At 41.2% G+C, this 284,265-nt stretch overlaps 22 protein-coding genes across 32 annotated transcripts in view; 7 read left to right on the top strand and 15 right to left on the bottom strand.

Annotated features, from left to right (window-relative positions):
• The window catches only part of nck2a (NCK adaptor protein 2a), a 32,537-nt gene extending 23,804 nt beyond the window's left edge, over window positions 1-8,733 (bottom strand). Inside the window, exon 1 of the mRNA XM_068704987.1 lies at window positions 8,519-8,733. The gene's annotated coding sequence lies outside the window, so the exon portion shown is untranslated. The remainder of the gene's footprint in view (window positions 1-8,518) is intronic.
• Window positions 8,734-18,501: 9,768 nt separating this feature from the next.
• fhl2a (four and a half LIM domains 2a) lies at window positions 18,502-23,369 on the top strand. The gene is made up of 6 exons (XM_068704988.1): window positions 18,502-18,601; window positions 21,169-21,344; window positions 21,472-21,646; window positions 22,102-22,271; window positions 22,392-22,578; window positions 22,764-23,369. Exons 2-6 carry the CDS (start codon window positions 21,189-21,191, stop codon window positions 22,913-22,915), a joined length of 840 nt encoding a protein of 279 aa, XP_068561089.1. The 5' UTR covers window positions 18,502-18,601; window positions 21,169-21,188; the 3' UTR covers window positions 22,916-23,369.
• A 1,470-nt stretch (window positions 23,370-24,839) lies between these two features.
• On the bottom strand, window positions 24,840-28,607 carry cunh2orf49 (chromosome unknown C2orf49 homolog). 2 transcript variants are annotated; one of them, XM_068735709.1, is made up of 4 exons: window positions 28,497-28,607; window positions 28,234-28,388; window positions 26,408-26,654; window positions 24,840-25,944 (listed from the first exon to the last, which is right to left on the bottom strand). In XM_068735709.1, exons 1-4 carry the CDS (start codon window positions 28,605-28,607, stop codon window positions 25,888-25,890), a joined length of 570 nt encoding a protein of 189 aa, XP_068591810.1. In that variant the 3' UTR covers window positions 24,840-25,887. The 2 variants fall into 2 exon arrangements, with proteins under 2 accessions (XP_068591810.1, XP_068591802.1); XM_068735701.1 differs by having other exon boundaries at window positions 28,225-28,388.
• A 2,496-nt stretch (window positions 28,608-31,103) lies between these two features.
• gpr45 (G protein-coupled receptor 45) lies at window positions 31,104-35,720 on the bottom strand. 3 transcript variants are annotated; one of them, XM_068735721.1, is made up of 4 exons: window positions 35,579-35,720; window positions 35,390-35,467; window positions 33,813-34,037; window positions 31,104-33,329 (listed from the first exon to the last, which is right to left on the bottom strand). In XM_068735721.1, exon 4 carries the CDS (start codon window positions 33,219-33,221, stop codon window positions 32,058-32,060), a length of 1,164 nt encoding a protein of 387 aa, XP_068591822.1. In that variant the 5' UTR covers window positions 33,222-33,329; window positions 33,813-34,037; window positions 35,390-35,467; window positions 35,579-35,720; the 3' UTR covers window positions 31,104-32,057. The 3 variants fall into 3 exon arrangements, with proteins under 3 accessions (XP_068591822.1, XP_068591839.1, XP_068591831.1); XM_068735738.1 differs by having other exon boundaries at window positions 33,799-34,037; XM_068735730.1 differs by lacking the exon at window positions 35,390-35,467.
• A 5,875-nt stretch (window positions 35,721-41,595) lies between these two features.
• On the bottom strand, window positions 41,596-42,886 carry pou3f3a (POU class 3 homeobox 3a). The gene has a single exon (XM_068735751.1). The coding sequence runs from the start codon at window positions 42,884-42,886 to the stop codon at window positions 41,600-41,602; it is 1,287 nt and encodes a 428-aa protein (XP_068591852.1). The 3' UTR covers window positions 41,596-41,599.
• Window positions 42,887-77,058: 34,172 nt separating this feature from the next.
• tmem182a (transmembrane protein 182a) lies at window positions 77,059-82,075 on the bottom strand. Its single transcript, XM_068704989.1, has 5 exons — window positions 81,678-82,075; window positions 80,596-80,719; window positions 79,608-79,706; window positions 79,376-79,513; window positions 77,059-78,599 (listed from the first exon to the last, which is right to left on the bottom strand). Exons 1-5 carry the CDS (start codon window positions 81,834-81,836, stop codon window positions 78,373-78,375), a joined length of 747 nt encoding a protein of 248 aa, XP_068561090.1. The 5' UTR covers window positions 81,837-82,075; the 3' UTR covers window positions 77,059-78,372.
• A 2,201-nt stretch (window positions 82,076-84,276) lies between these two features.
• On the top strand, window positions 84,277-91,617 carry mfsd9 (major facilitator superfamily domain containing 9). The gene is made up of 6 exons (XM_068704992.1): window positions 84,277-84,618; window positions 85,788-85,875; window positions 86,514-86,557; window positions 88,467-88,596; window positions 89,150-89,359; window positions 89,435-91,617. Exons 1-6 carry the CDS (start codon window positions 84,532-84,534, stop codon window positions 90,301-90,303), a joined length of 1,428 nt encoding a protein of 475 aa, XP_068561093.1. The 5' UTR covers window positions 84,277-84,531; the 3' UTR covers window positions 90,304-91,617.
• A 728-nt stretch (window positions 91,618-92,345) lies between these two features.
• On the bottom strand, window positions 92,346-102,672 carry slc9a2 (solute carrier family 9 member 2). The gene is made up of 13 exons (XM_068704991.1): window positions 102,223-102,672; window positions 101,891-102,105; window positions 101,555-101,803; window positions 99,370-99,620; window positions 99,060-99,277; window positions 98,116-98,315; window positions 97,577-97,666; window positions 97,420-97,490; window positions 96,059-96,226; window positions 95,839-95,944; window positions 93,663-93,779; window positions 93,339-93,426; window positions 92,346-92,767 (listed from the first exon to the last, which is right to left on the bottom strand). The coding sequence occupies exons 1-13, from the start codon at window positions 102,473-102,475 to the stop codon at window positions 92,346-92,348; spliced, it is 2,448 nt and encodes an 815-aa protein (XP_068561092.1). The 5' UTR covers window positions 102,476-102,672.
• A 1,071-nt stretch (window positions 102,673-103,743) lies between these two features.
• On the top strand, window positions 103,744-120,175 carry inpp4aa (inositol polyphosphate-4-phosphatase type I Aa). Its single transcript, XM_068704993.1, has 24 exons — window positions 103,744-103,866; window positions 108,238-108,510; window positions 108,616-108,660; window positions 109,966-110,084; window positions 110,190-110,306; window positions 110,444-110,523; window positions 110,627-110,744; window positions 111,260-111,350; window positions 111,475-111,622; window positions 112,395-112,525; window positions 113,423-113,527; window positions 113,627-113,735; window positions 113,840-113,857; window positions 113,978-114,164; window positions 114,407-114,685; window positions 114,772-114,919; window positions 115,156-115,188; window positions 115,513-115,685; window positions 115,782-115,905; window positions 116,094-116,361; window positions 117,290-117,387; window positions 117,495-117,607; window positions 117,695-117,849; window positions 117,954-120,175. Exons 2-24 carry the CDS (start codon window positions 108,411-108,413, stop codon window positions 118,084-118,086), a joined length of 2,892 nt encoding a protein of 963 aa, XP_068561094.1. The 5' UTR covers window positions 103,744-103,866; window positions 108,238-108,410; the 3' UTR covers window positions 118,087-120,175.
• Window positions 120,176-142,879: 22,704 nt separating this feature from the next.
• LOC137868304 (inosine-uridine preferring nucleoside hydrolase-like) lies at window positions 142,880-147,145 on the top strand. Of its 2 annotated transcripts, XM_068704997.1 has the most exons (8): window positions 142,880-143,123; window positions 143,248-143,328; window positions 143,819-143,907; window positions 144,080-144,267; window positions 145,400-145,579; window positions 145,734-145,845; window positions 146,328-146,464; window positions 146,601-147,145. In XM_068704997.1, the coding sequence occupies exons 2-8, from the start codon at window positions 143,264-143,266 to the stop codon at window positions 146,946-146,948; spliced, it is 1,119 nt and encodes a 372-aa protein (XP_068561098.1). In that variant the 5' UTR covers window positions 142,880-143,123; window positions 143,248-143,263; the 3' UTR covers window positions 146,949-147,145. The 2 variants fall into 2 exon arrangements, with proteins under 2 accessions (XP_068561098.1, XP_068561099.1); XM_068704998.1 differs by lacking the exons at window positions 142,880-143,123; window positions 143,248-143,328 and having other exon boundaries at window positions 143,817-143,907; window positions 144,066-144,267.
• Window positions 147,092-148,802, bottom strand: LOC137868307 (cytochrome c oxidase assembly factor 5). The gene is made up of 3 exons (XM_068705000.1): window positions 148,403-148,802; window positions 147,720-147,803; window positions 147,092-147,447 (listed from the first exon to the last, which is right to left on the bottom strand). The coding sequence occupies exons 1-3, from the start codon at window positions 148,502-148,504 to the stop codon at window positions 147,406-147,408; spliced, it is 228 nt and encodes a 75-aa protein (XP_068561101.1). The 5' UTR covers window positions 148,505-148,802; the 3' UTR covers window positions 147,092-147,405.
• A 1,763-nt stretch (window positions 148,803-150,565) lies between these two features.
• On the top strand, window positions 150,566-154,735 carry LOC137868303 (inosine-uridine preferring nucleoside hydrolase-like). 2 transcript variants are annotated; one of them, XM_068704995.1, is made up of 8 exons: window positions 150,566-150,794; window positions 150,919-150,999; window positions 151,490-151,578; window positions 151,751-151,938; window positions 153,071-153,250; window positions 153,395-153,506; window positions 153,989-154,125; window positions 154,262-154,735. In XM_068704995.1, the coding sequence occupies exons 2-8, from the start codon at window positions 150,935-150,937 to the stop codon at window positions 154,607-154,609; spliced, it is 1,119 nt and encodes a 372-aa protein (XP_068561096.1). In that variant the 5' UTR covers window positions 150,566-150,794; window positions 150,919-150,934; the 3' UTR covers window positions 154,610-154,735. The 2 variants fall into 2 exon arrangements, with proteins under 2 accessions (XP_068561096.1, XP_068561097.1); XM_068704996.1 differs by lacking the exons at window positions 150,566-150,794; window positions 150,919-150,999 and having other exon boundaries at window positions 151,488-151,578; window positions 151,737-151,938.
• Window positions 154,736-154,752: 17 nt separating this feature from the next.
• On the bottom strand, window positions 154,753-156,286 carry LOC137868306 (cytochrome c oxidase assembly factor 5). The gene is made up of 3 exons (XM_068704999.1): window positions 156,064-156,286; window positions 155,381-155,464; window positions 154,753-155,108 (listed from the first exon to the last, which is right to left on the bottom strand). Exons 1-3 carry the CDS (start codon window positions 156,163-156,165, stop codon window positions 155,067-155,069), a joined length of 228 nt encoding a protein of 75 aa, XP_068561100.1. The 5' UTR covers window positions 156,166-156,286; the 3' UTR covers window positions 154,753-155,066.
• A 231-nt stretch (window positions 156,287-156,517) lies between these two features.
• Window positions 156,518-185,659, bottom strand: mgat4a (alpha-1,3-mannosyl-glycoprotein 4-beta-N-acetylglucosaminyltransferase A). Its single transcript, XM_068704994.1, has 16 exons — window positions 184,880-185,659; window positions 171,458-171,625; window positions 171,192-171,332; window positions 165,223-165,356; window positions 165,062-165,108; window positions 164,680-164,793; window positions 163,711-163,786; window positions 162,923-163,037; window positions 162,314-162,444; window positions 162,116-162,223; window positions 161,946-162,020; window positions 161,424-161,542; window positions 160,037-160,115; window positions 159,638-159,698; window positions 159,186-159,298; window positions 156,518-159,071 (listed from the first exon to the last, which is right to left on the bottom strand). Exons 1-16 carry the CDS (start codon window positions 184,971-184,973, stop codon window positions 159,045-159,047), a joined length of 1,602 nt encoding a protein of 533 aa, XP_068561095.1. The 5' UTR covers window positions 184,974-185,659; the 3' UTR covers window positions 156,518-159,044.
• A 788-nt stretch (window positions 185,660-186,447) lies between these two features.
• Window positions 186,448-189,522, bottom strand: creg2 (cellular repressor of E1A-stimulated genes 2). The gene is made up of 4 exons (XM_068705002.1): window positions 189,041-189,522; window positions 188,012-188,181; window positions 187,311-187,424; window positions 186,448-187,210 (listed from the first exon to the last, which is right to left on the bottom strand). Exons 1-4 carry the CDS (start codon window positions 189,455-189,457, stop codon window positions 187,069-187,071), a joined length of 843 nt encoding a protein of 280 aa, XP_068561103.1. The 5' UTR covers window positions 189,458-189,522; the 3' UTR covers window positions 186,448-187,068.
• A 1,136-nt stretch (window positions 189,523-190,658) lies between these two features.
• On the bottom strand, window positions 190,659-198,693 carry cracdla (cracd like a). Of its 5 annotated transcripts, none has more exons than XM_068705004.1 (10): window positions 198,620-198,693; window positions 197,223-197,282; window positions 196,863-197,007; window positions 196,611-196,746; window positions 196,389-196,529; window positions 194,536-194,790; window positions 193,344-194,424; window positions 192,141-193,042; window positions 191,282-191,402; window positions 190,659-191,180 (listed from the first exon to the last, which is right to left on the bottom strand). In XM_068705004.1, exons 2-10 carry the CDS (start codon window positions 197,269-197,271, stop codon window positions 190,984-190,986), a joined length of 3,027 nt encoding a protein of 1,008 aa, XP_068561105.1. In that variant the 5' UTR covers window positions 197,272-197,282; window positions 198,620-198,693; the 3' UTR covers window positions 190,659-190,983. The 5 variants fall into 5 exon arrangements, 4 of the variants coding, with proteins under 4 accessions (XP_068561105.1, XP_068561104.1, XP_068561106.1 ...); XM_068705003.1 differs by having other exon boundaries at window positions 198,600-198,690; XM_068705005.1 differs by lacking the exon at window positions 198,620-198,693 and adding an exon at window positions 197,376-197,466.
• A 2,743-nt stretch (window positions 198,694-201,436) lies between these two features.
• On the bottom strand, window positions 201,437-203,939 carry mitd1 (MIT, microtubule interacting and transport, domain containing 1). Its single transcript, XM_068735772.1, has 7 exons — window positions 203,687-203,939; window positions 203,505-203,606; window positions 203,204-203,340; window positions 202,319-202,405; window positions 202,091-202,203; window positions 201,932-201,992; window positions 201,437-201,848 (listed from the first exon to the last, which is right to left on the bottom strand). Exons 1-7 carry the CDS (start codon window positions 203,829-203,831, stop codon window positions 201,753-201,755), a joined length of 741 nt encoding a protein of 246 aa, XP_068591873.1. The 5' UTR covers window positions 203,832-203,939; the 3' UTR covers window positions 201,437-201,752.
• A 276-nt stretch (window positions 203,940-204,215) lies between these two features.
• Window positions 204,216-206,588, top strand: mrpl30 (mitochondrial ribosomal protein L30). The gene is made up of 5 exons (XM_068705008.1): window positions 204,216-204,523; window positions 205,250-205,336; window positions 205,570-205,716; window positions 206,096-206,169; window positions 206,357-206,588. The coding sequence occupies exons 1-5, from the start codon at window positions 204,482-204,484 to the stop codon at window positions 206,487-206,489; spliced, it is 483 nt and encodes a 160-aa protein (XP_068561109.1). The 5' UTR covers window positions 204,216-204,481; the 3' UTR covers window positions 206,490-206,588.
• A 604-nt stretch (window positions 206,589-207,192) lies between these two features.
• txndc9 (thioredoxin domain containing 9) lies at window positions 207,193-211,010 on the bottom strand. Its single transcript, XM_068705007.1, has 5 exons — window positions 210,949-211,010; window positions 209,843-210,051; window positions 209,383-209,501; window positions 208,687-208,941; window positions 207,193-208,569 (listed from the first exon to the last, which is right to left on the bottom strand). Exons 2-5 carry the CDS (start codon window positions 210,014-210,016, stop codon window positions 208,455-208,457), a joined length of 663 nt encoding a protein of 220 aa, XP_068561108.1. The 5' UTR covers window positions 210,017-210,051; window positions 210,949-211,010; the 3' UTR covers window positions 207,193-208,454.
• A 559-nt stretch (window positions 211,011-211,569) lies between these two features.
• On the bottom strand, window positions 211,570-222,166 carry rev1 (REV1 DNA directed polymerase). Its single transcript, XM_068705009.1, is given in 24 exon segments — window positions 211,570-213,428; window positions 213,521-213,623; window positions 213,715-213,865; window positions 213,969-214,174; window positions 214,282-214,381; window positions 214,617-214,901; window positions 214,987-215,132; window positions 215,223-215,452; window positions 215,575-215,672; window positions 215,674-215,748; window positions 215,948-216,168; window positions 216,266-216,385; window positions 216,473-216,627; window positions 216,727-216,855; window positions 216,945-217,071; window positions 217,221-217,337; window positions 217,501-217,599; window positions 217,937-218,203; window positions 218,206-218,774; window positions 218,903-219,427; window positions 219,529-219,697; window positions 220,197-220,329; window positions 221,287-221,362; window positions 221,869-222,166. Coding segments are annotated over 23 exon segments (4,203 nt in total). The 5' UTR covers window positions 221,353-221,362; window positions 221,869-222,166; the 3' UTR covers window positions 211,570-213,316.
• A 2,160-nt stretch (window positions 222,167-224,326) lies between these two features.
• On the bottom strand, window positions 224,327-241,324 carry aff3 (AF4/FMR2 family, member 3). The gene is made up of 19 exons (XM_068705010.1): window positions 241,162-241,324; window positions 239,237-239,281; window positions 235,945-236,004; window positions 235,343-235,376; window positions 235,174-235,231; window positions 233,544-233,595; window positions 232,876-232,910; window positions 232,497-232,671; window positions 228,644-230,611; window positions 228,398-228,525; window positions 228,121-228,283; window positions 227,920-228,023; window positions 227,746-227,809; window positions 226,225-226,361; window positions 226,026-226,097; window positions 225,812-225,905; window positions 225,636-225,685; window positions 225,314-225,519; window positions 224,327-225,190 (listed from the first exon to the last, which is right to left on the bottom strand). Exons 1-19 carry the CDS (start codon window positions 241,231-241,233, stop codon window positions 225,069-225,071), a joined length of 3,639 nt encoding a protein of 1,212 aa, XP_068561111.1. The 5' UTR covers window positions 241,234-241,324; the 3' UTR covers window positions 224,327-225,068.
• Window positions 241,325-247,439: 6,115 nt separating this feature from the next.
• Window positions 247,440-274,459, top strand: arhgef7a (Rho guanine nucleotide exchange factor (GEF) 7a). Of its 2 annotated transcripts, none has more exons than XM_068705012.1 (22): window positions 247,440-248,025; window positions 251,147-251,230; window positions 256,126-256,210; window positions 256,354-256,487; window positions 257,538-257,739; window positions 258,981-259,069; window positions 259,639-259,733; window positions 259,918-260,013; window positions 260,278-260,400; window positions 261,415-261,553; window positions 261,638-261,697; window positions 261,815-261,961; window positions 263,420-263,506; window positions 263,665-263,743; window positions 263,822-263,961; window positions 266,864-267,085; window positions 267,172-267,265; window positions 267,775-267,864; window positions 268,289-268,468; window positions 272,294-272,393; window positions 273,142-273,196; window positions 273,429-274,459. In XM_068705012.1, exons 1-22 carry the CDS (start codon window positions 247,861-247,863, stop codon window positions 273,549-273,551), a joined length of 2,589 nt encoding a protein of 862 aa, XP_068561113.1. In that variant the 5' UTR covers window positions 247,440-247,860; the 3' UTR covers window positions 273,552-274,459. The 2 variants fall into 2 exon arrangements, with proteins under 2 accessions (XP_068561113.1, XP_068561112.1); XM_068705011.1 differs by lacking the exon at window positions 268,289-268,468 and having other exon boundaries at window positions 247,443-247,647; window positions 247,753-248,025.
• Window positions 274,460-284,265: the final 9,806 nt, after the last annotated feature.

Here is a 284,265-nt window from a genome sequence, read left to right on the forward strand (position 1 = left end):
TATCTGTATCTTTAGCTCCTTTATGTTCAATAGTTAGTCCCGTTTCAGGCTAAAACGGCCCCAATAGAGCGGTGAGAGTGAACCGAAACAGTGAAGTCGTGGTGCCGGACAGCCGAAATGAGCCGACACTCAATGAGGAGTTCTGTAAAGCTGAGGGCAGCTGTGGATTCAGGTGATAATTCTCTGTAGGTTCATCACTAGAAGAGACGCCTTTCAAATGATCACATTGTTTTCACATTGTCATTTGATAAACTTGTTATTATTAACATGCTTTAAGACCTTTCTTTTTCTTTGATTTCACCTTTCAAATGTTGAATATCTGAATGCCAAAAAGAGTAAAAAACACAAAGAACGTAACACCGGGCTAAATGCTCCTACTATGAACACGTTTTCTTCACATCTCTAAATCACACTAACATCTTAGGTTTCTTTTTTGCCTTTTAGCCGAGGGCCAACAGAGGTTGCACATGATGTTATCTCCATGCCACCGTGTTCATCTCTGGTCAGCGCTTTTGCTGATCGTTTAAACAGTTGAATTACTTCTTCTCACCCTGGGAGCTCTGCCGTATCCTATTATGGTTTCCGCGCAGTAGGGTTTCTTAGCTTGACATTATACTGTACACTCAAATGCCACTTCGGCCATTTGGTTTGGCCCGAGCATAGGAAGACATTTCTGCTGGTGACATGCAGATGAAATCACTCCTTCCACTGAACGCTGCCACACAAAACACTAAAGCACCACATTCAGCAAGCATCTGCTGGCAGCTCTCCACGCACTGCCGAGGACGGCCGAGGTCACACTCAAACAACTGTAGTTCTGCCAAGCTAAAAACAGCAGATAAGGTAAATAGATGTCCTGCAGCAAGTGCATGTGAGTGGGTGTGTGTGTGTGTGTGTGTGTGTGTGTGTGTGTGTGTGTGTGTGTGTGTGTGTGTGTGTGTGTGTGTGTGTGTGTGTGAGCCAGAAAGAAGAGACTCCACAGGCCAAATACTGTTTGTGTGCAGTCTTGAATTCTCAGGAGAACGCTGTGGCACTCTGAGCTATACATCTTATAAATAAAGCAGGATTTCCTTCGGGTGCAGCCGTGTGTGTGTGTGTGTGTGTGTGTGTGTGTGTGTGTGTGTGTGTGTGTGTGTGTGTATAAGAGAGAGTGTGAGAGAGAAAGGGCACAAATGGATTAGAGAAGGCCTATCATATTGCTCCATTCAGCAACCGAATCAACTCCCAAGCACGCAGCAGCAGCAGAATTAAGAACAAACAAATAAAAGACATAATATTTTTATAGCCTACATGTTAAAAAATACATGAACTGGTGATAATCTGCCTTCAATTATTAAAAAGATAGATCAAATATAAAAATGGAGCATTATTCTGTCCTCATACAGATTTAATGAGCACTGAATTATAGGCCATGATTAGCCAGACTGTTGTCCCAATGTTTGGCTTTCTGTTGAACATTCTCTATATGCACAGTTACTGCAGTGATATGTACCAAGATATGACTTTGAAGAACACAATCAGCATGGTGTGAAAATATGTTACAAGCCCAATGAGAATCAAAACATATTGGGGACAATTGAAGAACATTTTGAAGAAGGAAAAAAACGCTGCTTCATTCTGTGGATCCAGAATGTGGGACACGTCAGGTGAGAGACGCTCATCAAAATTTTAAATCATCTGGGGACTTCTTTGTAAATGCACTACAGCTGCAGATTAAAAAGGCAAAAAATGCTACTCCTCCTTTAGTGAGAGTTCAGACAGAAAACAGCACTGAGTTTAAAACATGCAGCGTTGGTGGTGGTAGTTATTAATACATGTAGGAGTGTTAAGGCTTATCAGGCGGCAAAACACTGTACATGGATTTATAATGCTGTGAGACGGGATTTTACGCAGCTATCACTGACAATTATTGTATCTTTTGTTGTAATAATCTTAAGGGCAACAGCCTCAGTTACGTAGTGTAGCTGTTCTGTGTTGCGTCTTGTTCATTGTGTAGTTCGAACAACATTGTTAAGCTCCTGCATTGTAGAAGAAGCAGAGCTGGTGGCAGGTTTTCACTAGAGTTGAATTACATCCATATAATCCCTTCCATAGTGCATGTCCCAGCAAAAACACACACACACACACACACACACACACACACACACACACACACACACACACACACACACACACACTTTTCATGCGACTTCAGAAGCTCTCACTTTCTAATGCTTTGTGCATAGTGTGGGCACTTCCCTTAATCACAGAGATTTCTCAATTATCTTGTGAAAACTTAGTAATGAAAACATTCCTATTTCTCTCTGCAGGCTGAAGTCACATGAGTCATCAATGATTGTCATTGTGAGGAAAATACTATTTAATTTAAGATAAGCAACCGGCCATCCGGTGCATATTTATAGATCCAGAGATTTTGCACACCCTGTGTGCATTATTTTAAATCCAACAAGCTTATTTCACTGATCCATGTCTGGTTGAAGGTGTGCTAATCGTGAAGTCGGCAGCTAAAAAAAAAAAAAAAAAACTGCAGAGTCGTCGCCACCAACAGTGGTACAGTCACACAGAAACACGCTCATAACTGTTCAAACTAATCTGAAGTCAATGGACCTCTTTAGAATCGTTCCCCTGTTCACTCTTCAAAGCTGAAATGCTACAAAATTGCTAAATTGTTTTACACTGCAGCACATTCTGCTGTGTTGACAATATAGCGCAATATTATCTGCAACTACATGTATGCAGTGCTCTATAAAGAATAAAAGGAACCACCTTTTTAAGGGAGCGCATTTAGGGTTGACGTTTGATAGTATTTTTTGTTTTGGCCCGTGGAAATCACACAATCTGGAAATCAAATGAGCAGCTGAAGATTAAATATGTCGGACACATTGAAAGTAACAAGTGCAGCTCTGAAAGTGATGCGATACAAATACCAACATTGTTTTTGATTTGAGACGACTCATCGTGCGACTAACTTCTGCTCATCAACCAGACAACATTCAAAGAATCGTCAACAACATGAAGTTCAGCTGATGTCTCTCGCTGCCAGAAATCATTCTCAACATGCGAGGGACACAATATGTTAGAAACAGCCGCTTCTCCAGCAAATCCTACAGTGGGGATTGTTTGAAGCGCATATATGCTACTCCAACTAATTTGAATAAACATTTGAATGATCATAACTGACGTGACAACCTCGATGAAATCAAGAGCACCAGCACAGACTCTACGCGTCTGACCCATCACAAACTGCGAGTAGCGACTCTTGATCGCTTGCTGTTTACTAGAGCGTTGGTGGTGCCTTTCAGAGCATCCACAGGAATGGAGAGGGTTTGTTAATAAGGCTGAACCTCAGAGGGATGCGTGTAACGTGGGCAGTGACGCTCTGAGGGGAACTTGGAACATGGATCGTTCTGTGAAATGCAGATAAGCAAAGCTTGTGCTCTGGGTGAGATAACTCAATGTTTGTCTGCACACTGCCGGTTTGTGCATCGGCACAGCCAAAGGGGAGGAAAGTCCACTTAATTAAATCAATTAGAGCATGAAGGGCCTGCCGAAGCCTCCGCTGAAAATAACATGATGGATCAAATGCAAACAATAGATGGACTCTTTTCATGAGTCACAGAAACAAGAAGTTGGAAATGTAAAAAAAAAATGTTTCAATCAAAAATCTAAAAGTTGGATTTGGAGAATCGTGACACCCCTACTTTTCATAATGGTATACGTTTCTCCCACATTCTTATGTTTCCTTCACCACCATGTCCTCTCAGGCGTTGACATCTTCATGCACCATCCGCCGATGACAAACTCAAGAGAGTGTAAGGCTGAGATACTGTACCACTACGACAAACAGCTTTACTCCCTTCCACCCTCGCTCCCTTCCCTTCATGGTCCCCCTCAGCGGCGCAGAGTAGGATTAGGCCCGGTGCCCAGTGGTGACACAAGGACACTGGAGCCAACAGTTCAGTTGTTGAGTTAGGAACTCAAGCCGGGTGGCAGAGGACATGAGAGAGGTGATGATAGAGATGGAGGCCGGGGAGGATGGAGTACTTAAGGAACAAAAGAAAACACTCAGGACAGAGAACGGAAACACTAAACGACTGATAAGAAGCAGAAAGTAATGTCATGGCAAACAAAGGTGTGAATTACAGACTAAAGAGGCAGATACTCTTGGATGTTTGGATACGACTGCGTTTTAAAAACACTTTATAACAATACTAAGAGTCTACAGCCTCACTGGCTGCTTTGTACTTGGACACAATGTTGCTTTAAACTAAATGCTTACATCAGCAAGCCGACATGCTCACAATGTAAAGTGTTAACGCGCCGATTTTAAACAGAAAAGACAAAAGGGTTACCAAAGCATACGTCACATGGGAACCACGAATGTCTGAACCAAAATGTTGTGCCGATCCGTCCCGTTGATGCCGAGATATTTTACTGTAGAAGTGCAATCTTTGATCTGCTGTTAGAAAACTTTAGGATCCGTCTTCCACCATGAGTGTCCGATATCTGATCACCAAAGTCATTGAGATTCATCCACTTGGGACCACAAATGTTTAAAAAAATATATATCACGGTAATCAACCCCAAAAGGCAGTTTGGACCAAAATGGTGGACCACCCAACTTTGCCATCCCTAGAGCCACGCTGCTCCCGTGGTTAAAAATCATACCAACTAAGAAATATATTTTGATGATCAATAATAGCAGGAAGATATGTATAACAAAAACACACAAAGAAAGGACACGCCTTCTAATTAATAGTAGCACAAATCCTCTTGCTCTTCCCAGGTCATGGGGTCAGAGAAAGGGGGTCCATTGTCATAAATGCATGTACTGTCAGTCTAATGGCTACCCATTCCCCAGATTGCAGATGATTACAATGACAATAGGGTGAGCTTTATCTCGCTACCAACATGATGCCCTTTATGAGTAACGCTCTGTCTCCTGACCGCCCATCTGTGCATTTACGTATTAATTCCTTCTCAGAGAGATTAGGATTTCCTCGGGGCGGTCATCATTACTTTCTACTAAGCCAAAAATACCAATTTTGATCTCTATTCCCTGCTGCACAATAGCTTCATGAAGGACTGGAGGCACTCAAAGGGTAGCTCACAAAAACAAAACAATGAAACTGAAAACTATTTGTCATCAACGCAGACAGAGCGAGACACATTTATTAAATATAAAAAGTTGTGTGATTTTGTTTGGGATGTCCAGACAGAAATGAAAAATGGAGCTGAGGGCCCAAAACATGATGAAGTCATACGTCTCCGCAGACTAAATATCAATGTATAGAATGTATAAACTGTACTAACCGTACCGTAATTAAGTGTTTTAAATTGAATCTATTTAGAGTTTAATTACCTTTTAGTATGAGTAAAAAAACCATGCAATGAACTTTAAAACCTTTTTCTCACAGCGAGCACATTAGGGGGAAAAAGACAGATATTTCACCTCATCTTGAAATTACTGTTAAATTATTTAACTACAGATGACATTATTAAAGCATTAATCTTTAATTGTTTAATTATCATAGACTAATGCATGTATAATTATTATACTCCTTCATGAGCAATAAGCCCGTTCACATTTTAGCCTAGTAAAAAAAATGAAAAAAGACACCTCACATTACACAAAGGTAAACCACAAAAACAACAAAAAGCTAATTATTTCTTTTTCTCTTTCCACCAAAACAAAAGCTGAAGAAGAAGCTGCGTAGGCACCGCATGACATCTAATCATTTACAGTGTGTGAGGACGTTTTAGGCCCATTAAGCAGAGGAATCAGTCTCAGCTCATAACTGTGCAATCACATATAGAGAAGAAAGAGGATCGGCGTATTATCTCATTTGTTAAGCTGTGATTTAAATGACATATTTGTGTGTTAAGTGTTTGACTTAAGAAGCCAACAAATTGGAGGGAAGAAATTCAATTGCAAAGAATCGACCAAAAGCAAAAATGGAAAGAGATAAATTCAGGGTTGTGTATGAAATTATAAATTAATATTTTGCTTCGACAAACAAAGTGAACCAAGCCTGCAACCACCTTGTTAAACGATGCATGTCCCAATTCAGAGGCAGCCTCCTTCCAATCTGTCATTTTCAGAACAAACATCATAACGAATAGACACGGCTGCCATTCAACAAGACTACGAGCAGCAGAGAAACCCTGCGTCCTCATGATCAACTATGACCACACCACCTCCTCCGTTTTCCAAAATGCATCACATGCAGGTCCCTTCAATGATGCAGTCAGGTGGACCGTGTCAACTTGGGAGAATTGGGAAATATAATGAGAGTACATTTCTTTTATCTACCTGGAATTTGTTTCACTATTCACGAGATGCACCAATGAAAATGGTGTAAATAGGAAAGTCAAGCAAGAGCACCTGACCTGTTTGTTCTTTGTATCAGCCTGGATGTGATGTTAATCATTAACATGTAGGTGGTTACAACCAAGTGCAGCAGCTACAGATTTTTTTTTTTTTTTTTTTTTTTTTTTTTTTTTTTTTTTTTTTTTTTTTTTTTTTTTTTTAAAAAGGTTGATCACAAACTTGTTAAGCCTGAGGCAATATTATTTGTCCAAACAACAGTCCGAAAGTGCAGACGATTCAATTTACATAAGCTGTTAAAAGAGAGAAAAGCAGCAAATGCTCACAATAAAATGGGGGAACCAGAGAATGTTTGTTTTCTTTAAATGAAACAACAATTCATGATTATGAAAAGAGTTGCCTATAATCTTTTAGAATGAATCGTCTCAGCTGCTCTTAACTGCTAGAACTGTCTTACTTTGTACACGTAGATCAAGCAACAAGTAACGATTCCTCACACTGAAGGAATTTCCAATAAGCTGAACCTTCCGGGGTCGATGCAGCCTGACAGACGTGTGGAAGACAAGTGCTTTTGTACTATTTAAAGAATGAAAGAAATGTGTCTCGGTGAATGCTGATCTGTTTTAAAATCTCTTTTCCTGTTTCATATTATTTCAAGACGCAGGAAATGATTCACGCCTTCACCGATATTTGACTTCCAGGATTCTCAATATTGACATGCAGTATCTGGTAAATGTTTGACAGCTCAACCCACGTGACACATGAAGGGCCATGTGTTGAAAAAACACGTTAAATAAGGCAAAACTTTATTGTGAGGCCAAATAAATACAGCAGAACGGGTTAGGGCTGCAAGTGAAAATGATTCTCATTATTGATTATTATGGTCTGTTCTTTATCTTAGTAGTCCAACTTTGCTGTCCTTGTTCCAGACTATTATGGCTATATACGTGCACACTGAAAAAAAACTAAACTAAAGCTTTCAGATAAAAAGTGCAATATGAAAATGTAGTGGAGTAAAAGTACATAACACAATAGTAACACTCCAAATAAGTACTAGTAAGGTGAGCTCTATCCGGTGAGTCACACTGGTAACACTTATAGATTTAGTGTGGTTTTGAAAAATGTTGAAAATGTTAAATTTGCAAAGCATTTACAAAACCACATTTTTTTGGGCCGTTAGACTTGCGAACTTATGATTCAAGATAGGAAGTTATTGTAATGCAGGCACAGCAGTCTATGACTTCCCTTCCACATACCTGTCATTGCTGAACCTTGTGCATATCTCTGCGTAACCATGGCGCTCTGACAGAGGGTGTGTCTGCAGAAGAGGTGTGCCATGAAGGTGTACCTGCACCCAGAAACGCTGCCTGCAACGTCCGGAATTCAGGACATCCAACCACAGTACGTGTAGGGAAATAAAACAACAATTCTCCTCGTCTTTTCGAGAACAATGAACATCATTTTATGGATAATTAATGAGCAACTACTCCACATAAGCAAGGAAGACAATGCAACCCATCGCCTGTTGGGATTTACGCGAGAGATACTCGCTGCAGTTACCATTACGAGCCACTGGAAACATTGACAAGCTCGGCATGTGGCACAGTCGCCAAATCTATGGTGTTATGGCAAATGTGGTTCATTGTGTAAGCTGCTGCGTTTTAAAACAATAAGCTCCGACATTCGCCAGGCACTTTACCGATGAACCAAACAAGTGTGCTTTTAAAACAAGTCAATAAAAGAACAAACATGTAGAAAATAAGTCAAACAAACAGATGTCTAGGAGAACAGATGTCTGCGGTAGTAGCCTGCGCTTACAGGCCTTTTAAGAAGTGGCCTGTTGAGATATTGAATAAAGGTAAGTGGGTGAATTTAAACTAACTGTGTTAGTTGTAAGAATAACAACAAAAAAAGCCATTCAGACTGTGCTGTATAACACACGCGAGGCAAACCGCGGCTCCAGCACAATGTGTAGTTGAAGCTTCATCTGGGTGGACAAAGACCCAGCGTCAAATCTACAAAGTGAGTACAGTGGGATGCCATGTTTGTCCCAACTTTTACGAATGTTAGTGATTTTAAGTTTTCCGTGAGAAAAATCAAACAATAAGAGACGTTTAACTGGCGCTTGAGTGGACAAAGTAGCCCGTCCGACTGCACCAAGTTCCACAGTTGAGCTGCGGTTAGGCTTACCTTAGTGCTCACTCCAGAGAGAATGGGCAAACGGGGACACGCGCCGCCAGAAGGAGAAACAAACACGAAGTAGCTGAACCCGCGTTAGAAACGACACAGTGAAGGTTTAAATCCACATATCCCGGGGTTCCACTATTTGTTTCTCTTTTAAAACATGGAGTGACTGTGTACTGCTCGACCTATCCTCGTTTGTTTTTCTGTCGCAGGCTGACCGCCTCCACCTCAATCACTTGTATCAAGCTCGCCCGGACGTACAATCCACTTCCGCTCGCTAATTTCTAAATAAAGCTGCATCTGGGGGTCGCACATCCTTTACTTAAGTAGAAATACTACGGTCAAAAAATACTCCAGTCCTGGATTCAAAACGTTACTTGAGTTAAAGTACAGAAGTATTATCAGAAAAATTTAATTTAAGTATCAAAAGGGAAAGTACTCATGAAGCAGAATGCCTCATTTCCTGTTATATTGCTAAAGAATGAAATACTTTAATATATTAATGTCATATTGTATTTCCCAATAAAGTATAAACAAATGTGGTGTCAATTTTAGATTATTTGTATGTTACTGGGTAGATTAGCTTTATATTACTGTTTCATATTGGATAAACGTATGGTATATTTTCTTTGATATAAAAAGTAACAAGTTACTGAATGTGTCAAATAAATGTGGATCAGTAAAAATAGCAATATTTACCTCTGAAATATAGTAGAAGTATAAAGTAGTAGTGTTCCCATACTTAAGGAACAGCTCTAAATTCCATTGATGAAAAAAATGGTGTCACATAATAAAAATACCTGATGTGTTACATGTGAAGGACTTATGTAAAGGTATAAGATTACAGGTGTCAATACAAATCCAGACCACAATTAAATAAAGTTGATTGAGTATGTTGCTTTAGGTCTTTTTCATACTCTGTTTTCATTTTGTTTTTGTATTATTAGTCTGTTAACATACATTTCGTTCCATTCAAAACAGTTATTATACAGGAAAAGAAACTTTCTTTTTGAAAATCGTTTTTTTCCGGTGTGATCGTGCTGTTTTTGGTTATCTTGATCGCCGGTTCTGTTGGTGACGTCACCAACGCCGGGACTGGTACAGGACAACGCCGGAGGAATAGGGACACACTCTGGAGGGCTATGGCGCCTCTTGCTGATGACAATGAGAAATTAGCTTTACATTATTTTTTGTATCAATTGTATTACATGTATTAATTCAGCAACTAAATGGACCTCAGTATGACTGGGTAAAGAATTACCTTTACATTTCTGATACATTGTACAACAAACTTTTGGTTCATCTGACATAAACTGTATGGCCAATTGGTCTACACAAAACCATCTAGACTAGACCCTCAAGACCACATAAAATGACGAGACCACATTCAAATAATATACGTAATTAATGAAGGGTCACAGCAGCAAACAAGAAGTGAAGTAAAGATAAGGGAAGTAAAATTACAATACAATGAGCCCATGTTCACTAAAATACAACATGAGCATGATAATAAACAGGTTTTATACACCATCGGGAATATTTATGAAAGAGTAGCCTATGGTTAAGTAAATCAAGTTAAAGAAATGGGACTTTTCTGGTAGGTAAAGGGATGAAAAGGATTAAATATTGTGGACTATTTAGTATTTTTTCACTTGAAGGAGGAAAATGAGATGTACAAATAAAACACAGTAGGTTTAGATAGTAGCTTACTGTTAAGCAGATGTGATATTTAACAATGCTGAGGGTTTATCGTCAGAGAAAAAAATGCATTCCTGTTCTGATATTGGTCAGTGACATGGAAGCTGGAATACATAGAATATTGTGGCGTGATTGATGTGTCATGGAAAGATGAATGTTGGATGAGTAAACCTTGAGCTTGTATATATAGTGACAGTGACAACTTGGCAAAAATGAGTCAGTCCTATTTTAGTAATAAAAGGAGGTTGACATTTACTGATAGGATCAAACATCATCATACAGAAAAAATGAACTCAATCATAAGGTTGACTGACTTTTGACTCAGGAAGGTATTCCAAGGTATTATTCACGTTTCATTTATTCCAACTCATTTACTCATGCAGTTGTTTTTCCTTTTTTGGCATCATGCAAAATGTTTATTATTGATCAAACCCTTTATAAATGTGAATGCTAAAAACCCAACAGTGAGAAATGAGAGAATGTGAGAAACAACTACATTAGACAATGCAGCCAGTGTGAGCATCTGACTGTCTTTTGTGTGTGTGTGTGTGTGTGTGTGTGTGTGTGTGTGTGTGTGTGTGTGTGTGTGTGTGTGTGTGTGTTTGTGTGTGTGTGTGTGTGTGTGTGTGTGTGTGTGTGTGTGTGTGTGTGTGTGTGTGTGTGTGTGTTTGTGAGTAACATAATTCTTTTTTTTTTGTCTTTGTCTCGTTTTTATTTCCTTTCAACTTTCTAAGTAAGCTTTTATTATGATGTCTTATCAATCAAATCAAATACATTAATAAACAAGTCATTAAAGATTAAATACAAGTTTAATACAGTGAAAAGGAGCTTCCCAAAAAAACGTCTTTGGGTTATTATTGACTCATTGTCCACTGTTTATGACTGCAAAGTTTACATGAAATACTGACATCCAAACAGTAAACTGAAGGCGTACATCATATCCTTGCTACCTGACAAGTTGTACAGTATATTACAGTGTATATCAGCCTCCTCCCTACACACCTGTAAATTCAATCTAAATTGGCATTTCTCTTAGCCGCAAACCTCATTTTACTTACACATTTTGCAATAGTGATCTCTTAAACAGTTCAGTTAGGTCAGGTACAGTGATGCAACTTCATTCATTTGTTCTTTGTTCCACAGCGCCTCCACGTGTTTAATCTCTATTCCTACACTGAGGGGAGTTACGGTTTCTATACTCATCTGAGGTTCCAGGATGCAAACTGAACATGGCAGACCTGAGGGCAAGACAGTCGTTTTATCTGTGAGTAAGATGTGAGCAAAAATCTAAACCTAAAATGTCTTGCACAGAGATTTGTCTCTTCCATCACAAGGGGGCAGAGCATCCCTGATGTTTCACCCAACTCCCCACTTCAACATCGATAATGACTTTAATGAATTTATCTGATTAGAAAGGAATTACAAGCACATGCTTGTTATATTTAAGTTAAGATGTTGTTTTTTTAACACAGCTGACTCAAGGATTATTGGAAAGAGCTGAGGTGCATATTTAACCTAGAAGTAAAGTCATTACATGTCATCGTTGAATTTCAACAACCACATCAAATAAACAAAGGAACAGAGGATTCAAAGCTGACGTAAAAGTGCAAAATGATTGGAATGGTTTGTCTTAATACCCTTCCTCTCTTAAGCCCAAGGAGAGCTTGACTTATTAATCAAGGTTGAGTAACACTTGTCAACACTTTATCTGCCACTGCAATAACCAGGATGTCTTCCATTTTAGACCCACGCCCCTCATATTCTCACCAGCCACACCAAGTCATCCTACTGAGAGGCCCCTGAGAGCTGAGCACAGCTATAGTTACAACGCTGATGAAACTGGATGTTTATTTTGGCGTCCGTCTTTAAGGCCACCTGATTGGAAGTGATGATGTACGTGATGAGCCAGTGGCTCCCGTGCTATGCATGCCATTCTGTGGCCTCCGGGCCCAGTGAAATGGGAATCACATAGAATGTGTTTGATGAAATGTGGGGTTATATGCGTTTTTGTTGTGGCTGTATGCATGCCATCTCCAAACCACCTTACAGTGTGAAAAATGTATTTCAGAGGACACAAGACCAACATTTGCAAATACAAAGCCATCAGGACATGTCACTCAGATTTATGATTGAATTAACTGATTCAATCTTATAATATGTTTTAACATACTCTCTGATCAGTTTTTGATACACCGAGCTAAAGCCAATGCAGTCCAACAAAAAGAAAACATGCAATAACATTAGAAATGTCTCAGTTTCAACAAGGCATAAAAACTGGTAACAGAGTCTATATGTTACTATCTCAAAGATGTCCCTTTTGTTCTCTTTGGACTTATGTCAATAACTGCAGGTGTGTTTTTGGATCTCACTTTCCAAATGCAACGGCTTTCATCAGTGGGCCAAAAGCCCAATCACCAATGTGTTGCTTCATTCAGCAATAGAAAGTGACTTAACAGACTTTATTTAAATGAATATCTTTGAGTTTATTACTTTAATGAAAAGTTGGGATATGCTTATTTATCTTCTTGTCAAGAGTTAGATGAAGCTTAGCTCAACATATAGACAGGAAGCAGGAGAAACAGCTCGCCTGGCTTTGTCTGAACATAACAAAATACGCTTACAACCTCCTCTAAAGCTCACTAATTAAGACCTTTACATTCTATTTGTTTAAACTATTAAAAAACCAAAGAGCAAAGTTCTCTGAGAGACTCTTTGTATGTAGAGAAACAAAAATGTCGGACACGGGCCGAAGTAATACTGCTCCTAATTGGAGAGGGGCTCTACGTAGAGCTGTTCAGTAAATCTTCAAACAAATCTGCATCACCAAATCCTTAAACTGAACTTGGTATAACTGTCATTGACCGAATCAGTAGTTTTTGTTAGTCCAGCTGTGATTAAATATCTGTTACTTCCTGGTTAGAAGTGTGTACTGAACTGACAGTTTGAAGAGACACTTTGAAACAGCAACAGGCTATTGAACTTAAAACAGCACTGTATATCACAGACATACAATTACCTCTATATTTTCAGGTCTCCCAGCAAGCCATGACAGAGTCCTGAAATTAGTGAAGCTAAATGGAGGGCAGCCAAATTAATTTGATAAATTACTCCTCTGGTTTTCTTTGTACGTCATGTCACAATGTCTGCCATATATAAAGGTCTACCAGGACTGAGGCAGCTAAATGAAATATAGACATCATTCATTTTATCATTAACATCTCTGCTTTTCCTGTGACATGTGGAATTATGTTGAAAGGCGTCATGATTGGAGATGTCATCGTTTATTGATGCACGTACTGATGTTTCTTAAGAGTAAAGGTAATGTAATAAGTGGCCACTACGAAGTACATCTCTTTGAACTGAACTGAATGAAATAATGCTATTTCAATTTACTTTTTGGGACACACTTGGAAACAAAACCTAATCTTGAACCAAACCAATAGGCATTTGCTGTCGAGTAGCCAACAATAAAAGCCAGCCGAATTTCAAGGTGGGGACCATTAGGCACAGTTGGCCCCCAGCTGCCAAACCCCCCCCCCCCAATCTTTTGGATCTGTATTCTGGAAAATTGGGCTTGGTTCTAGCCGCCAGAGTGCCACCATGACAGCTGCCCTTGCTTTGCAACAGACAGAATTAGTTAGATAAATGCAGCCAGAGACGGAGGGGCCCAGTTGTTGTCTAGATAAGTGAGGTCAGATGAGACTGCAGCTCTCTCTTAGTGAATGGGAACACGAGAAAAACAACAAGGAGTGAGTTATTAACTTATTAAGAGTGGGACTTCTTACTGAAACTACTTGAAATGAGCTGGATATTATACTGAAACATCATCAGAAGAGGAGAGGACGGTAATCAACCTTTAGAAAAGGAACAAATCGCTAAAAATGTCCTCAACATAGATGTGTTTTAGCATATAGAATGACACTGATCATGAAATCCCCTTACCTCACTGGTGAGTGCAAAAGAGAGGGTTTTTTGAGGCTCTCCATATTAATCTGTGTGCTTTCCAATGTCACATGTAACAGAGATGATTCCAGAGGAAAGCAGATTGTAGTAATTCTGTATTTGTTGGTGTAAAATCGACTGTTTGTGTGATTTTGTACATAAAAGGTAAAACGAACAAAGGTAAAAGACAAACATCTGAATAGCATCTAAATAAAGTGTCTGGTGACTGCTGGGGTTGAAACATCCCCCTAATCTCTGCAGGGATTTAGCGGTCTGCGAACACAACACCAGGCTTAATGACTGAAGATTTGCTGTGTCATATATAGACCCACGTCACTACTTTGGCACAGGGCGAAGACAGAGTGAAAACGAGCACAGGAGGCTTTTAATCATTGTCATTAATTGGAACGTCAGAGAACAAAGCAACCACACTGCAGAGAAATGTGCAGGAACAGGTGTTTTAGTGTGGGAAAAAAGTAGTACTGTAGTTTCACTAATTTGAACTTTAAAAGCATTTTTAGCATTTGTAAGACTTAAATTTCTTTTACGTTATATTTGAAAGAGTTTTTGTTTTTACCGGTTTTGTGTTTGGGATGTCCTATCTGTCCTAATGCATGCTGGGAATTATTAAGGAATTAAGGAATAAACAGGTACGCATGTAAGGATGTGTTTCAAATCATCCTGCTGCTGATATCATGAAAAGTAATCCCACACATATCTGCTCAATAAATAGTGGGGCCTCAGGCCATAGCGTCCATCTGGGATAACTACTGTAAATAGCTTTGAATCCTTTACAGTCTAAAGATACTCTTTGACTAACACCCTAAGATGGATTTCTAGCCTAATTTTACTCCTGCTCTTACTTTTTTTTTTATAATTCTGCATACTTTTCTCATATCTACCACATGACCATACCACATAATGTAATTTGCCTTGCTCGAGAAAAAATTCTTTCAACAAATTCCAAAAATGTAAAACAGTTGAGGCCAGTGAGGCTACATTTTTATTGAAAAAACACAAATTGGGGCCTTACTGTACTTACACAGTTTAATTAAACATACACAAAATCATGTGTTCGGGATGGAAGGGTTGTACGTCACAACTAACTGGCAAGTAGATAAGAGGAGTCATCTCTATTCCCTCACTCAAATCATAGAAATTACACAATGAACACAGACCAGTATTTTTTCAAAACATATTTAAGTAATACAGCTTGTTCGTGACAAGAATGTCCTGTTGACAGAATTGGTACTCTAGCAAGAACAAAAGATAGCAAATAAATACATTGTGGTAAAGGAAGCCAGAACTAGTTCTTGGCTGGGACCAACAACAGACCCCCACAAAACAGAAAAATTAGATTTTTACAATTTGTTCTTCATGTTTTAAAAGATAAAGAGTTAATAAGTGAGCGTTACAGATGCTGATATAGATGCATTTTGATATCGTTGGACAGAGCCCAATTAGCTGTTTCCCCCAGTTCCAGTCATGGTGCTAAGCTAACCAGTTGCTAGCTGTATAGCAAAGAGAGAGAATAGCTACCACCCTTACAGTATATACTGTATATACTGTAAGGGTGGTAACTATTCTCATCCAATTCTCAGCAAGAAAGCCAATAACAGTATTACCCAATATGTCAAATATTCCTTTTATGCAGGTAATCTATTAGTGAGTCTTCAACATCAAATCCAGTCTAAGGTAGACACACTTGCTAAGTTTACCCTCATCACACAGTGGGAGCCCAAAATGATTATGTCCCTCTTCATCAGCACTAATTGCCCGTTAGAGACTTTCACTACGACGCAGCACGTTCTTTAAAGTCAGTTGGTGGGATCCATTTCAACCAGTTTGACAGGCAGTGCAGTGGAGTTTTTCCAGAGGATCATATTGGATCTTGGGTGACCCAGAGAAATTCCAGTTCAATTGGTTGCTGTGGCATTAATGATTAACGGTTCACTAGTGATGATGGGGTTGGCCTTGCTTGACCTTTCCACATGGCTGTATTTGCAGCAGAAGTAAGCACCAGGCTTTAGCATCACGATAGCCTTGCAGTACCCAAACAGCTGCACCTTTATCCCCTGGCCTCAGCAGCTGAGTTGAAGGCTTCAATCCAGAGCACAGCGTGGGGGAGGGACAACTTTGTGCCAGCTAAAGACAAGCAAGAAGCAAAGGCTGAGGGCTGGGGGGCAATGATTGAGGGCATGCTAAATAACAATTTTTCAGTTGGGCACAAAATATATTGGCCCTCGTGGTATGAATTAGACCTCATGCCTAAAATTAAGTGAACTGAAATGCATTCTTTTCGATGCCGGGGTTAAATACTTAACTGTTATTGTAATGTGTCTAATGTATACATTGGTACTGTCAGATGAATTTATGGAGTGTATGAACATATGTGATTTATATTGGTAAGGAATATCTGTATAGTTTTTTTTTTACTATAAGCACATTGGATGAATGAGTGAAAAAGTGCCATGTTTGTTGGGCAGAGTAATCAAATCTATTCCTAATCGTTTCCTCTTAACTAGCACAACACCCTCTTTTGTCTCTTGTCATCGGACTTCAATTCCGCCTGCTAGTCCAAATGTCAAAGGTCCCTATTTGAAAGCTGCCTGTTTCAAACCAATTTAGACATCAGTCATTGCAAATTTCCCCACGGGAATAACTAAAGTATTTATTTATGACAGCATAAATAATAGATTGTCTACATTTAAACATTGAAAAGTTTATTTTTACATATTTTAATTTCAGGTGGCATTTGGAGCACTTGCATAGGAGTAATAAAAAACAACATTGTTTGATACAAAAAAAAACAACAACCCATTGTTAGAAACTGTACTCTTTGCCAGTTAGACTTTACACGTATGATAACGCCTCTGTGAGGCTGCTTTGAGCCAAATACTGATCTTTATCAGGTATAATACTATGTTCATCATCTTAGCTGAACTTATTAGCACTAAACACAAAGTACAGCTGAGGCTGAATACCATTAGTTTTGTAAGTATTTGGTCTTAAATCACAGTATGTGATAAATGAAAGTTATGACCTGATTATGGCTCTATGAAAAGTAAAGGGATAAAGTCTTACTATTCATCCCGAGGGAAACAATCCAATTTCATGACAATCCATTCATCCACAAATGTGAACCAGTCAGGGGATCACCAAATTCAATAGGGTTCATCCTCTGGGGATTTCATTGATTTCATTTCAATACATCTAATACTTGTTGACATATTTCAGTCTGGGTCAAAGTAAAGGACCAGCAGCCATGTCGCTAGGGTGGCTAAAATACATATAAACACATATAAACATATGTATCAAATACATGCATGCAAGTAGACGCAACACACACCCACACACACACACACACACACTTTGTGGAGCCCCCAAAATAGAACACTTGAAACTAGTGACGCATTTACTCACTGGAGAGTGTCCAGGGACCACTGGGTCAGGAAGACCTGCTTAAGACAGGGGGAGAGAGAGAGAAAGAGAGAGAAAAGAGAGAGAGAGAAAAGAGAGATAGAGAAAGAGATACAGTACAAAGAGAGGGAGACAAAAAGAGTAAGCAAATGAGAGAGTTGGGAAGAGGAAAGACAGAACTGGGAAGAGCGTGGGGTTGATGGAGGGTGGTGTAGCAGTGTGAACAAGAGAGTGTGGGGTTGCAGAAAATAGTTCTACAATTTTCATAGAAACTATGCGGGTGTCTGTCGTTACCCGGCCTGGATACTGTACCCGACACGTTGGAGGTTTGGGATTGAATGCGTATTACCTTGTGAGGAGAAATATAGGGAGGTAAAGACAGATGAGACATATGAGTAAGGACAAATCTCACAGGACAACAATCTTTGACGTTTGACCCTTGGCATCCTTTTCATCATGTATCAACCGGCCATAGGAAGATTAAAGCATTATGTAACAGTGTGTGTGTGTGTGTGTGTGTGTGTGTGTGTGTGTGTGTGCAATATTATGACATTGATCCCCACAGAGATATCTCTAACAAAAACAGCAGTTGATAACTTGCTTTTCTTCAGGAAGTTGGATAGGGAGGGATGGTATGATAAGGCCGTTGTGAGGAGAAACACAAATATTAGACAGATGAAGTGAAATGTATGTGAGTGAGTGAGCAAGTGAACCACTGAGTGAGTATGTGAGAGAGTGAACAACTGAGTGACCTTAAAAGGCCACACGTCCTCGCCAGTGACTGAATGAGCGAGTGAAAGGGGCCCCTGGGGCTATCTCTGTGAAGCACCGCTGTATTTATAGATCATCTCAAAAAAGATTTCCTGCCCCTTTGCTACCCCCCCCCCCCCCCCCCCTTTGCCCCTCCCTTGTTTTCAATTAGCCCTTGATGGGTGGAGTAATGCAATCAGGAGTAACTACGGCTCACCCGGAGCCTCCTCTCTCAGTCTGCCCAGACTCCGCACAGGCAAACACTCCTCAAACAGGAAGGTAAGACCCAACTCTGTTCAACTGCTCCACTATCCATCCATCCACCCATCCATCTTTGTACCCATTCATCCTTTCATTGGTCTCCATTCACTGTGTCTTCCATTTTCCAGGTTGCTCTGGCATCCTCCTGTCTGCCTACCCATCCACCTGCTCATGTTCTCCCTCTTTCCACTTGCGCAGTACCTTCACTATTTAACCCCCTCTTCTCTCCCCATCTCTCTGCCCTCATGTCTGTCTCAGAGACAGCCTGACTTTATCTTTTATTAAATCATCTATCTCAAAAAAAAACCCTGTTGATCCCTGTTCATTTCCAACCGGCTTTCCTCTCTTCTCATCAATCTCACACTTCCCTTCAGCAAAACTGTGTCAGTGACGGTGTCAGCTGCTGACTTGTTATTACACAGTAACTTCCATTTTGGCAAACCAGTCGGTTCTTTTGCTTTTGTTGTGGCTTTACAGCATTTGTCGCACTTCATAGCATTTTGGTGTGATGCAATTCAGTATAAAATCTTGTAGTCACACTTTTTAAGTGCACAAAAAGTACCTGTTAATACAATACAACAACTAAGGGATTCGAAATGTTCCTGGAAAGATCTCCACATAGAAGAGGAATATAGTATCTTTACAGTAGCATGGAATTTTAGAGTTGGTGGAAGGGTTCAGGTTGAACTGCAAATTTGTATTTGTATTGCATTTACTTCAAGATTTAATAGGAACATTTTCAATTTAGAGCTTAATTCGATTATACATTTTATTCTTACAAGCCATACTATTGCTGGCTGTTGTTATTACTTAAAAATGTACGAGGAATTCCACCAGAATTGTTGCTTTGACAGAGTAGAAAATGTATGTAAGCAGGCTGTTTAGAGGTCTCACTGTCACTGGTGTATGGATTTTACACTATACATGGTTGGATAACATTTTAAAGACAAAAATGTGCATCTTTAAAACATGTGTTATTATGAAGAGCTGTAGGTATTAGGGTTTCTTCAGTCATAAAAAGCACAGTAAATTCTTATTTTTTGGCTTTTTCAGCTTGACTAAAGAATAAATTCCTTGCAATAACTTGAAAATGAATAAACAAGAGACATAATGCACTGAAAGTTGATTGAGGGAATAGGCCAGGCTGCACCGTGGTCAAACACTTTTGGTCAGAGAGACTCCCAGATGGGCAGCATCAAAGAGACCCCAGGAGCGAGGAAACAGCTGCATGACATGTCTGAAAAGCTGGAGGTTTTATTTGTAGCAGTTGAGATTATCCTTTTTTTATTTTTAGGAGTCCGATAAATCCTTATATAAGCTAGGTGAGTCATGGTTGGAGCGATAGACAATGAGGGAATGTGGGAGGGGCGAGAATAACTCAGAGCATAAAGGACGGGCATACTATACGCCTCAACTTAAGCCAGATAAAAGACACTATCCACAACAAATCACGCACAGATCTAATGTTGGAGCACAGAGGTGGGAACACACAATGATTGCAAATAGATCAAGGGAAAGAAGCTCCGATTGTACGAGCACAATAAAAGAGCAAGATAAGGGGAATAACAACAGAGGAGCAAAGCTGAATTAAAAACAAGAATTCAAGCAATTCAGAAAACCAGAAAAGAATGAAAGAGTGGTCAGGAGGGACATGAATTTTGAGTTTTCCATGTTTTTTTCTAGCCTCCTTATATGGTCAAAGCTTTGCCGAGCACATATAGTCACATCAATAGTAGAGTGTGTGTGAGTGTCAAACTAAAAGCCTGGGGGGGCAATAAACACTATGTTCAAGCTCATTTCATATCTTCTCATATAACCTTTTCTCATACCTTGTAAAGATGTCCATACAGCACGCACACATTTAGATGTATTGCCTATACTATCTTTGGTCCAGAGAAAGAAAGAGGCACAGGTGGGATAACCAGAGGGCTTAACGGGCAGACCACAAACAGCTGCAGATTGTGAGTAGCCATTATTACGAGTGCCATTGAAACCCACTTATACAAAGACACACTCACACACCAGCACGATGACAAGGGATACAGTGATCTGGTGCTGACAGCTGGCCGTGAGGTGATGGATGGGTCAAAGTGCCGTGGCATTGGTATGCAATCGGGGAAAGTTGAGTGTCTCTAAGCAGGACTGATAGGAGTTATTTATATCCTTCTCATCTATCACCTTCTAGTTCTGACACCGAGAACAAAATGAACTGCTGAGAGATTGGAGAGAGAGATGAAAGGGAACGAAAAAAAAATCTGTCATGTGAAGGATCTTGATACCAAATGTGTCCTAGAAAACATTTATTGCTTTAACAATCTCTGAGAAATTGCTGTCTGCATCAGTGTCACTACAAATATGTATTTGAACTGAGTAGCAAAAAGACAAAACTGTCTACAAAGCTTTATGTTATTTAGGTGATGGGGGTTGACAAATTGTCCAGATGAAGCTGTTTCATTTGTGGAATCAACTAGATGTGGGAGTTTACCTCGGTTTCCAACTGCTGTGAGCATTAAGTCACATACTTTTGACAGAATACTTTCTCTCTTCTCACTTCCTGTGTCTCTTTTTGTTTTCTACTCTCTCAGGTAAGAGACTCTTTGTGAAAATGACTGAGCGCTACGACTGCCACTACTGCAAAGAGTCCCTTTTTGGGAAGAAGTATGTTCTGAGAGAGGAGAATCCCTATTGTGTGAAATGTTATGAGAGCCTGTACTCCAACACCTGTGAGGAGTGCAAGAAGCCCATTGGCTGTAACACCAGGGTAAGCGATGTCACAAAATACATTGAGCACATGATCCCTAACATGCTCTTTCTTTGGATTTCTGTCTTGAACACTATTTATCATCAAAGTCGGCCCAACTCTAACCATCCATCTGATGTTCTTGTAGGATCTGTCTTACAAGGACCGTCACTGGCATGAGGAGTGTTTCATGTGTTTCCAGTGCAAGCGTTCGCTTGTGGACAAGCCCTTCTCCACCAAGGATGAAAAGCTCCTCTGCACTGAGTGCTACTCCAATGAGTATTCCTCCAAGTGCCATGAGTGCAAGAAAACCATCATGCCAGGTAGGAAGAAAACCACAAAGAGAGCAACATATTTAAGTTGAGTCTATACCAAAGCAACAGAGCAAATTCCAATTTTTGATATGCAGGAACTGGGGCAATTCTAACACTTTAACTAAGAAATATAAAACACTCCTAATTATTTAAACATAAAAAATGTGTATGGTGCCACATGTATGGTTTATCATACTATTATTATCATATTATGGTGACCTCTTAACTGTCATCTTGATTGATACTAATATAAAAAGGATCAATATGGACTCAACATTTTGGAAAGTTTATATATCAGGTTGATAGTTAAACCCATAAATTGAAATGGTTGTTCTCACAAACAACACCAAAATAAATATTTAAATGTATGTTGTTTCTCGACTCCAGAACGCACATTTTGTTATTGCTGTCTTTGCATTCCTTCACTATCTCCATCCATCTCCTTATGTTGTGTGTCTCTGAAGGCTCCAGGAAGATGGAGCATAAGGGGAACAGCTGGCACGAGACCTGTTTCACCTGCCAGAGATGCCAGCAGCCCATTGGCACCAAGAGCTTTATCCCTAAGGACAACCATAACTTCTGTGTGCCCTGCTATGAGAAGCAGTTTGCCATGCAGTGTGTGCACTGCAAGAAGGTAGGACACCCACCTGGAACTGATTTTCAAAGTAGTACTCAATCATTCTCCATCTATACTAAAAGAACAATGATTACACCTGAAGTGTGACCACATGACATTCCTGTTTCCTCTTATTAGCCCATCACCACTGGCGGGGTGACCTACCGTGACCAGCCCTGGCACAAGGACTGCTTCCTGTGCACTAGCTGCAAGCAGCAGCTGTCCGGCCAGAGGTTTACCTCTAGAGATGACTTTGCCTATTGTCTCAACTGTTTCTGCAACCTTTATGCCAAGAAGTGTGCCTCCTGCACCACCCCCATTAGCGGTAATCACAATTAATCAATGATTTTGTCATGAAACTTAATGAAAGTGTGAAAGGTGTGGCATGGGCAAAGGAAGAACCCACACAAATTATTTTTATTTTGTTAACATTGTGTGATATGCCATTTAGGTCCGCGCGTTATAACATTTTCCCAGTTGTTTTAACTTGGACTTGTTCTTCACTTTCAGGCCTTGGAGGCAGCAAGTACATTTCCTTTGAGGAGCGCCAGTGGCACAATGACTGCTTCAACTGTAAGAAGTGCTCCGTGTCCCTGGTTGGCCGTGGCTTCCTCACTGAACGTGATGACATCCTGTGCCCAGAGTGCGGCAAGGACATCTAATTCAGTCTGAAGGACAGCGACTACATCTGATTGGATGATCATGTTACAATAGAGCAATGACAAAGATACAATAAATACTATCAGAGCACAGAGCATAGCATCCATAGCATCTTTACAACCTAGCATTACTATGAATGTATATTGTTGTATGCCATGAAATAAAAACTACTAACAGTATTATTTGAATTTAGAAAGATTATTTAAATAAATTGTTCTTTGAGAAAACGTTGTCACTAATATAATAACATGAATGTAAAGACCTTTGCTTATGCAACAGCATCATGGTTGCAGATAGATACTGTATGAAGCATTTTGAAATAAATCTACAATATTAATGTAGACTATCCACTTTGAAGAATTATAATTGCTTTGTGCATGGACTAGCTTGATGCCATAATTAGTAGAGGTTTTAAGAATGAGTTCTGGTATTACCAATTAAAAAATATTAAAATTGTGTCTTTACTCTTATAATTGCCAATCCCATGCATTTCAGAATTGTTCATATAAAAATCAAAACAGTCAAAAATGTTCGACGATGAATTTTTCCATTGAATTTTTGGAGTAGTGCAGAAAATAAGCTTACGGTAAGTCTATGGTACCAACCAGTTTTGTTGAGCAAGATAATCTCCACAAATGAACACCACTTTCATTCATTTTGAAGCGTGAATGCAATCAGCAGAAGTAAAAAGCTAACGTTGTGCTATGAACAAACTACACTAAGGTTGCATGAGTCAGCTGTGTCGTTCCATTATCTGTCAGCTGATAACCAAAGACCGCGTCCAAAAACAATAAAAGTGGGGAAGTAGTTTTTGTTCCATAGACATACAGTCTATGGTTTTCCCAATGGTTGTAAAGAGAACGGCCTTCCCCCAATGTGTGTTTGGCCGCAGAGTAACGGCTGGGGTTCAGTGATGCACTCAGCGTTATCACTTGCGGCCTTTACCGGTAAAGAGTAGTGTGTGAGGAACAAACAGGCAGTCAATGGCAGTATAGAACATAAAAGGTCTTTTGAAAAAGTGTGAGTCAACGCAACCACAATAGCTCCTTGAGCATGCAGCAATAAATGAGCACCCAGCATATAATGTAGTTGGCTGCAGTAGACTGCAATATTAGCTGTGGACAGACATAGCGGTGCACACTCGCTCACTCACTCAACCACTGACTAACGCAAGCAATTGCATGATTCTCCCGGGGAAATGACAAATTACCGATTTGTCATTATGACTGATGATTTGAGGCTCTATTTAGATACAATATAAGCATTTCAATGATGGAGAGCAAATGTTGCTTATAGCTAAGCCTTCTGCTTACCATAGGTTCCATGAGCTTCTTGCAGCCATGAGTCTTTGGCTAGTTAGCTGAAGGCTAAACTTTTACAGAGATGAAGAGAGAGTGTTGCTAATAGTTTGTCCTTCTACCAATCAAAGCTGTGAGTTAGTTGCAGCCATGAGTCTTTGGCTACAGCTTGCAGAAGGATAAACCACTTACAACATTTCTCTCCGATATTGTCAGGCTTTCTTTTTCTTAAGTCTGTCTTCCTCTTTTTGGTTGCTTTGCAGCGTAGGCAGTTGTTGCCAATGCTGGAATAGCAACTTTCCCTGCAGTATATTTTGCCATTGAATCAGGCTTTCACTATGTGAAGGGATGTGTGTGTGCATCATTTGTCAATATGAGGCCAAAGTCTGCCTGTTTGCTAAAGGCTGTAAACAAGTCAGAAACAGGTGCAGAAGTCTAGTTTTCTCTCAGAGCACTTAAATAACAATATTGTGGCTTTTTGTCCCCCAAATGATGCACAAAAAAAAGTCCTTTTTTTTAATTATTTTTTACTACAATGTTAGTTTATGGTACTTTTCAATCCCGGCATATCAGACATGGACCACAAAGTTGTTTACTTTTCTGCAATTAAATCAACAAAAGCGATTAATTGTATTGAGACAATTTATTTTAAAAAGCATAGATACAAACTTTCACAATGGATTTAAAACGCTTTGTACATCTTTTTGATGAACTGTCTACATCTGTTTCAAAGAAAGTAACTGCAAAGTCAATCTATACACAATTCAGAATACATACTTCAAAAATAACAATATTCCTGGTTTAGTCTATTTTCCTCTCTTTTGTATGAATTAATTGTTAAAGGTGATATTCAAGTACATGAATAAAGGTTAATTTGTTTCCTCTGTGTGAAAATGGCTATTGAACCATGGACTATGATCCAGCAAAAATACACAATACCAAGATACACTCATATTTAAAAACCCTGAACAACTGGGGCCAAACATCAGTGGAATGGAGTTCACTGAGAGAAAAAAAAGACACCTACTACCGGTTCAAACACACTATTTTTTTGCACTGCCTTGTAAAGTGTTGACAATGAATCTTAGATATGTTCATTAGTCACAATCACAAACTATGGGAGTCTATATCATTTGTTTCAAAGTTAATCTGTCCATTCAAGTCATGGTACTACCACTAACAACATGTTAAACAAAACCTAGACAGGAAAAGCAACCTTTCACCTTTGCAAATCAGTACTGGAGGCCCTCTGAACAAAACCAACTTGTGTACAGAAACAGAATATCAACAACCATCATTTCCATAAATGGCCTTTCAGAAAACAAACATCGTGTTACTTGTTTTGTCCTCGAGAAGCTCTCTGTGTAGGACATGAGGAGAGTTGCTGATCATCTATGGTAAGGGCACTTGAGGTTGTGGAAAGCTACAAGGAAGCTTGTGACTTTAAAAGCAGGATCCTCGGAGAACCATCCTGTCAGCTCATGGCTGAAAGAGTGTGTGAGGTGGCGTAGACACACAGGTTTAAGGGGTTTCATCCCTTCTGTGGTATATTTAGTTGGATAACTTGGATGGGGAGAGCACAGATACTGGGAAACAACATTCGGTGGGAGGGGGGCGGTCTGTCCTTCAGAGCCTGAGCTGCCATCAGGTCTGTGTGTGTGTGTAGAGGTTAGCGGTCAGGGCCACGTCACATGCTGGATCTTTTTCTTCAAATCTGGAGACTTCATTGCACCCTGAAGAGATGGAAGATGAAACATTAACAAATATTACAAAAAGTGGTCTAATGTAATATGTTACTGATCAATTAGCATGCCAACATCAATGGTTTATTACATTTATGGATTCATTATAATTTCTTATCGTGAGTTTTGTGTTTTGCGCAGGAAGCATTTAATTTGCAAAAAAAAAATGTTTTATTAGATCTGTTGTCAATTATTTGTAACTGAAAGAACATTATAATCAGTCACAACAGTGTGTGACCATTTCCTGCTTCTTTTTTTTTTGCCATTTTAGAGGTACGTTTTCATCTTCATTTACAGTATTTGTAGTTACATTTTCAATATTTTGTAAGAATCAACTGTATTGTGAAAGTATTACTATTAGTAACAATTTTGATAACTATGCACATTTTCCTTGAATCACACAGTAAATTTGAGCATAATACATGACTGAGATGACGGAACAAAAAGTTCCTACCGAGCCGTTTGCTTCCCGTTTGAGGTCTGCTGTGTCGCTGCTGCAGTGAATGGATGAGGAAGAGGAAGACGTGTTTCCAGACAGCTTGCTGACGGGACTGGACCGGTTTGCAGCAGGAGGAGGTTTTAACCTGTCAGTGATTCCCGTTGACAAGGTGGTTCCTTCTGGTTTCTTTACTTTTAGTGGGCCAGAGTGAGAGGAACTGCCGTCAAACACAATCAGAGGCCTTTTCCTATTGTGGTCGTTACTGGAACAGAAAATTACCAAACAACAATTTACAACAATAATCAATCGTTTGAGCTCAAATGGATTAAACTCATGTTGATGGTAAGGGCTCTAGTTTTGAGCAGGTGAACAGGGAGAAGCACTGCTCTGAATAGTTTGACTATAGCATTAATGCCTCTGAGGCAGAATAAAGAGCAATGAGTTAGAAATGGACAACATATCGATGTTATATCAATGCCGTGATACGAGACTAGATATAGTTAGATTTTGGATGTATTGTAATATATCAGAATATAGCATAAGTCTGGTCGTTTCCTGGTTTTAAAGGCTGCATTGCAAAAAAGTGTTGCTGCTCTATTATTTGCCTTTAATCACTTTGTCATTGTATTCACATTACTGATTATTTAATCAAAATTTTGTAAATATTTTGTGAAAGCAGCAATAGTAAACATTACAAGATTTTCTCAATATCGATACTGAGGGATTTAAAAAAAATAAATGTGATATCTGAGAAACGAGTGATACATAAGAGCAGCTATGATCCACAACAGCTGGTAGCTTATTCTGAAGGCCTTTACTAGTGCCTTTACTAGGGCCTACACTAGTGCCTACACTAGTGCCTCATTTTTATAGCCAGCTGATCATTCACATGAGATCGGCTAGTTACTAGTAATTTGGGGATGTACGTATAAGGCCAATATGGACCTCAGTAAGCAGGTCAGGCATCGGCCAGATGTGACCGATTAAAGTTTCTTACACTGATCTAGTTTTCAATGCCACAGCAGTCTTGGTACCTCATATCAGCGTGCAAACTATTTAAAAAACTGCATTATATGCTGATTTTAAATTTGTGAAGAAGAAGAGAGCACTAGTTTAAGATTGGTACTCGGTATTTGCGGTCAGCCTGAGTTGAGGTATTTGAATCTGTATTGGGGAGAAATGCAGTCCTATTACAGCTTCAATAAAAGTGTATCTTTAGTCTGGCCAGGTAGACGTGTGACTGTGATGACCAACATTATGGGATGGAGAATTCAATATTTTATCAGACTGGTCTCACCTGCTGTATGTTAAACTAAGGGTGCAGTTTGTACATTTTATAGTTCCAGGCAGACAGTAGATCTGTGACAACGTTGTCTTTGAAGATGACCAGCAGCTCGATAGCAGTCTTAAAAATTTTTTTTTTTTTTTTTTTTAACTTTCCCCATCGGTTATGGGGTGCTGTGTGTAACTATGTGTATGTGTAACGCACATGCTTTAATGTTTAACTTTAATGTTGCAGCTGGTTAAGGTGGAGCTCATTCATTCCAATACATTTTTTTCCCATTTCATCTGAATCTGCAGTAGCTAATTAAAGTTATCAAAAACATGTTGTGGATTACAAGCTACAATGTCTCCCTTTAAGATGTAGTGGGTCAGAAGTATTATGTGGCAGAGAATGGTAGTACTTTAGGAAAGAAGTATCCCAAGATCGTACTTAAGTAACGGCATGATACTTATGTAAATGTAACGTTTCTTAGTTTCCATTCCTAATAAGCTGCCCATGAAAACACAGTAAGGTGCATCTTGAAAGCCTCCAGTGTAGCAAGCGTTACCTGTCTGACCTGTGACCGGCCGCTGTGTGCCTCCCTCGGATCGCCTCCATCCTCTTTCCCCAGCGACTGTCGGGTAAAGTCCTCTGCGGCAGCGGGATGACATGCCGAAGGTAAAGCTCTGTGAGCCGGTCCCGGTTTTCACATTCTCTGGTACTGACATGTTTCTGATTCAGACAGAAAGAAATGTTAGCTCGCCCTTTTCCCCGATATTACAAACATGAAGCTACGACTGCTAATGTACACAGACCGTTTCTCTCGAAGCATTAACTCACCTCACGCAAGATTAGCTGCATGAACTCGTGAGACAACAGCTCAGGGTGCAGTAATAGATCCACACTCGAGCTACAGACAGCTTTTCCATCTTTTCCCGTGGAGGTCGCCATATTGGATGCTATTCACTTCCCGGCATGCACCGCGTCATAACAACACGGCATGTCTTTTTACTCTCTTTTTTTCACCAACTTTATTGAGACAATTATAGCTAAGTTATACAACTTGAGTCTACAATCACAAAAAAGACAAGTGGAAAAAAGGTTGTATTGAAAAAGATAAAAATAAAGTTGAATATATATTTTGGTTATACGTTTTACCATCTAGGCTACATTCAGAGGAAATGTAGGCGTCAAGAACAGTCTGTTCTAAAACATTTGGTGTTTTTTTTTTTATTAAGAATTTGGATTTGTGTATATGATTTTTTGTCAATTAAGTCAATGATAAGAAAATTATGCAAATAGAACTGCGACCAGAGATAGCTGTCATATTCCAAACAATAAATTTTTCCAAAGTAATAGAAAGTGAGGATGAATATCATCAGGATTAATTTGTGATACAGTAATTTACTCCAAAGTTGGTTTGTACGGACACATGTCAGTCACTAATGATTCCTGCACGTTTGTATGACTATTGAAAAACATAAATGTATACATTTTTATCAAAGTACTAATACCACATTGTGAAAATACTCCACTACAAGTAAAAAACCTGCATAAGTATTATCAGCAAAATTAATTTAAAGTATCAAAAGTAGCTCAAAGGTAGTCATTGTGTAGTACAATCCTACGTGTTGTTCTTGGATTCATATTACTGCTGCATTCATGTTCATGTTGCATTTTACTGCTGTAGATTTTTAAGGTTCAGTTAATGTTTATATTAACTTATTCATACTGTTGATAGTTAAATCTACAGCAATGTATCATAGTCTATATGCTCATCATATGTTTGCATCGTTGCTGTCCTGTGAGAACCACGTATACCTCATAAATCCATCCCTGTTTTCAGCTTTGTGACGATGCATTTTCCAGCTGAGGCTTTTTAAATAGTTTATATAGCTTAAGAAGCAGGAGAATTTCCTCAACACATAAAGGAACACTTTGTCCTTCAGTTTATCTCAAACAATTCAAAATCAACACATTGAAGATCCATGGTTTTCAGGGGTTGAAAGACTGTGATCTACTAAGTACAAAGCTGTCAGACAAATGTAGTAGAGGTTAAAGTACAATATTTACCTCTGAGATGTAGTGGAGTAGAAGTATAAAGTAGCAGAAGTTGAAAATATGTGAACATGTGTCATCAATTAGCCTATTAGCCCAACAGTTTGCAAATAACAACAGAAATAACTTATGATTAAATGTGTTCTGTCTGAATGGTTTTAAAACGTCTTGCTGCTAATCAGGTTCACCTGTAACAATATAATATGCTGCACAAACTTATTTCACACGCTTCAAAATAAACAACCATCCATCGAGGGAATGCCTAAAAGAATACTTTAAAATATATGTAAACATAGCAAAATTGATAATAAAGTATTTCTTTCAGTTCGTGAATGTTATTCATTCCAAAAAATGTGTAGTGTTTTGTTTGCATAGTGTAAATGTGATGTAGTTGGAAAGTTCATTATAGGTATATGCTTCATACATTACAACCTGTGGTCTATTTTCAATGAACACAAAAAAATATGTAAGAAATTATCTTTTATCATCCTGTCAGGTTGATGCTTTAAGTTTCTTTTACAACTTTAAATGAATGTAACTCAGCTGTGGGAATGTAGACCAACATACAGAGTTTCCAAATTCATATGAAGGCTTTTTTTCAAACCATGTCCCTGAGCTTATACTGGTTGCGTCTGTTATAGGAAACTAGTGCCGCCTCGGACGAGTCTCAGCCTCAGATCAGAGCATAAAAATTCCCTTTTCCTGACGTCTCTGAATGATTTGTTGTAACTTAACTGATTAAATTAAGACAGTAATGTGATGTAGAAGCGACCATGTGATCTTAACTAAGAAGGAGAGGCCGTATGTTGGTTGTCATGTGTTGGCACATGGTTAAATGTATTTGTGTGAGTAAGTATGTAATGTTAATGTGTGTTTACAGTGATGAAAATACCTTCCTTGAGTCATGCGACTTTCAGGTCTAAACCATTAAACAGCTCCAGGTGCCACGGTTTGAAATGTGAAGATGACTTTTAGAGCTAACGTGATTAATTGAATGGATTAAACTTCCAAACATTATAATTTCCATGTGTCTTTCATACTTATGAGAATTTGCTCTTTAGGACATTTTGATTCACCATTTTTAAATATAGCTTTTCACTTCTTCCTGTGAAAAGGTTGTTGCCGTTTAGTGACCTGCTGCCAGACCTACAGGATCACTGCAAGCGTCTCAAATTTCTTCAGCAATTCATTTAAATGAATGAAGTGAAACAAAATGGCATTTCAGTCTGTTAATGAGGCTGAGAACTCAGCAGGAAATGGAGCAATCCATATTTGCAATGAATGAACAGCACCATCTTCCTGTTTAATGCGGTACTTCAATACAACCGACAACCTGTATTTAAATCAAAATGCCAAACATATTTAATGTCACAGTGCATTCACTTCATTTGTTCATTCATCATAGGTGTTCATTAGCAAAAACAATAGTTAGCATTTCTGTGCTAGCCTCATTCTTCCAATGGTATTAAAGCTGATAGAATTGAATACACAAATGTCTGTATGTAGAGTTACTGTACATCCAGTGAATAGATGTCTTTGGTATCCCAGCAACCATATTCATTGTAAAAGCGGATGTCTAGACTGTGTTTTTCATCCAAGCACTCAACACTCTGTCACTGCGACCTCTTTTACAAACTGAATTTATTAACCTGGTTCCTTTATTCATGAAAAGATAATACATTCAATTAAACATTCACAGCTCAATAACTGACACACTTCTTTGTTGACACACGCACGGTTTTAAATAACAGTTTCAACTCACACAAGGCCATGTTTCTGCACAAATTTCATTCCAATGATTATTTTTTAAAGACGTCAGTTGAAAGCTTATGGACTTTCCTCTGACAACATCACTGAACACTAATACTGTGCATGTTTTTTTTTGTCTACAGTCTGAAGAAACAGAATGCCATTAATGGAACACATCAGGGACTCATTTTGAAATGGAGAAGTAAATTGACAATGGATGATATGAAATAGTTTGGCAGTAAATTTCAGAAACCATAATGGCTATAAAGTTAAAAACAACTGCTTTATCTTGAGACTGAAAGCAGCAGACACAATAATCTCACCACAAGGTCTATTCAGTAACTGTGATGGAGCTTTCGATCATATCACATGACCTTCCTCAATGGATGGAGTTGCCCAGTTGTCGTAGAATCCTTCTCTTCTAATCCTTGCTGGCTTCAAAATTGAGATTGAAAGTTCATCCTTGTGGTGACAATATTTTCTCAATATGTGTTTAAGTTTGTTCTGATTGCTTATCATGAGGAAAAGTAAGAGTTAAAAACAGTTGACGTCAACACCTGCTGGATCGGCATCGACAAACTGGCCCTCCTTGTTTCACACAGCTGACTGAGTCTCGCTGCACACGTAGATGTTGCTGGGCCTCACTCTCCTGCGGCTCCTGCCCGGCACTCTGGGACACAGTCTGCAGCTCTTGGGAATGAACTCCTGACAGGCCTCCCTGAACTTCCTGATCCTCCAGCAGTAGATGACGGGGTTGAAGACCGTCTTCAGGTAGCTGAGCCACAGGGCTCCTATGCTGATCGGGTAGAAAACCGAGCTGTAGTAGAACTGCCGGCTGAACACGGCCAGCAGGCTGACCACTGTGTGCGGCAACCAGCACACAGAGAAGCCGACAAAGAGGATGAGAATGGTGGTGAAGGCTCGGGTCTTGAAGCTCATGTCCACCTTGATCTGAGGGGGCCGCTGCAGGCCGGTAAGTCTCATTTTGCTGACTTGGTTGAGGGCCGGCAGGCAGGAATGCTCACTGGTGTGGTTGTGGATGCGCAGGGTGTTGCGGCGCACCGTGTTGAGGATGCACATGTAAGAGTACAGCATGACAGTGAACGGTACAAAGAATACCGCAACTGCCAACAGCACCGTGTACCCACGGTCTGCCACAGAATCACTGTAACCCAGCACACACTGCGGCGCCCAGGCACCCCCAATACCTGCTGCACCCGTCCTCCACCCAACTACAGATGGCAGAGACACACACAGGCTCAGCACCCATGAACCCGCAATCAACAGCTTAGCTCTGTGCGGGGTCAACTTGTCCTGCCGCTGCACAATGATGAGGAAACGGTCCACACTGATTATGAGGAGTATGGACACCCCCTCCAGGACGAACAGCCAGTACAGCATGATGGACGCTCGGCAGAAGCCGCTTCCAAAGCTCCAGTCGGCAGTGGCCACGGTGACTGCAGTGAAGGGCATGCAGAGCAGGGAGAGCATAATGTCCGAAAAGGCCAATGTGGCGAGGAGGAGATTGATAGCAGAACGCATGGCAGGTTTCTGGTAAACAATCAGACACACGATGGCATTGCCGAGGAAACCAATAGTAATCATGAAGATCATGATGGCGGCCAGGGTCACGCGCAGAGTGACTGATATGAGGGGAGTAGCCGCTTCTGACGGGAGACTTTCCGCTGCTTCTTCTACCATGTCCGGCCCCATGAAGCTGCACTCATCCTCCAGCAGGCTTTCGTTACAAAAAGCCATGGCAGCTATTTTTCAGGGGATGTCAGCCCAAAAGACGGTACATGTTTGTTTATTGTTGTGGTACGCACGTTAAGTTGTCCTCCAGCAGTTGGTCTTCCATGGCAATATCTGAGAGAGAAAGAATATTGACATATGGCACTTGCAAAAAAGATACTTTGTGAAACAGAAAACAAACAACCTGTAGAGAAACAGTCAAATTACATAAGAGCATATCTCTGACAAGGTCTATGTTCCTAATTACATGAATGTGCTGTCTGTCTCTTTAAATAAGCTGCTGTAAACATGGTGAGTGTCTCATTAGATAATTAGAGGAGTTGCTGTGTGATCCATTACTCAGGGACAATTGTAAATTTGAAACAGTGAGAGGAGGAATGACGTCCTTATTATATAAGCCAGACACAACTCATTGAGCGATATAGTCGCATACAGGACAGACGTGTGCCGCTCGCTGACTTGAATGAGGTTGATGATTAACAGCTGTACAGACTCACATGGGCGCGTATACAAACATTCACACCACCGAGCCTCCGAAGCAAACAGTACATGTAATTCTTCACACGTGAATAGAAATACACACATTCTAGTACAAACCATGGCACAGCGTGTCTTCCTTCGACTGAGCAGAAGCTCATTCTTGGATGATGCTTCAGACTCTGATGCAATCTTGATGAAACAGAAAGGCATTCAAAGGACACGTCTGTTGCTGTGGTTTCCACCTCCTGCTCCTGACGGTGGGACAGTGTTAACAATGTGTTGAGGTCATTCTGGCCTTCAGGTCTCAGACGTGGTCCTCACAGGTGGACTGGCTCCTAAGTGCTGGGAGACAAGAAGATGAGTTCAGGGGCATTACCTCCCATGTTTAGTTCCTTGTGACGGCGTGTTAGAGTCTAGATGTGATAGGCCTTAGTGCAGCAGACATCTTCAGCAGTCATAATAGTAGGTGGGACTAATTATCAATGGCTTTGTTCTAAATGTCCCAGTGAGACGTAACAGTGTGACAGTGAGCCAGCATGCACACTATCAGATCATTAATATGATCATCAACAAGCTTTTCATACTGTGACTTATCAAAATATCTTCTGTGAAAAGGCCTGATTCAGTGATTGTCGTGATATACACAGAATATCTTTGTCACTGTAATACAGTTTATGTTAATAGTCAAAAATCTAAGTTTGAGTTACCCTACGATAAGAGGACTAGTGTTATCTCAATATTTGATGGTTAACCCCACACAGGTGAGAGGAAACGGTCCCTCCAGTGACTGGAGCTACATTCTTGCACAAAAACATTATCAGACACTGCATAGTGTTGCTGGTTGTTGCCAAGGCAACAAGGTCACCACTTCCATGGCAACAAGCAGCCTGTACTCTCATCCCCTCTGACAAAATATCCTCTGTATCACAGTGTTTGCAATTTAGGACTTTGTCAGGACTTCAAACTCTATATTTGTTCTTGAAACATACAGCAAAGACGCCTCACTGTCAGACACTATGTCTCTGTAAGGTCTTACTTCAGGTCATTATATTTTAGTATAATCAATAAAGCATCTATTGAATTAGATGTAGGAGATAAATCACATTGTTAGAGAACAAAACAAAAATGAGAACAAATGTTGTAGCAAAGAAGAAACCCTGGGATCATGTAGCCTACGTTACAATAAAACTAGGCAATAGAATGCCTTACAATTTTCTAATTTGAACACCTTTCAAAATGACTAAATGCAAATTATATCAAGAAGACAATGAGCTGTCTTGCCCTGCAGGGGGATCCGAGCTTCTTATTTCAACAAAAAAACAAGTGGATTTACTCCACTCCACTCAGCTTTGAATCAATAGGTGGGGATGATGTGACAATACAAACATGGAGAAATGTAATGGCCCAAGACATTATGAATAAAATACAATAATTGAGTAAAGACTCTTCATTTTCATATCCTCATTTGATGAGTAGCAACAACCAGATGTAATCAATCTCAGAGGATTATGGTGGCATCAGCTCCTCGATGCAGATTCACAGTGTCGTATATGTGATGCCATAATCTAGTCGTCCCTGCATTGATAAACCACTGCTTACATCCTGTGACATTTATCGTTTTGACATAGCGCCCCCAATTAGCCTGCACAGTGTGTCCTCTCTTATTTACATATGAGCCTGTGTCTCTCCATCACCTGTGTTTCTGTGTCAGTCACACGCTGCTCAACCTGTCTGCATCACCACGAGCCAGTGCTGATCTCCAGATACATGATCTACAGGCATCAAAGACAACATACATGTGTGTTCCTTCTAAGCAACGAGGAGGGGATTAAAGCAAATACAACGATCCATTTCAAGCATTAAGCAGACATAAATAGGCCTACCTTGACGTTACATTCGGTACCAGGTTTCATGAATGTCTCTCGTCGAGCCAGTCCGCTCGGTGATCGCATTTCTCTCCCTGTGCATGCCGAGCCTTTCCCAAAATATCCCACTTTGAGCATTTCACTGCCGTATCGATCGCCATCGTGGCGACTGCGGATGATGCTGACGCCAGACACGCAGGTGGGCACTGATTTAAAGGAGCAGTGCGGAGATTACATTGATTTGGAAACTGGAATGTTTAAACAGGTGTGGCGTTTCCAGTGTTATTTTCCTATGCGACACGTGGGACATGTAGCATATCGTTGTTGCTTATTAATGAATGCATTACAATATCAAGTTACTCTTGATCTGGCAAAATATCCGCACAGTAAAAACTTCACCTTATACCATCAATTTAGTTTTTACCCAACCCAACAACAAAAACAGTACAACACATCACACGATTGATATTATTAGAATACGTTTAAAGATTGAACATTATGTTTTTATTGAAGATGCACATTGAGAAGACTTGATAAATATCACCAAAAGCAATAAAATGGTAATATTACAGCATTTCTACTAAAACAATCGGGCAAACGAAAACCTCTCATCTCATACGCCTACTATGGAACCGTATACACAATAATAATACTATTTACACTTAGCATTTTTCTCTATTCCTTAAACAATGCAAGTGATACAGTAGTATATACAAAATTAACATATTTAAAGGAATATATGGATTTACAATAACCAACTTCCATTTAGCTTTCAATTCCAAGCTTTTTAATATCTTATCACCTATTGATAATTAATCCTAATGAGGGGTTGTCTGTCAATAATGCCAATGGCAGACTCACTCTCACATCCCCTGCTTCAAACATCAAAGGTTAGATTATGGGTTTCTCTTCTTGTTTTACAGATTACTATACTAAATTAATCCAATGATCCTAAAATAAAATAAAAAAAATCTTGAAGATTATTTAATTGGTTTTGTGTTTTTTTTTTCATTTGCCATTTGATCAGAGTCCTCTTACATTCAGAGACGGTAATCGATATTTTTGTCCAGGAGATGGCAGCATTGTGCCTTACATGTATTTGGCCTTTACTTTTGGAAGCGTATTGCAGACATTTATGTGTTGGTATGTTAAGGTTTGTATTAAGTATGTATAGGTTGTTGTTTTTTTAATTCAAACTTATTTAGAGTTACAGCACCTCCTTGTAGAGCAACACATGGCCATATCAAGTGAGAGCTTTAAATACTGGTATAGTTCTTGTATTTTAAAGGGAGGTATATCACCCGTCATTGATAGAATACTGTCTGAGTCCAGATGTGCAGAATATCATCTATAGACACATATTTCTTAATGTAGTTCACTTTAAAGAAGACAACTCACACACATACAGATACACACGGTTACATTCGCACACTTAGCATGCAGGCGTTGATTATTTTCATGGGCATGCTTGTCTAAATTGGCATCGTGCCCATGTGTTGAACATGCCCATCAAACGAGTTCCACTCCACCGATCTGGCACATGCATGCTCGTCACGTTCAGTGGCACCCACACAACAAGCTTGCTAGTGAGAGAATTCATTTCCCTGTCCATTATTCCGCAGATGTTTGCTTTAATTTCTTCCTGATGGAGAGACGTTGGTACTCCATCATTCACCAAAAAAGCAAACACGGAAAAAGTGAAAAATGTTCACCACTAAATCAGAATATTCGGAGAGGAGAAAACCCCACACAAGTAAGAATATTGACTTTGAGATGATTGAGTATTGTACACACAATTTTTGTGCTACACTTAGGACATTTTAATACATTCACACACAAAATTACAACCAACTAAAACACAATTTTTGGGTCCTTTATCAATGCTCCTCTGACTCCAGGTAGGAGTCATATGCCATGAGCTTTGATTCACACTGAGGAAGCCATAGTGTGTTAATCAGTGTTAGACTTACGTGGTTAACCAATCTCCACAATGTGAGAATAATTAACACCAAACAGTGGTGACTCATAATGTGCAACCCACTGTGAAATAGTTGTACATTACAATATTCTTTGAATATAGGTCCAGGTTCAAACAACAAGCATGAAAGAAGGGATCATCATGCAATAATTGCTCTGGTGTAAAGCCCTGAACAAGGCTTTAAGAGCAATTATGAGCAATAATATTAGCATTTTTTATTGGAGGAGGTGATAACATCCTTTACTGCAAACATCCCCTGTTTCAGTGATGCAAGAAACAATACGCCAATGATGATGGTACTAAATTTAAGTAGCACATTTAAAGTGCTGCAGGGATGACACATTTTTGAAGGCCAACCCGGAAGTTAGCATCGCACTGGATGAGCGTATCAAAGCGGATGAGCTACAAGCAGTAGCATGTTTTCCTTAAATTAAATGTATATTTGATGGTGTGGTACTTGCTAGTGAAAGACATGTAAAACCTTAAAAAAAACCCTAGTGAGATATTTAGTGACATATTCTGTATCGTAGAACAAATCTCTTAAGCTCCTCGTGTTGACCACAGGCCTTATTTCAGGCTTTGAGACGAGAGAACCGGAAGGGCAAAATGCTGACTCATTTCTGGGTTTTCAGGACTCATTCCTGCAGCACTCTATATGCATGAGCACTGACTATACTTCTTGCTGTCATCACAAGCACAGATGCATGTGAGCCGAGCCATTTCTGTGGATTGAGGGGTTTCGGCTTCAGTACCAGGTTACTATAACATCATCAGCTTGTAGATCCCAGTATTAATATTCAGAGAAGACATAGCGTCTTGTGATGACAAAACCCTTTAAAGGGCTTCTTATCCCTCAATTCCATCCTTATCTCCCATCTTTACATCGCTAAGCTTTGAGGGGATCACACTGCAATCCTGCGAGCTTAGATTTTGCCTCCATTTTTATCAGGGAACTCTGGCTTTTGCAGCTCTCGGCAGGAATAGATCATGTTAAGAGGCATCAGTAGATGGTTACAGTCAGCTGTGGAGCCACCTTTCGTCCTCTGTGTGATATTGCTGTGGAAGCTGAGAACATGCATACGTTTTTCTTTGCGTTGACATCGAGTCACGAACATGTAGACTGTGATTGTTTTTTTCAGAATGCCGTGTGTGTCTTTGAGCTGTTGTTCAAGTCACTCGATGCTGACAAGCATAACAAGTCAGTAAAAAGTGTTTTTCTGTCTTTCTTTTTAACAAAATCATTGTCTGATGTGAACATTATTTTTGAAAGTCAACTTGTCTGAAGCTGAGAAAAACAGCTACATTTTTGGTATGCATTTTTTATTTCCCCAAATGAATTTGACGGGTCTTTATCAAAGCAGAATAACACTTTTTTATAATAAAACTTTTTGAAAAGTTGGTTCACTTGTGTCTAATGTATCTGCGTTATTTCTTTCAGCAGCATGAACTGGTGAAGTATTCTCTACACGTACTTGTATCCCTTCAGCCATTATGGGATTGAAATTTGACCTGGGGTGACGACGGCTGCGTGGGCTAACATGTAAAGACCCATTCAAACCACCCATTCATGCAGGCAGGCTGCTATTTATAACCCACAAGGCCAGAGTTTCCCCTAAATCCTGCCAATGTTCGATGAAGACACACACACACACACACACACACACACACACACACACACACACACACACCTTTTTGATATAGTTGTGCGCTTGTCTGCCTCTGTTTTTTAACAGTGTTATATAAGATTTATTTAGCATTGGCATTGTTGGGAGACATGTTGACTCAAAAGGGACAGAAATTCATAAAATATACAATTTAATGACTTGAAGTGAGATAGATTTACCAAAAATGTGTCAGTCGTACCATGTTTTCAGCTCAAGCTTCTGGAAGATACCTAGTAAAAAATATTCAAAGAACAATTAAAAGTGTGACATTTACAGTAAACCATTAACTTCCAGGTTTGTGTTTATTTCTCAGTGTTCTGTCTGGTTTGTTGGCAGGTACTGTACCGGCAGACCTTTGACCTCCCTCCAAGTTTCACCACAACCACTTCTTCTCCTTGGCTTTTTTTCCCCACGACTCCACCCATTGTTTTCAAAATCATCGTTGAGATTTTTGATTTGAGACATCAGCTCATATGTTTCTTCTTGTATGTATTGTCATGTTTGTGTGGATCAGAAACAGAGCGACGAAACACAGATTGTTTCTCACAGCCAGCGTCCTGAGCTCCTTGCTGCCTATCTGCCAAACCCATCATCTGTGGCAAAAGATCCACTGCCTCGTGTCCCTCCATCTCGCTGTCACCTTGGCAACCGCTGCCGAGGTGAATTGCCAGCTGGGATAGCTGACCTATGTTGGCTGCGTTCCACAAAGCTGCAGTCCATAGCACTAGGACGTATGTGGCTGGGCTGACATGTCGTATATCACGCAGAAATGTGCAGGCAAACTCCAAGAAGAGACTTCTGTGATGAGCTAAATCAGTTTCAACAGTGTCAACACAACTAGGAGGCAGAAAAACTGGGAAATGGTGTTGGCTAGTGACAGATTATTTTGATTTACGTCACCGTTAATGAAGCTGCTGGGACTGCAACTAACAACTGTTTTCATTATTGATGAACCTTAATCTTAATTTCTCGATTAAGCATTTTGTCTGTAAACTGTATGACAACAAAGAGTGAGAAATTTTATGTCCCACAGCATGAAAAGATGTGTTCCAATAGTTAGTTGTATTCTACTAACAGTCAAAGACTTTAAAACATTCAATTTATTATTATAAATATAGAAAGAAAATCATCATTTCATCACATATAAGTATCTGGAACCAGGGAAGTTGCCATGTTTAAAAAAAACAATTATCAATTATCAAACTTTTCTGTCAATTGATTATTTCTCATCTTAATTAATCGACTATCATTGCAGCTTGACAAGCTGCTTTTAACAAAAAAGCCCAGGCAGAATAGCATTAAACTTTTTTGAAAAATGCATTTGTTTTCATGCCTTTATAACTTCTTCTATATAACGTATGGAATAATGTCTCTAAATGGGCTTTGTTTGTCATAAAAGATCATTTAAATTGCCCTTTTGACACTTATAGCTATATTGGTATATTTGAAAATATCCATTAAAAAGCAGCAGAGAACATCAATATACTAATGTTAATATTTCACTGCAAAGGTGTGAGGTAAAAGGACACATGATGGTGTGTGTGTGTGTGTGTGTGTGTGTGTGTGTGTGTGTGTGTGTGTGCGCGAGTGTGTATGTCAATAGGAACCTTAATAATGATGGTCCTCTCAGATAGCGTAACACAATTCTTTCCTTATGTCAAATTTATTAAATAATTAGTCTATTCCATGAAAATATACACAGTGGGAAAAAAATAAATAGTCCAAAGCATCATACAAGAATACACAGCAGACTAACTTGTACATCAACTTAAGGGAATGTTTGCTAATTTAATAAAATGACTTTTCTATGAAGGAAAACACAACACTGGTAAAATGTTCAACTGTGTCACAACATAAATCCACTGACACACAACACAAAAGTCAGAAACACGTTTCAAGGAATATAAATTATTGCTCTTTAAAAACAATGCTGAATAAAGCGCATTAGATGTCTTTCATATAAAAGAAACGATGCAGTCCAGTCTAGCCTTTGGGACACCAAACTCTGCAGCAATACAAGGGAACTTTTATTTCTAACAGAGAGACAGAAATATCTTTTATGTCTGGAAACAGATTGATAAAATTCCAATTCTGTAGACTTTTTGGTGAACAAACTTTGCCTTTAATAGACTTTGAATAGTTTTCTACTCACACTTTTGTTAAACTTTTCATTTTCTGTGCCAAAAGCTGATTCATAGTCCAGAAAAATACCGAGGATGCATAAAAGTAGACTTTTGTCCTGCTCTGAAGTGAACACACACTGGACAACATTATTATTGGGGATCAGTAAGAAAAGTTCATCAAGTGTCAGAGCATTTAAGGAAACATCAAATATTTTCTCGAAAAAGGTATTCAAACACTTCACGTTGTTCAGATTTAAAGTCCGGCCACTTATTTTCACGTGTCGCTGTACATCCTCTTGCAGTCTATGGATGGTGACGGTGTGTCAGGACCCATGCTGCCCACCTGTGAATACGCGTCCTCCGGGGTGCGAGGCAATCCTGGCGGCGTCATGCGCTTCTCTTTCTGCCTGCGGTTGCAGAACCAGACCCTGACCACCTCCTTCTCCAGCTGCAGAGTGTCCGCCAGAGAGGTGATCTCCTGCGCGGATGGTTTGGGACACTTGAGGAAGTGGCTCTCCAACGCGCCTTTTACGCTCACCTCGATGGACGTGCGCTTTTTCCTCTTCCTGCCCTGGGTGGCTATCTTGTCGATGCTGGTCGGGCTCCCAGTGGTGGAGTCGGCCTCCTCCAGCCATTTGTTCAACAGAGGCTTCAGCTTGCACATGTTCTTAAAGCTCAGCTGAAGCGCTTCAAACCTGCAGATGGTGGTCTGTGAGAACACGTTGCCGTACAAGGTGCCTAAAGCTAAGCCCACGTCTGCCTGAGTGAAACCCAGCTTGATCCGCCGCTGTTTGAACTGTTTTGCAAAATGCTCCAAGTCATCAGACGTCGGGGTGTCCTCGTCTGAGTGCGCTTCGTGGTTCACCCCGTGATGCTGGTGATGGTGAGTGTGGTGATTATGGTGGTGATGGTGATGATGGTGGTTTCCGTGATCCAGCTCCGGGGACTCCCCGCGCACCAGCCCCTGGTGCATGAGGCTCTGTCCCACGTGCGAACTCAGCATCCCGTTGACTGTAAACCCGCCGGGCTGAGAGTAAATGAGAGACTGTTGTTGTTGTTGCTGCTGCTGCTGCTGCTGCTGCTGCTGCCCCTCGGTGATGCTGATGTGCGCCGCGGAGGTGCCTCCCCAAGTTCCCGGGTGCGCCTGATGGGGTCCCAGATGCGGGGACCTGTGGTGCAGAGCGGTGCCTGTGTGGAGGTCCTCCCTCCCTCTCTTCACGTCCTGCGGCTGGGAGCTGGGGGACCACGGAGAGCCGACCTCGGCTGCTGCAACTGCGGCCGCGGCTGCTGCGGCTGCCGCGTGAGGCAACGATGTTACCCACTGGTGGGCATGGCTTAGCATGTGGCCCCCATTGCTTGCCACCATGGCACCCTGCATGAAGTCACTTTGCACCATCTTTACTGCAGGATCGCCTCTGTATCCACTAGACACCGTGGTCACAGCGGTGCTGCCCGGCTGCATTCCACCAACCCTCCGATCAGAGTGAAGGACCGGGCCGGATAAAATCCTGCTGCTGGCTAGGTATGGACTTGATGTTGCTGTTGCCATCCCCCAAAGCATATATCTTCAGATATTTTTCTCTCTTCTGGTGTTCTGTTAAAGTCCCAGTTCTAATCCATAAATAAATTCAGTCTATATATAAAAACGAAAAAATAGTGGGAAACAACTCCATAGAAGCTCAAATGATAATTGTACTTCTATAGCAGGTTGTGCGCGCTGAGACTTGTGTAATACAAATACACTCGCATTCCAGTGCAGCAAAAAAATAGTCTTCAAAACTTTTCTCTGTCCCGGGAGCTCCGCCGTGCGTAATCCACAGACCTGGTGATATGGAACAAGACCTTCCCTGATCCGTGCCAAGCTGAGAAGCTGCTCATTTATAACTCGTTTATCTGTTATTTATGTTTTAAAGCCTTTTAGTGATGATGACAAAATCAACTTTAAGTAAAGCCTCTCCGGTCCTCTCGGTAGTTTCTGTCAGTCCATCTGCTCTATCCGGTGCGTCCTCTGCGGTGCGAAGAAGACGAGCATGTGTTTACGTTGTGCCAAGGCTGCGTTTTCCTCACCCATCTCCATCCAATTACAGCAGAAAGGCTCTGCAGAGCTCCCGCTGATTGGACGCACAGTCAGAGGAGCTGGTGTGTCTCAGTTGAGCCTCGGGTGCACTCAGTTCTTGCTGCAGGAATAAAGCAACTCAATATGATAAAATAATATTACAGAAATGAAAAAAGACAGAGACAGATAAATCTGGAGGTGCCCTTAAGGACGAGCAATAAATCATCTAAAGAAACAAATAAAATAAAAACTTCTCACAAAATGACAATACGTTTAATAACGATTATTTGTATTATTATTATTATTATTATTATTATTATTATTAGTAGTAGTAGTAGTAGTAGTAGTAGTAGTAGTAGTAGTAGTAGTAGAAGTAGTAGTAGTAGTAGTAGTAGTATACGTCTTTAACAGATATTGAGCTTATGCAGCCGATGAGGTTAGTGATACCAGACAAATAATACCGTAGTACTATGATTATCAGTTTTATAATAACGCAGAGCGATCGAGGCCTGTGTCAAGGATAAGTCGGCTTTGGGTACATAGGGGGTTTGTACGCGTTTTGCATCTTAATGCGCTCCTTTTCATATGGTAAAGGGGCTACAGTGGCGTGACGCGCCACACTGGTGAGCGCTGAAGGTGCACAAAATCTGCCAACAGTTTGCTTTTTCCATCTTCCAAAAAACAAACCGGTTCTGTTGGATGTTTCCTTGCCTGGTCCGTTTATGGATGGCCTGTTAACTAAACATGTCGCGGGGAGTTTTCTACCACGACTTTGCCGTAGAGTTTTAAGGGTCTTGAGAGAGTAAAGCGTCGACTGGACTGGATGACTGGAGTAGAGAGCCAGGTGCAGCCAATAAATGTGCTAATTTATGTTTTTCAGTTTTCAGCATTTGTCTTGGATCTCATCCAAAAGGTAAAAGATAAATGGTCACAAAAAAATGTATTTTCCCAACCTGCAACATAAATCGAGACTTTTATCATAACATTTGAATCCACTTACCCACCATTATGTTCAGTTATCGTGCTCCAAATTACATTTAGATTTATCCTATTTCAGGAAGTTCGAAAAAAGTAAATCAAAGTAAAGTATAGTTGCAATAGAAATATGTGTGTGTCATGTCCCGTAATATTGTTAATAATTATATTTGGTCAGTACAGAATAACTGAGTAATGCAGATACAGTTGACACATTTTTAAATTAATCATTTGGATTGTTTTGTTAAACTATTTAATTTGGGTGTAGGCAGGATGGCATTTAGGGGTTAATGGGACACACTCATTTACAGGACTCAGCACAACCACATGCTGCATGATACAATAAATTACACAGCAAAATATATGTTGCATTTACAGCGAATAATCTATAAGCTATATTTATATGCTGGACTGTAGCTGCTTTACCCTTTAAATCAATGAATCCTTACATGTTAATAACTTGAAGAATATACAGCCAAAGTACTTTGGCTTTATATTTAATATGTTTTCTTATAGATTTATAAAGACATGTATAGCATTAAAAAAAAAATATATATATATCTATATATACACACACACACACTCACACACACACACACACACACACACACACACACACACACACACACACACACACACACACACATTTTATTGTGTTTTTTTAAGACTTCATCATAAATAATTAAATGAATGGGTATATAGAGATATACATAACAAATTAAAAAAGTTCATCAGCATTACGTTTTTCCACCAATCTGTATCATATCAGAGCACAGATAATATATCAACAGATACGGTCATGTTTATTATGAAAGTTTGATTTTGCTGTGTTGAGTGAGCCCATTGATCGTACTTTAAAGTCACAGATAACTTGTGTCATTGTCAATATTTCAAAACATGCAGTTTTAACAATGGCTTCTAACTGCCATGTAAGGCATCAGTAAATCATTTATTCCAAAATATTAGACCATTAGTTAAAATGTGCAACATGCACGACTGATTATTGTAACAATCCTTCATGATTTAACACCATTTATAAACAAGTGTAAAAATCTGATCTATAAAGCATTGGTACATGATTTATTGACCATTAATAAAGCTGTTCACAACTTATAAACAGAAAAATATCAGTAATTATTTTTTCCACGGTCTCTAAAAACTGTTTATTGTTACTTTGTATTCAGCAAAACGCAGCAAACACAGAGAAGCTGCACAAAAGCACCACGGTGTTTCACATCTTTCCAGCATACCAGCACAATGTAGAGAAAACCAGACTACTCAGGGAATGCACTAATGTTTTTCATGTGTTGTGCTGGCTGGTCACAGCACTGGGTCCTCTATTTGTTATTCATGAAGGAAGCTGGGTGAAGAGGCCTTCTTCTGATGCACATTTTTCTCTCTGCTCTCTGCTCTCTCTCTCTCTCTCTCTCTCTCTCTCTCTCTCTCTCTCTCTCTCTCTCGCTCTCCCTCTATCCATGGAACTGCTTCAAAACTAAGGAAATAATCTGTTTTGGATGTAGTGAATACTGCAAATAATCCAGCATAATGAGTATGACACCATCAGCTAATTCATATTATTGTTTATTTTAAATATTCTTCAAATCAATTACACAGAGGCTTTCTCTCACTCTCCCTCTCTCCCTCTCTTTCTCTCTCCCTCTCTTCTCCCGCTCTTCTCCCTCTGTTGAGTCTTCAATATGCAGATCGGCCATTTCTGCCCCTGGGCTATTTTCTTTGGTAGACTTTTGAAATATGCAAATACTTCCAACAAAAATTGCGAAGGAGAAAAAGGAAAATCCTTCATCTGGGCTCCAGGAGTTTTCCATTCAAAGAAACAGATGCTTTTCTCTTGTTCGCGCTCATGTTCCTCCTCTGTTGGCTTTGTTGGTCAAGGGTCTGTCTAATTAAGAAGAGAGAGAGGAACACAAATCAGGCAGACTACTCAGAAAATAAGTTGTGAGGAAGAGTGTTGTGATTTGCACAATTATTACGTTTATGACTAGTCTTTGCAGAGACAAGATTTCACTCCATATCTCTCTTGGTATCTTGCTTTCTATTCATAGAATCATTGTATAAGTGTGTATGTTGTAGAAGTTATAAGACCAGGTGAATCGTCTCTCTCAGCTCCTCCACTGTGAGCCGTGCAACGCGATGTTTACAGAATACTGAACTGCACTGAAAACACTGCTGAGAGAACAGAACTTATCTCTGTGGCTTTCATCCCTGCTCTCTTTATTTTCCACCTCTTCAGTGTCATCCTGTGGTTCTGATCATGAGTGTGTTTGACCTTCAGCTCTCCCTGAGTCAGAGAGATCCTTCACAGTGGGAGTCTCTACCCACAACCCCCTGTTGCGCGTTTAAATCAGAAGCAGAGGCAGCCACGGAGAGGAGACAAGGGGAGACAAAGCGCAGTAGTCGGGGTACAGGGAGACTGGGAAACAGAGGATATGAGGGGAGACGATCAAAGTCATTTCCAAAGTCCTCATACACAGAGAGAGAAATATGAGACAAACATGACAGAAAATATTCAAATGTGCGTCTGAATGCACTGGGATGTGCTGTCTTCAGTCAATAACTGACCTTTTTTTTTTAACTGTGCTTGATGTGGTGGAACTGCTCTGGGTGGAATTACTCATAGCAGAGGGAGAGTAAAAGGAAAGGAAAAGAAGGAGCTGCGTTTACCACACTGGAGCAATAGGCAATTACCAACCCCTGCTGCGACTTAAATGACGACACCCAATGGACAGATGCACTGGTTAAACACCGTTGTGGTTTGGCCCATTATGTATGAATAGGGGGAATTCATTTGTGAAAATTACATTAATTAATCCCAATGGATCATTTGAAAGGGACCAAAGTGACAGCAACAGCACAGAGTGAATACAGCCGGGAAATGGCACAAAGACTCACTCATCTCTCTTTTTCTGTGTTTGTGTGTGTGTGTGTGTGTGTGTGTGTATACGCAGGTGCTTGCAGGTGTGTGCAGGGCTTGAAATGTACCCGTTTCTAAGTGTCTGTAGGTATTAACATAATGGTGAAAGATGTGTTCTGAGTGATGGCTCGTTACAAGCGGACGTCTTTGCTGAATATTTATGCTAAGCTAGAGCAAAATGCACAGAGAGAAGAGAAACATCTGGGCCGTCATAGAAGAAAAACAAAGGAAATTGAGAAAAGATGAGACTCATGGGGTTTAGCGCATTTAGATAAAGTCACGGCCTAAAAGAAAAATATAGCGCTCATATGGTTGCAAAAAAAGAAGACATGGAAGTTGGGTTAAAGGAAAGGAAGCTATGAGTTTTTAATTTCCTCTTTGCGTTTACCAAAGCTCATGAACTGAAATAGAAATCCAAATGTGCCTATACCTTTGTGGTTGTGTTTGTATCTTCCCACTGTGGCATCTAATGAGTTTGTGACCATGTTCTCTCTCTAAAGTTCCCTCGCCGTCTTTCGAATACGACTGCAAACAGTATGACAGAGAAATTTAGTCAGGAAATACCTTCAGCTCTGCAGCCTGTGGCTACGGACAACTGTAGCCCTGTACCCAGGCCCAGTCTTGAGCCAAGTCAAACAGCGGGTGTCCCTGAAGGGCCGGTCTGGCTGAGTCTGGCTGGCCCTGCGCCTTTCATGAATGGACAGATTTCTCTCTGAAGCTCCCACCGAGCTCCACGTGGTTATAAAGGCTTTCTGTAGTTAAGATGATTTCTCGGGTGGGATTGGGGGGAAAGAAGGAAATATCAGATGGTGAAATATTAAGTGACTTCTGATACAAGTGGCAGAATGGTTTGTGGCATTTTGATTCATGACTGTGCTCCTGTTACACTGCGATCCTGTGGACTATGGCTCATAACTGTATAGCAGGAGTAATAGTAAAAATGTGTTTGTAATCAATTAGTCAAACAGTATAAAATCATGTATGATCACAGGATCAATTACCTTTTGTGTCTTGTAGTCCCCTATACCCTTAGGGACAGTGCACAAAGTGCCGCACAGTCTCATATGCATTTTCCAGCAGATTTCAAATAAAAAAAACAACCTGTGATTACTCAGCAGGAAGAGAACAAGTGGCTGATTTTATAATTACTATTCTGTTCAATTGTGTTTGAATTATAAAAGCATAACAAAAGAACACTCTTGAACATGAACACGTTATTATGAATGTATCAGCACTAAGTAGTACTGCGTGTGTGGATCAGTTGAGACATCAATCAAGACACCTTACAGTAGAATCCAATTAAATAAATACAATGCATACCTTTAAACACAGCAGGTTAACAATGTCATGTAGCTTTGGTATCAACACTTATTCACTGCACAGTGAGGGGAGTTTCGCACTAACACAGCACACTACCTTCACATATACTTATTGGGAGAAGAAATGCTATTTCTAGTGTCTCAACAATTTTAACTTTTTGTCAAAGTGACACATTTAATGTTTTACTGAATTAAACATGCAGACTGACTGATTAACTTCAGCTGATGAAGGTTGGGACTGTGAAAAATATTGGCACTTTTTTAAAGTGCCAATACTCTCACACACTCTCCACTATGAATATAGTGAGGTAAGACTGCTGCCACTTTCTAATGAGGCCCATTTTACAAAGGGTTTCTATTTGTCTTTATTAAAGGGTATTACTTCATCTATTATTGCAAGTAATAATTATACACTTCAACCTGTGGCACAAGCTTATTGTCAACTGATTCATCTTCAAATGCCCTCCGCTGATAAAGACTATGTTATGTGGTTGAAAGTTGTGGAAAAAAAGTTGGGATTGTTTGGTCAAACTACTATTTCCAAGGTCAAGAATGAACTTTCGTGCTTCACTTTTCAGCCAACGGGGACGAGAAGTTCTCAAAGTGCTGTGAATGAATTAGTTGCCTCGCCCACATGTCAACAGATCCAGCTCCATAACAAATTACTAGTATTTACAACTGCTACAACTCAGATTAGAGTTCCTCCTAATAAAAGATTTAGCTAAAAAGACAAAGCTCTGTCTTCCTCTTCTGTCTTTTTTCACTTCTGATGCTACACTTTACTGAGAACTTAAATGGAAACTCTAATGTAAACAGCCGAGGCCTGCTGTATTTTTGCAGCGCAGATACAAGTGTCACACTAAACAGAGATTCGGTTCAGAAATGGTGGTTTTGGAGAAACCTTTTATTTCCTGCCTGCACACATTTCCAGATTCCAAGACACACAAGCACTCTCACATGTGCTCTAGCAGAAAGGGGAAATCAATGTCAATCGAGGGCCACAACTTTAACCTATGAAAAGCCTTTGTTGGTTGCAGTGCTTGACTTCCCATCCTTGAGAACATGTCCTGAAGACCCAGCAGCTCACCTTGTGCGAGCCGACCGGCCCCGAGCGCTAACACCACACGGGCAGGATCAGAGACGACCTTGGCATGCGAGCCATGAAAACACAGCCTACTTCAGCGTCTCCCTTTGATGTACATTATCAAAGACCTTTCTCCTCCTCTCCTCCCTGGACCAAAGGCTACTATTGTTTTTGTTGTTGTTATTGATATTGTTTTCCACCCTTATAACACAAAGCAGTCTGACCATGACTCTGATGCTAATGCGGAGGTGGAGAGGGTGTTTTAATGAGCTGCAGAGTAGATCAGAGGGGCTCGGGGGGGCTTACAGGGAGGGAATAGGTACACTGAACATCAAAACACAGCTAGTACTCAGCTTCTGCTTTTCACCAGCCGTGACCTTTCAGCACAGCACCGGCTAGGATGTAACATGGAAATTATGAATTTTTGCTGCTAAGTAAACAAAACAGAACACAAAACCAACTGAAGCCAGGTTACAAAAAAACAAGTGAGTAAACGTAAAAGAGGAGATCATTTTGTTTGGCCACCAGGTATGAATGTTTATTCCTGATTGGTGACTGAGAAAAGTGTAGAGTACCAGTCAGACCAGTACTTCTTCAGTAAAATCAATTCATTTTATAAATAAGATGAGTAAATCTGTGAAATATTTTCTCACCAAGTTCAACTTTTTTGATTTGCACCATTAACCAATAGCAAACCTTCTTCTCGGCACTTATTAGCTGTGCTGCATCGACCACTTTTCTTTAACCTCCTCCGTCTATTAAGTGATCTACTTAAGAGGACTGGTTTTACAGACAGTTATGACACATGAGTTGATGGTATAAATATGTATTTTGAATAAACTATGTGGATTCATGTCCTTGCAACCAGGTTGTGTTCGTTCGTAAGTTGTAGTGAAATTGGTGCCAGAGTGACTGAAGTTTCTGAGGAATCAGAAATAGCGATATGTACTGTACATCATGTTCTCAGCAGCACAGGGTTGAGCTGTCCTGCCACTGAATCAAACATGGATTACCAACACATTTAAGTGGGAAATTGCAAGGGGTCCCTAGAATCCAAGGCCCCCCAAAAAGTCCAGAATCTGTGTACATAATCATTGTTGTACTAATTTAATTGAAAAAGTGTTTAGAAATATGCACGCCTAAATAATAATATCAACTGACATTATAAGGTGGCTAATCTTCACACCCTGATTTGAAGTAGGTCCCCGTTTTGGTTAATCTATCTGTTGCATATTCCTAAATTAATTAGTTTATTTAAATTGCCACATAGCAAATCTGGGACCAGGTAGTATTCCTACACTGGAAAAGAAATGCACATGTTGCACAGAGAGGAACACAAGGCTAAAAGGGGCCTTCATTTTTGCCCAGGGCCCCGCCAAGCATCCCCGCCTAGCATCCGGCAATGCACAGACCACAGTCTTACCTGACCTGGTCTGTGGTGCATATAAATATATTCCAACTATTCCCTCTCATAATAACTATTGCCAAAAGTTAATAAATGCTTTCAGAAGAACAAAAGTATACAGTAGCACATCATCGAAAAAAAAATACTTTTAAAGTCTTTATTCATAAGAAACAACAACGGCAGACTTGACTCACACTGTCTGCACAGATTGTTTTAATTCTGAAGAGCACATCTTTCAGAAATCATTTCAACATAGACTGTGACATGAAAGCTTTGCAGGAAATGTCAGTAGGTATCAGAAATCAAGAGAGAATACTGTCTGAACATTCAGAGCTCCTCGTCACATCACAATGTTTTGATTATGCGTTGTTTTGTTAAAGAAGATCGAAAGTTACTTTCGTAGTTATAAGAACTGTTTGTCTGAAGGGTAAGCTGTATTTCCTTTTGGATGCAAAACATCTGTCTTTTTCTCTATTCTATCTCATATTCTTCTGTCTGCATGCTCCAGCACTGCTCCAAACTTTTTGCAGTTTTCCTGAGATGCTCCATAAATATACACATGGGTTGCTGGAGGTGAGTCTGTCCTCACCACTGTCAGACTTGACCCTCAGCCTCCTGTCTGAGCTCCAGCTGAGATGAAAGTTTATGAGCATCTCTTGCTTCTCAACTTGTATAATGAGATACGAAAACAAAACATCTACCAGTGCAGCACTCTTACAGGAAGCAGGAGTTGGCACAGCTTTCTACAGCCACAGATACAAACGTAATATACTGGGAGCTATGGTGGAGGCTGTCCATAAAGTGGTTGATGCTGAGAAGTAGTTGCTTTGCATATTCAAGAGACCACTGGGTGTGCTGGGGCACAGCGAGGACACCGGACATGTTAACAGTTCCCAGACTAGAGTGAAGCACAGTTCCCCAGACCACCTGCCCTCTGCAAAAATGTCACGATAAAAATGTTATGTTATGTTGTCATAACAGCCAGAAAAACCTCAGTGACGATACACCCTCTTCCAGTTTTTGTCACAAATCAGATTCTCTGGCTATTCCCTTCATCCGGCAACCAACAGACTCACTCAGAGGACAGCTTCAGCTCCATCAAGTTCTACAGGATCAGGTCTACTGTGACTCAGTGGTAGAGCAGGGTTGTCCTTGATCGATCAGCAGTTCGATGCCCGGCTCTGCTAGTCCATGTCGGTGTGTCCTTGGGCAAGACACTTAACCCCAAATTGCTCCTGCAGGCTGTTCCTGCGGTGTATGAATGGGTATGAGTGAGTAGATAGTCCCGATGGGCAAGTGGCACCTTGCATGGTAGCCACTGCCATCAGTGTATGAATGTGAATGACATGTAGTGTTAAAGCGCTTTGAGTGGTCGGAAGACTATACAAATTGATTAAAAGAATGTCGTAATATGTGAGGAATAACAGTGAGGAATGATATGTTGTTGGTTGTTTAGTTTGTTTTGTTATTTGCTTCTGATTTATTATGTTGTGGTTCTTTATTATATTTGTGTTTGTTTTGTTTCTCTGCTATTTTGGGCAGAGTTATGGTAATGCTTTGTTAAGAATTAAGAGCCGACCCAATAAAAGTGAGTGAGTAGGATTCATCCTCTAAAATGTATAAAAGTGCCATACACATACTTGGGAACAACTTCTAAAAAACAATGCAACTGATGAAAATACACAGTATTCACAAGCATAGTGCACCTTAAACATTGACAAACACAAACATTAGCTGTCCAGTTATCGTAGTGGAAAAGCAATAGAAAGGGGGTGATTTGTCAAGAGTCTCCAAACCAGGTTAGAGTTCAATACAGAGAGCAAAGTGTACTTGAACAAGGCAGATGGGAGGAAGGAAAAGAAAGGACTTGTTTACCTTTCCTCTCCCTCTGGGTGGAGGGCGATTCATTAGCTGCTGTGTAAATCAATCTGCTTCTCCTTAAAGGCCTGTCAATTTAGCCCTGATGTCTGGCAGTCTGACATCGCTCACTGGATATTTAACTTGAAAGCCAATTAATCATCATGATTAATTCACTCACAAACCACATGGAAGTGTTCGACTTCACCTTATGGAATAAGAGCCGAATTGTCTGGACTTGAAAAGAGAGGGAAATGAGAGGTATTGAAAGTCTCACAGCTCCATTCACTCTTGATCAGCCTCTCAATACACAGTTTCAGCTGTAACTTCACACTCTCCTCTCAGTACCAGTGTTGCTACCACAAACCTAAAACTCACACTCACAACCGTGGTCCATGATTATAGAGCGATGCTTGTAATTGGCTTTGCTCTTCAAATCTTTAATGTTAACACAGGCTTGAGCTGTGAATTTAAATTTGCTTGCACATATAATGAAGTAACTCCGCCGTGTAGAAAAACATCAATTTTCAACACTGCTTTCCGCGTGCTGGCTGGCTAATATTTTCTTAGTTTAACTTAATATTTCTTCCTCTTTCTCAATGAAAAAGAGGGATCACACATTAGGAAAGTGGAGTGTGAATATGTATTCCATTCAGCACTTTATCATTATCTTCCAGAGTCTCAGCTGAGGTAATGGAAATGACCTTAACTGTGTGCAAAGTTACTGAGAAAGAAGGTTCTTCAACAAAAAAAAGGGGGAAAAAATGATTGAATGATTCTGCTCTTCAATCATCTACCATTATTTCCTCTGCTAATTCACTGAGGCAAGGCAGAATTCAATCTATACATTTAGTGTGATGGCTTTAGTGAACATTGGGTGTTCTTATAGCAATACAATTAGAGATCAAACCTTAAAAATATAAAAATAAAAAAATATAAAAATGTCATTACAAATTCTGCACAAAGCGTCCCGTTTGTCCTCTCCTGAATCGTTCAATGCGATTGGCCGAAGCTGACTCAACAAAGTAATGAAGTCAAAGGTTGAATGATTCATGACACAGATTGGCTGACTGATGACTTCCTGTTCCAGCCGCTGTTACACAGCCTCGCACTCTAAGAGGACATGAGCAGCAGATCAATCAGTCAATCATATCCCCTCTGACAATAGCGATCCATTGTGAGAGCATTCTTTAGTTGCAGTCTAATCTCTTTTGAAGCAGCAAACGATCAGTGTCATTATAGAGTCCAAGTGCACAGGCTGACACCTCTGCTGCCAGACTCAGCACATTCACTCTGTCTATGCACGTTTGCCAAAGGCAAAGGTTTCTTTGTGCGCCAGAGCATCTGTTTAACACATGTCACATCTTTAAATTATGCCTGAGGTACATATGCAGGCTGGACTGAACACTTTTCTGCCCATTCCTGAGAAAGAAAAAGACACTATTACCTTCATAATGTAAGTGTACTGTGGAGACTGTAGATGTAGACTGGATGTTACTGCTGGAATTTAATGCTTTAACCCGGTAATAATCAATATTTTTCTATTAACAATGGATCATATAATTACTTATATATGAAAAGGATTGCTCGGTTTGTAAAAAAAACAGAGAAATATCACCCGTCGACTCTATAGAGCTTTACAGCATCTTTCAGCTCTTTGTTTTGGTTGTCCACCCTCAACTTTACTGTTTTGGTCCACTGCTCTCCTCTCATCAGTGTTATTGAGCAGCAGGCAGCAACACAAATCTCTGCCTAAAACACGATGTGCTTCCTGCTCAACACCAAACAACAAAAAGATGAAATTAGCAGCTAGCTGGTAAACTCTAAATTAATGATAATGTTAACTCTGAGTTTACAGCATCATTCAACTGTCTGTAAATATTCACTTGCCCACCAAATGTGTTGTTAAAAACTGCAAAGTGTGTTGTATATTTACGCTTAGATACACCACTTTCTCCCATTTGAGTAATGTTTGCAAAAAAACCACAATGGTTTTGGCCGGCTGTTTTAGGAAATTACTGAGCCACTTTATAAATTTGAAAACCGTATGTTTGGGATTTTAAAAGTTGTATGTAACCAGTAGGAACATAGCAGATGTCATTGGTTACTGAAGTCCAGAGCTGTCTTCAGTCCCTTTAAAAGTTCTTCTGAGACATACTGATTGCACCATACTCAACCATATAAATAAAATACATTTAAAACAGGTGCTACAATCCAAAGTTGAGGTGCGACGTAGAACAACTTGTCTTCACAGTTCTAAAAGAAGTTTATCACATTAGAGCTCTTTCAATGAACTGAACACCTCTGTTGAAAGACAACAACAACAAACACACACACACACAAACACACACACACACACACACACACACACACACACTACCACCCGTTGAGCCAAATTCTGCACAGAACTGTCCGCCAAGCAAGCTCCAGCCTCTATTTGAAGAGCAGGACATGAAAGCAACTGCAGACCTTCCACGTGGGCTTGTATCGGATCTTAATTAAAACGCCTTGCATATTATTTGCTGTAACAAAGGGAAATTTGGGGGTTCATTTAAATCCAATTAGGTCTGTTCTGATGCCTCAGGAGATGAGAGAGTAATTGCTGTTTGAACACGAAGGTCTTTGTTCTGGGCTCCAGTAGATTGATAAAGGCAATAAGCACACAATGTGGAGCCACTGGAGATGGGACGCGGCTGTGAACTTACAGTATAAAGGCTTTAACACACCAGGACAATATAACAGGACAAGTACTTGTGTGGAAATTGTTCCTTGTGTTCCGGAAGAAAAAAAAATGTGATCAAGCCCCCTTTGCTGCCCATCTGAGCCTCAGCATAATCAAAGTGCAGACTGTTAGTGTGTGATTTCAATCATTCCAATGCATGTCTTGTTTTAATGTGATTATCATCTATTTGTTACTCACTGATTCATACACTGTTAACAATGTTGATTTATGAGAGACTCAGGTGTTTCCTCCAATTGGCCAATGTGGTTGGTGGTTGTGATCAATAACGGCCCCACAAACCCCTCCACACACACACATGCACACACGCACACACACACACACACACACACACACACATCCTCTTCTTTAAGAGAAATACATTTTTGGAAAACACATGCTGAATGGAGATGCAGAAACTTGCCTTGTCTTTGATGACCAGATTAAACAGTGTATGCTGTGAACCATAATACCATCACATAATATATATGCACACACACACACACACACACACACACACACACACACACACACAGACATACTATGGCCATGATCTCTCACCTTTCACCTTTAACCTGATGATCTATTGATTGTGTCTGACTGAGTCTGGTCTCAGCACACCATAACCACTGTGATTTCTATGTCTGTACTTTCAATTTGCAATTCCATTTATATGTCCAAATTCTGAGTGTGAAATCCATCCACAATTAAGAGATCCCTGTGTTTCACTTGATTTGGACAGAGTGGTTTGACTATCTTAACTAACAGAGGAAGTCCAACAAGAAAGTAGCATGTCTCATCCCTTAAACATGGCAACAATATTCCACAAAATAAAAGACACATTTAGTGGTTCAGTGCTGTTATTTATGCTGTTAAAAATAAATTCTAATCATCAACTGTATTTATGAACTTGTCTTGAGGTTAATGATAGCTGAGAATACAGTATAAATCTAGATAACTTTCTTGCAGGGGTTCAATCAATAGAAAACAACCAATGAGACTTCTGAAATGCATTATCTCAAAGCGTTGATTTCAAGCCGGCACATTATTGGAATATGTTATATTTTGACTTGTCTGAGTACCATCTGATTGTACCTAGACTTAAAAATTGGACACACATACTTATGCATACTTATGCATGTATATCTGCTTCGTACCTGTCTGTCTATTCCCAAATAGCAGGAAGGTTTTTACCCAAAGACATCCATCTCAGCTGCAGGAATCGGTGCCCTGCAGCTCAGTCTGAGCATTGAATTGAGGGCAATACAAAGTGTTTTTGAAGAATCCTCCTATGTGGTATATCAACACAAAGAAAGCTACCTGATACTGTAATCCATCACTGTGTCTGTGATTGTGTATGTGTGTCCAATGTATGCTCATATAATGGAATTACCGGATCAATACCACTGAGCAGCTGGTAACCTCACAACTGCTTCTTGAGAGCGTTGAAAACATTCTTACTTCCTCTCGCTCCCCTTCTTTGTGCTCTCTCTCTCTCTCTCTCAGCTCTCAGACTGTGGTCACACCTCTCAGGTGAAGTGGCATTCATGTGAAACCTTTTGACGTATTTTATCTTCCCCCTTCCTCTTGAGCTCTCTGGAGATGCTTCTTTGGCTCAGGCAATTTGTCGAGGGTAAAGGGTGCACAGCCAAGACAGTAAAACACACTACACGGGTCACATCTGGGGCCCCCTGGAGGCCAGAGGTCACGTGGTGGAGGGTAAAGGGCAGTTTTCTGGCTTTAGGCCAAGGTCAAGGAAGCAGATGTCAGTGTCCGAGTTGTCAGCCTCATCCTGCCCTTGGCCTTGAGCTGATCAATAGGAGCAGGGTCTCTGCTTGCCTCGGCCAAACGATCAATGAGACATTTACATTCAGCCCAGTCACTCAAACACATATCCCCACGTTTCCCCAGCCATCTATCCGTTGGCAATGATCTTCAGGAAGAGGCTCTCTCATAACTCTAATGCAATCTTTTTAATTTCAAGTGCTAGAGATCAACATTTCGGTGCACTGCCTTCCTCAGGACAAAGATTGAGCTATGAGTGTGTGGTTTTTCGTTCTTTTCTTTGATGTCTGCCTGCAAGTCAGCAATATCTAACTGGTGCACCTCTTCCCTCAGTTCTTCAGGTAGAAGCTTACATTACATGTTTTTCTTTGTTGTCTGTCAATATGATTGATGTAGAGTAGATGTCTGGACTCCGTTCAGGTATTGTTTGTGTACTTGGCTGCTGGATGTTTTACTGTTCTCTGCTTTAGAGCATCCTGTGGTTGCTAATTTCTGCTCTTTTGCTGCTGTCATCTACCTACAGTATTGCAGTATTGCAGTATTATTGGTATTAATTCAATAAACGTTGATACATTTTAAAGCCAAAAGACAGTTGAATTGCTGTGCTTATTATCGCATTTCACATGGATCATTGTTTTTGAGTTGGCTGCTAATCAACAATGGATCACATACTTGTACGTGAAAGGTGTTGCTCATAGAGATGAAACCCCCACAGACATATCACCCCACTCTTCAGTTCACCTCTCCTGAGCTCTTCAGTTTTACAACAACTTTACTGTTTTGGTTCACTCTCACCGCTTTGTTTCCAGACATACTACGAAACCATATTTTCAGTGAAAAAGCTCTGATAAATCAACTGGTTACCTTCTCAGCACCACAGAGAAGGTGATTGTAAAATTACAGGAACATCTATGTGGGTCATTTTTCTACCCCACCTCAATGATAATTGCAGCCGCAACCTGCTAGTCCCGCTGTAATTCAAATCCTGTCCAGAACTACGCCCTCGTAGTTTAAAGCCAAACTATATAGTTTTTCCCGAGCGAAGAGCTTCTTGTTCTGCCTCACTTGTTTTTTTAAATTATTGCTACTCTCATAGAACGAAAATGTTAACACCAACACAGGCCTATTTAGGAATGAGAATGACGACAGAAAGAAATGAAAGTGACCATGTGAGCACCAACCCGCAAAAGCAATCAATTGGGCTTTTGTAACGCCAGATCTTTTTTCCTGCTGGATGACTATTACAGACCACATCCTGTAAGTTATATTACCGTGTAGCACAGTGAATATTTCATTTCCAACCTGTAATCTCATCCAAATTGGGCTGAAGTCTAACAATGTGCTTCTGAGATTGAAAAATCTGATTTTTCGTCTTGTTTTAACAGCCTGCGTTGATTAGCCGTCCTCTGTCGCTTATTTATCTCGTTTCTGGTTCTTCCCTGTTAGCTCCCTTTACTCCTACTGATTGTTGCTGCTATCATAAACCTCCTTCCATCCTCTGCAGCTTCTCTGTGACATATGGGACATTTAGACAAACTGGGGCTATGTTGTTTGGACAGTGTTTCCTATTAAATGGCCCTTCCTTTATATTCACACATGGTGCATTTCCAGTCCCAGAGCAATTATACACATGACTACACTTGGAGCTAAAGGAACAGGCTGAATCTTTATCACCAGCCAAAGAGCAGCAGCACTGTGACTTCTACTGAGCAGTCCGCCCTCTGTGCTGGTGTCTGCACTCCCAGTCAAAGAAGAGGGAATATCATTTTGCTCTAATCAAATGAGCAGTGCTCGGACAAGAAAAGTTAACATAGAGCTTTATTAGCATTATGCATACTTTGCAAAATCACTCCACTGAAAATGCTGCTGAGATGATTATTCACTGCAACTCAAAGTTAGTTTTAACTACTCAGTAACATCCTCTGATAGCTCTGAATAAAGTAACACTATGACACTTGTGTATACGTATAAATCCTTTCTATTCTTTACCTTTATTTGTCAAGCTTTGTTGTCCTTGACCCTAGCGGTTATTTCTATTTCTGTGCAAATACATCATAGAGAGATGCAACGGAGACAAATTCCTTGTATGTGCACATGCTTGGCCAATTGATTCTGATTCTCAGAACAATAGAGAGTCACGTCCTGGTGCCTCCTTCAGGTCAGCAGCTTACCCAGCATCTATTTGAACTTAATGCAAGTTAAACATGTTCCTGGTGTTTACTATCTATATTTGAAGATAAATGTGCATCTATACAGCACTTGCGATTAGAAGTTCACATGTTTGGGATGTTAACGAAGCAGGACATTTATTTGGTATCATTAAAAAGAAACTACGCCTAGCATGGAAATTCAAAGCAACTCAGTTTACTCAGTATCCATAATATCCACCAATCTCGCCTCTTCTGTCGAGCTAGTGACGTTTAAAGTATGTTCTAGAGTTTATTAGAAGTTTAATCATGTAATTTAGCTAAAACAGTTAAATAAACACAACTTTTCCACCACGTTGATCCGAGTGAAATATCCTAAGAACTATTGGATGGATAGCCATAAAATCATGACAGTCATTGTTCCCAGAAGATGAATCCTCTCATGACTTTGGTGATCACCTGACTTTTCATCTAATGCCACCAGTAGTGCAACTTATTCTGTCAGAAAAGGGCAACAAATTCAGTGTTCAAGATTCTCTGCGATGTATCCTAACTAAAAAAAAATGTTCCACCAGCATGTTAGCATTGCCATTGTGAGCATGGTGCACTTGCTAGTTAGCATTTAGCTCAAAGCAACACTACTTCAATCTTAGTCCTCCTGACTACCATGGCATACTGTTAAAAAAATGAATCTTCAGCTTTTCCAGTTTCACTTTGGCCCTCTTTAAGGAACTATCACTTGTTAGACATCACTCCTGGTGGCCTACAATAACCCAAAATGAATGTGCTCAGCGTTATTGTAAAGTTGAGTTAACAATATACTAACTTTGTTGGCCTATTCCATCAAAGTAACTATGAACTCCAAAGTATAAACATGTACCTTAAATATATCCAAATGTGCGTCAACAGGTTGTCCATCTTCCTCTCCTCCTCTCCAGTCTGGATATCAGGATTTCACTGAATGGGCTCCAAATCAAAGAGTGACTTTCCGGGCAAGGACAAGCATGCACTGAAATGAGTGGCTTCCCCCCTTTAACAGTCATTCCTTTCTGATATTTCCAGGTCTAACCGTGTCAAAAAATCTGGCAGCAGCTAAGATGAAGGCAGGACGTTTGAAGATGAGGAAAGATGTTTGAACCTGCACCGTCTTTTTCGGGTCCCAGTGGGGAGTGTATATGGGAAGGCAAGTCATGTATTATTTAGAGTCAGATCTCCCTTTGTGCTTGATCAGGGCTTGATTGAGAGATGCTGTGACTGGTGGTTTCTTTCCTTGTGCATAAACAAATCTGAATGTCTGTTTAGGAAAGAAGGTGAACTTGTGACCTCAACACAGATCTCGGTCAGTGCATGCACTGAATGCAAAGTGCAGGAAATGCCTCACACCCCTCCGTGCTCATGCGCACGGATAGGTCATGTGATCAGAAAACACTACTCTAGCGCATTTCATTATTGGACAGCTATGTGATTACCTGCAGTCCTTGTGGAGTTGTTTCAAGCACTAATAGACAAGAGCACATGAGTATTGGTATTGTGTCAAGACCACGGAAGCTGTGTTTTAGCCAATCCTTAATTAAAGAGACTCCAAGCAGCGTGCTCCTCTGCTGTTTAGCAAACGAGCCATAGCTGATATGCTCTTTAAGTCATTAGCAGCTCTCGTTCGTAGCGACAGCAGAACCTTGTTAGCAGAAGAGTGGCTCATAATCCCAAGACAATATGCTCTGGTGCTTGTGGAGCAGTTCAAAGTGGAATATCAGTTTGGTTTGTGTGTAATTGCTGTGTCAGACTGAATTAATTATTGTTTACAACGCTGTTTATGGTGTCATGTATGCTGATAAAACAAAAGAGAATAAGTAGGGTGACACTACCAGGCATTTTTGCATTAACAGATGAGATTTTAGTGAGACTGGATAGTAATTCAGAAATTCAGCCTCTGGTTGCCTCTTATCAGTGAACCCTAAATTTGTTTGCTAAGTTTGAAACACAAATTCATCTTGCAACAAGCCTCCTGGGGCATTAAGAAAAAGAAACTCTTCTTCAAGAGATTTGTTGGCAAAGTACTACACAGTGTAGACATCCATTAGGAATATTGAAATTGTGAATGTGGATAATTTAGAACCAACAGCACACACTGAATTAACAGAATATTTGTGGCACATTGAGCTGTAAGCTCTCAAAGATTTAAAACTCCTACGTACCCTTTCTGCATGTTTATCTACCTTGGTTTAAAAATCAATAAGAGAAAATGGCTTTTACCCTGATTCAGACCAACAGCGTACTTCACAAAGGTAGTGCACTTGGACTGAAATTCTACTGATGTTGCATCCCCACTTTGTTTGTCTTGTGTCAATACTGTTTTGGAAATTAAGCTTTTTTTTAAGTGTTTATCTTTTAGGTTTGGGGACAGGATCGCCTCAGGCCAAGGCCTCAGCTAAGTCTGTATGTTATGTGTGTGTTTCCTGCAGGTGATGCAGGTGAAGTTAATCTGCAACTCTAAATTACCCGCAGTTGTGAATTAAAGTGTGAAAGTTAATGTGTCTGTGAATAAATCTTAGTTTTCCATTTATAAAAAGTATTTTCCTCCATTACAAACACAATGATTTTTTTGGTACCAGACCTCCTCATCTTTGTCAGCTTAAGAACACATTAGCCACTACTAGCACAACATTCCATACTCACCAACCTAACTGTCAGTGACCGAGTTGCATTATGGGTAATGTAGGCGGCAGGTTTTGAACCTCCAATCGAAACCAGCCGTTGTCAGCTGATTGGCCATGACCGGTGCTGACCGATCAGTCTCGTATACAATTTTTTGCCTGTTAAATGTTACACTTGTTACAGTACTATAATTATGTTGCTTGAAGCCTTGGCTTTCTCAGTTGGTCTGGATTCATATACAACTTTTAAAAAGAAAAAAATGAGGAAATTGGACAATTTTTTTTTGTTTTCTACAGATCATTTTCAAATAATGATGTTCATATTTGGACACAAGAAGAGGCTTCAGTATAGGCCCTTTTTCCCAGCTACCATTTTGACATGTCATAGTAGGTGAACCAAGTGTAATTGATCAAATGAATTGTGGTCCCATTGAATTTAATGTGTCACAGTCAGCCAGCATGCACAATACCAGGGCCCTGGTTAACCTAAATGAAACAGGGCCACCATAATTAATGTTAATAATTACACCAATGCATGTCAAAATATATGCTGCTAATATGGCTTTATGAAAGATAGAGAGGCTTTAGATGTAAGATGGAGTTCAAAGGTTTGGGGTCATCTTCTGTTGTCTGCCCCAGAGAATCAGCTGAACGTTGGTCTTCAAGACTAATAACTTGATTTGTAATAACCAAACAAATCTATGCAGTTTATGGAAACCCCATTTTATTTAAGGTCATATGTTGTTTTAATCCCTTTTTACAGTAACTCACAGACTATCAGTGAACCATGCTGCGAATGGACAAAGGCTGCCATACCAGGCAGGCTGCATTTGAATAACAAATCTGAACAAAGAAGCAGGTTAACCTTCAAGCTACAGTGTACATTGATTCAGTGTTAAATATGCATTCACAAGATTTATTGTCCTGCGTTGATAGGTCTGCGAAGTTGGACATACGCCACCAAAAGACGGTTTATCCTGCTTCTCCCCCCCTCTCCCTTGTCAACGCTCAGATCTACAATCAAGATAATCCATCATTGTGGCACATAATGCAAAAAAAGATATTAAACTCACTTTAAGAAAATGTATTCCCAGGGTCTGAAATGAAAATAAAATGCTGCTTAAGCATTTAGTGAAGGTTGAAACAGGAGAACACGGCAGGTGACGCACCTTTAAACCTGACAATAAGAATAAATATTCATTCATATTTTGATGAATGGATTTCAACTCGATTAAAATTCATTTTTATATACTGAATCTGGTGATAAAAATATATAATATGTCTTCAAAGATGACATGTTGCAATGGAGAATGACATGCAAACTGTATTGAAATAATGCTGAAGATGGTTAATCTTAGTACAATAGTGTCAGCCAGTTTATCCACTGTGCACTGGTTTACAAATGTAACACAGATCAATAAAACATGGACCCACTGTTAGTAAATGTTACTAAGGCCCAGTCTTTATCGTGACATGAGGATTAACCCGAGCAAAATCCACAGTGACGTATCATATTTGATCAAATGTTGTACTTCTTTCATAAAATAAAGTGAAATACATATAAAAAGCTGCTTAAAGATGCTCAAGCGATATGAACATAATGAGGGAACAGATGGCGAGGCAGGAAAGGAAGTGTGGAACAAGAAGGAATGACAGATGAGAATGGTCAAATGCAGATCGAGCAAATACACAACAAACTGGCCAATAACAATACAGATGTTCTCAGACAGATGTTACCATCTTATGTCTGAATTCAACACATTTTATAGTAGTGTGATCTTTTCTAAAAAAAATGTCTTCAGTCTGTTTATGACAAGATTTTCCTCAGCAGTGTGGAAGAAGCAGAATTACAGATCCATTTCAGTTCACTAAAACAATTTACAAAAAATGAATTTGTGTTACTGCAATTACAGTAAACTATTTCATGTGAGTTAGCAGAGAAACACCATCACGTTACTGCAAAAGCAGAAGAATAATCTTGAATACTTTAGAGTTTATATACAAAGATGGAATTAACGAGGTACATAGGTAGGTAGGTAGGTAGGTAGGTAGGTAGGTAGGTAGGTAGGTAGGAAGGTAGGTAGTTAGGGAGGGATGTCAGTAGGTAGGTGGATAATGGTGTGTTACAACAACAGACTTGTACCAGGTCAAATCATTTCAAAATCTCACTGTGAAAACCCTCCTCATTTATCCAATGTGTTTGTGCAGATGACAAGCCCTGCTCAGAAGCCTTTCTGCTGAACAGGTGCCCCTTTGCTCAACTCAGAGGCTCAGATGTCACTGTGCCAACAAGCAGGTGTCCTGTGTGCCCATGGGCAAGAGACTGGCATGACATCTTCTGCTGAGGCCGGTACTGGGGTTACACAGAGGCCAATACAAACAGAGCAGCAAAGTAACCAAATCCATTTCCCATCCCGCAGAGTCTGACATCAATTTAGTTGCTTTACTTTACATTTTTAATAAAGTTGCACAGTAGCGTTTTAATTTTCAGTGGCATAAGCTTCCCTTTTACATAATAATAATACAAGCTTTGCTTATATAGCCCCTTTCATACAGGGGGAGGAGTTCAATTCAATTCAATTTCAATTCAATTTATTTGGTATAACCCAAAATAACAAATTTTCACAAACGACACATCCTCTGGCCCGGGACCCTCACATCAATACTGGAAAAACTCCCCCCCAAAAAAACCTTTAATGGAGAGAAGATGTCATGTGTACAGAATGATCAACATAAAAGAGTTAAAACACATGCAATGCATTTGACATAAATGATTCATATAATGAGAGTAGTAAGCAGAATAATGATAAATAATATTAATAATAATAATAACAGCAGCAGTCGGTATAGTAGAATAATAATGATAATAAAAGCAGTAATGGTATCGGCAATAGTAACAGTAATGTGACTAATAATAATAGTAGCATGAGTGTCAGCAGAGCCATGGCAGGAGGCAAGACCAGGGTCCAGATATAACCACGATCCATGGAAACCTGGGAGGCGAGAAAGCACATAGACTCCGGGGAAGAAGCAAAGTCAGTAACATGCATTAATGGGATATGAATTCATACAGAAGGAGATAGAGAAGAGGAGAGAGCAGTCTAGGCCTATAGCAGAGTATCTCGGGGCTGGACTAAGGCAAACCCGAGCCAGCCCTAACCATAAGCGTTATTAAAGAGGAAAGTCTTATAAAGTCAAGAGGGTTAGTTGGTAAATCTGATTTAGGATGCACAAATAATGCCATGGCTCTGAACAATTAGTTTTCCTTTGTCTTTTCTCCAAATACATACATTTTCAATGTCTAGGCTTATGAGGTCTTGGCAATGGAATTATTATAATTTTTTAAATAAAATACACCTATTCTTGACAGAAATGCAATGATATCTGCTGATTAGGCACCAAAAATACACTGATATTCTATTGATGAGTTGCAAAAATCCATCATTTGGTTAACACTATTATCTTTAGCTCTGTCTGAACAATAGCTTTGTACAGATTATTCTTGTGAGAGCATGTAACATTTAAACTATATTGTTTTTACATGCACACAAATTCAAATCGTTAGTATGTAAATCTTAAATCGTTAAACATCAGCGCACAAGTCATCATTAATGTGTGTGTGTGTGTGTGTGTGTGTGTGTGTGTGTGTGTGTGTGTGTGTGTGTGTGTGTGTGTGTGTGTGTGCTTGTGGCTTCAAGAAAATATCTGTGATTATTCATATCATTCAGAAGAGTGATTAAATATTCCTTATACCCTCGGAGCAGCGAAGCAAATGAACCACGGCTACGTTCTAACTGGAGATGACAGATCTTTTAAATAATGTTTATTTATCACCGGTAACATTTACCAGCCTTCGTATGGTCCCTCTGGCATGTGACTTCAACCGCCTGAAGCTCAACAGCATCTCCTCAGCTGACATTTCCTCTTTAATTTGTAATACTTTGTTTAACTTTTCAGAACTTTGTGGTGTGTTTTTCGGGGCTTTTCTTCTCTTCATAAATTAACGTGGAGGAGAAGGAGAGAGGGTGAAGTGAAGGAAGGTGATACAGTAAAGACACTGTAAAGAAAAGGACAAAGTGAGGAAAAAACAGATCTTCAACAGAGAAGTGGAGTGTAACTTGTCTCTAGTTTAATGACACAGATGCTGAAATCCTCCTTGTCTTCCTAAATTTGGAACTATCACACCAAACATATGTATTATGACATTAAAAGAGAGATGTTTTACAGCTAAGTAACTAAATATAAGGGCCATCTAAATTGCAATTCAAACGTATAAATTAATAAATGAATATATGAACATATTCATCTGTTATCTACATGGAGATACATTATTCACTGCTTTCTCTTTTCCCCAACATCCAAGCTAGGGATATCATTATACTTCAATTAATACAAAGTACTCTTACCATTGCAAAACCAAACACCACACACTCTCCGCACAACATTTTACTTTCAAGGAATGTCAGCCCTACTTGGGGTCAAAGGGATAATTTTGCAAGTTAAACCAGTATAAAAGCACAGCAGCAGCCGATGAGGACACACATGAAGCCTGTTGGTGAAGACAAGGGACGTTGTAACGTTACTCTTGTTAACTTTAGGCTTTAATTTGAAACTTCAAGCGAGAAAAGGATTGTTTGTCGTCAAGGCTGCTGGAAAACTTCAAAAGGAAATCAGACGGTAAAGCCTGTTTCTGTAGTTTATCGCCTGCCTTATATTGCCTTATATTATACTGCTTTTCTGTATCTTTTGATTTGATTTACTGTCTGTTTTTGTATGAATGCCTTAGAACTGTGTACATCAAATGCACAATTGTATTTAACAGTGTTTTCAATTATTGCCCTTAAACTACTATAGTTAGAAAACTGTGAAATGAACCTCTTGTTTTGTTTCCTTTTTCAACTTTAATCTTCCTCTAATCAGAGCCATATTACTGCAGTGTAGGTTATATATTTCCTTAAACAATGAGAATGATTTTCTGTTCATGTCAGTGTTGTTAAATCTCAGCACAAGAAGTGTAGTTGAGCTGCAACTTTAGCGAGACATCACCTACGTTAATATCCAGCCGACATGACTCTAATGTCTGTACAGATGTAGTTCAAGTGTTAATAATAGGCCCGCGTTTGCTTCGCTGTAATTTCAATACATAATACGTAATTTTCATAAATGTTACTCTAATGAAGTGAGGTTGCATATGAAGCAACTCTTATGAATACACATGAAGAGTGAAACAAAGGGAGTAGAAATCATTTGAATGGTTACATTAGAATTTTATATTTCTTTTCTATTAAATATGGTAAACAGTGTTTGCGCTTGTTTATTTTGTTGAATTAATTTACGCATGCTGACATGTTTAAGACTAACAGATATGACAGTGCCCTCTTGTAAAATGGCATTAATAAACATGTGTAACATTAAAACTTACAGAGGGATTGTGATTCAGTAGAACGGAACAACATTTTGATTGTACCGCTGAGACGCACTGGATGGAGAATCAAAGGTGTAAAGCTGCGTGAAGTGAGCCTGTGAGTGAGGATATAAAAAAATATACAGTTGAAACATTTTGTTCCCTAAAATGTTATATATATATATATATACATGTATATTTATATATGTATAGTCTGTACACTTTTTCACAAAGTTTTGTTTTGTTGACATTGTAAGAAAAGTTTTGACATGGTAAGTAATGTGTAAATTAATTTACATGTTTACAATTGAGCTCACAGTTAAAGGTGATGGACTACATTAAATTGAGAGGTCTTTCTAATTGTAGAGTAAAGTACAACACCATCACTAATCATGACATCAATGCTAAAACATATAATTTAATGTAAAAAAAAAAACGGAATCATAAAAGTAGACTTTACTACACCGTACAAGTGTATCTAATAAAGTGGACAATGAGAGTTAAATTAAACAATAGAAAAGTAGTGTAAATATTTGGAAAAAAATAATTATCAAATAGCAAATTAAGAGACAGATAATATAATGTGAAAAATATTACATTTATAGATACAATGTGACATTTCAGCATGATATCTTGTCTCACTTTGTCAAATACATGTGGGGACTGACTTACTGTTCAGATGGGGACAGAGATCCACGGCGCAGAAACACCAACTGGCTTTGAAGCCCTGATGTCTGCCTCTCAAACGCCCTGTGCTACAACACTGCATAAGAAATGATATGCGAGAGGTAGATTTGAATATTCATGATCGAATCCATCGGCTGTTTGTACCGTAGCATTAATTAATTGCTGGAGGGGAAGTTATACCCAAATACGGAGCTGAAACAAAGCAATTCCAAAGAAATAATTTAAAAGTGAGACATTTGCATAGTGGGTGCTAACACAGTATGGATCTTTCAAACAGCATGGGATGTTCATACAGGAAGATTTTATTAATATACTTAACACCCACAATAATAATTTAAGTGAAAAAGACAAAACTCTCTGAAGTGCTATAGTCTCTAACCCAGTCCTGAATGAAATCTCTTTGTTTAGGATTTGAGGATATATATGTGTCATTTAAAATGTATGAATATTTAAGAGGAACGATGGTTGGAGAGTCCCAATCATCTCCTACACAGTTGCTCTGGCAGTTAAAAGAGGGCCGCTGAGAGGAGTTTCACTGTGAAAGACATTAGCATGCCTTTGAAACAAGAGACCTTGAGTATGAACAAGGGCTATCCATACACACTTTGGAATGTAATTTATATGCACAAACTGAGGTGTGAGGCCAGAGGATGTTGGAGGGGCAGAAAGGATCCACTCAGTACAGGTGTAGCTTTCACTGGCCAACTATGTAGTACCTGTTTTTAAACCCCCGGTGCCTCTTTGCACATCAGTGAGTTCCTCTGAACTTACAGTCTCTATTGGAACTGAAAAGATAATATATGAGGTATACAGATAATTGGATGCTCTGCTTGTACTTTGTTATATTTCTTCTATGATCTTGAAGAATTAAGTTTTCTTATCAAAGAGATTTCGTTTTGTCTCTCAGGCAGAGGACCAATACGAAGTGTTGATTTTCGACTGTTTGTGTGATGACCTGAGTTACTTTTTGTGCCACTGCCACCGGTGACCTATGCGCTCAACTCTTTGAATTATGCATGGTGATTATACAACGTAGTCCTCTGAATTGTAAATTCTCACAATTATACAGCCCATTGTCTATTCATTATTTCAAAACGAATGGGAAATTATGTAAAACTATCTCTAAAGAGGAAAGCAGCGTGTAATATGACTTGCCATATTGTTCATGCAATTCAAATACTTTGCGTTTTCCGAAAGATGAAAGTAATCAGATTTGGATGAAATCTGACTTGCATGTCATGTGGGATTATGATACATTGGGAAGATAAGCTATGATAACTACACTACGTGCCGTGAGGTAAGAGCACTCAGGCAAAGAGTGTTTTCCAATTAACTTGAACTTCCTTCAAGGTTAAATATACAAGTGTTGACTGAGAGTCAAACTTATGTTCTTATCTCAACCAGACGAGAGAAGGACTTCAACATGTCCCACAGCGTCTCTGTGGACCTTCTTTTATTTACACAGATGCCAAAACTATGATTGTCATATATTATTAATGTTTGTAAAGTTTGAGACGTATGGCCGTTTGTTCCAGCACACATTTGTGAGCTTTTGTGCCTATAGAGCACGTACCCACACGCAACTTCAGCTCCTGCAACAAAACTCTGGCAGCAGTCCCATAAGTGGATCACATCACTCCAGTTCTGAGGTCTTTGCACTGGCTTCCTGTCCAACAAAGAATTGACTTTAAAATCCTGCTGTTGGTTTATAAAGCACTGAATGGTTTAGGGCCAAAATACATCTATGATCTGCTGCTACCTTATGAACCATCCCGACCCCTCAGGTCGTCTGGGACCGGTCTACTTTCTGTTCCCAGAGTCAGAACTAAACATGGAGAAGCAGCGTTCAGTTTTTATGCTCCACATATCTGGAACAAAGTCCCAGAAAGCTGCAGGTCTGCTGAGACCCTCAGCTCCTAAAAATCGCTCTAGGGTCCAAGAGGTTAAATCAAGACTGAAGACTTTTCTGTATGCTGCTGCCTTTGATTGAACCACATTCAAGGATATTAATCAATTTCTGCATTTCTACAGTATTTTATTTCTTAAACTGCACTGCAACTTTTATTCTATTTTTAGCTTTTTAGTGTTTTAATGACTGTTTTTAATGTTTCAATGAATGTTCTTAATTGTTTTTAAATCTCCTTTTCTTTTGCATTATGTTTTGATGCTTTTAATGGTTTTATGTGAAGCACTTTGAATTGCCTTGTTGTTGAAATGTGCTATACAAATGAACTTACCTTGCCTTGCCTTGCCCTCGTCTAGACTCCAAACTAAAGGCGCATTCGCTCTCAGGGGCCCCAACTCTGCAACTGTTCAAAGTCTGTTTCATCGTGCCTTCCTCTAAATCTCTAATAAAATCTACTTCCTACAGATTTGTTTTTCTGCATTAGGTGGACTTTTTTTTTTCACAGAGTCACTTCTAAAGACCCCCCTCTCAAAAATGTGTTTTGCTTATTGATGGATGTTTGACTTTTCATTGCACAGAATGATGTATGTGCAGTTTGACATAGGAATCGGTTTTCACATTCATCTGTTTAGCACGTGTGTGTGTGTGTGTGTGTGTGTGCGTGCGAGCAAGCATGGTTCTGTGACATCACACCTAGTTTGGAAACCGATCTCGGTTAAATATGCAACTTGTACAAGAGGGATGTGGAAACTTGAACCTCCAGCAGGAATCTTTAACTTTTTCTTTATTTTGTCAAAATACATTATTTTATGTTATTTCATTGTTTAGCATGTTTTTACATAAAGCACTATTTATATTAACTTTGATTTGAAAGGTGCATCACAAATAACGATTATTACTGTATTAAGTTTTTTAATAAGACGCGTTTTTTACAACCGCTAACATACTTTTGCCCAATAAGAAGTCACATTTTCAAAACTCTCAATTAAAACAATTAGGACAACATCTGTCTGTTGTGGATCATACCATTAATGCAATACATGTTGTTATTGATGTAATATGTTCTCAGTTAACAAGTTTCTAAAATGCTTTAATTGTCATTACATTCAACCTTATCCAATACCAAAACCTAATGTTCAAAACCTTACAGCTTCTTACAATTTCTAATGCACAATTTTGAAAAAATGGCTCTTTTTGTGAAAACACTAGATATAATTTCATAAAATCACACACATAATTAATGGAACATCTTAAATCTTTTGCAAAATTAAATACTTTATTCAAAATTAAACCCAATTTTGTCACCATATGGCACACGCACAGTTCATACCATCTGATTCTGTTTGAACCAGTTACAAACTACAATCAATACATCAATGTATTTCCAAAGGTTGCATTTTGCACTGAAAGATTATAGTACATAAACACAGGAAAATCATTCGTGGAGAAAAAAGAATGTGTGAATTACAATTAAATTAAAATTGCTAATACACATTTTTTCAAACCGGCCTCTTCCTGTAATGTTGGCTTCCATTGGTGTTGTAAACAAGGACTCACCTGGGGTCTTTTTTATAGTGCTTACATTCTGATTGATGAGTCGACATTCAAGCAATTAGGTGTTTGGCCAGGTGGCACATGTGGCCAGTTGGTCCATGGCTTTAAATGGCAAACAAGTGACTTGATGACAGATTCCTGTTTCTTATGTAGAGAACTGTGTGCAGTGTGTTGAAAAAAGTGCCAAGCAGAATAGCAAATTGGGTGCAAAGCAGAAAATGTGTTTAGAGTTTTGGAGACTTGAGCTGACGTTTACTCCCATTCTGGGCCTTTTTTGTCATATTTTTTAATTTTATATTTTACACATTTGGAACCAAAGGATAAGTGTGTTGGATTATTTTTTGATCATTGGCAGTAATTTCATGTTGCTCATACAGCTGTTACCACATCAATTCTGTCACTTCACTATTTTTCTACTGTACAATATATACAGTAAAGATGACTCATTCACTTTTAGATATATGTTTCCAGAAATACACAAATTTGACAGTCAACCAAAAATGTTAAGTGATTTACAGTAAAAGAAAACTGAATTATAAAAAACGATGACTTTCATATTATTTTTTTTAATACAGGTAACTGAAACATGAAATGAATGATTTGGCGAATTGTATCATGTAGGTGTGTTGCTGTGTTAAGAGTTTGGAATAAATATCTTAAGTGAAGATAAACGCTTGTTGTTATGTTGTCCTATGCTGTTATTTTCTGTTGTGTTGTGTTATGCTATGTTATGTTATGCTATGTTATGCTATGCTATGCTATGCTATGCTATGCTAAGCTGTGTCATGTCATGTTATGTTATGCTATGATATGCTACTGTATGCTATGCTATGCTATGCTGTCTATCTAAAAGAGATTTTCGCGATTATTTTCCTGAAGTTCAGTGTCTTGCATGGCCATCATGAACAGACTTTAAGAACCTGCAGTGAGACTGCTGCTTCCTGTCCCTACTCCTCTGGAAGTGTTACCCTCTCATCCTCTATCTCCCCTCATCCGCTATTCTCCTGCTCACCTCCGGCTGCACTCCATCCCTCTGCTGAGCACAGGTATTTGTTTAGGAATCTCTCAGTGGAAATTATACTCCATCTCGGGCGCTCCCTATCAACACACAATTATCATGGGCAATCATGCAGAACAGTGCTGAATTCAGCTGGGAGTCTGTCTGATGACATTACTGACTGCAAGGCCCAGCTTCTTCTGAAGGTAGCCTGTACCACACCTGCATTAAACCTCTCTCTCTCTCTCTCTCTCTCTCTCTCTCTCTCTCTCTCTCTCTCTCTCTCTCTTTCTCCCTGTCTCCCTCTCTCACACACTCTCACTTGGATATGGATTGAGATTGTTTAAACATTTTGTTATCTTATTAGGATTTCATTTAAACCAGGATGTCCACCAGCCAAAATCTTTTTTCTCAGGGAGACTTGGATGAAAGGACCACTCCAACCTGACACAAGACAAATCCTGTGATCTTATCTCATAATTTACTGATATCTGCCAACCTCTTTGGTCCGGTCTTATGACCTGCAGTGGTTTACCTCGGTGTAGCTTCTCATGTGGCTGAGCTGAAATTTGAAGGTGCTTCTCTTACACAGAGTGCGGACAGCAATTGGAAATTTCAGGAATTTGGAAGTGTGAATCTCCTTCCTAAGTGTCTTCTGTGAAGGCAAAGTCAATCTCACAAAGTAATCAATGCCTTACATTGTGTCGCTCCCCCCTGCAAACCACAGATGCATTTCCTTATGTATGATAAGCATATTATAAAGCTAGAAAGGCACAGAGTTGATACAGACACATGAGAATCGACACAGAAGTCCATTCAGATTCTGATCAAATGCTCCATTCATGAGTGAAATTACCATCCGTCTGTCAGCCAAGGTGTGAATTCTTTCATCTACAGAACCTAACTCTGAAATTGTGATTAAATGCATAACGCCACATACACTCCATAGACTCGAGATAAGCAAAATAGGATTTCCGCCTATCAGGGTGTAGGTTGGTGTGTAAATCTAGTGAGACAGTACTGCCCTCTTGTGGTATTTTAGTTGAATGTTTTGTATTTTTCCAGACCTTTGTTACAATGATCCAGTTTCATTGTAGAATTGCCTGCACTAATCAAATGTATTCCATGTGTAAAAGCTGGTCCTCTGATTGGTCATTGCTGTTAGTCTGACTTATTTATGTCACTAGAATTACATGGTCTAAATAACGATGGTCCTTTGACTGAAATGTTCCCTTTTTGTCGCATTAGCTCACGTTTATTTTTTCCTCTTAAGAGCCTCTTCCACTTATTTGCACAGGCAATTTTTCTCTGAAATGGGACTTTTTTTCACACTTTATTTTTTGCCTTTTCACTAACACATACATACGTACGTACAAGAAAGAAAAAAAAATAACTAAAAAAAAAAAAAAAAAAAAATTAGAAAAAAATAAAAAGGGATCTGGATTGCTCTGTCCTCTCAAAGGCATGATCAATCCTGAGAAATATTCAGGTGTTCTTATGTAAACGTCGTGCATTTGTCCCACTTCTCACGACATCGTTCCTCTTGAGCTCTTATTCTGTGAGTTAGCAGTTCCATATCATACATTTCAGTCACAATTTTCAACCATCCATCTTGTGATGGTGGTTCTATCATGTGCCATCTCTTCGTAATAGCTTTTTTACTAGCTGCTAGCAGAATTTTTACTAGATACCTGTCTTCTCTTAACACAATATCTTCTGTCATATTACCAAAGTAAAGAAACATACATGACTTAGATATATCATAGCCCAGAATTTTGGTGATAACCGTATCAACATTTCCCCAAAACTGTACAATTTCCGGACATAGCCAAAATACATGGGAGTGGTTTACATTTACTGCCCCACATTTCCTCCAGCATGGTTGAACAATAAACAGACATTTGTTTGTAATTTGGGGAGTAATAAAGAATCTGATTATATTCTTCCAACAATGTTCTCTCCAAGTTTGCGAGGATGTTGAAGACTGTTGTGTCCTCCAGATATGCAGCCATTCATCCTCTGTAATATTCACACTAAGTTCTTGTTCCCATTTCAGTTTTACATAAAATGTTATATTTCCTAATTTTTCCATCAGATATTGATATAAAGTCGATATGATTCTATATTTCTTTGAGTTGTAAACTCCTATTATGGTTCGAATTATTTCATTTTCATCCAAATTCATTTTGTGCTTTATTTCTCTGTTGAAAAAGTCCCTTAATTGCAAATATCTGAAGTGGTCCTGGTTATTTAGTGAGTATTTGTCTTTCAACTCCTGGAAATTCACAACACTTCCATCTTTAATAACTGTGCATATTGCTGTTATTCCATATGAAATCCATTGTTTAAATCCGAGAGTACCCGGAATAAAATGTCTATCATAGGCTATCCATCGTAGAAGCCTGAGCTCTTCTTCTAATCCATATTTTCGTACCACTTTAAACCACATCTCTAACGTAAATCGGGTGACAACATTCATCTGTTCAAGTAAATCTTTTGCTATATTTCTATCTCCAATAAGGCTTTGAATTTCCCTTCCTTCTACATATTGTTCTAGGTTTTTCCATTTTGCTTCATAGTCATTGGTACACCAATAAATTACTGGTCTAATTTGAGCTGCATGGAAATATGCCCTACGGTTTGGTAATGACATGCCCCCTTTATATTTTTCAATCTGTAATGTTTCGTACTTGACTCTTGGCCTTTGGCCATTCCATATAAACCTTGGAATAACTTTATCCCAGGCTCTAAATTGTTTCACAGGGATCTCGATTGGTAGTGATTGAAAGAAATAGAGGAGTCTTGGAAGTATGCTCATTTTTATAGTTTCTATCCGTGAACTGAGATCTAGTGGAAGAACAGCCCACCTCTCCATATCATTCCTAATGTCCTGATCCACTTTAATATAGTTGGCTTTATATAGATCATCAATACTTTTTGTTATAGTTACCCCAAGATATGTCATTCTTTTCAAACTCCATTTTAAGTTAAGTGTTTGTTGTATAGTTTCGGATGGTTTGTAATTCAGTGTTAAAATCTCTGTTTTTGACAAGTTCAATTTATATCCAGAGTAAGAGCCGAACGTCTCAAGTTGGTTAATTAATATAGGGAGGCATATTTCAGGGTCCTCTAAATAACAGATCACATCATCTGCAAAAAGCCCAATGATGTGTTCTTCTTTTCCGACCTTTATCCCTTTAAGGTCTTTATTCTGCCTAATTGCTTGTGCCAGAGGCTCTATAAAAATTACAAATAAAGTTGGTGAAAGACAGCATCCCTGCCTGTCAGACTGCCATTTATTTTTATCCTTGCTGTTGGATTTTGGTAAAGTGTTTTAAAACATTGAATAGCTTTTTCATTTAGTCCAACTTTCTCAAGTACCTGATACAGAAAAGTCCAGTTGACATTATCAAATGCCTTTTCTGCATCAAGACTTATTAAGGCTGCATTGATATTTTTATGGTTAATATGTTCAATCATATGTAGGGTTCTCCTTATGTTATCTTGAGTTTGGCGCCCCTTGATGAAGCCTGTCTGGTCTTCATTTATAATATCACTTATAAAGTGCTCATACCTTTTTGCAATAATCAAGGTATATAATTTATAGTCCATATTAAGTATTGATATAGGTCTGTAACCAGAGCAGGTGTCACTGTTATTTCCCTTAGAAATCACTGTTATTACAGCCTCCTTCCAGGATGGTGGGAGTTCCCCATGGGCCAGCGTATAGTTAAATGATGGTTCAAGTATTGGTAGGAGTAGTTCACTAAACGTTTTGTACCACTCCGCTGGTAAACCGTCAGTGCCAGGGAATTTATTTGTTTTCAGTCTACCCATAGCTTTCTCTATTTCTATTTTTATAATAGGTGAAGTCAAAAGGTCATTCTGGTCTTTCCCAATTACTGGTAGGTCCAGTGTCTCTAGGAAAGCTCTAATTTGGTCCTTGTCAGCAGATGGAGGTTGGCTAAACAAATTTAGATAATAGTTCTGAAAATGTTTTCAATCTCCTTGGGTTCATAGGATATTCGATTTGTAGCCGTATCTCTTATCTTATGGATTGTCCAGTCTGCCTGTTGTTTTTGCAGTCTTTTTGCCAGTAGTTTATTTGCTTTGGGTCCCACCTCATAATGAGATTGTTTAAGAAATCTTGTAATGGGATTCTTGATTTTGGCTAGAGGTACCTGAAGCCTGGACACCAGAGCACACATCCTTTCACAATTCTTGGCTCTGGTACAGTGACAAAAAGCTTGCCTTCCCGTCATCATTTTTATTAGCAGACAGAAAAAAGAAAAAAGAAAACATTTTTGTGGGCAGATATGGTGTCAGAACCTCACAACACACTTAGAAGAAACAGAAGACAAAAGCCCAACAACATGAACATAACAGTTACATACTCTCAACATGAAACTAAATAATGATTCAAACCTCAATTTCTAAACAGATTCAGCTGTGCTGAACAAAGAAACTGGTTAAACAGTAAAAAACAAATAACAGCGCAGTTTCGCAGTTTTTTGACCTTGCTTCAGAAAAGGAAAAACGTCCTCAAAAAAGCCTTTGACGTGTTCCTTTATTACGATGAAGGTACAGTATAGCTTTCAGTTCATACTGAGTTAGTCTGACTCACCGGATGAAGAGTGTTTATGAGCCTGCCATTGCCCATCTATTTTGCGAGGACACCGTTGCTGTTGACTTTGATTGATTTAAAAAAAATACTAACAAGCCAGAGTGTTTTTTTCTATTACAACAGAATGATAATGTGGGGTGCCAGGCCTTTCTTTAGCGCTGACACAGCGTGGTGCAGATAATACTGAGTTGATACAAATATGCCTTCCTGCTGGTGTAAATACTCACCAGAATATGAAATGAGTATGAGGCTGCATCTAAAAATAGTCCCCCAACAAATGTGCTAGAGAACTATAGTGCTCTTTGAGAAACATATTTAGCTGAGTGTTTTTTGATTTGTTTTTAAATTAAATGTCTTGAATATAAATTAGTGGGCTTGGAGAAACAAAGAGTTTGGATTTCGTCCCTTCACAGGATTCATGGACAACAACAAAAATGTAGAATATCAACTTTAACCTTTAAATTGACTGCACAAAAAGCTGCTGCCAGGTGTTTTTTCCAAAACGCCCATTACTGTATATGCAGAATATAAAAAAATGATCATACCACTTTATAAGCCTCTTGCTCTGCACTTTGTTGAGATTATTTTTGAAACACTATACAAAGCATAAGATATATTAGAATAACTTGTTCTCAAGCAAACAAAATAAATGCTCATCGTTTGCACATACACTCATAACCCTCACTACCATAAACACACAAGATTCAAACCACAGTGTTACGCACCACAGGTATTTATACTGTTGGTGCAGGCTTATTGAGAATAGCACAGAACTGTGTGTACTATGACGTAGCTCAATTGAAAGTAGCTCAGGCTGGAGTGATTACGATGCCATTTCTGAACTCAGCAGTGGTTGCAATGATTTTATCCTGGAACAAACTAAAAACACTCCAACCATCATTTCAAGCCCCCACCCTTCCTCTAACCTGTCGCTGCTTAAAGTCAGTGGTAATGAATCTGGATGGTTCGGCCAATGAGGAGGAAAAGAAGGCCGGCCAGGAGACAGAAGAAGATGCCGATGGGGGCAAACATGAAGGACAGACCATAGTTGAGGGACAGCTGGAAGTCTCGACACACTGTAGAGCGCTGGTGGTCTACGTAGACATCCACCACATCCAACACCTGCACCCACAGGACGTACATCACCACCACACAGAGCAGGAAAAGACCTGGTGAAGAGAAGGGCAGCAGACGCAGAGATGATGATTTTTATACAAACCAATGGATCCAAACGCGTAGAAAAATGTATATTTAACCAGTGGTGGGAGAAGTATTCAGATCCTAAGTAAGAGTACCAACACCTCAATGTTAAAGTACACCATTACAAGTAAAAGTCCTAAAAGCTGAGTATCATCAGCTAGATACAATGTTCTGTTGAAAATGGCCCCTGTGAGTTATATTTCATTATATATGACATTATTGGGTTGTTATTAGTTTTGCATCAGTGGCTGAGCAGAAGGTGTGGCTGCTTTTAGCAAAGGGTTACATGATAATTCTGAGGGGTCTAAAGAGGAAGTTCTTCTGCCACATAAATGTGAATGTTTGATTATTTTCAAATGTTTGCCTTTCTATGAAATTCAAATGTTTCTTCTTTGTCCCTCAAACTGTAATTTGAAGTAAATCATCTGAGGAGTCTACAGGGGAAATGTCTCTTTTGTGGAACTTCTAACAACTCATACTGTAGATATCTGAAATGTGAAAAAGGGTCCCAACCAGACACTGCTGTTTTGAAAAGTGTTAGAAGTCAAAAAGGATTAGGAACCACTGGTTTAATACAATGCAATAGGCTATATTTCATAAACCTATAATACATCTAGCATCCTTATTTGGAAATGTACTAGTTCTTAGCTAAAAGTATAAAATGAGAGATAAGTCAAGTACAAGTACCTCAAAGATTTACTTGGTTACTTTCCACCACTGATATCAAACAATTTTAAAACCTCACCAGATGCCAGGAAGAGGCCGCCCCCTGCTTTATACAACCGATGGCTGGCGAACGGAGCAGCACAGATGATGAAGAACCCACCGAGCACTACAGCTGCCACACCAATCAGCATAAAGATGCTCCAGAAGCCTCTGTAGACTGGACAACAGAAATGTTAGTCAGTCGTATCACTGAGGAATATAAAATTAATCTGTACAGAGAGGCAAATCTAAATAGATAAACAGACACTTACTTATGGCCGTATCATACTCTGTGGCATTGTGGGTCTGATGAGACACAGGGAATGGGAAGAGGTAGGCGTGCATGCACACTTTTGAGTGAGGCTGATTTGCTGGAAAGAGATGGAATAAATCAAAACAGAAAATAAATTAAATTGAATGTTAATAGTAAACAAACACAGTTGGCAATTTGCTTTGTTACATCAAGTCTCTCATAGATTGGGATATGACTAAATTGTGTCAACAGTGTCAAAAAGTTATGATAGTACTACTTTCTGTCTTATGTTATTTATATTTTTTCTCTTTTCTCTTCCACCATGTGAAATTCCACAGCCCCTCACGAGGTCCCTTCAGTGCCGGAGGCTTTTTCTGACAATGACCCACCATTCAAAGTCCCCATCAGAAAATAGATGACCCATTATCACCTGACAAAAGACCAGAATAACATCACATGAACAGTCACATGGGAGGATTTCTACCATTATTTTAAGTTTTATACACAGAATAGTAGCAAATCAAAAACTGATATTATTATTCTGCATAGTGATGCCATGTGATCCTGAGGAAGCATATCGCTGGAGGACAATGGTTTCCCCTCATCGGCTTCAGAAGACAGAGAAAAGGACCAATCAAGAGGATCTGGAGTTTGTTGACAAGATTTCTAACACAGACTTATACCTCTAATCTGTTCTGTCCAGGTCTATTTAACTCCGGAAACATTTGTAACATCACAATGTAGCATAACAAACTGTACATTTCTTTGTCTTTCTTTTTGCCAAAAAAAGTAACACATATTTGTTCATGCATCATCCCATATAACTCATAGAACATCAAATGGAAACATTTATAAAGTTAAGCCAACAGCAAGAAAATGTACATGGGTTAACTATCGGAACAACATGTGTCACCTATGTGTTTTGTTTGCACTATCCACTCTGCTGCTGTAATCCTGTAAATTCCCCCACTGTGGGACTAATAAAGGATTATCTTATCTTATCTTACTGAACCAGAGCGTCCACATCAGGTTGTCATCACCCGCGTTGCCTCCAAAGGAACACCTCCAGAAAAAACCTTCATGGTACAGAGTGATTCCACCAGTGCCCTCCTGCATTACCACGTCTCCACGCTGAAAGAAGCAGGACAAGATAGAATAATGATTTATTGCCTATCCTATTCTGACTTTAAAAAGGTCTGCAGAGTAGGATTTGTATATGCAGATGTATGGATGGATTTCCATGGTATCTGTTGATGTGATTAAAGCCTGAGAGCTGTCACCAGATCATGCGAGGCAGGTGTACAGTGCGTCGCCACAGCAGCAAAGAGCAGCTGCTTAGTCAGGTCAAGGGTCGAGCTGAGCCAGCACCTCTAACCTCATGTAGGTTTGGTACGGTGCCAAGGTAGAATGCAAGCCAAGGATGTTCCCATTCAGGAAAAACTCATCACCGGTGGTCACACTGTTACTGTACCAGAGCTGCATGATGCTAACAATCATACTGCTTTTTCATGTTATTGCACTAAAAAATAATACTTTAGTCAATTACGATTGATTAAACCTAAATAATACATTGAATTAAACTACGTGCTACCACTCTGGTTTTAATGTAGTGATATCATGTCTCGATTCCAGTTTCAGTTCCCACTATGAGAAGCTAGGTATGTTTTAGTCAGTGATATTCAATACAGTATCATACCACTGGGACTACTGGAATTTGTATCTCTATCACATGGGCACATTTCTCAATCACTGCATAGCTGCACACACATTACATTAAACAGTGTCTGATTACATGAAGAGGTCCTATACAGGGATGCCTCTCCACCCTGCAGTTTATCTACTGACAGAATGATTGGAGCAACTGATCACAGTTCCTATAATAGAAAGAAGTGACTTTGATACTAGTTTAAATGTGCAACTTCACAATGCACCATTTAAAGCTTAAATACTATACAAAATAATAAAATTACTGTCTATGGCCCAACAGTTGACCTAATATCAGTTAGTGGGGTTACACATATGACCATGATAACTAATGTTCAAGGCATAACAAAGAAGCAACACATTATAACTGAAGTCCAGCACCCACCTCTATGGTCACACCACCCGGGCCAACAGATCCATCCGGGTTCGGGTGACAACTCTCAGAGGCCAGCAGCCAGTAATCAGTTCCAAACGAGAGGAGGATGAACACAGCTGCTAACGCCCCAAAGAGCCCCGCAAAAAACAACGCAACGCTAAGCTTCATGGTCCGGGAGTGACCAGCCACTCGGCCGCTGGATGCTCTCGCTCAGTCTGATTTTCCTGTCCAACTACAGTGAGCGCATGTGACAAGCAGAGGTGGAAACTCCTTGTACAGTTCATCCACTGATCTGATCCAGCTGGTTTATGTTGATACCGGATCTGGACTCCTCTCCTGTCCCTCTGTCTGTGTTATGGGAGGACAAGGTTGAGCACATGACTGCTCTGGACCCTGCTAGGGTCTGCAGTCAACACCCCCCATCCACACCCTGGGCTATTTTTGGGGTCTGACTGAAGGCGGCTGCTCCACTCCCAACAAGCCCACTGTGGGGCTGAGTGTGTGAAGCAGTTGGAGAGCGCGAAGGGAGGGGATCAACGCAGAAATAACCGGTGGCAACTGGACACCCGTCGTCTGCACGGGAATGTCAGGGCAGGGTGAGACTGAAAGGACAGAAGACGACACACATGTAAACACACACATCAGTATCCTTTCCTGTAAAAGGGAGTGATGAAAATGACTGTAAATGTAGGCCTACCCTTAATTAGTGGGTATTTTCAGTTGTATCACACTCTAGGAAAACAGAGATAATTATCAAATGGAACTTTCTAGACAGCTCAATTAATAATTAAAGATACTAATGTTTCAAAAAAACAAAAAATACACACATTAGAAGTATTTCTCAGAAATAACTTACATGAATAACACAAAAACAGCAATTTTCCAGATATTATACACACAAGAAAACGTTTAAATTGTAAATTAGCATGACAGTCTACTCTCATTGTCTGAATAATTTCTGTCATATGCATTTAATAACTCTGTTATGTTATGCACACATGACATCTATTGCACTTCTATCCACCCCGGGAGAGGGAACCCTCCTCTGTTGCTCTCCCTAAGGTTTCTTCCTTTTTTGTTTCCCTGTTAAAGGGGTTTTTCGTGCTGTGAGGGTCCCGGGACACGGATGTCACATGTGTACAGATTGTAAAGCCCTCTGAGGCAAATTTGTGATTCGTGATGTTGGGCTATACAAAATATATTAAATTGAATTGAATTGAATTTAATTGAATTCATATTTTAATGGCCTTGATAACAAAAGCCATTTGGACATTTAGCCAATGCTGTGAGGCAATTTAGCTACTGTCAATACATGTTTTAGGTATAAAAACAAACCGTTGTTGAGGGGAATCCCTGGTTTACTAGCATCTAAGGGGCACATTTAGCAGGGAAGCTACAAATGTACACACTGATGTGACCCAGGCATTCCACCCACATCTACTCCTCTGTAGTGTGTGTGTGTGTGTGTGTGTGTGTGTGTGTGTGTGTGTGTGTGTGTGTGTGTGAGTGTGTGTGTGTGTGTGTGTGTGTGTGTGTGTGTGTGTGTGTGTGTGTGTGTGTGTGTGTGTGTGTGTGTGTGTCTGTTACCCAGGCTGATTGGATTTTTAACCATAAAGGTACAGATATATTATATAATGTAGAACAACAGATTTAATCTTGTTGAGTTTTGCACTGAGCATGCAACACAAAAGGACCAAAACGTTTGCAGTTAAAGGTGGTAAATAGTGTGAGTGATATAATTATGAAATTATAGTAATGTATTGTTTCCCTTTTAACTACACTGCATTCAAATACTGTGCATAGTTGTAAACAATAATAGTTGTGGTAGTGATTGTACTAGTTTAAATGCTTCATAAACTACAATAAATTACTGCAAGTACTTAAATAGTAATGTTGTTTTACTTTATGCTAAAATGTGTACTTTTGCTGTAAAACAGGAATATTGTCAATGGCAGCACTGTAGCCAGTACATTACTGTATAATCATTTGCAGTGTACGGAGATTTGTTAGATTCCCCACGTTGTCCAGTAGGTGGTAGAAAAGTATCTAATCTCGGCCAGTCTAAATGTTACAGCTTAAAACAAAATAAGAGTGAGAAAATTCTGTAGTTGAACTACATGAGTTATGAAGGGCTCTTTGTCATCCCATTTATAGATGTATTTTGTATATATGTCAACAATAGTAAAAAAAAAACAACAGAATAATGTAAAAAATCTAAATTTAAGTCACATTGGTATGTCAATATTGCACATATTGTACATATTTTAGGTGTCTTTAGGCACTCACACACACACACACACACACACACACACACACACACACACACACACACACACACATATTGTTTGTATGTGCTGAACCTTGAACTTTGAAAAAAGTTAGTTAAAAAAATCAAATAATAAACAATATTACAGAAGAGGAATCTCACTATTTGGCAAATATATAATACATTAATACAACATTTAAAAGTCAAAATAAGAAAGTCAAAATCAAAAATCCCCTCATTTATTTATGAATAAGTATTAACCGATTCAGTTACGTGACCTTCGCGGGCGATACCAACTGTCAGAATAGCCGCGGGGGGGGGTCATAAAACACAATACTGCAGTTCAAAACCTGAGAATTCAACTACGACTCGAAAAGTCGGTGTCATCGCAGAACATTTATTGTCTCTTTAAAATTCGCCACATTTCACACCGGCCACATTTGGGCAGACGTTTAAAACCGAGCCGTATCCCTTCACTTCCTGCCCGTGATACCTCCGCCGGGTTAAGGAGACGAGCTCTGTGCTGTGTTTGGATAATTCAGAGTCGAGCGGACGAGCTTCCGCTTTGGGCTGCAACCGTGCTGTCACACCGGGAGGATGAACAACCAGAAATGTAGCCCTCTACTTCAGAAACCAAGAGGACGGACGAGGATTATACAATGTGTCTATGTGGTGGGCTTCATGGTGAGTAGCTAACCGAGACTTGATTGAGTGAATTGAGCTTATGTTTTCATAACTCAAAGGTATAATATAAAAATATATATACAGTATATATATATTAGTAATGTGCTTCATTTTCAAACTATACAAACATCACCACGGTTTCCTCAAGGTGTTTGCAGAGGATTAAGAGTGTAATGATGTCCTACGCAGCAAGATCAGTGTACTACATTTATCTAAATCTTACCCTTACACTTTAGACCCTAAACACTCACCTGTCATATTTACCTGCAGTACAATGTCAAACCTTCAAGCATGGTTTGTGAAAACGTATGATTGGCCTTGCAGTTTTGTTTTAAGTTAACTCTGATATCTGCAACAATATTGTAAGATTTAAAAAAAAAAAGTGCATGGCCAGTAGCTATAAACCCGGCATAGATGATCATAGACCAACATTGTGCTGTTGTGCCATTTTGGAAATTGTTTTGTTCTTAAAGATGCATCAAACATATTTTCTGGTCACTCTAACTTTAAATAAATGTTATTTATGTAATCAAAACCATTTGATTTGTGTGTGTATTTTGAAAGATATTGCCCTAAACTCAGCAGGTGTGCAGCTACTAAATAAGGGAGCTGTTATTCAACATGGCAGGCTCTTGTGACACCTTTGTGTGTATTGAGGGTTTGCCTCTTCAATTCCTCACTGTCAGTAAAATATGTTGCAAAGAGGACCGGCACTTCCTTGAGTTACAAAACATACAACATCTAAGAGCCGATCTGCAGTCATTCTTCAGAGGACTAACTTTATAGTTCAGCCTGTTTTTCCGGATAAATGATCATCTAATTAAAGGTGACTAAAAGAATCCAGGCACTCAGATTGTTTGGCAGACATTTACAGCTGAGGACAGTAATGCCACGGAAAGTTAAGCAATTAGTGTAATCAGTAGTGCCAGAACACTGTATGAACCGCTGTGTGGCTTCAATAAAGCCACACAGCGGTTCTCAGCAATGTGATGAGATTCTGAGGCTGCTGCAACCATCCTTTAAAATCCCCGTGTTCAATACTGGACACTGGTTTTTAAGTGTTTCATTCTGTTCAGAGGTTTCTGGTGTGATAAAGTCCTGATAGTGATGACAGCATGCTCTGGACTCATTCCTGCTTTCTTTCTCCTTCACTTCCTCGTTTTCTTTAGGACTTGTTTGGCGTGAGCATGATCATACCGCTGCTGAGTCATCACGTGAAGGCCCTTGGAGCAAGCCCCACTGTGGCTGGTATTGTAGGTAAATTGTAATTTATTAAGTTACCTCCAAGCAGATGTACACCAGGGTCGCTCATAATTAGGCAGAAAGCTGACAAGCTCTGAGAAGTGTTATGACCAGATAAGGATCTGCTTGACAGAGTTAACATGGACAGAGAGGCAGACAATCTAAAGTTTTGTGAGATCGTTTGCCTTTTGCCGGGAATGACTGTCATGAAGACACTTAAAACATTTGCGTGTGCGCACCAACAATATGTTATTTGCTCGTGTTTTGTTCTATTTGCAAATCTTTTCTTTAGTTGCAGTGAGTTGAGCCTTCAGGGCTTCTGTCTGTTGTTTAGACCAAACAAGTAATTTAAATATGTAAACTTGGGCTCTGGGAAATTGTGATTTATATTTTGTACCGTTCTATTCTCAATTTTACAAATTAAATGATTATTAAATTAGTAGGATTATGAGAGGTAATAAATTGATGATAATAAATAATAATTTGTTGCAGCCCAGCTAAATATAGTGTTGAAAAGCTTTAGTTAGGCTTGACTTACTGTGTGTGCGTGCGCGTGCGTGCGTGTTTTCCTGTGCTGTAACTGTAGGTATTTTTTATTGTTGCATGGAGTGTGCTCCAAGTGTGAATTAAAACAAAATATGGAACTGTTGCAGGATCTACATATGGGATCTTACAGCTCTTCTCAAGCACAATAGTTGTAAGTATTGGCTTTGTTTCTTTCTGAAAAGTCTCTGTCTCTAACCCCCATTCAGCCTCTCCTGCTGGACAAGGCATGCTCACTGTTAGTGGCCAAAGTGGTTGCATTCCATGTTATCTGTGGCATTTTGTGAAAACAATAAACACTGGCTGTTAATACACCCACAGTCTCTGCACATTCACACACACAAGCTACACCTGGTTAGCTGCAGACACACAAATATCACTATTTTTGCACAGGAATTTTTATCCTTCCACACCCCTTAACTGGACACTATGGAGATGTTTTATCAGTATATTAACCGATGGATGAAAAATCAAAGCCTTGATGATTATTAAAACCTTGTCCAAACTGTTAAGACGTTACCGGTACTCAAGAAATGCAGTGACGGTACTTTACAATAAGCATGGCATCTGACACAAGATTCTCAGCTTTTCACGTCTTTCCCCTGCAGCCTGAAATGTGTTTAATTCTCAGGGGTCATGCGACAAATTAAACAGATAAGGAGTCAACTGTTGGTTCCCGCGTGCAGACTGGCTGAATCCTGATAAATGTAGGGATACATGAACAGCCGGGTCTCTATGATAATCCCACCAGGCTACACTCAGAACACAGCAAACTCAATTGGTCCTAATTTCATTATTTCATCGTGTGTGTGTGTGTGTGTGTGTGTGTGTGTGTGTGTGTGTGTGTGTGTGTGTGTGTGTGTGTGTGTGTGTGTGTGTGTGTGTGTGAGAGTGTGTGAGTGAGTGAGTGAGTGAGTGAGAGAGAGAGAGCTGCAGGGCGAGACTAATAAAAGCTGCTTGGTTGAGAGGAAACTCAGGGTTTTGGGATTTCTGCTTTATTTTAGTATCCCCACACACTACCAGTGTTGGGATTTGTCATTAATCCCATTGAATGAGGATTAAAGTTTAGGCCTTGACTCCACCCGTCCAGATGCTTCATAAGACTGTACAAAAGTTCACAATCTTTCCACTAAACTTCATTTTTTCATTGAATGGAACATTTTGTTGGATTTTTGTTTGCGCGTCATTTCCTGTGGCGATTTTTCTTATTTTTTTTTGTATGAAAATTTTGGTGGGGCCACACAATATTCATACAAGAAAATTTGATGATGCAATTTAAACATTCCATAGATTTATCACATCAAACCAAACTCTCACTACCAATAAACTGCGCGCAATTGAGAGAGGGGAGACAGCAGTGATGACAAAATTCCAGCTGAATAATGCCATCTAAAATCACACAATGAAGATCAGACGACACATCTTAACACACAGGACCACCAAAGGACAATGTTAACGATCTTTCATCATCAAAACTACTCATGACGGAAACACCAACATGAGGACAATAGAAACGCAAAGCAAAACGCATGCAGTGAACGGCACACTGCCAATACATTTCAGTCAATACTTGAAGAATAATTTAACAATAATCTTGACACATTTTTTTAGATAATCCACATGAGTCATCACTACTGTTGTAACGTTAACGTAAGTACAATATCAGTCCCTCTTTAGCTAGCTAGCTAGCAAGACGCGTTCACCCTTGCACCATTAAAATCAACCAATGGGGTGCTTATAAGGGCCCTGGCCATCAGGCCCCACTCACGATCTCAAAGTTCATGTTGATCTTGCACACACATGCGCATATGGTTTGTCGGTCCTGAGCTACAAGTGCAGTATGGCCAGTTCTGCCGGGCCCCACCAAGCGGAAACAGGGAAGAGATTTCTTTCAGAGTTGTTATGAATGTTGTGAAGTAGACAGAAGTTAAGTTAGCCATTATTGTGTCTGAAATAGAGAAAAGCCTATAACTTCTTCTGTACAACAGCGCCCTGTAGTTGGGACGTGCCCCACGGGCCCCTAATGCAAAAACTCAGATGGTCATTTGCTGTTTGATTGGCAGGGGAGCTGGAGTGATGTGGTGGGCCGGCAGTACTCTCTGCTGACTTGTCTGCTGCTGAGCGCTCTAGGCTACGGCCTGCTGGGGATGTCCACCAGCATCACTTTGTTTGTCCTCGCACGGATTCCTGTGGGTAAGTCCCAAACTAGTGAAGACATTTAGTCATGTCACAAAAATCACAAGTGTAAATAATAAAAAATCAATGAAGGCTGAATTCCATTTAGCTTTTCATCATTAATGTTATTAGTAATACCTCTGCTTTTCCTACTTGATAAGTACTATGACGAGTCAAAATGTCTAAATTTTAAGTTATAAATAGACATTTAAATTCAATAATTTGGGAAAAGTTGAAATGGGACAATTAGGATAAATTCATTGTTGGTTTGATGGTCTTAAAAGTTTAAATCTTGACTACAAGAGATTTAAATACATTCATGTACTGTGGTGGTACATAGCTACCTACTTAATTTTCATTTTGGGGCCAACTTCTCATTCAAGTTGTATGGAGGGAAAACACAGACGCTATAGACTGTTTCTTTGTCTGTTTCTTTGCTCTTGGGTACAATAAAAACATAACTAGTGGTATAAGAACTTATGTGAAATAACAACATTCTTATAATTTGCACAAAGCCATCATCTTCATCTTAAAAGCAAGATCACTGTGCATTGACTGTTTTCTGTCTCAGGGCTGTTCAAGCACTCCCTGTCCATCTGCAGAGCTCTGCTGTCTGACCTGGTGTCTGAGTCGGAGCGCCCTCTGGTGATGGGACACTTCAATGCAGCCTCCAGCGTCGGCTTCATCCTGGGTCCTGTGGTGGGCGGCTACCTCACGGAGCACGAAGGTGGCTTTTATACTTCGTCCTTTACCTGTGCCGTCATCTTCCTCACTAACGCAGGTGGGTGGATAAAGGAGAGAAATAACTGATTTATTGTATTTGGAGTCTTTATCTGACATGTGTTAATCACTCCAGGGCTTGTATGGATGCTACCATGGAGCGAGACGCTAATTCTCCATGACAATGACTCCAGCAGCGACACAAGTAAAGTTTGTCACGACAACAACTGCAGTAAGTCGGTGAGCAATGGCTCTCGTGCAAATAGTCACCACCCAGTGTTGGCAGCAGAGACTGACCCAGGCTCCAGAGCTCCGGGGACGCACCGAGGCGGTCTCAGGTGGAGGGAGGTGTCCCTGCTCCAGCCTGCCTGGAGACAGCTGTCCTCAGTGGGCTCCAAGATCTACATGGTGGCCTCCTCTGACATGTGGGACCTCTTCCTCATGCGTCTTCTGATGGCTATAGCTATCATGCTTTACCACAGTAACTTCTCTCTGGCGATGGAGGAGCGTTTCTCCCTCAAACCGAAGGTGACTGGTTACCTGATCAGCTACAGCAGCACCTTAGGGGCCCTGGCTGGTTTGCTGGTGGGGCCCGTCACCCAGCTGTATGGGAAAAACATGCCTGCTCTGCTGCTCCACTCCACAGTTCTCACCTGTTCACTCATTTTCCTGTATGCTGCCGCGCAGAGTGTGTGGCAGGTGCTGCTCACCGCCACCTTCTTTACCATTTCCACCACTATCGGACGGACATGCATCACAGACCTGGAGCTGCATAGAGGAGGGGCCCAGGCCAGTGGGACTCTGATCGGAGCCGGGCAGTCAGTGACGGCAGTCGGCCGAATCCTGGCCCCTCTCCTCTCTGGTCTGGCCCAGGAGTTCAGCCCATGTGGCCCCCCCAGTCTGGGAGTGGTGTTAGCTCTTGCAGCTGTTGGTTTAATGCTCATTAGGATCCCCAAATGGGACAGGAAAGGGATGACAAAAGAAAGCCAAACTCTGAGTGACTGAATGAGTTTAAAATCGTTGCAAATCTACCGAGAAGTGCTCTTATTTTGAAGGCAGCCAGTGTGAAGTTTTGTGAAGATAGACAGCAGACTCACAGCCCTGCTGGAATGCACCTGGCAGTCGCATCTGTGGATGCGACAACATCCCAGGGTCTAAATGGCTCGTCACCACCAGCACTGCAGCAGATCTCTCAGAAAAAAGCAGTTTCAAAACTCAAGCAGGCCATTGAGGTGACATCATAGCTTAGAAGATTAATCTGCTTCCCCCTGTGCTGAAGTTTGACCCAACAGAAACGTAAGGGCCTTGTGTCGGCACATGCTACTTGGGACAGCTTGGAAACAATGCACACTTTATTTTGAATGTAATTCTCTAACCACTACATTGTACACAGTCCTTGGAGTTACTGTCAACCTGCTGATGATACACTAATGGTGAAATTAACTTATTCTAATTCATCAAAATACAAGACGACGATTACCTTTCAGGCAGTAATGCTGAAAACATTCAGAAATGAACTGAGCCTCAAGGTAGATCACAGTGTTGTTTAGGAGTAGGCAAGTTAGCCAGAATTAGTTTGAAACATTTTACCTCAATGCCAGTTGTTTCTATGAATGCACTGCATCCAAAATGGTTCCTACAGTGGTATATGACCAAATGTTTGTTCTTAATCTTACAGTTACAGAGATCTGTTCATTTTTCTTAGGATACGTTTAATGGATATTTTAAGAAATGATATGGGGACATATGGTAATTTTTCAGGCTCATAATTGTATTTTTGGTTTCTACTAGAACATTTTTACATGCTTTCATGTTCAAAATATTATTTTTCTCACATTGTCTTAATATACCTGTAGTCTGAAAAGCTCCTTTTTAGAGCCCGTCTCTTTAAGCCCACCTCCCGAAAAAGCCCAGGTACATCTTTGCAAAGGTAGTTCTCAAGCTGTGGGTGGAGAAACTCAGACGGGTGGCGGCATATTCTTACGAGCCTACATGTGACATAGGATGGGGATCCAGATCTGAATGGCTTTTTGCATCATGTTTTTGGATCTAGGCAGCCCACAAAGAAACTGACTGGGTTGTCTTATTTCACAGCTTGTGGGTTTGGGAGGTTTAAATGATCAACTGTATACTGATCTGTTGTTTAAAAGCCCAAATACCCCCTGGTTAAGAGGGAGAATTGTATACATTTCTGTAAAGCTGTCAGTGAATCCATGAAGTACATGCCAGATTCATGCCAAAAAAAAAAAAAAGTATTACAATTTTTGTATGCAAGTTTTGAGTTGTAAATGAAATAATGACATAAATGCGTCATTCTTATAGACTGTACTTACTTCCCATCTCCTCTTCCTCCACGCACAGTGCCTTCAGTGTCACATTTATAAACTTGCATTGTGTCCATGGTTTGATTGAGAATGCTTGATATCAGCTTCCAACAACATAGAAAATTTATTACAGAAAAAATAATAAAGTGGGCCCAAATTTGTGAGGTCCATCACTGTAATAGACATACAAAAGGCCTCCAGTTAGTCCCAAGAGTACTTTGTACTGCACAGCAATAGTTCCTCATGTTAAACTAATATGGCATAAATATAAAAACTTGTATTCTCAATTACACACCTGTCACACACAATAGTACAAAAAAGTATAATATATCCAAGGAGAGAGAAATAATGACTAAAAATATCTTATATATGACTTTAAAAATCCTACAGGAAGATAAAGTATTGAAAATCACATTGATGTGAATGGGTGAAGAAACTGCACGGATAAAATTGGCAGAACGAGTCACTGGTGACGGCTCATATTCAGTTGCTTCACTATAGTGCACTGTGCTTCTGGTGTGGCTGACACCTGACTTCAAGGCATTACCTTTTAGGCTCATTTCGGAGGATGGTTCACCTCTAATAAGGAATGAATGGACCTCCAGTGGTCATTTATTTGGTCGTTGAGTGGTATGAACACACAGTCATATGTAGAGACCCTGGAGCTGCTTGGGAACCTGAGCCTGTGGCAGTCCAGCTGCTCTTGGAAGCCCAGGGACACTTTTACATCTTCGGGTTCCACTGAGGCCGCCTGAGCAGAGGGTTTTGCGCTGCGTTATCTCGGGGTTCAGCAGCCCAGCCTGGAGGTGGGGATGAAGGCTGCTGCTGCTCCTCTTCTTCAGCTTCATGATGCCCGTTCCTGAAGTTATCAGCTGAGACGCTTTCGGTTTCAACGGAGGAGTGGAGGCGACGGTGAGGAGCGGGAATGTGGGAATCACTGGAGGAGGAGTTTGTTCTGGACTTGCCACGCCTCGACCTGCCTCTGTCCTCCCATGTGCTCTCATCCACTATGTCAACAGAGTGCGCCTCTGTTAGGGTGTCCAGCCTGCGTAGAGGCATCATGGCTCTGGAGGAAGAGCGTGGAGGCTGGCCAAACTGAGAGCGTCTGGAGGGGTAGGCCACCTCTGACATTGTTTCCTGATCATCTGGGACAGTGGAAGAACATGACAAAATGATAAAGAAATTATGAAGAGAATTGAATTAGGTCTTCACAGTTGCATGCAAGTAACTGGAAATGAATGTTGGCGCAGAGATTTACCTCAATATTAAACCTCACTGAGCTGCTGGTGGGTCAGTCATCACAAACTTATGTTGTGCAACCAAACATTGTAAGAATGCTAACGTCAGCATGCTAACAGTACAGCTGAGACTGATGGGAATGTCATTAGTTTTGCTGATATTTAGTCATAAACTAAATTAATCTTGTGGAGGGACATCAATGTTTGTAAATTGCATTGCCATCCCAATAGCCACACATCTAGCTTGGCTAAAAAAGTCTTGGGTTTGAATATTTCACTCTGTAACCATCATATGCTGTGGCTTAAATGAAGAGCTAGACCAAGCTGATCAACAAAACACCTGATCAAGTTCCATTTTCTGAGAACGGCTGTGAGAAAAAAAACTGACAAGTGAATCTTGCGTTTAAAATGATTTTCCCAACTTTAAATCTACTTAAGAAGTCTTAAATGGGGGAAACTAGTAGTTTCAGAAGCTCACCTGTATAGCGCTGTCTCCCAGGGGGGAATTTTGAGTCCAGACTTTTCCCAGCAGGAAGAGAGAAGTATTTGTGGGATTTTGGTACCACCTGATAACAACATGGGAATAAAACAGCAGAATGGAAAGAGAGAGAAAAAGGAGAATAATGACTGAGGGATGTGAATGTGGAAAACAAAGAAAGAGATAATTATTCTGCTTCTCACAAGGTTCAATACTGCTCTCACTTCCTTACTTTTAACTAAGGGGCTGAGAACATACTGTACGCGGCTCATAATGCAATACCTCAAGTCAATACCAGCCACAGTGAAAGAGCTGCCTGCTTACCGATGACTGAAAGCTGCCAGGTCGGATGCTACGGCGGATGCTGGCGTGGCGTCTTATCAATATCTCTCTGCTGTGGCTGTCGTTGGGCAGGGCATGCTTACTTGTGTATGCCACCGTCTGGTTGAAGACAAAAAAAAAAAAAAAAAAAAAGGTACAAGATATAACATTATTACACAGGAGATTTAGACTTGGATGCTTCTCGCTCACAGATTTTAACCATGTTGGACGTGTCCATCTGTAATAAATGTACAAGCGCGCTAACAGGCAGCCACAATGATTTCACGTAAAGGTAAGTTCAATGAAAAGACAAATGGACTGTTAAAATGCTTTCAGAGGAGTAGGCATTCTTTAGAGCTCGGATTACTCAACCAAAACTGGCCACACCTGTCTGAACTGAAAGGGTCGGTGTCTCCGTTTGGTATTTGCGACCTGCCACACTATGCAACGTACACATCTCTGTCAACATAGATCTTTTTGACCTGCAGCAATTAGTTACGCCTAAAACAAACATTTCAAAGACTCTAAAAGGTTGCCACTAGAGAACCGTCTCATGTCAACAAAATGCTCCCGTCTATTTCAAGAGGTCAACACGATCAGACAGAATAGGAGCCAATCTGTTCTCTTAACATTACAATTTGAATTTTCATCTAATTTAGTGTCAAATAAATCGAAATGTTAAATTACAACGTGATGCGAGTTTAAAAAGGGGCACTTGAGACGTTTGTGTGAGAGACAGAACTGCTGAAACATGAGACACTTGAAAAGAGGGGCTGTTAGGACAATCAGAAAAGATCAGAAGCACATGCGCCACATCAAAGCGTCTCTGCGTGATGTCATGTCACTAATGGAAAAGTACTGCCGGCCACAGAGTTTGGCTATGCAAAACAGCTCTGAATTCCAGTGCTAGGGATAAACACATCATTGTGTGCGAGTAAAACATCACAGAAAGTCTATTTTTTCCAGTTTGTCAAAGTGAGACTGAAATAAAATCTGATTACAGACAAATATGTCAAACAAACAGAGATAACAGAATTTTAGGTAAAAGAATTTGATGTGGTACTCTCGACGATTGTAAAACAAAAAGTGTAAAAAAAACAAAGAGGTTATCACTACTACTGGATATGGAACATTTTCTGCTTTGCTGAGGAGCACAAGTGAGACTGGTCTGCTGTCGTTGATCCTTGTCTAGGCAACCCTCTACTGCATGTACTGTGTAAGCAGCTGAAAGTACACAACAACAACAACAACAACAGCAGCAGCACAATGGAAAAGCACGAAGACTGGTGGTAGCTTCCTGCCTTTACTCGATCAAACAGAGCCTATCGGAGCAAAGTGGTTCTAATTTGTGTGTATTGTCCACGTTAGCTGTCGTGGTAACTGCTGCATCAGTGAGGGTAGAAGTAGTCAGATTCTTTACTTCAGTAAACGTGCCAACACAACGTTTTAAAAATACTCCATTACAAGTCCTCCATTACTGCTACTTGCTTGAGTATTATGGGCAAAAAGTAAAAAGCAGAAATGACATGCGACTTATCATCATGACATTTTCTATATAGATGCATCAAAGTGTAATCAGCATGATGGAACTACTTTGGACTACTTAATATACTGTTCAGTAGTTTAGTCTAGTGGTTCCCAAACTAGGGGTCAGGTGTCATGAGATGATTAATGGCAGAGGAATGAAGAATTTGTTTTCACTTTTGTGGGACTTTTCTCTTATTATTTGCTGTTTTTGTGAAATATTGCATTATTTGACCTCTTCAAGACCTAAACTGTGAATTAAACTATCTTAAGTAAATAGAGGAGAAATGTCTCTTTGGTGGATCTCGTAACAGCTGGTAAGTGTTAAGAAGCCCCAAGGTAGTCAAAGCAACCAATGGTTTCATCTTTAACAATGCACTCTATTTAATAAATCATTGGCGTGATAATAAAACTAGTTACCTGTCAGATGTATGGAGTAGTAAAAACAATATGCAATATTTTCCTCTGAAAAGTAGTGAAGTAGAAGTATAAAATAGATATCGTCAAGAAAAGTACAAATATCTCAAAACTGTACTGAAAAATGAAAAGTTACTTTCCACCACAGTGAGGCATAATAAGACAAGAATGAAAAAGGGAGAGAAGCAGAATGGTGTGCACATGGCGGGTTATCCTGCAAGATTATTTAATATCTCACCCGTTGCCTGATCTTGTACATGTTCTTGGACAGGATGTCATGCATGTTCTTCAGGTCAGGAGCCAGGAACTTCTTCTTCGGTTTAGCCGAGCCTTTCTTTTCCTCACTAAAAGACAGATACAATGAAAAAAGTGATTTTCTCTCCCCCTTTGACTGTATAGACAATAAGGAGGTGGTGTGATCGCCAGAGAAACAGAGAGACACGATGAAGGCTTCATACTAGAGAGAGACAATGGACGGAGCAGCGCTGAGGTCTCCAGACACAGTGTCCAGGATCTCCATGGCATTCTGCAGCTCCAGCTTCTTATACAGCGCCACAATACTGGACTCGGCCCGGTTGTCTCGGATCAGGATCTTCCGCAGGATTCGATTGTTGAACTTCATAAACCTGATATAGAGAGAAAAGGGATTGATTAGGAGGGGCAGCTATCTGTGAAGGCCCTGTTGCAGTGAACAGTGGTGGTTAAAGAATAAGGTTAGTGTTTTTTGTTAATTCTTTGTTGTTGGTGTAAAGTTTTCAAATATAATACATGTCCAAGTGCAATTTTTGTACAAAATTCTTATTGCAACTTTGTTACCTTCATTTATTTGGGACTATTTTTGTCCTAGTTTAATTTTATAGTTATTAATTATGCTGGTCTATATACCATTTAACCTTCTAATTATTTTTTCCGTGCTTCATTTTTTGTATGGTAAAAGTTTTTATAGTAGTCTAGTCTTTATGTATCGGTACACACACTATATACTCTGTGTGTGTGTGTGTGTGTGTGTGTGTGTGTGTGTGTGTGTGTGTGTGTGTGTGTGTGTGTGTGTGTGTGTGTGTGTGTGTGTGTGTGTGTGTGTGAGATATAGATAGATAGATAGATAGATAGATAGATAGATAGATAGATAGATAGATGTATTGACATGAGTAACTCACTGAGGTAAAAGCTGACTTACTACATATTATATCTAGGTTTATGACATGATGCAGGTTTATAGGGACTGTAATTCATTTGAAATGCATTCGTGTTTATGATGCCCACATCCTCTAACCAAATAGATTAGCCACAGTAAGCGAAAGTAATTCTCAATAGTCAGTTATGGTCAAAATAAATACATTCTCACTCAGACATCAATCTTCTTGAGAATACAGAGTGAATATAAACCTATTTAAATTCTAAATTGGGTTTTTCACTAAAAGATGAAGAAATAGGTAGTTATTAGTTAATGCAGGTAACTATTATGCTCCAAAACACAAAACACTCAGTATATTAAGTAAAGTAAAACATTTCAGAGCTTTAGGAAGAAAAGCGTCTGTCACTGCTTATGGCGGAAGATGAACACGACACCAAAGTGTGATTAGCTGTCAACACTCCCACACAGTCCGGGAGTGAACAATAGCATTGTCTAACAAAACACCAAAGAAGGAAACTGAGAGCAGGTAAACTAAAACTGCCATCTCTCTTCCAGTTTCACTGCAGATTCTTTCTCTTTAAGCGTAATGATATGAAGCAACGAGTACTTTAATACTTGAATGTAAATAATCAATATGTGGTAATAAAAGCTTCTTGTTAAGCAGAATGAGCAGAACGGTCTTACTTGTCCTTCCAGTAAAAGTGGCTCCACTGTCCACAGAGGTCCTCTAGGCCAGCTATGGTGTGCTCTATGAGCTGAGAGCAAAATGAGACCGGTAAACACTGTGCGCAAAGTAATATACGGCACACCACATTTACAACAATCACAATCTGTAGCGTACCCTGCAGTGAATCTCTGCGTTGATGGTGTCAAGATTGCGGTTGGTTCTGCGGACATTGATGAACTCAATCAAAGGTCGGATACTGATGCCCTGTGGAGGAGAAAGGGAAAGGTCAGATTCAGCAGAACACAGAAAATATATTAGAGGACTTTTAAAATCCCAACTGACTAACCAACGATTGGGCATTAAATAGATAGAAAGATACAAAATCCAGAGTCCTTACTGCAGCAGCAAAAAGCTGTTCTGGTAATTTTGGTGGACAAAGACCTGTTAGACGTTATTTTGATCAGAAATTGGTCTGAAATTGAGTTGCAGAGCAAGATTACTCGATAGTGAAATAAATTCTGATCTGGAATTTTAATCATGTGGTGTGTTCTAAACTTGAGTCTGTTTCTCTCTGAATGAGACTATTTGATTCAATTAGGTCTAATACTAAGACAAAACACGAATATATATCGTGCTAAGTTCAAAAGACAAATGATTCGCAACGAACAACTGTGTGAAATGTTTTGAGTAGAAGCACACAGTCAGCCTCTTACCTGGAGAAAGACAGTGAAGAGGATGACAGCAATGGTGGCAGTGACGAAGAGCTGCTTGCGGCCGATGTTCTCAGGAAGGGTGAAGACCAAGGCGAATGAAATTGCACCTCGTAGACCACCGTAGGCCAGACCAAATTGATCTTTCAAGTTAAATGGGATGGTGCGGAAAGGGTTAATGATCTGAGTCAGCACCAAGACACCTGTGATGGGAGGAAGAGCAACGTTATGGTGTTATTTTAGGTTGAAATCTGCACCAACTAATTTAACTGATAACTTATCAATGCTGTGTTAGCAGCTTGTTTCACCAAAAATGTAAAATACAAAACACATGAGCAACTTAAGGCAAGGCTGAAAAGGGTTAGGGTTAGGGTTACTGTTTTGCTGCCCTCTACAGCTTCAAGCCTGTTTCAGTGAGCTTTGTTGCATCACTTGAGCAAGGCGAGGTTCAGCCAAAACAACGTTTTTAAATGTGGGTTAAAGTTTAATTCAGTGTTTTGATATTTTAGCAGACCTTCGGCTCATAGCCACTAAAACAGTTAAAAAGGTGCCCCGTGGAGTTTTCTTGTACACAAACAAAAGTCATGTTTACATTTAGTGTTAGTCACTAAAATGAAAAATGTATTTTCCCCCTCATAATACATTTGCAAAGCAATTTTTTAAATCCTATACCGTTTAAATACATGTTGCTTGTTGGCAGTCTTCTGCTTCCTTGCCTTTATTACAACTTGTGATTAGCACAGTAGGACAGCATGAAACCAACCAAAGTGTGTGCATGTGCATCCTTGAGTGTGTGCACGACAAAAACTAGACAGGGACCCACTCGTAAAAACATTGCTTTGTAGCACTACTGGCGGTCAAAAACTCCACAGGGCCCCTTTAATCGTGCAACAAGGCGATGATGAGATGCCCAGACAAGCAAAAATACCCCCCTGCCCTCTCCTTACCCAGACCCCTCCACACAAAAGCAAACAGCAACGTGAACAGGATGTAGCCCCAGTTCCACTCGTGTTCTGTTGTTATGGTGACGACCCCCAGGAAGAAGAAGATGAGGGTCTCGGCGATGGAGCCAAGCATCTTGACCACATGGCGAATGGTTGTGCAGGAACGCTGGGAAACATTTTCTTCAACGTAGTACTTCATGGTGAGAGCACAGGTCACAATGCTGCAAGAAAAAACGCAAAGCTGCTGTGTTTACGCAGAATTCTTGCACCATTGAAATATTTCAACCAGAAAAAAATGTTTGAATCTACTCACGCCATGATGGATGAGATGGCGAAGAGCTCGGCCACCAGATAGGCCAGGTAGCTGTACATGAATATGAAGAGCGGCTCGATTTCTCGGACCTTGGAGGTGAATCTTGTGGTGAAGGCGGCCGTGAAGCCAAACAGGATGCCGAAGCCCATCCCGCCGAGCCCGACCACGAAGAACCGCGCCACCCCGAGGAAAACGTCCACCGGCTCCACCACCGGCATCTCCGCCACAAAGTTGAACATGTTGTACAGCACCTGTAAAAAAACGTGCACACAAGCATGATGAAGCGCTCATGCAGGCACACGGTCTTTCATGTGCAGCTTTGCACACATGCACGCGCACAAACGGCCCACACATCCCTGTGAGAGGTCGTGGGTGGTGTCAGGGGCTGCGGCCTCTAATGACACAGTTGCAGATAACAGTGATTTAGTGGAATATTTACTCTGCGCTGTTTGCAATTTGATAATCTCATTTCACCTAGCACACCAAATGACTCACGGAAATGGGGCATTTGCCAGAGCAACCAGCTTTGTTCTTTTTCCTCCTGTTCTGACAAAGAACAAGGAGCAACTCACTGCCGTTTCACGGTGGCGTGGTTGTTTGAAATATGCTGTCGGACTGCACGCCACCATTAACGGTGCGTTTTCAGAGCAAGCAAGACATTTGTAGACATTGTAAATGATACAAAAGACTAAAGAATTGTAAAAGATACAATACTAAATTAAGTACAGATCCCAGAGAGGAACATGCCAGCCAGTGCAACAATGTGGCTCACTGATGTGTTTTTACTAGTTTTTGGATAACAATGGCGTGTATAGCACAGAGGAATAAGCTATATGGCGACACGGACAATGAGTGTCAGTGGATCAATTCATTGTTGGTTGGGTCTTTTCATGGGATTTGCCGTTATTGAGAGAAATACAGAATACCAGACACACTCTGGGATGAGCCTGTCAAACACAAGGGTTAACAAGCCAAGCGTTTATCAAAAGTAGATCGGCATGTAGATATAAGGCAGCAACAGTTCCCTGTTTTCACAGATGATAAGGCACTCTCAGTCAAAGGTGGAGCTGTTACAACCTTTCCCCTAACCAGTGGATGCAGTCCATCGGAAGTAGTTATTCTTTTGGCAAACATTACATATTGTTTACATATTACATATGGGTGCAATTCTGCAAAACAAAGCTTTCTGTGCAGACCATAACTGGGCTTTCCCAGTCTCCTGGGTAAATGTGTGTCTTCCCTCTCTACATCAGCTCTGCTACTGTGTGCTAAACAAAAGGATAGCCACACCAAAGCTAAGAGCAGGTAAGTGTGTGTGTGTGTGTGTGTGTGTGTGTGTGTGTGTGTGTGTGTGTGTGTGTGTGTGTGTGTGTGTGTGTGTACACAATAACAAGAGGGTGAGGGGAGAAATTTGAGCATGAGCTCATTTCAGTGAAGTTTCAGACGATGTTGTCTGTAAGCGTTAACTCCTCCCTTACAGCCAACCGCAACTTTAGAAACTGGTTTGGCAGCATCTGAGCAAACAAGCATCTACCGCTATACCGCTCCGATCTTTGTGGAGGCATCTAAAAACATCACTTCACTTCCATTTTTTTGTAATTTATCTGTTCAGCAATCTTGCCAGTGCATAAACACACATTATGTTCTCATACAGGCATACTAACCCAGGAAAGAGTCAACTAATCGTACGGTATCTTGTGAAACCTGAGCTGAGCCGTTAAGAGAAAGAATAGAAAAGCTTCAGACAAAAAGATAGAGGATCTGCCATTTTATATAATAGCAGCATTGGAATTAAGGATTCAAACTGGGTTTTAAATGGTAGGTGGAGCGCAATATGGTGAACAATAAGTGTTTGATTCTGCTTTGTTCCCACACTAGCTGAAGCACTTTCCCAATGAACCTTTATTTTATTTCTCCACAGGTAAAGGCCCACTGGCATGGTGGGCCCCTGAGTGTGCCCTCAAGGTGTTTTTGGTCACTGAAATGCCATTAACACAATAAGAACAGTTTGTAACGACAACTTGCTCATTGCTCTGCATGTTTTCACAAAAAGCAGTAGCCGAGGAAGTCAAAGTAGGCCAACGTGTTGCAGAAAGTCTCAGCTTAGAGTAAAGGGCACAACAAATGTTTTTAAAAAACACACAAACCAACCCCACTTTGTTGGACTCGGCCTCAGTCCACTCACCACAGTGACGGCATCATTGAAGAGGCATTCTCCAAACACCACGATGTAGAGCTGCTCGTTCACAGACACGTCCTCAAACACGCTCAGCACGGCCACAGGGTCCACGGCCGAAATGATGGAGGCAAACAGCAGGTTCTCCTGGAGGTTGATGTCCTGCACGCCGAACGCCTCGATCTGGCATATGGCGAACAGGGACATGCCAATGCCGATGCTGTTCCACAGAGTCCCCACCACTGCAAACCACAGCACCTGCAAACACAGACGGAAGACATCAAAATGGCTCTACAGGAGAAGAAGACATTGAATGTGGCTCAGGGAAGCCGATGTGTGACGGACCGTGCCGATGTTCTCGAAGAAAGGCCTGGTGGGCATGAAGTATCCAGAGTCGAGGACAATCGGGGGCAGCATGTAGAGGAAGAAGACATTGCTGCTGAGCACAGCAGGGGGCTCCTCATGCACAGAGTGCATGATGCCACCCACGATCAGACCAATGGTGATCAGAAGGCAGGACTCTGGCACCCAGATGGTGATCTTTTTGTACACATGAAAACCTGAGAAAAGACATTTGGTTCAAAAACAGGAACAAGGCCACCTGCCTGAAAAGGTCACAACATAATCAGAGACTTGGAAATAATAATCCATCACCAGCACATGCTACTGTTATTCACCAATTTTTGCGAATGAAGCCAGCAGCACCCAAAGAGTGATCTCAAATGGTATCTGTATTCTTGAGTAATCCATTGTAAACACTGGCATATTCGCCTTTTCCGCGTCTGGAAACGCCTGGGGGCCATTATCGGGGTTAATCGGCGGCAGAATCGTGACACCGCCGGTTGGTTTGGGTGGGACTTCCCCTCTGGAGTCATGCAGAAGGCTTGAAAACGTGAAAATGACGAGTAAAACTCCCGTTCGTAAATCCATTGTGCACAGCAATCCAACTTGATGTGAATATCAATCACTCCATTCAAATGTACATTCAAGAGAGAAGAAAAAACAGCTGGTGAGAACAAACTCAGCTTCTCCTCTGAAAGTTGATGATTTCAATTGTTCCTGCATTCACTCCATCTTCAACAGCGAAGCCTTAATGAACTTTCCTTCGGAGCTCAGGGTGGCATGGTCCGGATTGGTTTCCTTCAAACTGCGGGACAACACACCTGTTTTACCTGCAGCGCGTCCTCGAGTTCCGATACAGGCTGGGCGCGGCCCCGAGCCCGGCTCTGATTGGGTGTCACCTTGAAGCAGATAAAAAAGGGTGGGGCGCGGTGTTTCTGCGAGCCATTCAGGGACCACTATTGAGTTTCGGTGACACCAGTTTCCCGAACAACACGAGTTTCCACTCTTACTTGTAACTTAAAAAATGTCCGCTGATTTATCTAAGGTGGTTCAGACCGCAAATATGAAGAATTACAACATATTTCTTGACTAATGTGGAGCGTTTTCTTCCTTTAATTTTGTATTATTTAACCAGTTTACCTCTTGAATTCAATGCTTATCACGACATAGAAACAAATCAGTAGACACAAATGTTTGTAGTAACCAAACATCTCGTAATCTAAGACATTATGTCAATATCAGAATGAAGTATCTCTAAACCGTTTATTTTCATCATTACAACTTTTCAATGAAATTTGATTCAGTAAAAAGAATATTCAAATCTCATAGTTTTTAAATAATTTTGAAATTGTGAATTTTAGAAAATAATTTTGACTTTCAATACGTTTATTGTGATTTTCATAATTTCTTACCTTTCCTTAAAGAAATCATTTGGGATTTAGATTATCTTAAAATGATTGAGTGTTGAACCACCTTTTTAATTTAATTAAAAACCAAGTCCCACTTTCTTTGGACCCTCCCCTTGAAAAAAAGCAATACTCTACAATATCCGAAACGGATCTATTATGACAAACAACAACTTTACAAAAAATAAAGTTATTTTGGATTAAACAGCTGCTTTAGCCAGATCAACTGTGACTCACAGTGGGTATTTATTATTCGTATTAATCATAACGTGCGCCTCCATAGTATTCAATTGACAGAGATGTTGTTATTTGGCTCAATGTGAAAACACCCACGCTTTCTCCATGAAGGTACTAACCCACCTGCAGCAGCGTGAGGGGTTATTTGTGGTGGGACGGAGGCTCCCTGCAGACCAGGCCGACCGCGCCCCCCTGTGGAGGGGAGGAGGATCTCCGAGCAGCTATTACGTCTCGATGTGTCAGAGGGAGTCAGGGCGAGTCTTGACTGCAGACATCGTCGAGTAGCAACCAGGATGCGCATCAATATGAAAAGACACCTTCGCATTTCTCTAAACGGTATGACATTTATTTTTTCGCGTGTGTTTCTCATGTGACATCTCATCATTTAACGGTTTGTCGAAGGGCGTTTGTTCAAACCGGTGGATGCTGTCGTAAAGCGAGACCAGCACCTCGCAGCAGGAGCGGAATAAGACATGTTTACAGCCATCGGCAACATCTCAAATGTCCATTTATCTGTTTCCATTCGTATACATGGCGTGTGGTTTATTGTGCTGTACGTCATGCAGCACCATGCGGCAGCCTCGCCGAATGAGCATCATATCATGACGCAATAGTTGTTATTGTCCGAGTGTCAGAGGATATATATGTATCCAGAAGTCAATGTATTATTGGCCAATGCTGCCATAAATAGATTCCCATTTGGACAGCTCTGGCGCACAACTAGGCTGAACAGACTGGGTGACACCCTGTTTCACGCAGGTACAAAAGGCCAGGAGACTGTTCATGTAGGATTATGGAGAATAATGTTACATATATGTATTTTTTTTTGTCATACACATTACATCTAAAACCGGATGTATTGCTCATGAAGCAACGGTGTCACGCTATTGCAGGCCTCCCAGATGCTCCCAACAGAGCGGAAAGGATTAGATTTGATCTGTTGAATCATTGTTTTCACTCTTTTCATAACAGAGAGGGAACTAAAGGACACTTTGTGTGGCTCGCCTCTAACTGTCTCCTCTTTTTCTGTCTGTCTCCTGCATCTGTGTGTGTGTGTGTGTGTGTGTGTGTGTGTGTGTGTGTGTGTTTGTCCTGATACCTGGAGTAAAGACTAACTCTGTGTGTGATCCTGTAGCATCATCCTGTAGTTCATTCATCACCATCATCATCGTCATCATCAAAGGTTTCTGCTGTCTTGGTAACAAGAGCTTCTCTATACGTGACGTTACTTCCTCCTCACGCTTGTGGTTGCATGTTTCTGTGTGCGGATAAATGTTTTCCTCTTGGGAGTGAACACGTTTGCATATCAGATCAGCACAGCTCAGCTCTGGACCGAAGCAGGATCAATAGATTGAAATTGAGAGGGACACCATGGCTACAGGAAAAGGGAGATGGCTGGAGCACAAAACGAAAAAAGGGGAGGGATGATGACAAAGCAGAAGAAGGGGGACATTCGGGAGAGATTTAAAGGGATGAGGAGGAAGTGAGTTAAGGATGAGGACATCTGAGAGGGAGGCACTGCAGTGCAGCTGGTGCCGACAACATCTGTAGGGTGCCAGCTGTGTGCCGCCAGACTCACTAACTGGGTCAGTTTAGTCTCCAGACCGCCCCAGAGGACTGTCAACCACGAGTCCCACCTGAATCCTCTCTGTCCTCTCTGCTTTTACTACCTCACTTGCATCCTTGCTGCATGTATACTATATTTTCTTCTTCTTTTGTTGAAGCTGGAAAACCATAGTTGTCAGTCTCCCTCTGACCTGTTTCACCTATCTGGGGTCAAAGGTCGCCTTTTGCTCAGTGGCACTTCATCAGTGTGGCTGCTTGCTGAATCGTTGGTAATCTAATAATCATTTCAAGTCGTTTTTCAAGCAAGAATACCAAACGTTCTCTGGTTCCAGCTTCTTATAAATGAAAATAGGCTGCTCTTCATTGAATTACATCATTATAATTTCAATATTATCGGCTTTGGAACTGTTGGTCGAATAAAAAAAGCACTTTGAGAAGTCACTTTGTAAGAAATGTGATGGGCATTTTTCACTATTTTAAAACTGATTAGTCAGGAAAATTATCAGCAGATTAATTAATAAAATCTTATTTTTTACATTTTAGTTTAGTTCATGATTGATTGATATGATTATTCGATTAGTCATTTATTCCATAGAATGGCACGGGATGTCTACAACAGTCCGCCCAACAGTCCAAAATCCAAAGATATTCAGTTTTGATGTAAAACAAATGAAAATGGCAAATCTTTGCAAGGTGGAACCAGAGACAGTTTGTCATTTTTGTAATAAACGGTTAAAAAGTTGTTGTTAATCAATTTTCCATCCACTGATCAGTTAATTGACAAGACGTTTGAGCTTTGCTCCCAGGCCTTCTGTCCTTCATCAAGCAGACTTCATGTGGCGGACAGATGTGATGATCTGAGGCTCCCTGTGGCTTTCCATTAGATCCACTGTGGGATTCCTAGAGAGCCTCCCACAGTGCCCCTGGCAGATTACAGCATTTTAAAAGACAGCTCTCATTGACAAAGACTCCCACACAGCGTAATGAGGCAGAGCATCCGTAATTGTCATCTGTTATGGTCTCCCACGAAGGTGCCAAAACAGAGATTAAGCTGGCAGAGAGCGTCACGCTCACACTCTGGATTTAGCGTGTGTGACTACGCACATGACTTTGAGTTCGTTTGTGCGTGGCATGTGACGTCAAAACACATTCACGACGTATAAAAATAGACCTCGGATGCTGAAGGCCTTACACATGAATGCACAGTGGTACACACACACACACATTTGTTCTCCTTTCGTCGGTGTAATGGCAAAGACAGACAGACACTCACGGTACCAGATATGCCCTCAATCCACCAGGGGTGTGTATGTTACGGCTGAGAGGGAGAGGAATTTATGCCACTTGATCACTGTGATTTGTGTGGCACACACACACAAGCACTAAAGAGGAAATGTTAACTGAGTCTGACATGCCACAGGAAATGTAAACATTTACCTCTTAGGGCAATTTGAAGCACCTTTCAGCTCAGGTTAGTCATCAGACTACCTGCTGCATCCTTTTCCTTTCCTCTTAACCTTTCACATTTCCTTCTCGCGTCCTTTTTTTCTCCCTCTTCCTCTGTGTCTTACTTCTCCTCTGGTTCATATTTGTGCTTAGTTGTGCCTTGCAGGACAAGTAAATAAATATACTGACAGCTTGATTGTCTTGTTGCTGATTCTCACCCTCACCGTAGTGTTTCCACCACTTGGCACAGTCTCAGTTTCCTCTTCTCTCGCTGTTGCACATAAATTTGGCAGGAGCCGTGTTATTCGGTTAACAACACGAGCAGCTCTTTACGCCGTGGTTTTGCAGTGTCATCCAAAATGAGCATCGGAATTTCACTATGCGGTGCATCACAAGCATTTACTGGATGTTGTGGAGTAATAGTTATATATAAAATGAGAACATTGTACCTGTGACGGTTGTAACAGTTGCACTGATGATAAAATAAAAGAGGGATTTTATTGAATTCTCTGTTGGATGCTAGATATGGAGAGATTTTAAGCATTTCCAGTCAGTTTGTTTAACATCAACTACTCGTGTTAGAGCAGTATATTAGCGAACTGCAGGTCAGATTACTATCTAGTTTGGTATTTATATTCATAGCCCCCAGAGGATGATTGTTGGGGATTTCAGTGACCCCCTCTCCTCTTGTGTTACACCACTGGCAGGTCAAAATGTCATGTTAGAAACACTAGTCCATGACAAATTATTATGGTACATTTATGTGACATTTTCAGGTTTCCAATATTACTCAAAGATTTGAAGAATCAGAGAAAAATTCATGCTCCTTTAGATGAATCCTTTTGATTTAAATGACTTCCTGTCCAACACATACATTGTTTGTCGCATCAAACACTTGAAACTGTGTGTGTGTGTGTGTGTGTGTGTGTGTGTGTGTGTGTGTGTGTGTGTGTGTGTGTGTGTGTGTGTGTGTGTGTGTGTGTGTGTGTGTGTGTGTCTTTTATTGGCTGCTAGAGGCGCTTTATTTTTGATTATGCACTGTTTAGACACAAAGATCCTCAGACTAAACAAATCATCCTAAACAGGACCAAGGCATTAAATACTTTATTATAAGTTAAGATTTCCACAGTGTCCTGGAATGTTATGCCTGGAGCGGATTGGCTTAATGCATAAAATGCATACATTTACCTCATTATATATCTGTCTGTGCATGTTTGTTTGACATTAGTTTGTCAGAAAGGTGAAAAAACACCAGGAAAGCACAAATAGCACCAGAAGATAGAAGGTGAAGATTCAGTGTGCTGTTTCATTTTCCTACAGCTGTGTGAAAAGTCACACTTTCCCCCCACTGATTTTTCCCTCCACTGCTTGCATTAGCTCATTATCAGAGAGAGCGAGATAAGTTGTCACTGACAGGAAACTACTCAACCCTCAATCCCTGCTCATCTCACAATGGAGCATCATGCCAAGACATCCAACCGCCATTAGTTATTCATCGCTTTAACCTTGTGTATTGAAGACTGTAATGTGATGCTGAGCATTTCCGCAGCAACCTTCATGGCTAATTACCAGCAGCTTTCTAATTCTGTCTAATTTCTCTGAGCTCAGCTGCCATCTCAATGAAAGGATGACATTAGTATCAAATAGTTGCCCAGTCTGTATCAGCTGCATCACTTTGTTGTTTTCTTCTTTCAGACCTAACATTGCCAAACGTGTGAGCACTCAGATCAACACGCAAGGGAAACCAGCCAATACCTCAAAGGACTGACGTGACAGACGGAGTTTTGATTTTGAGTCTGCTCGACATCATACCACTCTTCAGCCCTCTTATTCTAAAAATCCATCCTCAGCACCACCGTGAACCCACCATGTCCGGGAAGGAGCGCAGCCCCCGCCATCGGCCGTGGTCGGTCTACCGGGCCAACACGTTTGATCTCTCAGCTGAGATGATGGGGCTGGCTCTATCGGGTAACTAAGTAACTGCTACCATGGTGACCTGCTTACCTCATTGGCGATGAAATACCAGGACGTTAAAAAAGAGCCCCCCCCTCCTCTTTTCTCTCTGTCCTACAGGCAACAGTCAGGATCCAGACGAGCCTGTGCTGGAGTTTAGTGTGGGTAAGTTGAAGGAGAAGAGTACAAGGTAACACGCACAAACACTTGCTATGCCTCCTTTGTGGTGCAGGGACACCGATTCCAAAGGGAAAAGTCAATTCACGCTCAAACGTATCACCCTTGACTGATCATCAACTGGCAGGAATTGCCTTTTTTCTCTCCTTTAGAATAAATTGAGGAAGAAGCCATGAATGCACCGCTGCACACTGAATGTGGAGCAGACTATGTGTTCTCTTATTAGAACTTATTGTATTGACAGAGTCCGCATCATTGACACCAGTAGGCCTAATGAGTCCAAGGTAGTTGAGCATTACCAGACCAAAACCAACAATGAATTGATCCTAGTAACCACACAGGCAAGTGTGGTCTGTGTGTCCAAAGCCCGATGCAGCTCATTCCTCTTTATTGTTCCTCCATTGTTGCTCCACACAAAAACACATTAATGAGTAACACCGCTGCACCGGCTGACGTCTTCATTCATTATGATTTATTTACACTGTTGTTCATTTTGAGTCAATCCCACATACAGCTGTTGCAGCAAAAACTGAATAGTGCACCAAATGTGTATTAAGCCCCAGATGAAAATAGTCCCCAACAAATGCACTTTTTACTTCTGTTTAAGTAATGTTCTCTAAAAAACTACAGTGTACATTAATGAGGGTTTCAAAAAGGAATTGAAAGGCAGACTAATGCATTGTTGGTTTGGTCTTTTCTTAGGATTTGTTGACAATAAGAAAATAAAGAATAACACTTAAACCCTGTTCTTTAAAACTACGCTAATACATGTTTTTTTATGAGATTTTCAAAGTCTCAAAGACAAAATTGGCTACTACTACTACTAAAAGTGGAGCAATTAGCAGCTAAAGAGACTGAATTTCTCTCAGTAGTTGGCAGAGACCAAGAAGGATATTGGACTTCACATTCACTCAGACACACAACTCCAAATGAACAATGATGTTGTTCCATGTCTGTAAATATGCAACTGTTTGCTATCATGTTCACCACATTAGTTTAAGTTGATATAATATATATATATATGTTTACAGCTGCCCATAATTAGGCAAAAACATCATTTGATGCTGCTTTGGATGATCTTGACACATGGTCATTGATTGGCTCAAGAGGTGACAACATCATTTGTGTGCAACGACTTGTTCAATTTATCCGTTGTTCAACCTGGAAGCATTACTGTAAACAAGTGCTGCAAAAATACAGTATTACATTCCTCCCATGGCCAAGGATTAGAGACCATCCCACCATTAAATCCCACCGCCTGTAATCTCTCCCTGTGTTTCTATGTTGCGGCAGCCTGCAGCGAGCTGGTCACTCCCTCTCTGGACCGTAAGCCAACCAGCTTCGTCGCCGTCAGCTGCACCACTCCGCCCCAGGCCTTCTGGACCAAGCATGCTCAAACTGAAATCATAGAGGTACACCACTGGTCGCTTTCCCTTGCTTACTGCCCGCTGTTGGAGACTTCAAAACCAGTTGAGCTCCCTGTCTCTCTCCCTCTCTGTCTCTCTGTCTGTCCTCAGGGCACCAGTAACCCTATCTTCCTGAGCAGCGTGGCGTTCTTTCAGGACTCTCTGATCACTCAGCAGACTCAGGTCAAGCTGTCTGTCTACGATGTAAAGGACCGCACACAGGGCACGGTAAGCCCCAATTCTACTGTCTTCAAATTTCCTTTTAGGAAGTGAATAAAGTTCTTATCTACTAAATCCTTAATAGTCTACACTTATCTGGGTGAAATCCTCTAAATCCTTTGTGTGTGTGTGTGTTTATGTGACAGATGTACATGCTTGGTTCAGCCATGTTTTCTGTGAAAGAGCTGCTGCAGGACAAACACCACAGACTGCACCTGACGCTTAGGTAACAGGCTGACACAACACACTGTGCCCCTTTTCCTCTCTGGGTGACTAAATGATATTTGGGTTCGGGGATGTTTAATTTAGTCAATGTCACTGTGGTTCAGGTCAGCAGAGAACAACCGGGTTGGGAACATCACTGTCATCGCCTGGCAGATAGAGGAGAACCGTGAGCAGAGAGCTCCGGTTGCAAGATTACAGAGAGGAGACACTGTTAATGGAAGGGTGAGTGATCAAAAAAAGTGAGTCAGGACAGAAATATTTCTGTTTGCAACATTTTTTTTTCCCGTGAAAGTATTAAAACTGAATGTTGGGGTGATTAATTGATTATTTGATTGATACTAAACATTCCGCAGTTCCAGCTTCTCAGTTGTGAGCATTTTCTTCTTTTGTCTTATGTGATGAAACAATAGCTATTTTTAAGTTTCTGTCTGTTGGTTATACAAAACAAGCAACTGAATGACATCACCTGAGGTGATGGCCGTCTACTTACTTTTTTCTGACTTTGTTTTAGGCCAAATGAAGACGAAATTGAGAAAGTAATGGGCTGATTAATTGATGATTAATATATTAGTTGCAGTCACAGAAAATCTATTTAACCTCACATTGTTTTGCCTGTCTAAGTATCACCACCCTCAGCCTATTTCTGGATGTATTGTTTTCAATAACAGGTCACAAACGGCCCAAAAGGTTTTCTTTGGGCAAACATCATAGTTTCTTTTTGTGCACGTGTGTGTCAGATGGTTCTCCCCGTTGATGAAAGCCTGACTGAATCCATGGGCATTAAATCCAAGTCTTCATCTCTGTGTAAAGACCCATTGCTAAAAGCTGGTGAGTGTGTGTCTATTTAAACTAGATATCAACCTCCTCTAAGCGGGAGTTTAGTAACAGTCTGGATTGCGAGCCATGTGATGGTAATACACGGCTGTGGTGGTATGTTTTTGGTCTGCTTCAGTGTTTGGGGGCGTCATGTCTCGAATGTACCGGCTCCCCACCACCGACGGCAACCACCTTCGGATCCTGGAGCAGATGGCGGAGAGTGTGCTCTCCCTGCATATTCCTCGACAGTTTGTCAAGCTGCTGCTGGAGGAAGACGCCGTCAGGTAAAGTCTGAAAATGGATACTATTGATCAGAGGCTTTAACATTTTTGCAGAGGAGCAGCAGGGTGTTGTAGTGCAGTGACCCTTCAAAGCAAAGCAATGTCAATGTCCAACTCTCTGTCTCTTGGTTGTTTTTACTTTGATTGTCTCTGTCTCGGCCACCAGCCTCACCTTTTAGTCTTTGGTCTTTTTATTTCCCCTTCCTTTTCCTTTATTTAATATCTCATGCGCTGCTTTGTACTGGCATTGACAAGTGCATATCATTGTCCAGTTTTCCATCAAGTATCATGTAAAAAACACATATTTGTGGTGTAGTTTATGTTGCTTAATTTGTGAAACGACAGTATTTCATTAAAAATTATGCAAGAACATTTTGTTTCCAATATAATTATATTTTTGGACTCCATTCGGAGTCTTAACTTTATCTTGAAACGAAAGAAAGAAAGAAATCTACAGAGTGTGTCCTTTGTGTGATATATCATGAACTGTATATTCTTTATTATAATATTGTCATCATCATATGGTCAAAGACACATTATCAGTACGACTCCCACTGCTGCCATTCTTACTAATGGTTGCTTGTGATGTAGGTGATTTGAGAAGTTGGAGCTGCTCAGCTGCAGACCTTAATTGAACAAGCGGCTCTAACAGCTGTGGCATCATCAGTGCATCGGTTGGATGTCTCAATCGTAAATGTGTGTGTGTGTGTGTGTGTGTGTGTGTGTGTGTGTGTGTGTGTGTGTGTGTGTGTGTGTGTGTGTGTGTGTTGTGCAGGGTGTGTGAGCTGGAGGAACTGGGCGAGCTGTCTGCATGTTGGGAGAACCTCAGGAGGCAGATCATCACTCAGTATCAGACCATCATCCTCACCTACCAGGAGACCATAAGTGACCTGCACGAATACAAAGGTTAGAAACACAAGCTATTCATAACATCATTTTAAGGGGGCACTGCACCAATTCAATCTAAAAAAAATACATGTCCAAGTCAATCAGTCACAGGGAGTTCTACACATTTATAATAGAAAGCAAGCTTTACAAACTGCGAGCTTTGCGTTTGATGTATGTGGGCATTTACCATTCAAAAGGTCGAACTAAAAGACGCTTTTAAAGGGACAGTGTGTAAGATTTGGTGCCATCTAGCAGTGTGGTTGCAGATCGCAACCGACTGAATACCCCTTCGCTGATTTCTTCCCCTTCAAAAACTGCGATAATGTGCAAAACCGTGGTAGCTCCGTTCTCCTCGCTCAGAGGCCATCCTTTCCATAACAACACTACTTAAGGAGCAACTGGAGTCAGACGGTGGCTGGCGGTACCATGGTTTTGCACTCTGTGGCTCACGTTACCGCAGTTCAACAAGAGTGTCGTGGAGCTACAGTGGCCTTCGGGTAAAGTAAAATCACAAAAGGCTCTTTCTAGATTGTTTGGTTTGTCCGTTCTGGGCTACTGTAGAAACATGGCGGGGCAGCATGGCTTCGCTCTGTGAAGAGGACCCTCTCCATATGTGGATATGAAGGGCTTATTCTAAGTGAAGGAATCTTTCAGGTGTCTTTTCCACATCAACTTTGGAAAATTTTCTTTTTTTGTCTCTCATAAATGCAAGAATTTTAAGGAAGTGCAATACTAAATTGATGAGTTCCCCTTTAAGTAAAAATATATAAATGTTGCAAAATTGCACACAACCAACAGTGCAACATCTTACATATTTATATTTTCATGTGAAATATCACATTAGGACGTATCTTTAACTTGTTACGCTATTTACAGATACAAAGAACCACTTTCTTACTTTCTGCTCCCTCTCAGGTCCTTCTTTTAAGTCTAGTACCTTGAAAGCTGAGAGGAAGTTGGAGTTTATTCCTACCAATCTGCACATCCAGAGGATGAGAGTACAGGGAGAGTCTGGCTATGGTAGGTATTTATACTGCATACATATGTGTGGCCAAGGTTTTAATAATATTCTTTAGTCAGTATCTTATTGCATTTTCTTTATTACTGTCCTCTGATCAGACCGGACGTACGATGTTGTGACTATTGGTGCACCTGCAGCACATCATCAGGGCTTTAAAGGCTGCGGCCTCCGAAAACTGCTGCATAGGCTTGAAGAAGCCAGGAAACAGTGAGTAGAGCAAAACAGAAAATACATGAGCTTCACAGTGGTGTTTGATTTTATGAGTGGTTAATTCATCTTTTTTTGCTGTGTGTTTTGCCTCACTCAATCAGCACTTATGAGGAGGAAAGGTGAGGTGACGAGTAGTGTACCGTAAGATTCTTGTGTGTTATTTGTCATTGCTGTGTCTTCCATACTTATCTTCTTTATCTGTCTTTGTCTTTCACACTCGCTTCAACACACACCCAAAGCTCTGCTGGTTCTGGCTCTAAAGGAATGGCATACCAGCCTCAGGATGTTGTGAAAGCGAAGGAGCTGATCGGTCAAATAAACACTCTGAAGACACAAGTGTGTTACTACACTGAACGTCTGTCACGAGCCGCCAAGGAGCGCTCTGCCAATGCTCTGGAGAGAACCCTGGCCATCCTATCAGAGAAGGTGGGAGGGCGCTCAGCGGATCTGGAGCATGTTAATCAACTGCTGAGATGTAGATTATTTTCTGTTTGATCTTACTCTTTCATTCTCCCTTTGCTTCTGGCTTCTTCGACCTCTCAACTTTTTATCTCAACACTTGAATAGAAATGATAAGCAGTTCTTGCACGCTAAAATGTCTTCAAATTACATTTTTGAAAGTACAACTACATTTCACCACTCTGTGTCCTCTCCCGCTCCTCTTGCAGACTCGTCAGTTGGTGAACGTGTGTGACTCCAAGCTGCTGTCCTCAGCCATCCTCGCCTTGGCATCCGCCCGCCCAGAGTGCACTCTGCAAACCCCGTCCCCATCCTCCTCCTCCCTTTCACCCTCCTCTCGTTCCCCGTCACGCTCCCCCTGCCGCCACCCGACCTCCCCATCTCGTGCTGCCACCTCGCCTTCTCGCCACGCAGCTCCTCTGGAGGGCAGCGAAGGGAGTAAAAACAAGCGCTCCTCCTTGCAGGCAGATTTGCATGAGGAGGACTGGGTAAGACAAAATCCATCTGCCTCTTTGATGTCTGTATTCATGTGTTTTGTTTTTTAAATGTTCATCTGTAATGTGTTTGTGTGCAGGAGAAGGTTTGGCTCAATGTGAATAAGAGCCTGGAGTGTGTGATCCAGAGGGTGGACAGGCTGCTTCAGCGAGACAAACTCCAGAGCGACAGTAGCTCGGAGGATGTCTTCCTGCTCGCCACCGAGGAATCGGGTAACACTAAGAAAGGTACGCAGACACATACTGCTGTAGGTGCTCCAATGAGGTATCCATTGTAACCAGGAACAGCCGTCATCGTCATCATTCTCTCACCAGACTCCTGCATGTCTTTCACACCTGTAGGTTCATTCTCCTAGTCATGCTAACTGCTTCAGTGTCGCTAGATGTTTAAAATCTGAAGTATAATGTTGCGCAGAAGTGGAATTGTGTCCTTATCTTCAACAAAACGTTTCTCTCACTCGTAGATATCAGCCCAGAGGTAGAAAAAACGTCCCCAGGTGAGAGCATTACTTCCTCTACAAATCATTCTGTATTAAACCTAAAAATTCACTATGATATGAAAAAAGAAAAGTATTCCTGCCATTTGATTGTTTGAAGTGTTAATTTACGGCTTTATGTCATGTGTTAGTTGTGTGTCAAATAGAACTCTTTACAATAGGAAAAAAATGTATTTAGATATTGTGTAATCAATCTTAACTAATTAAAAAAAAGAAGAAAATATTTCCAGGACATCTGCAAGATGTCATACGTTTTTCGTCAGTGTCTGCCCCCTCCCTGTGTGTGTATACGAGTGTTTTACGCGATGTGTGCCGTGTCTGTAGGGGAGTGGAGCGACGCTCTGTACCCTCTCCTCACCACGCTGACGGAATGTGCTTCTCTGATGAGCGACAAAGCCAAGAAGGCCATGGTGTTTCTGCTGATGCAGGACAGCGCCCCCACCATCGCCATGAGCCTCACCCTGCAGTACCGCCGCGACGTTGTCTTCTGTCAGACGGTCAGTCCACATGTGTCTTCACCCTCCTACCTCTTCTGTCTTTTTCATACATTCGTAGTTTTTGGACCGTATTGATATGAGTTGTGCTTCTTGCAGCTGACGGCGCTGATTTGCGGCTTCATTATCAAACTGAGGAACTCTCTCTGTGACTCAGGCTTCCTCAGGCAGCTACACACCATCGGCTTACTGGTGCAGTATGAGGGCCTGCTCAGCACTTATGGTAACCTTAGCCAGAGCAAATGGGTCCTCAGCCCATGGCCCTAACTTTTCACCATGTTTCACTGAAATCTGTTCAGCAGATTTTGTGCTATCAAGCAAACATACAAGACCAAATCATAACATCCTTGAGGCTGAGCTAATAATGTCATTGTCCTTTGTGTTTCTGTGATGACTCCTTGTGACTTAAAGGTGAGGAGCTGGCCATGTTGGAGGATATGAGCGTCGGAGTGATGGACCTAAGAAATGTCACATTTAAAGTTACCCAGGCAACTTCAGGCTTCGCCCCGGACATGCTGCCGGTGATCACAGGAAACAGGAACGGCTTCAATGTCAGGGTTCCCATGTCCGGGGCGATGTTCGACACGTTGCCACGAGAGATCCAGAACGGGATGCTGCTGCGCGTGCAGCCCGTCCTGTTCAATGTGGGAATCAACGAACAGCAGACGCTGGCTGAGAAGTGAGTGCCTGAGATCAGAGGACAGGAAAGGTTGAGGGCTTGAAGACAGAAAGAAAATGTAGAAGAGAAAGGGCACCAGAGGGGAAAATGGCAATTTTGGCTGGATAGGTATACATTTTTAGACATTGTAGCAAGTTTTATAGTTTTTAAATGAAATATTTCAAATCAAGATCATCAAAAAAACTGAATTTCCTATTATTACTATTACTAAGTTAATAGTAATAATTATTCATTATTAATTATGTATCTGAGTGCGTAAAAAAGAGGAATAGTCATTATATCAAAATGACTCACTCTTTAAACATCAGGTTGGATAACTGTTGGATAAATTTGGCATGGTTCAATTATTCAATAGTCTAGTCTAGTTTTTTATAAGATCTGAGACATGAGGAAAAAAGAATATTCATTTTTAACATGCCTACTTTTTTTAAAAACCCAAAATTTATTAGAAAAGAAACTTTGAAGGTTTGAAATAGGAAAAAGAACAATGTTGGTATTTATTAGAAAAGGAAACTTCACAGTGTAAATAAGAAAATTAATCAAAATGAATAACACAGTGATGTATTGTATTTATGACCTGTTCAGTCCTGAAGTTTTATTATAGTCAAATGGTTATGTTTCTACTCTTTATTCACCGGGTGCCTCTCAATGTATTTGACATGATGAACATTTGAAAATGAAGAAAATACAAATGAGGTTTGAATGAGGATTGAATAGATGTAGTGATTAGAACAAGGCTGCTGGTTTAAAGAGAATGGAACTGGCTTGAGAATATGACATTAAAAAGCATCAGTTCCCTGGATAACACATTAAACCTGCATGTTGAAGTACAGCGATGAAATATTTTGAAATGACATGACTTATTAAAGGAGGACAAGTGTGATAGTAATGACAGATTTCAGCTCTAATATCCCAAATGTGCCTTCAGGTTTGGAGACACGTCACTACAAGAGGTGATCAACAAGGAGAGCACCACTCGCCTCAGCTCCTACTACGACCAATTTAAAGAGGTCCTGCCAGAAGACTGTGAGTTTACATACATGCATGCAAAACACTTTTATCCAAAGGAAAAAAATTGTATTTCCCTGTTCTCGTATTTAACTCACCTCACTCCTCCTCTGTTCTCTCCTCAGGCCTGCCTCGCTCTCGCAGTACCACCAGTCTGCCCGAGCTGCTTAAACAGCTGAGCCAGAATGCGAACGCCAAGAAAAGCAAGAATGTGGAGATTTTGTGGCAAGCAGCCGAGGTACACGCCTCTCATGTCTTCATCTGTGCAAATTTAAAAGCTCTGTCTTCCTCCTCTGATTGTCTTTTTTTTTTTCTAACCCTGAAGGCATGTCGCCGCCTGAACGGAGTGCGTTTCACCAGCTGTAAGAGTGCCAAGGACCGCACAGCCATGTCCCTGACCCTGGAGCAGTGTCAGATCCTGCAGCAGGAGCACGCCCTCGCCCCACAGGTCTTCTACCAGGCCTTGGACTGTATGCGCAGGTCAGCCGACGATGACGAAAGTCATCAACCTCACCGATTTTGTTGCCCCTGCATCAAAAGGTCATTAGAAAAGTAAATAATGCATAGCTTCTGTTTCTCCACAGTGAGGGCTGCAGGAGAGAGAACACCATGAAGAATGTGGGATGTCGTAAATACGCCTTTAACGCTCTCCAGCTCAAGGCCTTCCCCAAACAGTATCGCCCTCCAGAGGGCACGTATGGGAAAGTGGAGACCTAAGTGGGCTCTTCTAACTGAAGAAAAAAAACCCAAAAGACTGAGGGGGATAATGATGATAGCACCACACAAACAAAAATACCAAACACAAATTGGAACAGCAGCTCTTCGTTTTGTGCTTAGTCACTGTTAAGATGATAATTGTCCAAGTGCCAGTGCTACTGTAGATTGTTTTATAGCGGTTTCCCCTTTCCTCCAGTAGTAGTCCACTTTTCACACTTCATGGCCAAAAAGATGTCTCTCTGTGTTACATCGTAGCAGTGTGCATACAACACTGTTGGCTGCTGTACCAGTCGTTGCATCAGGAAGCATTCAGCTGACGCATTTGAACTTGTCTCCGGGAAGAAATAAGATGTGCAAATGTCTCTGCCTTGAGAAAGATGATGTGGGGCAGATGTTTGTACTTGTCCTCACTGCTTTTATTTGATCTGATCAGTTTGTCAGTTAAAGGATGAGGCTGCAGATATTCTACATTTTTCAACCCATTTGCAAGACCAAAACTTACAATGAATTGATCATACTGACGAGGACTGGCTGGCACAGGTTATTTCCTGAGTGTCGTAAAGCTCCTTCCTGCTTATGTAACATTTGTTGTAAAAAAAAAAAAACAGTGCCCAGCTGTTATAGGAATTTACTGACCTTTAACAACAACAACAAAACTATATTTGTTTCTGTTTTATGTATGTGTTTAGGAGGTATAAATGGGCCACATACGGGGTCAGGAAGTAGTAGGAAAGTATTGAGGAACACACAATTGCATTGTTGGTTTTGGTCTTTAAATGGGATTTATTAACATTAAGAAAAAAAAAAAGAATAGTACCACCCTTATCCTTTAAAGCTACACTAGGTAAGTTGTTGATAAAGGATTTGTTTTTCAGCCCAAAACACAAAGTGAAGCTGCATTGAGAGCCCACGGATCTTTTTCAAGACAATAGGTGACAAATTTAGGAAAATGGTAACAGCAGCAAGCAAGCGTGTGGTTGTCTAGTGATGAAAAAGATGAAAAAAGATTTCTTGAAAATATGTTTTTAAGAAAATTACTGTGTATCTTTCCGCTACTTGGAGCTGCCTACATGTGAAGTTACCCAGCGTGGCTTTGATTATTAGACCATCAGGTTTGTAAAACAGATGTCTTTGCTTGTTAACAAATTTCTCTGGACCTAAAGTCAAAGCACTTATTTCATCTGTTTCTCTCCCACTGTCTCTCCTTGTCAATCACATAAATATCCAACACTGTATCACTCTCTAGAACAAACACAACTCTTTATAAAAGTACATATCTCACCCCACTTTCTGGCATTTGTATTACAATGATGTCCCATCCAATGTGATTTCTGAGGTTCTTCTGGTGCTTCACTGGAAGCATCAATGGGGAACATGGTTCACAAATTGTGGGCTTCAAAAGTGGTGCGTCACATTATTCTATAAACATTTCTACAGATTTTAAAGACATTTCTGAAGGTTATATGCAGCACTATAGCGGTTCAATAGCCCTTCAAACTTTAAGCATTTTTTATTTATTACAGTGTGTGTTCTTAGTTTTAGAACAATCAGTTGAATTATGCAGAACTTTATGATTGACATTGGATTAAAACTTTAAAAGGCGTATTAATTTAACCTGCATGAAGAAAAAAAAACTATTGCAATTGTATAATGTTGAGATTACCCATGAGCACTTGATGGATGTTTCTAGACTGAAGTGAAATGATGCATATTGCGTTTTTCTACCAACCATCAACGACACCTCATCTGTTGTCGACCTCATCTGTCAGTTTACCAGCTCCAATGTACTTAATTGTATAAAACTTACATAGACAGGGAATTTTATTTTGAAAATGTTATTTTGCTTACAGGTATTTATGTTGATATGGCTGTTGTTGCCAAATGCTGTTTTAGTTTTCTCCATTGTTCTCGAGGCAGTGAGAACCTTGTTCTGATCAGTTGTACATGCACACAGGTTGGACCTGCGAGTTTTGGAGAGGCCTGCACCCCCACAGAGGTATGAAGTGAAACTGAAATATTGAATAAAGCCTTGTCAATGCCAAGTGAGTGTGTCAGTCAATGAAATTAGACATTATGAATTGAGCAGCAAGTGTTTCATCCTCTCAAGTGTCAAAGAGAAGCATCTTATAATGCATCTCCACGGTCTGTGCACAAAGTATAATTAATTTGTCATTGTTCACGTTGTAAAATGAACAATGTCAGATTATTACCTAATCTCATTTGTCTACTTGTGTTCATGTAAATGTCTTCTGCTACGTGTGAGTTCGTTGTTCTCTAGCCGATGCTGCCTAAACGCGGTTAACGCTTTGTCTGTTATTGTCGCATTGAATGAACACGTGCAATGCAATTCAGCACCAAAACATCAGCTTGTTCTGTTATCCAACTTTAATAATGAACATCGAGTAAAGGAAGTAGAGAGTCGGAAACAGAGACAGCTCGCCTTCAAAGTAAAAGTTGCACGTTTTCAAAACGTGTTTGCTGCAGCGAGAGCTTAATTAAATACGTAAACAAATATTATAAATAATGAACATAATATATAACTGTCTTGAAGTCATATTTCTGCCACTTTCCCAAAATGTAACGGGAATAAACTGCCAATGGGCGCAAACACTGAATTATTTTTATGTAATGATTCATTATCATCAATTTATTTATTTGAATAAGGCTTCCTAAACTATTTGGGTGAATGTTTCAGGCTATAGTGTTGAGACTTGTGATGAGTCTGACTGTAAAAAGAGTTAATTTACCCTGAATTTTGACTATGTCATGACAGTAACGCCACTAAGCTATCCCATGTCTAATCTTTCAAGTTTATTTACTGTTTGCAATTTTAACTATTCTACATACAATAAAATAAATACATAAAAAAATGAAAATCATTTTGCAGGATTATGACTCTGGGCTGTGTATAGAGTGCTTCAACATCATGACTTTCCACCGGATAAAAGTCACTATTAAACATATTCACATTCATAGTGCCAACCCATACTTAAATAACATTTTCAATAAGGCAGTCTGCAACATTGTGCACATATTTCTGCTCACAACACGGGTCTATGTTACAATATTTATTAACAATAGTAAAAACATACAAAACATACTTTTACTCTTCAAATTGCTTTACTTTTAACAAATTACAGAGGTTTTCTACCTGTGTCTGCTGCTCGTTGGCATTATGGTAACATGGATTTCAGGCAAGCTAATCAGCTCCTTGCCATCTAAAAACTCTATTTCAGACTATTTTGTCATCTATTATCAAGTAGTACTAATCATTATTATTGCAGCTTCCTTGTTAAATGACATTTGATTGATTCAGTGTAGGCAACGCAGAGACACTGCATACATGAATAACTTTATGAGAGAAACATTATAACAGCTGGTTCTATGGCCTCATTAGTTGTCCTCAAATGCATGTGTCAAAGCTTGTTAAAGCAAGAGTTTCATGCTATATAGTCATTTTGAATGGTCAGTACACTGTAGTGAATAAGCAGGTTCTGGGTTTCATTAAACAACTTTTAATTTCAGTTTGCCAGCAGACACCTTTACTTACTTGTAATGTTTTAATAAGTCACTCTTTATAAAGGGTTAATATTAATTAATGAATTGCTTAAAATGCTTGTGTGCCTCTCAGTTTATTAAAAATCATCATATCTGATGTTAGAAATGTCCGTAGGTTATTAATAAAGGGTCTTCAGTTTCTCAATCTCCAATAAGCTATCAGCAAAAGCTTGTTACTAAACTGCAATTATAAATGTAAACACATAATATAATAATTGAAATCAGTTTTGCAATTGTAAAAGTGCATCTGTAGATGTCTCCTAAATTTCAAAAAAGTAAACATTAGATAATTTTTCATTTGCATTTTTAGACATTTCAGAAAAACTTGTAAAAATGTATTTTCAGATTCATGTAGTGATACAAATATACAAAACTCCCTTTGTGCAACAAAAAAAAAACATTGACTCTAATACGTAAGCAAAATAAAACAATATTTTTTAACCTGGTTCAGGTTTCTGTTCTGGAAATGTATTTAATTAGCACATATTTAATAAGAGAATACCTCATTTGCATATATAAACAAATCATTTCAGGAAACTTGTAATACAAAAATATATTGTCTTAATGTAAATAAAGTACTGCATAAAAACTTAAGCCATCAGTATAGTTTGAAAGATGCTATACAATATTAACCACTTAAAATTACAGAAACTGTCTGAGCAGATTCAGTATTTACCAAGAAATGCAGTTTGATTTTAGACCTCATGTTTTAAGCGTTATCAGCCAAAATATGAAGTGCTTCATAAATGACCACATGGTGGTGCTATCCCATCAAAAACCACCCTTGTTCATGATTTTTTCAATAAATGTCATTAGTCTGTTATGTTGTTTTTGAAATATCCTGGTAACAAACAGGACCAAATAGCCTGCATGTGCTTTACATGTGTTTACTATTGTCGCTATACAATGTGTGTGTCTTTTAATATTAATTGCATGTGAAACAAAGCATCTGACTGTGTGACTTTGTGACAGCTGCTAAATCAGGCCTGATACAGGTGCCTTGTAGCTGGAAAATAATGTGTACATATTGACACAATTCTTCAATAATCAAGCTTTGCCTGTATACATTGTAAAAAAAAAAAAAAAAAAAAGTTTTAGTAATAAACGGACATAATGGCATAGTGAGCTGGCAGAAAGCATCATACATGCTGATGTTACTATTATTGTTTGCATAAATAACGTCTCTCTGTGAATAAAAACGTTTAAACAGTACTGAGTATGTAGAGTAAAATTAAGAAATGTCTTAACGCACATACAAGCAGAACCGTTAAACCATAGACTCACACGACAACCGTGTACTTTACTTAAACTTGTAACGGGTGGTGTATGGACCCAATTGCAGTACAAAGGACTCAGAAGACAGAGGTAAAAAGTTCAACGTTTTACTTAGACTCCGGCAGACAGGCAAACGGTTTAGAAACCGGCAAACAGGAATCAGGAGAGGAGAGGCAAAGTTCTTGATCAGGGACGGAAGACTAGGTCGAATAACCAGGAGGCAGATGAAGCAGGGAATCAGGGACAGGCGAGGTCGGTACCGGGAAGACAGGCAGGAGAACGCTGGAAAGACTCGCCTGGCAAAGAACAATCTGGCAAAGGAGTGAGTGTGGAGCTGGTGACTATATGCTGGGCTGATTGCATGTGATGAGAGGCAGCTGTGTGCACAGGTGAGTGGAGTGAACTGACGAGGTGGGCGTGGCTGACAGGTTGAGTGGGGCAGAGGCAGGATCAATGGAAAATTACTGATGGCTGGATGACTGAACTGTGACAAAACTAGTACCCACACAAACAGAGAGTCTCTTTATGACACAACAAATAGCACACATACTGTCGCCTATCTTTGTTAGGTTCGACTTAAAGCCAAAAATGTTTTTTAAAAAGGAAAGTTGAAATAAACTATTTAAAAGAGTCAACAGAAACCAAAAGCTCGCAACTTCTGGCGTCTTCTCACTCTGCCAGATTTAAGCACTGAGGACAGCAGAGATAGTTTGACTCTCAAGCACAAGATCAGAGGTTTCCCAGACATGAATGTAACCGATTGTTCCCAACAAGTATCATCTTTCCCACCTACTAAACCTATATGTGCAATGAAAACGATCACTGCTGCAAAATATGAAATGCATTACACAAGGCATGCAACACTACCCGCTTTACATTTATTATTTACATTATTCATATTGTATGATTAATCTGGCATGCAGTTAACACACCTGACATATTAAATGAATGTTTACCACTTGTTCACCACTGTTTTGAAAGAAGGAAATAACAACGTGCAAATTAATAGAAATATACTGAAGCCAGTTTTTAGTTTATTTAAAAAATAAATCACTGTAAGTAGTTTGGCCACCCCCAGGTCTATAAATATAAAACTGACTTGACTTGATATAATCGTTATGATGGAGTATAATACATCTACAGTAGAAGATTTCAGAAAACTGATACAAAAAAGAATGCCTTATCAAGTTTCATAAAGAAATACTTTTTTTATTGTACAATAAATATCTTTTATGTTTTTTTGAAAATTAGTTATTTCTCAGACTCTGAGCCACGAGTAGTCAATTGGGGAAGTTTCATGGTGATATCTATTAATTATAATTTTTCTACCCTATTCAACAGTGTAAATACTGTGTGCAAATCATGACAGAAAACACATGGATCTGACTGAAAGGTGTATTTTATGGGTATTTTTTTGGTGTATTTCTGACACGGAATGACTTTCTGATGAAGTGTGTTTATTTAGTTGACGAATGAGGTGCCATCATGTATTTTCAATGAAGAGGAGAAAACAGGAGAAACATCCTCGAATATCTTACGCTGATGTGGATTTAAATGAATAGTTCAATCAGCCTGCATGTGACATAGGAAGGGGAGCCAAATCTGAATAGTTTGATGGATCACATGTTTTCTGATCCAGGCAGCCCACCAGAAACTACGTTGTCACAGTTCGTGGGGTTGGTAGGCTCTCCAGATACTCAAATGTATTTGCAGCAGACACAGGTAGAAAACCTCTGTAATTTGTTAAAAGTTAAGCATTTTGAAGAATAAAAGTATGTTTTTATTTTTGCAGATGACACAAACAACAGTCAGAGGACCGGCGGTTTGATCCTTTGTCCTTTGGCATGACACTTAACACTAAGTTGCTCCCGTAGCTGTGCCTACGGTGTATGAATGTTGTATGAATGTTAGATAGTCCTGGTGGGCAGGTGGCACCTTGCATGGTAGCCCCTGTCATCAGTGTATGAATGGGTGAATGATGACATGTAGTGTTAAAGAGCTTTGAGTGGTCAGAAGACTAGAAAAGCGCTATACAAGTACCATTTAAAATTTTAAAGACAAATCTTTCTAACAAATGAAGAAAGTTGTTTGTGATCCTTTTGTTGTTCAGTCTACAATGAACATATATTTTTATTTTCATAAATTTGTATTCATGTGAGAATGTTCATTCCTGAGGGTTTGATGAGTTTTATAATTTAAATTTAACCTGAAACATTGAGCCTAATACATTATTCCAGTATTCAAGAGAAACCATAATCATATTTTCGGTTATTTAATAATGACGTCACAATCTGAATTTCAAAACGTACAGACGCATTCCGCCGGTAGAAATCGATCCTGCACTCATAAACAGGACACAGTTTGTAAAAGAGGGAACAGACTACAAAGAGAGAAAACACCTATACAGTGATGATACCTGTGTGTCTTTATTAGTTATTATTATTATTAGTTAGTATTATGAAGTACAGTGATCATGTGAACACAAAAGTCTCTACAGCTGTTAAAGCGGATTAACAGCTGATCCAGTTGTGATCAGAGACGCCGTCATGAGAAACAGACGTCGCTTCACGTGACGCAATTGAGGAAAGGACGTCTCATGTCTCTTAAAACATATTTCCTCGTTCCTCTCTCCTCGCATGGTTTCCTCCATGCATCCCTGGTGGGAGGGACTAAGACGCAAGGAAAGGACACAAGTGAGGGAAACGAGGATGCAATTAAGAGACTTGGGATGTACCTACAGACGCGTCGGAGCCTCCTCTGTTGAGACAACCCAACGTAACTTTGATTGACAGAATCGTTAGCCAATCAGAATAAAAGAAATACCCGAGCGTCAAATTTCTAAAATCCGATTTGCTGAGACGTATAACCCTCAGCTACACTGTAAAAAAAGTCAGTGAATTTTACAGTGAAAAACTGTTAAATCACAACAGTAAGAGACCGTAAATTGTAAATAGGTTATATTCAGTTTATCTGACAGTGAAACACCGTAAATATATATATCAGCCGAAACAATAATTTGTGCATGTATTTCTTGTAAAAAATACATTTTGTCACTGTTAAATGCATTAAAAATTGTACTGATAACGGAAATACACCGTTATATGAAAAAAAATCGATACCGTGATTTTTGCATTCATTACTTCTAAAAAATACATTTGGTTACTGTTAAATGTACGGACCACTGTACTACCAATGGAAATATAACGCATTATATATTTAACAGCCAGCCTTGCATGTTTTGCATTTATTAGTCGTAGAAAATTCAGTCTGTCACTGTTAAATGTACTGAACATTGTATTGATAACGGAAATACACCGTTATATGAAAAAAAATCTATATCATAATTTTTGCATTTATTACTTTTAAAAAATACAATTGGTTACTGTTAAATGTACGGACCACTGCGCTGCCAATGTAGGTAAAACGCATTATACATTCAACAGCCAGCCCCCTATTTTTTGCATGTATTATTTGTAAGAAGATCAGTTTGTCACTGTTAAATGTACTGAACATTGTACTGATAACGGAAATACACTGTAATATGGAGAAAAAAACAATACCGTAATTTTTGCATTCATTACTTTTAAAGAATACATTTGGTTACTGTTAGATGTACGGACCATTGCGCTGCCAATGGAGGTAAAATGCATTGTACACTTAACAGCCAGCCCCATATTTCTTGCATGTATTATTCGTAAAAAATTCAGTTTGTCACTGTTAAATGTACTGAACATTGTACTGATAACGGAAATACACTGTTATATGAAAAAAAACCAATACCGTCATTTTTGCATTTATCACTGTTAAAAAATACATTTGATTACTGTTAAATGTACGGACCACTGCGCTGCCAATGGAGGTAAAACGCATTATAAATTCAACAGCCAGCCCTGTATTTTTTGCATTTACTATTCGTAAAAAATTCAGTTTGTCACTGTTAAATTGTTTGCAGATGATGTGGTCCTGTTGGCCTCCTCGAATCGTGACCTCCAGCACCACTGGGGGAGGTTCGCAGCCGAGTGTGAAGTGGCGGGGATGAGAGTTAGCACCTCCAAATCAGCCACGGTGCTCTGCTGGAAACCGGTGGATTGCTCCCTCCAGGTGAGGACGGAGTGCCTACCGCAAGCGAAGGAGTTCAAGTATCTCAGGGTCTTGTAGGAGACCCCGGGAAAGACCCAGAACACGCCTCGGGATTACATCTCCCAGCTGGCCTGTATTCGTGGCGACAAAAAACATCCAACCGCCATGAAACAGGAAGTTGTTGTACTTGTTGTTTGTACTATGTCAAAAGTGTCCCAAACTTGACTTGCTTGATGAGTCATGTCTTGAGAACTTCTGCATGCCAGTATTAACTTATAGTCATAGCGCCACCTACTGGCAACCATGGCCGTAAGCAGGATGTTTGGAGAGCAAAAATTGGATAACAATAGCTTTCAAATCAATGTGAAGTTTGTTCAATAAAATCAACCTGCACACAACCTAATTCATGTTATAGATTAGACCAGATTAGGCTTAATTTCTTTCTTTTTTTCTCCATATGGAACTATAAATTCTGCCATTTCTCCTCGACTCTTCCAGCTTTGAGTCACTCAGCAGTGACTGTCAGAGCTACCTGCACCACAAACAAACAGTCGGTTTGGACAACTGCATTTACTTTGACAGTCTTTTATGTTACTAACACTGAAGCGCATTCAAAAAACATTTGTTTTTCTGTCGATCGTTACGGGCTTACATTTATGATTGTATTTGGAGCTAAACTCAAAACATTCAAGGCTTAAGACCTGGCAAAATTATCTTGCTACGCCACTGGTACACGCAGGAAATACTGTCTAACTCGTGCACGCAATGTCTGATGATCACAGAAATGCACGGCCGCGTCAACTAGAGTCCTGCTAGTACCATCGACGTGCGTGAAGGTGTGAGGGCCCGATCAATACTGCTTGCATTCATTATTTGTAAAAAAAAAAAATACATTTTGTTAAGGTTAAATGCACTAACCATTGTGCTGTTAATGGAAATACACTATAATATATAAAAGTTAACACTGCAATTTTTGTAGGTACTATTAGTAAAAAGAAATACATTTTGTCACGGCTAAATGTACGAACCATTGTGCTAATAATGGAAAGCCAACACTGTCATTTTTTTAAAGACATTTTGTCACTGTTTCAACAGTCAACATGAACTAATATTTAACCAACAAACAAAACAAAACAATGAGTGCTAGTTGCAAACTATTTTGCTTATTCAAAGCAGTGGAGAGTAACCTTCCATAAGTTCTCCTTGTTTTGTAGTCCTTTTTTTGCAGAGCATAAGTTGCATCTCACCCCTCACCCCATCCCCCCACCCCTCTTTTGATCTCTGTTGGTTAGTATTTTGTAACATTGCAGGTGCTTGCAGGTGCAGATCTCGACAGTTTCAAGGTAGAGAGAGAGAAAGACAGACAGACAGAGAGAGAGACAAACAGACAGACAGACAGACAGAGAGAGAGAGAGAGAGAGAGAGAGAGAGAGAGACAGAGAGAGAGACAGACAGAGAGAGAGAGAGAGACACATAGAGAGAGACAGACAGACGTTGGCGGCAGTGATCAGACCTACACAGTAATTAAAAAAAAGCAACGGTCGGAGGCTGAACTTTTGAACCCATTTCAGCGCCTTTTCTCCGCGCTCAGCACTGCGCTGCTCTTCTATGGAGATTAACCTGGACTTTATTGATGAACAACGGCCTGACTCCTGGTAACACAACACTTCTTCTGAAGGTAAGCATGCTACATTGGTTTATTACAGTCGCAGAGGGGAGTAAAAGAGTTCTTGAACGGTCAACGTTAAGGTTACGTTAAGTTGTTTAAATGAGGTTATGGCAATCTCTACGGTAAGCAGTTGAGTTAGCTTCACGTCAGCTAGCTAACGTTAAATTTGAATTTGAGGCTTTGTTTTCTGCAGTTTTGTGTCGCCCTTGAAAAAACGAGTCATTCAACGTTAAGAGTAAGTTAATTTGGTTATCTAATTACTTGAGAGAGTTTACTTTTCGTCGATGTAACGTGGGTTATGTGTTTCTGTGTTGAACATTAGCTAGCTTACTTACCAAAGGTATGCTAAGAACATGTTTAGTTGTAATTTCTGTGGCAAGTCGGTTAAAACATCGAGGGGTTATGTGCTTCATTGCAAACTTCATCGAAATGAATCACGTTGTTTATTTAAGTGCTTTGAAGCCGGTTGCTAGCAGACCTTTGTTATATATGGAGCGTTTAAGGCTCATTTCTACCAGAGGCATAACGGTAACGTATCAGCTACAGCTAAGGTTACTGATGGGATGGCTGTTAACGCTACCCCTTATAAATGTGCTATGTCTATTAACGTTACCGCTCATAAATGTGCTATGTCTATTAACGTTACCGCTCTTAAATGTGCTATGTCTGTTAACGTTACCGCTCATAAATGTGCTATGTCTGTTAACGTTACCGCTCATAAATGTGCTATGTCTGTTAACGTTACCGCTCATAAATGTGCTATGTCTGTTAACGTTACCGCTCATAAATGTGCTATGGCGTTAGGTGTCCAGACACAAAGCTAAAGCTAATTATTAAAGTGAGTGGATGGTAAAATGTTTTCAGATCTTCATTTACTGCCCACATGTCACGGAGACACAAAGATTTAGCAGACAGCAGTATTAGTGACATGTACAGAGAATCTGCCGTTCCAAATGAATCACATGACTGTGGCCCTTACATGCATGACTCCAGAAAATGTTACAGAGACCAGCACAGATGAAGGTGATATTTCTGAAAACTTCAGTGATTTTTTTTCTTCTTCTGTTTATTATACTTGAAATTGCAGGGACAGTTTCTACTACCTGCTTGGACCAAACTCTCATTGCATTGGTGGCTTCACTGAAAATTTCAGTCACTCCCAATATTTCTGTAGGTACTCCCTAATAACCCGATCTGAATTTCAGGGTGACGATCCAAATCTGTGCGGACCAGAGCACACCATTGACAGCTACAACTCTGCTGTTGATCGCCTCCAGACCCAAGATAAACCAGATGTGGAAGGGGTAAAGTTCAAGTCAGTATTCAATTCTTTGAAATACTTTAATGTCTGTCTAGGGATGATCTGCAGCAAAGCGCTCAGCGGGAATCAAACCTTTGTTGCTGCGATAACAATATGTGGTACGGGCTAAACCAGATGAGGCACTGTTTGTATTTTTGAGTATGAATTTAGCCATTTAATTTTAATTTGCAACCTTTGCATTGAAAAGAGTAAAAGTTGATGCTTGAGATGATTTCATCTTTCACGTAAGAGGATGTATGTCCACCCCTTGTCTTTTTTCTCTTTATTCTTTCTTTCAGGTGTGATTACGACTACCAGCGGTTGTACTTCAGATGGATCTCATCACCCTCTTTGCTGTCTAACCTTATGATCGGATACATACAAGTTTTGTCAAGGATGAACAGTGGTAAGTTGTTGTAAAGTTCAGTGTATGTTCATTACAACAAGAGAAGGCTTTAGGGTCTTCTATTTTTGTAAGCACTGTGTAGCCATTTCCTGTTCAAACAGTGTATGCATGTATTGTTGATGTTAAGCACTGTATAAACCTAGGCATTGCATAATCCAATGTGATTTTAACTTATTGCTAGAATAACCTTTTTTGACATTTATTGACATACCATACGTATTATGGCTATTTCTAATTCATGAATCATATTTGTAGTTTGACCTTTCATGAAATCTTTAACCCATCTCTTTTTTTACCCTTTTGTAAGTTTGTTCTGTTTTACCCTCTTTAATGTTTTGTGTTTTTATAGTTTGATTGTTTTTTGTGTGAAGTATGTAAGAACCATTCTGCAACTGTGTAAGTGCTATATAAAGTTATATTATTAGTGTTGTTACTGTTGTTATTATTATTGTTAGTATTGTTAATGTTTTCTATGTTGTCTTTTTTCTGGCTGTAGAGAGGATCATGCTAGCCCACAGCGAACACCAGATTGACTTGTGAGTCTTCAAGCAGAAATTATGACAACACCTGCCTAAAGTTACAGTTTCCTGAACATCAAACCCTGTCCTGTATGAGACACTGTCCCACCTGTCTTCAGTCAAGTCTGGATCTAATGACTCAGACACCAGTCTTGTCAAGGCTAATTAGAGGTAAGCGGTCAATCAATCATCCTCAGGTGCACGGTCAGAGCCAACCGCTTTAAGCAAACATAGATGAAAACACTGGAATATAGTTTTGTATTAGTACTATTTGTTTTTTAGTGCTCTGAACTGATATCCCCCTTACATTACATTTCACATAGCAGTAAAATGGCATTAATTCTAGGGCATATCCTCATGTGTACTATCTTTCCAAAATCCACCCAAAAGGGGTTTGCACCTGTGTCTTTGCACCCAAGTGGGCCCTACAATGCACTCTTATGTTTATTTGATGGTAAATGCTGGGGGTCATTGTTTCCTATTGAACTGGGTGTCCGCCATACAGTTTGATTTTTGTTAATGAGAAGGCAGTTATATTAGCTATTGTACACTGAGTTATTCAAATGCAATACAACTCAACAACAGGATACAGCTTACTGTGTTCTAGTTTCTCAATTTATTTTGTAACAGTAATGTAATTGCTTTTAGAGATATTTAAAAGCTCTTAAAAGTCATTGAATTTAAAAAATAAATACAAAAAATTTAGAATTTATGGAATTAATAAGATGTGCAGATACCCTGGTTGTATCAAACATGATGATTGTCTTTACACTGTGCACAATTAGTAGGCAAGTTGTATTTTTGAAGATTAATTTATTATTGAACAATTACAGTGCTCTCGGTCAATCCAAAATGTTAATAAACCTCAAACCTGAATATTTAAGAAAGTAAAATTGAGGTTTTGGCTTTCTTAGGAAAATATCTATGTGTGCACAATTATTGGACAACTATTATTGTGCACAATTATTAGGCAGCTTCTTTTTCTCAGGCAAAATGGGCCAAAAAAGAGATTTAACTGACTCTGACAAGTCAAAAATTGGAAGAAAAAAAGGGGATGCAGCACTCTTGAAATTGCTAAGATATTGAGGCTTGATCACAGAACCATCAAAAGTTTTGTTGCAAATAGTCAACAGGGTCGCAAGAAACGTGTTGAGAAAAAATATGCAAATTAACTGCCAAAGATTTGAGAAGAATCAAACGTGAAGCTACCAGGAACCCGTTATCTTCCAGTAGTCTTATTCCAGAACTGCACCCTACCTGGAGTGCCCAGAAGTACAAGGTGTTCAGTGCTCAGAGACATGGCCAAGGTAAGGAAGGCTGAAACCCGACCACCACTGAACAAGACACATCAAGACTGCGCCAAGAAATATCGGAAGACAGATTTTTCAAAGGTTTTATGGACTGATGAGATGAGAGTGACTCTTGATGGTCCAGATGGATGAACCCGTGGCTGGATCAGTAACGGGCACAGAGCTCCACTTCGACTCAGACGCCAGCAAGGTGGAGGTGGGGTACTGGTATGGGCTAGTATTATTAAAAATGAGCTAGTTGGACCTTTTCAGGTTGAAGATGGACTCAAAATCAACTCCCAAACCTACTGCCAGTTTTTAGAAGACACTTTCTTCAAGCAGTGGTACAAGAAAAGGTCTGCATCTTTCAAGAAGACCATGACTGTTATGCAGGACAATGCTCCTCTGCATGCATCCAAGTACTCCACTGCGTGGCTAGCCAGTAAAGGCCTTAAAGATGAAAGAATAATGACATGGCCCCCTTCCTCACCTGACCTAAACCCTATTGAGAACTTGTGGGCCCTTTTTAAACTGGAGATTTACGGTGAAGGAAAACAGTCCACAGTGTCTGGGAGGCTGTGGTTGATCGTCAACAGATCAAGAAAGTGACAGAATCCACGAATGGAAGGCTTATTACTGTTATTGAAAAGAAGGGGGGGCTATATTGGTCACAGATTTATTTTTATTTTTTTTAAATATCAATAACGTTTATTTGTAAATTTGTAGTTGTTTGTTTATTATTCTCACTTTAACAGATGGAAATAAACAAGTGAGATGGGAACATTTTTCATTTAGTTGCATAATAATTGTGCACACTAATAGTTGCCCAATAATTGTGCACACATAGATATTCTCCTAAGAAAGCCAAAACCTCACTTTTACTTTCTTAAATATTCAGGTTTGAGGTTTATTAACATTTTGGATTGACCAAGAGCACTGTAGTTCAATAATAAAATGAATCCTCAAAAATACAACTTGCCTAATAATTGTGCACACAGTGTATTGCTTGGAGGCATCTGTGTATTTAGGCTGCCTGTCGACAGAAATTAAACACATGCTGATGATGCCTTAGTGCTGAAATGTGTAATTGTTTACCATTCCACCTGATAGTTATTATTTTTTATTAACTATAAAGGTGACTTACAAAATTATTTTCCAAAGTGCTGGTTTCTTCTAGGTCATTGGAGCTCAGTTTAACAGCAGAAGGCAGTGAATGTTTCTCTGTAGGCATCATGCTGAAGCACTGCATCAATCTAACTTTGCCTTTGTTTCTGTTTTTGGGTGCAGAGAGGATCATTCCAGTCCACAGTGAATACCTGATGGTCAACATACGAGTCCTCAAGCAGAACTGGTGAAAATACACACTTCAAGTTCCAGCTTCCTGAACTTCATGTCCATGTGAGACTATACCATGTTGAAAGCCCTCTTCAGTCAAGTCTGGACTCAGTGACTCATTACTCTTGATCAACTCAGGGCAAGTGGCTAATCTTTTCATGTGTATTCATGGATATCCTTCATATATGGACACATGCTGTTTCTTCAAGATCTCAACACTGCTTTGTGAGTATATTTTACAAGATATTGTATCAGTTCAACCTGTTTTTCACAGAGAATGTTAGTTTCTTAAGGTTTATCAATGATGGTTTGTACCTTGATTTACAATATGCTTTATTTGATATTTCCTTTGTAATTTACAATAATCAAAAGTTGACTGAAATCTATGCCAACCAATTGTAATACGTTTTACGTCGTACCTTATTTTTGTACCGTGATGTCTTACACAGTGTCACTATTTTTTACGGTAAAGTTCTGGCAACCACAGCTGCCGGTAATTTACCGTTAAGTTGCACTTTTCAATAAAGTGCCGTAATAGATCGTACAGTTGTACTGTGTTTTTTACTGAGAAAAATGGTAATTAGCTTCAAGGTATAGTTGCTGTTTAAAAGTTATTTACCGTAAACATGTTTATAACATGGCTGTTATTTCTAAAGCAAATTACCGTAAACAGGTTTATGATATCTCTGTTTTTTATAGTAATTTACCGTAAACAAAAAACAGTTCTCAACTGTGAAATCTACGGTTGCAAAAAAACATACCGTGATGTATTATACATACTCACTTTATTTTTTACGGTGAAGTTCTGGCAACCACAGCTGCCAGTAATTTACCGTTAAGTTGCATATTACCGTAAACAGGTTTATGAAATCTTTGTTTTTTTATAGTAATTTACTGTAAACAAAAAACAGTTCTCAACTGTGAAATTTATGGTTGCAAAAAAAATATACCGTGATGTATTATACATACTCACTTTATTTTTTACGGTGAAGTTCTGGCAACCACAGCTGCCAGTAATTTACCGTTAAGTTGCATATTACCGTAAACAGGTTTATGAAATCTCTGTTTTTTTATAGTAATTTACCGTAAACAAAATACAGTTCTCAACTGTGAAATCTACGGTTGCAAAAAAAACATACCGTGATGTATTATACATTCTCACTTTATTTTTTACGGTGAAGTTCTGGCAACCACAGCTGCCAGTAATTTACCGTTAAGTTGCATATTACCGTAAACAGGTTTATGAAATCTCTGTTTTTTTATAGTAATTTACCGTAAACAAAATACAGTTCTCAACTGTGAAATCTACGGTTGCAAAAAAACATACCGTGATGTATTATACATTCTCACTTTATTTTTTACGGTGAAGTTCTGGCAACCACAGCTGCCAGTATTTTACCGTATATTACACAGAATTTTTTTTACAGTGTAGCAGCGCACAATGCCCATGTGTTTTTTTTATTCAATCAGAGGGGCCTCCGCTGCGCAGATAGATAGTAAACATGAACGGATTAATAATTTGTTTTGCTGCAGAACATCTCAAAGTAAGGAGCTGGTTTATGATGTGATCGATAATGCGGATTGTGATGATGGCTTTGTTTTGTAAGTAACACTGCGATGCTGCGTCATAGCGGAATGTGAAACATATGGCTGCGACCGTCATGTTGCTAGCGATCTCTTGAGCTAACGGGTGTTAGCATTGAATTCATTTTCAAAAAGTTATTGGCATAAATGTGGCGAGTGGGTCTGCCTAGAGGGCGCTATATGGATTTTGATATTTGGTATTATATGTAGCTTTGTCTGAGTTGTGTTTGGAGTTTGTACACATTGCTGATATGACTTTGTTGAGCAGGAGCTGCAGTTTGAGCAGGTATGCGACATCATTATATTCGTTACTGATGAGTGCACTTGTTTGGCATTATGAGTGGGTGAATTTCTGGATGAATGCGTGTGCCCCCGCCGGTGGGATCTCTCGGGTCCAGGAGGTTTAAACTGTCTGCTGTTTATGAGGGGAGCTGCTGTGATTGGAATCATTGAAGCTTATGTTAACTCAACCTGCAACATCGACAAAATATGCCTTAAAGATATTCAAAGTTTTACATTGAAGGGAAATTTGGTGGAAAGTGTTCAGATGACAAGAAAAAGAAGCATAGAAGAAGTGGACTGGTGACGTCATCTGTGACGTCACAATGCTCGCTAAGAACTTTTAGATCAAAGTCAATCCGCGCTTCCTCCCACTGGTCCACGCTGATCAGGTTCACTTTCTCTCTTCTTTCCACCAGTATAGGACTCAGCTTAACAGATCAGTCACTTTGACACTGAGCCTGGACGGAGAAACACCTTAGTGGAAGTTCACAACCAACAGACTGCCGCCATCTGGATGTTCACACTCTACAAGATTCTGCCTGCTGGTAAATCATATTTTAAATTCATACAGGACCTTTAAATGCAAGTAATGGTTATTTTTGACCGCGCTGATGGCGGTGCTGAGCCGGTTGGAGCTTCTCCTGGCTGCTGGAGGTTAGTTGGCATCAAATCTGTGGTCGGTTTGTCAATATTCAGCTCCGACGATTTCGGATATGTGAGGTGTTGCTAGCGGGACCGACAGTAAACCAGCAACGGGGGCTCAGCGCTCATGTTACCCGCCTAGAACAGCCTGATCTCGACTAGTCTTTTTGAAACTTGCCTTTGGTAATGACTTCTCCGTAGCGTTTTATAATAGAATGTATCTATCTATCTATCTATCTATCTATCTATCTATCTATCTATATATATATATATACACACACACATACATATATGTTTATATATATATATATATATATATATATATATACACACACACACATACATATATGTTTTTATATATATATATATATATATATATATATATATATATATATATATATATATAAACATATATGTATGTGTGTGTGTATATATATATATATATATATATATATATATATATATACAGTTGTGGTCAAAAGTTTACATACACTTGTAAAGAACATAATGTCATGGCTCTCTTGAGTTTCCAGTTATTTCTACAACTCTGATTTTTCTCTGATAGAGTGATTGGAACAGATACTTCTTTGTCACAAAAAACATTCATGAAGTTTGGTTCTTTCATGACTTTATTATGGGTTAACAGAAAAAGTGACAAAATCTGCTGGGTCAAAAATATACATACAGCAACATGAATTAGCAATTTTGGTGACTTAGAAAGTTGTGTCAATGAAATGAGCTTCATAGCATGGCCTCTTAACTTCTTGTGAGTGATTATGAGTGACTACAGCTGGTGACTTCTCTGAGGCCATTTAAATAGGGCTCATTGGATACAAACGCCCACAAACGCTACAATGGGAAAGTCAAAGGAGCTCAGCATGGATCTGAAAAAGCGAATCATTGACTTGAACAAGTCAGGAAAGTCACTTGGAGCCATTTCAAAGCAGCTGCAGGTCCCAAGAGCAACAGTGCAAACAATTGTTTGTAAGTATAAAGTGCATGGCACTGTTTTGTCACTGCCACGATCAGGAAGAAAACGCAAGCTATCACCTGCTGCTGAGAGAAAATTGGTCAGGAGGGTGAAGAGTCAACCGAGAACCACCAAAAAGCAGATCTGCCAAGAATTAGAAGCTGCTGGAACACAGGTGTCAGTGTCCACAGTCAAGCGTGTTTTGCATGTCCATGGACTGAGAGGCTGCCGCGCAAGAAGGAAGCCCTTGCTCCAAAAGTGGCACCTTAAGGCTCGACTGAAGTTTGCTGCTGATCACATGGACAAAGATAAGACCTTCTGGAGGAAAGTTCTGTGGTCAGACGAAACAAAAATCGAGCTGTTTGGCCACAATGCCCAGCAATATGTTTGGAGGAGAAAAGGTGAGGCCTTTAACCCCAAGAACACCATGCCTACCGTCAAGCACGGTGGTGGTAGTATTATGCTGTGGGGCTGTTTTGCTGCCAATGGAACTGGTGCTTTACAGAGAGTAAATGGGATAATGAAGAAGGAGGATTACCTTCAAATTCTTCAGGATAACCTAAAATCATCAGCCCGAAGGTTGGGTCTTGGGCGCAGTTGGGTGTTCCAACAGGACAATGACCCCAAACACACATCAAAAGTGGTAATGGAATGGCTAAATCAGGCTAGAATTAGGGTTTTAGAATGGCCTTCCCAAAGTCCTGACTTAAATCCCATTGAGAACATGTGGACAATGCTGAAGAAACAAGTCCATGTCAGAAAGCCATCAAATTTAACTGAACTGCACCAATTCTGTCAAGAGGAGTGGTCAAAGATTCAAAGCTGCCGTCTACAGCGGTCCATTTCCGTGTTTCCTGCAGAGACCGAGACAGCTGCCGTCTACAGCGGTCCATTTCCGTGTTTCCTGCAGAGACCGAGACAGCTGCCGTCTACAGCGGTCCATTTCCGTGTTTTCTGCAGAGACCGAGACAGCTGCCGTCTACAGCGGTCCATTTCCGTGTTTCCTGCAGAGACCGAGACAGCTGCCGTCTAAAGCGGCCCATTTTCGTATATCCTGCAGAGACCGAGACAGCTGCCGTCGACAGCTTTCTGTTCAATATTTCCTGCAGAGACTGAGACAGCTGGCGTCTGCAGCTGTCCATTTCCGTGTTTTCTGCAGAAACCGAGACAGCTGCCGTCTACAGCGGTCCATTTCCGTGTTTCCTGCAGAGACCGAGACAGCTGCCGTCTACAGCGGTCAATTTCAAGGTGTCCTGCAGAGACCGAGACAGCTGCCGTCTACAGCGGTCCATTTCCGTGTTTTCTGCAGAGACCGAGACAGCTGCCGTCTACAGCGGTCCATTTCCGTGTTTCCTGCAGAGACCGAGACAGCTGCCGTCTACAGCGGTCCATTTCCGTGTTTCCTGCAGTGACCGAGACAGCTGCTGTCTACAGCGGTCCATTTCCTTTTTTCTTGCAGAGACCGAGACAGCTGCCGTCTACAGCGGTCCATTTCCGTGTTTCCTGCAGTGACCGAGACAGCTGCTGTCTACAGCGGTCCATTTCCTTTTTTCTTGCAGAGACCGAGACAGCTGCCGTCTACACCTTTCGGTTCAATGTTTCCTGCAGAGACTGAGACAGCTGCCGTTTACAGCTTTCGGTTCAAGGTTTCCTGCAGAGGCCGAGATTGCTGCTGTCTACAGCTGTCCATTTCCGTGTTTCCTGCAGAGACCAAGACCGCCGACGTCTACAGTGATCCATTTCAATGTTTCCTCCAGAGACCGAGACAGCTGCCTTCTACAGCGGTCCATTTTCGTGTTTCCTGCAGAGACAGAGACAGCTGCCGTCTACAGCTTTCGGTTCAATGTTTGCTGAAGAGGCCGAGACCGCTGCTGTCTACAGTGGTCCATTTCAAGGTTGCCTGCAGAGACCGAGTCCACTGCCGTCTCCAGTGGTCCATTTCCGTGTTTCCTGCCGTCTACATTACTTTACAGTCATTTAGTAGACACTTTTACCCAAAGCAACTTGCAATTCAGTATGTATCTACACACCGTAGACGCAGCTTCGGCAGCAATTTTGGGGTTAAGTGTCTTGCTTATGGACACATTGACATGAGCAGAGTATGACCGAAAACTGTAGACGGCAGCGGTCTCGGTCTCTGCAGGAAACAGGGAAATTGACGGCTCTACAGGGCAGCTATCTCGGTCTCTGCAGGAAACCTTTAAATGGACCGCTGTAGACGCCAGCTGTCTCGGTCTCTGCAGGAAACATGGAAATGGACTACAGTAGATGGCAGCTGTCTTGGTCTCTACAGGATACCTTGAACTGAAAGCTATAGACGGCAGCTGTCACAGTCTATGCAGGAAACACGGAAATGGACCACTGTAGACGGCAGCGGTGTCGGTCTCTGCAGGAAACACGGAAATGGGCCACTGTAGACGAAAGCTGTCTCGGTCTCTGCAGGAAACACAAAAATGGGCCACTGTAGACGGCAGCTGTCTCAGTCTCTGCAAGTAACCTTGAACCGAAAGCTGTAGTTGGCAGCAGTCTAGGTGTCTGCAGGAAACCTTGAACCGAAAGATGTATACGGCAGCTCTCTCAGTCTTTGCAGGAAACACAGAAACAGACCGCTGTAGACTGCAGCTGTCTCCATCTCTGCAGTAAACCTTGAACCGAAAGATGTAGATGGCAGCTGTCACGGTCTATGCAGGAAAACTTGAACCGAAAGCTGTAGACAGCAGCTGTCTCTGTCTCTGCAGGAAACACGGAAACAGACCGCTGTAGATGGCAGCTGTCTCTGTCACTCCAGAAAACACGGAAATGGCCCGCTGTAGACGGCTGCTGTCTCGGTCTCTGCAGGAAACACGGAAATGGACTGCTGTAGACAGTAGCGGTCTCGGTCTCTGAAGGAAACACGGAAATGGACCACTGTAGACGGCAGCTGTCTCGGTCTCTGGAGGAAACGTTGAAATGGACCACTGTAGACGGCAGCTGTTTCGGCCTCTGCAGGAAACATTGAACCGAAAGCTGTAGACGGCAGCTTTCATGGTCTCTGCAGGAAACATGGAAATGGACCACTGTAGACTGAAGCTGTGACGGTCTCTGCAGGAAACACGGAAATGGGCCCCTGTAGACGGCAGCTGTCACAGTCTCTGCAGGAAACATGGAAACTGACCGCTGTAGACGGCTGCTGTCTCGATCTCTGCAGGAAACCTTGAACCGAAAGCTTTAGACGGCAGCTGTCACAGTCTTTGCAGGTAACACGGAAATGGACTGCTGTAGACTGCAGCTGTCTCGATCTATGCAGGAAACCTTGAACCGAAAGCTTTAGACGGCAGCTGTCTCTGTCTCTGCAGGAAACATGGAAACAGACCGCTGTAGACGGCAGCTGTCACGGTTTCTGCAGGAAACACGGAAATGGACCGCTCTAGATTGCAGCTGTCTTTGTCTCTGCAGGAAAGACGGAAACGGACCGCTGTAGACGGCAGCTGTCTCGATCTCTGCAGGAAACCTTTAACCGAAAGCTGTAGACGGCAGCTGTCACGGTCTCTGCAGGAAACACGGAAATGGACCGCTGTAGACGGCAGCTTTCACAGTTTTTGATGGAAACACTGAAATGGACCGCTGTAGACTGCAGCTGTCTCGATCTATGCAGGAAACCTTGAACCGAAAGCTGTAGACAGCAGCTGTCTCGGTCTCAGCAGGAAACACGGAAACAGACCGCTGTAGACGGCAGCACTCACGGTCTTTGCAGGAAACACGGAAATGGACCACTGTATGAGCCACCGCCATGCTTCACTGTAGACAGGGTGTTCTTCTCAGCGTATACTTCATTCTTTCTCCTCCAGACATACCGCCGATCCTTAGGACCGAAAAGTTCCAGTTTTGTTTCATCACTCTACTAGAACAGAATCTCAAAACTTCCATGGCTTATTGATATGGTTTTGAGCATTTTGGAGCCAAACTTTCTTGTACTTTTGGGTCAGTAGTGGTGTACATCTCGGAGTTCGGGCATAGAGACCTTCAGCGTTTAGTATGCGCCTTACTGTGGAAACTGAAACCTCAGTGCCTGCTGCCACCAAGTCTTGCTGCAGGTCTTTTTCAGTCTCTCGAGGGTTTTTGGCCACCTGCCTGCTCAGAAATCTGGTGGTAGCCGTTGATAGCTTCTTCTTTCTGCCACGTCCAGGTTGTGTAGCCAGTGTTCCTTTAACGATAAACTTGAGAACTTTGCTTCTAATGGTATCTCTAGGAACATTCAGTGCCTTTGCTATTTTTTTTGTATCCTTTTCCTTGTTTGTGCAAGGCAATGAAGAAGAGTGTGGTGAGTTCTTTTGTTTTATTAAGCATCTCAATCAAATCTGATTATATCTTTCTGATTAAAATCAATCTTGATTTGAACTATTCTATATTATATGTAATTAACACTGGATAATACCGGAGGGGGGCACGGCTCAGGGATGTGCATCAGGGGAGGCAGGCAGAGCCTCACCTGTCATGAAAAGTAAAAAACAAATAATGATCAAATAATTATTAATATTTCTCTCCTGATCTGTGCTATACATGTAATTTCTGTATGATTTCAAGCATTTTTATAATCAAAATCGCTGAATTAGTCCTGTTCAAACAGAGAGGAGAAACGCGAGGTGAGGCAGCAACGAGCTGTGCCCAGGAGCATTTCTAGAATTCAAAGAAAGGGGCGGCTTAGCACCAAGGGGAGCGGCATGTTTGCGCGCGTAGTGTGCGGCAATTCTTTTTTGGGGCCCATTTGGAGCCGTGGATATCCATTGTTTCAGACAGTCCATTGATTGGTTCAATCAGAAAGAGTGTGATTCTGCTCTGTAGTTTTGCTAGGATTCAGTATATGATTATACAAGAGACAGAATTTCAGGGTCATAGTGAAATTTGACAACACAAATATGACCTTTTCTCAAATAAAGAGAGATAAATAATGTCCCTGCTTGTAAAGGAAAGACGGTTAAACTAGCTTTTCATATCCGTGTCACTCATCACACATCTCAACACTATAGCCTGAAACATTCACCCAAATAGCTTAAGAAACTTTTATTTACATAAATAAATGAATGACATAATGAATCATTACAAATAATTCAGTGTTTATGGAGTTTATTCACGTTCAATTGTGGGAAAGTGACAGAAATATGACTTTATCACAATCATATATTATCTTCACTATTTATAATATTTGTTCATGTATTTGATTTAGCTCTCAAATTGATCGCTGGAGCAGACGCGGTCGAAAACGCGTAACTTTTACTTTGAAGGCGAGCTGTCTGTTTCCGACTCTCTACTTCCTTTACTCGATGTTCATTATTAAAGTTGGATAACGGAACAAGCTGATGTTTTGGTGCGGAATTGCATTGCACGTGTTCATTCAATGCGACAATAACAGACAAATCGTTAACCGCATTTAGGCAGCATCGGCTAGAGAACAACGAACTCACACGTAGCAGAAGACATTTACATGAACACAAGTAGACCAATGGGATTAGGAAGTACCCCTAAACTGACATTGTTCCATTTTACAACGTGACCAATGGCAAATGAATTATACTTCGTGCACAGACCGTGCACGGTCCCTCCACAGTGATTTGTATTCCATTAGGATCCCCACTTTTAGTTTTCTCTCTTAAAATGAGCTTCTGATTAAGGCTTCATTACCTAACGAGCAAGGTAGGCAACTGTCACAGACTTTTAAAATCTACAGTAGTCTCACGCAAAAATGGAATATGCACAACACCGGGACCGTGAAACTGAAGCAGATACTTGCAATTTAGCCATCATTATTTTGATTATTTACAAATAAATCATCATGGAAAAAAAAAGAAACCTAAGGTTGTAAATTTACTCAAGTTGAAAAAAAAATCTGTTACGGAGTCGCACGAAAAAACCTGTTTCCCTTTAAGGCTATTCACGGAAATGACGTCATTGCCATAGATTGTCTCGTTTTAATAGATAATCACTTCAGTATACAAACAATGTCCCAATGACCCAAACTGGACATGTGTACATTCACCCACGCATGCGCGTGTTGATCTAAACCACTACAGTTTAGAACCCGTTTAGAAAGCAGTGACGGGACGGTTTCACCGGACACGTATTTGTACTCCTCCTCAAGCTTTGTGTTAACACGTGAGTTTTCACCATAACACCGAAATGTGAACAGGTGCTGCTTTGCGCTGTACTGCTTCTCGGTGCAGTTTTTTTGGTGCGCAGAAATTACGGCAGAGTGAGAGCTCGCTAATCGTCCTCTCAGGGCTCCATCTGACTGCATGGCGGAGACTTTAGTCCGATGTGTTGCAACAACATCCCACGTTTTCAGCGGCTCTGCGTGGAGGTGAGACGAGACTGCTCTTTTACACATGTGACCTAAAAACTGAAAAGATTTTTGAGACACTTCACACAGACACCGATACTTGCAACGTCTTCATATTTCTCTCTAACAGCTGTCATGTTAGCTTGTTGTGTGCCTCTGTCGACCAAACAGATTAAAGAACTCGTGGAAGACATTTGCATGTTCGTGAATGCAGAAATTACAGAAATGAAACCTTGATTTAAAATCAGGATTGTGACAACTTATGGAGTATTTTTGGTATTACTCATTTTGCTAAAGTTAAGGATCTTCACCTTTCACTGTAAATATACTTCTTTGTATTAATACAATTTGAATGTGTTTTGCATGGGACACTTGCAACAAGTGGTGTGTTTATTCCCCATCTGTTAATAGACATTGATTAACAAGAAGCTTAGTTATTATTACTTTTTGCTTCCTGTTGCATAACTCCCACTCAGCCCGCTCTCCAATCAGATTCTCTTGCTGCTCAAAGGTTGTTTGCAGCTGACCGTCATTGGTTCCGCTCTGTGAGAGAGAGGGTCTTCAAACACTGCAGTTCATCTTGTTCACACTCAGCTACAAGTAGGTGTGAATTAAACAACCAGCAGAGCTCACCACAGGTCTCTATAACCCTGATCTAGGGTAAATGTTGTGTCCAGCTTACTCGAGGAGTACGACACAAACTAAAGTGTCTGAGTAACAGTCGCTCTCAGTAGTGTTTTGTTCTTATTGGACTGTAGTCTTTGCTCCTCAGGGTCCACGATGAGTAAGAAGCTGCTGGTGGATGTAGACTGTGGGGTGGACGATGCTCAGGCCATCATGTTGGCGCTGGCCGCCCCCAACGTGGAGCTCCTGGGCATCACCTGTGTGCATGGAAACACCACGGTGGAGAATGTGTGTAAGAACACACTGCGAGTGCTGCAAGCCTGCAGTAAACTTGAGGTGGGTGGGTGCAGGAGGTTACTGTTGTTTTCCATACAGTGTAGATATTTTATGATCCTGACATGATTTACTGGTGAGTATTGTCTTTTTTTTTTATTGACCATCATCAATGTGTTTGTGAGCGCAGCAAGGCCGAGGAAATCACTGGCATCATGTGTGCCAACAATGAGTTGTTGTTTGTCAAGCCGCATGACATTGGGGCAGGAACTGGACGACCGGTTTGAGCTCAGATAGCTTGAATAGAAAAGTATAGTGAGTAGATATCAATATTAGACTACTGCATTTTAATACCAAAACGAAATGTTTGGGGAAAATGGGAAGTGTGCTCTGGTTTTGGTTAGGTGCTCTGAAAAAGGGAATAAAACCAAACATTTGACAAAATTTTATTTTTGTGATTATATTAAATAAAACCACTGCTTATAATTTACAGTTTTACACATAAAGCGCTTTGTCTCACTCAATGGAAAAGTCTGTTAATTAGATTTGCCATTAATCGACAAGACAGTCATCAATCCCATCATACCAGTGCCTACTAATATAGATAGAACACTTTTTTTCATGTTCCCCATGTCTCTGCTGTCAACCGCTGTATCTAGTTTAAGGTATTAAATGTTCCTAAAAAGTACTTCAGAAAAGCAGAACGTCATATAGTCCAGATTTGTTAAACAGTGTATTTGAGCATAGCATACTAGATTTTTTTTGCAAAATGTTGAATTAGAAAGTCGGCGCATCAACCATAAAATTAGTGTGTCTTTAAAATTTAGGAAATTCATATTTTTATTTATGTATATAAATTTCATTATATAATTGTCGTATATAAATATACACAGTATTGACATAGTTAATCTTTTGAAAATGAAATTAATCAACTGTTTATAGATCAATAACATCAACCAAATTGAAGTAAATGGTAGAATCATTTAACATCCAATGTAGCTGTATAATTTGCTAAATTAGCTACAATGGGATAAACGGTTAAAATGTCTGATAATTTGTATCATCGTATCTTGTAGTTTAAATTGGCATAACTAGGAAAATCATTGCATAAATGGACAGAACACAGTTTGTAAGCTGTGTAGTAATAACAGCAGTATACATGTTTGTTTCATCTGCTGTGCTCTTCTTTTTTCAGATTCCAGTGTTTAAAGGTGCAGCTAAGCCGATCCTCGGGAACAGCATTGATGCGGGACACTTCCACGGACAGGACGGGCTGGGAGACGCTCCTGACCCCAACGCTCCCAGTCCGGACCTGGTTCAGAAGGAGGGCGCTGTGTCGGCCATCATCAGGATTGTCAATGAGAACCCTGGGGAGGTGAGAGGTTTTAGACAGAGGTGTGTGTGTGTGTGTGTGTGCGTGCGTGCGTGTGTGTGTGTGTGTGTGTGTGTGTGTGTGTGTGTGTGTGTGTGTGTGTGTGTGTGTGTGTGTGTATCCCTTTCAGTTCTGTAAGTCTAGCTTCATTCCCCAGGTGTCTCTGGTTGCCACGGCCCCTCTCACCAACCTGGCTCTAGCTGTGAGAATGGATCCGTCTCTACCGAGCAAACTTCGAGGGCTCTACGTCATGGGAGGCAACACCGAATGTTAGTGAAATCGTGAAGTTGAACCAAAAAGGTGGTGAAGGTGACACAGTATTGGAGGGTTAGACAAAGTGTCATATGGGGAAATGGACTTTTCCATTTCTTTCACCATTGCACCTCTTATTGACTTGACTGTCATGTCTGTTGTGTTGCAACTTCCCCAATATGAGGATTTTCTGCTTTATAAACTGAATATTTTGGGGTTTTGGACTGTTGGTCAGGCAAAACAAGCAAGTCAATATTTTCCATAAGTTTCTGCTATTATCCTGACAAAAACATGAGACAATTAATCGAGATACGATACGATTCTCCGAAAAGGAGAACAGTTGTTAGCTGCAGCCCTAAGTGTGACCCCAGTGTTTGTAATTTGAATCAAACAACTTCAGAATTTAAATCCTTGTCTAAGTGTTCTCATTATTCTGTCCACATCCTGTAATGGTGGCGTTCAGTGTGTAATCATGTCTTTCTGTGGTTTGCTCCTTCAGCTCGAGGAAACACTACGGTGTGTGGCGAGTTCAATTTCACTGCTGATCCAGAAGCTGCGTACATCGTACTGAACGACTACCAGTGTCCCACCTACTTGGCCTGCTGGGAGTTCACCTGCTACAGCAAGCTATCCTGGGCAAGGCTTTTTACACATTGTAACATATTCATTCCTCAGACTAATTACAGCACATAACCCTTTTTAATAAGTTAATGCGTCAATGTATTCATCGGAGACACAATCCTGCTGTTTACATCTTTCCTGGTGTTGACAGGAGTTTTGTGATGCCTGGTTGGCGCAGGACACCGACAAAGCTCGCTTCATGGCGCGGGTGTTCCAGCACAGCATCGAGGCGTCACAGAGCGAGCACCTCCAGAAGGAGTTTGTCGCCGGCACAGGTTTTGTCTCCTGCGACTCGTATGCCATGGCCGCCGCCGCGGACGACTCGTTCATCATAGAAAGCGACCATTATCCAGTCAGCGTAGAGCTGACGGGCACGCACACCAGAGGCATGATGATCATGGACACTGTGGGCTTTCTGAAGAAGGCTCACAAGGCTTACATCATGAAGAAGGTGGACATGGAGAAGTTCAAGCAGATGATGATGGCCGCTTTAAAATAACAGCTCTGAACACATTAATCGAGCATCGGTGAGCAGCCAGTTTTCTGTTGAGTTGTAGAAGAAGCTATGTATGATGTAATGTTAATGCTATATCATCATAAAAACAGTTTTTAACACTAGAAATCATGTGTTTCAGTCAGATGTGGGTTTAATGGCAGCACTTTATTACAATTGTAATAAACTTTCTTTACATTTTATTCATTAAATTAAAAAAAGTTTCTCATAACACACACACACGCCAGCTCCACGGTTTTTCACTACATGTTGCTGCAGAGTTGGTAATCCTTTTGCGTACATTGTTCTTTTAACATTTGGTAGTCCTTTGCGCCCCACTTTCTTGAAACATGCGCTTCAGATGAGGTTGTGAGCAGCACTGATGAATGATTTGAATCATTAGATGTGTTAACACTTGCTCATCCAGCATTCACTCTACCACGCGGCTGCATCAGACGGTTCCTCAATATCCTTTCCTTCCTCGGAATCTCGACCTTGTGTCCAGCTGTCAAAAGAGGACAGACATTGGTCAGCTTAAAACAGGAGTCGAGTTATCTTTGTCTAAGACAGAATTTAATGTAAACTTCATCAGGCATTTGTTTTTAATATAATATCTGTTTCGTTGTGCTTTGGGTCACCATGGGAAAACACAGCTTACAAGACACAAATGGAAAGAGGAAGATAAAACATTCCCTGAACTCTTTACTCCTCCACCTTGCACCGGTTCCTTGTTGCACAAATGTTTTCAAAAGTGCTATGTAATTACCGCTGACTCACCATTGACCTTTTGCACTCAAAGAAGGATGTTTGCAGGGCTTTGCAGTGGCCTTCCTTCAAACACTCACTGGGCAGCTTCCCCTCCTGACAAATTAAGAAACCAGTTACAATACACTGGGCACTTCCCATGAGCAAAATGTGCATCCTCTCCTACAAATATATTAGAACCTGAAATATAATGTTAAGTCAGACTGACATCCGTTAAAAAAAGGTTTAACACTGAACATGTAAATCTAAACCTGTAATGAATCTGATGCTTTCTTATGGTGTGAGATGTTGCAGTAGCTTAGCTTACTGTAACCTAGTTATCTTAAGTAGTTATGGTTACCAGCATTGCGTTAGCTTGTTAATTAGCAACCGAAGCAATATACGTATTTTGTAAGGAGTAACGTTGACACCGAATTGAACCGCGTCTCACATCAATTCGTTTAACAATTGTTCACATTTACAAGTCGATATTAAATGGTCAGTTTCTACACTGGAGTTCAGCGTTACGTTCAGTTCCGGTTTGTTACAGAGGTGACTGGTTGGGGTTACGGTTCAATTTAGGTGGGTTAAAGGTGCCTGTTCAACCCCAGGCGTGTGTAGACTAATGTTAACATTAGTATGGTCCAACAACGGACCGTTTCAAAAATGTACTTATTACATATTACTCATGTTACGACCAGAGGACGTTCGCTTACCTTTACCACGCAGTCGTGCTGAAGGAGACACGCCTTGAAGTCCTCTCTGATGCCGGCGCAAGCTCTGGTGTCTTCCTCTTTGTCCTCGTAATATTTCGGCATCGTGCAGAATCCACTAACACCAATGTTCACTTATTCATAAATTCAGAAGCGCAAGAATGCGCTAGTTAACGGTGGCACCAATGTTATGAAAGCTTTCAGCCGCCATTTTTTTTGTACTTTTGGGTCAGTAGTGGTGTACATCTCGGAGTTCGGGCATGGAGACCTTCAGCGTTTAGTATGCGCCTTACTGTGGAAACTGAAACCTCAGTGTCTGCTGCCACCAAGTCTTGCTGCAGGTCTTTTTCAGTCTCTCGAGGGTTTTTGGCCACCTGCCTGCTCAGAAATCTGGTGGTAGCTGTTGATAGCTTCTTCTTTCTGCCACGTCCAGGTTGTGTAGCCAGTGTTCCTTTAACGATAAACTTGAGAACTATGCTTCTAATGGTATGTCTAGGAACATTCAGTGCCTTTGCTATTTTTTTTGTATCCTTTTCCTTGTTTGTGCAAGGCAATGAAGAAGAGTGTGGTGAGTTCTTTTGTTTTATTAAGCATCTCAATCAAATCTGATTATATCTTTCTGATTAAAATCAATCTTGATTTGAACTATTCTATATTATATGTAATTAACACTGGATAATACCGGAGGGGGGCGCGGCTCAGGGATGTGCATCAGGGGAGGCAGGCAGAGCCTCACCTGTCATGAAAAGTAAAAAACAAATAATGATCAAATAATTATTAATATTTCTCTCCTGATCTGTGCTATACATGTAATTTCTGTATGATTTCAAGCATTTTTATAATCAAAATCGCTGAATTAGTCCTGTTCAAACAGAGAGGAGACACGCGAGGTGAGGCAGCAACGAGCTGTGCCCAGGAGCATTTCTAGAATTCAAAGAAAGGGGCGGCTTAGCACCAAGGGGAGCGGCATGTTTGCGCGCGTAGTGTGCGGCAATTCTTTTTTGGGGCCCATTTGGAGCCGTGGATATCCATTGTTTCAGACAGTCCATTGATTGGTTCAATCAGAAAGAGTGTGATTCTGCTCTGTAGTTTTGCTAGGATTCAGTATATGATAATACAAGAGACAGAATTTCAGGGTCATAGTGAAATTTGACAACACAAATATGACCTTTTCTCAAATAAAGAGAGATAAATAATGTCCCTGCTTGTAAAGGAAAGACGGTTAAACTAGCTTTTCATATCCGTGTCACTCATCACACATCTCAACACTATAGCCTGAAACATTCACCCAAATAGCTTAAGAAACTTTTATTTACATAAATAAATGAATGACATAATGAATCATTACAAATAATTCAGTGTTTATGCAGTTTATTCACGTTCAATTGTGGGAAAGTGACAGAAATATGACTTTATCACAATCATATATTATCTTCACTATTTATAATATTTGTTCATGTATTTGATTTAGCTCTCAAATTGATCGCTGGAGCAGACGCGGTCGAAAACGCGTAACTTTTACTTTGAAGGCGAGCTGTCTGTTTCCGACTCTACTTCCTTTACTCGATGTTCATTATTAAAGTTGGATAACGGAACAAGCTGATGTTTTGGTGCGGAATTGCATTGCACGTGTTCATTCAATGCGACAATAACAGACAAAGCGTTAACCGCATTTAGGCAGCATCGGCTAGAGAACAACGAACTCACACGTAGCAGAAGACATTTACATGAACACAAGTAGACCAATGGGATTAGGAAGTACCCCTAAACTGACATTGTTCCATTTTACAACGTGACCAATGGCAAATGAATTATACTTCGTGCACAGACCGTGCACGGTCCCTCCACAGTGATTTGTATTCCATTAGGATCCCCACTTTTAGTTTTCTCTCTTAAAATGAGCTTCTGATTAAGGCTTCATTACCTAACGAGCAAGGTAGGCAACTGTCACAGACTTTTAAAATCTACAGTAGTCTCACGCAAAAATGGAATATGCACAACACCGGGACCGTGAAACTGAAGCAGATACTTGCAATTTAGCCATCATTATTTTGATTATTTACAAATAAATCATCATGGAAAAAAAAAGAAACCTAAGGTTGTAAATTTACTCAAGTTGAAAAAAAAATCTGTTACGGAGTCGCACGAAAAAACCTGTTTCCCTTTAAGGCTATTCACGGAAATGACGTCATTGCCATAGATTGTCTCGTTTTAATAGATAATCACTTCAGTATACAAACAATGTCCCAATGACCCAAACTGGACATGTGTACATTCACCCACGCATGCGCGTGTTGATCTAAACCACTACAGTTTAGAACCCGTTTAGAAAGCAGTGACGGGACGGTTTCACCGGACACGTATTTGTACTCCTCCTCAAGCTTTGTGTTAACACGTGAGTTTTCACCATAACACCGAAATGTGAACAGGTGCTGCTTTGCGCTGTACTGCTTCTCGGTGCAGTTTTTTTGGTGCGCAGAAATTACGGCAGAGTGAGAGCTCGCTAATCGTCCTCTCAGGGCTCCATCTGACTGCATGGCGGAGACTTTAGTCCGATGTGTTGCAACAACATCCCACGTTTTCAGCGGCTCTGCGTGGAGGTGAGACGAGACTGCTCTTTTACACATGTGACCTAAAAACTGAAAAGATTTTTGAGACACTTCACACAGACACCGATACTTGCAACGTCTTCATATTTCTCTCTAACAGCTGTCATGTTAGCTTGTTGTGTGCCTCTGTCGACCAAACAGATTAAAGAACTCGTGGAAGACATTTGCATGTTCGTGAATGCAGAAATTACAGAAATGAAACCTTGATTTAAAATCAGGATTGTGACAACTTATGGAGTATTTTTGGTATTACTCATTTTGCTAAAGTTAAGGATCTTCACCTTTCACTGTAAATATACTTCTTTGTATTAATACAATTTGAATGTGTTTTGCATGGGACACTTGCAACAAGTGGTGTGTTTATTCCCCATCTGTTAATAGACATTGATTAACAAGAAGCTTAGTTATTATTACTTTTTGCTTCCTGTTGCATAACTCCCACTCAGCCCGCTCTCCAATCAGATTCTCTTGCTGCTCAAAGGTTGTTTGCAGCTGACCGTCATTGGTTCCGCTCTGTGAGAGAGAGGGTCTTCAAACACTGCAGTTCATCTTGTTCACACTCAGCTACAAGTAGGTGTGAATTAAACAACCAGCAGAGCTCACCACAGGTCTCTATAACCCTGATCTAGGGTAAATGTTGTGTCCAGCTTACTCGAGGAGTACGACACAAACTAAAGTGTCTGAGTAACAGTTGCTCTCAGTAGTGTTTTGTTCTTATTGGACTGTAGTCTTTGCTCCTCAGGGTCCACGATGAGTAAGAAGCTGCTGGTGGATGTAGACTGTGGGGTGGACGATGCTCAGGCCATCATGTTGGCGCTGGCCGCCCCCAACGTGGAGCTCCTGGGCATCACCTGTGTGCATGGAAACACCACGGTGGAGAATGTGTGTAAGAACACACTGCGAGTGCTGCAAGCCTGCAGTAAACTTGAGGTGGGTGGGTGCAGGAGGTTACTGTTGTTTTCCATACAGTGTAGATATTTTATGATCCTGACATGATTTACTGGTGAGTATTGTCTTTTTTTTTTATTGACCATCATCAATGTGTTTGTGAGCGCAGCAAGGCCGAGGAAATCACTGGCATCATGTGTGCCAACAATGAGTTGTTGTTTGTCAAGCCGCATGACATTGGGGCAGGAACTGGACGACCGGTTTGAGCTCAGATAGCTTGAATAGAAAAGTATAGTGAGTAGATATCAATATTAGACTACTGCATTTTAATACCAAAACGAAATGTTTGGGGAAAATGGGAAGTGTGCTGTGGTTTTGGTTAGGTGCTCTGAAAAAGGGAATAAAACCAAACATTTGACAAAATTTTATTTTTGTGATTATATTAAATAAAACCACTGCTTATAATTTACAGTTTTACACATAAAGCGCTTTGTCTCACTCAATGGAAAAGTCTGTTAATTAGATTTGCCATTAATCGACAAGACAGTCATCAATCCCATCATACCAGTGCCTACTAATATAGATAGAACACTTTTTTTCATGTTCCCCATGTCTCTGCTGTCAACCGCTGTATCTAGTTTAAGGTATTAAATGTTCCTAAAAAGTACTTCAGAAAAGCAGAACGTCATATAGTCCAGATTTGTTAAACAGTGTATTTGAGCATAGCATACTAGATTTTTTTTGCAAAATGTTGAATTAGAAAGTCGGCGCATCAACCATAAAATTAGTGTGTCTTTAAAATTTAGGAAATTCATATTTTTATTTATGTATATAAATTTCATTATATAATTGTCGTATATAAATATACACAGTATTGACATAGTTAATCTTTTGAAAATGAAATTAATCAACTGTTTATAGATCAATAACATCAACCAAATTGAAGTAAATGGTAGAATCATTTAACATCCAATGTAGCTGTATAATTTGCTAAATTAGCTACAATGGGATAAACGGTTAAAATGTCTGATAATTTGTATCATCGTATCTTGTAGTTTAAATTGGCATAACTAGGAAAATCATTGCATAAATGGACAGAACACAGTTTGTAAGCTGTGTAGTAATAACAGCAGTATACATGTTTGTTTCATCTGCTGTGCTCTTCTTTTTTCAGATTCCAGTGTTTAAAGGTGCAGCTAAGCCGATCCTCGGGAACAGCATTGATGCGGGACACTTCCACGGACAGGACGGGCTGGGAGACGCTCCTGACCCCAACGCTCCCAGTCCGGACCTGGTTCAGAAGGAGGGCGCTGTGTCGGCCATCATCAGGATTGTCAATGAGAACCCTGGGGAGGTGAGAGGTTTTAGACAGAGGTGTGTGTGTGTGTGTGTGTGTGTGTGTGTGTGTGTGTGTGTGTGTGTGTGTGTGTGTGTGTGTGTGTGTGTGTGTGTGTGTGTGTATCCCTTTCAGTTCTGTAAGTCTAGCTTCATTCCCCAGGTGTCTCTGGTTGCCACGGCCCCTCTCACCAACCTGGCTCTAGCTGTGAGAATGGATCCGTCTCTACCGAGCAAACTTCGAGGGCTCTACGTCATGGGAGGCAACACCGAATGTTAGTGAAATCGTGAAGTTGAACCAAAAAGGTGGTGAAGGTGACACAGTATTGGAGGGTTAGACAAAGTGTCATATGGGGAAATGGACTTTTCCATTTCTTTCACCATTGCACCTCTTATTGACTTGACTGTCATGTCTGTTGTGTTGCAACTTCCCCAATATGAGGATTTTCTGCTTTATAAACTGAATATTTTGGGGTTTTGGACTGTTGGTCAGGCAAAACAAGCAAGTCAATATTTTCCATAAGTTTCTGCTATTATCCTGACAAAAACATGAGACAATTAATCGAGATATGATACGATTCTCCGAAAAGGAGAACAGTTGTTAGCTGCAGCCCTAAGTGTGACCCCAGTGTTTGTAATTTGAATCAAACAACTTCAGAATTTAAATCCTTGTCTAAGTGTTCTCATTATTCTGTCCACATCCTGTAATGGTGGCGTTCAGTGTGTAATCATGTCTTTCTGTGGTTTGCTCCTTCAGCTCGAGGAAACACTACGGTGTGTGGCGAGTTCAATTTCACTGCTGATCCAGAAGCTGCGTACATCGTACTGAACGACTACCAGTGTCCCACCTACTTGGCCTGCTGGGAGTTCACCTGCTACAGCAAGCTATCCTGGGCAAGGCTTTTTACACATTGTAACATATTCATTCCTCAGACTAATTACAGCACATAACCCTTTTTAATAAGTTAATGCGTCAATGTATTCATCGGAGACACAATCCTGCTGTTTACATCTTTCCTGGTGTTGACAGGAGTTTTGTGATGCCTGGTTGGCGCAGGACACCGACAAAGCTCGCTTCATGGCGCGGGTGTTCCAGCACAGCATCGAGGCGTCACAGAGCGAGCGCCTCCAGAAGGAGTTTGTCGCCGGCACAGGTTTTGTCTCCTGCGACTCGTATGCCATGGCCGCCGCCGCGGACGACTCGTTCATCATAGAAAGCGACCATTATCCAGTCAGCGTAGAGCTGACGGGCACGCACACCAGAGGCATGATGATCATGGACACTGTGGGCTTTCTGAAGAAGGCTCACAAGGCTTACATCATGAAGAAGGTGGACATGGAGAAGTTCAAGCAGATGATGATGGCCGCTTTAAAATAACAGCTCTGAACACATTAATCGAGCATCGGTGAGCAGCCAGTTTTCTGTTGAGTTGTAGAAGAAGCTATGTATGATGTAATGTTAATGCTATATCATCATAAAAACAGTTTTTAACACTAGAAATCATGTGTTTCAGTTAGATGTGGGTTTAATGGCAGCACTTTATTACAATTGTAATAAACTTTCTTTACATTTTATTCATTAAATTAAAAAAAGTTTCTCATAACACACACACACGCCAGCTCCACGGTTTTTCACTACATGTTGCTGCAGAGTTGGTAATCCTTTTGCGTACATTGTTCTTTTAACATTTGGTAGTCCTTTGCGCCCCACTTTCTTGAAACATGCGCTTCAGATGAGGTTGTGAGCAGCACTGATGAATGATTTGAATCATTAGATGTGTTAACACTTGCTCATCCAGCATTCACTCTACCACGCGGCTGCATCAGACGGTTCCTCAATATCCTTTCCTTCCTCGGAATCTCGACCTTGTGTCCAGCTGTCAAAAGAGGACAGACATTGGTCAGCTTAAAACAGGAGTCGAGTTATCTTTGTCTAAGACAGAATTTAATGTAAACTTCATCAGGCATTTGTTTTTAATATAATATCTGTTTCGTTGTGCTTTGGGTCACCATGGGAAAACACAGCTTACAAGACACAAATGGAAAGAGGAAGATAAAACATTCCCTGAACTCTTTACTCCTCCACCTTGCACCGGTTCCTTGTTGCACAAATGTTTTCAAAAGTGCTATGTAATTACCGCTGACTCACCATTGACCTTTTGCACTCAAAGAAGGATGTTTGCAGGGCTTTGCAGTGGCCTTCCTTCAAACACTCACTGGGCAGCTTCCCCTCCTGACAAATTAAGAAACCAGTTACAATACACTGGGCACTTCCCATGAGCAAAATGTGCATCCTCTCCTACAAATATATTAGAACCTGAAATATAATGTTAAGTCAGACTGACATCCGTTAAAAAAAGGTTTAACACTGAACATGTAAATCTAAACCTGTAATGAATCTGATGCTTTCTTATGGTGTGAGATGTTGCAGTAGCTTAGCTTACTGTAACCTAGTTATCTTAAGTAGTTATGGTTACCAGCATTGCGTTAGCTTGTTAATTAGCAACCGAAGCAATATACGTATTTTGTAAGGAGTAACGTTGACACCGAATTGAACCGCGTCTCACATCAATTCGTTTAACAATTGTTCACATTTACAAGTCGATATTAAATGGTCAGTTTCTACACTGGAGTTCAGCGTTGCGTTCAGTTCCGGTTTGTTACAGAGGTGACTGGTTGGGGTTACGGTTCAATTTAGGTGGGTTAAAGGTGCCTGTTCAACCCCAGGCGTGTGTAGACTAATGTTAACATTAGTATGGTCCAACAACGGACCGTTTCAAAAATGTACTTATTACATATTACTCATGTTACGACCAGAGGACGTTCGCTTACCTTTACCACGCAGTCGTGCTGAAGGAGACACGCCTTGAAGTCCTCTCTGATGCCGGCGCAAGCTCTGGTGTCTTCCTCTTTGTCCTCGTAATATTTCGGCATCGTGCAGAATCCACTAACACCAATGTTCACTTATTCATAAATTCAGAAGCGCAAGAATGCGCTAGTTAACGGTGGCACCAATGTTATGAAAGCTTTCAGTCGCCATTTTTCTCAAACTGCATGATGGGAAAACGGAAAAAAATCAGCACAGAGAAGTGCATGCTGGGTAGGTTTGTAGTTTTTTTTATGTCGACAAAACATCTAATTGTGAAAAGTACAACAAAACTACGTCGAATAGATCTTCTGGTCATGTTCTCAATAGATTTACTTTACAAATGTTCCGAAATAAAACCTGGTGATGCAAATGGCATGAGTAATGCAAGTAGAACAAAATCACAACACAGAAAATGGCTATGACTTCCAACAACTTTTATCATTTATTTCAAAGTGTCCATGAAAAATTATTTCAAAAACATCAGCGTCAGACATACACATGTACACGATGAAGGCACATGAACTGATAGGTGTATGAGGTTGTCGATCAAGGGAAGAGTTCCTTTCTTTTTTTATTGTCCCTAGTCCACTTCCACCGAATACAGTAGGGGGAATCAGAGGGAGATTCATGACTGTTCATGCTGTTTTCATGCATTCACTTCCTGTCTGTATGTGGATACAGAACAAGAGGGAGAAGCCGATCCTGTTAGCAGTACTGGAAATGTCTTTCCCCTTCTTAAAACATGTTCCACCATTTAGGTGGCTTGCTCTCATCTTCTCCCAATTAAAAAAAAAAACAAATCTGATGAAGAGGCGTCGATCAAGCGTTCATCTGAAAATCAGTTTTCTTGACTACAGCTCTAGCATGGCTGGTTTTGATCAGGGGGGTGGAGGAGCCTGCTCTGACCAAAAACATTGGTTATGAACTACAAATAATGATCATGCATGTGAACAACATAAGCAAACAAATCTATTCCACCAAAAGGCACTTCACTACCCCCCTTGAATAAACCACTAAGATGCAAAATGAGTAAAGTTTCATTGAAATGGCTTCCACTCAAAACATTGGCCACACGCACACTAAACATGTCAAGTGAATTTCAATAAACTATTAAATGAGGCAGGAGAGAGAGAGAGTGAGGGAAAGAAAGACAGATAATGCTCATTGCTTATTTAAATATTTGCAATCAGTGAAAGTACTACATTACAGAGGCCAAATCATACAACAAAAAGACACACTTTGCAATAATCAGTAGTCATAATATTTTGTCCAATCGCAAAACAGATACTCAATTAGACAAAAGATTGTTATGTAAATTTGGAAGAGTCAGTGAAATGAGCATCGTCTATGCGATGGAAAATTTAAGTACAATGGTGAAGTGTGTGGTGATAACAAAAACAGTGAAAAAGCAGTGCAAATCATGCCGTTTCAGATGGTAATCTGGTACAAAAACCCCACTCTCTTTTTATCACTTTCACTTGGCGCAACACAGAAATATTGTTCTTAACACCCAATCACTAATTGGACAGTGTGTGTTATTTAAAAAATATTAGTATATCCAGCAAGCGTAGGCAAGCGTGAGAGATTGGAATAATGTTGCTGAGACAATTTCAAGGGACCTGGATATAAGGCACATTTTTTCCAATTTTGACCCACAACTTCTTCAAGAGAGTCTATTCACAACTCTCCTACCATTCAGACTTCAAGAAGTCAAAGTAAATCGTTTTAGTTGTAACGTTACGCTTCAAGTGAAAAGAAACTGGTACAGACTGAACTACTTGCACCAGCAGACAAAAGCAACTTCGCAAGTAGTCGTAAGAATGAAAAGAAAATGTACAATAGCGATTTTTGAAAAAAAAGGAAAAAAAGTACACAAATAAAACAGACTCTGAACTACCATAAACATCTCTTAATAGAATAAAAATATATTTTACCTCTTGTACAAATTAAAGATTTATTTCAAATAAATTAAGTCACCTTCATAGATCGTCAAAGCTGTAATAATATATCAATATAACAATATATCCCTTCAGGAAAATGACGCCAAGGCAATGTCTGATTGATTTACTATAAATGGACACCGAGGTCATACACAGCCTGTCAGACAGGAGGTGAGACAGATATAGTGTCATGGTACTTTTCTTGATGGATTGGGGTGGTTACCATGAAATCTGGCCTACAGTAGGGTCAAAGTTGTTTACGGACCGGCTACAGGCAGGGTTTTGGAACAGTGAGCTCATCCTGAGTTTTGTTTTTCAGGACAAGCGGAGTATTTGAGTGTGGCTGCTGACAATACTCTGGGAGTGAGGGAAACGTTGTCGTTCGGGCTGGTGTTGATCTAGAGCTCCATCTCTGTCGAGAACAGAGAGCAACTGGCCGTTAGTGATCACAACATACTTGATCATCGTGGGCTTCTGCTGGGGCGCTAGTGACAGTGCAATGCCCCAGCTGGCCCGAAGGTGGCAGCATTGAGTAACAGGCGGAGGATTTGGCAGCATCTACACCAGTGGGCCAGGTGACTGGTCCTCCCCAGATGTGATGATTTGTCCTCGTTCGTCCAAGCGTTGTCCGATTGTGTTCAAAGCTGCTGAACAGCACAGTCACTTTGAGAGCCGGAGCTGGGAACAGATGTCTTCACACACACTCCACGGTTGTTCTTTAGGACAGTAGTATTCACATTCTCACAAATGATTAAGCGCACAAGAGTGAGGGGGGGGGGGGGGGGGGGGGGGGATGCAGAAAGAAATGGAGAAATCGATCGATGAGAAGCAACAAAGTACATTAGGAACAGCGGGGACAGAGAGGTGGCGTTCCTCAGACAAGCAACTCTAGCGGGCTCTCATGACTTCACTGCTGGTTGCTGGGTGCCAGAGGCCCCGTGTAAGCAATCTAGGAGGATTCTGGTCCCCCAAGGGCCATGATTCATGTGCCCGCTCCTGAACAGTCAGCCAGCTATCCGTTTGATATGTACCTGCAAGAGGAAAGCAGAGCATCGCATGTGTTAATGGATGAAAACAAGGAGAAAAAGTGTTTTTATCATGTGATTGGACAGGAGAAGAACAGGCGTGGTGTGTGATTGGCTTACTTCACTGAGGATGGCCCACACTGCTGAGTCTTTGAGAACTGACAGTCGAAGTGCTATGATGGGATTGAAAGAAGGATCTACAGCACCTTCGGCCACACCCTTCTCAAACTGACCTGTGTGTTTAAGCAAACAAAGGACATGTGAGGTATTATTAAATCATATTTATAGATATAGTACAATACACAGTCAATAATTAACTTGGGTAATTATTAACTGACTCACTGGAAGATTATGAACTTTATTCAACCATCACATTTCCAAAAAAGCTAGGAAACGAACAAAAAATGCAGAGAAAATATCTGCAGGAAGAGCAGAAAACTCCAGATAACATTTGGAAAAGAAAAAGGCAGTGATTGAGAACATTTCACACACTTTTTTACACCGCTCAGGCTTTTTCAGTGTGTTTGTATGCACTTGCACACACACATAGCGAGTCAGTCAAATCCACCTACCGATCCTGTAAAAGCGGTCTTCAGTTCGCTTGTACTTCTCTTTGGTCTGCAGTCCAGGTTCCTAACATACAAACACAGTGAAAGATGGATAGTGGAATAAAATATGAGACAAATGAAATTGTTAATGATTTGTCATTTGACCAGATGCCTAGACTGGTAGTGTGAATCAGAACGTATCGCCTCTGGCACAGCGAACAATTCTGTCACGCTCACATTCCCGTCAATAATCAATATGCTACGTCCCTAAGAGCAACCACTCAATGGAATTTAATCAAAACCGTTTGCACAGCACACCACAGAAGGGTGACAGACTGTGTGTGTGTGTGTGTGTGTGTGTGTGTGTGTGTGTGTGTGTGTGTGTGTGTGTGTGTGTGTGTGTGTGTGTGCGTGTTTCCCTACCGAAACAGGCAGTATTTCCACTGTTGTGTTCTCGATCTTGTCCCCCGGGTGCTCTTGATTACCACTGCGAAACAGAAACCTACCAACCAAATCAAGCATTCATTTTTAATATTGACGTCCATGGATAAGTATCTTTGCACTTTGTCCTCATGGTAGCTGCCACTCAGATGCATACGGCCCATCATTACATAGTGAGATAGAGACTATGCAATGGTGTTGCAGTAGGTTAGTCAGGCAAGTTATGTTTATGAAATGAAAAAGTGGGTTTGCAAAAGTGCGCACACCCCTATTGTCATCAGGTGTTAACGGTCAGTGGGATATACTTTCAAAGTGTTTTCTTCTCAGATCTCATATTCAGGTTATAGCTACAGGCTCTGAACATGAATTCCAGTTTGTCTTCTATTTTAGCCTGCTGAGGGATCTCAGTATATTACATGGAGGATGATTTGATTCAGATCGCTGGTGTACCGTATTTACTTGTGTTAAATGTTTAACAGCAGGAAAGTAGGCGACGGGGGAAGAATGCCAGCCAGAGACAAAGACAGTGACGGATCATAAAGCATTTTGTATCTCCCGATCAACTGCTGATGAGATGTTGTCTCATCAGCATAGCAAAAGACTCTGAACCAGTGTAATTGGTGCCATTCAAAAGCAGACAAAACACTCCAGAGTCAGACAGTGGAACACTAGACAGGCCTTGTCCCATTTACTGCCACTTACTTGCTGAGTGACTGACAGTTTCACACACTTGTCTCGCTGACCGAACATTATCTTTACGAGAGCAGCGGATACATTCATCGCCATAAAATGAATATCCCCGTGACCAAATATTAACATCCCTTTTAGGTCTGCTCTGATCCGGGCCGTCAATTTCGCTATCGGCTCTCTTTATATTCACCATCTTTCTCCCACTCTACCCCGGCTCCACAGAGAGTAGGAGGCAGGCCAGAGAATGCTTATTTTAGAGCACTCTCATTAGCTCAGCCTGATCCCTGAAGAGACAGAGAGAGAGAGAGAGAGAGAGAGAGAAGAGAAGAGAAGAGAAGAGAGGAAGAGAGAGAGAGAGAGAGAGAGAGAGAGAGAGAGAGAGAGAGAGAGAGAGAGAGAGAGAGAGAGAGAGAGAGAGAGAGAGAGAAGAGAAGAGAAGAGAAGAGAAGAGAGAGAGAGAGAGAGAGAGAGAGAGAGAGAGAGAGAGAGAGAGAGAGAGAGAGAGAGAGAGAGAGAGAGGCGGACATAAAGTGAAATTTTTTTCCATGTGCCCGTATGTGGAGATGTTATGATCATGATGATATGAATGATATGCTCGCTCGCCAAATGATTTGAATGCAAGCGATAAGAGGCCATGCACACAAACATGTCACAGTCACATAAAGGCCTTCATACATACTTCTCTATGCTAACAGGTCGGTCAAATTTGAAGAGGATGTAGTCTCCTGCAGTGGGAGTGATGGCCCAGAAGAAGTCCTCTCCTAGGTACGTCTTCTCCAGCGTGTGACCCTGATACACCTGTGTAACACAAAACACATGTTTTGTTCCACCTTGATTGATTTTGAAGTTGGGGGTTATTACTACATTAATTAATTATTGCTTTTATGATTGTTTAATTTGTATATTGTAATTTATTAAAACAGACACATAGGTCCATATCACATAGAAATAATAAATAAATACAATACGAGAACAACAACACAGATATAATCAGTGCAGCTCACATGTCCATGTTCACATATGATTAAAAACACAAACATTTATTGTAATGTTTAAGGAATAACTTTGTGTCACTTTGTGTTGGCTCGGTTTTTTAAATATGTGCATACAATTCCTCAACACAGCAGATTGAAACTGTAGATAACCAACTGTAAAGCAAAGATCCAGAGCTAATATTTTTATTGTAACCCTGGCATGATACCTTCACTGAAGTGGAGACCTCAGCTGGAGGGTTGACGTGCATCTTATGGAGCAGTGGCTTCAGGAAGTCCTTGTCCTACAGACAGCGACAGAGGGGAAATCAACATTTCTACACAGAAAGTAGCCTCCACTATTTTTGCAAATAAATAACTGTGAGAGCATGAGACTGACTGTGAGTTTTTGGATCTTTCCAGCAAGAGAAGAATGGAGTCCCACGTGCTGAAACAGGGAGGGTCTGAACCGCACACGTAGGCTGGACTTCTGCCGCTCGCAGTGTTTCTTTATTTAAAAAAAAGGACAAGGGAGGAATGATGACACCCATTCCCCTTTCAAGGTCAATCATATCTATACAGTATTCACAGTGCATACCGCATCTTTCTCAGGATTGCAGACTTTCACCCACAGAATATGGTCCAGCAGCCAATCGATGGGCTTCTCCTTGTAGAACATGAAAATGAACTCAACAATGAGGTTCAGGTCCGGAGCCTGGAACATTTTTCCTGTAGGAAAGAGAGAATCAGGGGGTTTACAGAGATTCATTGGTTCTACACAGAGGTATTCAGTATCATTAACAACAAGACGATTAAACCATTACACTGAACAAAAACAAGAATTGTTTTGCTTGGACTAAAAATATACCCATTCCTCATTTACATATTGTAGTGATGTGCTTTTCCCTGCCAAATCATAGTACTTTACAATGACCCAATTTCTATGCCGATCAATATAATTTCCATCTTTTCTTTACTGGCTGTTGCAGATCCATCATTGACTGTTTATCATACATCCAACAAGTCTCACAGCACGTGAATGCTTTGCCGAGCGGATCTGAAAATCCTGAGTTAAGAGAATGAGTTGATAATCACTTTTGCGAGACCGTTTAGCAAGCAAGGCCACTGGTTGGCTTTGCAGATCTTGCAGCATTCGACAGATCCCCGGTGGATACCGAGTATTGATCGCATGTTTAATGTATCGTACCAATGAAGCCCAGCTGAGAGAACTCCAGGATCATCCAGTCCTCTGACGAGAGCTGCAGGGCAAAGTTCTTCATAGTGGCAAAGTAGTTGGGCTTGGCCACAATGTCATCCTCCAGCTGAGGGAACAGAGGCACAGATAGACAGGAGAAAATACCTTTAAGAGTTGAGGAATAATGTAGATGGAGAGGATGACAAGCCTCTACGTTCACTCAGAGAATACACTCCGAACTGAGCTAAGACACACTTCTATGTCGCTACACTAAACTAGAGTAGCAGTCAGACAGACAATACCTCTTCCCTTCAGGTGAGAGCAAAGAATGGAAATGACACACGCCGTGAATGAGAGCTTAAAGATGGGCGATTAACAACACAGTGAAACGGAAACCGCAAACGGCTGGTGTCAGCGATTCAAATTTGCTGAGAGTAAACATTTGAATAAACATTCCCAAATAGTACACCTAGTTTAGCCAAGAGGACAGATAAGAGCTGTAGAAGTCTAAGAGGATTAGGCTAAGAATAAGTGAAACTGGCCCCAGTCTGATGAGAAACAACACCGGCTGATGAATGACTGCAACAACACGCATTTGCTTCAAGTACTCGCCACGTTTTAATTTGGTATGACATGCTCCAGACTAAAAGCAAACCAGTGTTTGCCTGGTAACAGGCTTTCACACCGACAGCTTTCACGCTGACACTGACACGCATGAGTAACTGAACCCCTCCATAAATGCGCTCCAGCGAGTTGCTATGGAAACATTCCTTTTATCATTTATCTATTTAAGGACATACCTGGACATAATAAACTCCTTTGCTCACAGCATACATCATGAGGAAGGAATAGTCCAGATTCTGCTTGGTTCGCCATCTAAAAAAAAAAAAAAAAAAAAAAGAGGGAAGAAGTCATCAACACGTGTAATGAAACTATACATGAATGAAAACTCAACTCACCTTACTGTATTTGAAAAGTTTTCCTCTCAGACATAAGACACACTGCTTTACATACAAAAAAATCAATTGTGCAAATCAGGTAATCCCAGGTACACAGAACAACAGACTCCCTTTGAATAATTTATAGAGCGATGCTGTCACACTAATGGTTTGATCTGAATGATCTGCCCTTGTTGCAGTCTGACTCATGGCTGTTCACCGCTGGCTGCAGGTGTTTGTGATGCTTCCAGGGTGCAGGTGTTGAAGGTGACACACACACACACACACCCACCCCCCCACCCACCCACCCACCCACCCACCCACACACCCACACACCCACACACACACACACACACACACACACACACCATAAATATGAGGAAACGGACAAACATACAACGCATAATCCTCTGGGCCTAAAAGGTGTTATCAGAGTAAGTACTGTATGTAGTAAGCAAAAAACACACCATAAACAGATTTCTAATCAAGCCAGTTGTTAGCTGACTATGAAGAGAAGATAAGTACAGAGGATAATTAGAGGGAGCACTACAGAGAGAAAGAGATAGAGGGTGCTGCTACTGCTGACCCTGATCTGACTTTGAGAAATGCCTGTGGAATACTAAGTACCTCGGCAGCCGACCTAAAAGCTCTCGCTTGCTCACTCCCTCCCACTTTCCCCCTGACTCATCCTTCTACTTCTTCACAGCTCTCCTGCAGTTCATTTCTGTTTTCAGCACGATTACCATAATGATTTCTATCACATTTTTTAAATCCTGATTGGATGTGAACATACAGATAACAACAGATGTCTTGGCTTCCTGAATGACTTACTTGACTCTCTCTTTGGAGTCTCCAAAAGTCTCTTTGAGGTTGGCGAGTTCGGGGTAATAGGCGGCCGGCGGGGAGATCACCTCCAGCAAGCCTGAACTCAGCTCCGTAGAAAACCTGAAGAAAGATGGTCATGTTGATATGGTGAAACACACAAACACACACTTCAATCTCACTCCGTCACGATGGGCCTCAATCACTAATATGCGTGTAGAAATGTTCTTAATTTGCGCTCAAAAAAGTGCTTGTATATCTTCCAGTAAGGCTACATATGCCATGTTAACACCTGCTTGGAGGTAAATTGCAATCATGTACAGGTATATTCCCAGTGTGCCTGTTAATCAGCTACCAATTAACCAGTTGGCTAGCAGAGATGTGTACTCACTCTTTCTCCAAGACAGCAACCACGCTGTGAACGTATTCCACGTCAGTCTGCGGAAACAAATCAAGAACACATTAGACACACAGACCTTTTCACCTTTACTTCTTTGTGCAGAAGCATCATGCTATGACTCTATGCTATGCTGTACAAATATGAGATCTCACCTCCCCAACGAAGACAATAATGACGCAGTCAAGTTTCTCCTCTGGAGACAGCTTGTCTATTAGCGAACGCAGCGTCTCTGACAGATAAGACTTCACCTTCCGCTTCACTGTGGGGATCCCCATCACCATGGTAACTGAGGAAAAAGTCTGAGGTGAGAACAGGAAGGCTGCAGAGGTGGAACCAAAAGCAAATCATCTGCTCGTTAGACAACGTCCAATTACTTTGGCCAAAAATTCACAAGAACAGAAATTCATGCCGTACTACTGTCTGATAGTTTGGAATTTGCACTGACATGGTGCATGTTATTAAAGAAGTGTGTTTAAACTACAATCTTACACCATGTAAGCTAAATAGAATAGTCACTGAATTAACCACAAAAAGCCAATAGTGTTTGGACTTTAGATCTAGAGATCCGCAACGCATGGCTAAATTACTTTATGAGCTCGTTCTACCAGCAAAGTAAACAAAGCCAGACGAGCAACAGCAACGAGAAGAAGAAACTAGAGGGCAGAACTGATCAGTTTCAGAGAGGGTCTGACCACTCATAAAAAGTTATTACATTGTGTTACACTGTGAGAAGCTGGAAACAGTGGATGTTTAATTACTTGATACCAAGTAGTTAATCAGTCAATTAATCAACCTAAATTATCATTAATTCTTTTGTCGATTAATCCAACTGTCAGCAAAACCAACTGATCTCATCTATGAAGCTGATGAGACAACAGTAAGAGGAAAAGAGAGTGGCTATTGTCATCCGTGGTTGAAGGAAACACAGACAGCCCCTTCTTTAGTGTATAGAGACACAACAGACTGTTGCAGACATAAAATGAGTTAATTCCACTCACTAGGATACAAGGATCACTTTCACCGGGGAAAGACAGAGACAAGAGAGAGAGCAGAGTACAGCAAGTTGGTGCGACAGAACCATATTCTAAATGAAACAGTGTTTTCTTCAGGCTAATGGAAATAAGTCAAAACAGCAGCATGACATTGACTACCAGTCTGTGGGCTTTCTTTGTCATGTTTAGCTTTCTCTTCCTATATGTGTGCTATACTATCACATTACTGCATTCAAAACAGACTGTGATTTTGTATAATGTTTTGCATAAAATGTGCAGTGCTTTTTAAGAGAGGTTTTGTATTAATGGAGGTTACAGACATCTTGCTTTATAGGAAGTTATAGTTGTGAAGTTCATGAACCCGGGGCTAATATGTGCATGTGTGAGTTTACAAAGGCTGACTGAGCTGATGTGGGGGCACAAACTTGAGGTGCAGAATGAGCGAGCGGCACAGTGGACTCGAGAAAGGGTGCAGAGGGATCTGTGCAGCGTGGAGAATCTGTCCCAGTTTTGCTTTGTGTTTCTCGCACTAAGCTCCGTGTCGTATAGCGAGCGACACCCACCACCACCACCACCACCACCACCACCGCCACCGAGAAAGTAGGTTGAGGATGAAAAGAGTGTGTGGGAGGAAGGAAAAGAGACAGAGAGTGACAGAATAAGGGAAGGTGGCAGACAGTGAATGAGCGGTAATGCATGCAAGTGCAGCGGGAGCAGGACCGACTCCCACACCGCCCCTCCCCGTGTCCCTTGATCAGCCTGGACGCTTCACTCAGCCATTCTTTTCATGTCCTTAAGAGGAAAAAAAAGAAAAACAACAATCTACATGTCTGTTCTCTTCTCTGTCACATCAGTGAAAAGAGCTGATCTGGCATGCGATACACGTAAAGGAGCCATGTTTGTGATATCCAGAAAATTGACGGTTGATCGTTGTTGATGTTTTCCCCGATTAGTGACTATAGCTAAACATCATTTATGTTTAAGGTTAGTGACACTACTGGATCATTGCTTACAGTAGGAATAATGATGCAATCTTGTGTGCTCAAACAAATAACACTCACTTTGAAAAATCCCATAATTAACCAATTAAACTTATTAAAAATAATTATGTACGAGTAGCCTACGTGTTAATAAAAAAATCATTAAAAATGTTTGAGACATTTGTTACATTTAGAGAGCACATGTTATTCATTTTAGTTTGTGAATTTTAGTCGATATAGATGAAGTATAATGACTACAATCATGAATTGAACTAAAAACATAAATAGTTTTGTTTTTTTGTGGCACATGTATATGGATTATTCTTATGTCCACCAACATGGTGTTGGAGTTTTTCATTTGGTTTAAATCTGTTTTTTTTTTACATATTTGATAACCTTGTTTGTCTGTATCTATACAGTAACATATGTTTGCTTTTGATATTACATTAACTAACTGAAACTGAAGCAGTCCCTTTTTAATTATCAATTTAAAAAAGGCACAATGCGTGGTATTTTCCTAACAAACGATGTATATCATACAAAAGTAATCCTCAGGTATGACACCACAGAAGTCTGTATTTACAGACAACCTGCCCTCTGCCTGTATTTTCTCTTTTCTTCTTATTTTGTCGTGCTGCCCGTCGCTCTGCCTCCGCCTCTTGCTGACACGGTAATCGGCGTCGTCTGAGTTGGAAGCTCTGCTAGATTCTCCTGTCTGGACACAAATAGCCTACTTTGCCCATTAGCTCGCTAGACTTAAGATCACTAAAACTCTGTGGCTGGTGCCGTTGAGTCAGGGAGGAAGGGGCCAGCTCGCTGCTCGGGGTGAGAGGCTCCCCGAGTAATCTGGGTGCTGTATTTTATGACAAAAACGAAAGATACTGTTTATATATTTTTTTTAAACGTCTAAGCTTTCATGGTCTTACAAAGCCTGACAGACACTGTGTGTGTGTGTGTGTGTGTGTGTGTGTGTGTGTGTGTGTGTGTGTGTGTGTGTGTGTACAATCTACACCCTGAAAAGATCAACATCACCTATTAAAAATCCTTTCGTGTTTGTAAAAAAGGTCACGTCTCTCACATGCTATGTTTATAGTATCCTGTTACTTAAGAGGTTCATTCAATGAAGTGAATCTCCAACACACGGGGCCTGGTAGAAGAGCCGTCATAAATCCTACTCCACATTATATGGGTTGAATCATCCAACCAGCAAAGTATAGAGGCGACATTTGCAGAAAGAGCAATACTGCTTCGTCAATGAAATGAAGAAATTCACAATATCCCAAAACGGGATCAGCGGTTCAAGCTTCACAGCCTGTAGGCGAGTGCTGAACATAGACAGAGGTGGCACATGCTAATTAACTGACAAGCATCTCAACATGCCTCAAACCTGATCATTATATTCTAACGTCAACGTGTGGGCATCAGCTGTTTTCGTCACCCTGCGTGCACACATTGGCAGGTGAAATGCACCATGCTTTGACATGCGTAGCTGCTTGCAGCTGGAAAATAGAGCCATGTCCTATTTCTATTTATTTTCCTCAGTGTAGCATCGCAGCGATGCAGTTAGCCAACCAGGGCCCACACTAAAACAAGAAGGTGGTGTTTTTTTTCGAAAATCAAGGGAAATCAGTGATGGATGAAAGCTTTGGCTTGCATTTGCGGATTCACTTAGCCAAAAAAAAAAAAAGTCTACAAAAAGAGTGAGGTTTGATATACAAGGTACAAGATTATAGCACAGCTCGATGTGAAAACACATGGTTGATAAAAGGGGTACGAGTGTGTTACAAACCTACAGAGTTGTAATTAGTTTCAAATTAGATCTTGTTGATTAAATTGTGATGATTAATGAACTGAGAATTACAACTTCTACCATTTAAACTGAATGAATAACCCAGAGAAGCAAAGGTTTCTATCTCACATTGAACCCTCCGCTGATAGTGTTCAAGCAAAGATATCAGAGGCAAGAAAATACAGAACGGGTTAACCAGCAAAGAAAGAATCAACAAATATGCAAACATGAAGTTCACGTCACACCAAAGCAAAAACTGCTACTGCATTAGGCGAGACGGGGTCTGGGGGAGACTTTTTTTCCCACCCACATTCCACAAAGACCTCTGATTGGCTAGTACTTGTTGCCTTCTTCTGATGATTTGTTTTGTTAATTGCTGATGAACAAGATTGGTGGAAGATTGATGGGGTTAATGATTTGAACTTGGCTTTGGATGTTTTCATAAAGGATGGCAGCCTTCTTGTAGAGTGCTCTCATATGTAATTACAATGTCCTGATTATGGGAGAAAAAACATTTATGTTGCTATACATGTTGCCTATATGGATGGAATAAAAGTACAGATATGTTGGAAATTTAAACTTTAATGGGTGCCATAATTAAACACAATGTTAACCGTAACGTTGATATGGCAAAATGATTAACAAGACATTATTAAAACGACAAACCCTACTAGTATGGTTGCCGACCCTTGGTCTACATTCTCCTCACAAGATGCAGCAGCACGAGGAATTCCAAATTGGGGGGAGAAAGAGATCTTCAACTGTAGCTTGTGACATGTTAAATAGCTGGCCAGTGTAAACAAATGTCGGCGCTGCTTGGCAACAGCATAAGTACTGACTGTGTGCAAAAGGGCACAAGTTGGCAAGCTGATGGCTCGCTAAAGGCCATATGTGTGTTTGGAGCGAGCAAGACTGCATTTACAATAACGCTCTTTTGTTGGTTTCTGTCTAAAAGGAGCTCCAGTCAGGCCCGACTCCAACCACTCAGTCTCTGAACCGTTTCTCACATAATCTTTGTTCAATCTAAAGTGAGAGGATGTCCTAATTTGCAGGGCTATAAATATCATACATGTCAGATATGCTTAGACCAGTAGTGAAACAAGAGGGGAAAGTAAAAAAAAAAAAGATAGATAGATAGATAGATAGACAGATAGATAGATAGATAGATAGATAGATAGATAGATAGATACAGAGGTAGACTGAGCAGAACAATGAGTGACGGAAAAAAATCCACAGTCAATTCCCAGTAGCAGTGCCAGCAGCTTGGTTGTGCATTCCAGTGAACACAAGTGATAGTGTTTCAGGTCGGAAAGCTGGTGAAAAAAAAGCAGTAGGCAGCAACAAACTCTGCATTCTCCGTGGCTAAACACTCTAGAGAAAGCCAAAAAGAGTCCTAAAAAGGTAACAAATACCTGCCCAACTTCTCTTAAATGCAGACAGACTGGCAATGGCTAACAGATGGTAGAGATGGGCCTTGCTTTTTTTTGTGTTTGCTGTGGGAATACATTGCACTCATCAATCAAACAAGCTTCAAACCAAAGACAAGAAATTCCTGTTTGTTCCCGACTTGGCCCTCCTCCCATTCCTCGAATTTGTCTGTTCTTCCCCGAGGTCATTGTCATTAGGAATTTGGAAACACCACTTGAGCTGTTCAGCACCTGAACTCGCGCCCCAAATTCGCTCCATCGCACTCGCAATGCCAGATAAGTAATCCTCTTAGAGAGAACTTGATATAGCAGAGGCCAAAGGAATGGAAGAAGCATTTAAAAATAAAAATAAATGCTGTTCCTGAAAAAAGGAATTAATAGAAAAGAGCAAAATAGTTCCTTTGAAAGAGGCTAACGACAGACTTCAGCTTAGACGGGACGTGTTGCACCTTTGTAAAAGTTATTGTGTGTCTTCACTTAAGAGAAAACTACCTAGCGATGGAGTGTTTTCTAAGGTAAACTTTCTTTGTACAGCACTTTTCAAAAAGTTACAGGACAAATAGAAAGCAAAAGGGAAGCAAGCCCTCGATCAAGCTAAGAGATGGGATATATAACTTAAGTAAAGTAAGTAAATAAGTAAATAGAGAAATGACACACTACATAATCTTCTCCAATATGATCCTAATGCAAAGCTCCGTCCAGAGGGAATACTTGTTGTGAACAAGACACCAACTGAAAAACTTGTTGAGACATGACTCTCTCCCCGGTGTAGTGAGGATCTCTGGAGGCGTTACTGTGTTTGTGTAGCTTGCACACTCTGGAGAAAAGGGCTTCATTAATCAGGGACGTTACTGTTGTACCGAATTTGCTGTGTGTGTGTGTGTGTGTGTGTGTGTGTGTGTGTGTGTGTGTGTGTGTATACACGCGTCTCACCTCCTGTGCGGCCGAGACCAACCTGCACGGCAGGCTGCAGGCTGCCCTCATTGTTGAGCAGGTGAGGCAGGTGGTGGTAGATATTTGGCACCTGGAGAGGCTTCCTGCTCGTGAGCTCCTTCAGCAGCTTCTGTGTCTCATCTGAAAATGTTTAGTAGTGTCCTCTTCTGAGTTTCATTTAGATGATGACAGGAGCGAAATTATGCTGACTTCTAAAGCACCAATCCGTTGGAGTTAATGAGTGTTCCTATGCGTTGGTCAGTTACCTGAGAAGTTTATGAGAGCATCTTTGCTGCTGTTAGTCTCGGCTATGGCACGCCTGAACTGCTCAAGGATGTTGTTGAGCTCCGTCGAGCGCTGCAGGGTCCTGTGCTCGGCCACGCGAAGGCGCTCTTTCAAGGCGTGGAACTCCCGCTGGTACGCCGTCAGCTTCTCTGTGAGGACGAGCAAAAACACAGCAGGATGCGTTAGCAGGTGCCACAAAAAAAGTTTCCACAAATTGAAAATAACATAACGGTCTGATAAACGGATCACTTTTAGCGCCAAGGTGCAGCCATGTAGAAAAAAACATCTGGACAGATCAGAGACACAATACGGTAAGTCTATCTATGTATCATTATATACATAATGTTTATATTACACCGCCTCATCCAAGCAATCAACGGCAGCTTGTATTTCACTATGGAACCACTTAATAGGCTAAGCCGGAATGTCTCAAGTTAAACTAATTAAGGGTGATGAAGACTTATTAAAAAGCCAATGTAGCAAAAAACACCATACAGTAGAGTAGCGACAAAGCCAGAAATCACCCACAGAGCACTCACTTCTGCCAGGGCTGCACAGAGCACTAAGGAAAGGATATTGTTTTTTTTATATTTCCTGGATTCAGAGCCACACCAAACTAACCACTTCAACTGGGATCCAGGGAGTCCTCTTTTTCAGCTCTCACATCCTAACCTGACCTTTTCTGATCAGGTTACCTGGAGCACATTGAAGTAGAGGCGCATTGGATCTGAAGAGTACTTCAAGACAAGCTGATGAACGAAGGGAGAGAAGCTCTTTTTTCAATTTCCTGACCAGAATTTCTAAATTATTACTGCACAGCACTTGTGCCAAAGCTACAGTTTAATGATGATATCATCGACAATGATGGAGCACTCAGGAGCCGCTATTTATTGGAAACACCAGCTATGTGGTTTGTTTTTTTAGCCTTTTACTGGAATTTACTTTTGAGGTTACAGGCAGTTTACTGTGAACATGTGAGGAAACCTGCCCTTTGGTGGGCTCTTATCAGGAACGACAAGTTTAGAGTTTGGCGCTTTAGAAAGTAGAGGCTGTGAAATTCAATGAAAAAGGGAAATAGCTGTGGTCTGCTGAGATCATGGATGTATGAAATACGCTAGATACGCTCGTCTCAGGATGCTTTCATGTAGTCCGTTTGGCTGGCGCGAATCAGAGTGAAAGTGATACTTCGGAGTCATTTTCTATTTAATCTGGATGAGTTTCGCAGTACACAAATTAAAGCTGACCAAATAAAGAAATTATTTGTTGAGGGGTGTTTTTTACGAAGGAGCAGGGGCCAAAAGAAAAATTCCCACTTTGGCTCAGCATTTATCTGCTGTGCACACAAATCCTTTCTCCTGCAGTTTATCACAAATTACTTTATAAACGTCACTTTTTTCGTGGACTTTATTTAGCCTCTTCTGTATTTTCTCTTTGGCCCAGATGTCAAGCAAACGTCACCAGAGTTCAATCAAAGCGGACTGAATGTTGGCTTGTGAAAGCGGGCCAACACAAACACTTCAACAAGTAAACGAGTAAAAGCCTTTTTTTATTGTTGTATTTTTAGTTATGTCTTTTAACAGACTATTGTATCGCTTTGGTGTTGTTTATGTACTTTGTAACCTTTTTCTTAGCCATATAAATGTTTATTACATTATTATTTTTGGAGATGATGAGAAATGATTTAAAGCCAAGACAGCACATGTGCTGGTCATTGACACACCTACAAAGCCTTCGTCCAAAATTCACAAGGTTAGAGGGAGAGAAGGAACGTCTCAGGTGCGTATCTGTGCGTGAGCTAGGAGGGGATGTGGGTTTGGTAGATTTATTGTGCCCTTTCAGAAAACCCCTCACAGCAACAAAACCCAGACTCCCTTTATCTTCCCCTCTCCATCACTCTCTCTGACTGAGCTATTGTCCTGGCCTTTCTCCTCCACACAGAACCATGTTGTTCCTCCTAAATGTTGATTTCTAAGACACACAGACAGATGTTGTCATACGGACCAAAGCTCATGAAAAGGGCAGCTTCAAACTAAAAAAAAAAAAAAAACGACTTTCATCTTCCCATCAGTCCTTTGATTGTAGGACTCCAGGCCTGTTGAGATGAAACCACACCTGTAATCCCACTCTGCAAAAAAAAAAAAAAAACACACCAGGAGGACCACAGGAACAGAAGCAAGAAGCAGATAAGGTTTCTATTCAGCTATATCTATCCCCTGCACTATTAGGTGGTGAAACTGTAGGCGTTTTTTTGCATGTATTGCATAATATCACATTGTCTTTCAAGGAAATGGCTCTCCCACAGAAACAGAATGACAGTGGAACAGACATGGAACTGTTAACTAGTTAACTGTTTACTGGTATACAGCCACCGGGCCACTGAACGGGTACACAAAATGCATTAAACAATTACCTGAGGTCTGGATCACATCTATACAATCTCATTATTCTTCTCTGCTCTCTAGAAGCACGAGGTGTGGGGGAAGGGCTAAGTGGCTGTGCTTTACCTCCGATGCGAGCTCAACAACCTCTCCTCTTTTCCTAACGTTGTCTCGTCCCTCCCTCTTAATGTAATGCAGGTTTTCACATTTTTGTGTGTTTTTAGTATCCTATATGGGTCTAACTTTCTACACTATCTGCACATCCATCCTGGCATCCACTTTTGTTTTGTTACCTGTACTTACTGCCCCTCCTCTGCGGTGATATATTCACCTCGACATGTCATCCTCGATTCCTTTGCTCTGTCCATTTGATTTATTAATGAGATACGTGGAAGGAATGGGGAGTCGGATATATAATGGGGGTTCAAACAACTAGCCTTTAAAAAGGAACAGACTCAAGGCCTCACACTCACTCACTTCTAGCCAAAAGGGAGTTGTGCTATTCCTTGTAAAGTCTTTCAATCTGCAAATTTCAAGTTAATATGTTAATTCTCGTCAACCAAAACTTCAGGTTTGGGTGAAGATGCTCCAATCGTGTAAATGAGTTGATTGGTGGAACTGCAATTTGCTATTCAGAAGAAAAAGGCCTTAAAATGGAGCCAAATGATGAAACGTCAATCATGTACAGAGCAGCCATGTCATGACTATTGCATCACCTCATGAAATGGATGAGGAGAAATAAAATATAAAACTAAAATGAGCTGATCAGCATGGGTTAAATCCCAAAAGACGTTTTTAAAGAAATCAATTGTAGACAGTCATGGCATCCATTATGAAAACAATCAATATGGGCATGTTTGACAAACACTCTTGTAAGCGTTATCCACATGTGCACTGCAACTTGATAGCGAACCTGACAAAGAGCTTGCATGTAATGACTGTATCGGCTTTAAGTTGAAGTTTTAACTCAACATAAAACACATCTGAAGAATGTTTGTTTTTCTCAGGAACGAGAAACATAGATGTTAAGAACAACACATGTATGCATGTTCATTAACAAACTAGGCTGCATCATAAATATATGGGATCCATACATTCAAAATGTAGCCCTCCTTTGTAAACAATGTTTAAATGCACCTATTGATTCACAGTCACAACATCCTTGTTGTTGGACCTGTTGTGCTTACTCATGACCTCAGTAGTAGCGCTTCAGTATCTGAAGTTGGATGTCAGGGAGAGAGAGAGCGGACAGACAGCGTGAGCTTGGCTACAGAGTTCAATCTACCGGCGTCTTCTGAACGTCACAGGAGAGAACGAGGATGACGTCAGCGTGCTGAGGAATGCTTCATAGAAATCCAACCTAGAACTCACCAGGGTGTTAAGAGTTTTATCAGTCAATCCATTAGCTCATCAAAAGCCCTCTTAGTGATCTTGTCCCGGACCTGGCGCTCCCTATGCTGATGCGTGCTGCTGACTGCGGGTCCGTGAGTGCTGAGGAAGGACTTGTGCATGAGTGAGTTGCGGCACATCGTTTGCAGATGTCGGCTGGTAAAGCAAAGTTTCACTTCGACGTACACAGCTGCCCAAATAATGTCAACGAGTATAACCAGGAAATACATACAGTGTACGCCGGCCAATGAGCAGAGCTGAAAAAAACGTACTTTACAGTTTGTCTACTTAATTTGCTGAACCCTGGTCTGTTGTATTCAAAACATTTCATTTCTAGTAGTAGTGTAGTTTGTTTAAACACAACTTCCTCTGAAAAGCAGTTGTTGGATCATCTGTAGAGCTTTTATTTCAAACAGAATGAATCACCATTTGTGTCAAAAGAGGTATCTAACCTTTTTTTAGATACCTCTAGATTTTGTATTTTTTGTAGCAAATATGGAATGAAAAATGGTGGTTTTACATAGAACATGTTTAAGAGGGTCAGTTACCCCAAAAAATTAAAACAACTAAACTAACTCTAGCCATTGCTTTGGTTGAATCTGCTGAGGTATGGAGATATCAAGTCAATCTTATCTATGAAGCTTAATATCACAAATTTGCCTCAATTGGCTTTAAATACCTCTTTGAAATTTCCGTTGCCATCTCAACACAACAGGCTTGACAATTTAAATTTAGTTTGTGGTGCTCACTGTTCACTGAAAAAAAAAAGACATTTTAAGAATTTTCCAATAATTATTAGTTACAGATCTAGCCGTCAACGGTTTGCACTGGAACTACGCGAGTCTCCTTGAAAGTGGTTTCTTTGGGATTGTTATGAACCGATACGAGCAGGACTATACTTGGTAACTGATGCATTGTTTCTGGAAATATTCATTTTTGCGTTTTCAGATCTTTTAAAGCATAAACAGACAGACTAACAGCTAGTCCAGACCAAGAAATAGCCCGGCACATAACTCCCAGTAAAATAGCGATTCAACATTTTCACACTTTTAGTTTATGTATGGATCAAAACAAGATACAATGCGTTAGTGACGAGCTGAAGATATTGGTTTGGTGGACTTTTGTTACATTTGCACAGAGCTAGGCTAGCTGTTTGAGTGCGGTATCAATCTTGTCTTCCAACTCTCTGCAAGAAAGCGAATAAGCTCTCTCCCAAACTGCTGCACTGTTCCATTAAACTGTGGATTCTTCCTGCCAAGTGTCTTGACCTCGGTGCCAGAAGACCCATTTAGATAAATAAATGTTCCCCCTAATTTGTCTGTGTAAAATCAGCAACCGTAACAAAATGTAAAAGTCCTTAAACTTTGTTTAAGGCTCAAAGACGCCACGTCATTGAGCCTTTTCTTATTGGACTTGCGGCTACAGATTCCACCTGCCAGACAAACTCTAGGAATATAAGACGCACGTGTATACAAAACATGTCCACATGCATTATGCATTATGCATGTATGAACACCCCAGAGTGGTGCACCTGCTAGCCACGTGGTTCTACGCTGCAGCTGCTCTGTGCAGAACAAGGCCTTTAACCAGGCGCTTATCTCTTAAGTAGGGCAGATGGTGCAAAACACTAATTTGAGATTAATAGGAATAGTTCTGCCATGTTGGGTTTTGATCTAATAGTTCACAGATGCCCCACCATTAATCCAGTGTGACTGATGGGGTCAAACAGACATAAGCTCACCACAGGAGTGATTTCTCTTTGACCCCGATCATAAGAAGCATTTTACTCTCATCCAAGGGTCAGAAAATATCTGACCAATGTGACAACAGTTGAAACAAGATAAACGTTTTGGGTTTATCAGTCCCACTAGGTACAAGTCATGCAACATTTAACTTCACACAGAGTAAGAAAGAAAAAGCACACCAACACACAGAGTAGCGGTATAGATTGCTGGTGGTATTTTCCAAAAGGAGAAGTGCAAGTCGATCCACGAGGAGGCGAGTGATACTCCCTGAACGGTTCTGTGTAGTTTGCAGAAAGAGAAAACGCACACCTTTGTCTCAATCTGTCCCACTTCTTTGTACAACCCTTCCACCTTTAAAGTCAAACTAAAGGGTTACGGGGGTCAGAAAATTAAGCAGTCTCAGAAGAAGCTGGACCGATATTTGCCCTCTGAGGAAACAATATTGAGAATCTGGGTTGGAAAGTTGCCCACATTGGGCTCATTGTTTCTTCTGACCTCCACCCACTCGTCTTCCTTTACTGTGGTCACAATAAGCTCCTGCTGCGTCTCTTATGCTGACTGACAGCAGCGAGCAGAGAGCTGAGGCCCCGCGCCGCTTACTTCCACTTTCTGGCTCCACTTGGCGCCTGTGAGGGGGCCATCAGTGGAAACTCCACTTTCAGGGATGTTGTTCACCAATCAATTGTATAATGGTATGCAGTGGGAGTACAGAGAGTCCACTACTACAACAAAATGTTTGAAGCTGAAATAATGAGTCTATTTACTGATTCAAGAGAAAATAACACACAAGTATTTAGATAATTATCTAATGCATTCAGCCATTTCTCCTACAATTTGATGCTTTTCCTTGTCAATATGATAGGACTCTGAGTATATTATAATGGCCCAGTTACACTATATTCTGTCATTTTAAACAAATCAATTAATAAAGTTAATTAGGACAATAGCTGAAAAATAGATAATGAAAATAAAAGGCTATTTGGAGCCCTTACTATTTTTCATAATTTACCAAGAACCAATAGATTTCAATGCAGCTGATATTTACTGTCAGTGGACAGTCTTAGCTCTGGTTTCTGTGGGTACACTTTTAAACAAATAAGCCTGGCACGACTAACGGTTACATCACAGTGGCCACGAGCATTCATGTGATGAAAATGTCTTCATCTCCCCATATCACTGAGTTATCAGAGTGCATGGAGACACCCAGTATTTATGGATCCCTGTGAAATATATCTGGCTCCTAACTCGTAAACTCCTCGTGTTTGGTAAATGAAAAAGGCCCGTCACCTTCAGCGGAGCGGCCACAAAGCGTGAAGGTCTGCATGACCTCATCCACACAAACAAACTAACGTGTGCAAACCGGTTCTTGTATACGGCAAGCTAACGCCTCCTCTCCTCCCTGACATTGGGGAGAAATTGTGTGTAGTCTGGGAATGCTGTCCAGAAAAAGAGAAGGAACATGCATGAATGAATGAATGAATGAATGAATGAATGAATGAATGAATAGCGGTGTGGAATACAAGGAAGGAAACAACGATGATTGTTAACTCGCTAACGGCAGAAGACGCCTGTTCCTCTCTGGACAGAGTATACGAGCTGTCTGGAATAAAGGGAGGTGTAAGTGTGTGTGTGTGTGTGTGTGTGTGTGTGTGTGTGTGTGTGTGTGTGTGTGTGTGTGTGAGAGAGAGTGTGTGTAGGGTACAAAATACAGAAAAAAAAATAACATCCCACGGCCTTACTGCCGTGTCAGCACTCTCATCCTTTCTCTCTAACATATGTCCCACCTAGGGCATCTTCTCATCCTCTCTCTTCTAGGATCTGGCCTTTCTACTCTCTTCTTCCTTCCAGGCCACTTAGGAGTTGTCTGGCAGACTGCCCTCACCCACAGCGCACGCACTCACAGCACGCACTCACGCATACAGAAAACACTGTGCGAGCCATATTCTAACTAATCAACCATGTATCTGACCTAGCACCTTGCTTTATCTGTGAGCTCACTCGCCCACTTTAACTGCAATCACTTGTGCTATTTTTGGCCCATTGTGTTTGGAATGATGTGATGGCGGACGCATGGGCTCAGGGAAGCCGGGGGAAAATAGGAAGTCACATTTGCAAAAAAGGGAAGAGTTTTGTGCTCCGTAACTGTAACTGAAAATCTGCTGAGACAATAAGAACCTTTAAGCCGTCTTAAATCACGGCTGGAAACCAAAGACAAAACATGAATAAGCATTAAAATACAAACAAGCACATGACCGGTAAAAACATCTGCAGCACATCCTTTCTATAACTTAAACTGAAAATTGGGAACAGAGCTTACTTTTCCTTTAATAACAGGAAAAACATGATACGATTCACTCTACTATTTGCACTACTTTATGGATGTACGCTGTATGCTCATGCTACCCTTAAACCATTGGATACCATTCACCACAGTGGCATGAGATTCATTACTCAAGACATGCATCGCACTCACCGCTGCGAGTTACATGAAAAAGGTCAGATGATCGTCGCTTACATCCAGAAGGCATCGACAGATGTTGTTTTTATTCCATTTAACATCGTTCAGCAGAACGTGAACAACCGTAACAACAGATCACAGTTCAGACGTGCTTTAAATGTTTCTCATACCAACTCTGATCTAGGGGAAAATAACTTACTACTGTAATAGGCTGAAAAACAAACCAGAGATACTCACTCCTCTGGCTCAAAGTCCTACTTATTGGTATTTCAAAAATATTTGTGACCGTTAGAATAAGTGCAATGGCTGCTTTGTGTGACTCACTCATCTTGTGAGGCCATATAAATATAATTTTGTCGTCAAGTCTCTCTTGTGGAAGAGATCTTGATTCGATGAGACTTCCTGGGTAAGGAAGGGAAAGCCGGAGAATACATTTAAACGGGGGAAATCGTGTTTAAAAGCAACTTGTGGTGGTGACATAATGCGGTGATGGTAGCATAATGCCATTTTCCTCACAAGGTGGCTATAAATGCATGTTCGCTGTGTCGCCCGTGGATTTCATTATCAGACACGTTATCATTATTCATATCTATCCTGTGTCAACACCGATATTGTTGTTTGTTTAAGATATAGCCGGGCGGATACCAGAGAGTGGTCTCTCACTGGGGGATGAGGCGGACTCTGACAGAGAAGTACACATTCTGGAGAGCCATTCAACATGGAGTGTTTGGACAGCTGACTGGCACAGCGCTCACAGCAGTCGAGTGACCAGGAACAAGACAGGCTGTCGGAAGCAAAGGGATAGGCAAACAAAAAATTTGAAAAAAAAACAAAAAAAACATTGCTCAAGATTTATCTCTCCACCGCCATAGCACCCAAAGCAACCGTCTTATCGACGGCAGGAAGTGAATCACACAAACACGGTCAAGAGCCTGAATGCAAATAGGTCTTATGTGTACAACTGATGCAGGTTTTTCAGAAATTCTCGTTTTCAGAACGACTGAATGCCCGAGGCCAAAAACACTCTAAACACCCACGCCGGGCAGCATCAAGAGGAGGAGGCATCTACAACCACAGGGGGAAAAGATACGGCACATAAAAGAGCCTCGTATGGTGAAGAAGAAAAGAAAGAAAAGCCGTTTTCAAACATCTCATGTTAAGACAAGACACAGCACAAACACAGCCAGTGCAATACAAGGTAAAGAACATGAATAAAGCTTGTGATGTTGATGCAGGTAAAGCCTACACACCAATTCAAGTTCTACATACCCTTGGGTAAATATACCGAAATATGTAAAGGGTCAAAATCTTTTCTGAAGTAAATCGCATTCTATTTGTGACCTTTGAAAGAAGTCTTTATTGTCTAGCTAGAGTGCTTAGTGTTACATTTGATCAGTGTCACAAAAATAAAATAAAAAGCAAAAAGAATGCAACTTATCAGCAGAGAATGAGAGCCGTTAGTGTCAGTGGCCTTCACATAAACTGCAGCCCAGAGTTCACGGAGGAAATCAATACTCCAGCTTTCCCTAAAAGCCCCCAAAAAGGAGATTTTCATCACTGCTCACTCCCACAAAATAAACATTTGACACATTTTGTAGCCCAAACTGAAATGAACCTTGATTGAGCAAATAGGTTTGCAGTTTTCAATTCTACATTCCTTAACGCACCGCTAAACAAAACGAGGAAAACGTTGGAGGCTGCATTTAGAAAGGAAATGCTGCACATAAGCAAAACACAATCAAATTAAGGAGCACATTCTCCTCAAAACATACGCGAGATAAAGAAACTGGCTGCATGTACACACACTACACAAGCAGTGTTTTTCAACCTTTTCTGAGCCTTTTACATTAAAAGATCCCGCGGCACACCAACAACCAAAAAAGTTACAAAATGACACCTTTTAGCATAATACACCATATATGCCAGGGGGGTCAAACTCAATCACAGAGAAAAAATTGGGACTACGTTGAGGGCCAAACAGGATAGAAGGGATATTGGACAAAGTGCATGAAGAATACATGTTTAGGTAGGCTACATTCTATTATGCATACGTACCAGAGCCAGATGTCTGGCATCTTCTCTTGGCTACCAGTTCATTAATGTTCATTAGGGTTAAGTTCTGTGCTGTGGAAACCCTCAAGATGGAGTGAAGCTGTGCATCAGTGAGACTCCTGTGTGGGTTTTTGTTCATCTTCATCACAGAGAAAAGCTGCTCACACAGGTATGTGCTTCCAAACATGCAGAGCATTTGAGCAGCATGTAGGCGGAGTTGAGGCATCGTTTCGGGGATGAAGCTTGGAAACTGTGCAGCGCCCACAGAGTCACACTTTGTCTTGAGAGTGTCATTACACTGGAGGTCCATCAGCTCCATTTGGATGTGCACAGGTGCTCTTTCCACGTCAACTGCAAACGGATTGCTGAGCAGTTCAAATCTAAATTTCTGGCAAATCGCCGAGTGAACTCTGTGTGCCAAGTGCGCCCCAGTTTAGTTGGGAACACAGCAGTGGAGACGCAGTTTTTGCAACACGGACCCAAGTTTCCTTGCTGCATCCGAGTCTCTCACAGGCGCAGCTTGGCTTGGGAAGCTCTCAGTGCATCATACAGGTCTGTGATCACACGTCCCCGTCCCTGAAGCTGGAGGTTTAGCGCAGTGAGATGCTTCGTTATGTCGCACAAAAAGGCCAGCTCACAGCACCTCTTTTCGTCCCGGAGAACTGTGGTGGCCAGTTATGATAGACAAAATGATTCTTGCGGGCCGGATATAATTGTACCTAGGGTCGGAATATTTGAGTTGGACATGTCTGATATATGCTGACAATTTAATGACAAGTCTCTCAATGTGTTGATCCTTACGAGGTTTTTCATCTGGGTTAGAATGTTATCCAAGGCCCAGTTCACAGTCTGCATTTTTCCTTTTCAAATATTTCTCCATCGCTGTTTGTCTTGTCACCTCAACCTCTCCCACGCATCATTTAATTCTACTGTTTTAAATTAACAAGGTCATTATTGCGCCACCCACTGGCATGGAAGAGTATTAATTACTTAGCCAGCCACTATATTGCAGGCTCAGATGCTCAACAATCGCAAATTATTAGCAGCAACTAAATAATATTATTTTGACTGATTAAGTGAAATTGGACATTTTCCCGCAGCACACCAGCGGTTGAAAATCACTGCACTACAGTACACAAAAATATGTATGACTATGTCGACACTGATGGCGTTTGAAAAGCAGTGTTGATTTTTCTAATAGTTTGGAGATATTGTCTTTATGCCAAGTACTTTTGCCAAGTAAGTTTGCCCAGTGGCCAAATGGCTAGTTTGGGCATCCCAAGACAGCTTCTATTGTGTTAGTTATGTTGTGGTTGTGTATGGCTTGATGTCTTGTATTTGCAGCATGTTTCTTTATGCTGTCAAATAGGAACATGTGTTTAAACCAACACACATAGACAGCATGCAAGCAAATGAGGTTTTCTGTAGGGATTCACTTTTTCTGGGCCCTGATGTAATGTTTTCACTGTAATGATTTGGTAGCGATAGGTACCTACTGAACAACAGTAGCACACCATCGGCCACTTTTCAATCTCGACGCTTCTGGTCTGAGGTTATCCTCATGAGTTCAGGCAAGCCGGTCATTAAAGATTTTATGATTTTATTTGTTTTCTTCTAAACATGCAGTACATTGTGAGTTTTGTAATGTAATATAAATGTCCCTTTATTGTTTGTCTTGAGAACATGTATTAAACTGCAACAATTATGTATTTAATGTCTATTGTTATTCTTTTATTTGTTGGAAATTAAATGCAAAAGTATTGGGTTGTATTACCCTTTGTAAATAAATGGTAACATTATGGCATAGAACGTAAAACCCAGTTATCCTACTATCACATACCGTAATCCAGTACACGGTAAAATACCGTAAAAGTAAAATGGCAGTGCACCATAAAAAGCTGTAAATTACTGGCGTCCCTGCTGCCAGTAAGTTACCGTTATTTTACGGTGAAATTGTTTAGAGTGTAGGTATCTGTTAATACCGAGTTGGATCCACTAGTTAGTGGGACGTCCCCAATTTTCTTCCCTTACTTGTGTTTGCTTTGAGTTAACTTAAGTGGCGGTGTGTTGAGCTCTCTCTGCCACCATACAGACCTACACATTTGCTTTTGAATAGTAGTTCTAGTGTTACTTTGCTCACTGAAGACATTTCAACACGTCACAGTAGAAAAAGCACAGGTGCAAATAATAACATTGAAGGTTAATGGTACTGTGAATGCTGCTGGCTCTTTGTCACACTGCCGTGGCTTACTGGGAGACATTAACACAACGGAGCAATCGTTAATGTAATATACACACCGACTGTCCCACTACGACAAGTCTAAATGTCTGAGGTAAAAATGGCCTATTCACCATCCTTTGATAATTTGAGTTGTTTAGGATATAAGGACAATCCACTAGAATTGAAGGTCAAATGCACACAAAAAAGGGTGTACTTGCAGAAAACTACTAGCCAATGCTTTCAATATTCCCGTTCTGACGACAGGTACCAGACTATCAACAGGTGAAGCACACAGAACAGAGGGCCTCGTCTCTTGACCTTTGCTTCGTACATGTACTTTCATCAAGCCAAGGACCAGTCCCGGCGTGCTCCAGTGGGACTCACTGGACTCCATTTAAAAGGAAAATATTTCATCAAGCTGATAAGCTCCACAGCGATCACAACATGAAGCCTTGGCTTGGAATTTATCTAAAGGCTGCAATTATTTACACTCTGCTGATAACAAATAACTAAAAGGCCCACAAGCTTCCCACATGGATTGGGTTAACCCTGGCAAGGGAGTACTCTGCCCTCTTAAACTGCTAATACACTTGTGTAATAGAGCCTTGATGTTTGACAGGACATGTAAACACATGGTGCACATTCAGATCACAGACATTGAACGTCTCTGCAGGAGGTGAGATGGAATTGAATGGTGTGTTTATCATGAAGTGTTGCTTTAAAGTGACTGGGACACACTCGACTATCCCTAAGTGATTGAGGTAGGATGGAAACAGAAGAGTGTGGAGGATGAGCAATGAGCCGAGAGAGAGATGGGGCCCGACTACATCATCGGCCATGCTGTCAAAGTGTGAATACAACAGAGAGAATAAATACGTATACATGCACGTGAACCAGAGGCTGACGATAGGACATTAAAGAGGTTAATCATATAGGTACCCAATGTGCAATGTGCGTTTTGCAATTGAGGGATTGTCACTTTGGGTGTTACGGGAATAGAAACCGGATGAGGCAACACTTGCTGTCCTAGGACCGACATGCTGCTGGACCCACGTCAGCTTGACGTCTGCTTGTTTGTCAACGAGGCCCCACAGCTGTCGCTTCTTCTTAAAAGACAATTACGCCTTAAAATGTGTGCGGCAGCCGCGTGTTCAACCTACCTTTGCCATTCTGCCACGCTGTGTACCAGGACAGGCTGAGGAAGGACGTGAAGAAAATAATCGCAGTGGCCACAGTTCCATTTCTGAGCCTCATCTCATTTCAGCGAAGCCTCTCCTCGGCTGAGTTTTCGGGGACCCCGGAGCGGCCGTTGCCTCCTTCCTTCCCTCCTTCTCGCTCGCTCTGCCTTCAGGGTGTTGAAACGGGCGTAGGCGCCGGCATATCGGGGGTGTGAAACGCTACAAAAAAAACCGCTATAGTTAACCGGACTGAGCACGGACCTCTGCTTTAGGAGGTGATACACACTCAGTCTCGGTGCGTCTCTCCTCGGTCGTTGAAACTGGCTCCTCCCGTACAGTCCTACGGAGATCGGTCACGAGTCAACTGCTCTCCGTGACATGGTCGGTTATGATAAAACTAGCCAGCTGCCGACACAAGCCATTGTAATTTGTTTTTACAGCCCGTCTTTAGTTTCAAGTAGAAGAAGCATTTCCAGTGTGCAGCGGTGGATCCTCCGGGATAGGCTGCTCGCTCTCTGACGGTGTCCGACAAGGAAACGCCTCGAATCACGTTGATTCCGCTACAAGGCAACTGGCAACAGATGAATTTACTAAAGGAAAAAACAGCGTGTCCGTCGTGTTGCTCACTCTGAGCCTCGCGTCAACGGAGCAACCTGAAGCCCGTTAACCGACACGGAGTACGTAACAGTCTCTGTCAAAGGGAGACCACTTTGTCGTGTATAGGTAACTTTAACGGTAGTGGGCCGTACCGCCTCAATCCATTCACACACAGCAGCACATTAAACGGAATGAGCTGCGTACTCGCGCGATATTTGGCAACTGGTGCGAGATTGAGAGCGAGAGGGATATAGACTCGTTAACTTAAAGACTTTCACATAAATTGAATCATTGGAGAAGTGAGTTCAGCTGTCTTTACTGTACCGGACTATGAACAAGTCAGTATTTAAAATGATGTAGTTGAATCTGCACAATCTGACAGATATTACAGGTTGAAATACTTCAAAAGAAACTGAACCTGAGCAACGACTTCTTCATTAACAAAGCGCGTCATCTAGTGGCCCGGCCCTCAAGCCGCATTAATATTAGGTAATAGGCATCGTCTGTTTCATCCAATAGGCATGTTCAAAACCATCAGTGGCAATCGCTGATTAAATAATAAGTGCACGGCCCTAACATTTAATAAGCCTTTAAAATACAAAGAATCATTTGGATTTCACATGAGACGACTAAAATCTAAATATGTATTCCTGTAAGTTCTTATTGTTGGTATACGAACATCATTCATTAGCTGAGGTACCTGAAAACATTGCCTTCTTGGCAAACCCGATGTCCCACCCAGGGAGTTAGAAAAACGAAAACTTTATCAAACTCATTATTTTACATCTTTTATATTAGATTGTGGCTATGCACGGAAGCGCTGCAACACATTTTCAAGTTATGAGTCAGACAACATCATTAGTAGGCTGTCATGCTTCATTGATATCAAAGCATATTGCTTATCAAGGAACAGAGATCATTTGTGATCTTTGAAACAACAATCACAAGCAATCTCACTTCAAGGTATATTTATTGATTCAAATCTCCACTACAGCTACTAAACAGACCTTGGGTTCAATCTAGCTAATAATAGCTGATGCAAAGTCATAGTAGCCCCAGTTATTTCCAGGCACTAGATTAAAAAATAAATAAATAACCACGCTTAACTTTGGACTCCAAACCATCCGTCATATTTCAGTCTCAAAATGAAAACCCAGAGCTCAGAAGTGTTGACATTACAAATTCTCTTTGAGGGTTTAAATGCTAACTCAACACAACAAATTTATGTTAACTTTAAAAAAGTAGGCACGATAATTATGTGCGCTGACATTCATTTATTTTTCAAACAGCACACATATTTTAAGGTCAACCCATAAATTAATAATCAATGTTTATAAAGAATATATTAAATGACGTAGAATGTTCTATGACTGAATACATTCACACACCAAACTGATGAACTGATATTGTGGAATGTTACAGGGCAACAGTGAAGAATATTCACTTAAAAAATGAAAATAGCAACAGTATTTGCAAATGGCTGCTTTGGGAATGATTGCCCCTCATTAGAGTTTATAGTGTATACAGCTGAAGTGATCTGTGTAGGCTGGCGTGATGCACAGGGAGGGGTGTTCTCAGAAAGGTGTGGCTGTAAAGTAGTCCTCCAGCGGGATGAGTGATATGCCTCCGATCCAGTCCTGCAGCCAGACTTGGACCAACTCCAGCTTCATGAAGAACCACTTGTGCCCCACTGGCCACTTTGCCATCACAGGATGTCTACAAAAACAAGAGCAACACATGACCATGTCGAACATTCTGTTGTTACCTTATCATCAGGGTTGAAGGACACCACTAAATCTTCCGTCAGCCGAGTTACCTTGAGAACATTGCCTCCTTTGCAAACCCGAGCTCCTCTGAGGCCACCTCCACCATCTTGCCCGTTAGTGTGAGTCGAGCACATCTAGGATCTTCCGGGTCATACACCATTTGCCTTAAAACACAGACGGCCATGTTACACACACACACACACACACACACACACACACACACACACACACACACACACACACACACACACACACACACTCTCTAAGGGTTCTAACTTTTCTGAGCCTCTCGGTAACTTGAAGTTATGTAATTCAGTGAAGTTTGGATCACCAACCAGGCAAAGCCGGCAACAAAGGGCCCCAAAAGCCACGTCAACTGGTTCAAAATAATTATATTGATACATTGTTTGAAAATAAGCAGTTTTAAAGCTGTGAACTGACATGATTAAAGTCCTTCAGGGTGGGTCCTGTTTTATTATCTGTGTTGAAGAGGGCCCCCTCTTTGAAGTTAGTTAGTTTCAAGACCTTCATTAGTTACGTTTTGTTACATATTCCACATATTATTTTTGTTTGAACAAATTACCACACACCAAACTTTGGGACCAGGTAGTATTTAAGCAGGGACAACCGTTACATATTGCCTATATTCTGGAAAGAGCTGGGGGTTAATGGGGTTCCTGTATTGATTTTTCTTTAACAAATGAATCTGGCCATGAGTTCAGGGGAGTATACAATAAAAGCTGGGTCTTACCTGCAGAATTCTCCCTCAGCCTCTGAGAATGTGAGTGAAGCGTAGGGGTTACTTCTCAGGTCCGATACGGTGTAGTCCATTGGAGTCACATAGAAGTAGATGACTCCAGTGCTGTTGTCCAGCGGTCCATCACTGACTGAGAAGATGTTGCCAAAGGGGAGACCCTTGATCTGTTGATATTAATAAATAAAACATGCATAATCCAAATCAGTAACATTTTAGATAAACTATGTGCACTCTAAGGTGAACTTGTTTGACCTGAGTAGTGGTGGAAGAAGTACTTGGATCCTTTACTTAAGAGTTAGAATACAAGTACAAGGTACTGCTACGACTAAAATTCCTCCATTCAAAATTCAGAGCAAAAGCGTTACCAGCAAAACGCACTAAAGTTAAAGTTCTCATTTTGCAGAATGGTCCCTTTCAGAGAGTTAAGTTATGGAGGCCCCAGGGTCCCGAAACATGATTGCTTTTTTATCTTACATGGAAGATATTAATTTGTGCGGTGCACACACGTTGTTGGGACGTGTGTCCCAAGGGGCTTTCTTGTTAGTTTTGTTGTGGTGCAAGTTTAAACTGTATCATTCTCATTAGTACAAAGTAACCTTTGCGTAAATACCAGTACGGCTTTGTACAACTCTAACCCAATCAGCCACATAATGAGAACACCTGAGCGGGTTTGCAGGGCTTCAAATCTACAATAATGCGTCACAGATTATACACTTTGAAAGTTGTGTTTTGTAAAAAATCAAATCTAACCATATATAAATGTAGTGGAGTAGAAGTACAACGTTGCATGAAGTGGAAATACTCAAGTAAACTCCAAAATTGTACCAAATGTAACAGTTGGACCTCAGTGTTTCTAAAATAGTTGCTATAGCTGGCCTTGGCTCTCGTGCTCTCACTTGAGTTTAAAACAATAGTTTAAACGTGTTGCTTATAAGCTAATAGTCCTAAATGCATTGATTGTGTTCATAGAGTAATTGACAAGTCCCCGTCCAGAGAAACCCTGTCAGGACCACTGTGTCTCACCTTGTCTTGAGTTGAAATGGTGGACAGATGTCCCCAGTCACTGTAGTGAGCGATGTATCTGGCGGTCCTGGCGGTCTCCTGGTGCGGGGGAGGGCCGCCGCTGCCGGACTTCTTCACCTTCTCCAGCCGATATGAAAACAAGCGAGAGGACAGCTGCGCCACATTGTCGCTCTCCGGCTTCGCTAGCTCTCCGGGGCTGTCCGCAGCGTCTCCGAGGACGTTCGAGGACGGATAAGCCTGCTTCCACAGCCCCGCGCTGTCCACCAGCAACGCCGGGGCGACCTCCTCCGACAGGTCCGCGTCCTCCACCACGTCGTTGGAGGAGACGACCCAGGACACCGAGCTCCTCAGGGTGTAGCTTTGGCACAAACACAGGACGCTGGCCAACACTGCCAGGGAGAAGTGGCGGGCCCTCATATCATTGAGCTCAATGGCCGCCCTCGTCCACTCGTTTGTTTACAACCTCACGCGCGTTGGCTTTCGTAACACGAGGAGATTTTGCAGCAGAGAGCAGCTTTACAGCGACATCTACTGACAAGTCAGGGAAAGTAATTTTATAATCATTAATTTTCAGAATTATTGAAAAACTTACTGATATTTAAAGCCGTATTGTTTAAATAGTGGTGGAAAGTAAAAGTACATACTCAAATCCAACTTTGAGGTACTTGTACTTAGCAAAAAAGGCTACTAACGTATTTTATACTCCGTCTCTATTGGATTTTAGAGAAGAATGTTGCAGTCTTAACCCCACTACATTTATTTCACATATTTGCTAAATGTTTTACAAACTAAACCTATGATCCGTTTCTCCTAACGTGAGGGTCCGCACCCTCCGTGGTTGAAATATAGATGTTACAACATAATTAAAGCGACAGTAACAGACATGTTACCTAATTTGCTTTGATGTAACGTTAACAGTTACTTATTTAGGCGTCTGAAAACATATTACATTTAACTGTTCACACCCTTAGTGCCTAACCTGTCACACATTTTTGCTACCCAACAGTATAATAAGTAGTAAATGATTTCCAACTTGAGCAGCTAAATCATTAAGAGGTAGTACTTTAGTTATGACCGTTACTAATGTGCTAACGTTTATATCCACCAATGGTGTTGAGGCAGTATTCTAAATGACTATGCAACCAGACAACTAAGTATTGGTAGCATGTGTTCAATGCATGCTCAGCTTTCAAAACAAACAACATGTTAACAGAATGAAGTGTAACTTACCATTTAAAAACCTTATAGCTTCAGGCAAGAGAGCCAGCGATGATCCCTTTTCACAGTGACGATGCAGGATCAAGATAAGGCTACCAGGAGGGGTTATAGGCTATGTTAGTGGGTAAGTGGATGTCCCATTATAGACTGGTATATTAGTGCAATGTTTATGCACAGGGAAAAGCTGGGACAACAGAATGTTTATGCACTTACTTACATCTTGACACACAAACTCCACATAAGGTCTTGAAGAAATACTACAATTATATTTTGGGATTGTTCCACATTCCCTCTTTTTTGCCTCAACACAACTAGTTAAAAAGTAACTGAATATTTTAATTTAGTCATTCAATATTTTCTCCCTCGCCGTCTTACAAAAACGCACTTGACAATAAACACAAGAACTTAACATTATGAATTTTAATATTTATAATTATTTATCAGAACTATTAACAGCAGTGACATGCTGAATCACGTAAAACATTACTCAGAAATACCATTTCTCTTGAAGTGCTTGTGGTGGAAAGGGATGATAATGAACTTGGACAATTTAAATATATACTCTCTGTCTCTCAATATAACATTAACACTTAACAACTGAATGAAATTCATTGCACAAACACAACAGCCTCAACAGAGCTTCCTCTGCATCTTTGTGACAGACTCAACAACACAACTGGTCATACTGTTGTATCTACAGCAACATGTGTCTGTCTGCTTTCCTCTCAGTCCATAGACTTATCGCTCCAAGCCATTGACTTTCTTTTGGCCAGTTCCATCCAGGACGGCTGGCCGCTGTCAGTCTTGGACTGCAACGCTGATGGCATTGTAGGTGATGATGAGGGCGATGAAGATGGCGCCACATTTTTCCGCAACCATTTGTCCTCCCAGGGTCTTTCTGGAACTTTGGTGGGACTTGACTCTGAAAGAAAAATCACAACGACATTGTCATGTTGCTGCACATGGAGATACTGAATATTATATTAAGTAGTTCACAGTTTTACATAATTTATGCCGGCACACCTGCAAGTTTTACCCCTTGTCGTCCCTCTGGTTTTGTGTCTTTACTTAGGGGCTTGGTTTTCACTGAGGCAGGGGATTCACCTGATATCTGCTCCTCTGCTTGAGCATTCTTCAATTCCATCTGAGAAAATCAGTGAGTTAGATCATCTGTCCTGGATAACTTGTCAGTCTAAAACAATATTAGTTAAAGAATGAATCTAGTGCAATTTTATATTTCATTAATTGTCACCAAATCTCATGAAAAGACCAAAACCAACATGGAATTGGTACTAATTGTCTACATAGCCAAAGCCTGATACAACTTATTCCTTTGCACCATAGACTTCCATTGGTGTCCAAAAACACATCAAGGAGCCACAACATTGTATTGGCTGGCATACATGTATTACTTCACAAGAAGTCCCAGGACCGATCGGCTATAATTCTGACGACAGATAAGCCTCTGTGGACGAGTGATTATATTTCTAGGGTTCTGGTGTAGCCACCGGATATCCAGGCTAAGACTTCTTTTTCCGTGTGCTGCTCAATGTTTACTCTTTGATTAGCAACTTGAGATGAGAGACTGGAGTTGGAGTCGAGTGACATTGTGTACGACCAGATTGTATGACAAGTAGACAGTTTACAAGCTAATATTAAGCCAGTAAAAAGTTAAATCCTCGTCAGTCGATAGCCGGTGGGTTCCCAGGTTGCATTTCGGCCAATGGGTTCCACCTCTTTTGCTCTTCATCGCACTTGTTTTTTTAACTTTTCATGGAATTTGTTGACAATAAGAAAAATATAGAATATCACCAGCCTTATCCTTGAATTGATTTACAGTCAAAGGCAGTATGAAAGCCAGTTACAAAGAAGTACCACAAACCCCCTTGGTTCCAGGTGGAGTGGTCCACTCTGCCCGTTTCTCCAAAAAAGAAGTCATCTCGCCGACTCCTACTGAACCTGCCCAAACTGCCCGCCTCGCTGACAGTGGCGCACCCTCTTTTTCCTGCAGGGTGGCTTCTCTTTTCCCTCTTCCCAAGGCAGAAACGGGAGGAGGAGATGAAGCAGATGATGTGGTGGAAATCGAGTTTGTTGATTTGAGCTTGTTGGCGGTGTGAACGCCTCGACTGCTCCAGGGGGGTTGCTGCTGGCCCGAGGAAAGGTAAAACTGTGCAAGGGACTGAGATGAAGTCTCTGTTTGTGTAGAAGAATGCGAGGGAGACTGGGTCGTCCATGGATTGGTTTGTACAGCCGGATGTGACGCAGACTGAGGTTCACCGGTTTGTTTTAATGTTTGTGGTTCTCTGGAGGTGCTTGACTGAAGAGGAGGCGTCTTCTGCTGCGCCGCCATGAGCAGCGGTTTGACAGCCTGCGCTTGACTTCTACTTTGCACTGTTTCTGCTTTGCCTGCATCAGTCGATGGTTGATTTGCAGCCTCTATTGGTGTTGTGCTCTGTTGCAGTTTTACAGTCTGTGCTTGTGCTCCTGTCGGTGCCTCCGCCTGCACTTGTGCTTGTGGTCGAGCCGCTGTCTGCGCACCTGTGAGATCTCTGGGAAATCTACTAGTAAAAAGCTGCTGGAGGCTTCTGGTCTTTAACATTGCCAAGCTCATCCAGGACACCTCAGATGAGGCTGTTTGGGGGGCAGGCTGGGGCTCCTGAACGGAAGGTTCAACTTCTTTGAGGCTTGAGGAGATTGTTTTGACTTCTGTTGCCGTGGTGTGAGGGTTGTCGGTAGGTAGCGGGTTAGGCTTGACTGGAAGGGAGAAGCCAGATGGGGTTGGATCTAAGGAGTGACACAGTTTAGTTAGACACACTTAGCAGGGCTGTTAAAGTTAGGCTGAGTGGTATTTCAAAGGACAAAGGTCCCCTGTGATGAGTACAAATCTTATCACTCTAGACTGATTATTTACTATGTGCAAATTGCAGTGTGCATGTGTTCAATGTTTAACCCTATAGGGAACTGAAACGGGATGGCAGCACAGTATGGAGTAGGAAAAATATATTTAATATAATACAAATATAAATTAACTTGAGATAAAACATCTTCTACTTGCTGAAAATACCATTTATTTTCTCAGACTCACCTTTTGATTGAGGGTCTCCTATTTCCTGTCTTTTTAGTTTGTCACATTGCTCCTCACACACTGGCAGCTTAGAGCTATGGGTCGAAGAGGAATCTGACCGAAATTTCATTGACAGAGATGTGGAGCGCAGTTTAACACCAAACGCTGTCTTTCCCTCGTCCTCTTCGACCTCCTGTGCTTCCACTGCCTCCTCCACCACCTCCTGGTTGTTCTCCAACTCCTCCACCTTTGCGGCGCCCGTATCTGCGGTCACATTTTGAGATGGAGTCACTGATTCCACTTGTTTGAGACTGTCCCTCCTGTCCCATGGTACTGAGCTTTTATGTGGACCTCTCTCTTGTCTAAGTCTTCCTTCAGCAAACGGGCCCCCTCTTAGTTCTTCCTTTTCCCTTGTGCTTGAAGAGCGTTTATCCTCCGTTCCCCAGACTGTCTTGTGTCTGGCCTCAATGTGTTCCAGCACTCCAACAAAACTGCCTGATCGGGGTCTTTCTCCATCCCGGTTTTTGGTAGTGGTGATTGAGAGATGGAAGGACCCAGATCCAGGGGTGGGTCTCCTTAATACTTTTGTGCTTTCTGTCTCACTTTGAACCTGCTGCTGAACAGAGGAAGACCTGAGGTTAGTGGAGAGCTGGTCGCAAGAGGCGTCAGTCATTCCGGCCTTGTTCAGAGTATTTCTCTTGTCAAGAGACATTGCTTGTATCTCAAGATCCCTGTCTCTGTTGTCTTTATGTTCTGACTGTATAAAGGATGAGTGTGGCCGTTCACTTGGCCTCACATCTGCCGGTCTGTGGGGCTTAACTCTAAGTACCTGGGAGGGTGCAAAGGGCACTCTCCCAAGAAGAGCTTGGTCCTGTTGTGAAACAGCTTGGCTGGATGATTTGTACGCCACCTCTGATGTAATTGGTGCCACCTCTGGGGATTTTGAAGGAAGATGCTGAAATGTAATAGGAATGGCAGCCCCTCCTTGTTGTGTTTCCAATGTCAGCTCCTCTCGAGTACTAAGCTGCTGCTTTTCTTCTCTCACAGATTCAGGGCGGTTGATGTTGTTTAGTATGTCAGGCTTTAGTTCATTCGAGTCATTCTGTGAAAAAAAGAGATAGAAACAACGTAAGGGCAGTGCAAAGAAAACAGTGCAAAAAGTGTGTGTCTTCACAAACAATATACACAATAAGGTGAAAAAATGATTATTCACTGCAATGAGTGTCTTCTTGGTGCTGGCCCTCTGGTTTCTGGGCTTGACAGACAGCCGGTGGCGTGCAGCAGAGGTATCCAGGCAGGGGGTGAACTGGGCTGGAGAGCTGAAGTCCAATGGTGGTTCAACAACAGAGGAAGAGGAATTGGAGGGGACAGAAAGAGGCAAAAGGAGGGACGGAGTCAGGGGCACAAATTTGATGGGCGCAGGTTTGAGGATGGGCGAGAGTGGACGAGAGGACGGCTGGGATGTGGTCTGAAAAAAAAGGAGAATCATTATGTAACACTGCAAATACAGGGTCAACAGGAAGACACATAAAAAGGCGGTCACAAAAATATTTTTTGTTTTATTAGAATATTTATTTATATTTATTTCCTAACACCAAGCTGAGTATCTCATCTGTGACTTTGGTGACATATGATGCTCATTTCCAGGTTCATACTTGTATTTTCTACTAGAACATGTTTTTAAATGCTTTAATGTAAAAAGCATTATTTTTCTCATACTGTCTGAATATACATGACGGTGACTGTCTGAAATGCTACATTTTAGCGCCTGTCTCTTTAAGCCCTCTCCTGGAAAGCCCAGTCTGCTCTGATTGGCTGATATGGTGCACCTTTACAAAGGTAGTTCTTAAACTGTGGGTGGAGATACTCATATCAGGGACGATATATTCTAATGGGCTTGCATGTGACATAAGGAAAAATCTGAATGACTTGTTGAATTACATGTTTTATGATCCAGGCAGCCAACAAAAAAACTGACTGGGTTGTTTTATTTTTACAGTTTGTGGGTTGGTGGGCACTCCAGATCCCAAAATGTAGGTACACAAGCACTGAAAAGTTTTTCATGTGTCCCCTTTAAGGCTGGCTATATTCTATATTTTTTCTTATTGTAAACAAATCCCTTTTAAAAGACCAAAAGCGGTTAAGAACAAAGCATTGAAACACTCTGTTACACTGTGTTACACTGTCTTTATGGTGAACATGGGTACTTTAGTTTATTTAGAGTCAATCCCACATACGCTGTCCTGCTCCCAGGAATACTCACTATGATCTGTGTCCCTGACAAATGCACTATTTACTGTTTAACAGTGTTTGCTCAAACACAGTTTACAGCTGTTTAAAAATTACTGTGCCTTTAAAAAAAAAAAATTGAACTATTGTGTTGGTGACCTATTTTTTTAAGATTTGCACCTTAATTAATGAGCTTGGTTGGGGCTGAGTGCCTCAGACAGTGAGGGGAAGTCAGACAGTATTGAAAAGTGGACTGAAGCATTGTTGGTTTTGGCATTTTCTTGGGATTTGACTATAAAACAAATGTATATCGCCAGCCTTTAATATCCTTTAATGATCACTTGAAACTAAACCAAATCCTAATTCTTGACTCAGACTTGAACCCATAAGACTTTAGGATTGGCAAAAAGTCTACAATTTAGAGGAATGCCCTCCCTGCATGGTGTTGGGTTTGCATAACTACAGACTTAGAAGTTCAAACATCCACTAAAAGAAACAAACATGCACACATTCACATATGTATTGCATTTACTTCTAAGCAGGCAGGCAAGATGTTTTCTTGAATGCGGCTACACACAGAGAGTATGCTAGGTGTTCCTCCTCTTCACTTCCGGTCCCTGCTGAACAAAAAATGTCTACGGCTCCTGGTGACGGTGTGACATTTGGATGGAGTTGAGTCAAAATGGTTGGTGAAAAGCAAAGAGGAGAGTCTGATAGGTAAATCCACTCAGCAGGAGCTCTCAAAATCATAACGCACCCTCAAATAGTCCTAAACTGAAGCTGCATTGATCACATAAGCAGATAACTGAGCATGTGTCACTTGGGATAATAAATCACCTTGCTGAGGGCTCCTGGGATCTCGGGGAGGCTTTGGGGAAGACCGTCATCCTCAGAGTGGCTTCCCAGATCCTCTGCACGTCTGACTGGCAGAACCAGAGGCGGCGGCCCCAAATGCATCTTCTGCTGCTGAAGCTTAATCTGTGATACCAGAGGCACAGGTGACTTCAAGAGAACTAAAGAGCCAGTTCCCAACAATATGCCTAGAATAAAAGGCTATACCTGCAGAGCTTTGATTTTGCTATGGACATTCTCCTGGGATAAATCCCTAGCTGGCTCCGTGTCTGTCAGGACCTGATCAGCCAGAAAGATGCTGTCAGCGGACAATGCCCGCGATCCCATCATACCCTGGGAGCAACTGTGGTAGTAGGAGTGGAGGAACAGAAAATGGGGTGAAGGCATGGACTAGAAATCATAAAAAACCCAGAAATGAAGCTGTAAATCAATCATTTACAAGACCATGTGAACACTCACGCCAAATCTTCCTCGGATCCGGGTCCCTTTTCTGCAGTAATGTCACTGACTGACTGGCTGAGTTTGGCATCTCCCTCTCCACCTCCTCTCTTACTCCTCCCGAAGAGACGATTTTTCAGAAACTTGAGTTTGGACTTTTTACGTCCTGACAGAGATTGAGATGGAGACAGATCCAGGTCACAGCAGCTCACACACATGCAGAACTCTCTTAACAATCTTTAATTGTTACATCAGATGCACGTCATTGACAATAAATGGTTCTTGGTTTGAGCTAGTGTCCTTTATTTTGACTGCTCATTTTTGTCAAAGACCTGCTTTCTGTTGACTATATCGCTAAAACTGCATGACAGATAATCTCACCTGGAATGTCCTCGGTGCTTCCTTCTGTATCTCCAGAGAAAGACTCCATCGGTCTGATCGCTGAAAGAAGTGCGGAACAGACAAGGGGGACAGCGTGTAAAGAAAGACACGGATAATGAGAAGCAACTGTGACAACCAAAACCTCAAGCATACACTTTTTAGTGGCTGTTGTCACATGCTGGAGGGCGTCAAGAGTGAATACTCCGGTGGTTTGTTCCCTGTTCTCTGGCAGGCACGCATATGCACTTAACGCACTTGTGTGATAGCCTGAAGATGTGACTCAGGACTTGAGGTTCAAAGGTTTATTGGTGTTATCAGGGACGGTGCAAACTCAAACTGAAGCTAGGCAGGGCACGCTGAGGAAACTCTGTGTCAACAATATATAATCACAGCGGCTTTTATGAGAGGAAATGCAATGTCATCAAGAAAGAACACACTATGTAGGTAGCAGAGGAGATGTTAGTATTTCTGATAGGAAATTACTTTAGTAGAAGTATATATCACGCTGTAACAAAGCAGTCCAGATAATATTTTGCAAAGCAAAAACTAAACACTCGCTCTCAGACAGCTTTGCTTATGCAACACTTTGTCTGGCAAACGCCCAGGTTGGGTTGATGTGTCACTGGGTGCAAGATTCAGTGCAAGGTGCTTGCTTCCTTTGTTTTACAGACTTTATTTTTTACCCTGCCCTACGACTCAAATGTGTTATTTGAGATCGACCACGTTCTGTGAATCCTATAGTTCTCTGCTGTGTTGCTGAGGAACTGTTAGAGAGAGCGTGGTCCTATGCAGCATGTGTGCCTGATAAGATAAGATGTGGCTGGTTATGGATAAACATGCAAAGTCCACACTGCACCTCTCCTATCACCCAGCCTGCTCTCAGAATATAAGCACGCCCTATTTAAAAGAATATAAGTGCATGAATAACCTAGGACACTCCAAAAAGGTTGCTTGAGACTTACGCAACACTAACATTTGAACTCCTTGCCCTGCGAGAGACTATTTCTACTTGTCTGTGGATTTTCCACCAGAATGAAACTTGAGTATTCATGAATCACTTGTTTTTTGTCAGATCAGTTTTGTCATGCAGTGGGTCAAGCTGTAGCCCCAACAGCAACAAATGATAATCCGATGGATTATTAACATTGCAGAGAGATCCATGTGAGATTCCACAGCACCATAATCCACAACAACAGCTTAATCACAAACTTCCCATGCCAGGTACTGCATTCACAGCGAAAGTACCTCTCCATCTCAATGGTAAAACACACACACACACACACACACACACACACACACACACACACACACACACACACACACACACACACACACACACATTTAAACACATTTTTGTGCAAAATATAGTGAATTTACCCAATGTCTAATAGCAGCACCTTTGCTTCCCGTCCTCTTCTTCGTCCTCCTCTCAGGGCAGAGTTGTCCGGTCACGGCTGTGTCACTGTCCAAATGTTTAAACCTCAGGCTTCCGTCGTCCACATCTGAAGACGGAGGGAGACGCAGAGAGAAGGGAACAAGGGAAGTGGAAGAAAAATAAAAAACATCCAGGGACAAAGAGAGAGAGGACACTCCATGACAGGGTAAGCAAATGCACAAAGAGAAAAAAGGACAGAACAGAATGAGAGAGAGAGAGAGAGGGGGAGAGAGGGGTGTGAGAGAGAGAGAGAGAGAGAGAGAGAGAGAGAGAGATACTCTATTACATTAGTGGCACACTGGGGCCCTCTGCGCTAAGCTGCTTATAAAACGCTAACCTGATTTTAGGCCCAGAAATGAGAGTAGAGGGAAAAAAAATAAAGCTCCAGTTGGAAAGAGGACAGGCAAGCAGGAACTACGGCTCATGGGACTGTTTACGCATTACATCGGGTTGCTTACACCCCCGGTCAATCGTAAAAGGGGAGCCTATGTATGTGTGTGTGTGTGTGTGTGTGTCTCTAAATAAAGTTACACATTTTTAAAAAAATGAATAATTAACAACCAGGAATTAGCCATTTCCCAGCCCCGGTGAGATCCAGCGTTAATCCAAATGTACCAGACATTGGAGCTAAAATAATCTTATATAGCATTTTTTGTAGTTATACAGAGATGTGTTTTTTATTAATTTAATGTCCACACATGGTCACTGGTCACTGGTCAGGTTCATTTGCATGCATAAAATGGACCTTTGTTGCATGTTTCCACTACATCTACACTGTGAACTGTCTACATTCTTGGTTTTGTTTTTAAAGCCAAAATCTCCCACACAAGTTTTTAAAATCAATGAAATGCAACAGCGAATCCCACTTTCTGCACATTCACACAGGATAGCCTTCAGAGATGGGAGCACTATCTAGGCCACTGGGCTACAATCAGTATGAGGGAAGGAAGCAGGAAGAGCAAAGCAAACCTTTGTGTGTGGCTGAGCAGCTTCTCTGATGAGGCTCCTCATCACACAAATCCTTATCTCTTCCACCAGAATATAAACCCAGCCGGTGACATCTGGATTACATGCAACCAACCGCATGTTAACAGACCACAGTGACATAAGAGTCTGGGATGTGGTTTTATTCGTGGATTTATTGTTTGCAATCTACACATAAGGGACAATATGCCCATTTATTTAATTTAATATCAGTTGATGTGCTGTCCTATAAAGCTGCACATACTTCACATTGACAGTACCAACTGCTTCTTGCACTGCAGCCTTTTGTCCTCTGCTCTTAAAACAAACGTAGTGACGTTTGTTACAGTCATGGTCATCTCTGGTTCATGTGGTTCCCTGATGGATTATAATTTCTTACCCTCAGAGCCTGTGCATATAGAGATTAAGGCCGTTAGATAATCCGATCACGCTGCTGTTTGAACTCATGCAGGTTTCCATTCATGCAAACAAGCAGTTTCCCATGAAATTTGAGGGAAATATTTGTCATTGAACTGAATAAAATTGGAGTGCTGACCAATATCTGAAACCCCAAACAAGTGGCATACATCAAATTACTTTTCTCATACAAGTATACAAAGCTTGATAATGTTATAAAATGTTTTAATAATTTGGATTTTAATATCAACCATTAACATAGATGCCAGGATGCCAGGCCATAGATGTTACATGTCATAATAAAAACTATACTTTTCAAACCACTGTCAACTGCTAACTGTCTCATGGCAGTTTTAACTAGAGACAACAACAGCAGCAGACTGTGGTTTGAGGGAGAATCAAAAATATTGTTTTTACATGAGGCCTACAGGATGAGAGAGAGGGAGAACGCAAACCAGTGTTAAAGATATGCTGACCACGGTGAAAACACAAGTTTAAAGGAAAATAGTCGCACACTGGTAGTTGTAGTGTTATGTGTAAAATAAGTTTAAGAGACCGTTGTATCTTTGGCTAACTTTATTAGCTCAACATTAGCGTAACAGAGACTGTGACTGACTGGATTCATACAACTCCAGGTGCGGACAGCGGACTGTACACGCCCCTCCTCTGACATCACACACACCTGATCACTCCACTCTGCATGTCAATAAAATAGAACCATTACATTACAGTAGCCACAATGCAAAAAATGATTTAATGATTTACCAACATTTCGACACTACAGTCTTCTTCATGGTATTAGGCCTACTTGATAATGCTGCATTACTGTTTTGTAAATCTCTGGATTTCAAGCAATTTAATTAATAGTTAATATGATGTAATTTAAATGCTTAAATCTGCAATCTGCTGCAGTAAACAACAATAAAGTTCATTCTTGACCTTGGAAACGGTTTTTAAGCCAACATGGGGAAGAACATTAATGCTCAGAACAATGCATCTACACAGCCAACTCAATCTTCTGATGAAGACCATGTGATATGGTTAAAAGCTCCGGAGCACTCGAATAAATAGGCATCAACTTGAGATTCTTTTTTAAACTGGAAATAGTAGTTTGGCTAAAAAAACCCAACTTTGCATAAGGTTGACGTTCTCATAATTATATAATCAAATCTAAACAAAATATTACAACTGAATAATCTGCTGCAGTGTATTTGATATCTTTACATACCAAGACAGACTTTATTGAGTTAAATATAGTTGTATTAAATGTATTAAATGTTTTTGAATAGCATACTATAAATATGAGATACTAAATATAAAGTAACTGGACAAGCTCATTTCATGGTCAAATCATAAAACACAGAGACATTTTATGGTATAATAAAAAGCACTTCAAACATATTTTTTTATGTTTTAATATATTTTTCCACCAGATGGCGGTATGACATCTTAAAAGCATACAGCAATAGAAAAGTTAAAAAAGGCATAAAACTAAAAAAACTAAATAAAAAAAGACTCTTTTGCAAAAGTTTGTTCACCAGTGTAACAAAAAGCATATTGTAAAACCTGATCAAATGTGCTCAGTTACACAGTTGTTATAAGACCAATCACATGCATGTGTAAGTTAAGGCAAATCCCAAAACACAGCAGATGTATCTGTGCATTTTGAGACAGGTAAGTAAATTACGACGGAAAAAAAAAAAGCTTTATGAATCTCATAGTGTTTTTGTGTGTTTGGTGTGAAAAATGTCTACATTGGTCTCGTGGCACTGCCTGAGGTCATAGTCACAATATCCAATAGAGAATCGGCCCTGGAAGACAAACGTGAGACAGACATTCAGCACCGCAGTCCGGACAATGGCAGCAATAGAAAAGGATGACTATTGATTCTCACCTTAGGTCTCTTGAAGTAATCCAGCCCTCTTCCTATCTTTATGATCCAACCATTGTCAAACCTAAAGAAAAGAAATACAACAAGAGAATTTCTTTCAAGAAAAGATACCACCATTTGAAAACAATTGCTCTAGGTCTCTCATTCATATGTCAGCCGTACCTGATCTCCCTGTCATGTATAGTGGAGGAGTACTGCAGATCCAGAGTCACTCCCTGAGCACTCAGACTCTCTTTCACCTCGGCCAGAGCGCCGCTCTGCTGGCCGCCGGCCGCCTACAGGATGGGACGAAACGGCAGTGAAACAAACGGCACCAAACAGAGAAGAAGAGACCGCTATGGCTGCCATGCAATCGCCACATAGTGAGAGCTCATTAGTTAAACAACCTACTTCATCCTGTGAAGTGAGGAGATGGATCTTTGTCACCTTGCAGGACGCTTTCAGCAGCATCTCACTGAACCGCAGGAAGTTGTACAACTGTAGTGGAGAGAATGGGGAGGCAGTATGTTACAGTTTTATGTTGAGATTACACTTTAGACATGAATACAAAGATGCAAAGTGCTTTGTGTTTTGTAAAATGTTCTCTTTTCTTAATTCAACATTAAGGCATTAAACTTCAAGTATATATATTTTAATTCAACTGTTCTGTGTGTTGTGGGATGCAGGATAACCAACTTTCTGAGTTCACTCCAGGTCTACTATAACTTTACTTAAGTTAATTTGAATTAGCACAACCAATGATTTCTCATTAACATGATAAAATGAGAGATTATTCACACCTTATTCAAGTTTTTGATTAATTCTTATTCAACTGACTGATAGTTAAATCACAATTCAATCAATTAATCATTACAGTTGTTTATCTGCAACAAATACCAAACACATGTTAACAATTTGAGGATATTACTTTTGTAACCTGATTAAACAAACTAAATTAGGAATATGCAACATTTAGGATAAATTAATATATTTGACCCTATTAACATCTCAAGATACTGTAATAAAGCACAACCCACCTTAAGACCCTCATGTGAGTCAATAATGTGTACTAGTAGTGCATATTCTCATTTACCCAAACAAAGTTACAATTAATCATACTACCAATTTCCACAGAGTGACACTGGAGCTCATGGGGCCACGATCCAGCATTGTACTAACCAAGTACTGTAACTAAAAAGATAATTGAGGGACTGATTGATAATAAAATAATCGGTAGTTGCAGCCCTTGAACAAAGATTTAAAAAATAAAATAAATGAAACTAAGATCTTTCTCACTTGGTGCGTGTGCCGTATGTACGGGTCTTGTACCCAGACTTCTGTGAGCAAATTGCTCATGTACGGCTTGAACAGAGCCTCGTAGCTGTAACCAGTAGCATCCTCTGCAATTCTAATCTGCTCGTGGTACTTCCCATCTGACAGGAGAGGGAAGAAATAGAAGTTAGAAGAGGCACAGACAGCAACCTGCAACAACAAAAATCCCCTTTGATTGTCATATATTCCTAAATAAATGTCTGTTAGGCCGGTTAATGCCAGTTGCCCACTTTGTTATTCAGCCCTTAGTGGTTGTATTGTTTACCTTCTTTCATCTGGTTCACGTGCACTTTGATCTGCTCTGCTCGGTCCATGTAGCCCTTTATCTTCACCCTGTAGTGGCCTCTCTTTGAGTCATCTTTCACAGCTGCTGGCAAGAGACGGGAACAAGAACACACTGTGGCTCGTGTCTTCATCGTGCTGTGTACTTGTATAACGTAACGTTACCTTTCAACACGTCCATAAGCAGCTGGATGCCTTCCTGGTAGCAGACCAGAGACTCCTGAAAGCGGCCGCTGTGGTCCAGCTCCACCGCCCGCTTCAGAACGGAGATGGCGGACGTCTCCATCCCCGCCACGTGATTTTGTGTCATAATTCTGATTATCCTCCGTCTTCTCGAGAGCTTCTAGAAAACCGACAGGGTGGTCATGCTTCTCTACTGTCAGGAGAGACGCTGAAAGAAGTTCCTACCAGCTTCCTACTTGACAGCTACACAGGTGCGCCACAAAAATAGTTCCCGCAGAAACTCATTGGTGGTATGGAATACCCTGTATGGAATAATGGTCCACGATGGGTGCAGTTTTGACAGAAAGCATACAAATAAAGCAAATATATTTTAATCACATTTTATATTATATAAATAGCACATTCTACCCTTGACAGTATCTCAAACATTGTTAAAAAATAGCACAGGGAACACTTATTAGGGGAATATTTTCCATATCGGCGCCGTTTCGATGCAACTCCCAAACGCTTCCGGTGTAGAGACACGGAGGGGACGACGCTGCCGTGATTCTAACGTTTGTCTATTTGCGGTTGTTTTTCAGCTCTTGAATTAATGTTATTCGTGTACATTTTGTGAATATGATGTTAAAGTATTTGCGGTTGTGTTTTTATTCATAACATTTGATCCACGCGCTTATTTGGCAGTAGCAGGGCTGCACGTTGACGTTAACCTTGGCGTGCATGACTAGTTTTTTGTATCTGGTGCCTGCTTTTGGTGAACCTACCGAATAATACAACATGTCAGGTATCTGTCGCGGTTTGAGCTCTCTACCAGTCAAGGTAAGAACACCACTCGGTATGTTTGATGTTTTAAACTGTGCAGCACTCACAGACTGATGTAACGTGTTCTCTACCTTTTAATCTGTACCCCTCAATGTCGATACGGTGAAGGTATTTTGTATTTAAAAGTCTTGAGTTGGGATATATCTTTTGTTAAATGCATTTTCCAATAACTGCACAATAGTTATTCAATTATAAATTGTGCCATTCCCAAAGATCATTAAACTGAAGATGCAGGTAATATATGGCCAAATAATAATAGTAATATATGGTCAGACCTGTTGGAAAAAGAATGCTTTGAAAAATTAATTAGTTGTACCTGACACATTAAAGTACTTATTTATTTTGTTTCATAGTGTTGCTAAAATGATCCTCAAAATTAACTAATATTATAATAATGAACTGCCAATATATTTAAGTGATAGGAATCACAGTAATAACATTATGGCTTAATCTCATTAAATTAAATTTTTTGACACTTTGTTTATTGCTCAGAGATAAACGTACTGAAATGCATACAGAACATAAAAGATTAAATTCAGGAGAGACTACCTTAACTCACGGGGTCTATCAAATGTTTGTTGTCTCGCGTCAGATCACTCCAACCCCATGAGAGACTGTATTGGTGTGCTCCTATGTCAGGAAACAAATCTGCCTTTCAGCCCATGCTATACTACATCTCGTTGCTTATCGTTTTGTCTCGTCACTGTTTGTGTGCGTTTACAGATTCTGACAGAAGCGTCACTTTTGTCACCTTGCTCGTGGTTCGTGCCGGCACGCAGCAAATTTACCAAAGCGAGAATCTCAAAAGAGGTAAGAATATAAAGTCAGAAGCCCCGGGTTCCCTGTATGCCAAGAAGTGGCACCAAATGTATTAAATCACTAATTTGTTCTGTGCTTCTAAATGATTAAACGCTTCACTTTCTCAGCTGTCAATGTTCAAAGGCTCTGTGTGTGTGTGTGTGTGTGTGTGTGTGTGTGTGTGTGTGTGTGTGTGTGTGTGTGTGTGTGTGTGTGTGTGTGTGTGTGTGTTTTTTTCTTCACAGCTGTTTGCAGAGAGATCAAAAGAACATGAGAGATATGGGGGAGATCCAGACCAACCTCATAAACTGCATATAGTGACACGAGTGAAAAGTGTGATGCGAAGACCGTATTGGGAGAAAGAGATGGTGAAACACCTCGGGCTTGGAAAGGTACGGCTTCTGTTTAGTCCTATTCTTTTAAAAGAAAAAAATGTTTTGGAGAACACAAGACCTAAGAGAAAAGTACGATACTGAGATGTATTTTTGAGGACCACCTACGTGTAAAATAGGTCATGTTCGGTTCTTCTTATACCTACAACATAAGCATGAATTAGCACCTCATTAAGCGTTGTACAGTGTGTGTGTTAACGTTACCTTGTAGACTGAAGAAACCACTTTTCATTCATATGATCTCGAAGAATGTTAGCTGTGATTGTATCACTGTAGAGGCACAAAGAACATTCATTAAAACTTGTTTTAGAGGCAAAATAAAATTTGTAACTTGTAACGCTCAGATTCTTCTTCTCTGCTCCCTTTGTCATGTATTTAGGCACATATACCTGTAATTCACAAAAATACACCTGCAGTCAATAGCCAACTGAAGTTCGTCAAGCACCTCGTAAGGTAAGATGACTGTAACATGTCGGCCTAAAGCTATAAAGCTCAAGTCTCTGCTAATCACTAAAGCATCTGATGACGCAACAGATGTAGATTGTTTTTTTACAACATGTGATAAATACCTATTAAAGCCACTTGTCTGGACATTTAAAGAGACCGTTCGTCTAATTATCGTCTTTCCTGGTTAATTCAGGATCCAGCCGCTGAGGACGCCCTATGGACTCCCTGCTGAACAGGACATGGGTGACACCTACATTAACAGCAAAGGAGAGCTGATTGTTCATCGCCTCCTCCAACCTGCAGACCCCAAGGCTGTGGAATCTTAGCTCCATATTCATAGTTAAGTTGTTCATAAATATCATTAATAATCCATAGCTCCCTGTTGTGGTTCCAATACAATGCGAAATAAAGTTGTTTGTTATGAATGGGTTCTGGATTTACTCAATACATGTCCATTCAATAACTTATAAGTCACATGATTTTGACCTGAAATTTCTTGCTATGAAGCCCCAATGTTTACTATTTTTTTGCAATATGTATATAAGAAATCAAACTTTACTGTTTTTACTCAGTTGAAATGGTGCAATCAATACATCTGACTTTTTTGTTTTGTGAAATGTTGCACCACCACCCACAAATAGATCTATTTCTAGCTGTTGGAAGCTCCTCAATTTGCTTTGTGTAATACATTGTAGAAGAAAATGTTTTGTCTAGTATAGATTTGGTGCAGTTTAAGTTTGTGTGTGTGGGCTGTTTTAGATTAAACAGGTAATTCATATTTATCCCCAGCCATCTATGATCTGATCTGAGCTCTGCTTAGAATAATTGAAGACACCGTAACCCACTTTAAAAGGGTACCGGCCCGATCTTAAGTGTTTTTCAAGTAGGGGTCTAACAAAGTACCAGTATTCTGTTGCATTATGGGAAAGCATGATCCACTGTTTTCATCCAGGTTACCAACTAAAACTCAAGATGCTGCTACATCCAATTTTTTTATCTAATACAAAATTTCAAGAACAAATTTAAAAATTCCTTTTGTATTTTTTATTAAGTCAAGTCAAACTGTTGCTACAAGTAAAAATGAAGTTTGATGCTAAAAGATGATCTCTGCTATCATGCCTCATGGTTTCTGTTTTAATACCAGACTTACATGATGAAAAGGAAAAACAAAAGTACAGAACTACATAAATGATCATTCAACACAAAGCTTCAAGGTTTTGGTCAAAGAGACAAAATCAACAAAGCTGAGAGCTAGTTGATTGAAGATTGGTTCAGTGAAGTTTTCTTGTTCTTGACGTGCATGGCAACATGGCAGACAATTCATTCAATAAGGCTGAAACCAAAAATACTTTCATAAATAGGGATGGTATCGATACTGCTTATCAGTTCTCTTTGTTTTGTTATATTTCAATGCCAACAACAAATGTAAATGTGAGAACGTTCCTAAAGGGAGGAGTATATTTGGAGTTGAGAGCCTCGGTCATCTCGGCACAGTAAAGTACGGTGTGTTGGCTGGAGTCGTAGTGGGACTAGCAGCTTCAAAATAACTAAGAACACCACACAGCTGCTCCTCTTATTAACCATGTATCAAACAACTCAATATACACAGACTTATTAGTGGTTACATAAATCACTTTGACTCCTCTGAGAAGCGGTGCAGGCCTTTAATAATAAACTGGTAACAGCCATGTGGCACTCGTTCACCCTCTCCTGTGTCATCTTCGCTAACGTTACCTGTAGTGGACGAGGATGGACGGCTGCTCGACAAACAGTAGAACACTGCATTTCAGCAGATTGATGTTCTGCTTGTTGGCCAAATCTTTTGATAGATTGCTGGTGATTCCTCCCTTACTCGTGAGGGTTTTATTGCATTTGTGAGAACGAGAATTCTGGAGTAAAATGTAGCCGCACCTTTGATCTTTTTCTTCTCTCTGCCATGATGCGTGTCTCACATTGTACTGAGTCAGTGTATGTGTGTGTGTGTCAGAGTAAAGCACGACTCCGCCCCTCGTGCAAAGACAGGCACAGAAACAGAGGTTTGCAACGCTCGATACTCAACTATTATCGATAATCTGGGTATTTACTACCGTCTTATCGGTTCCCGTTTAGAACCGGGTATCGGGATGCATCCCTATTTATAAAACAAATTGATTTGAGATACTGTAAATTGAAATGTTTAATTAATGGCTAAGTCACTAAGAGAAAAGGGGGAAGAAAAATCTTAGTGGGCTGTTTTTTGTTTTTTTTAAAAGGAGGTAGCCCAGAGAGAAAACCAGACAAAGATAGGTGCTTCAGTCATCTCCAGAATCGGAGTCGTAAGCTCGCCCTCTGATGGTTTTCTTCTCCACCTTTGTGAACTTTGTGCCCGACCTCGATGCCATTGTAGGAGGCTCCATCAGGTTACCACTAGAACAGGAAAGAAAAGATGTTAAAATCAGGTGGCATAATGTTTTCATCAGCTCATTGATGTGATTTAGCTATGATGCCTGAAAGGTGACGGTGGGAGTCTACTGCACGCCTCACCTGTAGTTAATAACCTCTGCACAGCCGAGTCTCCATTCAAGCATCTCTGTGGAAAAGTCGTCTGTTTCTCCCAGGTCAGAAAATCCAACAACATAGTCCTTTGTTTTTCCGTCTAAAAGCAAGGCCAGCGTCGGAATAATCTTGATCCGCAGCCTCTCTGTCAGAAACGGGGCCTTGTCCACGTTCAGCTTGATGAATTTGGTCTCAAGATGCTTCTTTGCCAAGATGGCCAAGTGTTTGTCGAGGATCTTGCATCTATATGTCGAGCACGGAGGACAGAATGACAAGTTCAGCAATCAAATGACAAGGTACTCTAGTTTCAATCAACTAAAAGCCGAGTGCTGGTGAGGTACGGCGCCGACTCCTGGATGTAAAATGCTTAAAAGTGACTAAATTGGGATCTGCAACTAAAGATTTACATTACAGATGTCACCACAGCAAAAGGTGGCCTCTTGAAATCGCATGTTTTGTTTGGCAAAGAGTTAAAACCCCAAAAATGTAACTTAACAGGGTCACACTTCCTGTTTGAAAAGCAGAAACTAGTGAATGGTTGACATTGTTAATTGACTAAAAGGATTATTTGATTTTCAGTACTGTTGCAGTCGAATCAGGTAAATTCTGATTATATAGTCCAATATCACAAATCTGCCTCATCTGTCGCTGCCTCACTATGATACATAAATACAATGGACTTACCTGAAGGTGGAATTTCTGTAGAAGTGGCAGACAACATTCTTGCTGTCTTTGACCTCGCCGAAAAAGTCTTTCTCACTTGAGATTTCTCTGTACTCTCCATGGCCTTTAGACAGCCACTCCTTAAAAAGAAGAGAACTAGAGTAAGTAGCAGAACAATGAAGCTGGCTTTTATATTCGAGCACAATATAAAAAACATGCCGTCCCTTTTGTTGGCTGATCTGGGATGTGTGTCAAAACCATTTTCCCATGAAAGATCCACTTGTACTCCTGATGTATAGACAAACTCCAACGCAAGAGTAAGTCTGTAAATCACCCCAGGCTTTTTAATAATAATTAAATTACTTTTACTAAACATTCCATTACAAAAAAAGTTTTAATAAAAAAATATTTCTCTGCTGTTATTCTAACTCAAATGATTTCTAAAGCATTTCTAAAAACAGTTCAAAGAAAACCCACATACCTGCTTCTGTTTCTGGGCTTTTTTGAGTGCCTCTAACCGCCTCTCCTTCAGTCTTTCCAAATCATCTTCATCCATTTCATTCAGTTTGCTCAGCTGTGCGTCCACCTTCTCCTCCACCAGCTTGGCCGACTGCTCCAGAACCTTTGTTATGATGTCCATTGATTGGTTGGCCATGGCTGCCTGCTCAAAGGGAATTTTTTCTCTGGATTCTGAGAGAGTAAAAGGACAGAAAAAAAAAATGTCACTATGAAAATGCACAATTATTCATGTAGACTGTACACTCAGGTACAGTCTCAGTACGCTTGGCTGAAACAAATGCAATCAGCAGCAGTCCAGCATTAAATCCTCCCTTTGTGAAGGTTATAATGTCCAGCTTTGGTTTACTTTTTAGAGAAGGTTTTGATTCAATATTATGGTAGTTTTAGAGGCTGTAGTTTGCGATGATTTTGAATTGTATTGTGTCACAATGATAGATGTCACGTGGGTAGTGTGTATTACAGGGCTGTTGCATTGGACTGCGTTAGATCTAACTAGGTGTTGGCTTAATACACTAGCAATGCATGGTTGGCAACTGTACCAACATTAGTTACTATGAACATCACTTGTGTGAATTACCAAGTGTGTACTAACGTTCCTGTCAAGTCATCGACAAACCCGTTAACACTACGCGGAAAGCTGTCAGACTGAGCTGCGCAGTAGACAAAAAGCCTTGGTAACGTCAGGCCACACCTTCTTTTAACCGGTTGTTAGCTAGCATTAGACTAGCTGCGGTTTTGGTTGTCTAATTATCTGTTCCGACACTCACCTTTAACCGTCCTGTGCATTTGAATATTACACACCAGTGGATCGAGGAATGTAGCGAGCTTAAGTGTTAATTCCCGCCAGCAAACAAGGAACAATCTAACGTTAGCTAGACAACACTACGTTAGCCTGCTAAGCTAGCTGACGTTAGCCATGCGAGTTTCATAGATGTTAACATTTGCACGGACAAAGATACAAACTTGACTAACGTTAATGTGTGAGATGATGAACTTAACGTTAAATGATGTGTTAAAATGAAATATGGCTAATTCCAGCCACGCGATCTTAAATTAAGGGTTACTTACCTGATGGAGCGCGTCGACACTTCAGTTCATGCGCGAAATGCAAATAGTCGCTGCGTATGAAACGTCACAGCAGGCCCGTTTTGACGTCAAACTACATCCGGGCATACTATTATCTGCAAAAAGCTATATTTAAAATAAAACTATCCTTTATGGCTTTACGGTTCGTCTTTTTAATTTACAGCTCAAACACAACTATGGCCTATATATTGAAATATTTTTTTAATATAAAATAAAATTTTGCAAACCATGAAAAAAAGAAAATGACGGATACTTGACACCAGTTTGTTCATTGGGACAAACATGCAATACTTACTAGAATATGTTTGCAAGATTCCATGCCTGCAAGCATACTGCAAACACAATCAGAATGAGAAAGAAGTTTTGAATATTGAAGTTTTGTATACTACAGTATTTAGCTCCTCACCGTCAGATCAGGGACAGTGTAGATGATGAACAGACTTGAAGACAAGACATTCATCACTATTTCCAGTTTGTTAACTTCCTGTAGGTAAAAAGCAATTTCCCCCCTTCAAAGATTATTTTTAGAACCAGCGCAATATTGATTTGAAGCCCTTCTACTATACAGGTTGTAACTTTAAACAATGACAAAGACAAATAAAATAATACATAGTTTACAGTTTATTACCAAGATTTAGAAAACTTACAAACAAGTTCACAGCTTCAGGTCTTCAGGCACAAGCCAGTTTATAGAAGACAAGACTGGCCAATTTTAACGTCTGGAGAGATATGACGGGTGAAAAGAAGCAAACATCTTGGAAGTGAGTGGAGACTTGCACATTCTGAATTACATTCATTTCGACAAGTTAAAAACAATGACTGATGACCAAAATGATTGATTTGGTTTGCATATAGGGGACACTGCTTTAAACAAATGTTTCCACCACACACACACACACACACACACACACACACACACACACACACACACACACACACACACACACACACACACACACACACACACACAATGTCTTGGATGGTAAGATCACAAGCCAGCCAGCCAGCCGCATCTGCTGAGTACTACTTATCACCAATAAGAGTTAACGTCACAGAAGTACAATGATGGAGCAACAAGACATAAAAATGTCTCCAATGTATGAAGTGCACAAGTACATACGTTGAGTTATAAAATAAGGTCACCGATTCCTCTGCAAATCCAGAATTATTTCAATATTCAGATTTGTAAAACGGGTAACTAGGCTGGAAACACACTAGAAAAGATTTACTCCAGATACAAAGGCTGTATGAAATGTTACATTATCTTGCTAATGAAAAAAAAGAACTACATAGGCTACTTATTGATTGCCATAACCCCTGTCGACATCCTCCCAAGTCAGAGTGCTACTAAGAATCAACAGTTAACCTCACAGGGAGAGCTTTGGCCAGCTTCAGATTTCCGTGTTGGAACACTTACAAACAATTTAAAGAGTGAGAAGATTTTACAATTTAAAGACAAGTTACTAAGAATTCACTACATGTAAACAATACAAGAGGTACCCCCTCCACTTACATCTTTTCTTTTAAAACTTTTAACAAGCGTCTTTAAAAACATTATTTACATACTATAATAACAAGGTTTGGCACTTTGACAAAAAGAAAAAAAAGATACTACTGTATGCAGCAGACCATGTTTTAGATGGTTAGATAGTTCACAGGTCCAAAGAAATGTTGATGAAAAATAATACATTTTATTCCTACAATTTTCTGGTCTGATGTCTAACACAAAAGGTGCTTTACGTTTAAACATGATTGTGTTTATCAGTCATTATTTGAAACCTAGACTGATTCAACTTCATAAATGGAAAAAAAAACTTCAAATGTGCCTGTGTAACATTATTTAAACCGTAGGAACACATCTGCTATTTCAGATGGAAATGCTCATCAGAACGGAAATTTTAAATCCTGTAAAGGCATGTCTTGTTTAAGAAAAAGTTCGGCACTGCCTGCAAAAATCCTTGTATAAAATGTCACGTGTATTTAGAAAAAGAACTCCAAATGAAAAATTATGAATTTGCAAAAAAGCTACGATTATCACTGTTCTGAGTTTTGGTGAGTAGATCCTAAGTACAATTTCGGCCTTTCAGTTTGTGTCACTTGTCCCTTAAAAGAGCAAGTACAGGAAAATAATGAACTGTACACACTCAAATACTGTCATGGCTCATGTAACACTTTCTCATATTGTGTGTAAAGTCATCAATGTGCGTCTCATTCTCAGGAGGCCTCTGAGGACCTGAAGTTCAGAAGGAGGAGAGTCATCATTTAGGCGTCACACTTTGCCGGGGCTGTTTGTCGCAGATGACCTTGCGAAAGTGGCAAAACGAGAGTGGTACTCCCTCCTCCTCCTCCTTCATGCTACCTTCAGGGTGCTACCGTAAGCCTGCTGCACGACCACCTGCACGTTGTCTAGGATGAAGTCGAACGCCATACTCCAAACAGACTCCACCGACTGCTGCATGAGCCTGCAGAGAGAAGATCAAAAGGCGACATAAGAAATGAATGAAAGCAAAAAGAGGGGGACATAGAGGAATGGAGCAGGTGAACTGTTCAGTACCTTTTCATATATTTTATAATTAAATCCAACTTCTCCAGATCCTTATCCTCAATTAGATCAGTGCAGTACTTCACCACCTGCAGGATGTCCTCCTCCATCGGGTCTAACAAAAAGTAAGAAGTGATTAAATATGCATAACAACATAACTAACTGCGTGAGTAGGCGCTATGACGGAGCGGTTCTTCACCGTGTACCTGTTATGGTGGTGACCCACTCCCGCAGAAGTGTTTTGATGTCGGTCAAGTCATAGGCTCCGGCCAACACTGGAGCAGGGCGAGGGATGAATTTGGACAGAGACTCTGGGATGTCTGGTTTTGAGGTTGATGTGGACGGACCATTTTCAGCCTGGCAAGGGAAATCGGGTGTGAGCCGAACAGATTACAAACTGCCATAAATTCTCTATCACATTCTCCACCATCTTCACGCGTGAAAGTGTTCACTGGCTCACCTTTAATATGTTCATTGGTTCTCTGGATTTTATAGGAGGTGGTAGCGTTTTGCCGGGGCTGTTCGTCGCGTGACGCCTCTTCAGAGGTGAAGGACCTTTTTTAACAGGGCTCACCGCATTCTTTCTCTTGTAGCGCCGCTTCACTCGACCAATGCCGACTCCGAGTCCTGACTGCTTTAGCTGCAACAGTGGATTCTTCTGCTCCACTGCTGGGAAACCAAGAGGAAAAATATGCATGCTGACAATAGTAGAAAAAAAAAAAAAAAAAAAAAAAAGCAAAACTCATTCCCAACAAAGTCACTGGGGGGCTTACGTATATTTTCCTGAGGCTGGACATTTGTTACGCGGTTGTAGGCAGACTTCAGCTCGGCCTGGAGCTCTTTGGGGAGGGCAGCAAAGACGTCTGGATCAACCTGCGGTCAGAAAGCCGAGAGACTAAGTGAAAATGAACGCCTAGTCACAATCAATGAAAACAGCTTTAGATAAATGGGTACAAAAATGCACAATTAAAGAACAGCATTTTTTCCCTTCCAATAAAAAAGTATTGATATTTTTAACGTACGCTGTAATAGGTGCTCACATTTTTGTGACAACTTCTGACACAATTTCATTGACGAAAAGCAGAATCTGAAAAGGTTGCTTCCCTACCTGTGAGAAGTTTGGTAGCTCCAGTACAATTCCCGGACTGTCTGGCTGGTTTGGGATCTGTAGAAGCAACGTGCCAACGGGTGGAGCGTACAGTGCAGGGCCGGGGGCGGGAGGACGAGGAGGGGCGGGAGGACGAGACTTCAGAGAGGGAGGCTGTGGAAGAGGAGCAGAGGGCTGCGGACCGGGTGACTCGTGGTTACTTGGCCTCCCATCGCGATCGGTCCACGACCGCTCCACTTGTTCTCTCAGCTCTGCAGGCAACGCCTCCAACACAGAACGATCCACCTTAGGAACCATGAAGACACACAAGATGTTGAAAACGTTCAGCCGTTCAGCTGTTGTTTAAAATCAATCTTCTTCAAGTCCTTACCTGTGAAGGGGAGGGGACCTCAATACTGAAGTTGAGACGTGCTCGAGAATGTTTTGGAGTTTGTCTGCGTGCCCGCTGGTCTCTGCTTGTACCTGGGACCGGCTCGGGAGAGGACAGAGGACGTGGAGAGGAGACAGACGATGGGCCTGTGGTTGAGGAAACAACGTCCCGATGTGTGTTATTGTCAGCAGCCGACGACAAAGTCATGAACTGAAACACAAAGACTTTACACTCACCTCTGTTGCTGGATCTCGCACTTAATCCCCGGTCTAGCAACATCTCTTTGATGGAGCGAGCCCCGGTGCCCGCGGAGCTCTGAGGTACGGAGTGATGTCCGTCCAGGAGCTGAACCTGGATGCCGACTCCTCTCATGTCCTGAACCTGCAACTTCATGGCATGGAACAGCTTGATGACGGCAGCGGCAATCAGCTGACCGCTGTCAGTGGACTGAGCGAGCATCACAGTCCTGACAGAAAAACAGAGATGGATAAAAATGAGTCTAAAAGAGAGACAGTGACACGGACAGGCAATGGAGGGACGACATTATCAACCATCTGAAACACCTACAGATGAAGACCCCTTTCTTACCTGGCTAGGTTGTCACATATGCCATGACCGCCGTATTTGGCAGATTCCAGTGGCGCTCCGACCTTACGAACCATGACCTTAAGGGTAACTCTGCGACCCCCGCAGCCCTGCTTCTTGTAAACGCTTCTGCACCTCCATGGACAAGTTAGTCAGGAAAGACTCTGCCTCATCAACCTAGTCAACATATGTGTGTGTGTGTGTGTGTGTGTGTGTGTGTGTGTGTGTGTGTGTGTGTGTGTGTGTGTGTGTGTGTGTGGGGGGGGGGGGGGGGGGGGGGGGGGGGGGGGAATAAAAGGGTTAGCGAGAGACGGGCGGAAAACGCAAAGAAGATAAGAAAGAGCAGGTGGAACGGGAGGAAGGAAGTAGGCCGAACCCCAGTGAAGCGAATGTTGTAGTTCATCTCAGCTGAGACGGACTTCCTTTGCTTCTCGTAGCGGACGGGCCGGTCGTCCAGGCCTCTGCAGAAGCGGAACAGGGTTTGTCCGGTCCGGGGTCCAAACTTCTTTTGCAGCTGAGACAGAGACACCTGCTGGAGGTCCCCGCATGACCTCACACCCATTGCAGCAAGTTTTCTGCCCATAACAGGCCCAACACCTCGAAAAGGGAATTGACAAGTCATCAAATATTTACCACAAGAAAGCTGAGAGACTTTAGAGCGGAGGACATGAACAGCAGGTGGTGCTGTAGCTACCTGGTAAGCTGGTCACTGGCAGCTCCCTGATGAAATCATCCACTTCTTCAGACTTTAGGAGGTGTTGCCCATCTGGCTTGGCCTTACGGGTGGCAAGACGAGCCAACAGAATGTTGGACCCTGAACAGATGAGCGGTCAGTTGGGGGTTGTTTTTAAAATAGGAACGCTGTCTTGATGGATTTGACATAAGACAAACATAAACTCACCCATGCCCACTGAAGCACAGCATCCCGTCTTCTCCTTGATGTCTGCTCTGATCGCACTGGCCAGATCTTCTGAGTTGACGCTCAACTCAGCGAGCAGAGCAGAACCGTCTATCAACACTTCATCACAGCTCAGAGCTTCGATGTCATGGGTGTAACTGCAAAGAACAAAATAAATGAGACGGCGTGCTTGAGGTCATTTCGCCACGTAAACGACAGGGAAGTGAGTGAAACGTCGACCGGGAAGTTGTTCTTACCCTGCCAGAGTCTCATACATGGTGAGGGCCACCTCTTTATAGGCCTCAAAATCATATGGGACGGACTGCAGCGAGGGACACAGCTGTTTAGCTTTGCCAAAAAACATCCCGTTCTTCACACCCGCCTGCCTGTGAGAGACAACCGATTCCGGTGAGCACAAAATACAGATATTTGTGCCGTTTAATACAGAATCCCCATGAGTGTGTTTATACCTCACCTGGCTTCATAACTGCAGGATGCAATCTCTGCCATTGAGAGAACAGCGACATCCTGCTCCACTCCGTTAGCATGGGAGTCAGGACTCTCTTGTGAAGGAGATCTGTGTAGATCCTCATCTGCTGTATCTGAGAGGCAGAACAAGCGTACACTTAGTCAGGCATGTGAGAATAAAGTAAGACAAGTACAGGGACATATAGGAGACACACTGAGCCAGTGCCCGTGAAATAAAGGTCAGCATGTTCCACGACAAAGAGGTTATGTATGAAGACCTCACCAGGTTTAGGATGAGTGTATTTCCTCTGGTAGTACTGCAGCTCCACCTGAGGTTGGGCCCCGGGCCTCAGGGGGACTCTCTCCTGTCCACGGTTACTGGTCACAGCCACAGGCTTCCCTGCAAGATGACCATGAACCGGATGTATGAGACTATTCTATATATACTGTGTGTGTGTGTGTTTTTTTTATATATATATATATATATATATATATATCAGGTACATATGAACATGTTTCACGGGCAGGACGAAATTTAAAAAACTGAAAAAAAGGAGCTTTACCTTTGAGCTCTGGTCTGCGTCGGATCCCCACGGACACAAAGAAACAGTCCATGTCCACGTGAAGAATACAAGACTTGACACTTGCAGGTGCCGACGTACCTGCATGCACAAATAAATGCATACCAGGTTGTCAGAGGGAAGTTTTCTCCACATCACAAAAAGACGTGAACGCAACATCGAGCGACGCCACCAGCATCCCCACAAATCCAGTTTAACGGGAAGAGGCAACCAATGCGACACAAATACTGTGGCTATCTCTTAATAAGCAGGGACACAGAAAATGAGAGAGGAGTGGGACATGCAGCTAATGTCTGAATTTAAACTGGTTAAAGTGTGAGTTCTGCCATGACAACCAATTACAACCTTCGTTAATAAAATAAATAAACACAGCCTGGATTTTACAGGGGAAAGCAACAGTGGCCCTTCCCTTTCTTACCTCGACTGTCTGTAGAGTGCGAGGCCACAGATTTCCTCAGTCTGTCTTTCCCAGGAAAGGAGCCCCCCCCCACTGCTTTCCGCTTGCCGTGCAGTTCATTGACGTACTCGGAGAAGCAGGACCTCCATGTGGAGATCTGATGTAAACGTGAGTGAGAGTAGAACTCGGAGATCAAACCGCCCGTCTGAGCCAGCAACTGCGCTGAAGGCTTAGACGGCGATGACGCCTTTTCAGCGGGACGCTCGGGTTGGCCGCTACGTTGGGTGCGTTTAAAGAAGCGGGGTCGGATGAAAAGGCATTGTGGTGACTCCCGTTCAGTCGAACGGGACTGTGTGAAAGAGAGCGAGACGCGGGGGAAGGGGGAGTCTTATCGGGATGTGAACCGACTTGATGCGGTGGTTGGAGCTGTTTTGGGAGTAGGTGGCTTTCTGTACCAGTGGCCTCCTGGTAGGTAGGTGGTGGAGGTTTAGGTCTCTGCTCGTTGGCTCCGTGGGAATTGGGTTGCTTCAGAAAGACAGGAGACGGGTCTGATTGCTTCGGAGGACTGTGAGGGAACTCATAAGGGTCCGGTTTGGTCTGAAACTGTCCTGAAGGACTCTGAGGTTTATCATCTGGACTCCTGACTCTGCATTGAGGCAGCTCCTTCTCAACAGAAGGGTCGTCAGTAACAGGGGGCCGGTCCTCTGGCTTTAAGGCACCATTAACAAGGTGAGTGTGTCCATTTGTCAGATGTGCTTCCTTCACCACCTGCGGGAAAGGATCACCTTTGCCACACTCTTGCATTTCATTCACTTTTGAATGGCTGATCAATTCCAATGAGGTCTGAAGTAATCCGTTTCTGTGAGATAAAAAGATGAAAAAGAAATGTCATATTTAATATGAATGTATGTATACAAGATCCAATTACGTGCACAAAACTCTAGAATCTCTTAAAAAAATAAAAAATTTTAAAGTTTGTATACTCACATTTTTAAATCCACTTCCTTGTAGCCGCTCCGGGCAGCGTTGCAAGAAGAGTTGCTCTGAGGTTGCGGTTGACTAGCTCTCTGCTGCTGGAGATCAGTATGAGGTGTTTGCAGAGTAGACTGAGGGGGCTTTGTGGGGCTTGGGTTAGACAGCAGGCTCCTGTGTCTGGGGTCTGCATTGAGGAAAGTTGATGGTAAGTGACTTGGTTGGGGGTTAACGAAGCGGACAGCAGAGCTTTGCTGGATGGACTGAGGTTGGATGTTGCCTTGATAAAGTTGACTGCGGCTGGCGTTGGGGATGGAGTTATTCTGGCGGCTGGATGAGGACTCCTCGTGGTTCGGCACAGAGTGCTGAATGCCGCGCTGGGGCAGATGAAGCTTTTGATGGACGCTCGGCTGAAGCAGCCCATGGCTGGGTCCGGCAATCTCTGACGTCTGGCGCAGAGTCACGCCAGGGAACAGTGGGCCTTTCTGTTTAGTGTACAGCTGGTACTGTTGGTAAGGCAGGAGATGCCCAGCCTTGATACTGTTTCAAACAAATTACAAAGTAAACAGAGAGTTCCCGCTAATATTTTTTACAATATAGGAATAAATGAGCGAGGCATGCTCAGCTCCTGCTAAACACACCTGTCAGTGATCCACTGTGGCCTGATGACCTTTTCCCCTTTGAGCTCCTTAATTTTGCTGTTGGGCAAGTTATTGGCGATGATGTGGGTGATGTTGGAGCGAGAGTAGTACACGTGGAAGCGGCCGCCATGCAGCATCATCAGTCTGCGCAGCTCATCTGCACTTGGCTCTAATCACAAAGAGGTAAACAATTAAACAGTAAACCAAAATGACTAAAATAAATCATAATGTCTGTTAACTGGGAATCCACACAAGACAATAGTCCTACATATAGATCTGCACAAAACACCACAACCATGGAAACATATACAGGAGCAAGAAATAGTGCCAATTATCACATGAACCGTGACCTGAAAGGAAGTGAAAGAAAAACATTTACATTTTTTGGTATTACCCAAATTATGAGGTGATCTTTATGACAATGTACATTAACATATCCTTAAAAACATTAAAACTCATGTGCGCTCTGTAGCTAGAGTTTATCTAATATATTGAAAATTAAATTATTATTTCAGGTGAGGGGAAAGAAACAGGTCCAATCACAAAGTAAGCTACTCCTCTGGGACATTCTTGGAGAACATCTGCATTACTCTTCTGTTCTTGTTCTTGAGAAGAGAGACAAACTAGTGATGTGTAAAAAATACGGAGGTACCGTTGCATAGGGTTACCTGTGTATCCATTGACATAGATGGAGACTCCACTAAAAATGTGTGAGTATGAACCGTCCTTCTGTTTCTCTCTGGGGGCATCAAGATTAAACTGCTCGTCCAGCTTAGAAACTTTGGCAGCCATGTAGCCTCCCTACAAGCAAGGAGAGCGGTGACAGAACACAGTTAGGAGATCGTTCACAACAACTGTGCCTGCAGAATCACAGAGAACCTGAAATGGCATGATGAAGTTAATTTTTGTGGTTTACATAACAACCCCCCCCCCCCCCCCCCCCCCCCCCCCAAAAAAAACGTATGGTTGGCCACGAAACGTCTGTATACAATATATATATAAAGTCTTGATATGCAGATAGGAATAGGCCTTCAACTACATCAGGGTACAGGTAGGTAACTACTATTTTAATTATATTTATAAATAATGGACTTTATACATAAGTACTGTGTGCATTTTCCTATGTGCCTGTGAACACACCCTAGCAATGTATATAATATTCAAATAAGGGCACTTATATGTTGCTTTGTGCAGATTAAAAAATACTTTAGGCGCTAATGTTTCTCTACAGTCACAGATATTAGAGATTGTCTAAAGCACTTACTGCCTGGCCTCTATGGTGATACTACAGTTAATATGGTATGTATGTATGCATGCATGTATGTATGAATGTATGTACTGTATCTATGTTGTATTTATCTGGCTATATGCAGCTCTCACAGTTGTGTTAAAGCGCTGCCTGGCAGTGTAGCCTTTACCTAATTAGACAGTGACTTGTGATGTGCTTCAGGCTCTTAGCTGTTGTAATGAAATTGCAGCGGGTGAAGAACAGGGCTGTTCAATTCCAATTTCACAGTGATATTGTGACGCTCACTATGCACAAACCATGTGCCTTTTATCCCAATGCATTTTGTTATTTTTTATTCTTAAGGCAGCATTTACAACTCCACATTCAGCTGCCAATTTACACTTCTCCGACAGTCATATAACCATCTGTGAGTGGGAATATCCTCATGCTGATGATGTTAATTCTTCCTTAGGTTGATGTTGATGATGATGATGATGATGATGATGACATGACTTGGTGACAACACTCACCCTTTCAGCCCAACCATTGTCATCACTGGCATTGGCTCTCTTCTTTGCCCACCCATCTCGACTCATACTGAGCTACCTGAAAGCAGCACAAGAGGAGTTACTCGTCAATAACATCGTGTCATACAAGGCAAAGCTGTGTTCAGGGACCAGCCTGTACTCAGTTTAGTGTTTATTTTATTTAGTTTAAGTTATTTTTAAAAGCAGCCTAGGAGGAGACTTCGTGTCCAAGGGCATGCCCGGGCAGCTCCTCTGTGTTTGACAGGTAGGTTACAACAGAGCCCCATGTGGCACTTTGGCACATTTTTTCCATGTAAGCAGCTAACAGTAAGTTAGCCTAGCCACGATGTGCTAGTTGATCGTACATGTCGCTGCGCCACGATCATGTCAATCCAATCAAGCGAAAAAAAATACACGCGTATAAGTGTGTTTGACTGCACTCGCCTACGGTGCTGGTAGAATTGCTAACGCAGCCAAACAATGGAGAAGGTAACGTTACCAGACTGAGTAACTTCAGGCGTTGATCGCGGGTGTAAACAAACAAACAGCACTGAGTGGTAGTTCGCTGATAGAAGTCCCTTTTACCTTGTTCTCCTGTCAGACTGGGTTGTTCGCCACAGACTTCTCTGCAGACAGTGGCCAACACGAGCGTTGAGTGCGCACTGATTACGAGGTGAGACCAAAAAAAGCAAAGCGAAATGAAAATCCTCCAGACAGCAAGCGTTAGCTCGACTTCTCAACCTTGGCTTTGTTCCTCAGAGAACTCCTGTCGGTGGACTGAGATGCCCCTATTTTGTCTTGCTGCCACGCCATGTCTCTCCAACGTTTTTGCTCTCCCTCCCGGTCCTTTTGCTCTCCATTCCTGCCGCCTGAGCTCTTTGCTTTCCCTTTCCTCAGTGGGAGTCAGTGCGAGAAGGTGAAGTAAAGTCATTCCGGAGATGTCTTTTCAAAATAAAACATTTGACAATGAGTGGAATGTTGGGAGTTCTGATGTGAAGCCTATTAACGAAACATTAACGTGTTATTTTGTCACGACACACACAGATATACTTGACTTGCCCTGCAGGCAATAAGCCACAGTAAATGTATACGTTCATGTAAGTTCATACGACATTACTTATCTAACGTTAGTTAACTACTCAGTCAGTGAGGACTGAACTTATTGAACCGGCATACGGCTCTGATACCGATAACCAGTAACGAAAAATAGGTAGTAAACTTTAATTCGTTGTGAATATTGAAAGTATTCTTGACAAATTATTCAGCCACAAAAATGTCAACAAAAAAACAACAAACTGTATTTTATTTTCAAAAACGAAATACGCTCAACTTCCGGTGTTTTTGTAGCTTTCCGTAGTTGCATTGCAATGCTGCCACTGTGCGGGTACCCGAGAGCATGTCACCTGAATTGACAGTAGAAAATAGCCCTTAGCTTTGTACAGTTTTTAAACCGCCCGCTCTGATATTTCCCACATACATATATACTCTTTGGGCTCGAGATGATCACAAGAGCCGTTGGTGTAATGCAGTTTGATATAGAAGCGGTTGTCGCCTTCTGACAGATAGTTCACCTTTTAAAATGTGTCTCCGTGGCTTAAATCAGGAGGGTTTGTGTTCACAAAGTGCCCACGCCGCCTGCTTTTCCTGCGGCAGACAGTCGATAAAAAAACCCAACCTAGTCTGGGTTTTTTTCCACGGTGTTTGTACTGTCTGGCTCCGAGCACGGTTGTCCTCAGACGGCCCGCACACAAGCACAAACGGGCCGTGACGCAGCGGCACGTGCAGATTGAACGAGTCGAAGCAGCGTCACGGCAGCCCGTGAACACGGTGGTCCGCTCCGCGCGAGCTCACGTTGAGGCAATAACAACTAGAAAAGCATCGTGTCAGCAGCTCTATATGGATGGAGTGAAATAAGGTCAACCGGAACAAAGCGGGTCGCCTATAGAGCAAAGTGTGTTTTTATCTCACGGATTTAGTTTTAAATCAGTGCCTCATTTGATTTGGATAAAGAGACACGTGATCTATTTGCTTTAATTGATCATGTAAGGCAACAATGGCAGGATTTAAATACTCTTAACAAGAGCATTGATTGACTGACGTCAAATGTAAGTGACCTACTTAAATGTACATAACAGTCCACTTCAAGTGATTAGTGGAATGAAGCGGGTCATAATCAAGGGAAAGAACATTAAGCTAGTTTGCAACAAATCCCATTTCCTAGAATCAAAAGCACCAGGATGCTCTGACCCAAGGCTTGTTGTGTCCTGAAGAGCTCCCTTATTGGTTGTTCTCTGTTGCTATGGCACCAGACATCGGATGCTGAAGTTACATGCGCGACTTCTGTGTCGGTGCAGCAGGAAGTGTAGTTGCAGTGATGGAGAGTCAGGGAGTGATTGGTGGTTGTGTGTAGAGAGACAGGGAGATCTCTGCCTAGCTGGACCAAACAAGTCTGATTCACCCATACCTGTTGTGTGTGCTTGTGTGAGTCAGTGACTGAAAGAAAGACAGAGAAATAAGCTTGAACCTTCGAACGACGAGCAAACTATAATAGTAAACAAATACGAAGCAGTTAAACACATAATCCGGGCTAAAAGTTACACAGTTGCAGCTGCAAAATGCAGGAAGAACAGCTGGCAAAAATAAATAAATAATCACAGACTGTGTGAATGTGTAAATTAATAGACTTGTAATATCACTGCCCCATCCATCTAGATAGATCTGACTGTAATTATTTGTGTATTCCGTATAGTTAATATATCCCTTGGATGTATTCCTATCTATATAGAGTCTATGATTCATGCCCCTGGACTACCCTTGCTGTCTACTTTCTCTGGATACTTCATACCCTAGTGGAAGGCCCTGGTAACTGTACATGGCCTACCTGTACTCTTTGGAAGATAGCTTTAGATAAAAACCTAAAACAGTGCACGTTATAGCTTACAGTCCTAAATAACATAGTCAGACTAATCGCTGGTGATCAAACAAGCTGGGAACTTAAAATGCAAACTTCTGAACCAGACCCAAGGCAATACATTTACCAAGAAGTTGTTGATCTCTTTATCTTCATTATTCACAAAATTACAAAATCCCACATTCAAAACAGGGAGAAAAATAAACTTTTTTATAAAAGGAGCCTTGAATGTCAGCAACTAGACTCACCAACATTTTATTTATTTCGTTTTTGTTCTTTTTTTAAAAAAAAACAACAGATAATCCATCAAATATTGCACAGTAAAAACATAAGAGATTTAAAAAAAATAAAAAATAAAAAAATTAAAACCTTCATTAGAAAAGATGCAAACACCTTTTCTACTTCGTAGAAAAGGGAATATGATTGACCGGTCTCTTTCTTTTTTGCATCTTCTCCTGTTTTGGCCCGAGAGAAACAGTCTGCTGGGTAATGATTTATTCCAAAGTATGAAAAAGGCTTCACATTATGCAATTGCACAAACAACTGTATTGTACGAGAATGCTGTTTCTGTCACCGTGGGACATTTGGCAAATGGTTACAGACTTTGAATCCATAGCACACACGACTCTTCAGCTTAATCCAACGATGAGGAAGAAGCTGCCGGTAGTTCACCAGTGACAAGTTAAAAGACTGCTCCTTCAGAAGGCTTCGCACACAGTAAGCACCCCGACATCCTGTGAGGACCGTCAGGCTCCATGGGATTTCAACCAACTCCAACCAGCTCAGAAGGTATCGGTGCCGTCCTGTCAGCTGCATAGAGATCCAGAGTTCTGTCTCTTCAAAGTGAGACCGATTGTAGTAAATCCTCTCCTTGTTAATTAAGTTTGGCACTAATGCGTATCCACTGAAGAGCCTGTCGGGTGTACTGGACCGCATGAGCGATGCTACTGTGAAGAGTCAATGGCCCAGACAAAGTATTCAAGTAGTTGAAGAACTCTGTAATGAAAAAAAATAAAAGACTCTCAAAACCTCCCACTATCATGGGTGTTCAGAAACGTCCATGTTACATACGCGGCTTATTTTCATGTAAATCTGTGTCGCTCAGAGGAGCTGCTATACCTTTATTCTCCTTTGTGAGGTTGTCTGCCACCTCCCAGTACTCGTAGCTGTACAGGACACTGTTGGTAATGTTCAGGTGATTTGCTGCCATCTGGTGGATTCGTTGGGGAATGCTTATGAGCGAGGGGAAGGCGGTGCCCCCGTGTGAACCCTGTCCCAGATGTTTGGCATCGGGTGAGAGTGAAGAAGGGGGTCCTCCTGTGCTCCTGGTGGTGAAAATACATGCACAACCGCGTGGTAGTGATCAATGAGTATTTGGTGGCTGGAATGAAAAGCAAATAAATCAAACAGAGATCATGTAATATAGTTATTATCCACCTACTTCCCAGAGTCACTCCAACCGGGTGGCGTAGAAGGCACTTTGGGAGAACTCTGTAATGACACCAAAAACCAGTCATCCAAACCCAGATGTTTACATTCGACCAAAAACTGTGCAGAAATCTCTCTGTGTAAATGCCTTTATGTACCTGGAACATCAGACCTGTTTATTAGATATACCTTAAAGTAGTCCAGCAGAACTTTGGAATACTTAAACGCGTGGTCCTTCTTTAAACGAAACATTTGCCAGTAAAGGAGGGCAAGGCATCGGAAACTGTGGACAACACAAGCGCAAGACAAAGAGACTCAGACGGAGTCACAAATCATCGTCAGAATGCGCCGTCCTTCACTGTGATGATAGATGTGGTGTAAACAGAGGAAAGGACATACGCACCACAGAACCGCCAGCTGTTTGTCTTCCTGTCTCGCCCCAGGGCCAGAGTGGCTCTTCAGCCTCATTGCGTACCTTAAGACACAGGACTGTTACCAATGGAGCTGCAGTTTACGTATGTGTACATATATGTCTGAGAGTGTATGTTTGTTTCTCAAATGTAAATGACTTGCATCTGTTTTTGCATGCATGAGCAATTCACCTAATTAGCTCCACTGTCTCTGAGTACATGGTATAAGGAGACTTTGCCTCTAGTGGCCCTTCCTCCATTGCTTTCCCACATTCCATAAAGGAGAGGGCGGCGTCGATGTAATTCACAGCCTTCCCCAGCTTATCCACCTAGATATAAGACATCCAACACAGGTAAGGATGGGAGAACATATCAAAAGGAATATCTTCATAGCCTTAAGTGTCTAAAACAAGCAGGAATTAGCTGAGAATGTCTTTCGCTCTTTGCAGGAGAAAAGATTGATCCAGGAGGTGTGTAGCACAAAAACTCTGTGTCAGGGAAACAACTAACTAAGCTCCATCAAAGGTGTCTTATATAACTACTCCGCTCTTCACCTTCATATGCCAGCTTCAGTCGTGCCAGACCAATTAGTGGATGGCACAGTAGAAATGTTAGACTTAATATTGGTCTCTCCCTGGGCAAATATTTTAAATTTTTAGCTAGGAGTCGATCTGTGAGGTCACAAAATATCTTTAAAGATGCAACTCACTATTGGATAACAGCTAAAGACATTGCATGTTTTGATTTTTCCCCCTTAGGTTTTTGTTTTGGAAACACTATGTGACCAAACCACTCAGTAACTTCCACAGTTTCTTAGATCATAAATCATTTTTTTTGTAATTCCTAACAAAACCCAGGTGATTCTTGGATGTATCAGTGGCTGGCTTGCTATTTTGGAACACCTTGAATGTTATATATTTTTAATCTTTAGTCGTTTCCCTCTGCTTCCAGTCTTTGTGCTAAGCTAGGCTAAACACGTCCTGGATCAATCTCTTTATGACTTTCTTGGACAGGGGATATGTTCTTATTCAGCCTCTCTCCCTGTAAATACACCACATAGCTCAAGAATTCTAGGTGTTATCATTTATTCTATGTTACACAGTCCTGCACCAACATTACATTCTTGTCTCAAGAAGATGCAAAAAAACGTATTCATGATTGTATCTGTTGTTTGTTAGACTAATGCAGCGTCCTCATTGCTGGTCTACCTAAAAAGACTGTGGGCCAAAATTCTCCATTTTAAAGCCGTAAATGGCCTTGTCAAATACCTCTCTGACTTGCTTATCAAATATGAACCTATTAAAAATGATAAGTCATTTGACACAGGTCTCCTGGTTGCCCAAGGCATAGCATTTACATAGACTGTATATAGTTTATACATACGGTATCTTTGTGTTTCTCTGTGAGGTGCTTTGTATCTTCCCTGAAAACAAATGTGCTGTGTACATAAAGTTGTTTGTGTGCTTACTGAACACATTGAAATTCAAATGTTGCCCAACTTCACATTTTTACTCCAAGTCAGAAAGCAAATGGTTGTATTTCCCAAAATGTTGGCGTATTGCTTCAATTTTTCATTTCATTTCATTTATTAGGACCACTAATGGCTGTAGCCAAAGCAGCAGCTATTCTTCCTGGGGTCCACAATCATTGTACAACATTCCAGTCTTGCTTCGCTGTCTGCAATTTATATTCAGACCGAGATCAATCACTCACCATTGCGTCTGCACGGTGCTTCATCCTTTTAGCTTCATGTAAGTAGTACTCAGCGTGGTGCGGACTAAGATGCACAGAAACACAGAAAAATAAAAAGTTTTTATCACCAGTATACCACAACACACAGGTGTCTGGTGAGTCTGTATCAGACAAACAATAAACAGTGTGGCTCACGTGTCATTGTTTGGCATGGCCCCCCTGTGTCCTGCAGGAGCCCAGGACTCGGATGGTGGTTGGGGCTGTCTCGACACTTTCACACATTCCACCTCCGTCTTGGGCTGTGTGGTGGACAGGTGAAGAAAAAGAGGTGAAATAAACTGAAAGGCTGCGAGGAATGGAGTTGGGATGATCTAAACAACTACTTCTCTGTCACACCTTTAGAGCAGAATCTCTATTCTTGTCCCTGTTCTTGTGGGCATGGGCGTGATGCTGCTCTGATGTCTTTGCTTTGGGGGGAGGCTTGGTGGACTGAGGGCTGTCGGACAGTGGAGACAGGGGAGACAACGGCCTCTTGCTGTCCAAGTACTCCTCCAAGTACCTGCAAGTACACACACCCACATACGTACAACACGCTTATTGTATTTGTGCAAACAGTGTGATTACACATGCGTTTGTGAGACAAAGTAGTATGTGAGTGTTGGTGTTATTTTACCCGTTGTGCACGGTCTCTGTCACAAAGTTGCGCTCAGCTGTGTGAGATAAAGACTCTGTGTGGCCCGAGAGGTCCTTTGCATGAGGGATGCTCCTCTTGCTTTCTCTGTGTGACACACCATTCTCCAACTGGTCACACACAAACACACATGCTTTGAAAAACAAGCCCGCATTGATGCTTACATATTATTAATGCGTGAAAGCGTGCACAGATCTACGCATCAAGGCAAGTGTACGTGTTGTCTACCTTGCGTTTCCTTTTGCTGTCTTTCGTTGCGGTCTCTGGGACATACAGGTGTTTCATAGCCTCTCTTTGCTTGTCCTTGGTAGATGAAGGGGAGGAAGAGGAGGAGGGTTTTTTAACGGCGGAACTAGTAGTGCTGTCCGGGACCCTTTTGAGAAGACAGAGGTCTATCTGCACCACCAGATTTCTAAGCCCTCGCTGCGAAGGCGCTGTAGTTTGTTCACCTCGCCCGAATGGGACCAGGGTATAGAGTTTTTGCTTCCCCTCACTTGGGTGACCCGAGGTGGGTCCTCTGGGGTGCACAACCTTCGGCCTGTTGGCGTCGAGCCTGCTCAGACTTTGCTGCCCTCTCTTGGGCAGTCTCTTGTAAGAGGTGGAGTCTGCTGGAACTTTGGTGATCGGAGCCTGATATTCAGATTCAGAATCTGAATTTGGAGAGGAGGAGATGGAGGGCGAGGAGTGTAGTCTGTGAGGAGTTGGGGAACGCGACGGAGGAGGTGATGGGTCTTGCTGCAACTCTCTCTCCTCCTCACTTCTCCCTCCCTTTTTTGTCCTCCCCTGATGGTGGGAGTCGTCTTCAAGGCGGTGTCGCTCAGTGTTGACAAGCGCTCTCTGTTTGACCTGGACTGTTTGCCATTCACGTCTAAGTTGCTGGTCCCTCCCTCTCCTGTTTTCCCCTCTTGCTGTCTCCTCTCTCCTCCTCTGTCTCTCTACCACTCCCTCCTCCTCCTCTTCGTCTTCTTCCGCCGAACTATGGATCCAGGGACGTCTCAGTAGCTGCTCCTCCGCCAGCCTCCTGTCTTCCTTTCTCTCCTGTTTCCCTTGTTGTTTTTTCTGATGTCTGTCCTCTTTTATCTTGTGTTGTGTCCCCTCAGCTTGGGTCAGATGATCTCCTCTGAAGTCTACCTCCTGTTCCTTGGACTGGGGTTTCTTCTGTGTTGTTATAGTATGATTAACATGCACAGGAGTTGGGGCTGCAGCCTCCGAAGACTTGGCCCTAGGTTTAAGGCTGGGGTTTGATCTGGAGCTCAACCCAGTATTGTGATTAGTTGCAGCTTTAGGGGTGGATTGGGATTGAGAACTATGACCAGAGCTGGTTTCACGGCTAGTGGGAACTAAGTGCTTTGATGTTTTGGGGCTATGTTGTGAGCTAGATTGAAACAAAGGCCTGGGTTTGTGGTTGGAGTTGTGGTTGGATCTGCTACTCTGGATTTGCTCAAAATGTGACGTGTGTTTGGGAGCCTCAGTGAGCTGTTTAGAACTGGGATGAAAGTTAGACTTGGGTCTAGATTTATGGCAGTGACTCAAAACAGCAGAAGTCTTAGTTTTGCTTTGGTCTTGGTCCTGTGTGGGTCGAGTCTTGGGCCTGTGCTGGTGAGTTGGCTGAAGATGAGTGCTGTTTGTAGGCCTGCTCTTGGTGTTGGTGTTAGGCAATGGGGTAATCCATGACCTATTTTTTGTCCTGTGGGGATTGGTCGCTAGGCTAGGTTGTGTTCTCTGAACCTCAGGGCAGTGTCGAACCCTGGAAGGAGTACGTAGGCCCGGACTTGGGCTTCTTGGAGGGTCTCTCGGTATAGGGCTAGGGCTACGGCTGGCTCTCGGGCTCCCACACGGACTGGGGCAAACACTTGGAACCGGACTGGGAATCAGGCTGTGCCCTGGGCTTGGGCTGGGACTTGGGCATGTGCTGGGGAATGGGCTGGGGCTAGGGCAGTAGCTATAACCAGGGCTAGGTAGGTGGCTGGTGTTGTGGCTGAAGCTGAACTGTGGGCTGGGAATGGGGCTTTGGCTAGGGCTGTATTCCTGATTGCTGTCCCAGGACCTGGCTGGAGATGGGGCTCTTTGGGTGTGGGGAGAGGGAGGACGTCCTGGAATGCTCTCGGAGGGCACTTGGTCACTGCTGGAAGATTTTCTCCGAGACTTCTTCAGCCATTTATCCAACTGCCACTGGGCCGCAGAGGGGTGATCAGTCTTAAGAAAGCACAGAAGAAGAGAGAAACAAATATTAATCATAAACTAGATGAAGATAAAATAAATCTTTGCTAATAGTGAGGCTTAATGCACACCCTCAATCTATTGTAGACAGGTGCAGAGTTGAGTTTCAGTTCAAAACAGTTCAAAAGCCCAGATTTTATAAACACAATTCTGACTACATTTGGTTCCTAGTAGTCTATTAGGAGACTATTTTCATATTTTAAAGAAAAATATTTGAAAGTGACTTGATAAGAAGAACATTATATGTATGCAGGGAACATACAGTATGTATCATAATTTAAAAGGTGATCATTTGAAAGTTGATACATCTCAATAAGAAGAGTAACTTAAGCTCTTAAATATAAACATACATAGTGAAGTAGCAGAAAAAGGAAATGCTCAAGTAAAGTACAAGTATGTAAAAATTATATGAGTATATGCCCTGTGTTACATTCCATCACTGTACACATGTCTTTAGGTATATAGTTCAGAGATAACAAGGTGCAAGCAGAGACCTTCAACCATGTGAGGAATGACAAACAAATTCCGCGATATTCTCCCACTCCCACTATAAAAGAACCTTTTATAAAGTCCATAACAAATCACTGACCCAGCTGCTGTTAAAACAATTCAAGCTCCAAAAAAACGCAACCCTGGATTATGACTCATGTCTGAAAAAGTGTGGGTTCACTAAAAATTCCAGCTGACATTTTACCCTCCTTTCAATAGCCTACTTTCTACATGGTCTCACAGTCCACATATGTGCTTACAGTAGCTCAACCCCCATCCAATTATGCCAATGAATCACCTAATGTTTGCTTAACAACTGGCTTGACAACCAAAAATGAGACAACCACAAGAAAACGCAGGAGTTTCTACTTTAAAAAAAACAAAAAAAAAACAAAGAGAATACTCACGGCTGGAGAGAAAACTTCTTTCTCTCTCTCTCTCTCTCTCTCTCGCCCGTTTCTCTCTCGTCGCTGACCAGGAACTAAATTAAACCTCTACTCCTCAAGTCAAACAGTGACCCCCCTCCCCACATCCCTCGCCCTCTTTCCAGAGAAGACACTGCATCTCTTGTACCGTCTCGACTGCTCTCCCTCCTTCTTTTCTGGCCCTCCCTCTTTCTCTCACTACCTGGAACTCTGGATTCGCTGCTTCCATAACTCCAACCCCCATCTCTTCCTTGGGAGACATTTAAACAGTCCACGTAAATGAAAAACACATGGTGTGCACCCCCCTGCCCTCCTGCCCCCACCCCCAAACACTCCACTCCCTCCCTTCTCTATAGGGGCCCAATGTAGTGCATGTTTAGTAATGCAGACCACTATGTTGTACAGGGCCTTCCATTCATAAAAGAGGAGCAGGTTTCCCTTTCATTCCCCACGTAGCACACGTCTCAACCCCCACAATGCCCCACACCTCCAAAAGTCCATCATACCAACCAGCACTAAGTCACCCATTTAATACTTATCTAAGAAAACGATACACAAGTAGTCCACATCCTTTGTGTGCACTGTTGTTTTAAAAGCAAAGGTAACTCCAGTTGTAGATGTCAACATGAGATCGAGTCTTGATGACTTCCACCTCCCGAGGGCTTTTCCTCTTTAAGACTGGGCCTGTTGACATGACACCCAGGCACTAATTCCCAAAGCTAGCTCTGCCCCTCACCCTCCTCCTCCTCCACCTCCTCTCCAACTCACAGTCATTCCTCATTCCTCTGTCCCTCTCCATACCTGCCGTCAACTGCCTCGAGGCCACCACTCCCTGTAGAGAATTCCCCCCGAGGGCACACAACCAGAGGAAGAGACACACAGGCGAGGCATGGGTCAGAGAAGATTGAGAGCGGAAGAAGAGGAGGCCGGATACTCAGCATTGGTACCTCCTTGCTGTTGCACCGTGGCGACGCGGAATCAGGGTGAGCGTCTGGGCTCTGGCTGGGGCTCCGGGAGTACAGACTGCTGCTGCACGACCCGACGGCGGAGTTTGAGCCCGAAGAGTCAGAGCTGGAATGTCTCACTCGCCTGCCATGTGTGTGCGCTCGCTGTGCTGACAGGCTGTCAGTCAACACACACACAAACATCAGAGAGGGGTCAAGCGTACGCACACAGTGGAGCACACACACACACACACACACACACACACACACACACAGAGGTAGACAGATACAGTTGTTAATCACATAATTTAACTTAAGTTTACAGACAAACACCCAAAGCTCAAATCCACAATATGTACACATGATATTTGTAATGAAGTACCTGTGTCCATCCCAGGAAGCTGACTCATGAGTTGCCTTCAGGGACAACACACAACAACAACAAACAAAAAGAGAAACTTATCATACAAAGCAGCAGCGTGTTACCACTGCTGTCTTCAAGTCGTATCATCCTTAGTAGCAAGTACAGAAACAGCTCTTAAGTAAGTGGCAGTTGGGCTAAACTGCGTTTGGGTGTGTGTGCACACTATTAAACATTACCTGAAAAACAGCTTAGGGCAAACTACTTAGTTACTTAATTAGTTACAGTCATTATTTCTGTCATGACAAACATTTGGCCCATCCCACATGGGATTAGATGACACTGCTGTCTAACAAAACATGCATCTTCCAGTAATGCATATACAAAAACAACATTACATCAGTTACATATTAAGTGCTTCTATATACTTCCAAAAACATATTTATCAAAATAAACTCTACACTGAAAAGAAATGGTTTATCCAGATTGTAAGGCTTTCTCCCATTAACTGATTGAAGTGGTTCAAACATGAACAGCCAACTCAGTCTTTGTGTATGATCCACATTTATAAAATGAACTTTTTGTATCTTACTAAAAAAAGAATACTAATGTTATCATTATTAACCATTATCAACAAAGAAATGTTAATGTAGAAATAGTATCTTCAAAGCACTTTGAGAGTCACCTACCCTTTGAGTGTCATCATCATCACTGCTCAGCTTCAGGTCATCAGCAAGCATGCTGTAAGCAAAGAGAAACACACTCAGAACAGTGACGCAATGTTGTACATTTAATCGCCAGTGTTTTCAATAGAGACTCACTGATCCAACCGTTTCTCCCCCAGTACCAATTCTGAGCCAACCTCAACTCAGCCAATACCGATTATCGAGCAGTGCTCTCTTTTCCACACATTTAAAATCTACATAAATCACTGTGTGGGACACATGGAGATCATTTTCATGTACAATAACACAATACCTGGGAATGCTGTGAATTGTATAATGATTTTGTGGAAGAAACAGTTTTTAGGGTGGATTGGTCACATCATGGCCAGACAGAGTTAATTAAAGGACAGTTCTGGTGCTGATACAAATCCATCGTATCAGATCGGTGCATCCATAGTTTTCAACACTTTTAAGTCTTCCTGAAGATGTTCATTTTCATCAATATTAAACACACCGAAATAACAAATGTGTTTGTCAAAGGTTGCCTTTCTCCCTTTTCACTTTGCTCTGTTCCCCAACATTAACAGTATTTTGTGACTGCTTCATTATTAATTTCATTCAAATGTTTCAGTTTATTTGATTATCAATTAAGTTGTAGAAATGACACAAGCTTGTTAAGTTTGTTTGCTGGCAACTGAGATTGTTAAGGTATAGTTCTGCAGTATATTTGGAGTGCTCATTGGTATGTGACGAGTGCTCAATAGATTAATTGTGATGGCAGCAGCAACTCAGAAACCTTGTATTAATGGTATTTACATTGTGTTTTTCATGATCTGGATGGCTGCTCTGTTTGGCTCACCCTGTGCTGACCTGGGAAGGTGGAAGGTTCCAGTTAGGTGAGGCTGAGAAAGTGAAATTCCATTTACTGGAGCAGTGGGAGAGAGGAGTTGGCAGCTTGGCTGTGACGCTGCAGCTTTCTTTTGTCAGGTGTTCTTTTTCTTCAGTTAAACTTAGTTTTGTTAAAATGGCCAGGTTTCATTTTTGCCCTTTATTTCAATAGCATTTTGCTTAAGGGCCAGTGTGTAGCATTCAGAGGGATCTATTGGCAGATAATAATATTGATTAAAAAAAAGTGTGTTTTCTTTAGTGTATAATTACCTAAAAATAAGAATCGTTGTGTTTTTGATACCTTAGAATGAGCCATTTATGTTTCTACAGTAGCACTAAACAGACAAACCAAACACTGGATTGGGCCATTTGCATTTTCACGTCAGCCGCCGTAGTTTCCTACACACTTGGCACACGGGAGAAGTTTCAGTTGGCTTGAACATGTGTTTCACAGTAAAAAGAGGATGTAAAAGGAAAACAACCAGGAGCACATCAGTCTCAACTGAGAGCTTTCAGGAATGTTCACTGGCCTTTGACCTGACCTTTGTTATGTAACCTGAAACGCTGTGTTGACTGACTCTATATGTCCATTTCCCTTCACTGTCGTTAATGCCTTTCTCTGTAGCTGTACAAACGAGGATGTTCGTGATTTCTACCTGATTTTACAACAGCTGTTGAGAAGAAGACATAAATCATGTGTGTGATATATTATATTGTCTGTGTTTGATGACCTTCGGTGGATCATGTTTCCTCATTACCCACTTACGATTTGTGAGGTGCCACGCGAGGGTGACGGGTCATTCGCAGCTGAACATCCCCCCGACCTCACAGAGGAAGCGAGAGAAAACATATTTAAAACCAGGCAACAAATCATATATCAACCAATTGTAAAGTATTGCACATATCAGACAAGCAAACAGTCAGTGAACACATACTGTGCCTTTGTTGTGCAGTCTGTAGTTTTGCTTCCTTGGAAAGAAGGAGAACAAAAGATTGTGAGCAGAATTCTCTATTTACATGTCTAAAAGAGTACTCAGATTTAGCTTTGCACTACAGTGTAATGTTATTCGACTCACAGCGGACAGTTTAAAAAAAAAGGATACCGCATTGTTCTTCAAAACCTGGCGCCTACATTACCCACAATGAAACTTGATTGACAGTTTGCTTCTGAGATGCAGGTGTGTTATTCTGGTAGCGGCTAATGTCGCCTTGAGCTGCTAGCTCCAAGCAGAGATGAGGAGCGGTCTCCAGGGGTCTGGTAAGTTCACTTCTTTCAAACTCCACACCTCCAAAAATTTTTTGATTTTCATACATGAAGTCTTGAGGCCAAACCAAGTCTGATAAATTGCCTCAAGTGACATCATTTGAGGCAATTCATCAGATTCCCCTGTGGAGCCACAAAAGGCTTCATACAATTTTTACATATGCAGTAGTACTCTCTAAGACCTGTAAACGGACTTTATTATGCAAAATCTGTGAAGTTCCCCTTTACTCAACAAAGATAAAGAGCAAACACATTAACTATACACACACATACTTTAGAGTTGTAGAGGATCCGTTGGGCCTGGTCACCCCCGAAGGCTTGCTGGGTCATGTCCTGGGAGAGAGAGGGGGGGGAGGGGTATCAAAGGTGAATTTGGAGACGCCACTGTGATTAATGTTCTTCACAATGCAGAAACTCCAAACATCCTAAAACTGTCACTCAAACTTTCTTAATTTTCTTTCATTTAGGAGCAACTTATCGCTAACATTTAGATTTACACACATACAGTTCAGAGAGCCCAATTTTACAGCTGAGTCTCTCGTTATCAGCACGGTTCCTCCCCACCAGAGGGAGTGTGACAAGATATAAATAAGGGTTATTCTCAGTGTGTAGTGTGTGGGAGTGTGCACTTTGCAGCTGTGTCAAGATTTCTGTGCTATCATTTAGTTTCTTTTTTATTGATCTCCAGCTGTATCTACTTTCAGGTATTTCAAGAATCTGCTATTTATTTATCTATTTTTCTTTTTATGTTTCACAGCTCTTTTCTCTTTTGTAAAGTGAATGTTTCTGTGTTCACTAAGTGAGCAAATTAAAGATCCTGGTCCCATTTGTTTGTGAACCAATTATATGGGCTAAAAATCTAATCTAAACTTTTTTTAAAAGACATGATTTAGCATTCCAAGAGCACCGGCCTGAGTACCGTTAGTCTGACGAGCTTCTTAGCTTTTCAAAGGCAGTGATCTCAAAAGTGCGAAACCAGCGAGCCAGAACACAAGACAGCTCATCAAAACACTTGTTGCATGAAACGTGGATCTGAGAAAATGAACGTAGGTCATGTCAGGTAATCATCAGTACCCAGTGCAACAGGTAAAATCACTGTACAGTTGTAGGGTACAATAGCCGACTGAAGAATGCACAATAGAGGTGGAATAATCTGAATCCATCAACCCCTGGGCAGCTGCAGGAGACACTGATACAGCATCTGCACAGTCACTTTTCAGTCTCCAGGTCCTTTGTTGTTCGCTGCTTCGACAAACATGTCGGCAGTTATAATGGCCAAAAAGTGGTCCAATCTGGACTGAAAAGGGGGGGTTATGTACTACAGGGTACCGATAGTGCTGAAAATACCAGTGAGTATTCATTTTCCTCACGTATAAAAGAAAAATACGGGTCTGCTGGTTTCAATCTCTTGAATGTGAAGATTTTATTTATTTTCTTAATTTCACATCAAAGTTAATTGAATACATTTAGGGAAATATTAACTTCTAAGACATCAGTTCATGCTCAGTTAACCTGTGATATTTGTTTTTTTAATTGATTATTTTTGACATTTCACAGACTAAGAGACTATTGAATCATTAATAAAATAAACAATGCATTAATTCATTATTAAAAGTGATAGCAGTAACTGTATTTAACTCTTGAACACAATGGATGCATATTAATTTGACATAAAAATAACAAGTAAAAAAGAAAGAATGAAATTACTCAGTATGTTATATTTTAAATACATGTGGCGAATGCTCACAGTTCAGCGACAAGCATGTGCCACCGCTCCCCCTGAGTGAAGACTTGAGTGATGATTACATATGATTATACACCTGGCCTATTATGAAAATTGATCCCGTTTCTTATTTGTTCCCTCTGCACGGTACTCAAGAGGAAACCAGCCACATGGAGAGAGCTCTGCATCCACAGTGCACCGTCTTTGCTCTTGCTCTGATTATAATCTCTGTTGATTAGATTGCCCGCAGTCACACTCAGACGAACCAGACCTCATGGATGCTGACAAAATGGCCTGATTTTGTAAAATGTTAGCGCGATCTTGCTGTGCCATGATGTGGGAGCATGGGGGTTCAGTGTGTAATGTATATGTAATGTGTGTGACGATCACTGGGTGAGAGGCGACAGTGGCGGAAACAGTGAGCAAGATCTTGAAAAGGTCACGTTTTATCAGCTCGGATGTCATGGGATTTGTGTGTGTGTGTGTGTGTGTGTGTGTGTGTGTGTGTGTGTCTGTGGTCTGAGTGTGGTTGTGAGCTGTGGCGGTCTAAAGGAATAGTTTTGGAGAGTACAGTACACAACCACTCTCGTGTCTGCATGCTGAATATGAAGCTACAGTTAGCCAGTGGCCACTTAGCACAGCTTAGCTAAGCTAAAGCCAAGAAAAAGTCTGGCACACGACCCCCGTGGCCATTTTTACACTTTAGTGTTTGTACGCTTTTTCAAAACACTGAATATAACATGTTAATTAGTGACTTTAGTGGTATTTTAGGCTATAGTTGGCATGATTGTGTTACCTCCAGAGAGAGCTAAGCTAGCTGTTCCCCCTGTTTCAAGTTTTTATGCTAAGTTTTTTATGCTAAGCTAACCAGCAGCTGGCTGTAGCTCACCAAACTCTCGGCAAGAAAGCAAATTTCACGAAATAGCAAATAATTTCTTTACCTCGAGTCTACTAGAAGGAATGTTCCCAGTTACATTCTATCAAATCCAAAGAAGCTTATTAGATGACACATCTTTTATGAACCTGGCAGGTGACTCTGCTCTCCTTCCTCCTCCTCCTCACTCCTGTCATCCTCCACAGTAAGCCCTGGAGGGAAAGTGTTTCCTCTCCCTGCTCATCCTTTCACTTGGTTATCTCTCCACCAGTCACCAAGGACACAGCGCCAGCCCTCAGCCCCTTTCCTCCTTCAACAACAACAAGGTCTCCCAGGTGGAGCATTATGTGCGTTGCTATCTTCCTTCTCCACCACATGTTCCGTATCTCTAATCTCCTCCTCTGCTCCCCCTATCTGTCCTACACTGGCGACAGGAAACATAGGACACATCCTCTGCCTTGTAAAACCTCCAACATAACAGGAGAAATAGGTAGAAACCTCAGGGCCACCTCGATACCTCAAAACCTTGAATAATGTATTCATAGATCAACAAAAATAGTATCTGCAACTGTTCATAGATAATAAAATCATTGGTTTATGTCCTGTTCTTGCTCTCCAATGTGAGGATTTACTGCATTCCTCTGTTTTATAGCATTGTAAACAAGATACGTTTATTGATTTCAGCATCTCCCTTTTACTATTTGCAGCTTTTTTGTGTTTTAGTATTTTTTAAACTGAAGATCAACATTTTTTCACTATTTTCTCACATTTTCTTCCAATACCAGTTTTAAATGGATCGAACTTGGAATAAGATGTAATCACATGCAAATTCCAGAAAATATCACCCACATTATGACTCAAAACATTTAATGAGGGACGAATCTGAATAATTGCACATGTTCACAGTCGATTACTGATGCTGTTACACCTATTACTTTTAACAATGAATACAAAAAGTAATTATTTACCTCCAGAATATCTTTGGCACAGCTGTTGTGTTGGCTTCTTGTTACCTGGGCAAACGAAAGTAAGGAGGTGATGGATCAATGAGGAGAAAGTCACAGAAAGTTCAGACTGACAGGTGATCAGAGTTTTACGAAACTTCAGAACAACAGACACAAGTCCAGTATCAACTACACAAGCGCATGGAGAAAGCACACAAACCGTATTGTAGCATCTGAATTACAGTAAGGTGCAAAGTGTCTCATCTAAAATCCACACTTACGCAAGTTCAACAGCAAATGTAGCTGTGCACATAGACACACAGCTCTTAGACTCATTCATTTCTTTCACAGGTCGTTGCTCGAGATGTGAACTTTTCAGTCTCTCTCACAAACACACACACACACACACACACACACACACACAAAAAGCTTCCGCACTCTGCTTCCCGCCTTTTTGCTGTAAGATTCACAACTTGGTGTTAAACTTTACTGTAAACCTCACACAGACACACACACACACACACACACACACACACACACACACACACACACACACACACACACACACAGTAATTGTGAAAGTTGAGACGAGGCTGTTGATGACTCATATCTTAGAAATCACAGCTGCAGATGATCAGACGGATGCTGATTCTGTTCGCAAGCAACTTTCTGTTTCCCTCCGCGTTAGGCAACCCCGCTCTCCCTCCCCCACGTTTCTTCCCTTTGCACAATTCAACTCAGAATTCAGATTCACCTCGTTGGCACGACAGTAGCGAACCATGCTGCTCAAGCTTTAAGATAAAGGACAAATACTCTACATTACTGTGTAGGTGCTTTACATTTTATTTGCGTTTATTCTGACTGTGAGCTTGGTGTGGAAACAGATCTTTAATTTGTACCAAAACATATTGTTTCCTCTAGTTCCTCATTCATAATCACACTCATTCTATTTGTTTGGTTTATGGACTTTTTCATCATTCTGAGTGTATGTATTTGTGGACCTCATCTGCTGAACACTTTCACTGTCTTTCTTCTTGGTTATGGAGATTTATTATCTTGAGCACTTCCTTAACACATTATATCCCATTTCATTTGGGTGGTTTGCTTCTTTCTCTCATGCCCCACTCTCTGCCATCTGTGCAGCATAAGTATGCACAGCAGAAAGAAATGTGTGTGTAGTGCAGCATGCATGTGTGAGTGTACGAAACTGTCTTTTTTTTGCATGCATGACTCACTAAGGTCAATGTCTCAGTGGCTGGACTCTTAAGCCTGCGGATGGAAAACAGTGTGTGTGAAAACTGTCCAATTTTTTACAGCCACAAGGCACAGTTATGGGGCCGTGAGCACTAAATTAAAAACATAAACACAGACAGCCAGTATTTCACCTCCCTGTGGCGTTGCACAAGTGAAAGCCAGGCCTGCTTCCTCAGTTTACATGTCCATTAGTTTGGATATTATCAAGTGCAATATGTTTCACATGTCCATATACCCACTAGCACCGCAGGCTACAGCTCTGGTGCAATACCCTGATGAGTGAACTCCCCCTGGGCCTACAAACCACAAGCCATCATAACAAGCATCATGCAAGCCAAGAGTATAGCACCTGTTACATTCTCAAAGTATCAGCAATTACTGAAGTTATTTACAGCTATTTACAGCTTCAATTCATGACTTCCATCTGTGTCGAGTCCCTTTAAGTGAAATCTGAAACACTTTTTATCTGTAAACTGAATCGTTATGAAGATAGGAGCGCAAAATGCACCACTCTGCAAGAATCATCCTCTTATTTTATTTCAGTAATCGGTATTCTTAACGAATAACCTGCAGGTATTCTATGTACAATTTGGTGACTTTAAACAATCCTGTGCAAGAACAATATTCAAGGGCTCCCTCGATAACTACTCCCTTAATAAGTAGGCTATAATCCACACTCCGCGCTCCCTTCTCACCTGAGAATATGCGCATCTGAGTAGAAAACAGACAACGGAAAGTTTCCCTTTGCCGGCGAGGACAGTAGGCATGGTTCCTTGATGTTCAGCGCTCTCCTCCGGTATCCATGCCAGTGAAGACTCGCGTTTAAAAGAGCTGCGGACGCGGTGCCCCCTCCGTGACGTTCGCACACCGGCTCCTCACTGCCGGAGAGTGTCCGCGCGCGCGCGCGTGTGTGTGTGTGTGTGTGTCACCGGGGGAGACGGAGCGCGATGTGGGCGGGCCGGTAACGTCAGAGATGACACACAGGCAGCTCACGCAGGGACATCACGACTCGCAGCTCGGAGCGGCACGGTGGATGTAATTAGGATGTGAGAGTTGCTAAATACACACCGCTGACGGTCACGGGACACTCAATGATTTAATGTCAGGAAGTTTGTACAGGGGTGACGCTATGAATTATGGGGCCCTTAAATCTGCATTAAAGTATCTTTTTTTTTTGCTACTTGGGGGTGTTCCAACAAACTGTAAACACTACATTTGTCAAGCTGATATAGCTAATGCTAAGGTGTTAGCAAATAATTGCCTGCACATCTAAGAGACGCTGAGCAACATTAACATACATGAAGACTTTCAGTGTTCACTTTCTTCTTAGCTTTGGTTTGGAAAAAACAGCTTTTTAGCTGCTAGCTCAATTGCTCCACTATGCTAACCCGCTAGCATAGTCGCTAACTTTGTGTGTCGTCGTTAGCGTCGTTAGCGTGTTTGGCACTTTTTTGCTGAAATTATGTGTGGAAAGGAGCAAGGCATTGCAAAATCATTTTTAACATTTTTTTGTGGGGATAGTCTTAAACTTACCATGTGACACACTACTGTAACGTTAAACCAAGGTTTCCAAATTAATTTTTGATTTTTTTTTTTTTACATTATTTTCAGGCGTCATACACCAAGGAGGCATAGAATAGAAAGTGGGCAACCATACTTTATGGTATTGTATCAATATCGTTAAACCTACTATATCAGATATAATTTATATCTGATTACTTTGTCAACTTTATGTTATATAAACTTCAAAAAGTAAACATACAGTGTTTTTTATGTTAAAGGAGCTGTACTTAATATTCTGAACATTATTATAGCAGCAAACAACTATTTAAAGATATAGTTGAGTAATGGCTACCTGAGGACAGAATGAAGTCGCTCTCCCTCTCTGTTGTTATTTGAGCTTCTCCTCGCTTTGTTGACTTAGCCGTTGAACGTGAGCGTGCCCCACTGGCTGGCTCACTTACAGCTGAGAAGGCTGACAGACAGCGTTGTTGCGGAAGATTAGCACCGACCCTCCAGTTCCCTTTCAGGTAAACACATTTAGCTCTGTCAGCAGTTTTTTTTTTTATAATGCCGACATGTTGAGAGCCGTTGAGAGGCAATCGAAATGATCCAAATGTGGGATCTTGCACCTTTAATGGTAGACTTGAGCTCAGTCAAACACCTTGTATGCATTGTTACAAATATCTTGCAAGTTCATGAATGAACAGTTTTTCAAAATCCTCATTTAGATTTTGTTTTCCAGAACAAACAGAGTAAGTGGACTGTGGGTTGATTTTGTTTATTCAACTGTTGTTTTTAAGGTCATGAATTAACTTTTAAGTCGTCATGCCGAGAGATCAACAAACAGCCCAAGGCAACTGAGTAAACTCAACCTGCTCAGAGGGACTGCATGATATGCTGTCAGTGAATCTTGAGTTGATTTTGTTTTGTTTACCAAAAAAATGTATTAATATGACGTACTTAGGTCACGCCTGCTAACAGCATGTTCTTGGGTGACTGTTTTGTTTGTAGGTTTCACTGTTTGTATTGCTCTCTTCTTAAGTAAAGAGATGAAGGTGTGTGATTCTTTATGTAATACCATAAATACTCCAACTGTAAACTGTATAATAGTTCATTGACTGAGAGCATATTGTGGGCCAATGACGAAATCCTATCATATCCCCTTCCTGCATCTTGGCCTCGTACGCTTGTCTAGTCCATCCATTAATCTGCGTAATACATCTTGGCCTGTGAAGTGGCTCTGGGTTGCATGGATTTTGCCTTGTCAAGATAAAATATGAGCTGTCTCCCAGGTTTAGATGGCTCTGGGGGAAGAGGAGGCTGAGAGAAGACGGATAAAAAGTGCTTCACGTACTAGAACAGAGGTCTTCAACAGGGGGTCCGCGACCCCTAGGGGGTCCGTGGAGGTACTGCTGGGGGTCCACGAAATTTTTGGTTGATTAGACAATTTCTTTCTTCTTTTTTTTTTTTTTTTAAACATGAATCTGTCCATTATTTTAATAGTTCAGTATTGTATGCAAGCATTTCCACATTTATGTTTAAAATAAAAACGTCAATTTGAATAGCTTGTAAGCATGATTATCATGCAAGGTATGTTTCTAAATGGCAGCGGCACGGCCACTCTACTCACTGTGCCTTTTAAAATAAAAACATGAATATATGAACCTGTGTATTATTTGAATAGCTTAGTATTGAATGCACAAGAACAAGGTATGTACTAGGCCCAGTTTAATATAAAAACACAATTTTATACAATATACTGTATATAGTAGGGGATCCCTGCTCCATCTCTCTATCAGTTTGGGGGTCCTTGGCCTGAAAAACATTGAAGACCCCTGTATTAGAGCATTGACTGCATTGATTTGAGGGAACACAGGGGACATTGCATTCCGTACAGCCACATATTCTCTAAAACAGAAACATGTTCTTTAGAGAAACAGAGGGGAGGGGTGGGTATTTGTAATTTGATCAGATCTGGAATTTGGTCTGTACACCCCTGAAACCACAGTGTCCCCTGTTTGTTTATGGCACCTGTCAAAGACTGAACACAGGGGCAGTCCCGCTGGATAGCTGGTAGTCCAGATGTAGAAACTCATTTAATCTGCAGTATTGAAGAGACGAACACCAGTTAAGGAGACAAAATGAAGACTTTGCGTTTATGTTTACGACACTTTTTGGGTTCATCCATCAAAAGACATCAGAGGACTGTGCTGTACGCTCACACACTGCAATAAATGAGAGAGTTTGTGACCTGCATTCATTAATTATTGTTAGTTCAGTCGATCGATGTGTGCTCGTGTGGGCGCACACATGTTTGTTTCCGTGTTTTTAAGGGAAGTTTCATTTACTCTGTTTCTTGTGCATTGACTCGAGGAAGTGTTTAGCACTCAGAGAAAACTCTGACATATTATGCCCTGTTGTCATTGTCAATGGGTCAGGCTTTCTCATTGATTAAGTTAATTAGTTCGTTTTTTAGTTAATTAGTTAGTCACACACATTAAACATGACACACAGGCAATACATTTAATTGATTATTATGTAACACAGCATCAACAAACAGGATTTAAAAAACATAAATAAGTTTTTGCCAATCACAAGTTCCTTATAAGCAGTTAGTGAATTAGTGATTAAAGAAAACAGTAAATGTGGTTTTAGGAACATGCTCTAGCTGACACAGAAACAGACACAAAGGTTATTGTCGTCGGATGTCTCTGTACAATTTGAATATTTCTGTCGTCATGCACCACTGATGATGTGAGAGGGAACACTTCTTAACGTCTTCATAACATCTGCGCACACTGACGGGGTCCTTCCTTTTTTTCAATGCAGGGCTGTGCTGTGAGAGGCATAAGTGCCAGAGTGTAAGATCTGTGGCAGAAAATGTAGACCTTTATTGATTGATCAATAAGTCGATCAACAATTGTAACAATCTAGATAAACTCTAAATCAATTTAGCTCATTCTTTAAGCAAAAAAAGGCCAAACATTTGCTGGTTCCAGCTACATAAATGTGAAGATTTTATGCTTTTCTTTGTTATACATGATTGTAAGAGAGGTTTGTCCTCCCCATTTACTTACATGGGGGCGGGGGGGGGGGGGGGGATATTAGAAACACCATAATACAGTGCTGTTCAACATCACCATGAACGGCAGTGTCATAAAACTGAACGCTATAGGCATCCCAAAGGTAGACTTAAGGGCAGAACAGTTTTATTGGATTGCATTAAATAGCAAAAGTGTATCTAATAAAGCATATGGCCGTCTGTCTGCACCTTCCTTTGAACTGGATTGACTCACAGCATGTCATCCTGATATTACAGCAACTCTCATTCGGTCTGTGAATCTTTCTGTTTTCTTATGCTTGCTCAGAAAACGAAGAAGCAAGGAGAAGAGAGAAGCGACAGCGTTTTTCTCCTGTGGAACAGAAATGTCGGGGATGAACTGGGAATGGAGGGATCAGAAATGCCCGGAGCTCCACAGCCACAGTAGCACCCTTGGTTACAGACACATGACGACAAGACCTTAAAGGCACAACGGCATCCCTTGACGCTGCCTTATAGATCACGGATGGCCTCAAGAGTCAGCCTTCTTGACAACAAACTCACTCTCCCCCTCTTTCTACCTCTCTCTCTCTCTCTCTCTCTCTCTCTCTCTCTCTCTCTCTCTCTCTCTCTCTCTCTCTCACACACACACACAGACAAGCAGACAATCTGGTACCACTTTCTAAATCGACACCCTTAAATAAACTGTTATTTATGGCTTTTTATTGGTTTAAAACATTTACTCATGCTTTATAGATAGACAGATATAGTTATAGTCCTTCAATAAGAACAACTTTGGGATTGCCAGGTTGTAACAACCTTAAATAAATACTCAGTGGTTTCTCATTATCTTAGAAGCCAAATTGTCTACAGTTATAATTGTTAACAACGTCCTTACATATCATTTTTAAACCAATCTAAAAGTTTGGTCTGTGGCTTTGAGCCAGAATATAAGCAGCCCTCTATTAAAGAGGGTCATTGTGATGAACTTAAGAGCTAAAAAGACATAACGAGTGTCCTGCTAGAGGAGAATAATCACTGACGACAACCTGACAACCCAAAATGTGTTCTTGTTAAAGGCTCGTAAGTGATTTATAAAGCATTGGTAAATAAACAAAATGCCTTAAAAAAAAAGTTTAGAAAGAGTGCCGTATTAGAAAGTGGTAGAAACAGTTCAGAGCGTAAATGTAAACTACACTCAAATAAACACTTCATACATCTTTGGATTTTTAACTTATATAACTGAAGATATTTTTTTTGTTAATTAACAAGCAGCTTTTATATGCAAATGTTCTTTTGAAATATGACTTTTATGGACATTTCTCAGTCTCATCAGTATCAGGCCTTCCTAATATTGTAACATAAAGCTCCTGTTACCTCTTGCAAATTGATTAAATGCTGGGTAATTATAACCAGAAACCATATTTAGATCAGCAGCAACGGCAAATCGGTAAAGGTGTGTGACATTGATCAGTTTGTCTAAAAGTGTAGGCCACCAAGAGCTGCCCTCTGACCCTGGCGGCGTCCATGCAACCCTGGATGAGTAGATGATTAGTGGGGTATGCAGTGAGCAGAGAGCCCCACCCTGTGGCCAAAGTGAGAAGGGAAGTTGTATTCTTCTACACTGCCAGTTCCTGCATTACTGTGATATGTAACACTATTTTTTTTTAATTTTTCCTTTTGCATCAGTACAAACACAATGACAGGGTTGGATTATGTATTCTTGTTTAATAACACCTCCTCAACATGCACTTAGAGGCACACAGGCTATGTGGATGATACGATACGTCTTAAGAGCTCCCGATAACAATTATGTTCACTATTGATCAATCTGATATCTGAAGAAGATATCCTGTTTATTATCATATAAGATAAAAAAGAGCAGTAGTTCCCATTAGTTTTTTGCTCATAAAATGAAGTAATGTGTACTTGTGACCTCACATCACAGGTTATAGCCTCAGTTTTAGTACGTAACATGTGAAGAATGCTGTATTTCACAAGAAAAAAAACACAAGATCAGATAAACGGCGAAGAGAATATAATTTTGTATATTTTCCCTATAATTGTTTTTAAGAAATAATTATATAAATATTTACTCATAACAGTGACGTTAGAGCATCACTGAGGCCTTTACAGTTAGACCATCAAGGTTCAGTGCTCAAATTCGTCTGCCCTGCCTATTTTGTGTTACCATTTGTTAAATGATGTCATTTAAATGTAGGCAAATGTAAATACAGTGTCAACATTAAAACTCCTTGTTCTATACCTGCCTTTTCAATCGAGGCCTGTCCAAAACACCACAGCTCACAGCAGATAACTGCGGCGTGGTTTTAATAAACAAAACAAAAGGAGCAGGATATTATGCAAAGCCGCGCAGAGAAAAAGCCTATTCATGTCACGCTGAAGCGCACCAACAACTGCTTGGGCTGGCTTGTCCCTCATGTGTGATGTCATCCAATGGATGAGGGGTGGCTGGCGGCTGCGATGCGCATGTATGCAGTCCGCTGCCTGAACGCATCACAGAGAACCGCGCTTGACAGCTTGCCAGGTTAGCGGGGGGAAAAACACACACCATTCAAGGGAGGAAACCAGACCTGCTGAACATCCACCAGCCAGCCGTCATCCGCATCCACCAGAGGTAGAGGGTTTCCCGCAGCCTCTCTCTCTCATCGACACCTCATGCATCATTTTTTTTTTTTTGGAGAGGAGGGGGGATTGATTATGTTTCTGTTCTAACACACAGATGACAGCGTAAGCGGGGCGGTGAGCTGTTCAGATATCCCCCCCCCCCCCCAAAAAAAAGAAAACAACCCACAGCCGCTTTGTTGGACGGGATCTGTTGTGACTGGACATGAATTCGGCGGAACAGACGGTTACGTGGTTGATTACGCTCGGGGTGCTGGAGTCGCCGAAGAAGACCATCTCGGATCCCGAAGCGTTTCTGCAGACCTCCCTGAAGGATGGGGTGGTGTTGTGTCGGCTGCTGGAGCGGCTCAGCCCAGGGTCCACGGAGAAAGTAAGGGCAACATACTCCCCCCCTCTTCCTCCCCTTCCCCTCCTCTGCATAACCAACCGCCCGCCCCGTCGGCGCGTCTGTGTGCTGCCCAGATCCGTGAAACCGACGCGGGTTTGTTGTCTGGCTTCTCTCTCTCTCTGCCCAGTGGTCCGTGAGGAGATTTCTTTTGTAGGTCACGGCAGCCCGGGTTATTGTCTGCGAAAAACGGCGCTCATGTTATACGGCTGCACACAACACGTATGTCAGCGTGAGGCCCCAGTTTCCACCGCGTATTGATCTGCTCTAACATCACAGCAGACGGGAAATTGACAGATCAAATGTCTAGGAGCTATTAGAACCGCCATGGTCTTAATATTGAAGGCCTCGTTTAGTGTGCCTTTTAATGCAGGTTTTATACGCTCTACACATCTGCGTTATCGTGTGGAGCCCCTGTTTTAAATGCCCTTTTTTAATCCAGGGCGTTGTGGCTTGTATGTCACTGCGTGTTGACACTGATCGGCCAGTGATTACCAGCTATCTGTGCACAGATCACAGCAATAATAAGAGTGGGCCGCCATTGACCGCAAAGGCACACAGACAGGAGATGGACCCTCTCCCCTTTTAAAGAAACAGCGCAGTGTTTGTGTCTGTCGGTGGATAGCGTCAGCCACTTTAGACAGCTACCTAAGGGAGGCAATGTTTTCCTCCAATTTTGGCTGTTAAATGGAAAACATGCTCCCTCCGTTTTCTCCCGCTGACACCGACAATGGGGTGTTTAAATTCTGAGACGAAGCCGAATTATGTTTCACTATTGTGCACACACGGGAGGATTTGATGTGGGCTAAACAATCCCTATTGAGAACAAATGAAATAGGTGCCTTGTCCTGATGGATTATATCCAAGTCAGTGTGGCAGAATCAACCAATGTATTGCTGATCGGAATTCTGTCATCTCATGTGGGTAGGTTTAAATAAATAAAATGTATTGAGACATAACTGCTAAGATTTCAAGACTTGGAAAACTGTTAAGGGTTAAATGCCTCTGTCCCACCCCACAGCAACATGTTCATATTATCAAACTAAGTATTGTTGTGAGAAATGAATCCAAATGGTGTGAATATGGCAAAAATAAATGTACAATACAAATCTAAATCTCTTGTCAGAGAAGACAGCTTTCTGTAACTCTCACATTAACTCTTTAAGTGTAAAATTCCAATTGGTCAATATTCTACCTAAACACGTTACATAAACATTTCTTTAATATAAGGATCCCATTAATTTGCTCGTAAAACAAATTTGAATAACAAATGTCCTGAGAGCAACATTTATAGAGGAAAAAGTAACTATTAGTACTATTGCCCTCTGGTGGACAAACTATGCATTGGGGACACTTCTTATTTATTAATTAACCTCAAACATATATTTGGCATATCTGCCCTTACTGTACATTTCTTGTTACTTATCAGCCAACGTAAACACCAATATGACACATGTGTGATAAGCTGACAATGACTAATCTATCCGTTGCACTCAATAAATACTACTGCCAGTTATTACTACAAATAATACTTAACATTTTCCTCATGCCGCGCTTTCCCACTTTCCCCCCAAACATTTACATATTGAGCTTCTGTAATAATGATCTAAAATCCCTGGGCTAGTTGGTAATTGGCTAGTCATATTGTGCCACTGTCTGGTCCAGATGTGGCTTGTTCTGTTTTGGCTGAGCAGCACTGTATGCGGGCCACTGCTGGGTCGGATGTCAGTTGCTATCGGGGTAGATACCAGTGCTTTAGATCAGTTTATATATACTGTGTCATGGTTCTTTCTAATTAGCTATAACAGGCCTCTTTGCCTCCCTCACTTGCATCTCTCCTTTGCCTTTCAGATTTTTTTTTTCATGGACAGATGAAAGGCCATGTGACGCTGGTGGACCTGAGGCAACATGTATTGCCTCAAATCCACCGGTATTCTCATTTTGTTTTTAAACGAAACATTCTTTTGATTGCTCAAGTCTGTATTAATCACTGAATGTTACATGCACACTTCTGAGACTAAGCTCTGCCCTGGACAATTAGATAACAAGCACTTCTCAGTAGCAAGAGGTAGATGTATTGAGAAATATAAGTAAAACTGAAATGAGAAAAATGTAAAACAAAGATAACGTCATTATAATTACTGATGCTTTACTGTAATGTGTACATCACTTTAATATTGACGCTAATAAAGGTGGAACTCATTTCAACTACTTTATACTTTATCTGCTGAACAGCTTTTGAATTTCTCCAAATGGTCAATATTGTATCGAAATCTATATTACATTATAATTAATTTCTTGATTGTGTTTTGTATTATAAGCCTGATCTGAACCTGTAAAGTAACTAAAGTTATGTAGTGGAGTAAAAAGTACAATATATGCATCTGCATTGTAAAGGAGTCGAAGTTGAAAGCAGTAAATAGAAATACTCAAGTGAAGCACAAGTACCTCCAAATTTTACAGTAAAAGTACAGTACTTGACTAAATGTAGTTACTTTCCACCATTGCTCATACAGTATACTCCGTTGCCAGTTTATTAAGTACAGTAGCTAAACGTAACGCAGTCTAATGTTGCTGTAAATCCTATTTTCATGAAGGTTGTAATCTTTTAGTAGATTCAACTTTATATTAATTGCGTTACCTTATAATGAAAGGTGTTTCTAGTATTTTGTCCAACGCCTGAGGCTTATTTTCTTCTTTTTCATCTCAACATTTTCTTCATCCACCAGTTTGTCAGAGTAGGTCGTGATTAAACAAAACCAGTGCGCCCATAGGCCACAGCAACATCGGCGGGGAGCCCTGTTTGCCAACGTCATTTCCCTCGACGCCAATACACACACAGCCTCCTCCACTCCCCCGCTGCGGGTTCAGCCTCCCCCGGAGTGTCAGGCCCGCTGCAAACACACACACACACACACACACACACACACACACACACACACACACACACACACACACACACACACACACACACAGTAGAATGCGTGTCGAGAGAGAAGATCCATGCTTTACGCCTGATGAACTCGGCAGCGTGAAATAAAACCAAGAGACGCGCGCGGCGTGAACGGGACGCTTTCTCTCTAACCGGCGTTTCCGTCTTTCCCAGATTTACCAAGAACCGAAGAACGACGGCGAGTGCCTGAGCAACATAAAGGAGTTCCTGAAGGGCTGCACATCGTTCCGCGTCGAGGTGAGTACCTCCTCAGATGTTGTGCTTATCTTGTGTTTACACCGCAAACCGTCCCGCATATAATGGTACCGCCGAGATGTGCTGTTTGCGAAAGCGCACGTTGGAAGAGGAGAGCCACTGGTACAATAAACAATGGGCTCATGGAGCCCCTGACAGAGGGAGGAGGAGTGAACTGCAAGCGGAGAACAATCACCCATCGGCCGGCTGAGAGGCATTTGCTCGTCCGTTCGGTGGCGATACATTATTACAACATTATGGCAACCTCGAGCAGCTGTAAGTGATTAAACTATTACATTGTAGAGCCTGCTCACATTTTCCTGCTTAGGTTGAGAACGTATGGTGTTTACGCTTTCTAATTAATGCAGAGCTTTGTCCTCGGGCTCGTGCGCGGCTTTGTTGTCATACCAGCCCTTGTATAAACATTTTTATGTGTGCTAAGAACCAATTGCCACAGCTAAGAACAATATAGGGCCATGGTTATGTAAGTGGGTCTTGCTCAAACATGGTAATTACGGTCTGATTATTATAAAGGTGTACAGTTTAAACATGTCCCCGGATCAAGTGCCTCACCCTTGCAGAGCTTCCAGCGGATGGAAATATTTTGGGTATAATGTAGTTATGGCTGGTGTGTGGTAAATGGAGGACAGCGAGCTGTTTAAGGCTGTGTGTGTGTGTGTGTGTGTGTGTGTGTGTGTGTGTGTGTGTGTGTGTGTGTGTGTGTGTGTTGGCCAGTCCATAGAAGGGGTCATTGAACCACATAGTTTGACAATGCAACTCAGTGTTCCTCAGCGTCGCCTCTGCCTACTGAGTGTGCAGCCCACCGAGGCTGAGATTGGGTGAGACATGAGCTCTGTCTTATAAAGTGTGTGAGACATGCCCTGTAGTAACACTTTAGTTTACAGACAGATGAAAATGTCAGGGAAGCAAAGGACATCCTTCATTGGAAAAAAAGGTCCTCTGTTTGTTTTAGCTCACCGCAGGGACAGGTTCGGCCAGCGTTGGGCAATAATCTGCAGTTTTTATTGGTAACAAATAGTCAAATTCTCATCATAAACGGTCTTTTATGTCGTGCTGACTTGTGCCTTCACTGGCGGAGATACGGTGTTGCACTACATTAGGTCCTTGCGCGCAAGAGCGTGTTCAAATACATGTGACTTTATTATTTTTTGCATTTTTATGTCAGGATTACAGTAGTTTGGGGACATGGCAGTCCTCCCGCTCACCATCTGCGGAGCAAAGATGGACCTTCTCCAAGAGCCCAAAGCACTGCTGGCTCTGACCCCAGGTAGCGGCGGCTGCAGATTAGAGCAGTGGCCCCTAACATGAGGAAGCCTGTCAGATAGACGCTGTGCTTTTTGCAGTCCTGACCTGCCTCTTTTTAATGGAGTTCAGCTGGGTGTTTGGCTGAACAATCAACAGTGCTGTAGCCCGTCTCGTCTGGATATTTCAACTTGGATTGATCGCCTTTAGATCTAATTTGGATACCTCATGCAGATTAGACACTCAAGACCGTGTCTCACACTCAGGCAGCTGCTGTTACTCACCCTTAACCCCTAATGTCTTTGACCACAGGAAGTGATCATTAGAGTTCCCATGACCCCACTGCTCCCTCTGGAATAGTAACCTTACCCCGTGTCTACGCTGAGAATAATCACGGATCCATCTGTCTGGACTAATGGGAGACTCTGAATCCATTGCCATCAAAAATATAGACCAGCTAAGGCTGTTGTGTTGCATAGATATCGTAGTACAAATACAAATAGTGCTGTTTTGTGCATGATATATTTATTTTGTATTGATTAACTGTTAAAAATGTATCAGAACTGTCACTGATCAACTGATCAATCGACTGAACTCCAGTTGGCTCTTCACTAAAGCAGTTTGGATTTGAATTAAAGCAATGGCCACGAGGCCAAAGTTCTGAATTTTAAGCTTTAATTTGAAGGTGTTTACATCCACGTCAGTCAAACTGATTTCATGAGCCATCTTTATTGATCATCCCATGATTTGAAGGCACCAAAAGGTAATTAAGTAAAGGCATCTGAAGAGAGTCGTTTGAAGCGACATGAAGCGTGTCTTTTTTGTTTTTAATGTAATCTGTTAATAATGTAGTGTCTGTCCTAGTGTGCGCTGGAACATTGATTTATTTTGGTGTAAATATATAGGCATTTATTTGGCAATCTTCTGCAGTCAGTGGCTCTGCGACCCGTAGACGTCAGCAGCAGGTCTGTGCTGTACTGCAGCCATCTGCACCAGATAAACAATACCGATAAACTGGCCTAGTCAATGTGTCCAATCAGATGTAATAAGGGCTATAATCTTTATTTCTTGCTTATCTATGTGGTTTTTGTCATCAGGAACTGAAACACATGATCAGTTGAATTGGGGTCTGCTGACTTATTTGGCTGGTGAAGAATATCCCACTGTTTGGCTTTTCAGCTGCTTGACTGCCTTGTCTGTATGTTTAGGATCATTGTCCTAAAATTGGAACAAAGGTTCCAATTCTGCCAACTCTATATGGATGTGAACACCCTTAGTTACCGTTAAAAGTCAACACTTTAACCCCATAGCTTTGTGTCAATCCACTATCAGTCTAAATACTCTATGTATTTAAGTAATCTCTTACTAAGAAGTCTGATGTATAACCATATCCCGGTAACCGTAGCGTGCATGGAGTAGTGGGTTGCAGGTAAACACTGCCATGACACAATCATGGGAGCAGTTCAGCACGTTGTTGCAGCTCGCTGAGTCACAGAGGGGTGTTGCACTATTGTCTCCGCCCGCTCATTACCTGATTGTGATGCCGAGGCCTCGCGGACATGTCCAAGCCTGTCGTAGATAAATGTATGATTTACATCCTCAGTCGTGTTTTTGTAGACTGGTAACTTCTTTTTTCTTCTTCTAATTGAGGATCTGTTTGAATGACTTGAATAAAAGTTAAGTACAAATACTGAATGTTACAGTTTCGGTCCCAGTGGAAGTATTGACGGGTGAGGAAGAGGATGCTTTCACATGAATGCTCTTCAAGGACAGCAAGTCTTCCAGTAGTTTGTGCGCACACACACACACACACACACACACACACACACACACACACACACACACACACACACACACACAGTCCTGCAAACACACATTCATATATTTCCTTAGGACATATCTGCAATCAGAGCGGAAGATGAACGAGACTCATATCTCACAGCCACTCACCCTCAGTATAACTGAAGCGAGAGTAACCAATCACATGAAGCTGATACACAGGAAGAGAGATGACGGCTACAGTCAAAAACAGAGATACAATCACTGCCATTCATAGCGACCGAGAGGCTAGTGAGGGTCACACTGACGGTGACACAGACCTTACACTTCTACTGCAATTAAAGGAGAAGGCAGGCATTCTACATTTTGTCAACAAATCCTACTAAGGAAACAAAAGCCATCAATGCATCGGTCTGTATCTCAATACGTTCTGACTTCTCTGCCCTGTCACGCCCTGTTATGTTATCGTCACTGCAAGGTTCTTACTCGTAAATTGTGTTAGACTTTAGTGAAAGCTCCAATATATCCGACTTGGCGCTTAATAATGTGAAAGTTCCTGAAAGCACGCAAGCAGGGATTGTGTTGTCACTTCTTTTTAGGAAACCTTACTTGAGCATAGAGCTTAGTATCATTCAGAGTTTTCTTGATAATCGAGCCGATGCAGTACTTGAGTTTCTGTGCCGATACCAGAATGACTCTTAACTTTGAGAAATATCATCATGTCTTTCTTCAGCGCCTTTTTCTCATTTAACAACAGAAGCCAAACATCTCAAACGGGAAATATTGTTAAGGCACATGCAGCCGTCTAACATCTGTGAAATTTATGTTGAAGTCAGTAACTATTTAGGGTTGTAACAATATACCACTGTATTCAAATTGACAGTTATCATACCTTAGCTTAGATACGCAAATTAAAAAAAAAAACTGCCATAAGTGAGTGTGTGTGAGATAAAGGTACAGACAGGAGCAGTCCGACTGTGACGTTGTGCTCCTACAGTATATGTTAATTGTAACTAATCAAAGGATATTATTTTAATAGCTTACATCTGATGTTGTTTTTTATTTACTAGTTTATTTAACATGCTATAGTGCTGCTAACATGTAAACTAATATGCTGTAGTTATATAACATAGTATGCATGACATGACATGATCATTTTTATCAGGTTTATAATTCTGTTCTTATTCCTTTATGAGAAACAGGCGCATTTGTTGGGAAATATTTTCAGCTGCAGATTAATGCACATTTAGTGCACCAGTGAGCATTTTTGACACCAGGATGGTGTAAGTGGGATTAATTTAAGATAAACTACAGTGCCCGTGTTCATTGTAATGACACTCCTTGTACATTGCACTTAGTTTTAATGCAAGTTGTCGTTCACTTGATTCTGGGTAACAATATGTAAACCTATACATCAGCCTTTGGCTGACAGGAAAGACTTGTCAGTAGCATAGATTCATTGTTGGTTATGGTATTTCCATGGGATTTGTTGACAATAAGAAAAATACAGAATGTAGCAGACCTTATCTTTTGATGCTCCTGTATGAAGGAAACTGCTTCTGTCGGTGTCTTTTGTAATGCACATAACTCAGCCAGTATGGTAGAACACTGTAAACAGTGTGTGATTGTAGCTGCTGCAGATATATATCTGAGCTATAAATAAGCTGAGCTACTTCTGTCAAGGGTAAGAAGAGTTATCGATTGACTGCTCAGTGCTAGCAGTGTGTCCCAGTGACGACGCGCTCCTACTGTGCTGGAATTAGCCATTAAAAGGGAAATGCTGATGCCCTCTGGCTCATGTTCTTCTGCTCTCTCTGTCTCTGTCTCTGTCTCTCTGTGTCCTCTCTCACCCACAGCCGTTTGAGGCCAGTGACCTGCTGCTTGGACTGAACTTCTCGAAGGTGCTGAGCAGTCTGGTTTCTCTCAATAAAGTGACTGCAGGTGAGTCAAAACAAGGTGCAATGTATGCGAGCTACATGATGCGTGTGGTTATTTTTATGAAAGACGGGCGAGCAGTCATGAGTGTGTGGGAGCTGACTGCAGATACCAGGTCTGGTGTATTTATATTCTCACTCTCCGTCCAGATATCGGCGTGGGCAGTGACTCGGTGTGCGCCCGACACTCTTCAGCCCATCGCATCAAGTCATTTGAGTCGCTGTCCTCTCAGGCTTCATTGGGCCGGTCCTCCAAGCTGCTGCAGAACCAGTTTCGCAGTCTGGTAAGGTCAACACTCAATAACAGCACAGATTAGGGATACAATAGATCCGAGTCACGCACTATAACAATTAACACCTGTCAAATACAATGCAATACAAAGCAACAGCCATGCAGCGGATACTGCCTTTGTGAAGCTTTTGATGTACAGTTTTTGATGAGACTGTGTCTTGATATTTCATTTCACGGTTTAAGTTATGTTGTCCAATTGTTATAGCGCACAAATAGATAGTTAAAGGTCACAACCTCGCAGGTGTTTTCAGTTGTTTCTGTCAGGAGAAATGTGGTCGGATCACACGTGTTGAATGTTAAAGGTGTAAGGTGTCTAATTCTAACTGGTGCAACAAGACTAACATTGGAGCCATGGACAAACAAAAAGCAAAGTCTGTACATGTCCACACAGTGTTTCAGGGTAGTTTGTACAATTTAATATCATTTTGTGTAATACAATTAGCACAGAATGATGCAAACTTTAGTTGAAGTGGCACCTTAGTTAACGACTTGAGACTTTTCTTTCTGACTGTGTAGATGAACACAGAAAAGTTGGGGCTAAAGAGAGGGATATGATTTTAACAGAGGACCCAGCCAAAATTGATGTTGCCTCATAAGGCACGCCTTTTCACAAAACCTTTGTAGAGACACCGATGCGGCAACTTAAGCAGCCCTTCGACAAATACATATCAAAGGGAAATGAGGTTGAAAAATCATCTAAAAGTTCCTTAAATGCACATAATCAAAATGAATGAGGTTCTTTAAACCAGCGTCTTTCCTCAAAATCGAATCCACGTCTATAGGAGTTGTTTATTCTATTTGTGAGGATGTTCGTCCCACTTGTGAGGATGTTCGCTGTCTGTTACAACTCAGTCAAGCCAACAATCAATCGAGTTAGAAATGGTAAAATGTACTTGAAAATATAGCTTGATTTTGATCAGTTATGATATAATAATCCTAGCTTCACATCTCTTGATATAGTATTTCACCTCCTGTCTGTTTCTGCTCACGTTTTCTTTTTGCCGCTCACCCTCCTTGGTGACGTCTCTCCCACGTTCGTCAGGACATGTCAGAAAACAGTGGACAGCACCTGCTGGTGAGGGCGCGTTTCAACTTCCAGCAGAACAACGAAGATGAGCTCACCTTCGACAAGGGTGACCTCATCGGCGTGACTCGCCAGGAGGAGGGCGGCTGGTGGGAGGGGACATTCAATGGCAGGACCGGGTGGTTTCCTAGCAACTATGTCCGCGAGCTCAAGGGCTCTGGTAGGTACCTCAACCACGTCCGTAAGACACTTCAACCGTAATACAGCCGTGTCGTGATTCATCACATTATATTCTATTTGTTTCAATCTCCACTTCAAACTACATCAATTTAAATAGTCTTCCTCTCCTGCACGTGTCTGTGAATGATCACAGAGCAGCTTGAAAGATTAATTCATTTTAACAGATGTTTTTTACAACCACGATAACACGTCACAGTTGCTGTTGTCATTGTCATTCCATCTGGCCTTACAACAGTAACGCAGCTCCACAACTGCTGCTTCTCAGGCCTGCTGCCTGCAGCTTAAGATCTGCTCCTCTGTGACATTTATTTATTCGCTTCAACAGTTTAATGACCATATTTGGTGAGTGTAAGAACAAACGGTATAGAATACATTAAACAGTTCATGTGAGGAAAAACAGTACGAAAAGCAGTAAGAATTCGGATAAGATGAGTGAACCAAGAGATTTAGACATTTAGAGCGCTTATTGCACATAAATTAAATGCTGAGATCAAGTGGAAAGGAGGACAAAACAGTGCTGCTGAAGCAATGTGTTGTTGAGCTCTTGATGTTGTATGCTCTGTATGTTTTTTTTTATTGATGTTATTGTAAGTGCAAATCCTAATACACATACAGTAAACATAAGCATACGGTGTCTATCAAGCAGTGTAATGACGATACGTGCTTTAGTTTTTGGAACCATAACTGATTTAATGAGCCATTCACACTTTCACTGTCCCGGTCGTGTGTACTTAGACTTGCATGGCTCAAACGACAACCACAAAACGCTTTTCTTACAGGGACTTTGTCATTTATTGCCAATAGCTGTAAATATCTTTATGCAGCCAATTATATTTGTACTTTTTGGGAGGAGTAGCATCAGTTGGAACAGACACTGGAAGGTTCCAACGGTGCGATTCATCTCTAAAATCCAAGCTCTAAAATCACCAATTGTTGTGTGCCTTTTTTTCAGGATAATAGTTCAGATTTTTTAACTGATTGTAATACCATATCATCTTCACATAATTTGGGAATTAAACGTCATGCTACATTTATGATATTATTCATAGCCATATGCCACAATACTGCCAATTGTTCCACTTTTATACGACTTTTAATATTCCTTGCATAAATTAGTTAATGCTTGGTTTTCATTGAAAATGTTTGTTTTCATGTCTCATCAGATGAAATGCTAGATAAGACATATGTGCCCTAATTGATTTAGTTTGTCTCTGGCTGCAGACAAACAAGTGTCCCCCAAGTCTGGCACTCTCAAGAGCCCCCCTAAAGGCTTTGACACCTCTGCGATCAGCAAGACGTACTATAACTTGGTAAGGACGCAACTCAACAGTTATTTCAAATCAGTCTTATTTTCTTTTCTTTTTTTAAAAACATATTGAAATGAAAGGATTCTGTTTCTGTTTTGAGTACTGTTTAGTGCCTCTTTATTTGTTTGTGCTAAAATCTATGTATTTTTCCCTTTTTGTATTGATACATTCTCTTGCCCGAATGTAATTACATGGAGCACCAGGATACAATCTAGCTGGCCTCTTCAACACAGCTCTCTGAACAACTCATTGACATACTTTCTCTCCTCTAAATGTCTAAAATGCTCTGTGACTACCCTTGGAAATGTTACTGCTGCTGAGTGCAGCTGTGGTTTGTAAAACTGTCATCACAGTTGGATAATAAGCAAAGTGAATTGGACCAAAGAAACATTTACATTGTTATAATGGTTTGTATGGATTTATAACAAAAACATTTGTGACACACTCATGAAATACACTACAATGAAACTGTCTGCAATAATGAACAGAGCTGTTTTTCCAAGACCTCTTCCAGTTCTTTAGATGAGGACACTTTCTAAATATAAGCTGTTTTCTTTCTGTTTCTATTGTAGGTGTTGCAGAACATTTTAGAAACAGAGACAGAATATTCCAAGGACCTTCAGAGCCTCCTGACAAACTACCTTCGCCCTCTTCAGAGCATTGACAAGTATGACTCATTTACACATATAGCTTGCTGAAACCAGAACCAGGTTATTCTAGCATGATTGTTGTACAACAGGAACCCTGGATCATTTAGATTCTATACACTTCCCTAACAACAAATCAGAGTTGGGTACCTGACTTTCTTTTGCATGTCACTGAATATGTTTTTTTTTGTCTTTTTCCTGCAGACTGAGCAGCTCAGACGTGGCTCTGATTCTGGGAAATCTTGAGGAGATCAGCACCTTCCAGCAGATGCTCGTCCAATCGCTGGAGGAGTGCACCAAGTTAGTCCCTCCCCACACACACACACTGTGCTACAGCTTCACTGCAGCAGCAGCAGCAGCAGCCTCATTGTTGCATAATAAGCAGCGGGACATCTAGTGTTGGGCCGGATGTACTACAGAGATGTTGGATTAAACCATAGACCAGGGGATTTGTCATATATTGTGGCACACATACACATTCCATATACTTCTGCTATGTTTTCTTGTTTGTGTATGAGAGTTTTTTTAAAGAAGCTCTTGTGTGACCTTTTTTTTTGTCTTCAGGCTTCCAGAGAGCCAGCAAAGGGTGGGAGGCTTCTTCCTCAACCTCATGCCACAGATGAAGGCTCTTTATGTCGGTTACTGCTCCAACCACCCGTCTGCAGTTAGTTTGCTCACCCAGCACAGGTACGTCTGCACATCAACTACATATAGTTTTATTTTACGGTGTTTACAATGTGTTTTCATGCAACCTTTCACAAGGGAGAAGAAGATTTTGTGTTGCATACACAGGGAAACAGCTGTTATAGCAGCTTGTATTAGAAAAGGAGAAAGGGTCTGGTTGTATTGCTGAAGTTTATCTTTGTTGTAGCTATCTGCTGTTCACTCGTCGTGGCAGCTTCCCTCGCTTGTCACTACGGACAAAAAGTGCGTACTTTGCAGGCAGCTTTTCGTTATAAACACAATTAAAATAGCTGAAGGAGAAATAATTAAATAAACATTTTAGAGGTCAACATTTTTAACCTGACTTGAAACATATACGTGCAAAACCTACCTGTACCGGACATGCATAAATAGATTTTACAAAAAGAGTCCCAACCCAAAAGTAACCCAAGGACAGTTAGAATCTGTTTAAAATGTAGTTGACCTCAACACACAGAAAAAGAGCTGCAGAACCTTACACAATACACTGCCTTTGATCACAACGTTATGACAATTTATGATTATTATGGAGGATGTCATTTGTGGTGGTGTAAAGGTGATTCGGTTATTCATCCTTTGCCAGAACAGGTTTCCATTTTTTCACACATACTGTTGTAGTTTTTGCCACATGTTTGAAAAACATCATTTGACTCCTATCCAGCTGCCTTTATAACTTTGTTCACTTATGTCAAAGTTAATTTCATCACGTTTCAAAGACATAGGCAGCAAGTGAGTGCGTTGTAACAAGTTGAATGCCGGTTAGCAACGTGTGTCAGCTTTAATAAGAGGTCTGACGTTCACTGTTTTCGTAAATGAGTTTTCTAGCCAGTAAGAGTTATCTAACAGAGGCCCATCTCTCAACAGTGTGTTTGTGGCAAACCCTGTGAAGTTATGGTTTGTAATGTTGACCGAAAAGTAATTGTTGGTCTTACAGGTTACGTGGTAGATTAAATGAATAACTTATTTTGTCTCCGTCTCTGTCTTTCCGTCCTCTTGCAGTGATGTGTTGGGGGAGTTCATGGAGGGGCGAGGTGCCGTCAGTCCTGGGATTCTCACCCTGACCACAGGCCTCAGTAAACCCTTCATGAGACTCGACAAATACCCAAACTTACTCAAAGAGCTTGAGCGGCACATGGAGGTGTGTATCTAAACATCTGTCTAGAGCACTTGTGTTATGATGCGTGGTTAACAACCAACGTGTTTCTTTTTTTTTTTTCTTCAGGAGAGTCATCCCGACCGGCCAGACATTCAGAAGTGCATGGCGTCTTTCAAAAATCTGTCTGTAAGATGATCTCACTTCCTCCCCTGTCAGATGTAGCATGTAACCAGACTTGAAACCAGACTCAATAAATGAATTAACAGCAGGTCTTTAAGCATCTCTTTGTTTCCGTTGTGTCAGGCTCAGTGCCAGGAGGTGCGGAAGCGTAAGGAGCTCGAGCTGCAGATTCTCACGGAGTCCATCCGGCTGTGGGAGGGGGATGACATCAAGACCCTTGGCTCTGTGCTCTACATGAGCCAGGTCTTAGTCCAGAGTCCTGGCTCAGAGGTACCGACACCATCTAAAGATAGCGTCTACACTAAATCCTGCTGAACCTGTTACTCTGCTATGTTGATAGGATGCACACTGCTGTTTTAAACTGTGAATCACTATACATTTAAGTATGTTTATGTCAATTAACTAATTTACATCAGGGTTTTTTTACGCTGTTGCACATATGGGTTAAACCCTTATTTATCATCATACATATTACTTTTTTGTGGAAAATTACATGAAGTTTATGTTTATCAAACAAGAGTGTGTAATATGAATTTAACAAAGTTGTGGCTAATAAGCACACATCAGTCATTTCAAGTGAAGTAAAGTAATGCAACAACATATGTCTTTGGATTTCATCAAAGAAGCTGTTATACTTTGTTAAGAATTCTCTTAACAAATCAATATAATCACGAATAATACTACATATACAGTTAACCACTGCTTTGGTAAGGTCAACAAAGTAGAAAAAAACAACATAAATGGAGGAGATCAACCCAGAAATCATAAGTAAATCATGCTTATTGCTTGACAAGAACTTCTGGATCATCACCATCCTTCAGCTTTTCATTAAGCTCTCACATTGATGATTTATTTGTCATAAATTAGCTCTCAGTTTGAGTTCTCTGACTGAGAAGATCAGAATTCATCTATTATTTTAAGTGGACAGAAACATTAATGGCGATAAAAAGCGCTTTCCAGTTTGAATGCACTGATCGTAAATAGCTTTGGACAAAAGCATCTGCCAAATGTATGAAATTAAATTAAATGATTTAGAGAACATGTTCTAAATTACTCCCCAAGACTGTGGACTGGAGAGCACCTCTCTTTAAATGATTCATCAAAAGTGATTCAATAGTACTTCCACTAAACTCAAAGATTTATCTTGTAATTAAATAATGTAATTTGCTTAACATGAGAGCTTTTTCAGCACTGCATGAATTGTTAAAGCTGGACTAGTTCATGTCAAAGATTCACAATAATCAATGATGTTGACACTGAAGGCAACCCTACAACAATACATTTGTAATACGTTACAAGTTACAATCAACATTTTTTCTTTGCTACTACTGCCTACGCAAGGAAATTATAGGATTTGTCAATAAATCTAAATAATAGTTGTATAACTTGGTGTGGTCTATCTGCTTTGTTCCTGTTACTGTTGCAGCTAACTTACTCTGATGCGTAGAAAACAAAAACAAAGAGCGTTTAAGAGGTGATTAAAGGAGCTTGAGAGCCTCTTGAGAAGATGTGGGGGAAACAAATGTGGGTTAATATACGCACGTTTGTAAGTGAAATGCGTAATGCACCGACGGCCTGGGCTTTGCTGTGGTTGTCAATGTTAAAGGTGCACTTTGTGTAAAACAAGTTTCGTAGTAATGAGTGGTAGGTCTTATCTCGTCGTGCGTCTTTCATCTGAACTGGCCTTCTTGCATTAACACTTATTTCCATCTCATTTTTGTTTGTCAGGAGAAGAGTGAGCGTTACCTCATGCTCTTCCCTCACGTCCTCCTCATGTTGTCTGCGAGCCCCAGAATGAGTGGCTTCATATTCCAGGTCAGTAGAAAACATTTAGTCGGATCAGTCTCTCCTGAATCTCCTCTAGGGAATGATAAAATATGTATCTCTCGATCTAGTTTTTAACCTTGATGAAGTGGATGAAAGGTAATTTCTCTGTTACATTGTGATTCTAATGTGATGATTTCTGTCTGCAGGGAAAATTGCCCCTGGCCAGCATGACAGTGACCAAACTAGAAGACTGTGAAGCACATAAAAACGCCTTTGAGCTCAACGGTAAGACTACATGAGGTGAGCAAGGGTGTAATTCCTTTACGCGTAACACCTTTAAATTGATTGTCTCCCTCCCTGCAGGTACAATGTTTGACCGTCTCCAGGTGGTGTGCACCAACCAACAGGACCTGCAGGACTGGGTGGAACACCTGACCAGACAGATCAAACACACTGCATCCACAGGACCCAGCCACAAACCACTCACTGTTCCCTGCCACACGGTCAGAAGCCAAATAATACATACTCACATACAGATGGTTTTCTTTCTGTTCCTTTTATACCCAATGTGGTGTAAACGCTGTGATTATATATATGTTGATTTCTCACAGATGTTTTTTTTATCAGCCATCACAGCCTGGCTCACATAATGCCCAGCAATCATCTAAAATTACTGTACAGCCCTGTGTGAAGTGGCTTGCACAATTGCATTTAATGAATTGAATATGAATACGTAGCAATCAACATTCGGCATTATCCTTGTATAAACAATCAACAATAATGATCATATCTACAATAGGCCATATGTATGTACAGTTGTGGTCAAAAGTTTACATACACTTGTAAAGAACATAATGTCATGGCTCTCTTGAGTTTCCCCGTTATTTCTACAACTCTGATTTTTCTCTGATAGAGTGATTGGAACAGATACTTCTTTGTCACAAAAAACATTCATGAAGTTTGGTTCTTTCATGACTTTATTATGGGTTAACAGAAAAAGTGATCAAATCTGCTGGGTCAAAAATATACATACAGCAGTGCTAATATTTGGTTACATGTCCCTTGGCCATTTTCACTTCAATTAGGCGCTTTTGGTAGCCATCCACAAGCTTCTGGCAAGCTTCTCGTTGAATCTTTGACCACTCCTCTTGACAGAATTGGTGCAGTTCAGTTAAATTTGATGGCTTTCTGACATGGACTTGTTTCTTCAGCATTGTCCACATGTTCTCAATGGGATTTAAGTCAGGACTTTGGGAAGGCCATTCTAAAACCCTAATTCTAGCCTGATTTAGCCATTCCATTACCACTTTTGATGTGTGTTTGGGGTCATTGTCCTGTTGGAACACCCAACTGCGCCCAAGACCCAACCTTCGGGCTGATGATTTTAGGTTATCCTGAAGAATTTGAAGGTAATCCTCCTTCTTCATTATCCCATTTACTCTCTGTAAAGCACCAGTTCCATTGGCAGCAAAACAGCCCCACAGCATAATACTACCACCACCGTGCTTGACGGTAGGCATGGTGTTCTTGGGGTTAAAGGCCTCACCTTTTCTCCTCCAAACATATTGCTGGGCATTGTGGCCAAACAGCTCGATTTTTGTTTCGTCTGACCACAGAACTTTCCTCCAGAAGGTCTTATCTTTGTCCATGTGATCAGCAGCAAACTTCAGTCGAGCCTTAAGGTGCCGCTTTTGGAGCAAGGGCTTCCTTCTTGCACGGCAGCCTCTCAGTCCATGGAGATGCAAAACACGCTTGACTGTGGACACTGACACCTGTGTTCCAGCAGCTTCTAATTCTTGGCAGATCTGCTTTTTGGTGGTTCTCGGTTGACTCTTCACCCTCCTGACCAATTTTCTCTCAGCAGCAGGTGATAGCTTGCGTTTTCTTCCTGATCGTGGCAGTGACAAAACAGTGCCATGCACTTTATACTTACAAACAATAGTTTGCACTGTTGCTCTTGGGACCTGCAGCTGCTTTGAAATGGCTCCAAGTGACTTTCCTGACTTGTTCAAGTCAATGATTCGCTTTTTCAGATCCATGCTGAGCTCCTTTGACTTTCCCATTGTAGCGTTTGTGGGCGTTTGTATCCAATGAGCCCTATTTAAATGGCCTCAGAGAAGTCACCAGCTGTAGTCACTCATAATCACTCACAAGAAGTTAAGAGGCCATGCTATGAAGCTCATTTCATTGACACAACTTTCTAAGTCACCAAAATTGCTAATTCATGTTGCTGTATGTATATTTTTGACCCAGCAGATTTTGTCATTTTTCTGTTAACCCATAATAAAGTCATGAAAGAACCAAACTTCATGAATGTTTTTTGTGACAAAGAAGTATCTGTTCCAATCACTCTATCAGAGAAAAATCAGAGTTGTAGAAATAACTGGAAACTCAAGAGAGCCATGACATTATGTTCTTTACAAGTGTATGTAAACTTTTGACCACAACTGTAGGTGGCTGCATTATGGCACAAGGTAACTGTGAAAAATAATTTCAATTCTATCTGCAGGACTTAAGTTAAGGGGAATGTAATGTTCTTGTATGATTTAGATTTAGTTTTTCTTAATCAATTTAGCTCATTTTTATTAAACAGTATTAACATTTTTCGAAACTGTTTCATGGGACATCACAACTCTATTGTATGTCTGCAAAAGATGTTAGATGTTTTTTCATCGTGGCAGTCAACCCTGGAAATGTTTCTTGCATATAAATCTCTGTTTTGTTGTACTTTTTTGTTGACACTGACCGCTTACTGTACTATACAAGAATGTCAGTTTTACTAGTTGAAGGCGAATGTGTATCGCACTGAGATTTTTAGATTACGATTCCAACAGAATGTTTAGTGGGAAAAGTCAATACTGTTGTACACAACAAGGATATGCACATTTGTATGAATACAGTAAATATAAGAAGAAGCAAGAAATGGCATGTGATGGCTCAAACAATGAAAGAATGTTTTGAAGAGCAAGACAATTTCACGATTCAATCACCGAGATCATGTGGAAATGGTTACTTTGCAAATTGCCGATAATTGTGCTTATTCTTTTGCACACATGTGCCAAAGCACATGCAGTTAGCTTGAATGAATGAGATATTCAAATATGTTGTGAACAACAAAATAATTGTTTGAAGATGTCTTGGCTTCTAAGCGCTGCGTTTCTGAAACGGACAAATGAATATTTGCAATATTTTGATGACAGTTGGCTATAACTTCACTGTATTGGAGATGCACCCCTGCCTAGTTTTCTACCACTGTGACTCAGAGTTTCTCTCTGAAAAGTACACAATAAAATATGGTGATGCATACTGGGTGTTAATTAAGCATTCAAGAGAAAATGTTAATTAGAGCAGAAGTTTTTTTTGTGATAAATGTTATTAAACAAGCCCTTTTGTTTCGTTCCTCAGCTCCCATCTCACCCTCTCACCCCGTCCCGGCATTCTGAGGGGAGGGGCATGACAGTGGCTCCCACCTACCACACCCTGCCTCACCCCTCCTCCCATGGAACGTCTCACAGCACCATGATGTGGGGCCCACTGGAACCACCCAACACCCCCAAACCCTGGAGCCTGAGCTGCCTGCGGCCTGCACCCCCTCTACGACCCTCTGCAGCCCTCTGCTACAAGGAGGTGAGGGGCCGCGTTGTTATGTAGCTAGGACTTCTTTATATGTTCTTATGTTGATTGTCATTGTCTCACTTCTGTCTTTTTTTCAGGATCTTAGTAAAAGTCCTAAGAGTGTGAAGAAACTCCTTCCCAAGCGCAAGCCTGAGCGGAAACAGTCTGAGGAGGAGTTTGCCTTGAGGAAGAGTATGTTTAAAGTCTTTCCTGTTTATGTCCAGAGTTTGTGTTGAACTCAACAAATACACCAAATGTAATATTTTTTTTTTTCATATTAAAGGAACACTTTCGGTAAATAACTTATTCACATTCTTACTGAGAGTTAGATGAGAAAATGAATAACACTGATATGTATATGTCCGCTAAACATGGATATACAGCCCAGTGACTGTTAGCTTAGCTCAGCTCAGCTTAGCGGGGGGCTAACATGCTACTATAACTACCAGGAAAACCACATATTGTCGCTTTCACATTTCTGTTTGTGTAACAAATGAGATATAACGTGTTAATTAGTGAGCTTTAAAGACACTGGTAGATTTGTTTTCCTCCTTCTGACAGAGTCGACCTAGCTGTTTCCCCTTGCCTCCAGTCTTTTTGCTAAACTACACTAAGCTAAGCTAATCTAATCATCTGCTGGCTCCATCGAATGGCACGAGAATGTAAATTGATTATCTCCCCTTCACCTTCTCTTTTCTCAGGTACAGCTGCTCTAGAAGAAGATGCCCAGATCCTAAAAGTTATTGAGGCATACTGCACCAGTGCTAAAACCAGGCAGACCCTTAACTCCAGTAAGAAAACACCACATCTTACTTCTATAGTATGTGCATGCACAAAAGAAGAGAGGTTCATACTGGCGCTTACAGTCTTTGTTACTGCTCTACCTGTATTCTTTTACTCGATGCCTTTCTTTAACCCTGGTATTCTGAACTGATCTTTCTAACAGTATCTTCTCCTTCTGTCTGTCTCTCCTCCACTCCTCACTTTTTGACATTGATCCGTTTTACCTGGAGTTCCTTCTTTTTCTCATAAATCTTTGTTTTTTTTCTCCATCCTGCATCTCTCATTGTTTTTTTTTTTATGATTGATCATTTGTTGCGTGCTACATATGCTACCCCCTTCTTCTGCACCACCATTCTTTTTTTTTTTTTCCTCTTCCATTTCCTCCCTCTACATTTGCACCGTCACCGGCAATCTTCGCCCCGCTCTGACCAGCCTGGCAAGGCACCGACCTGATGCACAACCACGTGCTGGCCGACGTGGACCGGTCCTGTATGGACTCGCCCGGCCGCCGTAGCAGCGTGTCGAGGCCAGAGTTGTCCTCTGACCTTTCGGAGGACTCTGACTATGACTCCATCTGGACCACCCACAGTTACAGGATGGGTTCGGTGCCGCGTAAGAGCTGCATCTCTCACCAGAACTAAAGAACGTACAGTACCGCCACGCTGTACTGTAATGTAACGTACAGCGCGCTTACCTCTTTTACCGTCAATGTATGAAAAGAAACTTGATTTTTTTTTTTTCATTTATCTATTTATTTTCTATTATCTATTTGTTAATATTTTTTTTGTTAACTTATTTGCTTTATTTATTTTTAGATTGTTTGTTTTAAGATGTTTTAAGCATCTCCCTGTTGCCTTTGCCACTTTTCCCTTTTATGTGCCTCCTCTCTTTGTGTAGTTGTCATGCAGTAAGTGTTTGGTAATTCCTGTTAATTTATCTTGAATGTGACCACTCCCCTTGCTTGACCATAAATGTGGCGGACTCTCAGCAGGGAGCAGAGGGGTGCTGGAGTGGAATATAGGGGAGGGATAACTAATGGAGGGAGAGATGGGGACTGAGCTTTTCCTGTCTGATATTCAGATGTAATTCAGGAATGACGAGTGTATTCTATTTACCATGTACTACTTCTCTCCGGTATGTGTTTCGAGAGTATGTATGCTCAAACATAGCACAGATGCCATACACACACACACACACGCACAGGTTCAGGCACACATGCCCCTGCTGCCTGGTAATATAGCAGCATGCAAATGAAATATCCAAATTCTTAATAACATTGCTGTTTTCATAATTTTTTTATCTTTATACATGTTACTAAGCAGGTTTAAATTTAACGTACCACACGACCAAAAGCTACTAAATACTAAAAATGCTTTGCAAAAATGATAATAGCTAGTGGACTAAGATGGTGAATTTAAAGGGTCAGTTTATCAAGAAAAAACAACAACATATTTTCACACTTATCTATAGGTGTATCCAGCCATTCATATAGTTTTATTTGCCCATTTTCTCCTAAATTTCTTCAACTCTGATACATTCGAAGTGAATTGAAAATGATATTTACAACACATTGTGTCTGTTCAGAATCAGTGTCCCCATTGCTCTGGATAGTCCAAAGATCACACTGTCAACAGATTCATTCAACTAGTTCCTACTGAGGAAATTGTCACTACTAAAAGTGTTAACAACTTTACCAACACGTCCTTTTTGGAAGGTTATTTTTTCGATCGTGTGAGCGCCACAAACTAAATTCCTTGTAATGGTGTGGATGCAGATATCTCAGTCAGTAACCTGGACTACTTTCTCTGTCACAGAATCAGAAATTGGTTTGTTTTAGATGTTTGGTAAACTGGCCCTTTAAGTCATTCATTTTGAGATGTTACTGTATTGTGTAGTCCCCTAGGTATCATCCTTAAAAGCCTGATTTTCCATCCAGTAATGTTGCTGTCTGTCAGTGGTTCTACAGGGTTGCATTTATGTTTAGTTTGAAACCTCAAGTTAGTGTGTTGACAAAATAAAAAGATTAATTTAAACCAGGCATAGCATACCAGCCTGACAAAACTAAACTACTGTGTAAACTGTTAACTCAGATACAGTCCTGTAATACAAATCAAATGCCTTTTGTTTAATGTCTCCTGCTAGTTAAAGTAATAGTTTATTTAAATACGCTTATTCGCTTTCTTTCTGAGAGGTAGTTGATCAGTATCAGATCTGTCCAGTTAAAACAAAGCTGGAGTCAGGAGCAGGTTAACGTAGCTCAGCATTTAGAGTGGAAACGGGAAACAGCTAGCCTGGATGTGTCCAGCTATCAGCACCTCTAGAGCTCACTATATAAGATAAACCTTTGATGTCCCCGTACATGTAAGAGTAGGAGTCAAGAACCCACTGAGATAAATAAGAACAAAACATAGATAATTATGAAATAAATAAAAGTGGGGAATGAGACAGGCTGGAATGACTATACAGTGCGTATAATAGTGAATATATGTATCAATATAAATATACACAAACAAAGAAATAACCTGTTGATCAGTGAGCTTTAAAGGTGCTTGTAAGTGGGTTTATTGTAAGTGGGTTTAGTCGTGGCCTAGCTTGTTCCCCATTCCAGTCCTGATGCCAAGCACAACAAACACGAGATTGATTTGATTGATTAATTTTTTTTGTCTCAGTCATGGAAATTAAGCAAATGAGTGAAATCTAATTTCATGTTTCAATCTTATGTACCAAGTAACTAGTTACTTAAAATTTGCTCGGCTCCTCTGCTTCCAGTCTTTACGCTAAGCTAAGCTAAGCTAAGCTAACCAAATCAACTGCTAGCTCTAGCTTCATATTTATTTTACATACATGAGTGTGGTATCAATCTTCCCATCAAACTCTAAGCAAAACAGCGAATAAGCCTATTTCCCAAAATGTTGAACTGGTGTAGCAGTTACTAGACTCAATTTGACCAGGTTAGCTTAATGTGACAACAAACATCCCTTGTGTCACAACACAACTTGCACCTATGCTACGGCCTCATAAGCCAGACATGCCTTTGTGTTGTCCGGCTTGTGAGGTTTCCCATGCTATCTCTTGCATTAATGACTATTTTTATGAAGAAGTATTTTTCCAGTGTCGGTAATAAAAGTACAGGTTGGCATCCACTTACAGTAGAGTCTATCTCCTCTTACAGCAAGCAATGTGGGTGAGATATAGAATATATTGGTCCATGTTACAGTACTATTTACTGTTTCTGTAATGATTCCTTTGTTGTATTCATTATCTTGTTTACAGGCGTTTCTTTTTATTTATTTACATTTTTTTTCTGTATGTCAATGTTTACAAAATGATCCCTGGAAGAATCATTTATTTTCTATTTTACAATTGTATTGCTCTGTATCAAAGTTTACACTGAAGATTATAACATGAAGTGTTTTAAATTATTTTGCACAATCATGTAACGGGCCAGCGGGGGTGGGGGATAGAATCTGTTAATATCTGTACTTTTTGTCGTCTACCTAGAGTGTGTATGATATAGTCCTAAAGGTAGACTTGAGTATTCAGTGTTACTGTAAAGTAAATGCTCATTCGTAGTGTAAATGCTCACCTTTGGTGTTTCGAAAGCATTGAGAGTAAAAAAATGAATAAAAAAATAGAAACAAGAGACCGTGATTATACGGGAACATTTCGATGTGAGCTACTCATTCAATCTCAGAATACTGTCAAGAGTGAACTTTACATATAAGAGCACATAGTCTCCCTTTCTGTAAATACTAGTTGTCATGGAGCAAGAAAAATAAAAGTCCATTTTACCTTCTGTGAGTATTTGAGCTAAGAATATCACTGTCCTTATATCATGTGCTATACTTTGTGACAGGTGTATTCTGTGGTTTAAGAAGTCAAACAGGCAGAGTGAAAAGAGACCAACTGTCTATGACCAACCGTGTCCTCTGTGTGCTCTAATGCTGTATTCAGTTCACACATGTGACCATGTCTTATCTGCAAACAGCGCCTTCAGTGTATTTGTTCTACTCTGCTGAAGTGTTCAAGTCCCAAAACGCTGTATTATGAGTTTTGAATAAATCTGTCATTTGATAGACGCTGGCATTCTGGTGGTTTGTGAGAACGGCAAATCTGGTTGTGTTTAGCGTGTAGATTGTGGGGTTATCATTCATTTCTGATTGACAAAGAAACGTGAGTGAATGAATAGATTTGAGTTTTTGTTTTGTTGCCAGATATCTCCACAGCCTCTCATTTCCTTTTCACTTTTGTGTGGCTCTTGTCTGACGTCTCGTCTGTGCATGACTAACACGCTACTACTACCAATTTTGGTCTGTGCTTGGTTCTCTTTGATGCTGACTATAACTTGTTCCAATAAGGAGTTCTGTACCGACTCATCTTACTACAAGGAGACAAAGCACGGTGCCGATTGTTGAGTGCTCTTCTGTTTTGAAACAGGACCGCAAAGGGAATCAGAGCTGCATGTGATCATCCCCGGTGAGAGGAAAATCCTGGTGGAGGATCCCCGTCGCAATGGACAGAGTACTGTAGAAGAAAAGTAAGATGATAGAAAAAATGTCTCTTTAACGCTTAACATTTGCCTGATTCATGTTATTGACATATTGTAAAGACCAAAACCAACGATGCCCAAAGTCGATTTGTTCCTACTGAAGGAGGGGTCACAAATGCACAACTTCATGTTTTAAAAGGCTCAGTAATTTTCTAAATCAGCTGGGCACTGTATATTTTTTACAAACATCACTTAAACAGGAGTTATTGGTGCATTTTGTTTGAGACTATTTTCATACATCAATTAATTTTTCACACAGAATGCTAAAAAAAGAAACCAAATATTTTTCCAGAAGGAGGTAGATTTTTCCGAGCTTTCGCACCGTGAATAAAGGCACCAACCAATCATGCTGTGCGGAACAGACATATTCACAACGTTCACTATAGTGTAGCTGATGGTTATGAGTTGAGCCTATGCTTAAAAGGATTATAAAAATAACGACACGGAGGCCCTGTAGTCTGAACCAAGATGACAAACTTCATTCATCTTTTCAACCTTGACAAAGGCAGCGCATACTAGATCCAATCCTTCCGTTCTTATGATATATGTTTACAAAAGAAAACTTAAAAATCACTTGGACCAAAATCATTGGAAATGGCAGAGATGGGGGACAAAAATCCACAGCTTTTGTTCTGTGAGGGCTGTTTTTAATATAGACTTGAAAAGTATGAACCTATCTAACCAGCCTTGTGGGCATCACTGATGTGCTGACTTGTACATTCGTATCATCCTCAAGGAGCCTGGTGGACGTGGTGTACGCCCTGAGGGATGAGGTTCAAGAGCTGAAACAGGTGAATATTTATGAATGGGATGTTTAATGAAGGAGCATGATGGTGTGATTTATCTAATATAAGACTCGGTTCAAGTTAGCTGTAATGGTGAAGAGGAGGCATACTATTTAAGTATTTAAATGCATTTGAAGCATCATTTTTTGTTCTCTGGCACTTACGAAGTTTGAAACATCAATGTGTTTCCCATTATTTGGGCTAATGACATGAATGATAAGACTGTTTTTCCACACAGGATAACAAGAAAATAAAGAGGTCCCTGGAGGAGGAGCAGAGAGCACGGAAGGATCTGGAAAAAGTTGTGAAGAGGGTGTTAAAGAGCATGAATGACCCGACATGGGATGAGACAAACCTCTGAGGATCTCGTGCGCTATCTCCATCTGAAGCTTGGAAAAGAGAAAAGAAAGAGCATGAACATGTGTGGGCTTGCTTGCAGTGTGTGTGTGTGTGTGTGTGTGTGTGTGTGTGTGTGTGTGTGTGTGTGTGTGTGTGTGTGTGTGTGTGTGTGTGTGAGTGAGAGTGAGAGTGAGAGAGTGAAGTGCCTACAATCACACACATAATTTAAGGTTGGTTGTGAGGGAGCGGACGAGTGAATCTGTAAGCAGGTAATGTTGGGCTTGTTTGAGATGGATGTGTGTGTTTGCTGTACGAGGAGAGTCGTCACTGCCCCGCCGGTGGAAAGACAAGAACAACTGCGACGTGATGCTGAACGGGGTCGACCATCGGTCGCCACGGTAACATTCCAACACCAACAAAGATGGTGAGGAGATTACACACTTAACCCTCAGTGTGTCCATAGCTTCAACATCCATCATCAGTGTCTGTGGGAGTGCTGGAAGACAAGTGGAGAGGAGTCCTCTCCCTCTGTCTACAATCAATTAAAGGTCCGCTGTCCAATGGTCCATATTGATACTTTAATGGTGATAATATTCACAAAGGCCTTGGACAAGTCTGAACTTGAACATACCATTTCATAACCTTTCCTTTGTTATTTAATTTTGTATCAATTGATTTTGGTTCCGTCTTTTCCTGACAGGCTTTGCTTGGTGTTTTGAGAAAGTGAAGATTGTTGCAGGAAACTCATCTTTTGTGTCTGTTTTTTCTCTCCTTTTTTGTCCTCTTTATTGTTTGACCACTTTGCGGTTTGACTTTCTATCCAGGGATCCTAGGGAATTGTACAGATATTGAAGTTGTACTGTATAATGTAAATACTGCTAAAAGATGAGCCTTTGTCCTTTGGGAGAAATAAACGTGTTCTTAAAATAATGACTGTCAATAATGAGTTGCTGCTAAATCTGCTCAGACAAAACAAAGGAACAAGGGAACTCTGCTCTCTTAGTCTCGCAGACAAAGACACACTCACTCAAAAGCGCCATGGCTGGATTACCACTCGGGCCTCAGAACCCCAATTGCCCAAACAAATCACAGTTTCGCTATGTTGTAATTATTTGTATATCATTTTATTGTTAAGGAATGTATTTTAGTTTGTATTGTATGTGGAGCTAAAGAAGTTGTGTTCAATCAAACTAATTGACGAACAGAAAACCAAATACCAGTCCACACAAACTAGATGGCTTCGTGCCGTGGTTCCAAAGCTTTTTGGCTTGTTGCCCTTTAAAAAAACAAAACACATTTTGTGTGTTTTTTCCCTCCTTAAGGATCTCATCAGCATCATGTGACCTCTCAGATTTACCCTGGGTCCCATTGTGGGTCCCAATTCCTATGTGGAACCATGTGGCCTAGTACTGGGTGTAATGAAAAGTGAGAGAGATATAAATCCCATCTGGAGATTTGGTTATATATGCCTTTGAAAAGTATTGACCCCATTCTTATACCTTTATGGTGTTATTTATATTATATTGTCTTTACATTACTAAATCACTGTGGAAATAGTTTTTTCCATCTTTTATGGACACTGTTCAAATTAAAAAAGTACTACTGTATCATAAAAACTATAACAAAACAAATTGATTAGAAAAAAGGTTAGCAGATTATAGCAGAAATTACTAGCTAGTGTGAACCAACGTAAAGCTAGCTAAGAGACAGAACTGGAAAACTGCTCCCATATGCAACCAGGACAAACACAACCAGTTGGCTGACCAGCTAACAATGATTGTATATTATACAAAACAAGTCAAAAGTCAGTCTAATTATAACTAATACTTATACAGTATAATGCTAACTGTAATCAACGACAGAGAAAGAGCAACTTCAAATGGAAGTTAATGCCATATGGCTTGGCATGACGAAGTAGTATGTCCCAATTGAATGCATATCAATATGTTCTGTGTAAGGGCAGCACCAGTACTAAAAGTAAAAGGAAAAAGTATGCGACAGTAAGCAAGGACGGTTAAGAGGGGATTCCATGCGTCTTATCACTGGTGAGAGAAAAAACAAAACCACTGGTGAGGAAACCAATCATTTCATCCATCACTGCTCAGGTAAAGTAGAAGTTATTTCAAATGGTAATGTGCTTGTACTGATAAACAAAATTATAACTATGTTCGTGTTGTCTTCTTATTTTATATTTATTTTTTTACCAAACGTTTAGTGTCGCACAGCAGGTTGTGAACTAGCTGCGCAACTCCGCCCACACGTGATACACTGTTACGGGTATCCAACGCACCCTTTGCAAAAAGGCGGTCTCTTTGGTTGTAATCCACTTTCCGTCCGCCATGTTGCCACTGCACTCGTTAAACGTTATTTGCTAACTGCTGCTGCTCAAGTAGCATTTCTGCTTGTTTGTTAATAACTGTTCATTCTGTGCTGTTTGTTGCTAGTATTTCTGGACTCATGTTTGCTTAGTTTAAGCCTAAAGAAGAGTTTTCCTCTCTGTTGGTAGATTCAGCAGCACCTATTCCCACACCACTCTACTGGGATGTCAAATAACTGCTTCACTTCACCGAGGACCAAGCCAGGTATGTCAACAGATACTGGAGATCTACTGGTTCTGTTCAGTTGCCGGTATTTTTGTACTTGGCAATACCAGTAAATTAAGAGGCTTCGCTCCCCCCAGAAGCTACAACATCTGGGATGGGGAGCTGGGGTGTCTTAAAAGTGATACATAGCCATCAGCCTTTCTAATGCTGCAATGAATGATATAAGAAATATTGAAATTGAATTATTCTAAATGTGTGTGCCGCTCTGCCCCCGGTCGGTGCAGCTGATTTGTATCTTCTGTCAGTAATGTGTCTTGCATGATTGATCTGGACATGTTGTTGTTTATGTATTATTGCTCATGGATAGAGCTCATTACTCATGTGTGTGGTACTATTGTGCATGGATTTGGTTGCATTTTGAAATAACATGAAAACAGGTTTGCTATGGCAATGATATTGGTTGCATCTTGTCATTGATTTAACAAAAAAAGAATGAATTGTGTGCGTGCCATTTCTTTTTGTAAACGACCAGCTTACTGAAATCTTTTGTGCACCCTGATAATCGTGCAGAACTAGATGATCCCATTCTGCAGCTGTGGGATGAATAAGCCCAGATGTCAACCTTTTCACTGTGACTCTCACCTTGTCCACTCGTCGGTGATGAAAACGGTTTCCTTTTGTTTTCACGTTGAATATTACTTCATGGAAACAAAGGGCACAATTCCCGCTCATCCTGTGAGGCAGATCTCCTCAGATAAAGCCTTGCCAGCGCTGTCATGCTCTGACCTCGTTGGCCCGACTGTCCCGCAGTGTTTGGCTGCCCGACAGCCACTCGGTCCCCCGGTAAAATGAAACCAGAGCATGGAAAGAGCCACCGCCTTGCTACTGGGAAGTTAACCGGGGTCCCTCAGCCTTCTAGGTGTTCTCTTCTTCCCAGGTGGAGGCACATTCGTGCACATCGCTCTATCGCACTTCACCTCGACAAACTTGAGAGCGATCTTCTTCCCGTCAAGGGTCCGGTTGGTGAGAAACTTTTGAACTGAAGAGGTGGACGTTTATTATCGGGGCTCTGCTCCCCCCCTCTTCACTTTCTCTGCCTCTTTCTTCCGAACCAGGACGGAGTGACAGCTTGTCACCGTGGGTGCTCCACAATACGGCTCAGACTCCCCGACTATTGTGGAGCTCAGAAAAAAAGCATCAAGGTCTTCTTCTCTCTTTCGTTCACTCCTTTCTCTCTCTTTTCAAAGCAGAGAATCAATCAGCTGTACACACACACACACATACACGCACGCACACATACATACACATACATACACATACATACGACTCACCTCTTTTTCCTTCCATCTGTCTATTCAGCAGCCTGTGATCATTTAGACTTGACATGTATTGTGAAAAACTGAGCTGCTCCGCCGCTTTCTTCTTCTCTTTCTTTCACTCCCTTCCTCTTTCAACTGTCTGTCATTAATGTCCAGGTCTTACAATGTAGGAACAGAGGAGAAGAAGAAAGCGAGGAGTGAGGGATGAATTGATGGATGGGAGGATAAGCACTCAGTGTCTTTTCTTTAAAGATTTGTTATTGTACAGTACTGTCTCCCAGTCATTTTTGGTTGGTGTTTCAGTCTGAAAGCCCGTCCACGTGCTCTTTTGTATGGGAAAGCAATAAGGCCCCATTGAATGAAGCTGAATGGACCTGCCATCCTTAGGGGCTGAGGCCTGAGGACTCCTATTCTTTAGCCCCCCAATCTAATTGGAGCTGAAATGAAATGGAGGTTTCTTATGAAAATAGGCTTTGTTTGGCCGCAAGGCTGGTAATTCATAAACAATAAGCAGGGCCCCATTGTGTAGATAATAATATATTCATGCTGCTGGAGATGGGGAGAAGGCAAAGCGAAGGCTGAGGATATATAAGGCGGATAGGCAGAGACAAGGATGGAGAGTGGAGGGATGAAGGGGAAGGGGAGGAGGAAGACTAGGGGCTAATAGCAAGTAGTGGGTCAGAGAAAATTGGTAATGGTTGGGTAGAGGCTGAGGACTCATTAGAGGAAGTGAAAGGACTAAAAGTGGGTATAGGAGTGAAAATGGGAGTTGGTGGTGGGAAATGACGGGAATAGGAGGAGAGATGGACAAGATACGAATGAGGCGAGGAGGGCGGGAGATTGGGAAATGGCTTTGAGTACTTCTAAGTCCACAGGTGACTGGTGTGTGGCAGCCGGTGGAGGGGGAGGGAGGGATGAGGCAAGTGAGTGAGAGCATCTTAAAAGTGGAATAGGTTGCGCGGTGCAAATCTGTGTGGAGTTGAGAGCGCCGGTGGAGCTGATGGAGTGGATTGGTCAAGTGCAGAGATGGAGCAGAGCAAATCAGTCAATGTGTCTAGCAGGCGAGGAGGGGTGGAGGGGGGATGAGCGAGGAGACCGGTGTGTCTGCGGTGGTATAAAACTGACAGGAGGGCTTTCACCGCCCAGAGACACGGTGGGGTGGCTGAGCCAAACAAGGTGAGCTTTCCACGCCACTTCGGATGCATCAGCCATGTCCAGATCTCTCTCCCTGCTGCCGTCTGTAATCGTCTGCGGGTCAAAGCTGCTTCTGGGATGTGATCCTCAGCTGAGTCTGCGCACTCTTTGAGAAGTGAATTTCTCCGTCTGACATTCTCAAACAGGAGGACCAAAACAAAAAAAGTGCTGGACTTGAGTGCTCTGTGGAGTGGATGGACTGACCGAGGGGGGGGGGGGCTGCTTCCTGTATCTGCTCTCAGCAGCTGTTACAGTTCATGTTCCTGGCTTTTTACCGTTTCATTGAGGAGTGATTCTTTTTTTTCTTTTTTTTCTTTTTTTTTTAATATACAAACTGTGGAGACACCCTTTCTTCTGGATGCTACGGGAAAACCCTTCCTCTGTGCTGAAACCTTGACTTCCTTCATTTTTCATCCTTTTTTTTTTTGGTCCTCTTACTTTTTGATACTATTCCCTGGACAAAGTTTTGTGACAGTAGAGGGAGATGATGTTAATGACTTGAATTTCAAAGCTGAAACTGTAAACACGTTTGATTTGATTTCACTGCCTAAGAGGTAGAGGTCTTAACTGATGGTGAGTAAACCTAAAGATGGCACTTCATTTGGGTGCACTTGAACTGTGTTTGTGTGCGTCTGTCAGAGTGATGTCAGGGGAAGTTTGCGGGAAAGATTCCATCTGCATGCGTGCGCACAATGTAGAGCGAAATGATTCAGCGTGCAACGTCAAGTGTCCCAAGTGACCCGCGTAGTTTACCGGTGGTCAACATCAGCAGTGATGAGTCGCTAACGTACGCAGAATGCTGCATTCATGATTAAGTAGTCATGTACAGTAAGTGTTACAGGAGAGTTAGCATCACTTTGTATCCTCATGAATGCACAGGAGTTCTTTTTCAAAGTTATGGTTTATATGGGAAGATTAAAATGTACTTAGAACATCTTTGTTGTACTGATGTAGGAAAACTCAGGACATTTTTATCATCCAAAAATAATTGTGTAAAAGATGCATTTAGTTAGCCTTCTTCTCTAGTTGTTGCATGGGTGTGTTGGCCAAGAGGTGGTGGTATTTACTTTGGTCCTAACGTGTGGTCCATACGCAGTTTTTAGGTTGAACCACTAGGTGTCAGTATTTATCAACATATGAACCAGAGTTGCAGCACCGTGTGTGTGTGTGTGTGTGTGTGTGTGTGTGTGCGCGCGCGTGCGTGTGTGCGCGCGCGCGCGCAATGTTTACGCAAATTAATTGATCTCAATAATGTAATGATAGAACCTTAGCACTAAAGTATCATGCTACAGCAAATTAGTCTGACTGCTGTTTTGAATGTTTTAGTGGTGTTTAAAAGTTTACAATTATAATTTCACTTGCTTGATCTCTTGGTCTAAAGTCCTTGAAAGAGAAAATGGAGAAATTGCCTTTTATGTTTTCGGCCTTGGCTAAGACTGTGGAATTGAATATTTAATTGCATGTTACAGCAAAGGTTATGCATTCAGTCCTAATCGTGTAGTTACTCCTACCACGAGATGGCAATCACACATAATGAAAATCCCCTCAGCTGTCTGTGTGTGTGTGTGTGTGTGTGTGTGTGTGTGTGTGTGTGTGTGTGTGTGTGTGTGTCTCGGGGGGGCATGGAGAGGGCTTGGTGTGTATGCTCTCCACATGTATGCTTTAGCATGTGACAAGATGCCTTTACATTGGTGTTTTGGATTTGTTCGCCTCAGTCCTTGGCGTGCGTGTCTTTTCATTAACCTGCAGTATTTAGTGAGTATCTGCGGAGCAGGGCTGGATGTGTTCCTGCTGGAGGTTCCTCGTTTGTTTTGCTTATTTGCATTGCAGCAAAGTGGTTGCTGGCGGTGCTGGTCACTACAAGTGGCTGGCATTGGGTAGCCTGGTAATCAGGCTGCGGGCGAACTGGGTGGCAGCGCTCCGAATGGTTTGCTGGAGATTATCCCAAAATTACCCATGAGTTATCCCCCAGAATTACGCCGTTCCAGTCGGGCCTTGTCCGTTGATGGGACTGGGAAGAGGGAGAGTGTTGGACGCATGTGTGTTGTCAGGGGGAGATTTGGATGGAGTAGTGCTGGTGTCTGTGTCATGGAGCGTTTATTTCTGTGTGTGTGTGTGTGTGTGTGTGTGTGTGTGTGTGTGTGTGTGTGTGTGTGTGTGTGTGTGTGTGTGTGTGTGTGTGTGTGTGTGTGTGTGTGCGCGCTCTGTAATGGCTCTGGCAGTGTTGGTACATTGGGGTAATGGAGCATGTTAATCCACATCAAACAGCTATTAGCAGCAGATTTTACTCATCAAATTCACTGGTTACAGTACGAGGAAGGACACAAAATAAACATACATGTAGCAACCTGTGTACTTTTTAATTTGTGTTTTTTTTTTAGTTTTTTTTTTTTTTTTTTTACTTTGTATGCCAGTGCTTTGTTTTTTCAAAAGGCTTTTTTTTTTTTTTCTTGTGCCAAAAAGAAACAATTGTGCTCAAAACTAATGCAACACAAGTTTGCCGTCTTATCATCAAATCCCTAAAAATCTGCGACAAGCTGCCATGTAAATGTGTACGTCAACATTTTCGTGAGAGGCGTTTATTCCCAAAGCTAAATGTTTTCCTGCCATTCGGTGCATTGTATTAAATTCATATCTGTGTGGCTGCTGTCATTACAGTCTGGGTATAGGAGGGACTAGTTGCTGCTGAAGCCCCGGGAGGATGAATAGTGCCGGTGAACCTCTCTGCGATAAGTGTTCGGTAAACGGGTCAGTGGATTGTCCTCGGAAGGCTCAATCTGAGCTATTTTCCCTGACTGAGAACACAAATTATCCTTCGTATTCATCCCATAAACAGACCACCAGTGGTGCGGGCTCCACGTAGTTTGTTGTGGCTGTGTTTTGTGCGCTCACTCACCCCGTTTTCTTGTGCTTTTGGCTGAACACGGGGTCTGCTCGTACACGTGAACCACAGTATGGGATAACATGCAACGTTTTCACCGCCTCAACAACAACAAAAAGCTCAAAATGCAGCGCCGGGGCGAGCAGATGAAAGCACGACTATTGAAGATGAGAAAACAATTAGAGAGCGGGTTGCAAGTGGAGGAAACACACAATGAAACAGACACACCATGCAAGGAAGAGCAAAACTGAGAGAGGCAAAGGGGAACAAGAGGGAGAGGCCAAGGTGGTGAAAGGTTAAGTACTCTCTCTCTCTCTTTTTTTTTTTTTTTGGGATGCTGTACTTCCTGCAGGGCCTTGTTCCTTGACCCGCTGGTTAGGGGAGGGAGAGAGGGAAGGGGGGAGAAAAGGCTAAAGCTGCATGTGAGGTTGCAAGGTGAGAGCTGAAATGGGAGGAGTATTTGCCTCTCGCTGATGGGGAACAATTGGACACACAAGAAGGCATGCACACACACTCCAACCAGAAACAAAAATGGACATTCTCACACGCACACACACACACACGCACACTTAGAACTGCAGTCCCAGCAGGCTATGAACTTCAGTGCAGTTGTTGCCATGGCGATACTCTGAGTTGCTGACCCCCCGACTCCATTTTTCCTGCCGCTTGGCTATTGAAAGAGATGATTGACAAGTGTCCAAATGTCAGCCGACCCAGCCGGCCGCACAGATGGGGAGGTGGGGGGGGGCATTTTATGTTACATTCACTCACAGGTAGGAAGGGGTGGGTGTGTGTGTGTGTGTGTGTGTGATATAGATATATAGTGTATTTATACAGTATAGATACATATACCTATGCATTGAGGGTTAAGTCTGAACTAGTACTAGTACTTGTGTCCGCCCCTTAATGCTCGGAATACTTTGAACAAACCAGAGATGTAGATGTTTTTAATAGATGTATTTAAACGTGACCGCACAAAGACTTCCAAAATGAAGCCTCCTTTGAATGCGACACAGGGTCGTATATTTGGTTTGTCTCCTTCCGTTGAAAGGCTGGATTGCTTGGTGGTGGCTATTGAGTTTTTCAGTGTTTAGTGCTCTGCTCTGCTCTGTTGTGTGCATATTTATGTGTGCAGCCCTGATGGACTGAATCTGCATAAATTCACTTACTCCGACATCAAATGTGATAAACAATAGCTCACATGCGGCGGTGACACAAACCATGTCGTCTACAAGGCTTTTTGCTTATTTCCGTATTTATTTTTTTCTCTCTACCTTTTTAACTAGTTTTTGTATCCTCTCTCCTTTTTCTCACTGTCCCATTGTCCGCGGGCTTAAAGGGATCGGTCTTATCTTGATCACCCACAGCAACACATTAACCTCTCCTCTCTTATCTCTACACTGGTCATTAGTGCCAAAACCCTTAACGTCCTATTGACAAGGGCCACCAAACTCTGCATCTGTGTGTGTGTGTGTGTGTGTGTGTGTGTGTGTGTGTGTGTGTGTGTGTGTGTGTGTGTGTGTGTGTGTGTGTGTGTGTGTGTGTGTGTGTGTGTGTGTGTGTGTGTTAGTGTGTGTGTGCATGCGTTGAATTATCGTAGGTGACATGCGGTAGAGATCTGCTGAGTTGGTGATCTGGGCCGATAACATTATAAGCCTGTGGTGTGTGTGTGTGTGTGTGTGTGTGTGTGTGTGTGTGTGTGTGTGTGTGTGTGTGTGTGTGTGTGTGTGTGTGTGCAAAGTATAGCAAAAAAGAGTGAGAGGGGTGAAATGTTTCTGTAATATTTCTTTTGCGTGTATTTGAGGTTATCAAATTGATCAGGCGGTAGTGGATGTTGATGTGCTTTTCTTTGGATTGTTGAGCAATCTGTGCGTTTTAAAACATCCGGTTTATAAGTTTCCTATTTATTCACCCGATAAAATTTATATATTTAAAATTAGGTCTGAGTTACACTCTCTTCCCACCTGAATACCTTGCAGGACGATATAATAATTCGGTCATCACATTTTTTTTTTTTTGCTATCAGACCATTTAGAAAGTACTGAGGGGAAAATAAAATGTACTTCCTGTCTCTAATGCGGCAGTAGTGGTGTTGAATGGGTTACTCCATTTGCTGCTGATGGAGCATTACACTTCAGCTCAGTCAAACAGCTGTCAACAGCGAGTGTATCGCAAATTAAATCAATTCAGCGATATCATGCCTTGACACACGGCAATCAAATCACTTATTTTAAACACTCCTTGTACGCCCGAGGGGTTTAGAAATACAAATACAAGCAACAACTACAAAATATATCTTCACATCATTCAATTCATTCATCGTTTTTTTCACTTTAATCTCTTCAGGGCCACAGGTGCTACAATTATTGTAACTTTAAATAAAGAAATAAAACAACAACAAAAATATTGCACATATTGGTGTCTCTTTTGCAGACATCATTAGAACCCATTCATTCTGGAAAAAACAAAAAGTCACATTTCTGGTAATACATGTCATAGAGAAATTTAGGCATTTAGTTTTGAGTTAAGTGTGCGCCACTGTTTGTCTCTAAATGCACTACTTATCTGTCTGTTGTCTGTCTCCTCCTGGCCCAGTATGTTAGTGGGGCTGACAATCTAACAGGTTAAAAGAATAATTGCAACTCTATTTACCCCAAACAGCCTCTCCTCTGCACATAATTACATCCACACACACACTCACATAGACACACTATCACATACTGAGACACACTCAGAGAGAGAGAGAGAGAGCGAGAGAGAGAGAGAGTCCCTGCACTAATATTTAGGTAGTAACAGTCA

This window comes from Cebidichthys violaceus, unplaced genomic scaffold (assembly GCF_023349555.1).
Source record: "Cebidichthys violaceus isolate CVI_PGR_0920_01 unplaced genomic scaffold, fCebVio1.0.p SCAF_11, whole genome shotgun sequence".
In the NCBI taxonomy this organism is placed as follows: Eukaryota; Metazoa; Chordata; class Actinopteri; order Perciformes; family Stichaeidae; genus Cebidichthys; species Cebidichthys violaceus.

Coding starts and splice junctions, on each gene's coding strand:
- fhl2a (XM_068704988.1), top strand. CDS start 21,189: ATGACTGAGCGCTACGACTGCCACTACTGCAAAGAGTCCCTTTTTGGG. Junction 21,345..21,471: donor CCATTGGCTGTAACACCAGG/GTAAGCGATGTC, acceptor ATGTTCTTGTAG/GATCTGTCTTACAAGGACCG. Junction 22,579..22,763: donor CTGCACCACCCCCATTAGCG/GTAATCACAATT, acceptor CTTCACTTTCAG/GCCTTGGAGGCAGCAAGTAC.
- cunh2orf49 (XM_068735701.1), bottom strand. CDS start 28,607: ATGGCGACCTCCACGGGAAAAGATGGAAAAGCTGTCTGTAGCTCGAGT. Junction 28,389..28,496: donor TGCAGCTAATCTTGCGTGAG/GTGAGTTAATGC, acceptor TGTCTGAATCAG/AAACATGTCAGTACCAGAGA. Junction 25,945..26,407: donor AACGGGAAGCAAACGGCTCG/GTAGGAACTTTT, acceptor CCATCTCTTCAG/GGTGCAATGAAGTCTCCAGA.
- gpr45 (XM_068735730.1), bottom strand. CDS start 33,221: ATGGCTTTTTGTAACGAAAGCCTGCTGGAGGATGAGTGCAGCTTCATG.
- pou3f3a (XM_068735751.1), bottom strand. CDS start 42,886: ATGCTTTGGGGGATGGCAACAGCAACATCAAGTCCATACCTAGCCAGC.
- tmem182a (XM_068704989.1), bottom strand. CDS start 81,836: ATGAAGCTTAGCGTTGCGTTGTTTTTTGCGGGGCTCTTTGGGGCGTTA. Junction 80,720..81,677: donor CGGGTGGTGTGACCATAGAG/GTGGGTGCTGGA, acceptor TGCTTCTTTCAG/CGTGGAGACGTGGTAATGCA. Junction 78,600..79,375: donor CGGCCTCTTCCTGGCATCTG/GTGAGGTTTTAA, acceptor TCTCTTCACCAG/GTCTTTTCCTGCTCTGTGTG.
- mfsd9 (XM_068704992.1), top strand. CDS start 84,532: ATGAACAACCAGAAATGTAGCCCTCTACTTCAGAAACCAAGAGGACGG. Junction 84,619..85,787: donor TCTATGTGGTGGGCTTCATG/GTGAGTAGCTAA, acceptor CGTTTTCTTTAG/GACTTGTTTGGCGTGAGCAT. Junction 85,876..86,513: donor CACTGTGGCTGGTATTGTAG/GTAAATTGTAAT, acceptor GAACTGTTGCAG/GATCTACATATGGGATCTTA.
- slc9a2 (XM_068704991.1), bottom strand. CDS start 102,475: ATGGATTTACGAACGGGAGTTTTACTCGTCATTTTCACGTTTTCAAGC. Junction 98,316..99,059: donor TTTTGTGTGGAGGGGTCTGG/GTAAGGAGAGGG, acceptor CTCCCATCACAG/GTGTCTTGGTGCTGACTCAG. Junction 93,780..95,838: donor TGTACAAGATCAGGCAACGG/GTGAGATATTAA, acceptor GTCTTCAACCAG/ACGGTGGCATACACAAGTAA.
- inpp4aa (XM_068704993.1), top strand. CDS start 108,411: ATGTCCGGGAAGGAGCGCAGCCCCCGCCATCGGCCGTGGTCGGTCTAC. Junction 114,165..114,406: donor TGGCCATCCTATCAGAGAAG/GTGGGAGGGCGC, acceptor CTCCTCTTGCAG/ACTCGTCAGTTGGTGAACGT. Junction 114,686..114,771: donor ATTTGCATGAGGAGGACTGG/GTAAGACAAAAT, acceptor GTTTGTGTGCAG/GAGAAGGTTTGGCTCAATGT.
- LOC137868304 (XM_068704997.1), top strand. CDS start 143,264: ATGGCGGAGACTTTAGTCCGATGTGTTGCAACAACATCCCACGTTTTC. Junction 144,268..145,399: donor AAGCCTGCAGTAAACTTGAG/GTGGGTGGGTGC, acceptor TTCTTTTTTCAG/ATTCCAGTGTTTAAAGGTGC. Junction 146,465..146,600: donor GCTACAGCAAGCTATCCTGG/GCAAGGCTTTTT, acceptor TGGTGTTGACAG/GAGTTTTGTGATGCCTGGTT.
- LOC137868307 (XM_068705000.1), bottom strand. CDS start 148,504: ATGCCGAAATATTACGAGGACAAAGAGGAAGACACCAGAGCTTGCGCC. Junction 147,804..148,402: donor AGCACGACTGCGTGGTAAAG/GTAAGCGAACGT, acceptor TTAATTTGTCAG/GAGGGGAAGCTGCCCAGTGA. Junction 147,448..147,719: donor TTGAGTGCAAAAGGTCAATG/GTGAGTCAGCGG, acceptor CTCTTTTGACAG/CTGGACACAAGGTCGAGATT.
- LOC137868303 (XM_068704995.1), top strand. CDS start 150,935: ATGGCGGAGACTTTAGTCCGATGTGTTGCAACAACATCCCACGTTTTC. Junction 151,000..151,489: donor TTCAGCGGCTCTGCGTGGAG/GTGAGACGAGAC, acceptor TGCTGCTCAAAG/GTTGTTTGCAGCTGACCGTC. Junction 153,507..153,988: donor CATGGGAGGCAACACCGAAT/GTTAGTGAAATC, acceptor TTGCTCCTTCAG/CTCGAGGAAACACTACGGTG.
- LOC137868306 (XM_068704999.1), bottom strand. CDS start 156,165: ATGCCGAAATATTACGAGGACAAAGAGGAAGACACCAGAGCTTGCGCC. Junction 155,465..156,063: donor AGCACGACTGCGTGGTAAAG/GTAAGCGAACGT, acceptor TTAATTTGTCAG/GAGGGGAAGCTGCCCAGTGA. Junction 155,109..155,380: donor TTGAGTGCAAAAGGTCAATG/GTGAGTCAGCGG, acceptor CTCTTTTGACAG/CTGGACACAAGGTCGAGATT.
- mgat4a (XM_068704994.1), bottom strand. CDS start 184,973: ATGAGGCTCAGAAATGGAACTGTGGCCACTGCGATTATTTTCTTCACG. Junction 171,626..184,879: donor AGCGTGGCAGAATGGCAAAG/GTAGGTTGAACA, acceptor TCGTCCTCACAG/AGAAGCTGACGGCGTACCAG. Junction 162,445..162,922: donor CTCTCAGCTGGGCTTCATTG/GTACGATACATT, acceptor TCTTTCCTACAG/GAAAAATGTTCCAGGCTCCG.
- creg2 (XM_068705002.1), bottom strand. CDS start 189,457: ATGAGGGCCCGCCACTTCTCCCTGGCAGTGTTGGCCAGCGTCCTGTGT. Junction 188,182..189,040: donor CCATTTCAACTCAAGACAAG/GTGAGACACAGT, acceptor TAATATCAACAG/ATCAAGGGTCTCCCCTTTGG. Junction 187,211..187,310: donor AAGGAGGCAATGTTCTCAAG/GTAACTCGGCTG, acceptor TTGTTTTTGTAG/ACATCCTGTGATGGCAAAGT.
- cracdla (XM_068705006.1), bottom strand. CDS start 197,373: ATGCTTGAGGTTTTGGTTGTCACAGTTGCTTCTCATTATCCGTGTCTT. Junction 194,425..194,535: donor CCAAGAAGACACTCATTGCA/GTGAATAATCAT, acceptor TTTTTTTCACAG/AATGACTCGAATGAACTAAA. Junction 191,181..191,281: donor ACAAGGGGTAAAACTTGCAG/GTGTGCCGGCAT, acceptor TTTTTCTTTCAG/AGTCAAGTCCCACCAAAGTT.
- mitd1 (XM_068735772.1), bottom strand. CDS start 203,831: ATGACACAAAATCACGTGGCGGGGATGGAGACGTCCGCCATCTCCGTT. Junction 202,406..203,203: donor ACATACGGCACACGCACCAA/GTGAGAAAGATC, acceptor TCTCCACTACAG/TTGTACAACTTCCTGCGGTT. Junction 201,993..202,090: donor ATACATGACAGGGAGATCAG/GTACGGCTGACA, acceptor TCTTTTCTTTAG/GTTTGACAATGGTTGGATCA.
- mrpl30 (XM_068705008.1), top strand. CDS start 204,482: ATGTCAGGTATCTGTCGCGGTTTGAGCTCTCTACCAGTCAAG. Junction 204,524..205,249: donor TGAGCTCTCTACCAGTCAAG/GTAAGAACACCA, acceptor GTGCGTTTACAG/ATTCTGACAGAAGCGTCACT. Junction 205,717..206,095: donor AACACCTCGGGCTTGGAAAG/GTACGGCTTCTG, acceptor TCATGTATTTAG/GCACATATACCTGTAATTCA.
- txndc9 (XM_068705007.1), bottom strand. CDS start 210,016: ATGGCCAACCAATCAATGGACATCATAACAAAGGTTCTGGAGCAGTCG. Junction 209,502..209,842: donor AAGCCCAGAAACAGAAGCAG/GTATGTGGGTTT, acceptor CTTCTTTTTAAG/GAGTGGCTGTCTAAAGGCCA. Junction 208,570..208,686: donor GCAGAGGTTATTAACTACAG/GTGAGGCGTGCA, acceptor TTCCTGTTCTAG/TGGTAACCTGATGGAGCCTC.
- aff3 (XM_068705010.1), bottom strand. CDS start 241,233: ATGCCTACTGTCCTCGCCGGCAAAGGGAAACTTTCCGTTGTCTGTTTT. Junction 232,672..232,875: donor GCTTCCTGGGATGGACACAG/GTACTTCATTAC, acceptor GTTGACTGACAG/CCTGTCAGCACAGCGAGCGC. Junction 226,362..227,745: donor AGCACCGTGCAGACGCAATG/GTGAGTGATTGA, acceptor TCTTATATCTAG/GTGGATAAGCTGGGGAAGGC.
- arhgef7a (XM_068705012.1), top strand. CDS start 247,861: ATGAATTCGGCGGAACAGACGGTTACGTGGTTGATTACGCTCGGGGTG. Junction 248,026..251,146: donor GCCCAGGGTCCACGGAGAAA/GTAAGGGCAACA, acceptor CGTCTTTCCCAG/ATTTACCAAGAACCGAAGAA. Junction 259,734..259,917: donor CCTCTTCAGAGCATTGACAA/GTATGACTCATT, acceptor TTTTTCCTGCAG/ACTGAGCAGCTCAGACGTGG.